The 288,358-nt window shown below is 36.6% G+C and overlaps 4 protein-coding genes and 3 pseudogenes across 8 annotated transcripts in view; 2 read left to right on the forward strand and 5 right to left on the reverse strand.

Annotated features, from left to right (window-relative positions):
* The first annotated feature begins 7,589 nt into the window (after positions 1 to 7,589).
* On the forward strand, positions 7,590 to 69,340 carry USP8 (ubiquitin specific peptidase 8). 5 transcript variants are annotated; one of them, XM_060149664.1, is made up of 21 exons: positions 7,590 to 7,699; positions 8,013 to 8,116; positions 19,956 to 20,124; positions 23,807 to 23,951; positions 28,976 to 29,061; positions 30,712 to 30,874; positions 33,651 to 33,693; positions 34,287 to 34,310; positions 35,820 to 35,964; positions 40,351 to 40,513; positions 43,816 to 43,960; positions 44,262 to 44,482; positions 47,864 to 48,448; positions 57,461 to 57,538; positions 57,945 to 58,207; positions 59,995 to 60,207; positions 61,236 to 61,446; positions 62,354 to 62,590; positions 63,315 to 63,457; positions 66,153 to 66,285; positions 66,454 to 69,340. In XM_060149664.1, the coding sequence occupies exons 3-21, from the start codon at positions 20,021 to 20,023 to the stop codon at positions 66,637 to 66,639; spliced, it is 3,288 nt and encodes a 1,095-aa protein (XP_060005647.1). In that variant the 5' UTR covers positions 7,590 to 7,699; positions 8,013 to 8,116; positions 19,956 to 20,020; the 3' UTR covers positions 66,640 to 69,340. The 5 variants fall into 5 exon arrangements, with proteins under 5 accessions (XP_060005647.1, XP_060005676.1, XP_060005666.1 ...); XM_060149674.1 differs by having other exon boundaries at positions 7,604 to 7,699; positions 7,773 to 8,116; XM_060149693.1 differs by lacking the exon at positions 34,287 to 34,310.
* Positions 52,087 to 52,691, reverse strand: LOC132531390 (ATP synthase F(0) complex subunit C2, mitochondrial-like; annotated as a pseudogene).
* Positions 68,306 to 99,598, reverse strand: USP50 (ubiquitin specific peptidase 50). The gene is made up of 7 exons (XM_060149770.1): positions 99,546 to 99,598; positions 97,775 to 97,969; positions 97,341 to 97,536; positions 95,497 to 95,706; positions 94,099 to 94,241; positions 90,669 to 90,801; positions 68,306 to 68,538 (listed from the first exon to the last, which is right to left on the reverse strand). The coding sequence occupies exons 1-7, from the start codon at positions 99,596 to 99,598 to the stop codon at positions 68,347 to 68,349; spliced, it is 1,122 nt and encodes a 373-aa protein (XP_060005753.1). The 3' UTR covers positions 68,306 to 68,346.
* On the forward strand, positions 79,772 to 80,638 carry LOC132531395 (acyl-coenzyme A thioesterase 9, mitochondrial-like; annotated as a pseudogene).
* A 7,105-nt stretch (positions 99,599 to 106,703) lies between the features above and the next one.
* LOC132504533 (U6 spliceosomal RNA) lies at positions 106,704 to 106,803 on the reverse strand (annotated as a pseudogene).
* An 11,201-nt stretch (positions 106,804 to 118,004) lies between these two features.
* TRPM7 (transient receptor potential cation channel subfamily M member 7) lies at positions 118,005 to 238,649 on the reverse strand. Its single transcript, XM_060149785.1, has 39 exons — positions 238,517 to 238,649; positions 212,534 to 212,613; positions 208,375 to 208,413; positions 206,432 to 206,630; positions 204,104 to 204,317; positions 201,611 to 201,735; positions 200,629 to 200,800; positions 191,996 to 192,170; positions 190,792 to 190,915; positions 188,002 to 188,074; positions 185,938 to 186,038; positions 178,882 to 179,016; positions 175,472 to 175,525; positions 172,775 to 172,915; positions 172,351 to 172,485; positions 171,485 to 171,765; positions 170,233 to 170,461; positions 168,991 to 169,146; positions 168,770 to 168,913; positions 162,548 to 162,676; positions 160,794 to 161,072; positions 154,716 to 154,890; positions 152,237 to 152,363; positions 150,971 to 151,155; positions 149,829 to 149,961; positions 148,346 to 149,061; positions 146,263 to 146,330; positions 141,760 to 141,856; positions 139,375 to 139,445; positions 136,111 to 136,145; positions 134,148 to 134,173; positions 132,599 to 132,649; positions 132,447 to 132,512; positions 131,546 to 131,829; positions 131,338 to 131,420; positions 130,785 to 130,990; positions 128,115 to 128,166; positions 127,907 to 128,013; positions 118,005 to 119,496 (listed from the first exon to the last, which is right to left on the reverse strand). The coding sequence occupies exons 1-39, from the start codon at positions 238,517 to 238,519 to the stop codon at positions 119,366 to 119,368; spliced, it is 5,601 nt and encodes a 1,866-aa protein (XP_060005768.1). The 5' UTR covers positions 238,520 to 238,649; the 3' UTR covers positions 118,005 to 119,365.
* Positions 238,650 to 252,374: 13,725 nt separating this feature from the next.
* Positions 252,375 to 288,358, reverse strand: part of SPPL2A (signal peptide peptidase like 2A) — a 52,338-nt gene continuing 16,354 nt past the window's right edge. Inside the window, exons 2-15 of the mRNA XM_060149799.1 lie at positions 287,097 to 287,216; positions 286,186 to 286,368; positions 285,667 to 285,756; positions 285,045 to 285,178; positions 280,992 to 281,143; positions 276,658 to 276,754; positions 276,138 to 276,239; positions 275,075 to 275,156; positions 274,032 to 274,106; positions 270,158 to 270,214; positions 269,374 to 269,476; positions 266,803 to 266,877; positions 264,875 to 265,035; positions 252,375 to 256,164 (exon numbers count right to left, since the gene is read on the reverse strand). Coding sequence (XP_060005782.1) covers positions 256,093 to 256,164; positions 264,875 to 265,035; positions 266,803 to 266,877; positions 269,374 to 269,476; positions 270,158 to 270,214; positions 274,032 to 274,106; positions 275,075 to 275,156; positions 276,138 to 276,239; positions 276,658 to 276,754; positions 280,992 to 281,143; positions 285,045 to 285,178; positions 285,667 to 285,756; positions 286,186 to 286,368; positions 287,097 to 287,216 — 1,503 coding nt within the window. The 3' untranslated portion in view covers positions 252,375 to 256,092. The remainder of the gene's footprint in view (positions 256,165 to 264,874; positions 265,036 to 266,802; positions 266,878 to 269,373; positions 269,477 to 270,157; positions 270,215 to 274,031; positions 274,107 to 275,074; positions 275,157 to 276,137; positions 276,240 to 276,657; positions 276,755 to 280,991; positions 281,144 to 285,044; positions 285,179 to 285,666; positions 285,757 to 286,185; positions 286,369 to 287,096; positions 287,217 to 288,358) is intronic.

Here is a 288,358-nt window from a genome sequence, read left to right on the forward strand (position 1 = left end):
ATATTGTGTGTGCACCTTCTATATCCTAACAGGTCTTTTTCTTGCCTTTGAAATGCTGTAGGTGGTGTGACTTCCCTTCCAACTCAGCATTTTTCATGGGGGTTAGAGAAGGTTTGAGCTAGACTCCGACCATCTCATCCTATAGACAAAGATTTTTAACCTACAGTTTGCATGTTATCAGCTGTGGAGTCTAATGTTTCTAATAATTGTGTAAGCAACAATTTTGTAGTGTTCAAGTGAGACCATTCGTGAATTCATTGTTATCTGGCCCTCATAGACATAGCTTTTTGGAGATTGTTTCCTATTTTTAACCATATTCCACTTCCTAAATCTGCCTTCTAAATTATACGTTCAATTAGGCATTAGCCAGCGGTGGATGACTCTTTTCCCAGAGGATAGCTAACTACAGACACTTTCTTTTTTTTTTTTAATTAATTAATTAATTTATTTTTGGCTGAATTGGGTCTTCATTGCTGTGCGCAGGCTTCTGTCTAGTTGCATCGAGCAGGGGCTACCCTTCGTTGCGGTGCGGGGTCTTCTCATTGCAGTGGCTTCTCTTGTTACGGAGCACAGGCTCTAGGCGCATGGGCTTCAGTAGTTGTGGCACACAGGCTCAGTAGTTGTGGCTCACTGGCTCTAGAGAGCAGGCTCAGTAGTGGTGGCGCACAGACTTAGTTGCTCCGCAGCATGTGGAATCTTCCCAGACCAGGGCTCGAACCCGTGTCCCCCGCATTGGCTGGCGGATTCTTAACCACGGTGCCACCAGGGAAGTCCCAGAGACACTTTATTGATGTCATAAACTTTTCTGCACAAGATGCTGCTTTGGAAATAGCTGTTGTCACCTGAGAAAACTCTGTTATATATGTGAGACATTGAACATCAAGGCAGATGACTTGAGGGTGGGAATTCAGGTAGGAATAAAAACAGGCAAGGAAGCACTGAGGGAGAAACATACAGGTTTTATCACTCTGTGGCCCACTGTTACTGGAATATTATAAAATTGTTGCTCACATGCTAGTATGTGACTTACAAAGCAACAACAGCTGAGATGCACGAGGACATGCATTCCATTTCTTTAATATCTGTTCCCCTGAAATCAATGAAATGATGTAGTGTTGAAGACATGCCTTGCAGTATGCCCAGATGTTAGAAGAAAGCAACTGTCAGTAGCGGGACATTCACCCACCCTTGGCTCAGGGTCTCTGGCCTGGTCTGACTCTGAAACCTTAGTGCTCTCTCCTTGGACTTGACCCTCAGTGCCGTGTAACCCCACTGGATCCTGTATTAACCCAGGAATACCTTGCTTGTTTCTATGCATTTAGCTGTGAACTTAAGTACAATAAACTGAATAAATTGTTTATAAACAAAAAAAGTGGGGAGCTTTAGCCCATGTAACTTCCATTGTGCACCCATGTGTTCTCCTTTGGTAGGGAGGAGTTCATATGTTCAAATCTCTTTGTGCTGCCTCTCAGCTGCCCAAAGCCTTCTATGAAACCTTGGTTCTCACAATACTCCCATCTTCTTATCTTCACTTATCTTCACTTTCCAAATCCTATCAAAATTTACCTGTCCTCTGTTTAATTCTCTCTTTAATAGAAAGAGAATGATATGGGAAACTAGTTTAACACTAGGAAGGAAGGTTTTTTCAGAGATGCTCCATTTTCATATGAAGAAATGAATCTTTAATGGTAGCATTTCAAATACCATGATAAGTCAGAGGAGGGATTAAAAATGACCTTGTCTGTCTGTCTTGCTACTACTAGATAGAAGAACTAAATTAATTGTGGAAAACAAATTGCAGAAAGAAAGCAAGATTATTTCAAAGGCAACACATGTCAGTGAGTCAGAGAGCCATTGGCGGTTCCACAGTTTGTGTACAGGAGGGAGCACTGGAACTGTTGGAAGGACAGGCTTAAAGTTGCTTTTACATGTCACTTTACCAAAATACTGATAAAAATGTTAACTGATCCCATTAAAGAACAAAGGGGGGTGGTTGCTGATGGAGTCTATTAAAGGGTATTAAACCATTCCTCAATCTTTCCTCTTAGGTGCCAGCCACCTTTACAGTCAGGTAGCATATTCATTGAGGGCCAATTATGTACCAGGCATTAATTATAATCCTTTAATTATACTTTTAAATCCATAAAAGTATAAATCATTTGATCTTTTCCATACAGTCCAATCATGAAGCAGTGGGGAAAAAAACCTACTTATGCATTTTTCCCTTATCCCAAATCATCACACTCCTAGACACAGACTGGTAAATAGGCTCATCCAGTCATCCCATTTTTACCTGTGAATATACTATACAAAGACAGGCAGAGACACTCACTCTATTACATTCTGAAATATGCTCACCTCTCTATAGAGGTACTGCATAATCACTGAGATATTTACCCAGTTCACAGACTAATATGACCCACTGAGAGGATGCATGTTCTTACTCTTTCTACATATCTATATATGCAATATACTCACACCTTTGTAATAAAACTCTAGCAGAATAACTGACATGGAAGAAACATCAACCAGAATGGCACCCTATTTTTACACATCTCAGCCACAAAAAGGACCATTAAAAATGGCTTGGGCAGGGCTTCCCTGGTGGCGCAGTGGTTGAGAGTCCGCCTGCTGATGCAGGGGACACGGGTTCGTGCCCCAGTCTGGGAGGATCCCGCATACCGTGGAGCGGCTGGGTCCGTGAGCCATGGCCGCTGGGCCTGCGCGTCCAGAACCTGTGCTCTGCAGCAGGAGAGGCCACAGCAGTGGGAGGCCTGCATACCGCAAAAAAAAAAAAAAAAAGGCTTGTGCATTGTACCTCTGCACTTAGCAGATTATAGGATGACATACTGATGGATTTAGAATTTTAAAATATTGCAGAGACAAGATTATTTATATACTCCCCAGTAATGTACAAAGAATCTCATCCTCTAGTTAAAATCTCAAAAATCTTCCATACGATTTCTCACAGACAGCTATTACAAAAGTAAATTCAGATGTTTTGTCATTTCTTCAGGGGGAATTCATGACCGCCAGCATCAGTATCACCACAGATATTTTTAAACGCAAATTTGTTGTTCCTTTTCCTTTTCTACTAAATGTAAACCAGAGGTTGGTTCTTATGCACACTTGAGTAAAGATACACTAGTCTGTCTGCTGGATAACCTGGGTGCTCTCATTCTCTTTCTGCAGCCTAGCAACAAGCTAGCTCAGCAGGGTGGCTCTAAAGGCTCAGGCAGAAACTAGAATTGATAAGGAAAACTTCACAGGCGATTGGTCTCAAAAACCTTGTTTTTTAAACCGATAAAATTGTAACCTCAATAGAAAAGCTTAGTTTTCCAAATTGGCTGGGTGATCCCTGCTCCCTCTCCACTCCTCTAGAAGTATGTGATGAGGCAGGGGGTTGGGATCCCTCATCCAGAACATTTCCCAAAGTGCATTCCAGTTGTGCCACGCCCAGGCACAACTCTCCATGTGTTGGCTAGCAGCTGGGGCATCCCAAGCATTGGGCTAGCCCAGAGTCTGTAAATTTTTGTTTTGGATCTGCATTGTTGTTGTGTTTATTCAAGCCACATATTGCTTGATAATACTGAAGTTTGAACCACTGGGCATGTATTATTTAATATATTTACCTATAATTTGGAAGACGTAAATACCACATCAAAAATCGTACTCCTGTTCCCATAGACATTACATCACTTTAGATAGTTAAGAGTTGTATAAATGGGAATAAATTACAGAAAGACTTTTTTGGAATTTTGACTTAAAAAGTATCTTCTTTAAATTAGGTGCTTCATTAAAATGTCGTTATATCGAAAGCTTAATAAGTTTTTTTTTGTAAATATGTAGAAAAGGCTTAAGCATGTGTGTTGATTCTATGATCTCAATTCAATACACTGATAGCTCAACAGTTCCTATGGTTATTGAATGGGATTCTCTTTCTGCCAGTTAGAGTTAGCATGACAAAACTGCAGACAATTCTTAAGAAGTTTAAGTAACTCTTTGATGACCTCAGTCAAGTAGGTGAAAATTCTGTGATAGGATCAACAAACTGAAAACTTTATCTTTTTGGGATAAAACCATGTGCATCACCATTTGTAATATTGTATTCTGAGTATTACAAGGAAATATCTTTCTGCAAGGAAAATCTAATGGAAGCAGGAAGATCCAGAAGACAACATTACAATGGGGAACCACTGAAGAACATAATAACCAGATTAAAACTTTTCAGTTTAGATAGAAAATCAAAGGGAGAAAGGAAAGAAGACCTAAATCTGTAAAATCATTAAGGGTTGAAAAAAGTAAGTATAGTTGTTCATTAAACCCTGAAATCATAGAATGAGGATATATCTCTAAAACTTTATTAAGTTTAGGCCAATTAGATAGAAGTATAGGGACTTCCCTGTGGTCCAGTGCATAAGAATCTGCCTTCCAATGCAAGGGACGCAGGTTCAATCCCTGGTCAGGGGACTAACATCCCACATGCTGCAGGGCAACTAAGCCCACGCACTGCAACTACTGAGCCCGCACTCTTGAGAGCTTGAGTGCCATAACTAAGGGCCCACGCGCTGCAATGGAAGATCCCGCATGCCACAACTAAGACCCGATGCAGCCAAATAAATTTTTTTAAAAAAAGATAGAAGTATAACTTCACATTAAAAAAAAAAAAACTCAAATCACCTTAAGTGGTGATATAGCAAATTTTTTACAACTTAAGATAAACCAATCTGGTAGAGTCTTAGTGAAGTGCAAAGAGTGGTGACTGCCTAAACTCTGAAGTTGATATCCAGGAGAATAGCCAAGACTTACCACCCCTTCTCTGGTGATGCATTCCCTAGAGATAAAATGTTTGATGGGCCATGCAACTGGCCCAATGCGATGATCATTATGATTTTAGGAAATAAAACCCAGATGAATAGAAAAGAATAAGTGATTAATAAAAAAAACCCACAAGACACTTGTGCTTTGGCTAAAAGATAATTGGGATGAACATTTGTACATAATGTTATAAATTTTATTATATATATGAAAGCTAAATTTTCTCATAAAATATTAACTTGTGATTCACTTCTTGTGTTATTTTGGGATAAACATGTTTTATTGGCTTACAAGGCCTATATAATCTGTGCTCTATTCTCTCCCCACCCCTTTGAGATCATCTTCTATCACAATGCCACTTATTCACCTTATGCTAGCTATACTGTCCTCCTTGCTGTCCCTCCAGCACACTCTCCTTTTCCTCCCTCACTGCCTTCACCTGTGCTGCTCCCATTGCCTGGATGCTTTTCCCCCACAGGTATCCATGGCTCTCTCCCTCTTTTCACTAAATGCTCTATGGAAATGTCACTTCGTCAGAGAGCTCTTCCCTATTTCACCAAAAATACCACTGTCTTTGCTGGCCGTTTACCCTGTTTTATTTTTCTTTTTAGCACTTAACAACACCTAACATAGTATACAGTTGATCTTTGAACAACACAGGGACCAGGGGCACCAAGCCTCTGCAGAGTTGAAGATTCCAGTATAACTTAGAGTCGGCCATCCATTTCCCAGGTTCCTCCAGATCCGCCAGTTCAGTTCCGCAACCACAGATTCAATCAATGTCAGATTGTGTAGTACTGTAGTATTTACTATCGAAAAAAATTCACATTTAAGTGGACCTGGGCAGTTCAAACTCATGTTGTTCAAACTCATGTGTGTATGTATTTGCTTATCATATTTCTCGCTCATCTGAATGTAAGTCAGCTCTCTGTTGAGGAAGGACTTTATAACCCAAGTCCAAAATAATCCCTGGCATAGTATACATATTCATCATATACTTGTTGAATGGAAGGAGGATGAATCAGGTTCAATACATTTTGGACTACTGCTTATGCTGGATGGCCTGGGTACCATAGATACTGCCACCTGGTTTGTTACAGTACAAATTTGAACAAGTGTTAGGGTTTATAATTCCATTCAATAAGCATAGTTTCATCTAGGTAACCCTGCTCCTTAAGAACTCTCATTCCACTAATTTTGAAAAGTCCAGAGCCTGTCCCCAGATTTCTGTGAATTTCCCAGGAATGTTTTGTTTTTTCCTGCTTTCACTAACTCAGTTCAGTTTTGGAATCATCTTGTCATCTTGTGCCTGGTTTCTCTCCCACACCTGTCGACCCACATGTGGGAACTTCTTAGTTTTCAAAAAATGCACGCAAATGACTTATGTTTTAGCAAACCTGACTGATGCTTTAGGGAAGTTGGGGAATTCCACTTACTGGGAGGATGGGATTGGGATTGGGGCAATTACATCAGAGCAACAAAAATAACTTTAGGTGAATGTTAAAGAGTCCTATTTATTAAAACCTTTCTGCCATCCCACCATAGGAGACTTTTCACTGGTTGATTCATTCTTATGGGCTTCGATCTTTCTTTATCACCTCACATTCCTAGGATCCTCCCTCTCCAAGATTGTCTTCAGAGAACTTTTCTTCCTCTGTCTTTGTTTGGTTCCTACTCCCAAACTAAACTCTGGATTTTTCTTTGCATACTCAAATTCATCAAGATGCTCAGCAGACCAAAAACAAACAAAAAAAAGCAAACAACCAATAACCAATTTACTTTCTTAAGATCCACCCTCGAAAGATGGATGCAATTTTTCCCCTTAGTTATGAAAAATTTGCTAAGGCTTCCTAGTTAGTAGTCTCAGGTAGTATAGTATATTTCATATTATATGTCTTAAATCCTTTGGGAAAATAGTGTATAGCATAGGTATAAAGAGCTACCGTATTTTTGCAGGTATTTCATTGTGATGGAAAGGAAATTACCATTAATGGAAAGACCACTGTATGTGAAACACTATTGGGTTAGGTCCTTTCATTTATTCATTACACGTTTACTGAACACCTATGTGACACACACTTTCACTTAACGCATTTGCTAGACCTCGCCTTCCAGCTTTTCCATCCCTGAGACACTTGGACTGTCCCTGGGGACTTAGTGACCATGGCCCACAACTCCATCCAAGCAACTTTATGTTTACAGATAATCGGAGCATTCAATCACCTACAAAGAATCACCTCGCGAGAAAGTTCAGACCTCTCGTTTTGTTTCTGTAAGATTGGGCTTTTAACTGTGTATGTGTATATATAATGTGCTTTAGAACTGTGTCTATTCTTCTCTTACCAGAGGCGTGGCTTCGGAGAACGTTAAACTTTTAATCAGAATTTGAGATTCAAATCCGTTTTCTAGTCTGCCTTTAAATCTCCAACCTGAAGAGGAAGAGGCTTAGCTAAGGCGTTAAGAGCAGCCCTGCTTCCTTCACAGCAAGACCCAGGATGCGAGTAACACCAGGGTGACAGAACTAAGCCCGAGAAATGCAGGGTGCAGGGGACAGGCGGACAAGCTCGCCCCAGCTCAGTGTAGCCTGGACACTACCCAGACCGTCCATCCAAAACGTCCTCCTCGGCCCTCCTTCGCCCTCCCGCGCAGCCCTCACAGGCTAGGATGAGGCTGGGAAATAGCAAATAGTCAAGGGCACGCGCGCGCGCGCCGCGCAGCCCCGCCCCTGCGTGACGTCAGAGACGCGACGCGTCGCAACGCAGTGCAAATTGGGAAAGAGGGATGAGCTGAGCTGACTTCCGTCGGGATAGAGATTTTTCTTCGGGTTGGTGGGAGATGGGCCTTTGGCGAGGAGGCCGGCATTAGCGCGCCCGGCGCCAAGGTGAGTGCGGGACTGGGTCCTGGCCTTTGTTCGTCGGGAATCCGTCCTCAGTGAACCCCTTTCCTTCCACCAGCTGCTGGTCACCCGGGAGACAAGCCGTGTCCTCGGAGGGGGTGGGACCACCCCGAACATAGAATCGGCTTTTGGAGGAAGGGACCTACCGCGAGTCTTTCCCGCTACCCACCTAGGGTTGCCCAGCGAATTCCGTGTGGGCTCCGGTTTTTCCGGTCTTAGAAGGTGGCCTTGACCATTCTTCCACCTTCTTGGACACTCAGACCGACTTTGACCTCTTTCCTCTTGCCTCCGTTTTCAGATTTTCTGCCCGTCGACCTACATTCCCAGACCTTAATACAACCTCTCAGAGTGTTTTCCAATCCCTCCTCTGATCCAGTCAAACTTGCTTGTAGTGAAGTCCAGGTATGAGTTTAAAGAACCTGCGAGCGCATCAGAGTTAAAACTGTGACTTCCCCAAATAAAAGCTTGTCTTTCCTAAAACGTGGCCTTTCTCCTAGAGTTGTGGGACAAGTTAATTTCACCTCGGAAATTATCAGAACCCTGAATTTGTACTTAAAGCTGCAGACCACACTTCTCGGTTTATTTCTTGCCTCCAGTTCATTTTGTGACCTTGGAGCAAGTCCCTAATCACTAACAAAATATTTACCTGAAGACAGAGGTGTTGCAGAGTCTAAGGAATTTAATATTTGTTAAGAGCCCTGAGGGTTTCAGCTGTAGGGGATGCCGAACTAAGGATTTTACTCTCTCTACGTCAGCAAGCATCCTATGTACTTTCTACTGCAGCCATGAAAAATGTCAGGTGATTTTTGTTGGGGAAGTGTTCCTCTTCTAGCCTTGCTCTGCGGCTTTGCTATGTAAGCAGATTTTGCATTTCAGCAGATTCTGTTTAAGATTCATTGTTGAATGTCTTTCATGATGGATTTAGATAGTTTCTCGTGATTCCAGAGTACTGGACCAGTCTGTCTGAAAGGTTCCATAGGTTGTGCTATGTCTTTAACATGTTGAAATGTGTATTCCTTTTCTTGTGACACATTAGGTGCATCTTTTAAATTAGATGGTAAGGACTCTATAATAACAACAACTTGTCATTAATGATATAAATTTATATTAGTTGCACATAGGTATGCATTGTTTTTGAGAAAACAATGCGTGAGAAAAACAAAAATATTTTAAAGATGTCTTTCTAGAATTTAATTTTTAATATATTTACTTGAACTTTGTCAGTCATTATGGTCATTTGTTTATTAGCATGAACATAATGGGAAAGAACCAAAATGGCTTTTGTAAAGTAAGAGAGTCAGTACATCAGATTTTTTTCCCATAAAATGTCTAGCATTATATTTTATTATGAACATTTTCTACATAAAAATGTACTTATTTTGTAGAGATGAAAGGGAAAAAAGTGTCTATTAAATATGAAGTGTTTATAAAATTAGATATTATTGAGTCTTTTTTGTTTTAATCTTGGTCATTGTCCCAGTTGCCTATTGCTATATAACAGATCACTCTAAAACAAAGTGGCTTAAAACTACAATTCATTATCTCATGTTTCTGTGGGCTGACTGGACTCAGCTCGTTGGTTCTCGGTGAGGGTTTCATGTATTTGTAGTCAGATATCCAGCTAGGGTTGGAGTCATCTGAAAGCTCAGCTGGGCAGGACACCCGAGACGGCTCAGTCCCATGGATGGCAATTGATGTTGGCTGGGAGTTCAACTGGAGTGCCTACAACATAGCCTCTTCATGTGTCTTGGACAGATCGTAGCATGGAGGCTGAGTTCCAAGACAAGTGTTTGAAGGGTCAGGAAGTGGAAGCTTTCTCTTAAAGTCTTTTAAAAGCCTGGACCCAGAAGTTGGCACAGCGTTACTTCCAACATTCTGTATTGGTTAGGGCAGTCAGAGCCCTCCCCCAACCAAATGATAGACTTTTTGAAGAGGAGAATGCCAAAGAACTTGTGGCCATCTTTAGCCTACCATAATTTTGTTGACTGATGTTTGGATATAATAGTAAATGCAGAATAAGTTACGCTTCTGATTTCTTTAGCCATTTCATGGCATGTTATAATTTTCGGAGCACTTTTTGTATATATTTTTTCATTGACACCTTTGAAAACTCTATAGAAGAAGATGAATTATTCCCATTTTGCAGATGATAATAAACTGAGCAGTGGCAGTGGTTGTGGTGGAGGATTTAAGGAATTTGCCCAGAGTTGTATGATAATAAGTGGAAAATGAGACTAAGACTTTTATAATACTTTTATAATATAAAATTTATTAGTAAATGATGAACTGTTATGTTAAACTTATTTGTAATAACATTTATAACCATACTAATTCAAGTAACACAGTACTCATGTACAGTGAATAAAGTTAGTGTTGAGATAGCTAAACGTTGCCTCTTCTAACACATTACAGTTTAGTCTTTCATAATACTAAATTCTCTGAAATGTACCAACAGTGATGTGAACCTGCATGTCTTTCTTGTTTTTTAAATTGAAGTATAGTTGATTTACAATGTTTCAGGAGTACAGTAAAGTGATTCAGTCATATATATATATATATATATATACTTTTTCAGATTCTTTGGCATTATAGGATATTACAAGATGTAGAATATAGTTCCCTGTGCTATACCATAGGTCCTTGTTGTCCTCATTGTTTATCCATTTTATATGTAGTAGGGTGTATCTGTTAACCCCAGATTCCAAATTTATCCCTCCGTACCCCCTTTCCTTTTGGTAACCATAAATTTGTTTTCTGTGTCTGTGAGTCTATTTCTGTTTTGTAAATAAGTTCATTTGTATCATTTTAGATTCTACGTGTAATATCATATAACATTTGACCTGATGTCTTTGTAATGTAGTAAAATGAAATTATTATGCATTATAATACCAATTTCAAAACAAATTGAAAAGCTGTGGGTGTAGGAATCCTGGGGTTTTTAATTTCTTAATTACAAAATATTAAAAATTTAAATGATTTCTCTTAATTTTGGTAGGTTGAGCGTTATATAACTTAAGATGTTGATTTCATGTAAAATAGATAACTAGTGGGAAGCAGCTGCATAGCACTGGGAGATCAGCTCAGTGCTTTGTGACCACCTAGAGGAGTGGGATAGGGAGGGTGAGAGGGAGGGGCAAGAGGGAGGGGATATGGGGATATATGTATACATATAACTGATTCACTTTGTTATACAGCAGAAACTAGCACTAGCTAGCATTGCAAGGCAATTATAATCCAATAAAGATGTTAAAAATAAATAAATAAATTTAAAAAAATAAAATTCTACCTTAAAAAAATGTTGATTTCAGCTGAAAATTAACTGTCATCTTCATAGTGTTTTATTGCTTCTAGTAACATGCTTATATCCATTCTTTATGCCTATGGTTCCCTGTCTTGATTGCACGCTAGAATTCACCTGAGGAGCTTTATAGAAATACCTATGTGCAAGTCTCACACTCAGAGATTCTGATTGAACCATTTAGGAATGGGTCCTGGGCATCAATATTTTTTTAAAGTTCTGTAGGTGATTCTAATATACAGCTAGGGTTGAGAACCATAGCTCTTTTTTTGGTACTTACTAAGTACAGTTGGGTTCCCAGCTCATCAATTTTGCATCTGCTAAAAAAAAAAATTAAAGAGATAAAGAGGAAGAGGAGATAAGAAATGGATCAAGGTTATATAGGTAGATAGACACCTATTGTGTAAAACAGTTATCCTCGTGTTTTTTCTGGGAATGGTCCTTAATAAAACCAAAATGTTTGGGCATGGTACGTTAGTGCCTGTAATATGGTACTTTGCTTTGTATTACCACTGTGTACTCATCTTTCATCCTAAGAGGTAGAAACTCTGTTAGGAGGTATATTCTTTGTATCCCCTACAGCCCCCAGTGCTACACTTTGAACAGATGTAGGTATTCTAAATGTTTACCACATTCACTCTTCAGAACTAGGGCTAGTTATTTTACTCTGTTTTTCTTTTTAGCATTGTAAGAACTTTGTAACTTTGGACTTCTCTTTTTCTTTGGTTTCCATGATATTGCACTTCCCTGGTTTTCCTTCATTCTGTGTTTGTTTCCTCCTTTAGGAACCACCCCCACCCCCCAAGTTCTGAGCCCTTCAGGTATCTTGTCAGATGTAGAGAAACAAGATCTCATTTCCTTAGTGATTCATTCTCCTGATTTTAGTTACTAGTGTAAATGATGTTTATGTTTTTAAAACTATTACAAAAGTTTAAAAATATACATAACAGTGAAGAGAATAGAATTATTTAAACTATATCCTAGATAGCATATTATTTCAATGTCAATACTTTGTTGTCTCCCAAAACACTGAGGATTATCGAAGTAACATTAACGCCTTAATAGTTGATTTAATATCTGGTCTTTCTGTAAACCTGATGTCTGATTACGTATTTACATCTCTATCAAGGCATCCTTCTTTAGATGTTATTCCTTTTGCATACACTCAACATGTTCAAATTTTTTTGTAAATCAGTGGTTCTTATTTGGGGGTAATTTTGACCCCCCCGACCAGGGGACATTTGGCAATGTCTGGAAACAGTTTTGGTTGTCACAACTGGAGAAGGGTGGATACTACTGGCATCTAGTGGGTAGAGGCCAGGGATGCTGCTACACTTCCTACAATGTGTAGGGCAACCCCACAACAAAGAATTATTCAGTCCAGCATGTGAGTAGTGCCCAAGTTGAGAAATGCTGCTGTAAACTGATCAGTTTTTTAAACTTTTTATTTTTGTTAACAGCACTACCATTCTTCACATTTCTCAGGGTTGAAAGTGTGTGTGTGTATACTCAAGAGAGAAAATACTGTTTCAGTCAAAGCACATTTCTACCTTTCTGTGTTCTTTTTTGCCATGGCCTGCTAGTTATTCTTTTCTAAAGTATCATTCCCTTGTTCCTGTTTCCTTCAAATCTGTCTTGCATATCCCCACTTTGACCTGCCCTGAGATACCATTTTCCCTTCAAGATCTGGCTTCTTATTGCCTGCTGAATTAAATATAAACAATTTTGGGTGGCTTCAAAAGTCCTCCATCATGTAATTCCATTTCCTTACCTAATAGAATTTATTATTGTTAGGCAACAGTTATTAAGGGTTGACTATAAGGACTACTAAGGTAGATGTTAGAGATCTAGCATGTTAGAGTTACGACTTACAAAGACATGTTAGTATAATCCCTTGATCTTATTTGATTATTTCCTAATAATCCCTATAGCATTCTTTATTTTTCTTATTACCTTCCCATACTGATTTCTCATTTTGTGTCTTTGTTCGTGTTGATTTCCTCTTCTGGCATGCCCTCCTTTCTCACTCTATTCATAGCTAACTCCTATCCTTAGGGCCGGTTTCTGTCTCTATCACAGCATCATGAAACTGCATGCTTATGAGGTATGAGTATCTTAAAACCTAGTCATAATTGTCATTTGATCCAAATTCTGTACTAAAGGAATGCTATAGATAACAAATATTGATAGTATAGGATTTAGATCAAGAAATAAACTCCAGGGCTTCCCTGGTGGCGCAGTGGTTAAGAACCTGCCTGCCAACGCAGGGGACACGGGTTTGAGCCCTGGTCCGGGAAGATCCCACATGCCGTGGAGCAACTAAGCCTGTGCGCCAGAACTACTGAGCCTGTGTTCTAGAGCCCGCGAGCCACAACTACTGAAGCCTGCACGCCTAGAGCCCGTGCTCCGCAACAAGAGTAGCCACCGCAATAAGAAGCCCTCGCACCGCAACCAAGAGTAGCCCCCGCTTGCCGCAACTAGAGAAAGCCCGCGCGCAGCAACGAAGACCCAATGCAGCCAATAAATAAAATAAATAAATTTATATATTTTAAAAAAAGAAATAAACTCCAAGAACTGGGACCATTAAGGATGGAAGAGGTGGAACTTAAGTTGGTTTTTGCAGGACGAGGGATCAGCACAAAAGAGTACACTCTGGGCTGGAAGAAGCTCTCCCCTCGCCCCAAGTTACAGTGAATTTTTCCCTCCTTTTGACTTCCCAGTGACTGGAGTCACATATTAATGTACAGTGTAGGAATTAATTGTTGGCTTATTATTTAATGAGTATTAATTTGGTCTTGATAAACTAAGGTATTTGTGATCAGAAGCCCTGTGATACTCTATCTCCCTAGAGCAGTGTTACTCAAAGTAGCCAGTCTCTTATAGTCTTGCAGCTTGTGCTAGAATATAAATCAGTTCATTGCTTTCTTTGTAAAGAAAGTCTTGCTGCTATGAAAAATTCAGTGTGCTTAATAGGTTTACATTCTGTTATAAGCTTATTTTATCACAGGCTGGTAACCAACAGTTCCTCAACCAGCACTGGTCTGTGGACCACACTTGAGTAGCATTGCTCTGCAGGAGTTTTACACTTTCAATTGTAATCTATAGACATTTCACATTTATACCCAGTGTTCTATATGTGCATACACGGGTACACAGCCAAAACTAAAGTTTCATGAAACAGTTTTAACCTTACTATGTGTGACATGCTCTGATATTTTCTCTTCAGGTTTTTTTAGTTTTTGTTTTTTTAATGGTGATTGTGACCTTCTAAAGGGATTTTAAAAAAACACTGGTATTGTCACTAGACTCATAGTAGATACTCAGAAAATACTAGAGGTTTTTTTTAGCAGTGATGAATTCTTAAAAGAGTTGAGCCTTAACTTTAGGATTGCTTTAAAGCAGATTATTTCATCAGTACTTACTTGTCTGTGGCATTTTAACTAGAACGAGTATAGAATGGATTATATGAAATTTAAGATAGTCAGATGATGTAGTGAATACTGTTGCTATCTGAAGGCCAGAGATGGGGTGAGATGAGATGATGGATGGCCAACAAGGACAAACTGCTTTCCTTTCAGTGTTGCCAGCAACCTTGGCAGTGGCTGGTGTGAGGTCCTAGTTAAGATATCAGGACCAGTTTGAATGACAACAAACTTCAATCTTTACTTTTTTGCTTTTTAGTCATCACTCTGTGGTTCAGGTCATCCAATCTCTACTCCTTTCTTTGGAAGGATCAGAAAAATGTCAGAGAGAGAGAGGGGTATATATGCCTTCCATTTTCTCCCTATTGTCAGCTCGTTTTCAGCACTGCCTGTATTTCATTTTTGGAGCATTGCTGTTTGATTAAGCTGTTGTTCTTAAATCTTTATCAGGTTTACACATCTTAAATTTTTTTTTTAGGAGAACTTTTTCTTACATATACTTAGTTATTTTATTTTTTGTACTTACAATCCTTTTTGAAGTATAACATAGTTTTAGTGGGTTATATGTTGTATTTAGTTCTAGAGCTAAACAAATAGATTTTAAAATTATTTGAGTTCTGTAGTTATTGAACATTCCTGTATAAGTATCAGTGGGTTTGTTTTTACTGTTGCAGCCAAAATAAGGAAATTGTAAATCCATTCAGTCATTCTGGCCTTAAGTTATTTTATGCCAGTCTCTTGAAATTTCTTTAATGGCAAAATGCAGCAGAATGACTTATCAAAAATTTAATACATTAAAGTTTACATACATTTAAATTGGATATGTATTCTTTGCTTTCTCATATGATTAGGGAAAAATACCCTTTACCTTGTGCTTTGATTTCTGCAGAAGTATATGTGATTGTAGAGGCTAAAATAGCAATTAAGGCAATGCTGGAAGTATTTTTAACACCAGGCATCTTATTTGACAGCATAACGTATAATTTAATGAAGGAAAATGGAAACAACTGTGGTCCTTTCATGACATTATCAGAGCAAGTTCTTTATTTCAGCTGTTCTCAAAAATCAAATAAGGACAGAAAAAGTAACTTTAAAAAAGCACAATCTTTTTCCTGGAAACCCTCATTAAAACTTTGTTGTATCATAATCTTATCCCTGTAGTTTCCATTGGTGTGTCTGATCGGTTGTCACTCAATCGGAGTCCTGTCATTCTACCTTTGCAGTGTCTCTAGTATCTGTCTGCCTCCTCCATTCCATCTCTACTGCCCTAGTTCTGACCTTCATCATCTTTCCTTAGGATCATTATTATGGGTAACTAATGTCTTCCTTATCTCCAGTCTTTTAAAGCCTAACCTTGTACTGTTAGTTTAGATCATATAACTCTGTTCTTAGAATCCTGCTCTGGTTCTCTGTTACCTTTAGAAAACAAAGTAAATGCTTTAATGTGACATTCACAGCCTTCCATTTATCTGTTCCTAGACTATTTTTCAGGCCTTACTGCCTAGCAAATCCTTGTTGATTCTGTATACTAGCTAGTTCCTAAAGATGTTCTTTACTTTTTTGACATTTTCCTCAAACTCTTTCTCATCTCTATCAAAAGCCTTCTCTCACCAAGACTCACAGAAATGCTATCTCTTCCATGATGCCTCACAAGATCCCTCTAGTCATACTTGATCTTGTTAATTTTTCTTATTGTACATTATTTGTAACGCTTTATAGTTTGATATAATACATGTTGTATTAACACTGCTTACAACTTTCTCTTTCACATTAGTTTTTTAAACTTTGTGAGGAAATGGATCACATCTAATTTTTGAGTTCCTGGGAGCACAATGTCTTCTGTACAGTAGGATGCCTATGAATATTTGAATGGAATTTAACTTTGTAATAGCTAATGATTTATTATTTTAAGTTGCCTAGGTAGCATATATAGTTTTTATATTCTTTTGTCTTTTAAAGATCCAAGCTTTAAAGGTAATGATGAGAAAAAGATTTGACTGAGACATATTCTAGACCTTCATTTTAGAGGGTTCAAATAAATAGCTTTCTTTTCCCAACCAAGAAACCTAATTGTCATGAATCAACAAAATAGACTCTACCTGACTTTTTGAATATATGTCCTGTGGTTAGACCACTAATACTTAAGATGCAGGTAAAGGATAGAGTAGGAAAAACAGATACTGTCAGACTAGTGTGAGGTCACTCTGCCTAACTCTGGCATTAATCCTTATCTTAGTACATTTAGTGTTGCCAGTAAAAAATCACTGGTCTTTTTGGAAAGTACATTTCAAGAGCTAGCCTATATCAGGGGAGCATATGTTGGCTTATTGTGGTTGAGTAAGCTTAAGATCCTAGCTGAGCTAGGTGGGGGCAGAAAAGTCAGGAATAACTCTTGTTACTATTATCTTACTGTCCTTTAGCCCTCCTTAATAGTCCAAGCTCCAACATCCCCTGCCCTCTGCCACCATGGTGTCTGTTGTGGCATCAGTAAGGACTCAAGTTTCCTTAAGCACCTTCCTGAAAAGTTAGTTTCTTGGCCTTACTGTGCTTTCCCTTAGTCAAAAGTATTATTTCTCAACTGTTGCTTATGTTTCAGTAGAAATCATGTTCCTGAAGCACCACTCTATCCCATCATTTTCTTTTTCATTGCCAATTTTTTTTTTAAGTTATCTACAGTCTACTTCCATTTCTTTATTCCTTAATGCTTGTGCTCTTGCTTCCACTCACACCACTGTATGGAAGCTGTGCTCAACGAGGTTATATATACTAGGCTCTTAAATTATTCCAAATCTGTTTTTTTCTTAATGAGTATTTAAAAACATATATATTTTATGTTTGCTTGTTTCAACCATAACTTCCTAACTTTTACATCTCTCTGGGTATTCTTTTCATATTTGTAGACAATTTATTCATATTTGCATTGTTATATAATTGCTTTCTTTAAAAATTTTTGATGAAATACATTAAGTATATTACATATTATTTTATGTTATAAAAGCCTGATAATAAAATGATCATCTGTACAAACTATTATATGTAAAATAAGCTACAAGGATATATTGTACAACAGGGAATATAGCCAATATTTTGTAATAACTATAAATGGAATATAACCTTTAAAAACTGTGAATCACTATATTGTACACCTGCAACATATAATGTTGTACATCAGTTATACTTCAATAAATACATAAAACAGTCATCTCTGAGCATATGTGAACATACCACCCAACTTGAGAAATAAAACCTTACATATCGCTGAAGCTCTTTGTGTGTGCCTCCCTTATTGTATCTTCTACCTCTCCAGAAATAGAATTTTATATTTACCATTTCCTACCTTTATAAATTTATCTGATTTGTATCCTTAAGCAATATATTGCTCAGTTTAGTTTGTTTTAAAACTTCTTGCAAATGGTGTCACGTGTCAACTTTTTCACTCAGCTTTAGGGGGATAAGCAGGGGTTGAGGAGGTGGTGAGCATGGGGGAGTAGGGAATGTTCTTTTGTTAAACTGTTTATTCTGGAAGGTCAGGGACCACTTCTTATGTATCCTTCGTGTCTTTAACATGTAACATAATGGTTTTTTACAAGGTAAGACACTCAATACTGTTGTTTGTATAAGTATGAGGAAATCCAGGGGATCCCTATCATATTCTGTAATGGATGCTCTTAGCTGTTTTGGTGGTGCATTGTTGATGAATTATATACCTAATCAAGAAATGAGAAAGTAATAATGTTTAATATAAAATGTGACAAGAATCAAAGCAAATTGGGGTGCTTTTGGAGTTTCACATAGGTGAACAGAAGCCTTTTCGCCCCTAAAGTTGTACCTTACTCAGCATTTTAGGATTCAATGTTCATTGATGTCCATTCGTCTAATAATAGTGAACTGATAGAATGAAGAGCATTAAGGTAGTGGAAATAAGTGACAGAAAAAAAGTTGTAATCTCTCTTTTCTTTAAATTGGAAGTATAGATGATTTACAGTGTTGTGCCAGTCTCTGCTGTACAGCAGAGTGACTCAGTTTTACGTATACATACATTCTTTTTTTATATTCTTTTCCATTATGGTTTATCACAGGATATTGAATATAGTTCCCTGTGCTATACATTAGGACCTTGTTGTTATCCATTTAAAATATAATAGTTTGCATCTACCAGCCCCACATTCCTAGTCCATCCCTCTCTTTCCCCCACTCCCCCTTGGCAACCACAAGTCTGTTCTCTATGTCTGTGAGTCTGTTTCTGTTCTGTTGATAGGTTCCTTTGTGCCATATTTTAGATTCCACATATAAGTGATATCATATGGTATTTGTCTTTCTCTTTCTGACTTAGTTCACTTAGTATGATAATCTGTAGTTGCATTCATGTTGCTGCAAATGGCATCACTTTGTTCTTTTTTATGGCTGAGTATTCCATTGTATATATGTTACCACATCTTTATCCATTCATCTGTCAGTGGACATTTAGGTTGTTTCCATGTTTTGGCTCTTGTGAATAGTGCTACTATGAACATAGGGGTGTATGTTTCTTTTTGTATTATAGTTTTGACCGGGTATATTCCCAGGAGTGGGATTGCTGGATCATACGGTAATTCTATTTTTAGTTTTCTGAGGAACCGCCATACTGTTTTCCATAGTGGCTGTATCAAAAAATGTTGTAATCTCTTAAATGTATTAATGCAGCTCTTTATTCAAATTGTAATTAGTTCTTTACAACTGAAGACCTTGTATAAATTTACTTGGGTTCCTGAAGTTTTCATTTGGTGACACTTATGATCTTGTCAAGATTCCCATTTAGTGTGCTCTGCTGATCTGCCCCATCTATATGCATCCCTGCATAGGTACACACACACACACACACACACACACACACACATAGGTACACACACACACACACACACACACACACACACACAACTTAATTGTTACATACCTAGCCTTTCTTCTTCATTTTTTTTTTTACTACCTCAATCTTCCCAGTCAGAATTTACCAGAGCAGAAGAGAAAACAAAGAATGTCATGAAACATCAAAGACCTTTTCAAAGTAAACCAAAGTATTTGGGTGTATTCTTCCAGAAACATGTTCATACATCCCCAGCTTCATATAATGTGCCCTGGCTATCCCTCCCCCCAACTTGTTTCCTTTTGTAAACTGGTGAGAAAAATATTTTTAAATGAAACTTCCTTCTGTTTGTAAACTATACGTTAATGCAGATTTAACAGAAGAAAAATATAAAAGCTTTTATTATTCTGTTCCTTTGACAGGAAAGATTCCTAATACTTAATGCAAAATGATACAAACTAATTCATTTCGTTAATGAAAATTTGGAGGGGAAAGTAGATTGTTTATTGATACCCTGTATATTGAACTCCGAAAATAAATATTCAAGATAATTGAAAATTAACTCTGTTAGCAAAGGACACAGTTTAGGAGGTTTGTTTGTTTGTTTTTTAAACTGCTCACTTGTTTTATTGTTAATGAGGAAAACTAATGGGATTATTTGTGTTCATTTTGTTTCAGAAAAGAACTACTTTTAATGAAGTACACCATCCATTGTGAAAGTGGAGAAGTAAAGATTATTCATCATGCCTGCTGTGGCTTCAGTTCCTAAAGAACTCTACCTCAGTTCTTCACTAAAAGACCTCAATAAGAAGACAGAAGTTAAACCAGAGAAAATAAGCACTAGGAAGTGTGTATACTTTGCTAATTTGAGTCATATACAGGTATCCCCCACTATTCAAAACTACAGTGTTCCTATGAAGCCTTTTGTAAGCCAAAATGGCATAAAGTGAGGAAACAACTTTTTTCATGAAAGCAAAAATCGCCTCTGTATTTCTTTCGATTAGTAAAAAAGGTACTTAGGTGTTCTGTAAAAGCAAAGTGGTGTAAAGTGAACTTTTGGAAAGTGGGGGATAACTGTTAACTTTTAGTTCATTTCCATTTTATTAAATGAGTTAGAGAAGTTCTTAATTTTATCTTGGCAGAATACATATGTATTCTAATAAGCATATTATCTGTTTTCTGGACAGTATGTTACATCATAAGTTTAAGAGGTGAAGACTGCAAGGATTCTACAAAACTCATTCAGCCACAGTTAATGTCTTTTCCTAAAACAGTGTAAAAGTACTTCTTAATTAAAGATCATTTTTATCCTTGTGTATTTCATATATAAGATCTGGTTCTAGCATAGTCTTTGATTAAAAAAGAAGAGATACGTATTTTTTATGCAGTATTCAGCAAAGTATTTATACCAATTTGACATGAAGTTTTAACCTAATGATTTTTTAAAATTTATTTTACTTATTTATGGCTGCATTGGGTCTTCATTGCTGCACACAGGCTTTCTCTAGTTGCAGTGAATGGGGGCTGCCCTTCGTTGTGGTGCACTTGTTGTGGAGCACAGGCTCTAGGCACGCGGGCTTCAGTAGTTGCGGCACGCGGGCTCAGTAGTTGTGGCGCACGGGCTCTAGAGTGCAGGCTCAGTAGTTGTGGCGCATGGGCTTAGTTGCTCCACGGCTTGTGACATGTTCCCGGACCAGGGATCAAACCCATGTCCCCTGCAATGGCAGGCGGATTCTTATATATCCTCTTTTTTTTTTTTTTAAGTCTTGTTTGTTTGTTTTATTATTTATTTATTTGGCTGTGCCGGGTCATAGTCGCGGTACGTGGGATCTTTGTTGTGGCATGCATGTGGAATCTAGTTCCCTAACCAGGGATCAAACCCAGGCCCTCTGCATTGGGAGTGTGGAGTTGCTGCACCACCAGGAAAGTCCCCTAATGATTTATTTTATGTATTTTTATTTTTCAGGGCATGTAGTCTATCTGTGTTGGGGTAGACTACATGTTAAGGTAGAGGCTAGAGATGATACTTTCCTGATAACAGTTGCAGAATTTGTCCTGAGATAAAATATAATAGAGATGGAAAGGTCCAGCTATTTTGATATTTACTGGAAGTTATTTTGCTATAAAAATGGGATATCACTAAAATTGTTAACTTGTTGATAGTTTTATTTCTGTTAAGGAGGGACAGGAGACAATAGGGGAACTTTTCCTCTGAATTTATTTTGACCAACAAAGAAGAAGATTTAGAGATATATAACTATATTATTACAGAGCTGGGAGTAAGAGTTTCAGAAAGAAAGGTGGGTCTAGCCAGCCTTACACCCTACACTTGAGGTAAGCAGATTTTAGAAATCGGGGAAAACAGGTGTTCTGTGGCTGGAGATAAACGTGAGGCTCTAAAAAATGATATGTATGATCCCAAATGAACCTGTGAAGAGGCATCTTAAACCTGTGTTTGCACAGGAACATCTTTATGAGTCATTTTCTAGAGGAAATAAACAAGATGGGAAGGAAATAAAACATTAAGGATGAAGACAGGAGAGTAGTAAGAACTTTAAAGAAGGTCAGGAAAGAAAATCCCAGAATGAACTAATATTCGTAAACATTACTCAGTATAAAATGGGCTTTTGAAAAGATCTTTGGGTGGGGAAGGGATAGGAAGAGTAAGAGAGGGATTGGCCTACTTCTTGAGCTTAGTTGGTAATGTTGATGGGGTGATAGAGAAAGTAGCGCTGTTTAACTCACATTGAATGATTTTCAAGTAGAAAATAGAAGGGTAAAACCACCTTGAAGCTTTCTCAGAGAGCTTCATCTAATCTTAAAACAGATAAATCTGTTTTAGCAATGTCTGGTTTAGCTCTAGGACTACCCTGATCCCACAGGAAGTGGTATGTTGGCCTAAATGTACCACCACAACATGTAGCACTATTCTAGAGAATGCTAGAATCCTTTTAGGATATTTGGCTGGTTCACTGGACCCACAGTGACATTGCAGCCATCTCAGCTGGGCCTGCTGCTACATATGGGCCCATGAGATATACATGCATCATGATGAAAGAAATTTGGAAAAACCTAAGGACTGTTGTACCCACTCCTAAACTCTTAGAGAATCTCCTTACTAGCTTTGGTTTGATTTACCTCTATCCTGGAACTTTGATGCCATGCTTAACAGGGCATGCACACTGACTGAAATTGTCCTTGTGTAGGACCATCTTTGGTCTTAAAGACCAGTTTGGCCCTGTTCCTTTGTGTGGTGTTCTATCTAGTTCCTTGGCCTAACCAACTTCATCACTAATCCATGTCTCAATCATAGAGCACAGTTTGAAAAATATAGAAAACAAGATGCACTGATTTGTAGAAATAAGTTATTGATAAAGCATATTGTGTATTAGCATTGGCACTACAACTTAGTTGCCAAAACTTTAGTCCTAAGTAAATGAATTCCTCTTGCAGAAATGTCTGTTTTATTAATTTGCTTTCTGAAGACTGTTAAACCAGGAAAATGTCCTTAGAATGAATGCCGTAGTGGACTTCCCTAGTGGCGCAGTGGTTAAGAATCCACCTGCCAATGCAGAGGACATGGGTTCGAGCCCTGGTCCAGAAAGATTCCACATGCCGTGGGGCAAGTAAGCCCATGCACCACAACTACTGAGCCTGCACTCTAGAGCCTGCGAGCCACAACTGCTGAGCCCACATGCCACAACTACTGAAGTCCACGCACCTAGAGCCCGTGCTCCACAACAAGAGAAGTCACCACAATGAGAATCCAGCACACTGCAACAAAGAGTAGCCCACGCTCTCTGCAACTAGAGAAAAGCCCACGCGCAGCAATGAAGACCCAATGCAGCCATAAATAAATAAATTTATTTAAAGAAAAAATAAATGAATGCCGTAGACCCCTCAAATTATTTTACTGAAGTGGAATTTTAAGATGACATGTTTTTAGACTTTAAATCTCTTCTCTTTTCAGGGCCAGTGAATCAGAGTGCAGTTCAGCCATTGTGTAGAAAACTCTAAAAGATTGAACTCATGTCCCCTTTCCTGTCCCTAGTTTCTTGAGTTTTTAGGTGAGGAGAATTTTACATCATGGTTAGAAAGGAGTAAGGAGAATTGAAAAGTATTTGTTTTAACATTAAAATAATAAATGTTTTAGCTCCCCTACTTCAGTACAAGTAGTATGCAGCTATGTTCTTTATAGAGTATGACTATTATATGGGTGCCGGAGGACCATTTGTCTCAGGATTATCTATTGTAGCAAATCTTTTAAAACTGGATTTAGAATGCATTTTGTACAGTTTGGTGATATACAAACAACTATTAATGAAACATTTAATTGTATTTAATTGTAGTATAATTGTAGTATAAGGGAAATTTTCATGTTGCATCCAAACTTATATCTAACTTTGTATAATTCTGAAGTAGTGCAACCTAAATTATGTAATGTATTGTATTGAGTCTCTGTGGACTTTATACATGACTTTTTTCCCCCAGATGTCAAGTGTTTTAATTACTTTTTCTCTAATTTTAAGTTATGTACAGAGTGCCCTGAAGATCTTCAAGACCGCGGAAGAAAGCAGATTAGATCGTGATGAGGAAAGGGCCTATGTGCTATATATGAAATATGTGACTGTTTATAATCTTATCAAAAAAAGGCCTGATTTCAAGCAACAGCAGGTACCTTTTACTTCTATGTTTTTATTTGCTAAGTTATTTTTACACAGTGGAGCTATTGATCTCTAAAATTTTTAACTAATACTGAAATTTAGATATTATGTAGCAGCAAGTTCAAACTTCTGCAGATAGAAAAAGCAAACTAAAGATTTTGTTTCATTATTTGCAATATATGTGTATATGTATGGTTACACTCACACTATATACACATACTTAATTTGCTGTGGATTAGTACAGGTTTATAGCAACATACAGACTCATGATTAGTCTTCTGTTGTAATAAATCACTGCTAGGTCAAATAGAAGGATTCAGTTTACTCATGCATTCAATAAGAAAAATATGACTATAGTTGTACTTTTTCAAGGGTCAAGGTTTAGTCACTTGTTTTTAATGTGACAGCTTTTTATATTTAACTGACACTATAGCCATATTAAAGATCTCAGTTTGCAAAATTAATGTTGATTAATTTATTTAATTTAGATATTCATTTTTATCTATTTATTTATTATTTTTTGCTTTTAATCTTTTGAGCCAGGTGCCTTTCTTCCAATTTGCTGAAGTGTGAGGAGGGAGGGAGGATGGGAGAGGTATAAATGGGTAAAGAGAACTGATGACTAGGATAAGTGTTGCTAGAGAAGAGGTTGCATTTTTATTACACCAGAAACAGACAAAAGAAGAAAATAGAGAGTGGGTTAAAGAAATGGGAAGAATATTGTGTTGGTGTTTCCACCTTTACCTAGGAATGATCTTGCTACTAGAGAATAATAGCAAAATACTGCTTATAGATTTCTTACCTGGTAGACAAGCCATTTTATTTTTTTGGCCACAGCATGTGGCATGTGGGATCTTAGTTCCCTGACCAGGGATCAAACCCATGCCCACTGCGTTGGAAGTGTGTATGGAGTCTTAACCACTGGACTGCCAGGGAAGTCCAAGACAAGCCATTCTTGAGTTAATATTGAGATTTTTATTTAGTTCACTTTTGGCAGAATTGTCTTGCCTCATTAAAATTTTTTTTTTAATTTGTTTTATTTATTTATTTTTGGCTGTGTTGGGTCTTCGTTGCTGTGCATGGGCTTTCTCTAGTTGCGGTGAGCACGGGCTACTCTTCATTGCAGTGTGCAGGCTTCTCATTGTGGTGGCTTCTCGTTGCAGAGCATGCACTCTAGAGTGCAGGCTCAGGATTTGTGGCGTGTGGGCTCAGTAGTTGTGGATCACGGGCTCTAGAGCGCAGGCTCAGTAGTTGTGGCGCACAGGTTTAGTTGCTCGGCGGCATGTGGGATCTTCCTGCCTCATTTAAGTTGACTTATAGAAGTGAAAAAAAAAAAGTTATCTTATTCTTCGAAATAACCATTTTTGGCCACAGTAGTGGGACTAATAAAATTTCTTTCGGTTGTTGGTTATGGGATAACTTTAATGTTTTATTTAATGGTGACAAATGATTGCTGGTGTTTCTTCTCACCAGCAAAATTATGCTGATAATCTTTATGGGGTTTTAGATCTAGCTTTGGAAAGGTAGCTCCTTGCATTTGGAGATTCATCTTCCTGTCTACAAATGGCTGGGTTGGTCCTGCCCTTGGAACATTCTTGGAAATACTTATCTGCAGATAGAGACAGAGGCTTGTCTTGCTCATTCTTTGATGGTTTTTACAGTATCTGTTAAAAAGATACTGCTTAGAGCCAGGATACGGTTCATGTGTTTAATACTTTCTGTCATCACTGATATTTCTCCTAACCCCACTGGAAGGTTTCAGAAAACAACAATGATGTAATGGTCATTTTACTCAGAGAGTCTTTGAGTCATGTTGTTTCTGCCCAACATAAAATTGAATAAAAGCTACTCTGCTATATACATGATCTATGGGATATGAAGGACTACCCACAACTAAAAGTTTGGCTTAGGGCTTCCCTGGTGGCATAGTGGTTGAGAGTCTGCCTGCCAATGCAGGGGACATGGGTTCGTGCCCTGGTCCGGGAAGATCCCACATGCTGTGGAGAGGCTGGGCCTGTGAGCCATGGCTACTGAGCCTGCGCGTCTGGAGCCTGTGCTCCGCAACAGGAGAGGTACCACAAAATAAAATAAAATAAAAAAATAAAAGTTTGGCTTATTTATGAGATTAAAGAGAAACCCAGTGCCAGAAGACCCTGGTGGCATGACAAAAACATCACAGACTGGGGTAGAGTAGACCTGGGTTGGGAATGTGCTCTCTTACTTTGGGCTCTTACTTCATCTTTCCTGAGCCCCCCAGTACGTTCATCTCTAAAGGGAACCTCCTTGGTGGGTTGCTATAAGAATCGAAGATAAGTCTTGTATTATCATTCCTGTCATACTATAAGTATTCTATAAATATTGAATGGGTGAATGAATGAATGGTGGCAATTATTCTGCTTATTACTATTGTAAATGTATATTTTATTTATTAAAACATAAATCTGAAAAAAAACATAAATCTGAAACCTGTCAGAAATTAAAAAAAAAAAGATACTGCTTAAAAAGAAGTGTAAAAGTATTTACTGAAATAAATATTTTTGAAAGATTTGCGAATTTGGAGAACTTCGGAAGTTTTGGTGTTTCCTTTTTTGTCTGTTGTGGTAGGGCCAATTTTTTATGTACTCATTTAATTTTTGCTTTATTTTTCTAACTTACTGGTTACTTTTTTTCTTTGGCAAGATTGGGAGTGGTTTTGTAGCTACCTTTTTTTTTTAACTTGAGAAGGTTGGGAGTAAATTTTAATCAGTAAGAAATTTTTCCATTTCCACAGAGTATCTATTGCATTTCCAAAGAGAGTATCTAGTTGAAAGTGGCAGGAGTTGTTCGGGTTAGGAAGCTCCCTGCAAAGGCTCAAGTAACCCAGCCTGTTACTTCATACGCTGTAGATGTTCAGTTCCTGATATTAGTAAAGGGACTGTTTCCATTTGCTCTGTCCAGGGTACCACATCTGCTTCTGTCTTAGAACTGTTTTTTGTTTTATTTTATTTAGCTTAACGTCTCCAGTGCATTTTAAGTATGTGAAGTGTTAAATTTAGTAACTACATATTTTCTGGGTTTTACCCTTTAAATCAGGAAGTGACAGGATGTAATGTGACCAGCCTTCTTCAGAAACTTACATTTTTCACTTGTTTTACACTAAGATTTAGATAAAACTTGTTAATTTAGCAAGCTCACTAGTAGAAAACACATTACATTATTGTTTACTCATTGAAAAAAATAGTTTATGAACAATTTTTTCAGGGTTATTTGAAAAGGGGGAGAAGGCAAATATATTGAAAATACTAGTATAGCAAAGTCTAGATACAGTTAGAATATTTTAAAATATCCATGGCAATCATGATAATTAATGCTAAATATTAGTAGTAGTGAACCATTTTGTTTGGGAAATTATGAGAATTGCTTGAATTTGTGTGTTCAGGAGTAGGAAAGTTCTACTAAGTAAACCTAAGAAGCAAATGTTTTTAGTTGTATAAGAATTGGACTTTTTTTTTTTTCTGCCAATTGTCAATACTATTGAAAATTGGAAAAAAATTATACTTACTCCAACTGTGTTCCTTTAAGAGCACAGAGAGAGGTAATTATTGACAAGAAACCTCATTAATATTAGGGGAGTGTCTTCTGGGAGTTTGTACCAGACATGCCCAAACATGATTTTTTCAGCATTTCAGCAGTGTTAAGCTAGGCTTTTAAGTGAGTTCATGTCAAAAAATTAATAAAACAAGTTATATAAAGCAACCATACTCCAATAAAAATTAATTTTAAAAAAGTCATAGTGTTTTTTGGTTTTACTTTGTATTTTGTTTTTATCAGAGAAATATTACAGTAATGGCTAATTTTGTTTTCTCTTTAAAAAGTATTGCATCAAAAGTCAGGACATTGTGATAATGGAAGTGATTACAGTTTCCACTGTAATTTTTAGTTGATACAATATTGAACAAACTATATACTTTTATTAAAAATTACATAATGAATGGCCCTTTTATATATTTTATCTCTAATCTAGAAGAATAAAATCAAATAAAACATGATCTACTTTTAGGCTAGATAGACAGACATAGGATAACTGTTATCAACAGATCTATCTTATCAACTCTTCGTAACTGCCTCTCAAACAGCCAGAGATGGATATTTCTGGCCTCCTGGCCTTTCTTTTTATAACTTCTGATTACAGTATCATTTGTGATAAACTGTGTTAGTAGGCTCTATTTGCAAAGTCATAGTGATAAGTTGCGGCAAGTTAGATCCACTAGTCAGTTAGCTGAGTCTCACTGCACTACTGTCATGTTAAACCAGACTTGATTTGGAATTATCTCTGATTGCAAGATCTAATGAGTGACCCCTTAGGGAAGTGATTTATTTTTTTCAATTCATTATGCTTGTTAATAAATTATGTGCTAAATCTTTTGTGTATGTATGTGTGTGTTTTAACGTAGATCATACTATTGATTTATTTTCTACCATTTGATTTTTAGTTACTCAGGGTTTCCTCAAGTGTAAAACTTATTTTATGTCTAAAGTGATTTGACTCCAGTTGGGAGGTAGGTAGGTATTATAAAATACAGGTGGAAGGAAACATCTCAGTTTAAAACAAGTAAAACAAAACAAATTCTATGCTGTGGATCAATACAGAATTTGCTTTACTGCTTCTGAGACTAAAAGAAAAAACTAAGTAACATATTTACAGTAGGAAAATATATTTTGCTTCTAACATATATGGTTTGCTTTTTGGCACTTATTAAAAAACAATAAGAATAGTATTTACACTTCGTAAAGGTGCCTTACAAATAAGAAAATTATTACCTACCGGCTTTTTTTTTTTTAAGGTACTAATAGTATGAAAAAATATTTTTGAAACAATTGGAGAATAAGTTGTACACTTTTGTAGGTTAAAAGTTTTAAGAAATATTTCATTCAGTCATAATATTTTTATCTAAACTTTTGTTTATATGAACACCATAATTTTGTGTTTTTAGCATTAGTGCTATGTACAGTGGCTAGTACTAACAGTATAAGATGGTTTTCCTATAATTTTAGGACTACTTTCATTCAATACTTGGACCTGCAAACATCAAAAAAGCTATTGAAGAAGCTGAGAGACTCTCTGAAAGCCTTAAACTCAGGTACAGACACTATTATGAAATCTTTAAAAGAATGTAAATTTAGAAGATTAAAATTATGTTTAGAATTTGTCCATTTATATATGACCATGCATATAAATCCTAATTCCTAAGAAGAAGTCTTATATTCATGTGTTACCATTAATGTTCTTTACTGAAAATTTTTAAATGTTTAGACTAATACATTGTTAAGATAAGCATTGGTCTATTAGATTATAGCTCAGGTCCAGTTTTTTCTAAGTTTCTGACAGGATTCTTCAGAAAAACATAATATTCTCATATGCTTCATGTCATAATGTGCTACTGGACACTGGACTTGTGGGAATGAAGTATTTAATGTTAGTTTTGACTTGCCTGGTTGCAGAAGTTACATATTTAAAAAAAAAATCTAACTCTAGTATTTGCCATGACTGACTTACTAGGCTTATAAAATAATTAGAAATTAAAAACAGTATGTTTCAATTTTTAGTCATTAGTCACTCTTTAAATAACAAAATTAAAAGGGAACTATTTTTACTCCACTAGTTTTTTTAAACTTGGATCAGTTAACTGCTATAGTTACACAGATTTTCCCCTGCTATCTGAAAGTAAAGTGTTCCTATGAAACTTTACCTAAGCCAAAATGGCGTAAGGCAAAGAAGCAACTACCTCAGGACACGTCTTGCTACAAGATGCACAAAATAAATCAAGATAAAGCACAGATGCTCACAGACACAGTTCAAAGCTATGGCAGCTTGATGCTGAGATGCTTGTGTAATTCCTGGGGAAGGAGCTTGGCGGTGCCACTCTCTGATCAGGTGTGGCTATTTCTCTAACAGCTGGCTGCAAAACAACTGCTAAACGCTATTTTCATTTTTCACCTTTTTTCCATAAGTGAATATCCTCTTCAGATTTCTTTTGGTTAGTAAAAACAAATACTAATGTAGGTCTTTTGTAAAAGCAAAGTGGCATAAAGAAAACGTCTGAAAAGCAGAGATACCTGTATGTATCATAGCCTTTACTTAGAAACTATCTTTTTCAACTAGTGTGTTCCTTGGTCCTTTCCACAATTACTAATCTTGGGGCTGGAATATGTTAAGGTGGATGAAGTCATTTAGAATTACTATTCTCTTTTTCCTTTAGCCAGTTAATCAACTAAGTAGAATAGAATTTCTCCTAATCTTTGGGTTACCCATTATTAACTGTTCTCTCTTAGATTGCCTAATTTTTCCCTAATCATACTACTGCTAGCAATAATCATGTTCTTTACTCCTCTATCTTTGGGGCTTTAGGTTCTTTCACTTATTTATTGTCTGTACTTTTTTGTATTTTGAGCTATTTTATAAGTAAATCGGGCTTTATAGTTAATTTTAGGATTTTAGGATTGTTGAAATTAGTGGGAGAGAAAGAGCAAAAAGAATATTGAACAACTTCAACTTGAGAGCATAGAGTTTCTTTTCAAGATTTTTGAGCAATTTGAAATAAATCTACAGAGGACAAATTGGTGAGTTGTGATTTATAATGGAACACTGGCAGAGTTGAATTTCAACTGGAGGGAGAAAGAATGCAGCCATAAAATACCTCATGGCAGGATATTAACTTTATACAACTGGAAATCCTTTACTTTCCACCATCATGCCAATAAAAGACATGCTGACTTCTTTTTTCAACTAGATATGAAGAAGCTGAAGTTCGGAAAAAACTTGAAGAAAAGGACAGACAGGAGAAAGAGCAGCTGCAGAAACAGAAAAGGCAGGAAACAGGAAGAGAGGATGGTGGCACATCAGCTAAAAGTTCTTTGGAAAATGTATTGGATGCCAAAGACAAAGCCCACAAGGTATTTCAGATTTATTCTGCTAGGTAAAAGACTGGTTCTTTTTGTCAGATGATTTGCTTAAGAAGAGTTGAGATACCACTAAATCATTCTTTTGGGCAAAAAGGATAAAATTTAATGTGTTTTTATTAGAAATTGAATTAATTATTCTAGCTTTAGTTGATTCCAGGTTTTTCTTGAAACTTCTAAAGAAATATGTTGTGTGTATTTGTTAGTTTTTAGCAGTCACTATAGACTTGACTGGAGCAGTGGAAAGAGCATTTGGGCTGTATATCTGAGTTCTGGTCCCATATCAAGTCTTGCTTAACTGTTTTGGGACTCAGTTTGGCCAATTAAGATCTTGAAATAGATGATCTTTAAGGTCTCTCCTTTCTAATAAATGTAAGTTACATTAGGGAAAGATTTGGTACACTATTTATTTGGTGTGAAACTTTTTTTCTATTTCTGGCGTCTCATTCTCTCCCCTTTGCTTTTTACTCCTTTCTCTGCCTGTTTCCCCTTCCTCTTTCTCTCCCGCTTGTTCCATGTGTTCAGCGACTACTTGTAGTCTTTTCAGCTACATAATTTGTTCGCCAGAAACTGTTAATGACTCAACCTGTACCTGCTAGCTGTCACTGTATCTCCCTCCCTTCACCTCCTCAGAAACTATTCTTTCTAAAATATAATTTCTTCTGCACTGTTGAAATTCATGGAAAGTTTTCCAATTTAATTTTTCTTAAGCATTTTGTAGCTTTCAACTATCACTTGTATGTGGGTTATCACTGATTTCATTAAGCAGTAGTTGAATTGCTTGTGACATTGGGCTAGGCACTATGTAGAAGGAAGTGAAGAAATCGGTCTTTTGATTTTAGGAACTCATAATGTAAGATTAATAGTACTGCCTTAGAGACATGTTCATTTATAGGTCAAATGGCTGATATAAAAAAATACCAAGATTCCAAAGAACTGTATGAAAGGGACTTTTCAAATTCTTCATTTTGTTGCTTTTCCAACAGCAGGGCCAACTACCTTTCATTACCTTTTTTTTTGTTTCGCGTTTTTTTGTTTTGTTTTTGCGGTACACGGGCCTCTCACTGTTGTGGCCTCTCCCGTTGCGGAGCACAGGCTCCGGACGCGCAGGCTCAGCGGCCATGGCTCACGGGCCTAGCTGCTCCGCGGCATGTGGGATCTTCCTGGACTGGGGCACAAACCCGTGTCCCCTGCATCGGCAGGCGGACTCCCAACCACTGCGCCACCAGGGAAGCCCTTGTTTAGCTTTTTTATGTTGAAAAGAGAATACAGTTAAATCCTGTCACCCAGCTTCAGTAATCAACTAACATTTGCCATGTTTTTTTATCTGCACCTCTCACGTCTTCAGTCAAATTCCAGAGAACATATCCTTTTACCCCTAAATATTTCAGTATGCATCTCAAAGAAAGGAGCATTTTTTTAAGCTTTTTTTTTTTTTTAATTTTATTTTTGGCTGCATTGGGTCTTTGTTGCTGTGTGTGGGCTTTCTCTAGTTGCAGCTCTAGTTGCTACTCTTCGTTGTGGTGTGCGTGCTTCTCATTGCAGTGGCTTCTCTTGTTGCGGAGCATGGGCTCTAGGTGCACGGGCTTCAGTAGTTGCGGCTTGCGGGCTCTAGAGCGCAGGCTTAGTAGGTATGGCATGCGGGCTTAGTAGCTCCGCAGCATGTGGGATCTTCCCGGACAAGGGCTCGAACCTGTGTCCCTTGCATTGGCAGGCAGATTCTTAACCACTGTGCCACCAGGGAAGTCCAAAAGGAACATTTTATTAATAACCGCAGTGCTATTTTCCCACCTCACAAAATTAACAATAATTCCCTGATATAATCTAAAGCCCAGTCTATTCAGATATTTTACCCACTTGCTCATAATGATTTTTCAGAGTCAGTATGTTTGAATCAGGATCCAAACAGGGTCCACTCATTGTCTTTTGGTTGCAATTTCTCTTAAGTCTCCCTAGCATTCTCTGATTGAGTTTCCTTCTCATTTTTCATTTCCTGCATTTGGCTTTTTATTACTGGATCAGTTCTGTAAAATCAGCCACATTGTAGGTTTGTCTGATTACTTCCTCCTTACGTCACTTAACTTGTTCTTCTGTCTCCTATATTTCCTGTAGGCTGGAAGTTCAATCTAAAAGCTTAATTAGATTGAGGTTCAGTTTTTGTTTTTTGGCCAGAATGCTTCATAGGTGATACTGTGTACTGCATACTGTATCATATTAGGAGGCACATAATATACATTTCTTTTCTTTTTTACTTTTAGTGATGTAGAAATTGATCAGTAGGTTCTAGTGGGGTCCTTAGTTTTCCCATCTATGAAATGAGTTAGTACCTTAGAGAATTATCCCATGTTATCTTGGTTAGGAAATGCAAATTTATAAAACTTTGTATCACTTCATTTTCCTTTAATTCTGTAATGGAGGACACTGAAGGGATTGACCAGAATTTTTATTTCATTATAAGAAGTGCTCTCTTGTTAAGTTAAATACTAAATTTCTCTAATAATCTGTGCTTTGAAATCATATTTGGTCTTTCACTGGAGAAAATTTTGAGGAAATGACATATGATTGTGATATGCTACTAGTTAATTTTAGTTATCAGAGTAATCTGTTAATGCCATTACTGTTCATCTGTATTTTTATAAAATGCCAGTACTCTGCACATTTCATTTCCTAGAAGGCTTTCAGTTTCAAAGAAGTATTAAAGTTGAACTTTTTCTTTCTATAAAAATGTGTGTTTCTATTAAAGTTGAAACTTTTTTTTCTTATGAAATAGATAAATGGTGAAAAGAGTGAAAAAAATGAGACTACAGAGAAAGGTAAGTGTGCACAGAAAGAGGGAGTTCTTTTAGGCTATTATTGAGATCTCTTAATCAGAATAAGCTTCAGATTTTACACAGTGAGATTCTTAGCATTGTGTTTAGTTTATGAGCTTTATCATTTTTCCTAACCTGTACAATAATATTGAAAATGTATTATACTCTGTATTTACATGTCATGGGGAATATTTATGGTAATGTGCATTTGAAAACATGAAAACCACAGTTGGTACTTGTCATTGCTTTTTTTCAAGATATAGTTTAGCATAGTGGTTAAGAGCATGGACTCTCAGAAGTCAGACTTCCTAGGTTTGAATACAGGCTCCTCTGAGTTTGCATGTCATCTTGAGCTTATTACTTCACCTTTCTACTTTAGTTTCGCCATCTGTAAGGTGGGAATAATAATCGCATCTATTTCATAGTGTTATTGTGAGAATTGACTGAGTTAATATATGTGACACTCTTAGAACACAGTAAACTTCATATAAGTAGCTGTTAGTACTTATGACTTTAAGTGGAAAACTTAAATATTTAAAGGCTTTTTCACTCCCCTCAAAAAAAATCTAAACCAGTAATTTGGATGTTATCCGTAGGTGGTGTTGATGCTCCAGTAACAAGTACGTGACCTAAACAACAAGACTTATTAGGCAATTGTCTTAAGTTTTCCTCTCTCAGAAAAGGTTTAATTTAAACATTAATTGTATGTAACACTAAAATTATCTATTTAAAATGTTTCCATACAACAATTTAAAAAATAAAACTGAGTGTAGTAAGGTACCTTCCTAAAAGCTGTTATCAGTTCATTCTTAGTTGTTGTTTTTTTTTATATATACATTTATTTATTTTATTTATTTAATTTTGGCTGCTTTGGTTCTTCGTTGCTGTGTGCGGCTTTCTCTAGTTGCGGTGAGCAGGGGCTGCTCTTTGTTGCAGTGTGCGGGCTTCCCATTGTGGTGGCTTCTGTTGTTGCGGAGCAGGGTCTTTAGGCACACGGGCTTCAGTAGATGTGGCACGTGGGCTCAGTAGTTGTGGCTTGCAGGCTCTAGAGCGCAGGCTCAGTAGTTATGGCGCACGGGCTTAGTTGCTTCGCGGTATGTGGGATCTTCTGGGGCCAGGGTTCGAACCCGTGTCCCCTGCATTGACAGGCGGATTCTTAACCACTGTGCCACCAGGGAAGCCCTAAGATTAGTTTTTATCCACATGTTCCTTTGTATCTCACCCTGCTTAGGTGTTGCACGTCTTGGTGGTTTGTTCTCCGCTTTAGATTGTTTTGTTATCAGAATGATCTTGATGGTTAGAAAGGAAAGTAAGATGGTTATTAGCAACTGGGTATTTTAGCTTAGGAGATGGTGTGACTGTGTTCTTCGTACAGCTTACTGCTGAAATAGTTCTTTCCATATTTAAGCTTCCTTTTAGTGCTTTTTAATTTTTCACTTCAGGTGGTAGAACCTGGAAGAGGAAAATAGCAACATAGGGAATATTTATTTTGGCTAAATATTAAAGGGCTAGATATTAAACATTTTAGGCTTGGGGGGCCCTGTTGTCCTTTCATGGAAGCAGCCATAGACAATATGTAAACAAATGAGTGTAGCTGTGTTCCAGTGAAAATAACTGGCCATAGTTTACCAACCCCAGATGTGGAACACAGATAACAAACTTTTGGCTTATTATTCTAGGAAACCTATAAGTTTTTCAGATAGCCCCTATGAGACCCCATGGAGACTTTAAAAAAAGAATTTAGAGCCTTTCAAGAACTTTTGAACCACAGATATTTCTTCTGGTTGACATTTCTCAAATAGCTTGATTTTTTAAAATAGAATATTTTCATGAGACACCCATACTAATTTATTTTATACAGCAGCAGAGCCCACACCAGATGTAGTTGTAACATCACCAGCAAGTTTTGGTATTTAAGTCTTTATAAACAAAGCATTGAACTAGTTTTTTGATAAATGTCAAAAACATAAATTGTATTTAAAATTAGTTTGAAAGGTAATAAATAATATGACAGAATAGCAAGTATATGACAGTTCTAGGAAAAGCTATGCTTGTCCTGTATTTAGTGATGTAATAGCACACGGAACTAGGTGTTTCTTGTCACTTACATTGTCTCTCTCGATTCCAAGGAGCAATCACAGCAAAGGAGCTTTACACAATGAGGATGGATAAAAACATCAGCTTGATTATAATGGATGCTCGAAGAATGCAGGATTATCTGGATTCCCATATTTCAAATTCTCTCAGTGTTCCTGAAGAAGCCATCAGTCCAGGGTGGGTCGCTGTATATTTAGATAAAATGGTAAACTGTGGACAGTAGTAAATATTACTACTTAACATCCAAGCTAAATGTGATAAAAGTAGTCTTTTCTTTTCCTGTGGACCTTTTCATTCTTTACTCCTTAGTGGCACACCTTACCCTTTCTGAAGGGTACTGTAAAGGACATTCCAGTTTGGCTGTTTTTTCTTATCTGTGGCATTTGGAGTCTTATTAGAAGAGAAATGAAACTCCCTTGTGTGTCCTCTTTCCCCAGGTGTTTGTTGACTAATTTCTCCTGCTATTTTTTATTTGAATTGCTTCCTATTTTGAAATTCCCCATACTATTATCTGTGGTAAAAGATTACACAAATACTTTTTTGAAGAAGAAGCAGGATAGCTAAGTGATTAAGAAAAAATACAGGCTCTAAAATCAGACTATATTTAGACTATATATTATAACTCCGTCTCTCATTAGCTACATTACTTCTAGCTAGTGGCCTAACCTCTCTAAGCCCATGTTTCCATCTGTGAAATGGGAATAATGATAGTACCTATCTCAGAAGTTTTGAGAAGTTTAAATGACAAATTTTATTTATGCACACAGATAACACAGTGCCTGGCATTAGTAAGACTTACTAAAAAAAATACCTTTTTCTTTCTTTTTTGATAAGAAGGCCTTTAACCTATTAAATAATTCAAAGTTACTTGCATGAATATATGGTATATTAAAAACTATCATAATAGCGATAGGGCTAAAACTCCAGTCCAGGGCTATTTTCAACTATTATGAGTGTTATAAAAATTATATAACCTCTCTAGGTCTTAGTTTATGGGACTGGATTAGTTAAAATCTATGGTCCATTCCAGTACTAACTTAAGCAACCTTAAAAAGATATATTTTTAAAGTTAAGTAATAAAATTTGCATAGTTTTTAGCATATTGCCGAGGCTTATGAATGTTCGACCTGAAGAATAAAGTGCTTTGTAAGTATGCTATTTAAAAATGAGATTAGAAAGGAAAACAAAAAATTAAAAAAAGACAAGAAATTTTTTTTAAATAAAATAAAAATTTTAAAAGAAAAAAAATGCGATGAGGGTGCATAGTCTAATCAAGTAGGTATGAATATATTTCTGGGATTTGAAAAGAGAAAGTTATGATTAATCTTTGATGATCTAATCTTTATTGACAGAAAGCTGGTGACTTTTATTAACTGTTTCCCAAAATGTGAGAATTTGACTAATGTGAAACTCAAGATGAGTTTAGGTTGAAGATTGAAGATGAATTGCCAAGAAATATGAAAAGATGAAATACCAAGAAAATTATTACCTTTTAATTTCTGTTTCAGTCCTTCTGAATTAGTTAAAAGAAGTTTCAATTTGGTGCTAGCATTCCTTTTTAGTATTTGATAATATTCCTTTCTTACCAGAGAGCAGGCCTCAGAGCTCACTGTAGGCAACAGTATCTTCAGCTAGCTGATGGTGAATACTATATTACTAGTTTTTCATTGTCTGTTTTAAAATTTTAATACAGCATAATATACACACAAAATCACTCGTATCCTCAGTATTTAGCCCAGTCAGTTTTCAAAAACTGAATGCATCCATTTACCTAGCATCTGGACCAAGAAACAGAACATTACCATCATTGCAGAAGCCTCTCTTATGCCACCTGTCAGTGGCTACACTTATCCCCACCCACCCAAGGGAACCACCAACAGAATAGATTGGTTTTTGTAGTTTATATAAACGGAACCATACAGTCTGAAGTCTTTTATGTCTGGCTTCTTGTACACAACCTTATGTTATGAGAGTCATGTATATTATTGTGTGTAGTTGTAATTTATTTATTCTCATTGCTATATGGTGATCTATTATGTGAACATAGCATAATTTACTGATCTGTTTTATTTACTTTTAGGATTATCCTTTATTTATTGGATATGATGCTATTTTCCATGTATATAGGAATATAAATTTTCCTGTTAAAACAAATTTAAGTAAAGGATTACTTTCAGTTAAATAATTAAATTAAAACGTTACACAGTAGACAAGGTAGAGCAGAGTTGCAGCAGCTTGTGAAGGGGTTACATGAAAGACTGAAGTTTGGGGACTACTGACTGATATTATTGTTTCCCAAACTAGTATTCTGCAGAATACTAATGTTGAGTTTTTAGACAGAGTGATTTAGGCAAGTATATCCGTAGTGTCAGAAATTGTCCTTAAGAATATCATGTTTCAATTTTTCTCATTCTTTGTTGACCAAGCATCCTTCTAATCTCTACATATCAAGTGAGACTTATTACGAAACAGTATTTTTTTAATTTTTTTATTTTTTGCGGTACGCGGGCCTCTCACTGTTGTGGCCTCTCCTGTTGCGGAGCACAGGCTCAGCGGCCATGGCTCACGGGCCCAGCCACTCCGCGGCATGTGGGATCCTCCCGGACAGGGGCACGAACCCATGTCCCCTGCATCGGCAGGCGGACTCTCAACCACTGCGCCACCAGGGAAGCCCCATGAAACAGTATTTTATATTTCTTTTTTTTCTTTATTTCCTAGAAGGTACAGTAACCAACATTATTACATAGGAACAGGATTTTTTCCCCTTCAATTAGTTAAACCATTTAGTTTTACTTAGAATACAAGTTTCTGCCCAGCTTGCCAATATCACCAGTTAAATACCTGAAATACCTAGGTGCTTTGTGCTTTGGTAGGAATAATATGGAGTTCCTTTCCTGGAGGAGCAAATCTGTATTATTCATTCCATCATTCAGCAGATATTTACTGAGCACTTATTATGGGCTGAGTTACTGTGGTTCTAAGTGCTGGGGCTAAATCATTGAACAGACAAAAATTTTTGCTTCATGGAGCTTCTATTTTAACAGGGAGGTGGGATAGGTGAGACAGGCAATAAATCTTTTTTTTTTTCGCGGTACGCGGGCCTCTCACTGTTGTGGCCTCTCCCATTGTGGAGCACAGGCTCCGTATGTGCAGGCTCAGCGGCCATGGCTCACGGGCCCAGCCACTCCGTGGCATGTGGGATCTTCCCGGACCGGGGCACGAACTCGTGTCACCTGCATCGGCAGGCAGACTCTGAACCACTGTGCCACCAGGGAAGCCCCGGCAATAAATCTTAAAATGTGTATCTGCTGTTGATAAGTGCTATGGAGATGGTTATGTCAAGTGTGTATGTTGGGGTGAGCACTGAAATTTTTAATCCATGAAGCCTTCATGGAGAAGTTATTCCTGAGCTAATCTTGAGATAAGGAAAATGAGTGATGCAGTTATCTGAGGGAAGAGGGTTCCAGACAGAGGGGACAGTAGGCACAGAGGTAATTAGGCAGGTGCATACCTGCATAAACCAGGAATTACAAGGGAGCCAAGGGTGGAGTGGAGAAAGGGGGAGTAAGTTAGTAACTAGTGATGAGGAAGTTGAAGTAATAGGACTGGAGAGAGGGGCCATGCATCGGGCCATGGGAAGGCCTTTAGGTTAAGAACTTAAGCTTTTGTGTGAGTGAAGGAGAACGTGAACAGCATGCTTTAGTGTAGAGTTGGTATTGTTCACAGGTGATGATGTAGAAGGCAGCACAGCACAACAGCTAAGAGCATAGACGTGAGCCAGGTTGCCTGAACTTGAATTCTGGCTCCACTTGGCAACTGTAACCTTGGGTAGGTTACTTAACCTCTTTGGGCCTGTTTCCTCATCTGTAAAATGAGGATAATAATGCCTGTTTTATAGGAGTGTAGTGAGGATCTAGTGAGAGTCAATGAGAATAAAACATTTAGAATAGCACCTGGCACATAGTAAATGCTGTATGTGTTTGTTAATAAGCATTTTGTTATTTGGTTAACTATTAATTATCTCTATAGGTATAAGAGAACTGAAATATAAACAGTGTTACCCACGTGCCCCCACCACCACCATTTATTTATATTTGGCTGAGACATACTCAGATGACTTCCTGTGTTTTCATTTTTGGCCCTTTTTTTTTTTTACATAAAGGGTCAACTGAGTCTATTTATTTCAGTCTTTAATAATTACTAAAATATATTCCAATATTATGCAGTGGTTAAACACTTTAGGCTATATACTATCTTAACATACAGTCTGACCTTAGAAAGGAAGCTGTCTTAAAGTTTGCTATGGTATGGGGAAATTTCCTGGCAGTCCAGTGGTTAGGACTTCAAGCTGTCACTGATGAGGGCCCTGGTTCGATCCCTGTTCGGGGAACTAAAATCCCATAAGCCCCGCAGCATGGCCAAAAACAAAAACAACAAACAACAAACAAAAAAAACGTTTGCTATGGTATGATAAAGACTGAAGAACAAAACTCAGTGTCTTATATTAGTATGTTAGGACCTCTCATCTACTTTTGCCCCAATACAAATGTTAATACATTTCAGAGTCACTGCTAGTTGGATTGAAGCAAACCTCCCAGATGATTCTAAAGACACGTGGAAGAAGAGAGGGAATGTGGATTATGTGGTACTTCTTGACTGGTTTAGTACTGCAAAAGATTTACAACTTGGAACAACTCTGCGGAGTCTGAAAGATGCACTTTTCAAGGTTAGCAAGTTTCCTTGTTAGTTTACTGTAATTGCAAGCCTTCTCTGGTTGTTAGAAAGGTATGTCGACTAGTTGATTATCTTAAGGACATGAAGATCCAACATGCTTTGGTTGTAGACTTTTAAAAAATTCAGATTTAAAAGACCAGTTTTGACTCACCCAATAACAATAAACTGATCTTTATAAAGTAGGATATTCGAATTTTCCGAAACATAAATTGTCTGGAAAAAAGTGTTATTTTTTGTTATGAAACATAAAGGCAAAGAAAAAGCCACTAAGGAAAAAGAGATTGATAGATTTGACTTAATAAAATAAAAACTTAGGTGTGCAAAAAAATACCAGATTTGAAGGCAGAAGACAAAAAAAAATATTTGCACCAAATATGGCAGTGATTTAGAACACCTGAAATCTGAAGAGCTTTTGCAAATAAATAAGAAAATTACTTAAGATAAAATGTTGAAATAAGCAGTGGACACAGACGTGAACAGAAGAAGATATGCAAGTGACAAAAACATAAAAATGTCAACTTGACTAGTAATCAGAGAAATGCAGATTGAAACAGTAAATGCCACTTTCATGATCAAATTAACAAAGATAAAAAATAATACTCGGTTTAATTTGTTAAATTATTAAACAATAATAGCACTGAATGCTGGTGAGCATGGGTAAGTATAAAACTCAGTCTGCTGGTAGGAGGGTCAATTGATGGAACATTGCCCTCCAGGAGAGTAATCTTAAAAGCCTTGAAACAAATCATGCTTCAAAGTAAGGAATCTAGAAATATACCCAGATACAGGCCAACATGTGAGATTGCCAATATTCAACTACAGTTAAGTCCCCTACATACGAACGAGTTCTGTTCCAAGAGCGTGTTCGTAAGTCCAATTTGTTTGTAAGTCCAACAAAGTTGGCCTAGGTACCCAACTAATACAATTGGCTATATAGTACTGTACTGTATTAGGTTTATAATACTTTTCACACAAGTATTACATAAAAAACAAACACAAAAAAATAAAACATTTTTAATCTTACAGTACAGTACCTTGAAAAGTACAGTAGTATAACACAACAGCTGGCATACAGGGGCTGGCATCGAGTGAACAGGCAAGAAGAGTTACTGACTGGAGGAGGGAGAGGAGGTGGGAGATGGGAGAGCAGAAGAATCGTCAGCAATAGGAGACGGAGGGCAAGATGCAAGTTCACTCATGCCTGACTTTGATGGAATGCACATTTATATCTTTGAAAGTTCGCAACTTGAAGGTTCGTGTGTAGGGGATTTGACCTAAAAAAGTGGCAGCTTCCTAAAGTTACCTGAAAGTTTAGTGTATGATAAAGATGACATAACAGATCAGTGAGGAAAAGATGGATTGAAATAACTGGTTTGAGGACAGCTGGCTAATCAGCAAGTAAAAGAAAGGGGATCCCTACCTTATTTCTTAGACCACACTAGATTCCAAATGGGTAAAAGATATAAATATGTTGATTCAAACAATGAACTACTAGGAAAAAGCATTGATACGTTTTTTTTTTGGTTTTTTTTTTATTTTTAAATTTATTTATTTATTTTTGGCTGTGTTGGGTCTTCGTTTCTGTGCGAGGGCTTTCTCTAGTTGTGGCAAGTGGGGGCCCCTCTTCATCGCGGTGCGCGGGCCTCACTATCTCAGCCTCTCTTGCTGCGGAGCACAGGCTCCAGACGCGCAGGCTCAGTACTTGTGGCTCACGGGCCTAGTTGCTCCGCGGCATGTGGGATCTTCCCAGACCAGGGCTCGAACCCGTGTCCCCTGCATTAGCAGGCAGATTCTCAACCACTGAGCCACCAGGGAAGCCCCTGATAAGTGTTTTTATTACCTTGATCCTGAACCAAGAGGCTAATATTTTTGACGGTGTTAAAAACACCACAAATAAAGTAAAAAGTCAATTAAGGGAAAATATTTTTAACAAATATGACAAAGACCTATTTTCTTTAATATTCAGAGTACATTCACTGTTTACCAAGAAAATAGCAAATTCTATAGAAAAATGGGCAAAAGATGAGATTAGTTAAGCCATAGACTATAAAGGGTTAATATACATTAAAATATGTTCAGCTTCACAAATAAGTACTAATTAAAACAACCTGGGCTTCCCTGGAGGCACAGTGGTTAAGAATTTGCCTGCCAATGTAGGGGACACAGGTTCCAGCCCTGGTCCGGGAAGATCACACATGCCACAGAGCAACTAAGCCCATGCGCCACAACTACTGAGCCTGTGCTCTACAGCCCACGAGCCACAACTACTGAATCCCACGCACCTAGAGCCTGTGCTCCACAACAAGAGAAGCCACCGCAATGAGAAGCCCGCGCACTGCAACGAAGAGTAGCCCCTGCTCGCCGCAACTAGAGAAAAGCCGGCACACAGCAATGAAGATCCAACACAGCCAAAATAAATAAATTAATTAATAAAATAAAATAAAACAACCCACTTTATGTCCACCAGTTTGATAAAAATTATAAAGACTTCTAATGGGCATTCTCATACACTGTTGGTAAATGTGTAAATTGGTATTGTCTTTTTGAAGGGCAGTTTGGTGGCATCTACCAAACTTGTAAGCCAACAGTTCTCCTAGGAAATTATTGTACAGAATACACAAACATATTTTTAAAAGATCATTTCAGAGATTAGCAATATATATTAAAAGCCTTAAAATGTTCATGACCTTGGCTTAGCAGCTCCACTTGTGGGGATTTTCCCTAATGGAGTTGATTGGGTATGGACATGTATGAGGATCTTTAGTTTTTATCTCACCATTGTTTATAATTAAATAGGAAAAATAATAATTGTTCAAATGATGGATTCAGTTTTGGTGTGTGTATGTGTATGTCTGTATAAAATACAATATTTGTTCATTACAGATGATGAGACAGTTCTTTATTAATAACAGATGCTCATATAAGAGAAAAGCAGCATAAGTTTCATTGTTTTATAAAAATAAAATTTAAAAAGAAGTATGTCTATGTAGAAAACTAAAAATAAACTCTAAAATGTTAAAGTGGTATCTCTGGGTGATGAGGTTATAGAAGATTTTTATTGTATTTTAAGTTGTTTTCCTATTTTTCTTCTAAGATCATGGATTACTCGTGTGGTTTTAAAAACCTGATCTATCCATTTGTTTCACTTAATGCTGAATTTTGAATTCAGCTCTCTTTTTTTTAATCATTTAGAAGATGAATCTTTTAAGAGCAATTTTAATATTCAGTTTTGTTGTGTTTTTAGCTGTCAAGAGGCTGCCTCCATGTTAAACATACTATTTCCTTATTTTATAGTGGGAAAGTAAAACTGTCCTGCACAATGAGCCTTTGGTTTTAGAAGGAGGCTATGAAAATTGGCTCCTTTGTTATCCACAGTATACAACAAATGCTAAAGTCACTCCACCCCCACGAGGCAAGAATGAAGAGGTGTCTGTCTCATGTATGTATGTGAAAATTTTTGTTTAAAATTGCTTCGGTAAAATAAACTTTATTTATGTTCTCAGGGTAATGTTTTTGGTTGTGTGTGCATTTGTCCTGTCAGATAGCAGTTTGCTTTTAGGCATAAAAATACAAGATGTCCCCATCCTGGAAGTTAATGTTTATTAATTCTTTAAGGCTGTTGTGGCTGTCACCTCTTAGTTTACATTTAACTATCACATATAACATGCATGAGATATGAAGTACTGTTTATGGGGTTTGCTTTTCTTTGAAAAATATTTTTATTCTTTTGGGGATTTTAGTGGATTTTACTTACCCCTCACTGGAAGAATCAGTTCCTTCTAAACCTACTGCCCAGATGACACCTCCTACAGAAGTCAATGAAAACATAGAATTGATAAACAATCAAGATGAGAGAGTGGGACCACTGAATATATCAACTCCAGTTGAACCAATTGCTGCTTCTAAATCTGATGTTTCACCCATAATTCAGCCAGTGCCTATTATAAAGAATGTTCCACAGGTATGTTCTTGATTTTCTTTTAACTTTTGTCTCTTTATTTTAATATTATATTAAATATATAGTATAGAAATATGTATCTAGCATATATATGCCTTCAGTATTTTAGAAAGAAAAATATTGAGAAATATCTATATGTTTTGGTACCTTTTTTGCTATAAAAAATTTTCATTGTAATTGTCTTACTGCCACAGCAATATTAGAATAACTAATTGGAAGGATTTTAAACCCAGCTGGGTCCATTTAGTACAGGCAGTACTAATGAAAGACAGTATTAGCACAGTGAAGTTGAACAACACTTTCAGGTGTTTTTTATTATAATTTAATTCATAGTATTTTCCCAAATAATTTGGCTTATAGATGATAGGTATGTGATGTCAATATTTTGGTTTTGAAATAGTATTTTAGTTCCATTTCCTTAGAATTTGACACATAAATAACAGGCATTTTTTATCAATAATTATTTAAAAGAGTTTAAATAAAAGATGTTACAATAGGGGGCTTTCCTGGTGGCACAGTGATTAAGAATCTGCCTGCCAGTGCAGGGGACACGGGTTCGAGCCCTGGTCCAGGAAGATCCCACATGTCACGGAGCAACTAAGCCCGTGCACCACAACTGCTGAGCCTGTGCTCTAGAGCCCGCGAGCCACAACTACTCAGCCCGCATGCCACAACTACTGAAGCCCGCGTGCTGAGAGCCTGTGCTCCCAACAAGAGAAGCTATCACAATGAGAAGCCCACGCACTGCAACGAAGAGTAGTCCCCACTCACCGCAACTAGAGAAAGCCCGCACGCAGCAACGAAGACCCAACGCAGCCAAAAATAAAATAAATAAATTTATTTTTTAAAAAAAGATGTTACAATAAAAAACTTGTAGCATCTTTCTCTTCATTAGATTTTACTTAAAGGAAGGTTAACTGATTCTTTCCTGTGTGTTTTCCAACAAGATTTTTTAGCATTTACTTTTAATTTTTTTTCCTCAGGTATATTTAAATAGTATTTCACATTTGAAGTGGATGACATCTGGTTTGTGGAGCAGAAAATTAGTCATTTTTTTGTTGTAAAATGAAGTGGTTCATTTCTTCATTTTTTACGGCCTGCTTTTAATATTTCTGATTAAATCTTAAGACTAAATAGTATTTGAATAAATTATTCTTAAAATGGAAATTTAAGAAATTTTAAAAAGGGCTTCCCTGGTGGCGCAGTGGTTGAGAGTCTGCCTGCCGATGCAGGGGACACGGGTTCGTGCCCTGGTCCGGGAAGATCCCACAGGCCGTGGAGCGGCTAGGCCCGTGAGCCATGGCCGCTGAGCCTGCGCATCGGAAACCTGTGCTCTGCAACGGGAGAGGCCACAACAGTGAGAGGCCCACGTAACGCCAAAAAAAAAAAAAAAAAAATTTTAAAAAGAGCTTATGATATTGCACTTCCTTTCAACTTAATCAACATGTTATTTGCACCCTAATCCCTTCGTGACTTTCCGAGATATGTACAATTTATCAAACACATTTTGAGGATTTCCTATATGAAACAAAATATGAAGGTTTACAAATATGGGTAATCCATGGATTCTGTCTGATGTTTAGGAGAGACATGGACAAAATCAACCACAGCATAATGCAGAATATCCTAACTTTTTAATAGTCACTAGAGCACACAGCAAAGAGAGAAATTCTGACTGAGAGTGGGTATCATCAGGGGGTCTTCAAGGAGGAGGTAGTATTTTTATCTGAGTTTTAAGGATTGAATAGGATTTGAGAAACAAGTGGAAAATTGTATGACTGAAGGCACAAATCATGTTCTGGGGTCAGTGAGTAGTTTTGACATGCTTGGGCACAGCTCTCACAGTTGGAGACAGGTGAGTGTGATAGTAGATAAGATTGGAAAAGTGGACAGAAGTCATCAGGAGAGACTTGGATCTCTTGGAATTTTATCCTGTAGGCGAAAGGAAAGCATTTAAAAGAATTTTAAACTTGAAAGTAACAAGATCATAGCTATGCCTTTAATATGAGTGGAAAATGGATTGTTGCCAAAATATGGATGAAAACATTTATTTTGGTTCTTGTTCACCTTTTATTAACCTTATTCTCATAGTGGTCCTTCCACTTCATTCTCAAATAAATTTAGAAAAGGGGGCGGGGAATAGTTTCATTTTTATTTTAAGTGAAGAGGCAAAAAGAGAAGTAAGGAGCAAAGGAATGATTCCTTCTTCCTATGGTAGTGTTTCTAATGGAAAAACATAGTTCATTTTGTAAGAACACTACACAGGTTGTTACTGGCAGATATTCTCATTTTTGTTTCAGTAAACTTCATTCTCAAGAAATGATGTTAGGGTCACTTTAAACAATTTTGTATGGTTAGTATGTTGTTAAATTGAGATAATTACTCAGTTTGTCTTTAGTATTTTATCTCTTATGAAAGTTGTTATGGAATATTTTATTCATTTGCCCTGCAACATTGATTTACTAAGTGTCAGGCACAATCTCTACCCTCCTGGAGCTTATGTGCTCAGAGGGAGGAAAGATTTTAAACAGACAATTATAGTTATTTAATCAGAATCCCAGTAAGTACTATGAGGGAAAAGAATAGGGTATTATGAGGGCATATATCAGGGGACTTGGCTAGTCTTAGGGATCAGGGAAGTGTTTAAGGAAGAGATATTTAAGCCAAGATCTAATGTTGTGGTGGGGATTATCTAGATGAATAGCTGGTATAAAGACCTGAGTTGGGAAGGAGCATGGCATCTTTGAGGAATTAAGTGGAGGGAGGCAAGTATGGCTGGTGTAACAAGTAGTATGAGATAAGACTGGGGAGATAGGCAGAAGTGAGACCACACAGGCATGGCAAGGATTTTAGATGTAATCTAAGTACAGTGAGTGGCTATTTAAAATAAGCTTTTAAGTAGGTGGTTGGATTTGTGCTTTAAAATGATTACTCTGGTAACAGTGTGGAGAAATAAATTTTCTGGTTTGAGCAACTATTTGCATAGTGGTCACACCCATGTGTTTGTGGGGCGAAATCATGAATTCTCTTTTGTCCGTTTTAGGTTTGTGGTATATGTGAGACACTCACATGAAGATATTGAGTAGGCAGTTGGTTATGTAGAAATGGAACATTAGGTATGCCCAGGTCTGGGTTTTATGTTTTAGAGTGAACTCTTCATGTACAGAACATATTCAGTGTATTGAAAGTGTGGAATCAAGAGGACGTAAGTGCCAAGTGCCTTCTGAGAAATCTTGACATTGGATAATTTACAAGTAGATGTTTTGGTAGATGTTGTCTCCACACAGTGATGGTTCTTTTATCACAACTTGATATCAAGAACTGAGGTTACTATGTTCCTGGATTTTGACAAAAGTATGTTTTTCTCTGTTTTTGTTGATATAGATTGATCGTACTAAAAAACCGGCAGTCAAATTGCCTGAAGATCATAGAATAAAATCTGAAATTACAGATCATGAGCAACAGTCTCCTCAGAATGGAAAAGTTGTTCCTGATCGGTCCACAAAACCGGTATTTCCCCTTCCAACTGCCATGTTAACAGATGAAGAAAAAGCTCGTATTCATGCAGAAACTGCTCTTCTAATGGAGAAAAACAAACAAGAAAAAGAACTTAGAGAAAGGCAGCAAGAGGAACAGAAAGAGAAACTGAGGAAAGAAGAAGAAGAACAGAAAGACAGAAAGAAACAAGAAGCTGAAGAAAATGAAATCACAGAGAAGCAACAAAAAGCAAAAGAACAAATGGAAAAGAAAGAAAGTGAACAGGCCAAGAAAGAAGCTAAGGAAACCTCAGCAAAGAAGGGCAGAGAAATAACAGGAGTAAAAAGACAAAGTAAAAGTGAACATGAAACTACTGATGCCAAGAAATCTGTGGAAGATAGGGGGAAAAGGTGTCCAACCCCAGAAGTGCAGAAAAAGTCAACGGGAGATGTGCCCCATGCCTCTGTGGCAGGAGATTCCAGTTCAGGCAAGGTAAGCAGAAACAAACAGTACAAGTTGCCAACTAAGTGTAATAAAATGTATATAAATAAATAATAAAATGTATATTAAAAGGTGACACCAGTAGCATTCCATAAACAGGGCAGGCATTTTAAGTAATTTTCTTAGGAGATGATAGATTTGTACTGATCCACCTACATTTGCTTACCTACTGTTATTTGATTGGTTGGGAATGGAATTGCTTTTTGTGTCTATGAAATGCAACATATTTTCGATAATTGAGATAAATAGCTATGTTCTTCATTTTTTTTTACTAAATTTATTTATTTATTTTTGGCTGCATTGGGTCTTCGTTGCTGCGCATGGGCTTTTCTCTAGTTGCAGCGAGCAGGGGCTACTCTTCGTTGCAGTGCTCGGGCTTCTCATTGTGGTGGCTTCTCTTGTTGCGAAGCACGGGCTCTAGGTGCAAGGGCTTCAGTAGTTGTGGCGCATGGGCTCGGTAGTTGTGGCTCACGGGCTCTAGAGCACAGGCTCAGCAGTTGTGGCGCATGGGCTAAGTTGCTCCACGGCATGTGGAATCTTCCCAGACCAGGGCTTAAACCCATGTCCCTTGCATTGGCAGGCAGATTCTTAACCACTGCACCACCAGGGAAGTTCTACATTCTTTATTTTTATTCTTGATGTATGATCATCAAAAGACTAGAATGAAATATAATACGATCTCCGAATGGAGGAATTTGCTGCCAAATATTTATATAATGAAGTTTGTCTCTGCTTAGAATATGTCCAAAATCAGTGACATCTGAATGAACCAACATTTATCTTTGTGTATAATGATTTTTTTTTGTCAGGTCTATGTCATTTTGTTTGTTGATTCATGTAGTCAATAATCTTTGCAATAACCCCATTAATGTTGCCTTTTTCTGCCCTTGGCTGTTCCCCAACATTGATTTTCATAATTTTGGAGGAGATTTTTTTTTTTTCTTTTTTCTTTTTGGCTTCCCCGTGCCGCTTTCAGGATCTCAGTTCCCAGACCAGAGATTGAACCTGGCCACAGCAGTGAAAGCACCAGATCCTAACCACTAGACCACCAGGGAAGTCCCCTGGAGATTTTTTTTTAACTTAATAATATCATGTATGCTTTTCATGGGCTTCTTTTTTGCCTTTTTGTTTTATTTTGTTGCTCTTGTTGTTGTCTTATGCAATTAACAATGCCTTTCCCTTTTGAACACTAAACTAAGTGTTTTGGGTTTTTTTAATCCTACTTTATTTTTTTCCTTCTAGTTATATTGAGATATTAATGACATACAGCACTGTATAAGTTTAAGATGTACAGCATAATGATTTGACTTACATACATCATGAAATAATTATCACAGTAAATTTAATGAACACCCATCATCTCATAGAGATACAAAATTAAAGAAACAGTAAAAAAAAAAATTGTGTGATAAGAACTCTTAGGATTTACTTACTTAACATCTTTCATATGTAACGTACAGCAGTGTTGAGTATATTTGTCATGTTGTACATTACATCCCCAGTACTTACTTACCTTATAACTGGAGGTTTGTACCTTACAATTACCTTCATCCAGTTCCCCCTACTCCCACCTCCGATAAACACAAATCTGATCTTTTTTCCTATGTGTTTGTTTGTTTTTGAAGTCTAAATGATTTATAACACTCTGTTAGTTCCTGTTACACAAGATAGCAATTTGGTATTTCTATACATTTCAAAATGATCACCGTAATAAGTCTAGTTATGATATGTCACCATACAAGGATACATAGCTATTGACTATATTCCCCACACTGTATATATTTCATCCCTGTGACATTTATTTTGCAACTGAAAGTTTATACCTCTTAATCTCCCTCACCTATTTCTTTCCTCCCCACACTGTCCTCCCCTGTGGCAACCACCTGTTTGTTCTCTGTATCCATAACTGTTTCTGTTTTATGTTTGTTCATTTGTTTTTTAGATTCTACATGTAAGCGAAATCATACAATATTTTATCTTTTTGGGGCTGACTTATTTCACTTAGCATACTACCCTCTAGGTCCATCCATGTTGTCACAAATGACAAGATTTCATTCTTTTTTTTTTTTTAATGGCTGACTAATGGGCACCTGGGTTGCTTCCACATCTTGGCTATTATAAATAATGCTGCAGTGAATATAGGGGTACATATATCTTTTCTAATTACTGGTTTTGGTTTCTTTGGATAAATAACCAGGAGTGGAATTGCTGGATCATATGGTAGTTCTATTTTTCAGTTTTTAAGGAATCTCCATACTGTTTTTCATAGCGACTGTACCAATTTACATTCCCACCAACAGTGTTGTAGTAAGGCTCCTTTTTCTCCACGATCTCGCCAATGCTTGTTATTTGTGGTCTTTTTGATAATAGCCATTTTGACAGGTGTGAGGTAATATCTCATTGTGGTTTTGATTTGCATTTCCCTGATGACTGGTGATGTTGAGCATCTTTTCATGTGCCTGTTGGCCATCTGTATGTGTTCTTCAGAAAAATGTCTATTCAGATCCTCTGCCCATTTTTAAATCAGGTTTTTTGTTTCTTTGATGTTGAGCTGTCTGAGTTCTTTGTATAATTTGGATATTAACCCCTTATCAGATATATCATTTGCAAGTATCTTCTCCCATTCAGTAGGTGGCCTTTTCATTTTGTTGTTAGTTTCCTTCTCTGTGCAAAAGCTTTTTAATTTGATCTAGTCAAAATTTGTTTATTTTTGCTTTTGTTTCCTTTGCCTGAGGAGACATATGCAAAAAAATATTACTAAGACCAATGTCAAAGAGTGTTCTGCCTGTGTTTTCTTCTAGAATTTTTATGGTTTCAGGTCTTACATTTAAGTCTTTAATCCATCTTGAATTTATTTTTGTGCCTGTTGTAGGAGAATAGTCTAGTTTGATTCTTCTGCATGTAGCTGTCCAGTTTTTCCAACACCATTTTTGTTTTGTTTTTTGGGTTTCTTTTGTTTGTTTTACATCTTCTCTCTTGGTTTTTTTGTTTGTTCGTTTGGTTTTGGTTTTGTTTTTTGGGGGGCTGCTTCACACAGCTTTCGGGATCTTAGTTCCCCGACCAGGGATTGCACCCAGGGCCACTGCAGTGAAAGCGTGGAGTCCTGACCATTGGACCACCAGGGAACTCCTGGCTTATTTTTAATATTAATAAAATGTCAGTGCTCTTTGAATGCTGAACTTTATAATGCATACATACTTTGAATTATTTCGTCCAATAAAAAGAAGTGTGGAAAAAAATTACTTGCTTCCTTATGTATCTCAAAGACCTGATCCATCAACAACACCATTTATTGAAGAGGTTATCTTTTCCCCATTGTATATTCTTCCTCCCTTGTCATAGATTAATTTGACCATATAAGTGTGGGTTCATTTCTGGCCTCTCTGTTCTGTTCCATTGATCTGTGTGGCTGTTTTTGTGCCAGTACCATACTGGTTTGATGACTGTAGGTTTGTAGTTGAAGTCAGGGAGCATGATTCCTCCAGTTCTGTTCTTTCCTAAGATTGCTTTGGCTATTTGGGGTCTTCTGTGTTTCTGTAAACATTTTAGATTATTTGTTCTAGTTCTGTGGAAAATGCCATTGGTGTCTTTTTTGTTTTGTTTTTATCTTTTTTCTTATTAATACAGTATTTATTTGTCTTCCTTCTGTCAAACCCTGAGCCAACCCCTTTCCCCAGGCTGCCTGGGGTGGTACAGGAAAAGGAACATACAGGGCAGACAAGACACGGGAGAAAGAACTATGGGAGGTGGAAACAGCCCCTTCACATGGTGAAGAGGATGAGAAAGGCCACCATAAGGCAAAAGAGTCCCATGGCTTCCAAGAGGCAAAGCCCAGAATGGTGTAGGAGAAGAGCTGTTGCTTCAGAGAAGGGTTCCTGGCATAACCAATGATGAGGCTCCCAAACACAGTCCCAATTCCAGCCCCAGAGCCAGCCACCCCTACTGTGGCAGCCCCAGCTCCAGTGAACTTGGCTGTTGTGTCAGTGTCCCTCGAAATGGCACTGGTTTGGAAGCAGCGACTAGGAATAAGTGAGGTGGTCAGGGGACTCGGGGTTGCCAAGCTGCTGTGGCTCTCATCTGTCAGCATCTCCAGTCGTTTCAGCACCACTGCAGACAGTGATCGGCTCATTAGTGGAGAGGTTCTCCTGATCAAGGAGGGGATGGAGATGAACTTGGCACACGTGTACATTTTCAGGGGCTGAAGGGCCATGGCAGGAGAGCTGCTCCCAGTGCAGAGAAGACAATAGAGAGCACCATTGGTGTTTTGATAGAGATTTCATTGAATCTGTAGATTGCCTTGGGTAGAATGGACATTTTAACAATATTAATTCTTCCAATCCGTGAACACAGTATTATCTTTTCATCTGTTTGGGGCATCCTCAATTATCTTTCATCAGTGTCTTACAGTTTTCCAAGTACAGGTCTTTTACCTCCTTAGTTAGATTTATTCCTATATATTTTATTCTTTTTTAATATTTATTTATTTTCTTTATTTAAAAAAATTTTTTTTTGGCTGCATCAGGTATTAGTTGTAGCATGTGGGATCTCTTGTTGCAGTGCAGGCTCTTTGTTGTGGTGTGGGCTTCTTCTCTCTAGTTGTGGCATGTGGGCTCCAGGGCATGAGGGCTCTGTAGTTGTGGTGTGTGGGCTCCAGAGCACATGGGCTCTGTAGTTTGTGCCATGCGGGCTCTCTCGTTGAGGTGTGTGAGCTCAGTAGTTGTGACACGCAGGCTTAGTTGCCCTGCGGCACGTGGGATCTTAGTTCCCCGACCAGGGATCGAACCCACATCCCCTGCATTGGAAGGCGGATTCTTTATTACTGGACCACCAGGGAAGTCCCTATTTTATTCTTTTTGATGCAATTGTAAATGGGATTGTTTTCTTAATTTCTTTCTGGTAGTTCATTATTAGTGTATACAAATGCAACAGATTTCTGTATATGAGTTTTGTATACTGCAACTTTACCAAATTCATTGATGAGCTCTAGTAGTTTTTTGGTGGCATCTTCAGGATTTTCTATGTATAGTATGATGTCATCTTCTAACAAATAAGTTTTTATAATAGCAAGAACAGCTATAGCCCTTTTTACATTTCATATAAATGGAAATATATTTTTGATAGTGTGAAAATGAATTCTAATTGGAGGCGAAATACTGTCTTTATTGAACATCAATTTCTATACTTCTCAAGCAGCAGTTTATGCATATACCAAAATTAACAATTCATATTAGTGCCACATTTATCCACTGAACACTTAACCTAGTAACTTTAATTATCAAAGATGTAGGTCCCATGCAAAAGCCTTCTAAACATCCAAAGTTAGGAAAATGAAGCTCATGTTCTAAAATTCTCTAACTTTATTCATAGAAGAATCAGAACTTAGGAGCTCTTACCATTTAAATATTATTCATTGTGTAGCTAGTATATGCCAGGTATTTCTACTATTGATACATAATCTTACTTATTCCTCCTAATGATAACTCTATGAGGAATTCAATTTACAGATGAAATTGAAGCTTAGAGGTTAAGTTGCCTGTGAATCACATATGCAGTTAAATTCCAAAGCCACCTTCTATCCAGAGGCAGGTAGTCTTAAGAACTTAAAGCATTCGTATTTCTGGGGTCACTTAGTATAGGTGCCAAATATGCATACAAGTCTAAATAGCCCTGAGATGATCACATATAGTTTTTTAATGTTTCCTATAATGTAACACACTGAAGGAAAAGTTAAGATTGCATTCATTGTATGATCCTTTTAAAAGTAGGCAAAATGTGTGATTTATTCTGGAATAAATTTTGTTTGTTATCACACTTTTAAGTTTTTACTTTACTGTAGTTATTTTTAAAATCTATAAGATTAAAGTGAATTTCTTAAAGCATCTATGAGAAGTTCTAAGAGGATATAAAATGAATTTTGCACTCCTGAATATTGCTCTGTATGAAATGCTATAATCGCTTCATTCTGTTTAATACGTTAATGATTTTAAATCACTACCACTTTCAAGGTAGCCAAAATCATAAGAGATTTAAATAAAAGGATAATGTTCACAAGAGGCCATCCATGGTGTGTGTACACTAATGACCCAACATCTTATACTTGGCCATGTATTATGAACCAGTGCGTCATAATCCACTGTGATTGACATCTCTTTCCCACCACTGATTCATCAAAGTTTCTTAGTTCTTTACCTTTGGAGTTAGGAAATCCCACATGGGCCCCGCCACCTTTAATTTTAAGTGTCTAATTTGACAGTAAAATCAAATAAACTTTTCAGAGCCTCATTTTTTTTCTCTCTTTTTACATTTGCAGTCTGATGGATTTGCTTGTATTAGCTAGTGATAGGTAGGTTTTTGTTGGGGAAAAGTTAAAGTTTTGTTTCACTTCTGATTTTAATAATTTTATAGCCTGTTAAGATTAAAGGACAACCAGAAAGTGGAATTCTAAAGACTGGAACTTTTAGAGAGAATACAGAAGGCACTGAAAGAAATAAAGTAAGCAACAGTTCATTGGATAGGAAAAGAAAACATGGATTATAACCATGTGGTTATCTCTACCATATCATCCTCCTCCATCTTAAGATCTTCTCTCTGAGGGAATCTTTGCTATCTTTGGTAGCATTTTTTGCTTGTTTTTGCATGATGGGTCCACTTATATGCTAAAGGGAATAGATCCTTATCTTCCTATTTAAAGTATGATGATATGTTCTATTCATTTTATGAAATTAAAAGATACTTAGGCCTTATTGTATGATCTAGCAATTCTACTTCTGGTTATATACCCAAAAGAATTGAAAGCAGACCCTCAAAGAGAAATTTATACACCCATATTCATAGAGTATTATTCATAATGGCCAAAGGATGGAAGTAACTCAAGTATACACTGACAGATGAATCTATAAAAAATGTGGTATGTACATATAATGGAATATTATTCAGCTTTTAAAAAAGAAATTCTGACATGGATGAACCTTGATGACATTACGCTAAGTGAAATAAACCAGTCACAAGAGGACAAATGTTCTTTGATTTCATTTATATAGGGTACCTAGAATGGTTAAATTCATAGAGACAGGAAGTAGAGTGGTGGTTGCCAGGGACCTAGGGGTTGGGAGAAGTTCGGAGTTGTTTAAATGGGTACAGAGTTTTAGTTTTGCAAGATGAAGAGAGTTCTGGAGAGTGGTTGCACAACAGTGTGAATATACTTAATGCCACTTACCTATACACTTAAAAATGTTCAAGATGGTAAATGTTATATTTCATCACAATTTTTAAAATATTTAGGCCTTTTATAAGATGTCTTTGCCTTTGTTTTTATTTAAGAGTTTTCTTGACGTATAATTTGAATACCATAAAAGTAATCCATTTTTAATGTACAGTTCAGTGATTTCAGTTCAGAGTTGTGAAACAGTTTTAATGCAATCCAATTTTAGGACATTTCCATCACACCAAAAAGATCTCTGTGCCCAGCTATAGTCACTCCCCATTCCAGGCACCATGAATCTAATCTTTGTCTCCACAGATTTGCCTCTTCTAGGCATTTCATACAAATAATATATATATAGTCTTTTGTATATTTCTTTCACCTACCGTAATTTTTTGACATTCATCTATATTGTACCACGTATCAGTAGTTTATTCCTTTTGTTGCTGAGTAGTATTCCATTGTATGGATATACCACATTTGATGGACATTGGATTGCTTCTGCTTTGGGGCTGTTATCAATAATACTGCTATTAACATTTGCATCTAAGTGTCTTTGTATGAAAATGTATTTTCATTTCTTTTGTGTTGACACCTAGAAGTGAAATTCTTTGTGTTTCTGTGTTTTTTTTTGTTTGGGGTTTTTTTTTTTTTTTTTGATGAAGTCCAATTTATTATTTTTTCTTTTCTTCTTTTATAAATTTATTTTTTTCTCTTTGGCTGCATTGGGTCTTCGTTGCTGTGCACGGGCTTTCTCAAGTTGCAGAGAGCAGGGGCTACTCTTCATTGTGGTGGGCGGGCTTCTCATTGCAGTGGCTTCTCTTGTTGCGGAGCACAGGCTCTAGGGCACGCAGGCTTCAGTAGTTGTGGCACAAGGACTCAGTAGTTGTGGCTCACGGGCTCTAGAGCTCAGGCTCAATAGTTGTGGCACACAAGCTTAGTTGCTCTGCAACATGTGGGATCTTCCCGGACCAGGGCTCGAATCTGTGTCCCCTGCATTGGCAGGTGGATTCTTAACCACTGTGCCACCAGGGAAGCCTGTGTTTCTGTTTTTTTAGAGAAACTTTTAAAAGTCACCGTTATTATAGGCTTGTGCACACACACTCCTTCCCCTTGCTGTGATAATTTTAGGACTTTAAAAAAACATATATAAATGGAATATTACTCAGCTATAAAAAGAAATGAAATTGAGTTATTGTAGTGAGGTGGATGGACCTCGAGTCTGTCATACGGAGTGAAGTACGTCAGAAAGAGAAAAGCAAATACTGTAATCTAATGCATATATATGGAATCTAAAAAAAGAAAAAATGGTACTGATGAACCTAGTTGCAGGGCAGGAATAAAGAGGTAGACATAGAGAATGGACTTGAGGACTTGGGGTGGGAGGGGGAAGCTGGGGTGAAGTGAAAGTAGCATCGACATATATACACTACCAAATGTAAAATAGTTGGGTGGTGGGAAGCAGCAATATAGCACAGGGAGATTGGCTTGGTGCTTTGGGATGACCTAGAGGGGTGGGATAGGGAGAATGGGAGGGGGGATATGGGGACATGTATGCATATGGCTGATTCGCTTTGTTGTGCAACAGAAACTAACACAGTATTGTGAAGCAATTATACTCCAATAAAGATCTATTTAAAAAAAGAAAGAAAACGTATAGTTCTTCATCTTTGAACTTGTTTTAAAAAATATTAAGGGCAGCAACACAAGGCTTTTTGGTTCTTTGGTACAAGTAGCTTAAGTTTGTATATGGCAAAATGTAATTTAAAAATCTTTTACTTTTTTGTTTTTTTTTTCTTTAGTCTCGAGAGCCTTTGACAAGAGCACGAAGTGAAGAAATGGGGAGGATCGTACCAGGACTGCCTTCAGGCTGGGCCAAGGTAAAATTCAAAATTAGCACAGAAATAAATTACATGGTCACTCTTTTTTTAAAAAACAAAACATGTATTTGTTTATTCTGTTTCTCTAATGCAGAGTGGATTCTGTTTCTTCATTATAAAGGACATAACTCATTTCCCTAATTACAGCAGGGTTAGATTTTTCAGTATCCAATCTGGGATGATGGCTACAGTATATGAACATCCTGGCATCTGTCATTGAGAAACAGTGTATCACTTTAAAACCTAAAGTTGTTTGAAAGTTTAATTATAGAAGTGATTATCACCATTTTATTCAAATAATTTTAATCCAGAAGTAAATTCATCAGTGAGATACTTTTGAGTGATATTTTTGTTGTTGTTCACTCGATGTTCATCATTTTTTGACCTTTGTTTTTCCCCATGTAAGTTTCTTGACCCTATCACTGGAACTTTTCGTTACTATCATTCGCCCACCAACACTGTTCATATGTATCCACCGGAAATGGCTCCTTCACCAGCACCTCCTTCCACCCCTCCAACTCATAAAGCCAAGCCACAGATTCCTGCCGAGCGGGACAGAGAACCGTCCAAGCTGAAGCGCTCCTACTCCTCCCCAGATATAACCCAAGCCATTCAAGAGGAAGAGAAGAGGAGACCAGCAGTAACTCCAGCAGTTAATCGGGAAACCAAGTAAGTTTATCCTAACTCCTAGAAACAGAATCATCTGCTGTATTTGAAAACTTCTACTCTAAGCATATCAGTTTATTAATATCAGGGCGTCAGAAAATTCTGTGGATGGCTGTCACAGCCTTTATTTACTAAAGAGGAAAAAAGAAATAAATGGATTAAATGTCCTTGGTTTTTCTCCCAAGTGCTAACTTAAATATATCACAGAGGATTATCATACGTAATCATGTAGATATAAAAGTATACACCTTGTTAAGTTTTAAGGCAGTGTGCCATAGACTGCTTAGATGTGTTGTATAAACTTCCTGTGATCCCTAAATCTCCTTTTGAGGACCATAATTTATGGAATTATTGAGTATGTCTTGTTGCAGCTCTTAAATTCCAAACTTTTTTTTTTTTAACTCAGCCAGTAATGTGGGAGTAAACTTACATAGTATTAAAATAATGAGCATTATAGTGTGTATCAGCTTCTATTTACCACTTCTGATCATTACTTTTGGGGGATGTAGGATAGATGGAAGTGAAAATAAATGGATTTTTCTATTTATTAAATACAATCTCTTAATTGCTAAGGAATTCTAACTAGGCTGTCTTTTTGGCCTCTTCAGAATCACCTCCGCAAAAAGTAGGTAATATATTTTCCTCATGAGAACCTTCCCTGCCAGGTAGGACTTACCTGGAGGAGATTTTGTAAAATTGGTAAATCTAGTTATAGATTTTAGGGCTCACTATTAAAGCTGGTGAGGTGTAATTCCTTCTTGAATTATCATTCTTACGAAAGTTTGTTAATTTGACAGTTTTTAAAACTACAGCATATGCAGTACATGTATTTTTTTATCTGTGTTGAACAGAGAAATAGCACATGAGTGCATACACCTGAGCCATGTGTGAAGAAAAGGTGGTTGAAATATAATCTGTTCTCAGTATTCCTTTCAGAGGTGGAAATATACTTAGGATCAATAATAAAAGAAAGACTTATCAATTAGGAGTTTCTTAATGCTGTTGCAGTTCTAGAAGTTCCACATATACATCAAATACACTAAGTAACAAAAGTCTTGGAGGCATTCTCTAGTCTAGTGCTGTCCAATAGACATGTTGATAGAAATGTTCTGTATCTGTGCTGTCCAGTATGGTAGTGGCTATTTTGAATTGTGGCTAATGTAACTAAAAAGCTAAATTTTAAATTTTATCTTAAATTTATATAGCCACCTGTGGCTAGTGGCTACTACCATATTTGTCAGCACAGCTCTAGACTTTAGGTTATAGTACCCAAATAACCTCTGCCTGCTTGATAATATACTCCACGGTACCATATATATATATATATATATATATATATATATATATATATATATATATATACACACATACACATACACTTTTTTTTTTTTTTTGATTCCTTGTTTGGCATTCTGGTTGAATACAACATATGGTAATGCTAAATTTCCTGGGATCATTTAAAGAAGTTTGAAAGAGCCTTCTCTACTAGAAGACTCTACCTGTTCATGAGAAGCCAGAGAATCTATCTCAGGGTATCTGTAAAAAACCATGGACTCACATAAGAGGTTAAAGGTGTTTGTTTCATGGGAGGGTCACAGAATATAACCAGTGTTAACCTAGATACTAAATGTCCTGTAAGACCCATTACCTTATGAGCTAACTTAATAACTATTTGCAAGATTACTGAATACACTGGTACAGATGCTGGAGTTTACTGCCCTTTGTAGTGTGAACCTTCATTTCAGGTTCTGTGCATTTTAAAGTATCTTGTACACTTTTTTCTTCCTTAGGCCAACAAGCTACCCTAAAACTGAGATCACAAGGCTTTCTGCTTCTCAAATTCGGAACCTCAATCCTGTTTTTGGAGGATCTGGACCAGCTCTCACTGGACTTCGTAATTTAGGAAATACTTGTTACATGAACTCAATACTGCAGTGCCTATGTAATACTCCACATCTGGCTGATTATTTCAACCGCAACTGTTATCAGGATGATATTAATAGGTAAAGAAATATCATACTTTTTGCAGTACAGTATTAAAAGGGTGATCTAACCACGCTTCCTTACCAGCCAGTTCCAGAGATGTCAAATTAGGAAAGAGGAAAATATTCTTAAGAACAGTGTAGAAATTGCCAGGACATGGAAGCAACCTAAGTGTCCATTGACAGATGAATGGATAAAGAAGATGTGGCACATATATACAGTGGAATATTACTCAGCCATAAAAAGAAATGAAATTGAGTTATTTGTAGTGAGGTGGGTGGACCTAGGGTCTGTCATACAGAGTGAAGTATGTCAGAAAGAGAAAAACAAATACCGTATGCTAACACATATATATGGAATCTAAAAAAAAAAATGGTTCTGAAGAACCTAGGGGTAAGACGGGAATAAAGACGCAGATGCAGAGAATGGACTTGAGGACACAGGGAGGGGGAAGGGTAAGCTGGGACGAAGTGAGAGAGCGGCATGGACATATATACACTACCAAATGTAAATAGATAGCTGGTGGAAAGCAGCAGCATAGCACAGGGAGATCAGCTCCGTGCTTTGTGACCACCTAGAGGGGTGAGATAGGTAGGGTGGGAGGGAGACGCAAGAGGGGGATATATGCATACGTATAGCTGATTCACTTTGTTATACAGCAGAAACTAACACACCATTGTAAAGCAATTATACTCCAATAAAGATGTTTAAAAAAAAAAAAAGAACAGTGTAGAGAAAAGCCTCCTCTGATTGGTAAAGGACAACAGGAAAGGAACAGTACAAGAAGGTGGAACCACACTGTCTTAAACTGGAGCCTGTTGATAAGGAATAGGAGACCGTGCAGGGCTGGCAGCCAAAAAGAAGCAAGTTGGAGGGGTGTAATCAAAGTAAGATTCAGATAGATAGGTATTTGGTAATAAACCTGTGAATAAGTATTTTAGTGTAGTGTAGGGTCACATATTACAGTATTGATGTCAAGAACCCACTGTATCTTGGCTTTTTATAATTCCTGTATTGCTTTTTTGTAACTTTAATTTTATTTGCAAAGGTCAAATTTGTTGGGGCATAAAGGTGAAGTGGCGGAAGAATTTGGCATAATCATGAAAGCCCTGTGGACAGGACAGTACAGGTATATCAGTCCAAAAGACTTTAAAATCACTATTGGGAAGATCAATGACCAGTTTGCAGGATACAGCCAGCAAGATTCACAAGAACTGCTTCTGTTCCTAATGGATGGTCTCCATGAAGATCTTAATAAAGTAAGAAATTTTTCTAAGTTGCAGAGGCCCCTTAGGGTTGCTTAACATTGTACTCATTTTTATAGCAATTTAAAATTATAGTTGGTGATTGTTCGGTGCTAATTTATTGAAACCTAGTGACTCTGTACTATGGCATGGAAGTTTAAAACAAATATAACTGATAGGTCTAATATTTGAAAGGAAGTATATGCAATTTGTATTTACTTATGAAAATGTTAACAGGTTGTATTACTGCAAGAAGTTTGTAAACGTTGTAAATTTGTAAAAATAGTTGTCAGAGATGCTGTGTTTGTGACCCACATGACCAAATGATTCATGTGAAAAGTTATTACTGAGGCATCTTAGTCTGTGTACTGTGGCTTCTTTTTAGCACCAAGCTGTCCTCTTTCAGAACCTTTGGGGTCACCTTTCTTACCAGCAACCACAGACATACACAAATAGATACACACACTTATATATGTATATGTGTGTGAATATATGTATGTTGTGTGTGTCTATATGTGTATATGTGTGTGAAGGTAGGTAGGTAGGTAGGTAGGTAGGTAGATAGATAGAATGTATCCATCCATGAGACTAGGACAGCAAAATAACATCTGTCTAGTTGTAGTCCTAACTCCCAGCTATATGTGGAATGTCTTTTCAAAACCAGACTTTTCAGCTCTTTAAATAAAAATTTGTTGAGCAATTGCAACAAGTTACATCCTTTTGATAAAGTGGGTTTTGGTATTTTAGGAGGTTTTCTTGGCTAGAATTTTTTTGTAGCACTTGATGAGATTAGAATTCCTTTCTGAAAAGAACAAGAAGTGTTTCTAAATCTGCAGAGTGTTTGTATTTAATATACTCTTTCAATTTTATATTTAAATGTTGACTTTGAGATATTAATATAGAGTCTAAATTTTATTTCCAGGCTGATAATCGGAAGAGACATAAAGAAGAAAATAATGATCATCTCGATGACTTTAAAGCTGCAGAACACGCTTGGCAGAAGCACAAGCAGCTCAATGAATCTATCATTGTTGCCCTTTTTCAGGGTCAATTCAAATCCACAGTACAGTGCCTCACCTGCCACAGAAAGTCTAGGACATTTGAGGCGTTCATGTATCTGTCTCTACCACTAGCATCTACAAGTAAATGTACATTACAGGTAAGTTTAGGATTGAGAGAAGATGATTTATTGAAGAAAAATTCTGTTCATATGCACATAGAGGTGTACTTTATTCAGTAATTTATTTCTCTTGTTTGCCCCATAAACATTTTACAGGTTAAAACTTAAACAAAAATTTTGTTTTAATTAGGCCTCTGTAGATTAGGAAAAAACCAGCATTTTTAAAAAGAAATTTTCCTTTTTAAAAGATATTTTCCTATAAAATATTCTTTTAGAGTTAATAATTTTTTTTAAAGTTTGTATTTATTGAAGAAGTTTTAAAAGTTAATTTGGAAAATTGTATGTTGACTTTAATTTAGGTACAGTTTTATAGGAATTTGCTCTACATGGGTATGTCAAATAAATATGTTTTGCAGACAACAGCGGTGTGATTTAGAGAGCTTGTTGACACCCTTTAGTGTTGGCTTCCTGTTAGTCAGAACTTCCGAGCCACCAGGTAGAAGTTCCTCAGTGCTCTCAGGGCATGCAGGACTTCTTCCCTCCACCATTGGCAGCACCACCACTCGCCACACTCTTTGTCACTGTCAGCTCCCATCTGGGTCTGCATCCCTCACTAGATCATAAACTTTGTGGGGGCAGGAACTGTTTTGTAATAGTTTACTGTTGTATTCCTCATGCCTGGCAGAGTAACTTATTGAATAGATGCTCAGGAATACTGTGTTGAAAATATTAACAAGTATCTACTACTTGTTTTTGCCTCTAGGATTGCCTTAGATTATTTTCCAAAGAAGAAAAACTCACAGATAACAACAGGTTTTACTGCAGTCATTGCAGAACTCGACGGGATTCGCTAAAAAAGATAGAAATCTGGAAGTTGCCACCTGTACTTTTAGTGCATCTGAAACGGTAAAAGGGACACATTTTTCTTAGTGTTTAGTACTTTTTAGATGAAGGACTTCTAAGTCTTTTATTCTAAACACTTTGTTTTACTACCTGCTTAGGATGTATAACAAAGGAAGATCATCTGGTTAGGGTATCTCTAGGGAAACTAGGCAGAAATGATGAGATTCTAGTTCACCTTAGTGTTTGTAATAACAGGGCAAAGTGACAGCATCACTCTTTCATATAATTCTGTTTTTAAAAATCTGTGAAACTAGTGGGGAGGGATAGATTGGGATTTTGAAATTGACATGTACACACTGCTATATTTAAAATGGATAACCAAGAGAATTCCCTGGTTTCCCAGTGGTTAGGACTCTGCACTTTCACTGCTGAGGGTGTGGGTTCAGTCCCTGGTCGGGGAATTAAGATCCTACAAGCCACGCAGCACAGCCAAAAAAATTAAAAATAAATAGATGATGAGTAAGGACCGACTGTAGAGCACAGGGAACTCTGCTCAATATTCTATAATAACCTAAATGGGAAAAGAATTTGAAAAAGGATAGATACATGTATATGTGTAACTGAATCACTTTGCTGTACACCCAAAACTAACACACATTGTTAATCAATGATAATCCAATATAAAATTTTAAAAATAAAATCAGTGAAACTAAATTATTGCATTTCAAATATGAAAATTTTAAATCATTACAAAGCATTCAGTGAAAATGTATAAAAATAATGTTATACAATATAACTAACACACTATTAGATAAAATTTATCATTCAAACAATATAGTAAACATAAAAAATACTGTGCTGAAAATGAAATATATGAGTTTTTTTAAAGTATAATTTTTAAAGATAAAACATTAAGGATGCCATTGTAGAGTGCAGACATATTTTTGCCCATATTTTTCCAGCCAATGAAAAAGATCTGGACCTATAGCAGTAGAAGAATAATGGCGAGAGAGTTGTAAAACATGTGCCAGGTCTTTTGCTCTGATTCTTTGTCTTTATGGTATCCATCTGTGGAGTGATAACTTTAAGTCATTTTTTGGAAAAACTTTAAAAGGAAGTTTCATCTGTTTATTGAGAGCTCTAATTTTTGTTTCAAAGAAAGCATTTCTTTTTAATTTTTTGTTTCATCTTATATTATTGGAGATTCTTAGGCAGTTATTTATGTTAATTTCCACATTGATATATTCAAATTCCTCTTGTGTAAATTTTCTAACAAAAGCTTATATCAGTTGTCCTTTTCTGCTTCTTGCAGATTGTGGAGGTATAAACATTCTATAAATGATTACACATTTGTTCTGTTAAGATTTTTAATGCTGTGTATTACTCTTGGAGAATATCTAAAAGTATAAATGGTTCAGAGTTCATTTTTTAAAAAATAATTCTGAAATAACCAGTATTTTGGTGTTTAAAGAAGCAGAATATGTCAGGATAATGGAATGCCATTATTTCAGTCACTAATTTATGTGCTTGCAATTACCAGCTCTAGTGTCCCCAAAAGTACAAGCTTAAATCTAGAGCAGCTCTCCTCTGTCATTCCTCTGTACTTTTGTGGTGATTAGCATTATAAATGGGGGTTTTCATAACTTTTTACCTTTGTAGAAGACTAATCTAATAGCTTTAGCTGGGTATACGGATTAAGGGACCAAGGTATGGCCCTACCTCTACCACTCTAGCTGTTTGACCTGCGGTTAGACATTTAACTCATTATTGATGGGGGATTTTTGCAGAAACTAACGACTGCGGCTGGCGATTTGTTATGTAAATGAATATTGAAATGCCTACAGTCAATACGTTCGGGTAACAAAAGACGTATTAATACGTCTCTGGTCAATAATGTGTTAATATCTGTGTACGGCAGTTTCTTCATTTGTAAAACAAATGAAACCAAGTACAGCAAGTCCCCTATATACGAACGAGTTCTGTTCTGAGAGTGCATCTGTAAGTCCAATTCATTTGTAAGTCCAACAAAGTTAGCCTAGGTACCCAACTAACTCCACTATATAGTAATAGGCGTTACTGTAATAGGTTTATAATACTTTTCACACAAATAATACATAAAAAACAAACAAAAAATAAAACAGGGCTTCCCTGGGGGTGCAGTGGTTGAGAGTCTGCCTGCCGATGCAGGGGACACGGGTTCGTGTCCCGGTCCGGGAAGATCCCACATGCCGCGGAGCCTGCACGTCCGGAGCCTGTGCTCTGCAACGGGAGAGGCCACAACAGTGAGAGGCCCGCGTACCACAAAAAAATAAAATATTTTTAATCTTACAGTATAGTACCTTGAAAAGTATAGTAGTACAGTACAACAGCTGGCATACACGGGCACATTCACGTCTTTGGAAGTTCACAATTTGAAGATTCGTATGTAGGGGACTTACGTTATCTTTTTCTTCTTCTTTTTTTCTCTTCTTTTTTTCTTTTTTGGCTGCACCATGCGGCATGTGGGATCTTAGTTCCCCAACCAGGGATCGATCCCACGCCCCGTACATTGGAAGCGCTGAGTCTTAACCTCTGGACCACCAGGGAAGTCCCAAACCAGGTGTCTTTAACAGGTCCCTCCACTATTAAAATTCTGATTGTGTGTTTGAAATGGATTTTATGGTCCTGTCTAAAAATCTGGATTGTTAATGAATGAATTAGGGTTCATTCTGATGTCCTTGGTCTGTCAGTGTAATTGCTGTAATGTTATGCTCTACAGTTTTTCCTATGATGGCAGATGGAAGCAAAAATTACAGACATCTGTGGACTTCCCATTAGAAAATCTTGACTTGTCACAGTATGTTATTGGTCCAAAGAACAATTTGAGGAAATATAACTTGTTTTCTGTTTCGGTAAGTATCTCATTAAACTAAATACAGTTTCTTTAGAAGCAAACTAAAAAACCCAGTTTCAAGTGGTTCCTTACCTCATAGGAAAGTAAGAGCAACATAAGTCTTTGAAATTATTGACATATTTTAAATAATTCAATTTGATTTGATTTTCTGTCTTGTTTGGCACAGAATCACTATGGTGGGCTGGATGGAGGCCACTACACTGCCTATTGTAAAAATGCAGCAAGACAGCGGTGGTTTAAATTTGATGATCATGAAGTTTCTGATATTTCCGTTTCTTCTGTGAAATCTTCAGCAGCTTATATCCTCTTTTATACGTCATTGGGACCACGAGTAACTGATGTAGCCACATAAGGAGAAGTAGGTTATAAGCTAGTTATCTTTTAACAGGCTGAGCAACACAATTCTTGAAATGCTTAAAGATTCTGGATAGCTATAGCTGGCCATTTAAAGGAATTCTAGGACAGTGAGAGTTGTGTTACTATACCATATACTTCAGGTCAGTGCTATTATCAAACAACTGACCAAGCACATTTAACGAGTATTGCAGTAAGCATTCCTTACAGGTACCATTTATTTCAAAACAACTTTTTTAGTTTGCTCCAAAGTTAAAATAATTAGCTAAGCATAATTATTCTACTGGTCTAAAAACCATTGTATCCTTTACTTTCCTTTTTACTGTTATGGCCTTTTCACATTTCTAAATCCCAGCTTGATCTATGAATACTCTAGAATGATGTAAAACAGATAGGAATGTATGTGTATATATTTATTGCACACTTGCACATCAAATCGATGTACATAGTATAAGATGTGGTCCTTTTGTGAAGCCTAGAACTCAGAGGATTGCTTTTTTTTTCCTTTCCTTTTGGCCTATTCTGAGTAATTGCAGTGCTTTCTTAGGCAAATGACAGGGCAAAGCTATTTTTCTGTTGGCTTTGGGCTGTATTTGTGCACTAAATCTTTATTCTAAAAAAATAAATGGAAACTTTTCTTTAATTTTTTAAATGAGAATTTTCATTTACACCTACATTAAAATCTTAATGAGAAAAATAATTTAAAACCCTGTAAGTGTTCTGTCTTTAATTTTATATTATTAAACATAGAACAGTAGAATTACAGATTTTATACATACACTCTTTATACCACTACAATGACTTAAAATTTAGTACACTTATTCCTTTGCATCACTTGATTCCACTCATCCTTTACCTTGACCCTGAACTGCACATAGCACTTACGATGCGCTCAGAGTTGGGAGTCAGAGTAAAATACAAATAACTTAATGCCCAGACTCATTCTATCAAGAGTAGTAGAATTCTTAGCATTAAGATAAAAAGAGATGAGTCAGACATGACTGCAAAGTGAACTGCATTATAAACCACATCTTTACAAAGTGATGTATTAAAAGGGATAGAGGAGCTTAGAATTTATCATTTACCTCAGGGACTTGGTTGTTATAGGTAAAGTCAATATATAAATATAAAAACAAGATTCTAAAGGTGCTTCTGAAAGATGTCACCATTAGTGGACACTCAGGAAGAAGATGAAAGGAAGGTGTTGAATTGTGAAACTGACAACTTTTCATGTTCTACAATTAGTCTGAGAGATTATAGTTTCTTGCCTAAATTATCTGAACAATTAAATATTTTCAAATCACATTCCTAACCTCACAGAGCCACTTGAACAAAAGTTATTTTGGTTTAGCTCCATGAAGTATCTTTGGAAAATAATTTGTTGGATATATATAATTATTATGAGATAGTTTATGATAAAAATACACACTAATAAACACTGTACTTTGAAACCTGAACATAATACTTATAATCTGATTGCTTTGAAGGTCCCCATTCGTTAGCATTGCATCATTTTCATGCTGCCTTTTTCAGTGGGCCAGGACCCATCTTTTTATAGACTTACCTTGTGAAGGTTGCGTAACATTCCAGAAAGACTTAAAAATGTCAGTGACGCAAGTAAGTTGCAAGAGTTTTAATGACAAAGCAAAACTTAAGTACCAGGTTCTAATTGCTAGTTTTGCAATTTTCAGGAAACACCATTTTCCTAACTCTTGCGTTTTTGTATAGGTATAGAAAAGGGCTGGCAGCTATAGAACAGGAGATATGCTGTAGCAGTTTGAACTGAAGTATCTGGAATCTCACTGACTCGTGTGTCATCAAAGTTATACCAGGCGTGAGTCACTGAGTTTTTGCAGAAAGCAGTGTAGTGGCCACCATCCAGATCACCAGAGTGGTTCTAGGGGAGAAAGGAATGTCACACAGTATTTACATCTGAATACTTTAAATATTAGAACCCAAATGATAGGGCCAAGAAATATTTTTATAATTGTCCCTTATACTGGATTAAAAGCTAAATCATACATTATGTTAAATCATACATATAGCCTGACGACTGGTATATTTTTCATGTCACTGAAATGGTTATATATTGTGTCCATCGATTATTTAATAGACTGTGAATGAAATAGGATAGTATTTGGCATCGTCTAATATTTATCAGTTAATACTGAGCACCAACTGTACATAGAGTATTAAACATCAAAGGAAATTTTAAAATAAGAAAATAGTCATGTTTCCTAAATGAGCTTATAGTTTAATTTTGAAGACAGTCTAAGATAGACATGAAAAAAGATATTTAACATTGGAACAAGACATTAAAACAACTGCATACTGCTCCCACACGATTTGAGGAGGTTGTACAGCAACAGCTCCCTTGGTCATGCAAGGCCCAAAAAAGAACCTGTTCTATTCTCTTTTTCCCATGTCTTCCCTAACCCAGTAAAGCAATGTTTGAAACAAAGGCATTGGAGAACCTCACTTCTCAGAAGGTGGTATGGCATAGAGCAGGGGTTGACAAACCATTTGCGCATGGGTCAAAGCCAGCCTGCTGCCTGTTTTTATATGGCCTGTGAACTGAGAATGCATTTTATATTTTTATATGGTTGAAAAAAATCAGAAGAATAATATTTTGTGATGTGTGAAAATTATATGAACTTCAGATTTTTCAATGTCCTTAAATAAAGTTTTATGGGATCACAGCCATGCTCACTTGCTTATGTTTTTAAGTGGCTGCTTTCACACTACAACTGTAAAGTTGAATAGTTACAAGAGCGACTATAGAATACATGGCCTGCAAATCCTAAAATATTTACTATCTAGCTTTTTAAGTTTGTTGACCCCTGGGGTAGAGGGAAGAAAATGGATTTTTCTAGTCAGTTCTATGAATTCAGCTCTAATACTGCACAATGACCTTAAGGAAATTATTTAACCTTTCTGAGCTTTAATTCCCCTATCTTTTAAAATGGGTAATAAGACCTTGTCTTATACAACTACTGTCTCTCTTATAGTGCTAGCACATAGGAGGTACTTATTAAGTGTTCCCTTAGACCTTCATCTTCCCCACATCTCCTGTTAACTCTTAGAGAAATATCCCAAAGCTGACATTTTAAAGATTCAGACTCTGGTCCTGGTCTTGGCCATGTGACCTTAAGCTGATATGCTTAAAATTCCTTATTTATAAAATGGTGCCCATAATAGTGTGATGTAATTTGAGAAAAACAAAACATCTGGTGGATCCAGATGATGAAGTAATGTTCTAAAGTGACTACACAGATTATGGCTGGAATATGTTCTGTTCTGATGACAATGTAAACAAACAAAATTGACATAGTAGAATAGGGCAGGGTGAAGCATCATTCTAGACTTCCATTCTCAGTAATTTTGGCAATTAGCTAGCCTGAAAGCCTTAGTTATGAAACTGTAAAGAATGCTCGATAGGGACTTCCCTGGTGGCAGAGTGGTTAAGAAACTGCCTGCCAATGCAGGGGACACAGGTTCGAGCCCTGGTCCAGGAAGATCCCACATGCCGCAGAGCAACTAAGCCCATACACCACAACTACTGAGCCTGCACTCTACATCCCACAAGCCACAGCTACTGAGTCCACGCACCTAGAGCCCATACTCAGCAACAAGAGAAGCCACCGCAATGAGAAGCCCATGCACCACAACGAAGGGTAGCCCCTGCACACCATAACTAGAGAAAGCCCATGCGCAGCAACGAAGACTCAACCAGCCAAAAAAGAAAAGAATGCTGGATAAAACACGGTAAATACCCTTTGAAATATATGGCTAACTTTAAAGATTGTATAGTGAGAGTAATCTCCAGGGTCCAAGAACAGAGTAAATAAAAGATGAGCATGATATGTGGTTAATGCTGTGACTGCCTGAGAGCAAAGACAGTTTCTGGTCCCTGGAACCACAGTGCTTGGGTTTTAAAGGTCACACAAGGGCTGGAGGTAAAGTCCTAAGTCCCTGCAAGGTGAGGAGTTGGATTGAAATCCACACACATAGCCACAACCTCTTAAAGAGAGGCACCCTCAATAAAAGAATAAACTAGGAGGGGGAACAAATCCACCCTCCAGTGCTTAGCTTAGCTTAGGCTTTGGGTACAAAGAATAAAAGTCATTCCTGGAAAGTCGTTACCACAGACCTGGCTTCTCTTTGGTTGGGGATTCAAATTTACACTACTGTGTCTCAGAATCCTGTGAATTTAAGGTAAGAATGAAAAGTGTTTTGGGGTTGCTTGGCAAAAAGAATTACTTTCTGATTGATGCACCTTAATTCAGGCTACACAGGATACCCACATATAAAAACCCAGTGATGCTGAACTCACAATTCAGTATTACAGAGCATACAAGGAAACAATTCACCATGAGTAAGAGTTAGAGGGCAATAAATAGCAAGATTAAAAACTCCAAGGGGACGTGGGAAAGATGGCGGAAGAGTAAGACGCGGAGATCACCTTCCTCCCCACAGATACACCAGAAATACATCTACACGTGGAACAACTCCTACAGAACACTACTGAACGCTGGCAGAAGACCTCAGACCTCCCAAAAGGCAAGAAACTCCCCACGTACCTGGGTAGGGCAAAAGAAAAAAGAATAAACAGAGACAAAAGGATAGGGACGGGACCTGCACCAGTGGGAGGGAGCTGTGAAGGAGGAAAGGTTTCCACACACTAGGAAGCCCCTTCGCAGGCGGAAACTGTGGGGGGCGGAGGGGGAAAGCTTCGGAGCTGCGGAGGAGAGCACAGCAACAGGGGTGCAGAGGGCAAAGTGGAGAGATACCCGCATGGGGGATTGGTGCCGACCAGCACTCACCAGCCCGAGAGGCTTATCTGCTCACCCACCGGGGCGGGCGGGGGCTGGGAGCTGAGGCTCAGGCTTCAGTTGGAGCGCAGGGAGAGTCCTGGGGAGCGCAGGGAGAGAGGCCTGGGGTTGGCGGCGTGAACACAGCCTGCAGGGTGTTAGTGCACCACGGCTAGCCAGGAGGGAGTCCAGGGAAAAGTCTGGACCTGCCGAAGATGTAAAAGACTTTTCCTTCCCTCTCTGTTTCCTGGTGCGCAAGGAGAGGGGATTAAGAGCGCTGCTTAAAGGAGCTCCAGAGACGGGCGCGAGCCGCGGCTAAAAGCGCGGACCCCAGAGACAGGCAGGAGACGCTAAGGCTGCTGCTGCCGCCACCAGAAGCCTGTGTGCGAGCACAGGTAACTATCCACAACCCCCTTACAGGGAGCCTGTGCAGCTCACCACTGACAGGGTCCCGTGATCCAGGAACAACTTCTCCGGAAGAACGCACTGTACGCCTCAGGCTGGTGCAACGTCATGCTGGCCTCTGCCTCCGCAGGCTCGCTCCGCACTCCGTGCCCCTCCCTCCCCCGCGGCCTGAGTGAGCCGGGGACCCTGAATCAGCGGCTCCTTTAACCCCGTCCTGTCTGAGCGAAGAACAGACGCCCTCCGGCAACCTACACGCAGATGTGGGGCCAAATCCAAAGCAGAGCCCAGGGAGCTGTGCGAACAAAGAAGAGAAAGGGAAATCTCTCCCAGCAGCCTCAGAAGCAGTGGATTAAAGCTCCACAATCAACTTGATGTACGCTGCATCTGTGGAATACATGAATAGACAATGAATCATCCCAAATTGAGGAGGTGGACTTTGAGAGCAAGATTTATGATTTTTTCCCCTTTTCCTCTTTTTGTGAGTGTGTATGTGTATGCTTCTGTGTGAGATTTTGTCTGTATAGCTTTGCTTCCACCATTTGTCCTAGGGTTCTATCTGTCCGTTTTATTTTCTTCTTCTTTTAAAAAAATTTTTTTTCTTAATACTTTTTATTTTAATAACTTTATTTTATCTTACTTTATTTTATCTTCTTTATTCTTTCCTTCCTTTCCTCCTTCCTTCCTCCCTCCCTCTCTCTCTCTTTCTCTCTCTCTCTCTTCCTTCCTTCCTTCCTTCCTTTCTTTCTTGCTTGCTTGCTTGCTTCTTTTTCTCCCTTTTATTCTGAGCCGTGTGGATGAAAAGCTCTTGCTGCTGCAGCCAGGAGTCAGTGCTGTGCCTCTGAGGAGGGAGAGCCAATTTCAGGACACTGGTCCACAAGAGACCTCCCAGCTCCACATAATATCAAACAGCGAAAATCTCCCAGAGATCTCCATCTCAACGCCAGCACCCAGCTTCACTCAACGACCAGCAAGCCACAGTGTTGGACACCCTATGGCAAACAACTAGCAAGACAGGAACACAACCCCACCCATTAGCAGAGAGGCTGCCTAAAATCATAAGTCCACAAACACCCCAAAACACACCACCAGACATGGACCTGCCCACGAGAAAGACAAGATCCAGCCTCATCCACCACAACACAGGCACTAGTCCCCTCCACCAGGAAGCCTACACAACCCACTGAACCAACCTTAGGCACTGGGGACGGACACCAAAAACAACGGGAACTATGAACCTGCAGCCTACAAAAAGGAGACCCCAAACACAGTAAGATAAGCAAAAGGAGAAGACAGAAAAACACACAGCAGATGAAGGAACAAGATAAAAATGCACCAGACCTAACAAATGAAGAGGAAATACGCAGTCTACCTGAAAAAGAATTCAGAATAATGATAGTAAAGATTATCCAAAATCTTGGAAATAGAACAGGCAAAATGCAAAAAACATTTAACAAGGACCTAGAAGAACTAAAGATGAAACAAGCAACGATGAACAACACAATAAATGAAATTTAAAATACTCTAGATGGGATCAATAGCAGAATAACTAAGGCAGAAGAATGGATAAGTGACCTGGAAGATAAAATAGTGGAAATAACTACTGCGGAGCAGAATAAAGAAAAAGGAACAAAAAGAACTGAGGACAGTCTCAGAGACCTCTGGGACAACATTAAACACACCAACATTCGAATTATAGCGGTTCCAGAAGAAGAAGAGAAAAAGAAAGGGACTGAGAAAATATTTGAAGAGATTATAGTTGAAAACTTCCCTAATGTGGGAAAGGAAATAGTTAATCAAGTCCAGGAAGCATAGAGAGTCCCATACAGGATAAATCCAAAGAGAAATATGCCAAAACACATATTAATCAAACTTTCAAAAACTAAATACGAAGAGAACATATTAAAAGCAGCAAGGGAAAAACAACAAATAACACACAAGGGAATCCCCATAAGGTTAACAGCTGATCTTTCAGCAGAAACTCTGCAAGCCAGAAGGGACTGGCAGGACATATTTACAGTGATGAAGGAGAAAAACCTACAACCAAGATTACTCTACCCAGCAAGGATCTCATTCAGATTTGATGGAGAAATTAAAACCTTTACAGACAAGCAAAAGCTGAGAGAGTTCAGCACCACCAAACCAGCTTTACAACAAATGCTAAAGGAACTTCTCCAGGCAAGAAACACAAGAGAAGGAAAGACCTACAATAACGAGCCCAAAACAATTAAGAAAATGGGAATAGGAACATACATATTGATAATTACCTTAAATGTAAACGGACTAAATGCTCCCACCAAAAGACACACATTGGCTGAATGGATACAAAAACAAGACCCATATATATGCTGTCTACAAGAGACCCACTTCAGACATAGTGACACATACAGACTGAAAGTAAGGGGATGGAAAAAGATATTCCATGCAAATGGAAACCAAAAGAAAACTGGATTAGCAATTCCCATATCAGACCAAATAGACTTTAAAATAAAGACTATTAGAAGATACAAAGAAGGACACTACATAATGATCAAGGGATCGATCCAAGAAGAAGATATAACAATTGTAAATATTTATGCACCCAACATAGAAGCACCTCAATACATAAGGCAAATACTAACAGCCATAAAAGGGGAAATCGACAGTAACACATCATAGTAGGGGACTTTAACACCCCACTGTCACCAATGGACAGATCATCCGAAATGAAAATAAATAAGGAAACACAGCTTTAAATGATATATTAAACAAGATGGACTTAATTGATATTTATAGGACATTCCATCCAGAAACAACAGAATACACATTTTTCTCAAGTGCTCATGGAACATTCTCCAGGATAGATCATATCTTGGGTCACAAATCATGCCTTGGTAAATTTAAGGACATTGAAATTGTATCAAGTATCTTTTCCGAACACACTGTTATGAGACTAGATATCAATTACAGGAAAAATTCTGTAAAAAATACAAACACATGGAGGCTAAACAATACACTACTTAATAACGAAGTGATGATCACTGAAGAAATCAAAGAGGAAATAAAAAAATACCTAGAAACAAATGACAATGGAGACACGACGACCCAAAACCTATGGGATGCAGCAAAAGCAGTTCTAAGAGGGAAGTTTATAGCAATACAATCCTACCTTAAGAAACAGGAAACATATCGAATAAACATCCTAACCTTGCACCTAAAGCAATTAGAGAAAGAAGAATGAAAAAACCCCAAAGTTAGCAGAAGGAAAGTAATCATAAAAATCAGATCCGAAATAAAAGAAAAATAAATGAAGGAAATGATAGCAAAGATCAATAAAACTAAAAGCTGGTTCTTTGAGAAGATAAACAAAATTGATAAACCATTAGCCAGACTCATCGAGAAGGGAGAAGACTCAAATCAATAGAATTAGAAATGAAAAAGAAGTAACAACTGACACTGCAGAAATACAAAGGATCATGAGAGATTACTACAGGCAACTCTATGCCAATAAAATGGACAACCTGGAAGAAATGGACAAATTCTTAGAAATGCACAACCTGCCATGACCGAATCAGGAAGAAATAGAAAATATGAACAGACCAATCACAAGCACTGAAATTGAAACTGTGACTAAAAATCTTCCAACAAACAAAAGTCCAGGACCAGATGGCTTCAAAGGTGAATTCTATCAAACATTTAGAGAAGAGCTAACACCTATCCTTCTCAAACTCTTCCAAAGTATATCAGAGGGAGGAACACTCGCAAACTCATTGTACGAGGCCACCATCACCCTGATACCAAAACCAGACAAGGATGTCACAAAGAAAGCAAACTACAGGCCAATATCACTGATGAACATAGATGCAAAAATCCTCAACAAAATACTAGCAAACAGAATCCAACAGCACATTAAAAGAATCACACACATAATCAAGTGTGGTTTATTCCAGGAATGCAAGGATTCTTCAGTATACACAAATCATAATCAACGTGATACACCATATTAACAAACTGAAGGAGAAAATCCATATGATCATCTCAATAGATGCAGAGAAAGCTTTCAACAAAATTCAACACCCATTTATGATAAAAACCCTGCAGAAAGTAGGCATAGAAGGAACTTTCCTCAACATAATAAAGGCCATATATAACAAACCCACAGCCAACATAATCCTCAATGGTGAAAAACTGAAAGCATTTCCACTAAGATCAGGAACAAGACAAGGTTGCCCACTCTTACCACTCTTATTCAACATAGTTTTGGAAGTTTTAGCCACAGCAATCAGAGAAGAAAAAGAAATAAAAGGAATCCAAATTGCAAAAGAAGAAGTAAAGCTGTCACTGTTGCAGATGACATGATACTATACATAGGAAATCCTAAAGATGCTACCAGAAAACTACTAGAGCTAATCAATGAATTTGGTAAAGTAGCAGGATACAAAATTCATGCACAGAAATCTCTGGCATTCCTATACACTAATGATGAAAAATCTTAAAGTGAAATCAAGAAAACACTCCCATTTACCATTGCAACAAAAAGAATAAAATAGCTAGGAATAAGCCTACCTAAGGAGACAAAAGACCTGTATGCAGAAAATTATAAGACACCGATGAAAGAAATTAAACATGATACAAATAGATGGAGAGATATACCGTGTTCTTGGATTGGAAGAATCAACATTGTGAAAACGACTCTAGTACCCAAAGCAATCTACAGATCCAATGCAATCCGAATCAAACTACCACTGGCATTTTTCACAGAACTAGAACAAAAAATTTCATAATTTGTATGGAAACACAAAAGACCCCGAATAGCCAAAGCAATATTAAGAACGAAAAACGGAGCTGGAGGAATCAGGCTCCCTTACTTCAGACTATACTACAAAGCTACAGTAATCAAGACAGTATGGTACTGCCACAAAAACGGAAAGATAGATCAATGGAACAGGAAAGAAAGCCCAGAGATAAACCCACGTACATATGGTCACCTTATCTTTGATAAAGGAGGCAGGAATGTACAGTGGAGAAAGGACAGCCTCTTCAATAAGTGGTGCTGGGAAAGCTGGACAGGTACATGTAAAAGTATGAGATTAGATCACTCCCTCACACCATACACAAAAATAAGCTCAAAATGGATTAAAGACCTAAAATGTAAGGCCAGAAACCATCAAACTCTTAGAGGAAAACATAGGCAGAACACTGACATAAATCACAGCAAGATCCTTTTTGACCCACCTCCTAGAGAAATGGAAATAAAAACAAAAATAAACAAAAGGGACCTAATGAAACTTCAAAGCTTTTGCACAGCAAAGGAAACCATAAACAAGACCAAAAGACAACCCTCAGAATGGGAAAAAATATTTGGAAATGAAGCAAATGACAAAGGATTAATCTCCAAAATTTATAAGCAGCTCATGCAGCTCAATAATAAAAAAAAACCCAATCCAAAAATGGGCAGAAGATATTTCTAAATAGATATTTCTAAATAGATATTTCTACAAAAAAGATATACAGACTGCCAACAAACACATGAAAGAATGCTCAACATGATTAATCATTAGAGAAATGCAAATCAAAACTACAATGAGATATCATCTCACAGCAGTCAAAATGGCCATCATCAAAAAATCTAGAAACAATAAATGCTGGAGAAGGTGTGGAGAAAAGGGAACATTCCTGCACTGCTGGCGGGAATGTGAATTGGTAAAGCCACTATGGAGAACAGTATGGAGGTTCCTTAAAAAACTACAAATAGAACTACCATATGACCCAGAAATCCCACTACTGGGCATATACCCTGAGAAAACCATAATTCAAAAAGAGTCATGTACCAAAATGTTCATTGCAGCTCTATTTGCAATAGCCCAGAGATGGAAACAACCTACATGTCCATCATCGGATGAATGGATAAAGAAGATGTGGCACATATATACAATGAAATATTACTCAGCCATAAAAAGAAACGAAATTGAGCTATTTGTAATGAGGTGGATGGACCTAGAGTCTGTCATACAGAGTGAAGTAAGTCAGAAAGAGAAATACAAATACCGTATGCTAACACATATATATGGAATTTAAGAAAAAAATTGTCATGAAGAACCTTGGGGTAAGACAGGAATAAAGACACAGACCTACTAGAGAATGTACTTGAAGATATGGGGAGGGGGAAGGGTAAGCTGTGACAAAGCAAGAGAGTGGCATGGACATATATACACTACCAAATATAAAATAGATAGCTAGTGGGAAGTAGCTGCATAGCACAGGGAGATCAGCTCGGTGCTTTGTGACCACCTAGAGGGGTGGGATAGGGAGGGTGGGAGGGAGGGAGATGCAAGAGGGAAGAGATATGGGAACATACGTATATGCATAACTGATTCACTTTGTTATAAAGCAGAAACTAACACACCATTGTAAAGCAATTATACTCCAATAAAGATGTAAAAAATAAATAAATAAGAAAAAAAAAAAACTCCAAGGACTTTAGGTAATAGAGACTATACAGAGAGTATATAGACATTTAAGAAAAGGAAGCAAACTGAAAACCTAAAAAGAACTTTCAGAAATGATAAATACTTGAAATTAAAAATTTAATGTAGTGGGGCTTCCCTGGTGGCACAGCGGTTGAGAGTCCACCTGCCAATGCAGGGGACACGGGTTCGTGCCCCGGTCCGGGAAGATCCCACATGCCGCGGAGCGGCTGGGCCCGTGAGCCATGGCAGCTGAGCCTGCGCGTCTAGAGCCTGTGCTCCGCAACGGGAGAGGCCACAGCAGTGAGAGGCCCGCGTACCGCAAAAAAAAAAAAAAAAAAATTTAATGTAGTGAGTAAATAGTACATAGAATTGAAGAGAGAATGAATAAACTATAGAAACAAAACAGGAAATTACCCTGAGTGTAGTAGCAACGAGACGCTGAATGAGAGACTTCCCTGGTGGCACAGTGGTTAAGAATCCGCCTGGCAGTGCAGGTGACATGGGTTCAAGCCCTGGTCCGGGAAGATCCCACATGCTGCAGAGCAACTAAGCCCGTGTGCCACAGCTACTAAGCCTGCACTCCAGAGCCCACAAGCCACAACTACTGAAGCCTGCACGCCTAGAGCCTGTGCTCCACAACAAGAGAAGCCACCACAATGAGAAGCCTACACAGCGCAACAAAGAGTATCCCCCACTCGCCGCAACTAGAGAAAGCCTGCGCACAGCAACAAAGACCCAATGCAGCCATAAATAAATACATAAATAAATAAATAAAGTTGAATGAGAACATTCAGTATATGCCTTGTAGAAGTTCTAGAGAATATAGGAGCAAAACAGTATTGAAAGTGATAATGACTAGAAATGATTAATGAAAGGCATGAATCTTCAAATTTAGGAAATACAGTGAACCAAGGATAAATAAAAATAATACTGCAAGACAACAAATACAAAGAGAAAAGTTTTTAAAGCAACAAGAAAAAAAGATTACCTACAAAAGAATAAAATGATGGTAGAACTCCATGGCAGCCTTATAAACAGAAATAATAAAATTGTTTCAAAATGAGAAAAGAAAGTCATCTAGAATTTGGTCTCTAGTTAAATTATTCAAGAATCAAAGTAAACTAAAGACTTTTTCAGTCAAAGACTTGGGAGACTTCAGGATAAGAGACCCTTGTTGAAAAGTCTACTGAAATATGTCCTACACAAATAAATAAAATTGAATACAAATGAAAAAGTAATATATAAGAGAGATTAGTTTGCAAGAAGGTTGGTAAAGATTCTGGTAAATCTAGCCTGCCCCTGCCCCCTCCCGTGGCCACACTGCAAGGGTGCAGTCCTGGTGAGCAAGGTCCAGTCTGGTGCCTGCTATCCTTCTCTCTCTCCTGCCATCCATTGCCTCAACTTCCCTCCACCGACCGGCATGCAGAGCCCAGGTCCGTGGTCATGTGCGTGGCGGCAGGCAAGCGTGATGAGGCAGGCAGTGCTGCAGCTTTGTACGCTGAGTAAAGGGCTCCTTGCTCCCATCAGAGAACTGACTCAAGGATCTCAGAATCCCAAGAAACAGAGAGGCTTCCACATTCATGAAATTCCAGATAAGTTGCAGGAGATAGTAGGAGCATCCACAAACTGGAGAGACCATGTGAAAGCAATGGAGGAAAGAAAATTACTTAATAGTTTTTTTGGCTAAGTCACAGAAAGGACTGCCACCTAAGGAGAATGAAAGACAGTTACATTGAAGTTCTCTTACCTTTGGGCAGTCAGCCTGAATTACAAGAGAAATATTTGACTGTTCAAAACACTGTAAGGTTTGGCAGGATTCTTGAGGATCTTGACAGCTTAGGAGTACTTATTTGCTACATGCACAACAAAAATCATTCAGCTAAGATGTCTCCTTTATCAATAGTTACAGCCCTGGTGGACAGGATTGATATGTGTAAGAAGAGCTTAATTACACCCAGAACAGGACATCAAGTTCAGTGGCCATGTTAGTTGGGTTGGGAAGACGTCCATGGAAGTGAGGATGCGTATGTTCCAGTTACACCACAGTGAATTTTCCCGTTTTGGATGTGACATTTGTAATGGTGGCCCGTGATTCTGAAAACAAAGGGTGGGCATTTGTAAATCCACTCACCCTTGAAAGCCCAGAGGAAGAAGAGCTCTTTAGACAAGGAGAATTGAACAAGGGGAGAAGGGTCACCTTCAGCTCCATGTCATTACTGAAAATGGCTCCCACTGCTGAGGAGAGGACAACCATATATGAGATGTTTCTTAACATGCTGGATCCAAAGACTATAAGTTTTTGAAGTTGGGTTTTGCCTCCTAATGCAGTATGGATGGAGAAACCTTTAGAGAGAGTCATCAAGGAAAAAAAGAGAGAGGGCCCAAATCAATAAAATCACAAATGAAAAAGAAGTTACAACTGACACCACAGAAATACAAAGGATCATGGGACTTACCTGGTGGTTCAGTGGGTAAGACTCCATGCTCCCAATGCAGGGGGCCTGGGTTTGATCCCTGGTCTGGGAATTAGATCCCGCATGCATGCCACAACTAAGAGTCCGCGTGCTGCAACTAAGATGTCTGAATGCCGCAAATAAGAAGCCCTCGTGGTGCAGCTATGAGCCTGCATGCCACAACTAAAAGATCCCGCATGCCACAACTAAAGATCCCACGTGCAGCAACTAAGATCCCAAGTGCCACAACTAAGACTTTTCACAGCCAAAAAAAAAAAAAAAAAGAAGTACAAAGGATCATAAGAGACTACTACAAGCAACTATACACCAATAAAATGGACAGCCTAGGAGAAATGGACAAATTCTTAGAAAGGACAACCTTTCAAGGCTGAACCAGCAAGAAATAGAAAATATGAACAGACCAATGACAAGTACTGAAATTGAAACTGTGATTAAAAATCTTCCATCAAACAAAAGTCCAGGACTAGATGGCTTCACAGGTGAATTCTATCAAACATTTAGAGGACAGTTAACATCTACCCTTCTGAAACTCTTCCAAAAAGTTGCAGAAGAAGGAACACTCCCAAGCTCATTCTATGAGGCCACCATCACCCTGGTACCAAAACCACACAAAGATAACACAAAAAAAAGAAAATTAAAGACCAATATCACTGATGAACATAGACACAAAAATTCTCAACAAAATAATAGCAAACTGAATCCAACAACACATTAAGAGGATCATACACCACGATCAAGTGGGATTTATCCCAGAGATGCAAGGATTCTTCAATTTATGCAGATCAGTCAATGTGATACACATATTAATAAACTGAATAATAAAAACCATATGATTATCTCAACAGATGAAGAAAAAGCGCTCAACAAAATTCAACACCCATTTATGATAAAAAAAAAACAACTCTCCAGTAAGTGGGCATAGAGGGAAACTTCCTCAATATAATAAAGGCAATATATGACAAACCTACAGCAAACATCATTCTCAATGGTGAAAAATTGAAAGCATTTCCTCTAAGATCAGGAAGAAGACAAGGATGTCCACTCTCACCACTATTATTCAACATACTCTTGGAAGTCCTAGCCATGGCAAGCAGAGAAGAAAAAGAAATAAAAGGAATCCAAATTGGAAAAGAAGAAGTAAAACTGTCACTATTTGCAGATGACATGATACTATGCATAGCAAATCTTAAAGATGCTGCCAGAAAACTACTAGAGCTCATAAATGAATTTGGTAAAGTTACAGGATACAAAATTAATACACAGAAATCTCTTAACACATTAAAAGAAACACTCCCAAGCTCATTCTATGAGGCCACCATCACCCTGATACCAAAAACAGACAAAGATATCACACACAAAAAAATTAAAGGACAATATCACTGATGAACAGAGACGTAAAAATCCTCAACAAAATAACAGCAAACCAAAAGATTAGAAAGAGAAATTCCAGAAACAATCTCATTTACCATTGCATCAAAAAGAATAAAATACCAAAAAAAAGAGAATAAAATACCAAGGAATAAACCTACCTAAGGAGGCAAACGACCTGTACTCAGAAAACTATAAGATACTGATGAAAGAAATAAAAGATGACACAACCAGATGGAGAGATATACCATACTCTTGGACTGGAAGAATCAATATTGTGAAAATGACTATACTAGCCAAAGCAATCTACAGATTCCATGCAATCCCTATCAAATTACCAATGGTATTTTTCACATAATTAGAACAATAATTTTACAATTTGTATGGAAACACAAAAGACCATGAATAGCCAAAGCAATCTTGAGAAAGAAAAATGGAGCTGGAAGAATCAGGCTCCCTGACTTCAGACTATACTACAAAGCTACATTCATCAAAACAGTTGGTACTGACACAAAAACAGAAATATGGATCAGTGGAACAGGATAGAAAGTCCAGAGATAAACCCATGCACCTATGGTTACCTAATCTATGACAAAGGAGGCAACAAAGTACACTGGAGAAAAGACAGTCTCTTCAATAAGTGGTGCTGGGAAAATTGGACAGCTACATGTAAAAGAATGAAATTAGAATGCTCCTTAACACCACACACAAAAATAAACTCAAAATGGATTAAAGACCTAAATGTAAGATCAGACACCATCAAACTCTTAGAGCAAAACATAGGAAGAACACTCTTTGACATAAATTGCAGCAAGATCTTTTTTGATACACCTCCTAGAGTAATACAAATAAAAACAAAAATAAATGGGACCTACATAACATTAAAATCTTTTGAACAGCAAAGGAAACCATAAACAAAACAAAAAGACAACCCTCAGAATGGGAGAAAATATTTGCAAACGTAGCAACTGACAAGGAATTAATCTCCAAAATATACTAACAGCTCATGCAGCTCAAAATCAAAAAAAGAAACAACTGAACAATAAATGGGTGTAAGATCTAAATACACATTTCTCCAAAGAAGACATACATATGGCCTAAAAGCACATGAGAAAGATGCTCAAAATCACTATTAGAGAAATCAAAACTACAATGAGGTATCACCTCACACTGGTCAGATGGCCATCATCAAAATATCTACAAACAATAAATGGTGGAGAGGGTGTGGAGAAAAGGGAACCCTCATACACTGTTGGTAGGAATGTTAATTGGTACAGCCACTATGGAGAACAGTATGGATGTTCCTTTAAAAACTAAAAATAAAGCTACTGTATGATCCAGCAATCCCATTCCTGGGCATATATCTGGAGAAAGCCATAATTTGAAAAGACACATGCACCCCATTGCTCATTGCAGCACTATTTACAATAACCAGGACGTGGAAGCAACTTAAATGTCCATCAACAGAGGAATGGATAAAGATGTGGTACACATATACAATGGAATATTACTCAGTCATAAAAAAGAATGAAATAATGCCATTTGCAGCAGCATGGATGGACCTAGAGATTGTCATAATAAGTGAAGTCAGACAGAAAGACAAATATCATATGATATCGCTTATATGTGGAAACTAAAAAAAGGGTACAAATGAACTTATCTACAAAAAAAATAGAATTACAGATGTAGAAAACAAACTTATGGTTACCAGGGGGTAAGGAGAGGGGCATAAATTGGGAGTTTGGGATTGACATATACACACTACTATATATAAAATAGATAACTAATAAGGACCTACTGTATGTATAGCACAGGGAACTCTACTCAATACTCTGTAATGACCTATATGGGCAAAGAAGCTTAAAAAAAGGGTCTATATATGTATATGTATAACTGATTCACTTTGCTGTACAGCAGAAACTAACACAACAATCAACTTACTCCAATAAAAATTTTTTAATAAATAAAATAAATAGCATTAAAAAAAGAAAATCCTAAGATCCCATCAAAGAACTACTAGAACTCATCAATGAATTCGGTAAAGTTGCAGGATACAAAATTAATATACAGAACCTACTGCATTTCTGTACACTAACAACAAACTATCAGAAAGAGAAATTAACACAAAAACAGACACATGGATCAGTGGAACAGAATAGAGAGCCCAGAAATGAACCCACATTTACATGGTCAATTAATCTATGACAAGGAGACAAGAATACACAATGGGGAAAAGACAGCCTCTTAGAGAAATGGTGTTGGAAAAGTGGATAGCTACATGCAAAAAAATCAGACTAGATTACTCTCTCACAACATGCACAAGAATGAATTCAAATGGATTAAAGATGTTAAGTTTCTGAAACCAGAAAACTTCTAGAAGAAAACATAGGCAGTATGCTCTTTGACATTGGTCTTAGTAATATTTTTTTTGCATATATCTCCTCAGGCAAGGGAAACAAAAGCAAAAATAAACAAATGGGACTACATCAAACTAAAAAGCTTTTGGACAGTGAAGCAAGCTATCAACAAAACAAAAAGGCTGCCTACTAAATGAGAGAAGATATTTGCAAATTATATATCAGATAAGGGGTTAATATCCAAAATAATAAGTAACCCATACAACTCAACATCCAAAAAACAAAAACCCTATTAAAAAATGGGCAGGGGCTTCCCTGGTGGCACAGTGGTTGAGAGTCCGCCTGCCGATGCAGGGGACACGGGTTCGTGCCCTGGTCTGGGAAGATCCCACATGCTGCAGAGTGGCTGGGCCTGTGAGCCATGGCCACTGAGCCTGCGTGTTGGAGCCTGTGCTCCACAACGGGAGAGGCCACAACAGTGAGAGGCCCGCATACCGCAAAAAATAAATAAATAAAAATAAAATAAAATAAAAAATGGGCAGAGGAGCTGAATCGAATTTTTTCCAAGGAAGACACACAGATGGCCAACAGGTACATGAAAAAATGCTCAATATCACTAGTCATCAGAGAAATGGACATCAAAACCACAATGAGACATCACTTCACACCTGTTAGAATGGCTATTATTAAAAAAAATAAAGTGTTGGTGAGAATGTGAAGAAAAGGGAACCCTAGTACACTGTTGGTGGAAATGTAAGTTGGTGCAGCCACTATGGAAAACACTATGAAAATTCCTCCAAAAATTAAAAATAGAACTACCATATGATCCAGCAATTCCACTCCTGGGCATATATCCAAAGAAAACTAAAACACTAATTTGAAAAAATACATACACCCTTATGTTCATTGCAGCATTATTTATAATAGCCAAGATATGGAAGCAACCCAAGTGCCCATCAATAGATTAATGGATAGAGAAGATGTGTGGCATATATACACAATCGAATACTAGTCAGCCATAAAAAAAAAAAAAGAATGAAATCTTGCCATTTGTGACAACATGGTTGGACCTAGCAGGTAGTATGCTAAGTGAAATAAGTCAGCCCGCGAAAGACAAATACTACACAATTTCACTTATATGTGGAATATGAAAAATAAAACAAATGAACAAACAAAACAGAAACAGAGTTATAGCTACAGAGAGCAAACAAGTAGTTTCCAGAAGAGAGAGGCATAGGCGAAGGAAAAATAGACGTGAGGGAAATTAAGAGGTACAAACTTTCAGTTGCAAACAAATGAGTCACAAGGATGAAATTTGTTCAGTTGCAAACAAATGAGTCACAAGGGGAATATAGTCAATAACTATATAATATCTTTGTGTAGTGATATAGCATAACTAGACTTACTGTAATCATTTTGAAATGTATAGAACTATCAAATCACTCTGTTGTGTGACAAGAACTAACATATTGTTTTAAGTCAATTATACTTGAAAAACAAACAAACAAACTCATAGAAAAAGAAACCAGATTTGTAGTTACCAGAGGCGGGGGGGGTGGGTGAAGGAGGAATTGGAGAAAGGTGGTCAAAAGGTACAAACTTCCAGTTATAAGATAAATAAGTACCAGGGATGAAATGTACAACATAAATATAATTAACACTGCTGTATGTCATATATGAAAGTTGTTATGAATAAATCCTAGGAGTTCTCATCACAAGGAAAACTTTTCTTCTATTTCTTTAATTTTGTATTTAAATGAGATGATGGATGTTCATTAAACTTACTGTGATAATTTCATGATTAAATAATTATGCTGTACATCTTATACAGTGCTGTATGTCAATTATATCTCAATAAAACTGGAAGAAAACAAAAGAAAAGAAAGAAAAGGACAGAAAAAGAACAAATAATATCATCCAAAAGAAAGCTGGAATAGTTTTTTCAATATCAAACTAGACAAGACTTTAAGTGAAAAGGTATGGCTAAGTATAAAAGATTCCCCTACCATGATAAAAGGAATAATTCACTACAAAGATATAAAATTGCACACATAGCTTCAAATTATGACAATTACTGGAAAATTTTGGCAAAATCACAGTCTTTTTTTATCATATATCTTTCAGTTATTAATCTTGTTAAAGCAAACTAAAACTTATTAAGAGTATATATTCAAACAACACAATTAATGCATTATATTTAATGGACATATGGAACCCTGAACCTAATTTAAAAATTCTTTTCAAGCACACACAAAACTATGACACAAAGTGAGTATCAACACGTACCAAGAATAGATAACATTTGGACCATATTTTCTGATAAGAATGCAGTTAAGTTAGAAATTAGTAACAAAAAGATGACTAAATAAAATTATGTTTGGAATTTTTCAAATGCACCTCTAAATAACATGTTGATGGAAACTCAAAGAAAGTATAAGAAGGGAAATAAAGACCAGAAATTAATGAAATAGAACACAACGGAATAAAGAATCAACAAAACCACAAGCTGGTTCTTTCAGATAACAAAATAGATAAACTTTGGCAAGACTGACCAAGAAAAAACAGATTAGACACAGATAATATTAACAATAAACAAAGGGAGAACTGAGAATTCAATAGAGATATTAAAATGTCAAGAGTATAATGTGAGCAATTTTCTGCCAATAAATTTGAAAATGTAAAAAGTTGGAAGTTTTCAATATAATTTTTTAAACCATGCTAAAGTAAAACAAAGCTTTTATAAGATAGAATAGGTAAGTATCTTCATGATCTTTGGGTAGAGCAATTTCACACAGTGTAATACTATACAGCAATGAGAAGGAACAAACTACAATACATGCAACAATATGAATGAATGTTGCATAATTTTGAGTAAAAGAAGCCAGGCACAAAAGAGTACACACAGTATGATTCCATTTCTATAAAGGACAAGAGCTGGCAAAACCTATTCTGTCAGCAGCCAGTGGTCTCCTGGACTAGAAGGGGGCACAAGGGCAGTTAGGGTGCTGGTAATATTCTACTTGAACTGTTTTCTGGTTACATGGGCAGGTTACCTTTACGAAAATTTATTGAGTTTTACATTCATGGCTTGCATTCTTCTATATGTATGTTTTATCTCAATAAAAAGTTTATTTTTTCAAAAATGAAGAAAAAGAAACTCCTGAAATAGTCTCATCCTGGCTAAAGCAAATTGAGCAAATATTTTAAAATCCACCCACCAAGAATAAAAATTTCAGGACCAGATAGGTTTTTTGTTTAATTCTACCAGCCTTTCAAAAAACAAGTTATTTTTATCTTCTGCAGACTGTGCCAAAGAATAGAAAAGAATGGCCAGCTTATTTTATGAGGCTAGAAACAGGCTGATCCTCAAGACAAAAACAGAAAAGAGCAGTATGAGAAAGTTACATGTTAGTTTCTCGACTGTGAAAATAGATATAAAAAATGTGAAAACATTTTTAGCAAAGAAAAAAGAAATTAAAGTGTTTTATGTTAATAGATTAAAGGAGAGATTCAGGTCAGTTATCTTCAAAATGTGATCTGGGAGAACACACACACACACGTATATATAGTTTCATGTGTTAGCACATGACAATGCATTATACAAAGTTGTAGGAGCAGAATGCTGGAAACAACCTAACTGTCCAGCAACAGGAGAAATGATAAATAAATAGACACAACGAATTAGTAAATGCAGGTAAATGTATGCACTAAAGCTAATATATCAGTATGGATTAATATCATAAAAATAATGCTAAGGAAAAAAGTTACAGAAGGATATATACAGTTAATGATACTAGATTTATAAAACACACAAAACACACTATATCACACATGTGTGATAAAAGTATGAAAGTATAGTATAGACACATACGAAAGAATGCATGGGTATAATTCCCTCCAAATTCAGGACAGAGAAGGGGGGGAGTGGGGTTGTTAAAGATACACAGGGGCTTGATTTTTTCTACAATATTCTATTCTTAACATCTGTGTGCACACTTACTGTATTCTGTTTTCTGTGCCTGAAATATTTCATAATTTTAAAAAGTTTTTCTAGAAACCAATCATCTGAAATGGGTTGAAGGAGGTAAACATTGTTGGTGTATGATCACTATTTTCTAATATTTGAACGGTCATCATGTATAAGAAAGAAGAATGTGTTCTGTTTAACTAACACATATGTACAAGCATTTGTTAACCAAAAAGCCACGTACATATTACTATTACTACCTCAGAGGACAGAATTAGGACAAATGGAAGGAGTTACAAGGACGAAGGTAGGTTTGTGCCCCATACAGAGAGACAAGTTAACAGTCAGAGGCAGCGTAACATGGCAGTGCGAGCAGGACTGTTTGGAGCCAGCCTGCCTGGCTTCAGGTCCTGGCTCTGCCCTTTGTAGGCAGTAGATTGGAGCAGATTATTTAACCTCTGTTCCTGTTTCCCATTCTGTAAGATGGGGATAATAATAGTGCCTACACTTCACAGGGCTACATAAGGATTAAATGATTGATTATTCATAAAGTGCTTGGAAGAGTGCTTGGTACATAGCAAGCACTATATGTTTGTAAAATAAATCAAACAAATCTGGCAGATAAAGAGCCTTCCTTATAAAGCAGGAAGCTCTTTAAGGGCTTATTCAAAAGCTGGATAAATCTCTGTTAAGGGTGGTGTGGAGGTAATCCTTCTCTTCTGGTCTGAGTACTGCTCAAACTTCCATATGCATTCAAATCACATGGGGATCTTGATAAAATGCAAGTTTCTAGTCAGTAAATGTGGGGTGGAACCTGAGATTCCTTATTTCTAACAGGTGTCTCCTGGGGACGACACCTTGAGTAACCGAGCTATGGCTGGCCTTTCCCTATGACCATACATCGTAGTTTCTAAGATGCTTAGTTCTTGTTTCTGATCAATCATCAATTTGCAGCAAATCCTAGATATATTTCTCTTTCAAAACCAATTTTTACCCTTCAATTAACAAATAATTTAAACACTAAAAGGATTAAGAATTTATAGGAAGCTTGGGTGACTCTTTTTATCTAACTGTAGATAATTACCACGTAATTTTTTATAAATTCTGCTTTTGGATTTTTTTTTGAAGCAGAAACACTTATAATGAGATGTTAAAACAGTAAAATATGGGGGGGCATATCATTTTGGAATTCACATTAGAGTTTATTATGATAGGGAAGAGGATGTCACTCTAGATTTCCAAATTGGCGAGTGAGACAAGGAAAATCATATTTAAGGGCAGGATAAATTAGAAAGGAGAATGTGAAGGTTTGAAGTAAAAAGGAAAAAGTAAAGAAGGATTTTTTTTGAAGTATGGTTCTGAGAGATGTTAAAGAGAAAGACCAGTGGGATCAACATTTTATATTAATTCAGTGATAAACCCAAAAGGGAAATTAGACTTCAGTACACTGGAGGGCTCTGGTGAATCATACCGGGCTCCAGTGGGAGCCCCACCCATCTGACATTGGACACAACTGGACCTCCAGGTTCAACTGAAATCTGAATGTTCTGAAGCAGATCTTTAACACTGTGATCCAGAACAGAAACCCAGAAAATGTCCTGTTGCTTGGGGTGGTTGATGTTGTGGGAAGTTCTAGATGATTTGGTCTGAATTATACTCCATGCTTTCTTTCCTTCAGGGAATCCTCAATGATGACAGTTGATTTAGAGCCAAAGGGAACCCCCAGAGTTTCCTTAGGACTGACGCACACAGGTAGTGAGTCTATGACTACCGTGTACCTAGGGTTTGGGGCTTTCACCATAGAGGGGCTCATGATTATTCAACATAATGCTACTGGAACCGACTTCTGCTGCCCCCAGAGCACAGCTCACAAATGTCCCTAGATCTGAAATAGCCTGTCTCTACTATTGTTATAGTATTATTTATTAGTATAAATACTAATAAATAAATACTCTGTAGTATTATAGAGTAGAGGGACAGTGGGGAGGCAGCATAGAGGACATTGTATTCTTTGATGTATTCTTTCACTGCTCTACTGTTCAAGGTCAAAGCAGGGAGTTTCCAGGCTCTATATTTTGTTTTAAAAAGGGCAGTATAGGGGAAGTCAGGGAGAGATAGAAGTAGTAGTCATTCAAACAGATAATTCTACAGTTTTCTTTAAACCTGTGTTACTTTAAATAGTTTCAGTATTTTACTCACCACCACTGCACAGAGGTTATATTTAGGATGTTTTCGAAAAATTGGACAAATGTAAGGAGTAAGGTCCAAGTTAGTGAGCGGGTAATGAATATCTGTCCTCAGTTTCCTTTTCATTGTACCCAGAATGTCAAACCTGCAGAGATATAATAAATGTGTAAAATAGAAAGTAAGTTTGTGAACCACTCATGAATGAAGTCCACATACCTTCACAAGTTCTAAGTATAGTTAAAAGTAATTTCTTGGAAAGATTATTTGGTGTAGACTTATACATAAATTACTTTTTTCTTATCTACATATATTTGAATCTCCACAGCCAAAACTGAGGCTGAAGTGGGCCAAGAGCCTGAGTCAGGGAGTGAGACAGGGTAGAGTCAATCCAGCGGGAGAAAAAGAAAGGGATAAAGGCAAGCTCAGCATCGGGGGGAGTAGAAATCACATTGATAACTTCCAGAAGTCTTCCCTCCATCTGATGCTGTTCACTCTAACCAAGCTGACTCAGCTTTTCCTTATGTTGATTTCAGCACACACTGTCTTCGCAGTGTCCTGTTTTCCAACTTGGAGGTTTTAATATATCTTTAATAAGATAAAATTTTGTGAAAATCTTGTCACATTCTCTATGTGTTATACAGATCAGCAATTCCCAAATCTGAGTTCATATCAGAATCACCCCAGAGCTTTTTAAAGAATAAATTATGTTCATTTTGGAAAAACAGCTGGTTTAGGTCAGGGGAAGGGAAATTACTGGGTGAGGCTGAGATATTCTTGTGCCAGAAAGCAAGAAACCTTGTTTGCAAAAACTAAGGGACTATCATATCATATGACCCAGCAATCCCATGCCTAGGTATCATCTCAGAAGAAACAAAGACTTATATCCACACAGAAACCTATACGCAAAATTTATAGCAGCTGTATTCATATCTGCCCCAAGCTGGAAACAACTCAAATGTTCATCAACTAGTGAATGGATCAACAATTTTGGTACATTCATAAAAGGGTATACTACACAGCAATCAAAAGGAAGGAACCATGACTACATTCCACAACATGGGTTAATCTCATTGTGCTAAGTGAAAGAAGCCAAACTCAAAAGGCCATATCTGGTATAACATACGACATTCAGGAAAAGGCAATAAACATGGAAATCAGATCAGAAGTTTCTAGGGGCTGAGGGTAGGAGAAGGAATTGATTATAAAGGAACATGAGAACACTTTTTGGGGTGATGGAAAGAATCTCTGTTGGCAGTGATGGTTACATTACATTTGTCAAAATTCATAGAACTATATAAAAGAAGAATACATTTTATATATGTAAGTAAACTTAAATTAACTAATGGGGTCACAGGAGCTGGCTTGAAGGGGATCCCACTGGCCAACTTTGAACAATTTGAGCATGGAGGAGAATGATAATAGTAATGGATATTAAACCAATTAAGTTTAAAAATATCCACGAGTCCAGAGTGATACTAGTTACAGAGGGGAAAACTACTATACCTTTAAATGGTAAGATCGTATAGTCACCACCTTAACTAAGTGATCAAATTAACATTACCAGTAGTGAGACAAACTTTTATTATCTGCCTCCTGATGTAATGTAATGACAAGTCCATAACATCAGCTATGGCAAGTTCTTGCTAAAAAAAAAAAAAGTTTAGCCTAAATCTAACTATGGGGAAACAATTAGACAAATCCAGGATGGGTGACATAATCTAAACAAACTCAAAATGAGAAAAAATTGTTTAAATATGAAAAAAGAGGGAAGGAGTCTTCTAGATTAAAAGAGACTAAAGAGACAGCCAAATGCAATGTATGACCCTTGACTGGATGCTAGATTGGAAGAAAAGTTATGAAAGATATTTTGGGGATGGGGGAATTTAGATATGGACAGTATCTTGGGTGATATAAAATTATTGTTAAATTTCTTGGGCTATATGATAATGGTGTGATTATGTAGGAGAATGTCCTATTCTCAGGTGATACCTGCTGAAGTATTTAAGCATGAAATGCCATGGTGTTTGCATCTTACTTTAGACGGTTCAGCTAATAAAATGGAAGGGAGGGCTGGAGGGAGAAACAGACAGACAGGAAGAACAAAAGGAAATGTGGCAAAGTGGCCCCAACTAATGAAGATTCTAGGGTATATGGGTATTCATTATATACCTTTTCAAATTTTCTGTAGATTTGTAACTTTTAAAAATAAAAACTGGGACTTCCCTGGTGGCGCAGTGGTTAAGAATCTGCCCGCCAATGCAGGGGACATGGGTTCGAGCCCTGGCCCAGGAATATGCCGCAGAGCAAGTAAGCCCACGCTCCACAACTACTGAGCCTGTGCTCTAGAGCCCGCGAGCCACAACTACCGAAGCCCGTGTGCCCTAGAACCCGTGCTCGGCAGCAAGAGAAGCCACCACAATAAGCCTGCACACCACAACCCACGCTCCACAACTAGAGAAAGCCCACACAGCAACTAAGACCCAATGCAGCCAAAAATAAATTAAAAAATAGGGCTTCCCTGGTGGCGCAGTGGTTGAGAGTCCGCCTGCCGATGCGGGGGACACGGGTTCGTGCCCCGGTCCGGGAAGATCCCACATGCCGCGGAGCAGCTGGGCCCGTGAGCCATGGCCGCTGAGCCTGCGCGTCTGGAACCTGTGCTCCACAACGGGAGAGGCCACAACAGTGAGAGGCCTGCGGACCGCAAAAACAAAAACAAAAACAAAAACAATAAAAATAATAACTGAGCGCGCTGGGGGGGGTGTTAAAATTTTAAATAGTGATTCTTAGATTCCACCTCAGACCTGTGCGAACAGAATCCCCAAGGGTGGAGCTAGGGAATTTATTTATTTATTTTATAACATCTTTATAGGAAATTTATTTTTTAAAAGCACTCAAAGTGAGTGCCAAATGTCCATCGACAGTTGAATAGACAAACAAAATATGATGTACATACATACGATAGAGTATTATTCAGCTATAAAAAGGAATGAACTTCTGGTACACGTCACAACAAGGATGAACCTTGGAAACATGCTAAGTGAAATAGGCCAGCAAAAAAGACAAATGGTGTGTGACTACACTTATATGAAGCATCAGAACAGGCAAATTTATAGACACAGAAAGTAGACTGGAGGTTACCAGGGGCTGGGAGGGAAGAGGAATGGGGAGTTATTGCTTAATGGTTCCAGAGTTTCCGTTGAGGGTGATGAAAAAGTTTTGGAAAATCGATGCACAATATTGTGAATGTAATTAATGCCAGTGAAATTATATACTTAAAGTGGCAAGTTTTGTTACATATATTTTACCACAGATTTTAAAAAATTAATGTAATATACTCAACACCATTGAATTGTACACTTAAATAGGTGAATTGCATGGTATGTGAATTATATCATGATAAAGCTGTTCAAAAAATCTTCTCACAAAATGTTAAAATCCATACCTTTTTAAGTGAAAGACAATTATTTTTGGTGCTTTAGAAATATTGGCCTTCACAGCTGTTTCTTGCTTGGTTTCGCAAAAGGAACAGTAAATTTGGTTGTCCCAGGCCAGTGTGTCTTGTTGAAAAAAACACTGGAGACAGTCCTGTTGAGGGAAGAAGCATTTGGTGACCAAACTGAATCCACTTCAACCTGGGGTCCTGTCTATATTAGAACTCTGAAAGAGCTGCGGAAATGTAATTCTCTGTGCTTTTCTCCAAGTCCAAGAGATGCCAGCGCCGCAAGCTGCAGCTTGGATATAGTCCACCTGGCAAAGGAGGTGCTGCCTTCTCACTGAGTTATTGAAATAGATCCAAATGTCCATCTCATTTCTAATCTCTGAATCAGCATTTTAACATTTCTGGTTTGTTTCAGAATAATACCAACTATGCAATTTCCACTAACCAAGTCAGGCAGCTACTTTAAGTTATTCGTCTCATCAGAAAAATGATCTGGGGACTGAAAAATGACCGTATCCCTGTATTTGGGGGTGGCCCATAATAAAGACAGCAGAACAGAGAGAATTAGATCTCATGCCCACAGGAGACATCCTCAACCAGCCAGGCTCCCCGCTCTGCAAACCATTAACCTAAAGAGGAAGACGAGCACAGATTGCCAGCACCTCACTTAGAGGCTTTGGAATTCATCTTCAGTAGTGTTTAGCAGTTTGATCTGAGAACAAAGCCCAGTTCTGAATAAGTAGTAGGATTATTTTCTCTAACTCTGGTATTTCAAGACTTTTAGCAATTTAAGAAGAAAAATATAAATGTGTGTTTTCCTGCAAGGAAACTTATTGCTCCCTCCCTCCTCACAGTTCCCTGGCTTTTACTGCCACCTTCCACCCACCCCTGCCCCTGACTCCCACCACTCCTCCGCTTACAGATTAACTTTTGGTATTATGGTAAAGAAAACTCGAGAGGTAAACTAAGGCACTATTCCATTCTATCTTCTCCCCAGATGCCTCAGCTTTTGTCCAAAACATAAGAGCTCAAGAATAAGAGTCAAAGTCATTTCCTAATATGTACCTACAGACCTCTGGGATGAGAAAGGGCCATAAAATTTTTATAAGTATAAATTCCCTATATGCGCCAAGCCATCTCAATGGACTGAATAAAGCCCACCCATCTTTCCAGTTTTACAGTGAGGCTCTTTCACTGAGCACATTTAGAGATACATCTGAATTCATAGTAACTTTTGGCTGTATGTCACTTTTCTACAAAACGTTCTCATCACGGGTTTCCAATTTTTTTAAGTTATAAAGTAGCTCCCCTCATACTAGAAAATGTAGGAAACAGCCTTGGGAAAACCCAGGGTTGGGGTAGAGAAAGACAAAAGAAGTCTCATGGAGTAAGAATCCCTACCTGAAGAGAGCACTCGTATTTGGATGGAATGGGGAGGGAGAGGACGGTGAAGACTTCATTCTTGTAGGTACAGTTCTCACACTTTAAACATATGATGCTATAATTGAGCTGCCCTTCAAACAGCCGGGTGATGATGGAGGACTCGTTGGCAATCATCTTCCTGCAGGATCTCGGAATAGATCTTTTTTCATATGATCTTCTTCGGTGGTACTGAACAAAGGAACAAATTCACCCCAAATCAACTACCGGTTCTCAAAATATTTTCAATAGAATGACCTGATTTTTCTAACAGAATGCTACCCCAAACCACTTAGTTTTGGATTCAGAAAATAAACAGAATAAGATCTTCTTAAGAGCATATAATATGTGTGATTTCTGATAATTCAGTTATTTGCCTCTTTAAGTGAACCTGAGAAACGAGGACACCCTAACCCTGGTAAAACATATATCCATGGTGCCATAAACTGACAGTAAATGATAATGTGATATAGGGTCCTGCAGGCAGTTTTTCCTGGGCAGAGGGTAAGCTGCAAACTAGCTTCTGGTCATGCAAGCTGATCTAGAGGTAAGATAAAGGAATTGGATCTCTCCTCCAGTCCCTTCAGGTTATGTTCCTTAGTCTCTTCTTTTATTGTTAGAAAAGAATTTTTTAAAGAGCTAATCTTAAACTCCAAGGGCAGCCCAATTTCACTAGCCTTGTAGCCTGATTTGAATCTAGCTGATGCTCAGGAACAGTATTTCCGGGAGCGTACCCTGACTGGTGATTCTACAGCCTCAGCAGAATATACATTCTGAAGGTGCTTTAGCTCCACAGTCAGCTACGCTTTGGAACTGTGCACAAGGCTCCGCTTTGGCTGCTTCTTTCATCACACCCACCTGCCCGTGTCTTCCACCTGACAGTAGTTTGATGCCTCTAACTCCAAGTTTAACCTTGAGAACCAGAACGCTATTTATTTCAGACTGGCTGCAGATGAGGACCTCAGTGATTTTTACTGACCATCACCCTCCCCTCTGGCTAAAAAAAGTGCTGCTGTGAATATCTCAGTAAAAATTAAAAATGGAGCTGAGGATTGCAGATGAGAGGGATTAACAGTAATAGTTTGTGGTCTTTCATGATAAGTGTCTCCTGGCTATGAGGTAAGCTAACAGCAGCACAAAGACACTGCATAAAATCTAGGGCATATCTTTGGAGGGTGTGGGTCTCAGATCAAGGCTGAAGGTAGTGAGTCTTATAAATAAAGGCAACCTCCTTAGTAACTGGCAATTTCATGTTTTATTAAATGTATGTCCTAATCCAGTGAAGAACTCAGGTTAGGCACATTTAGTATAAAGATGAAACTGCAGTTTACAGATCTGTCCTTTCACCTTACACCAAGCTTAATATTTCCTCGAGTTTGTAGCTACCAAGAACACTTGTTTTAAGTTGTAAATTTTATATATTATACCTCATGAGGAATATATTTTTATAAAAAAATGTAATTTTCACTCTAAAAAATAGTCAATGCAGATGTTACTGCAAAGGGAACTAGACCAGTGGTCCCCACACCTGCTGATTACTGGAAATCCCAAGTGAGTTTTCCCAGAAGACAACCCAGACATTCTAATTCAATAACACCAAAGGGCCTAAGAAGCTGTGCCATAAAATCTCCCCAGGTGATTCCGATAAACAGCTAAGTTTGGAAAATACAGGCCCATTCAAATACTAACTTGAATGTTCCCCATAGTGACCCCAGCACCTGTGCTCAGCACAGAGTAGGCAATACTGACTGAACAAATAAAAGAATGAAAAGTGAAAGTTGCTGATAGAGCTAAAGGTCTATTTCAAGGCCATTAATTCTACTTACCTTTTTCAGAGTTTCATGAAGTTCATTCAGGACATAAATCAAGAATTCCTGAGCATCTTGCTGCGTCTTTTTCATAAATGCTGGGTAGAGTTTGCCAAAAGCTGACCAAAATATTTCTGGTGAGACACAGTCAGAGTCTCCAAGCCACATGTCTGTCATCACGTAGGCAAAAGCAGTGGCAACCTCACTGCAATCCCTTGGAAGAAGGAAGGGAAATGATTCTGGCTAAGCATGTGGCATCAGACCCCAAACAAAGCTTCATTCATTTCTTGGTTGACCTTCCCATTTTACTCACCCTAGAAATGGGATCTGGGGCACTGCAGCCTCTCCTAACTGGTTTAGCCCTTCATAGGGACTCCAGAGGGTCCCTTCCCTAACCGTACCTTGGAGAGCAGGGGTGAGGGCCCGGCTGCAGGGATGGCAAATTGTCTTACTTTTGAAGAGCGGTAATGTACTTTCCAGAGAGAAAGTATTCCACCAGCGGTGAGATGCTGCAGAGACACTGTAAGATGGCATTCATGTAGCATGTGTTGCCCAGGTTCTGCAGACCAGTCACGCCCTGGAAATGGGGCTGGTTCTCATCAGCTGCATTAACTGGAAAGGGGTCATAGTGATCTGTGCACTCTGTGCTGTGTTGGTGCCACATGGAAAGAAAGGACAGCATTTTGAGGAAACAAAATACATACAAATGAAATAAGGCCATCTCAACCTAATGACACAAAGAAGAGTCCTTCATAAGACTTCCACCAAATACATTCCCTATTAAAGACAGAAGTATTCGGACTTGGAGTCTAAAATTGCATTACTTTGTTTGGGACTCTTTGAACAGTGCCTGCGGCCAAATAAGCAGAGATAAAGTTTCTTCCTTAAACCAAAGCAAGAGGACAGAAAAAATTGGCCTTTCAGAGACCTAGAATTGCTTTGCTAAAATGCAGACTTCCTCTCTAAATACCAAAGTATTTCCTTTTTTGCTGGGCAAGTAATTTAATTATTATTACCAGTAATAATAATAATAGATAGTAGTTAATAACAATAGCTATCTTGTATTGACCTGACACTATGTTAAGTACTTAACATGAACTTTCCCATTTAATTCTTTCAACAATTCTATGGGGTAGGTACAGTTATTTTTAAATCCTGTTTTACAGGTGAGATATCATGTGTAAATAAATGGTTTCGTCATTTGCCCACGGTAATATACTAAGGCATGTACAGTGGCACACAGAGAGAAGGGATATCTATCTATCTATGTATCTACCTACCCATCATCTGTCTGTCAAGAGTTATTTGGATTTATATATCAAATATTAGGAGTATATATGTGTGTGTATATACATATATATGCCATATATACATTTGAGAGCATAATATATACACATATTAAGAGAATATATACATATATTAAGAGCACATACATATGTGTGTATGTTATATATGTATATATAATACATACATATATAAACACACACACATACATAGAGAGGGGGAGAGAAAGAGCATTTAGTTTAAATTTTGATGGTCACTTACCAGCTACATGATCTGGGACTCATGTCTGTTTCTCATCTATAAAACAGGAATAGTGTTACCTGCCTTATAGGATTGTTGGATTGTGAGGATTAAACAATGCAAGGAACGAGGCACAGATTACATAGTTAATGGTAACCTAAAAAAATTTCTTTAAAGAAATGACTGATCCAGGATGTCCTTAACAGTAGCTACGGAATTCATGTGTCCATGTGGATCAACCAGACCTGCACAGAGGAGAGGGTCCTCTTCTTTCCACACAGAGCTTCCTTTTGTAATTTGGCTACTGTACCAGGCAGCCCAATATCTTCATCCTTTTAGGTTTTCTTTCCACGTAGTATCTAAAATTGGGACTCCAGGAGACAGCTACCTCATGTCAGTACCTCTACTTACAATTCTGCCAGTTTGAAAAGTGCTCGCTTTTACACGGAGGGACATTTCCCCTTTTATTTACCAATGTCACAGGAGGCCCTGGGCTGTCACTCTTTAGGAATAACTATTGGCTAGATATTAAATAACATCTTCCCATCCCTTCCCTTTGGGAGACCTCCAATGGGTCAACCCTGAGGAATCCATTCAAAATTCGGCATGTACCTCATGACCCCTTTAAGCATGGCTTCCCCGCACCCCACCCCAGCCCAGCTAAACTTATCTAGAAAACCGTAGTAGACAGAGGCTCACAGGACACAGTAGATACCGAAGTCATCTGCAGTGAAAGGCTGTTGTGAAGCCATTTTAGTGAAATGACGTTGGTCTTTCACTTCTATTCAGGAGCTACATCTAATCCTTTTAACTTCATTTCTCCAAGCCTGTCACTTTGGTTCTTCTTGTTTGTAATAAACAACTTACATGTTCCTTCCTACTTTCAGTAGCTGCAAACTGATTTCATCTGTACTTCAGGTACCTTCCAATTGGATTTCCCATACATCACAATCCTTTACATTACACTTCAAAATTCTAGAATGCTGCCTGAGATACTGTTACTTGGTTGCTTTAAAACTTAAAAGATTAGATTTCAGAGAATTAACTGAACATACAACCTCTCTTCATCTTTCCAAGTTTCTCTTGTATATATATATTACAGACACACACACACACAAACACATACACAGAAGATTTGCCTCCACATCAGTGGACACTATGGCAACTCTGCCCCCTTAGGGCACTCATCCAGCTTCCCAGTGACCACACCACTCCAGGGACTTTGAGGGACTGTGTCTCACACCGGGGAAAGAGGCAGATGGCTTTTGCTGCTTCCCAAAATGCATAGCATTGGGATAGACTGGAGTATTTCCCTTCACAGTCAATCAATTATAGTGCAAAAGAGGTATACACACACACACACACACACACACACACACACACACACACACACACACACACACCCTAATGCCACACTGGGCAAATAAAATTATTCATCAAAGAAGAAGTTATAAGTTGAGAAATAGCAAAGCACACATGAGCTCCTGAGCTCTCATTTTCTTCACAGAGAACTGTGCTTAAGAAAGCACTTCAAAAAAAAAAAAAATGAAAGCAAGCACTTCAGCCACATAGCACACGGAGATCAGCTCAGTGCTTTGTGACCACCTAGAGGGGTGGGATACGGAGGCGCAAGAGGGAAGAGATATGGAAATATATGTATACATATAGCTGATTCACTTTGTTATACAGCAGAAACTAACACACCATTGTAAAACAATTATACTCCAATAAAGATGTTAAAAAAAAAAAGAAAGCACTTCAATAGAGAGGGACCCCCCAACCCCTGCAAAGAACCCCTACCCAATGCTCTGTCTAGATGAAAAGGGGTCAGAGAATACATGTGACCAATAGCAGTGATGGCAACCTGGTCAAGGAAGTGGCCTTGTTAGAAAGGGGGAGCCTCTGGAGTTCCGGAGCTAATACCAACATGTTCTTCCTCTGAGCTAACTTAGAATCTGTAGAGAGTAGGTAAAGAAAGAGCCATTAGGGCCAATTCATCTTTTCTCAGCTCTCCATCTAGTAAAATGAATGAGGTAACAAAAGGAAAACACTCTTCAAAATTGTCAATGTCAGGAAAGAAAAAAGGCTGAGAATTATTTCAGATTAAAAAGAAACTAGAGAAACAAGACAAATACTCAATCCTGGGTGGGATCCTTGGTCAGGAAAAAAAATAGTATAAAAGGACATTATTGGGACAACTGATGAAATCTGAATATGGATTATATAAGAATAGTTTTATATCTGAATTTTATAAAACTGTATTCTGTTTATTAAAGATAATGTCGTTTTTAAGAAATACACACTGAAGGATTTAGGGATAAAGGGGCATGATTTATGCAACCTGCTTTCAAATGGATCAGGAAAACACACACAGACACAGACACACATGAGGAAAGGAGGGAAGGAGTGATAAAGCAAATATGAAGCAGATGCAGCCCAAATGACTGCAATTGGCGAATCCGAGTGAGGGTATATTGGAGTTCTTTATCCTCTTCCTGAAATCCTTCTGTAAGTTAGAAATAATCTCAAACTAAAAAGTTTAAAAAATGAGAATGTAGTAGACATATTTGTAATTTGGATTTATCTCCAAGGTACGGTACTGGTAAGTCAAAAAGCAAGGTGCTTAAGAGTTTGCCTATAGTGTGTCCAAATGCTTATACATATACATTTAAATTTATATATTTATACTCAGGCTACACAAAGACATTAAGAATAATCACTTTTTGACACCAGGATAAGGGATCCTGGCAACTAGAGGTGCTAACTCTTGCAGCTATTTGATCTTTGCAGCCTATTTACAGAGGAGTTTCTTGAAGTCACCACAGTGGTGATTCTGGAGGACGTGAATCCTATCATCCTGCTCCTTTTGTCAGTGAAGTTCTCCCAAGACCTTCAGTTTCTCCTAATCAATATAGTCTTGCTAAAATTTCATTTTAATTTGATGCTGGGAGGTAAAAATACAATTCATATTCATATGTTGATCTTGTATCCAGGAACCTTTATAAACTTACTTAAGTCTAATTTTTATTTAGGTTCTTTGGATTATTTCCTTTCCAATTTCTTATGCTTTTTATTTTTTATCTTTTGAACTAGCTAGCACCTCTAGTAAAACATTGAATACAAGTGGGATAGTAGGTATCCATAGCTCATTCCTGAACTGAGGAAAAGCTTTGTATAATTCACCATTAAGTGTGATGCTTACTAAAGGCATAGTTGTTTTTTTTTTTTGAGAGTTGTAACCATGAATAGATTGTGAATGTGATCAGGTTTTTCTGTATCTTTTGAGGTAATCATGAGATTCTATCTTCTTTATTCTGTTATCATGGTTAACTATTGATGATGGTCACATATTAAACCCATATTCTATTTCTCGGAGAAACCTATCTTACTTGTGATATAGCATCATTTTCATGAATTGCTGGATTCTATTTGCTAATCTTTTGTTCAAGATTTTTGTATCTATGTGCATGACTAAGATCACCCATGGATTAGTGTCCCATGCTGTGTAACAAATTACCAAAAACTTAGTGGTTTAAAACAACACCCATTTACAATATTATCTCAGTTTCTGTAGGTCGGAGTCCGGGCATGGCTTAGCTGAGATCACATATTGCATTTTGTTATCACATCTCTCTGGGATCCTTCAACCTGAAAGTTCTTATATATCTCCTTGACTTTCAAGAACTTGGCCCTTTTTTGAAGATTACTGGCCAGTTATTTTGAAGAATACTCCTTAATTTGGGTTTGTCTGATGTTTCCTCATGATCAGATTCACTTCATGCATTTGTAATACAAATACCACAGAAGTGATGCTGTGTTCTTACTGCATCATATTAGGTGCAACACAATTTGATGTGTCCCAGCACTGGCAATGTTAACTCCAATCACTCAGATAAAGTGGGGCCTTCCAGATTTCTCCAATGTAGTTACTTTTCCTTTTTGTAATCAGTATTTTGTGGGGAGGACTTAGAGACAGTGTAAATGGTCCATTCTTCATCAAACTTTCACACATTAATCAATGTTACTTAGCTGGATTAATTATCACTATGGTGGTTGCCAAGTGGTGATTTCCTAATGCTGTTATTCCAATTACATTCACTAGCTGATCCTCTACTATAAAGAGAAGTTTTATCTTTTCCTCATTTGTTTTTTTTTAAAAATTAATCATGGTGGACTCATGAATTTCTGTTTTATTCACTGGATTAGAATCTGTTATTATCATTTATTTCTGATGTATAAATCGTCTCAAGATTAGCCAGCAGGAGGCCCTTCAAGATGTTTTCTGTACCCATTTGACATGTCCCCATCATTCTTTGGGCACTTCCTTACTTTTTGGTACAGCAAGGTCTTCCAGACTTACCTTGTCTTGTCCCTGTCCCAGTCCTGAAGTCAGCCATTTCTCAAAGAGCCCTGGTTCCTGTTAGAGGAGAACAGTATTTAGAAGATCTGGGAGCTAGGTATACTCACACTATTACAGTGTCACAGCCCCCCATTACTCTCAATATGTTTCCTTATTTGATCAATCCCTATGCATGTAAATTATCTCCTGTTGCTGCCACCCCTGATCCCCACCCTATTACACTACACACAGACACCATCCTTACCCTGCTTCTCTGACACCCCACATCAAGTCACTGCTGCCCTGCAACAATATGAGACCTAACTAGACTGGTCTCAACTATGGCTTTTAGACTAAAGTGTGAAAGAACGGAGGAAGAGAGGAAGAAAGGAATCAGGCTCTCCCTGTTATTTTCTGCTTCTGATTTTGATGGTTTACTTTTTTTTTTTTGGTCTCTTTTCTCAGATGGCTTTAAGTTCACTAAAACTGCACCAGAAACTAAGCAATATGGCTTTTTAGCCTGAGAGTGAGTGTACAAGTGTTGGGGTGGGATGAGGCTGTCAGCAATTGTAGGCAAGTCTTAGCGGACTTTCAGTGGGAACAGGCTGCAAAGACGTGTGGGAAAATAATTCTAACACACGTGGGTAGATAGCAAGTGTTCCGACAGAGGCCAGTAATGCCTACAGAGGCCACTCATACTTTGTCATGGGAAGAACCCGAAAAACATGGGTCTGTCCTGCAAATGTCTGTTGTTGTACAACTATTTGAAGTATTCTCTTATGATTGTATATCTTATCTGTGATATTGATTGTAACTTCTCTTTCATTTCTAATTTTGTTTATTTGGGCCCTCTCTCATTTTTCTTAATGAGTCTGACTAAAGGTTTATCGATTCTGCTTATTTCTTGAGTTAGGCCTGTATTGCTATAAACTTCCCTCTTAGAACTGTTTTTGCTGCTTCCCATAGATTTTCAAAATTTGTGTTTTTATTTTCATTTGTCTCAAGATATTTTCTGTTTTCCTCTTCAATTTCTTCATTGACCCATTGGGGTTTTTCTTAGTAGCAAGTTGTTAGGTCTCCATATGTTTGTTTTTCCAATCCTCTTCTTGTAATTGATTTCTAGTTTTATCCTGTTGTGGTCAAAAAGAAGCTTAACATAATTTCAGTCTTCTTAAATTTGTTAATTGTTTTATGGCCTAGCATGTGATCTACTCTGGAGAAAGTTCCATGTGTACTTGAAAAGAATGTGTATTCTGCTTTTTTGGGATGGAATATCTTGTACATATCTGTTAAGTTCACCTGTTCTAACATGTCATTTAAGGCCAATGTTTCCTTATTGACTTTTTGTCTGGATGATCTATCCACTGATGCAAGTCAGGTGGTAAAGTCCTCTACTATTATTGTATTACTGTCAATTTCTCTCTTTATGTTAATATTTGCTTTATGTATTTAGAAGCTCCTATATTAAGTTCAGATAGGCGCACATTTACGAATTTATAGCCTCTTTTGGATTGACCACTTTATCATTATATAATGCCCTTCTTTGTCTTTTATTATAGACTTTGTTTTAAAGTCCACCTTATCTGATGAGTACTGCTACCCCAGCTTTATTCGTTTCCATTTGCATGGAACATCTTCCATCCCTTCATTTTCAGTCTGTTTTCAGCTCTGAAGTGAGCTTCTTGTAGGCAGCATACAGATGGGTCTTGTTTGGTTTTTTTAAATCCAATCAGCCACCCTATGTCTTTTGGAGCATTTAGTCCACTTACATTTAAAGTGATTATTGATAGGTAGGTACATATTGCCATTTTGTTACCTGTTTTCTGGTTGTTTTTGTAGTTCTTTTCTGTTCTCTTCTCTTAGTCACTTCTTTGTTGTTTAATGATTTTATTTAGTGTTATGTTTGGGTTCCTCTCTAATTTTTGCATATATATTTTTGGTTTTTGATTTGTGGTTACCATGAGGTTCATATATATCGACTTATATCAACTTGTTTTAAACTGATAGTCATTTCAGCTCAATACATTTTAAAAAGATCTCCATTTTTCACTCCTCCACCATGTTTTATGTTTTTGATGTCATATTTTACATCTTTATGTCTATCCCGTTACTGTTTATTGTAGTTACAGCTGATTTTACAATTTTGTCTCTTAATCTTCATGTTAGCTTATTTCAGTGGTTGATCCACTGCCTTTACTGTTATTTGCATTTGCCACTGAGATTTTCCATTTCATATATTTTATTTCTTGTTATAGCTTTTTCCTTTTCACTTTATAAAGAAGACCCTTTAACATTTCTTTTAAGGCCAGTTTAGTGGTGATGAACTCTTTGTTTTTGTTGTCAGGCATACTATCTCTTCTTCAATTCTGAATGATAACCTTGCTGGGTAGAGTATCTGAGGTTATAGGTTATTTCCTTTCACCACTTTAAATATATCATGCCACTCCCTTCTGGCCTGCAAAGTTTCTGCTGAAAAATCAGCAGATAGCCTTATGGGGGATGCCCTGGATGTACCTCTTTGTTTTCTCTTGCTGCCTTTAAAATTCTCTATAATTTCTGCTGTTTTAATTATGGTATGTCTTGGTCTCTCTTTGGGTTCATCTTGCTTGGGACTTTCTGTGCTTACTGGACCTGGGCATCTGTTTCTCTCTTTGGGTTAGGGAAGTTTTTAGCCATAATTTCATCAAATACATTTTCTGCCCCTTTCTCGCTCTCACTCCTCCTTATGGGATCCCTATAATGTGAACCTTAGTACACTTTATGTTGTCCTAGAAGTCGCTTTAACTATCATTAAAAAAAAAAAATTTTTTTTTTTTGGCTGTTCTGATTGGGTGATTTCCATTATTCTAACTTCCAGGTCACTTGTACGTTTTTCTGTATCACCTAATTTGCTATTAATTCGTTCCAGTGTATAGTTTTCATTTCAGTTATTGTATTCTTCAGCTCTGATTGGCTCTTTCTTATATGTTCTTTGTTGAAGCTCTGAGTTCCTCCATTTTTCTCCTGAGTTCAATGAGCATCTTTATGACCATTTCTTTATACTCTTTATCAGGTAAATTACTTACCTTCATTTTATTAGGGTTCTTCCCCCCTTGAGGTTTTATTTTGCTCTTTTGTTTGGAACATATTCCTGTCTTCTCATTTTGTTTGATTTTCTGCCTCTATGAAATTAGGTGAAAGTTACCTATCCCAGTCTTCATGGTGTATGGGAACATCCCTATGCAGTCTGTGTGTGGCCAGTGGCTTTAGTGAGAGAGCAGGACATGAAGTGAACAGGGGCCATGTCTTCTCCTGGGGTGCATCGGCAGCTGCCTCCTTGGTGGGAAGTAGGGCTGGGGTTGGAAGGGCTAGAGTCAGTTGCAAGCTAGAGCTTCTCCTGGTTCAGTGGTGGTTGCTGCCATCAGGGGGGCGAGTCCGGGGCCCAAGGGGCTGGAGCAGGAGCCCTGAGGGAGCTGGGCTTCTTCTAGGAGCAATGGCAATCTCTGCCATGGTTGAGGGCATGGCCGGGGTCTGAGGGGAGAAATATGGAACACTTCACAAATTTGTGTGTAATCCTTGTGCAGGGGCCATGCTAATCTCTGTATCATTCCAATTCTAGTATATGTGCTGCTGAAGCAAGAATTAGATTTTTTCTTTTTGCTTGAGTTTATCCTTAATATTTTCCAAGAAAATTGTGAACTTTCTGAGAAAGCCATTAAATAGCTCGGTTCAAGCTTCCCCTTTTCACTTAACAATATTGCTTTCTTGTCTCCTAGATACTATAGGACAGGTGAAAATTCTTATGTCAATGATTTTCCTCTCCTTTGTATACTTACCTTTTTAAAAAAAAATTATTTATTTTTGGCTGTGTTGGGTCTTCATTGCTGCACACGGGCTTTCTCTAGTTGTGGCGAGCTGGGGCTGCTCTTTGCTGTGGTGCGTAGGCTTCTCATTGCGGTGGCTTCTCTTGCTGCAGAGCATGGGCTCTAGGCACGTGGGATTCAGTAGTTGCAGTACACGGGCTCAGTAGTTGTGGCTCACGGGTTCTAGAGCACAAGCTTGGTAGTTGTGGCGCACAGGCTTAGTTGCTCCGTGGCATGTGGGATCTTCCCAGACCAGGGATCGAACCCGTGTCCCCTTCCTTGGCAGGTGGATTCTCAACCACTGTGCCATCAGGGAAGCCCTGTATACTTTTTTGCTCATTTGCAGAGTGACCAAAATGTAGCATTAAGTAGGTCTTTTCACTTATTTCCTCTCTTCTAGGTCTTTTAATCTGGAATGCCTATTAGTTATTATATCTCATTTATTAATCTAGAAGATATTTATTGTGACTCTACTTTGTACCAGTCTCTGTGCTCGGTGTTTAGCAGTGAATAAAATACAAGTCTCTACCTTCAGATAACTCACAGTCTATTGACCACTTAGATTTATTCTCCGTGCTTTCAACTCTTCCCACAAATTCTCCATTATTTTGAATTTCGTACACTTACACTTGTATGGTTACTTGACTTGAATTCTCTTGATGTTTTAGTTTTACCTTTGTACTTACGGCAACGTTTTGCATCCTTTTTTTTTTTCTCCTAATCTCACTCTTAAAGTCTTAAAGGATAACATAAAAGTGCCTTCAATTGTTGAGATGATGATGGAAAAGACATACACTTTGAGCACATTATACACATATACATGTCTCTTAAGCATGTGCTGATATTTTAACTATACTAACAAAAGAAGCTACAAGATAATAAGTTCCTTTATAAAGAGAAAAATCACTCTCAGAATGTTCTCTATTCTTCATCATACCCTCCTCTCCCTATTAGAACTTCCAAGAGAACAAAAGGTAGCATGAAGAGACCTATTATTTGAGTACTTTTATTTGCTGAGTACTTAACTCACTGCACCTTCACAATATGAGACAAATATTGTCAAATAGGCTGGCTCAATAAGTTGGTCAGTCATGGAATAAGTGGCAGAGCAAGAATAAGAATCCGAGTCTATCCAGCTTCATTTTGCACTGTGGTGTATACACAGTTACTACAGAATTGAAAGGCCCATGGGATGTTGTAGGATGTATCAATACTTCCTTTTATAGCCAGACAATATTCAACTTTTGGATAAATCATATTTTATTAATCCATTCATCCAAAGGACATTTGTGTTGTTTCCACTTTTTGGCTGTTATCAATAATGCTGCTATCAACATCTGTGTACAAGGTTTTGTGTAGACATTTTCATTTCTCTTGAGTATAAACATACACCAAAGATTAAAACTGCTTTGTCATGAGCTGTCTTTTTATTGATGTAAGTTCTTTACACAAGTCCTTTATCAGATATATTACTTGCAAAATTTTTCTCCCATGCTGAGAGTTGTCTTTTCACTGCTGATGGTGTACTTTGAAGCACAAAACTTAAAAATTGTGACAAAGTTCAATTTGTCTATTTTTTCTTTTGTTGCCTTTGCTGTTGGTGCCGTATCTAAGAAACTATCACCTAATCCAATGTCACAAAAATTTACACCTACATTTTCTTCTAAGAGTTTCATGATTTAGGCTCTGACATTTAGGTTTTCAATCTTTTTTTTGGCTGCATTGGGTCTTAGTTGAGGCCCACAGGATCTTTGTTGAGGCATGCGGGATCTTTCCGTTACAGTGCACTGTCTGCTTGGGCTCCTCTCTAGTTGCGGCGTGTGGGTTTTCTCTCTAGCTGTGGTGCATGGGCTCCAGAGAACGTGGGCTCTGTAGTTTGCGGCAAGCAGGCTCTCTCGAGGTGCTGAGCACCTCAATAGTTGTGGCACGCAGGCTTAGTTGCCCCACAGCATATGGGATCTTAGCTCCCTGACCAGTGATCAAACCCACATCCACTGCATTGGAAGGCAGATTCTTTACCACTGGACCACCAGGGAAGTCCCTTCAATCCATTTTGAGTTGACTTTTGCATATGGTGTGAGGTACTGATTCAACTTCATTCTTTTGCAAGTGGGTATATAGTTGTCACAAAACAATTTAATGAAATGCCATTCTTTCCCCATTGAGCTGTTTTGGCACCCCTGTAGGGTGCCAAAATTAACCACAAATTTCTGGACTCTTAATTCTATTTTATTACTCTATAAGGCATAACACACTGTCTTGATTTGTCTAGCTTTGTTTGGGAAGGAGTATTTTAGCAGGCTTTTTAGATAGTTGTGGACATTCTTATTTGAGACAATACCAAAATTTGACAAATGGAGGTTTCTTAAAGGTCAGCTGCAGTGTAGAATCTGAAACCCCTGTAAACTTCTTCTACCCTGCTAGAGTTTCACTCACTTCTTCACTCACAGACCATTTTGTAATCCATGCACAGAGCATCTGGAGAACATTGGTTGTTTTGCAGATCGTCCAAATGTTGACACATTTCATATAAACTATCAGAAACAACTGTTGTTAAATCAGCACTGATTATATTGGAAAAGTATTGGGAAGCTGTCATGCTACAGTGTTAAGAGGCAAGTTTTCTAAAATTCCAACTTTCTCTTGAAAGTTCAAATTTTAGCAGTAACAAGTACTGTTAGTTTTCTGCCAAACACTCAAGTCAGAAGAACCCTGGTTTGTCTGCCAGCCATTCTTCCAAGCAGACATGTTCAATGAAAAAAGTGACTAGTTCAGTTTGTAACTCACACAATTGCATAATTGCCTTTCCTTTGAAACAATCATCACACTTCATTATGTAGCAAAAGTGCTTTATGCATATTTTTCATTTTGTTCCACAGACTATTAAAGACACGTTTTCAAGGTCAAGATTAATTAAAAATTGAAATGAACTTTTTAAGAAAAACTGTGGCATGAAAGTGAAGACTATAATGAACAATAGTACAGTTTGGTGCTACTGTCTTGATTCATGCTAAGGTCCAGCAGCTTTACCCATCAATAATTTTGCTACATCAATAAAACTTTCAACACATTGAAAAAGGTAAATAATAACTTAGAGTTATGAGGAGTTTTGACCTTGTACGCCCCGTGAAAGTGTCCTGGGGACTCTCAGGGTCTATGGTCCACTTTGAGAACCACTGACCTAATTAATACATCTAAGCAATGACCACCAAAAAGACAAGACCTGTGTCTCCTAGTGGAAGTACACACCACCACCAATGAAGCATCCTTCTCAAAACATCAATCTTGAATTTGACCAAGCCGCTAAACCTAACAACTACTTTATGGCATATACAGGAAACATAAACATAAAATGACAACTAAGGAAATAATCAGCAAAACCTTTTATGTGGGAAACTTTTTAGAATGAATGAGCTGGTTCTTCAAAAAATAAACTGGAAGAAAAAAGGTGGGAGGAGAAACCTATTTATTAAAAGAAAATTTAAAGACAAATCAAGCAACTGTAAAACATGAATCTTATCTGGGTCCTGATTCAAGCAAATTATAAAAATTTTTTTTTGAGAATGACTATATTATCTGATATTAAGTAACTTAAGTTTTTTAGATGTGAAGATACTACAGTTCCTGTATTTTAGAAACATATACTAAAACATGTAGTTCCATAATGCAGGACTCCAGACAAATTCCAATGAAAAAACAAGGGTGAGAGCTAAATGTGGGGTGGGATAGTGCATGAAAGAAAGTACCCTGATGAAAAGTAGTTTACTGTAAACTGGCGCATGTAGCTTTTCTGAAGAATAACCATACCCTTTCCCACCCCTCTCATGCCCACTAAGGTAGAATCAAGAAATCCAGGAAGAAACTCTGCTTTGAGGAATTTCCAAAAGGCCTAGAAAGAGGAAAACATATTCCAGAGAGGATCAGAACCTTACCTTGGGATTTCTCCTAAGAAAAAGCTCACAGATCATCTAATATTGGAAATATTCTGTGGTACTTCTTCAATACGTACTTATTGAGTACCTATATTGTATGCTACAAAATCCAGCAAGGATCCGAGGGAAATACAAAAATAAGACAACTCTTTGTTGGTAACACAGATGATATAGTTTTGAAAGACACACATAGTGGGTAAGTAGTTTTATTCCAATATATAATTACTGAGTATTTAACTAGGTGTTTAACTGTGACAGATCTGAGGAACTGGGTTCCTCAAATACAGATGCCTTGTGTGAAATCTAGCTAGGAAACAATCAGAACAGATGTGGTAAACAGGAATACTCAAAAATCCCTCCCTGCCCATAGATGCGCCCCTTCCTGCAAATAATTATTTCATCTCTCTTGTGATAAACAGCTGGGTCTGCACTGGGTGCTTTTGCCTTGTCTACATAAATACATAAGATGGTATCATTTTGATCTATCTTCAAGAGAAAGTTTGATATTGTGGAAAAACATTTAAAAACTCAATTATTTTTACAAAATGTCTGTCACAAGGCCATGTGGTATACAAGGTGGTGGGTGCTACAGGAGCAAAAAATCTTAAGGGTCCTTTCCTCTGTGAATTGTACAGTCTAATGGGGTATAAAGACACATGGTAACTATGAAAGCAACATAGTTCAACTTAAAGGTCGAAAAGGAGGGTAATTCTCTATTTTTCTTTACATTTAAAATTGTTTCCATATGTTCCAATACAATCAACGTGCATTACTTTTAAAATAATAGTGGCTCACATATACCACCAGACCAAGGAAGGCACATTAGAGAACATCTGCAGAAGATATTTTATGAAGTAATATTTGGTAAAGAGGTGGAGCTCTGTTCTAAGTAGGATGAGACTGACAAGAAATGTTAAAGAGATTTAAGTAAATGACACTTTCAGACCATGGAGTAATAATGAACTTGAGTAATCTAAAAACAACACTTCTTTGGAATGAGAAATGTGGTTTTCAGGTAAACTGTTACTTTCTACAATTAACAAAAAAAGTTAATGGAGTAAATTTGTTTCAGAAAAGTGACTAGGAACTGGTACAGAAATCATCATTGGTCATTATGCTTGAAAGTTAATACGGCACGGGGCTTAAAAGCATAGATAAAAGCCTATCTGCCGCTCATCCACCAGAGGGGAGAGAGCAGAAGCAAGAACTAAAATCTTGCAGCCTGTGGAACAAAAACCACATTCACAGAAAGACAGACAAGATGAAAATGCAGAGGGCTATGTACCAGATGAAGGAACAAGATAAAACCCCAGAAAAACAACTAAATGAAGTGGAGATCAGCAAGCTTCCAGAAAGAGAATTCAGAATAATGATAGTGAAGATGATCCAGGACCTCGGAAAAAGAATGGAGGCAAAGATCGAGAAGATGCAAGAAATGTTTAACAAAGACCTAGAAGAATTAAAGAACAAATAAACAGAGATGAACAATACAATAAATGAAATGAAAACTACACTAGAAGGAAGCAATAGCAGAATAACTGAGGCAGAATGGATAAGTGACCTGGAAGACAGAATGGTGGAATTCACTGCTGCAGAACAGAATAAAGAAAAAAGAAAGAAAAGAAATGAAGAAAGCCTAAGAGACCTCTGGAACAACATTAAACTCAACAACATTCGCATTACAGGGGTCCCAGAAGGAGAAGAAAGGACCTGAGAAAATCTTTGAAGAGATTATAGTTGAAAACTTCCCTAACATGGGAAAGGAAACAGCCACCCAAGTCCAGGAAGCACAGTCCTACACAGGATAAACCCAAGAAGAAACATGCCGAGACACATAATAATCAAATTGGCAAAAATTAAAGACAAAGAAAAATTATTGAAAGCAGAAAGGGAAAAACGACAAATAACATACAAGGGAACTCCATGAGGTTAACATCTGATGTCTCACCAGAAACTCTACAAGCCACAAGGGAGTGGCATGATATACTTAAAGTGATGAAAGGGAAGAAACTACAACCAAGATTACTCTACCCGGCAAGGATATCATTCAGATTCGATGGAGAAATCAAAAGCTTTACAGACAAGCAAAAGCTAACAGAATTCAGCACCACCAAACCAGCTCTACAGCAAATGCTAAAGGAACTTCTGTAAGTGGGAAACAAAAGAGAACAAAAGGACCTACAAAACAAACCCAACAATTCAGAAAATGGTCATAGTAACATACATATCGATAATTACCTTAAACATGAATGGATTAAATGCTCCAACCAAAAGACACAGGCTTGCTGAATGGATACAAAAACAAGACCCATCTATATGCTGTCTACAAGAGACCCACTTCAGACCTAGGGACACATACAGACTGAAAGTGAGGGGATGGAAAAAGGTATTCCATGCAAATGAGAATCAAAAGAAAGCTGGAGTAGCTATACTCATATGAGATAAAATACACATTAAAATAAAGAACGTTACAAGATACAAGGAAGGACTCTATATAATGATCAAGGGATCAATCCAAGAAGAAGATATAACAATTATAAATATATATGCACCCAACATAGGAGCACCTCAGTACAAAAGGCAACTGCTAACAGCTATAAAAGAGGAAATCTACAGTAACACAGTAATAGTGAGGGACTTTAACACCTCACTTACACCAATGGACCAGATCATCCAAAATAAAAATAAATAAGGAAACAGAGCTTTAAATGACACAACAGACCAGACAGATTTAATTGATATTTATAAGACATTCCATCCAAAAACAGCAGATTACACTTCCTTCTCAAGTGTGCACAGAACATTCTCCAGGATAGGCCACATCTTGGGTCACAAATCAAGCCTCAGTAAATTTAAGAAAATTGAAATCATATCAAGCATATTTTCTGACCACAACACTATGATTAGAAATGAATTACAGGGAAAAAACCGTAAAAAACACAAACACATGGAGGCTAAATAATACATTACTAAATAAACAAGAGATCACTGAAGAAATCAAAGAGGAAATCAAAAAATACCTAGAGACAAATGACAATGAAAACACGATGATCCAAAACCTATGGGATGCAGCAAATGGAGTTCTAAGAGGGAAGTTTATAGCTATACAAGCCTACCTCAAGAAACAAGAAAAATCTCAGTAAACAATCTAACCTTACACCTAAAGGAACTAGAGAAAGAAGAACAAACAAAACCCAAAATTAGCAGAAGGAAAGAAATCACAAAGATCAGAGCAGAAATAAATGAAATACAAACAAAAAAAAACAATAGCAAAGATCAATAAAACTAAAAGCTGGTTCTTTGAGAAGATAAACAAAATTGATAAACCATTAGCCAGACTCATTGAGAAAAAGAGGGAGAGGACTCAAATCAATAAAAGTAGAAATGAAAAAGGAGAAGTTACAACAGACACCGTAGAAATACAAAGCATCCTAAGAGACTACTACAAGCAACTGTATGCCAATAAAATGGACAACCTGGAAGAAATGGACAAATTCTAGAAAGGTATAACCTTCCAAGACTGAACCAGGAAGAAACAGAAAATATGAACAGACCAACACAAGTAATGAAATTGAAACTGTGAATAAAAATCTTCCAACAAACAGAAGTCCAGGACCAGATGGCTTCACAACTGAATTCTATCAAACATTTAGAGAAGAGCTAACACCCATCCTTCTCAAACTCTTCCAAAAAATTGCAGAGGAAGGAACACTCCCAAACTCATTCTATGAAGCCACCATCACCCTGACACCAAAACCAAAGACACTACAAAAAAAGAAAATTACAGACCAATATCACTGATGAATATACATGCAAAAATCCTCAGCAAAATACTACCAAACAGAATCCAACAACACATTAAAAGGATCATACACCATGATCAAGTGGGATTTATCCCAGGGATGCAAGGATTCAATATACGCAAATCAATCAATGTGATACACCATATTAACAAGTTGAATAAAAACCATATGGTCATCTCAATAGATGCAGAAAAAGCTTTTGACAAAACTCAACACCCATTTATGATAAAAACTCTCCAGAAAGTGGGCACAGAGGGAACCTACCTCAACATAATGAAGGCCATATAGGACAAACCCATAGCAAACATCATTCTCAATGGTGAAAACCTGAAAGCATTTCCTCTCAGATCAGGAACGAGACAAGGATGTCCACATTCACCACTATTATTCAACATAGTTTTGGAAGTCCTAGCCATGGCAATCAGAGAAGAAAAAGAAATAAAAGGAATACAAATTGGAAAAGAAGTAAAACTGTCACTGTTTGCAGATGACATGATACCATACATAGAGAATCCTAAAAATGCCACCAGAAAACTACTAGAGCTAATCAATGAATCTGGTAAAGTTGCAGGATACAAAATTAATGCACAGAAATCTCTGGCATTCCTATACACTAATGATGAAAAATCTGAAAGAGAAATTATGGAAACACTCCCATTTACCACTGCAACAAAAAGAATAAAATATCTAGGAATAAACCTACCTAGGGAAACAAAAGACCTGTATGCAGAAAACTATAAGACACTGATGAAAAAAATTAAAGATGATACCAACAGATGGAGAGATACACCATGTTCTTGGATTGGAAGAATCAATATTGTGAAAATGACTACACTACCCAAAGCAATCTACAGATTCAATGCAATTCCTATGAAATTACTAATGGCATTTTTTATGGAACTAGAACAAATCATCTTAAAATTTGTATGGAGACATAAAATACCCCGAATAGCCACAGGAGTGTTCAGGGAAAAAAATGGAGCTGGAGGAATCGGACTCCCTGACTTCAGACTATACTACAAAGCCATAGTAATCAAGACAATATTGTACTGGCACATAAACAGAAACATAGATCAATGGAACAAGATAGAATGCCCAGAGATAAACACATTTATGGTCAACTAATCTATGAAAATGGAGGCAAGGATATACAATGGAGAAAAGACAGTCTCTTCAATAAGTGGTGCTGGGAAAACTGGACAGCTACATGTAAAAGAATGAAAGTAGAATACTCCCTAACACCAAACACAAAAGTAAACTCAAAATGGATTCGAGACCTAAATGTAAGACCGGACACTCTAAAACTCTTAGAGGAAAACATAGGAAGAACACTCTTTGACATAAATCACAGCAAGATCTTTTTTGACCCACCTCCTAGAGTAATGGAAATAAAACCAAGAATAAACAAATGGGACCTAATGAAAGTTAAAAGCTTTTGCACAGCAAAGGAAACCATAAACAAGACGAAAAGACAACCCTCAGAATGGGAGAAAATATTTGCAAACGAATCAACGGACAAAGGATTAATCTCCAAAATATATAAATAGCACATGCAGCTCAATATTAAAGAAACGAACAACCCAATCCAAAAATGGGCAGAAGACATAAATACACATTTCTCCAAAGAAGACATACAGATGGCCAAGAAGCACATGAAAAGCTGCTCAACATCACTGATTATTAGAGGAATGCAAATCAAAACTACAATGAGGTATCACCTCACAGCAGTTAGAATGGCTATCATCAGAAAATCTACAAACAACAAATGCTGGCGAGGGTGTGGAGAAAAGGGAACCCTCTTGCACTGATGGTGGGAATGTAAATTCATACAGCCACTAGGGAGAACAGTATGGAGGTTCCTTAAAAAACTAAAAATAGAATTACCATATGATCCAGCAATCCCACTACTGGGCATATACCTAGAGAAAACCATAAATCAAAAAGACACATACACCCCAATGTTCATTGCAGCACTATTTACAATAGCTAGGTCATGGAAGCAACCTAAATGCCCATCGACAGACGAATGGATAAAGAAGATGTGGTACCTATATACAATGGAATATTACTCAGCCATAGAAAAGAATGAAATTGAGTCATTTGTTGAGACGTGGATGGATCTAGAGATTTTCACACAGAGTGAAGTAAGTCAGAAAGAGAAAAACAAATATCATATATTAACGCATGTATGTGGAAGCTAGAAAAATGGTACGGATGAACCAGTTTGCAGGGCACAAGTTGAGACACAGATGTAGAGAACAAACGTATGGACATCAAGGGGGGAAAACCGCGGTGGGGTGCGGATCATGGTGTGCTGAATTGGGCGATTGGGATTGACATGTATACACTGATGTGTATAAAATTGATGACTAATAAGAACTTACAGTATAAAAAAACAAACAAACAAAAAAGCCTATCTGCCTGTGTTCAAATTCTAGTGCTGCTACTTACTAAGTATAAGAATCTGAGGAAAGTTACTTTACCTAATGCTGTGATCTTCTAATCAGCATCACAGGATAATAGTAACACCTATTTCATAAAGGATTAAAAGGGTTAATGTATGTAAAGTACTTAGAATAGTACATGACACATATTAAGTACTAAATAAGTGTTTAACTACTATTATTATTATTATTTGTTTTTAAATTAATTAATTTTATTTATTTTTGGCTGCGTTTAGTCTTCCTTGCTGTGTGCGTGCTTTCTCCAGTTGCGGCGAGTGGGGGCTACCCTTCATTGTGGTGCACGGGCTTCTCATTGCGGTGGCTTCTCTTGTTGCGGAGAACGGGCTCTAGGCATGCGGGCGTCCGTAGTTGTGGCTCGTGGGCTCTAGAGTGCAGGCTCAGTAGTGGCGGCTCATGGGCTTCGTTGCTCCGTGGCACGTGGGAACTTCCCGGACCAGGGCTTGAACCCACGTCCGCTGCATTGGCAGGCAGATTCTTAACCACTGAGCCACCAGGGAAGCCCTCAACTACTATTACTATCATGTGAAAATAATCAACAAAATATTAAATATCAGTAGACAATTCATATCCCTCTTTTCTGACATAACAAGAAACAGATCCAAAAATAAATAACTAAAAACACAGTAGGAAATCAAGATCACTTTAAACACTGTACAGGACAGGAGATCAAAATGCACAGGCATACAATTGGTTCATTTGAAAAGAACCTGATATTCTGAAAAAAAATTAACAGTGAAAATATTAACTTTTCAGAATGATTATACTCAGTAAAACATCTTTAAACAAGAATAAATTTATTTAATTTCTTTTAAAGATTTAATGACATACAAAATGTATATAGTATAATATCTTTAATACATTTTTTCTTTCTCCCCCCCATCAATATTAAACACTATTTGAACAGCTTATCTCTTTTTCCCTTGTCTGTATCTATGAGATACACTACTGAATACAAATAAGATTTACACTGCTCCCTCCCAAATAAAAATTAAAATTAGTACCTAGGGGAAAAAAAAAGAAAGAAAAATAGTCAAAGCACAGTACTTCAGACAGATGAAAAGCTTTTCTTGTTGTTGAGTATTCAACAATATCTGGGGCAGTTAAATTACATTTTATTGGCATAAAGTTGCATTGCAATCTCCCAACATCACATAATGATAATCCAATTCAATTTCTTAAGTACCACAAACAATATTCATGTTCAGATGTTCCTACACAATTTTAAATATATGCAAGAATTCATGTTTACATTCTGATTTGATATACTGGTCAATAAAATCTTTTGAGAAGTATGTAACTTCCAAGTTGTAACTATAGTAGATATAGATAAGAAAAAAGCACTTTAACTTTTCTCACAGGGTAACTTCTCTTGGACAGTGAGTTAAGTTTCTCCTTTGATATATTTAGGTTATACCAGTCTACCATGGCTTTCTTCTACTTAACAATGTTTTAAAAAAAAAAAAAAAGCACTAATACTTTGCACAATTTGGGCTCTATTTAACGAAAAAACTGGCTCTACCTTTTAAATAGGAGCCTAACCCTGATTCATAAGGTCCCTCTTAGAAAATGGTTTTCTGCTTGGGCTTTCTATATCCCTGTAGATCTAGAATTGTAACAAGCCATCTCCTTTCCCATGAGATGGGAAACAACAAGCATCTAGCTGGGCACTAGTGACATCATCACTGAACACACTGAAACACACTGAGGAAGACACCTGACTGCCATTTAACCAAAAGACTGGGTGATTTCTTCATTTTGCTAGCTGAATGGCAGTAAACCAGCTGCCAATAAAATCTGCACGGACACCTAACTTTGGTTAATGGTATTGCACCACATGAAGAGAGGGTATTACCCTCATCAGAACAAAGTCAAATGAAATCCTCTGTTAAAAAGAGCCCTTTAAAAAGTTATAAATACTAATTTTTCTTTACCTTTAAAATTTAACAGCTGCCAGCTGTATTGTATAGGGAGTTCCCGACTAATTTAATCAGGTCAAAAGAATATTGACCTTTTAAATGTGCCAGTTCAGCATATTCAATTAGCACACGCTTTTCTTTATTACCAAACAGTTCCCTCCTAAATGAAAAGTGACAGTAACATTTTTGTGAGATGTAGGCAAAACCAATGATTCAGTAATATTATAACATCAGACGAATAGAATTAGTTGATTCTGATTCTTTGGTGGAATTTCCAGGCTGAAGAGTCAAATCAGAAGGCTCATCCTGAGGAAATATAATTTTGTCAGGTGTATAGTCATTCCTCTTCAGATCTATATTCATGACCCCCAACAAAAAAAGAAAAAAAGAGTATCGCTTAGAAACAAAAAATTAAGAACATTTTCTAAATCAATTTCCCTCTAAACATGCCAGATCTATTTTCTACAAGGTTGTTATAAATTCAAAAGTCACAAAATTTATACACATAAAAATGAAATCATTCAACAAATAATTATTACACTCCGACCATAAGTCAGTAACTCATGTAAGTGTAGAAATGCAGCAGTGAACAAGGCAGGTAAGGTCCCTGTTCTCATGGAGCTTATATTCTTGTAGGTGAAGAAAAACAAATAGAAAAATGACAATTATAAGTAGTAGCAAGTGCTTTGAAGAAAATAGTGTGATGAGGGTCAGGTGGGAGACGGTATGAGGTGATTCTTTTAGATAGGGCTGGGGAGAAAAGCCACAGGAGGTAACATACAAGACCTGAGTACTAAGAAATGACCTACCAAAGTCCCAGGAAGAGTACTCTATGCAGAGAAAGTTAACTGCGGACTGCAAAAAGGAAATGGACTTGGTGTGTTCCAAGAATGGCAAGAAGCAGCATGGCTTGCATGTAGTGAATGAGGGAAAGACTAGGAGAAAATGAGGTCAAACAATCATTAACGGTCAGCAGTTGTCAAACTACAGCCTGTGCGCCAAATCTGGCCTACTTGTTTTTGTAAATAGTTTTACTGGAATGAAACCATAGAAATTTGTTTACAGATTGTCTATGGCTGTTTTTGTATTACAATGGGAGAGTTGGGTAGCTGTGACACAGGCCATATGGCCCACGAAGCCTAAAATGTATACTTCCTTTGTTTGCCTTTTACAGAAAAGTTTGCTGACCTCTGATTCATGGTTTGCAAACTAAGTATAGATTACGGTGAAAACCCACTGCAAGGTACTAAGAAGTCTTAAGGGAGGAATGTAATCAAATTTGTTTAAAATGACCATTCCAATCGTCACATGAAGTCTTGTTAGAGGGCTACTGGTAAGAATCCAGGAAACAAAATGGTGGCAATGACGATGAAGAGAAATTGATAAATTCTAGGGAGATTTCAGAATTTGAGCAGACAGAATTTGACAGATTGGTTATGAAAAGTAAGAGAACAGGGCTTCCCTGGTGGCGCAGTGGTTGAGAGTCGGCCTGCCGATGCAGGGGGCATGGGTTCACGCCCCGATCCGGGAGGATCCCACGTGCCGCAGAGTGGCTGGGCCCGTGAGCTGTGGCCGCTGGGCCTGCGCGTCCGGAGCCTGTGCTCCGCGGCGGGAGAGACTGTGACAGTGAGAGGCCCGCGTACCGCAAAAAAACAAACAAACAAAAAGTAAGAGAACAAAGGAACTGGCTGGCTTTTAGGTTTTGAGCCTGAGCAACTGGGTAACCATTAATGAGACAGGGAAGCAGAATTTCGTGGGTAGGGGTGGAAAATGAAAGTCAAGAGTTCTGGAGTGAAAGTGTTACTTAAAAGTAATTCAAGTAGCAATGTAGGAAACTCAATATAGAAACAGGAGCTCAGGAAAGAAGTTAGTCTTCAGTTAAATTTGGTACTATCAGGATGTAGACTGCCTTTATAGCTATGGGATAGGATGAACTCAGGGAGTAATAGACATATATGACAATGGTTGCAGAACTGGAAAACAATGCAGTAGTATCAAATTTATACTTTATAAACAAACCATAGTCGTGCATATACCCTTATACTTTTATCTCCATGTAAAATAGAACACTCAGAATATGAACTGTTAATTTTAATTTCAGTAATAGTCTATATTCAATGATCCAAATACATATTTGCTACAGTATGAACAATTTTTTTTTTTGCGATATGCGGGCCTCTCACTGTTGTGGCCTCTCCTGTTGCGGAGCACAGGCTCCAGACGCGCAGGCTCAGCGGCCATGGCTCACGGGCCCAGCCACTCCACGGCATGTGGGACCTTCCCAGACTGGGGCACGAACCCGTGTCCCCTGCATCGGCAGGCGGACTCTCAACCACTGCGTGACAAGGGAAGCCCCAGTATGAACAATTTTTGATAAACTTTAAATTCAAGACTTTGCCAGTAAGGCCTTAGGGAATGCAAATTAATTTGTAGCTGAAGTGTACACAAAGAACAATGGACAGAAACACAATTATAATTCAAACACAATTATAATTCAATTCACAATTATAATGCTGTTAACTAATGGTGTAACCATGGGCAAATCATGTAAACTCTTATTTTATGTTCTGTAAAACGATGGACTTGGACTGGGTTGCTTTTAAGGTCCCTTCCAAGCTGTAAAATCCTTTAAATGACAATTTAAAAAACAGATATGCTATTAAATATTGCATTGTATCAAAACCAAATAAAAATTATATCTGGGCTGCCTGTTAAATTCATCATTGTGTGTTCTACTTCTGGCTTAAATGGACTAAGCATATTCCATCCTCTCTCTCTCTCACTGATTACAAATAAAAACTGATTACAAGTAAAAACATGATACATAAAGCAACTATCTCAGATTTCTGAAAAGTAACAGCAGACATATAGGAGAAGGAAATCAGAACTTGAAGAACGATTTATATGGTGGTGAGCTTCCTGTTTTTTTCCCATCTCTTATTTCTGGGCTTAGACTTGAAAATAGCTCAATCATAGAAACATACAGTGAGTATGGACACAAAAAGCTTCAAGACCTTCTGGCCACAGGATAAGGAAGGAGGACCCTGTGGGATGGAAAATGTTGAGGGGAATTCCCTCTTTTTAATTATTCTTTTTGCTCTTCTGCCCTTTACCTAAGCCCTGGTCATGAAGAGACATTCCTACAGTGGTGGCAGTTGGGCAAGAACCTACAACTCCAAGAGAAAACCCTTCTCTCTGACCAGAAGAACTGAGAATAGGTACCTCTATGATCCAAAAAGTATTATTTTCAGCACCAGAAACAGACCTAATTGCAGAATGTGTGTGACAGTGCAGGGATGCCAAAATCCTGGCTTTCTAGTCAGTGTACCAAAAAACAAAAAAGGAAAGAAGAGGCCCCCGGGAGTCACAAAGTATGGAAGAAATCTTGGAGAGGGGGAAAATGGAGAGAGAGATACCCTAAATTTATGTATGAAATCCCAGACTCAGGCTTGAGTGGCACATATATGGAAAGATGGCATAGCATAGGCTTTGAGAACTAAACTATGGTGCAGACCTTCACTTGTGTCCCAGACTTGCCCTTGTTTGACACACATGTGAGAGAGACCTGATTAATAATGCAAAGGCTTTAAAAACTAAACTGACAGTACAGAGACAGCCACACAGAAAACAGACTGGGACTTGTGAACTGAATTTAACTGAGGTGATTGCCTATTAACACCCAAAATCTCAAGGATTCAAAATTCAAAATTCTCTATAGAGGATTTTTAATAAGACCTCAAAAATCTTATAACATAATATTCAAAATATCCAGGACACATTCTAAAATTACTAGAGATACAACAAACAGGAACATTTCAAAGATTCTCAAAGAAAAAGACAACCAAGAGAAACCAATCCCAACGTTACTCAGATGGTAGAATAATTAAGACTTTAAACTACCAGAACCATACTCCATGACGCAGGACAAACAGACTTGAAATGAAAGGAAAAATAAGTTTTCAGCAGAGAAATAATCAGTATAAAAAGACCAACAGGAAATTATAGTACTGAAAAATATAACTGAAATAAAAAATTCAGTGTATGAGCTTAATAGCAGAATGAAGAAATAAAGAATGAGGAGTCAGTGAATTTGTGTGTAGATCAATAGAAATTATCCAATCTGAACTAAAGAAAAAAATTAATTTTTAAGGAAGTAATCAGAGCCACAAGTTCCTGGGTGACAATATCAAAAGGTCTAACATTCTTTTTATGAGAGTCCAGAAAGAGAAGAGATTGATGCGGACAAATATTTGATGAACTAATAGCTAAAAACTCCCCAAATGTGATAAAAGTCATAAATTGGCAAATTCAAGAAGCTTAGTAAAACTGAAACAGGATAAACTCAGAGAAAGCTACAACTAGACATAACTGCTAACTACAGTTAACATAATCACAGAATCAAACTGCTCAAAACCAAAAATAAAGAATAAATCTTGAAAGAAGATAGATTATAATGATACATCATGTATAAGGGAAGAACAATTCAAATGACTGGAGTTTTCATCATAAATAACAGAGGCTAGAAGACAGCAGAACATTTTTTAAGTGCTGAAAGAAAGAAATGTCAACCTAAAATTCTAGATCCAGTGAAAATACCCTTCAGGAATGAAAGCGAAATACATTCTTAGGTAAGGGGAACTAAGATCAACCACTAAAAAAACTAAACATAAAGATATAACAGAATACTAAAACAGAGCAAGGGCTGTGGGGTGTGGGGTGCAGAAAACAACAAAAAAACCAAACCAGAGACATCAAACAGAAAACAATAAAACAGCAGATCAAAATCTAACCATATCACTAATTACATTAAATGTAAAGGGTCTAAAACAGCTATTATAAGATGGAAATGGTTAGATTTTAAAAAACAAATTAAACCTAGGAACTAACTATATGCCGTCTACAAGAAAACCACTTTAAATAGAATTAATATATACAGGTAAAAAGAATGGGAAAAGATACCTGATGAAACCACTAATCACAAGCTATGTTAATATCAGACAAAGCAGACTTTAGAACAAGGAGAATTACCATGGCATTAATTTAATAAAAATTAAATCACCAAGAAGTCATAACAACTGTAAATCTGTATGTATCTAAGAGCAAAGCTTCAAAATACATGCAGGAAAAATTGACAGAACTGAAAGCAAAGCAGATAAATCAACAATTACACTTAGAGACCTTTCTTCTAAGTAATAAATAGAATAGACAGAAAATCAGCAAGGATATTAAAAACCAGAACAACACTATCAAAAAACTTTCCTTCATTGGGACTTCCCTGGTGGCCCAGTGGTTAAGAATCCACCTGACAATGCAAGGGACATGGGTTTGAGCCCTGGTCTGAGAAGATCCCACAGGCCACAGAGCAACTAAGCCCGTGTACCACCACTGCTGAATCTGCGCTCTAGAGCCTGTGAGCTACAACTACTGAGCCTGCGTACTGCAACTACTGAAGCCCGCGCACCTAGAGCCCCTGCTCTACAATAAGAGAAGCCAACACAATGAGAAGCCCGCACACCGCAATCTAGAGTAGCCCCCACTCGCCACAACTAGAGAAAGCCCGTGCATAGCAATGAAGATCCAATGCAGCCAAAAATAAACAAACAAAAAACACACCTGTAATTAATCCATAGGTCAAAGAAGAAATCTCAAAGGAAATAAGAAATATTTAAAAAATAAAAACTAAACTAAAACACACCAAAAAAATTTTTTTTAAATACCAAAATTTGTGGGATGCAGCTAACACAATGCTTAGATGAAAATTTACAGCACTAAAATGTTTTGTTAGAGAAAAAGTCTCAAATGAATATTTTAAATTTTTACCCTAACAAACTAGAGAAAAAACAAACTAAACCCAAAGCAATCAGAAACATGGAAATAACAGAGAATAAGTCAATGAAACTGACAACAGAAAATAGAGTAAAACAATGAAAACAAAAAGTGGTTCTTTGAAAGTATCAATAAAACTGATACACCTTAGCCACACTGACCAAAAAAACAAAAAGCACAAATTACCCTAATGAAAGATGGGATTCACCACAGACCCCCCCCACAGACAAAAAAAAAAATAAGATGATAGTATCATTGACTCTATGTCCATAAGTTTGACAATTTAAATAAAATGAAGACAAATATTGTATGATCTCACTTATACATGGAACCTAAACAAACAAACAAACTCACAGAAACAGATGACTTGTGGTTACCAGAGGTAGAGGGGTGAGGGGAGGGAGAACTGGAGGAAGGTGGTCAAAAGGTACAAATTACCGGGCTTCCCTGGTGGCGCAGTGGTTGAGAGGCCGCCTGCTGATGCAGGGGACACGGGTTCGTGCCCCGGTCTGGGAAGATCCCACATGCCACAGAGCGGCTGGGCCCGTGAGCCATGGCCGCTGAGCCTGCGCGTCCGGAGCCTGTGCTCCGCAACGGGAGAGGCCACAACAGTGAGAGGCCCACGTACCGCAAAAAAAAAAAAAAGGTACAAACTTCCAGTTGTAAGATAAATAAGTACTACGGACGTAATGTACAACATGGTGACTACAGCTAACACTGTTGTATGATATACAGGAAAGCTGTTAAGAGAGTAAATACTAAGAGTTATCGTGAGGAAAAACTTTTTTTTTCTTTCTTTTTATTCTATCTATACAAGAAGATGGATGTTAGCTTAATCTAGTGTGGTAATCATTTCACAATATATGTAAATCAAACCATCATGCTATCCACTCTAAACTTATAGATATGTATATCAATTATTTCTCAATGAAAGTGGAAAAAAAAAATAAAATGGACCAATTCCCTGAAAGACACAAACTACTAAAACTCACTCAAGAAACTGACATCTATTTTAAAAAACTAAAAATTAAAAAGCATCTGACAAAACTTCAGACTGAGATGGTTTTGCTAGACAATTCTATCAAACATTTGAAGTTGGGATAATATCAATTCTATACAATCTATTCCCCAAAACAAAAGAGGTATAAACACTTAAAACTTATTTTTAAGGTCAGTATTATCCTCACACCAAACAAGACAAAGACAGTACAAGGAAAAAAACCCCATAGACCAATATTCTTCATGAACATAGATATAAAAATCATCAACAAATATTAGAAAATTGAACCCAACAACACATAAAAAAGATAATATACCGTGACAGGGACTTCCCTGGTGGCGCAGTGGTGAAGACTCTGCACTCCCAATGCAGGGGATCCGGGTTCAATCCCTGGTCAGGGAACTAGATCCCACATGCATGCTGCAACTAAGAGTTCACATGCTGAAACTAAGGAGCCCGTGAGCTGCAACTAAGGAGCCCGCCTGCCACAACAAAGACCCAGCACAATAACAACAACAAAATATATATATTATAATAATATAATAAATATTATATATAATAATATTACAAATATATATATATATATATATATATATAAAATATACCATGACAAAGTGGAGTTTGTCCTCGGAATACAAGACTGGCTCAACGTTTAAAAAGTCAATCAATGTAATTCGATGTAATACTAACCAGTTGAAGAAAAACCAAATGATCATACAAATAGATGCAGAAAAGACATCTGACAAATTCAGTGAACATTTAGGATAAGCGTCTTCAAGAAATGAGGCATGGAAGATGTCTACTCTCACTACTCCTATTCAACATTGTACTTGAATTCCTTGCCATTACAAAAAGTCAAGAAAAAGAAATAAAAGGCATACAGATTGGAAAGGAAGTAATAAAACTGTCTCTATTGTCTACCCAGAAAATTCCAAGGAATTTACAAACAATAAACAAGAACCAAACAAACAAAAACCTCCTAGAAGTGAGTTTAGCAAGAACACAGAATACAAGGTCAATATACAAAAATAAATAATTTCTGTATCTATTAATAATGAACAATTTTTAAAAATTTACAGATAGTAGTATTAACATGCTTACTATGTGCCTGTCACTGTTCTAAGTACGTCACAAATACCAACTAATTTAATCCTCTAACAAACAAAAAACAACAAACCTCTATGATGTAGGTATTCTCTGAGGCCCTGGAGTCTGGCTCCCAGGTCCAAGCTCTTAACTACTACTATATTATTGGTCACAATGAGAGGGACTTTTAAAAATACAGCTCAAGGGTGAGTGCCAGGCACCTGTAATTTTGAAAAAGTTCCACAGGGGATTCTGACACACACCAAAGGGTGAGAACAACTGGTTTGTGATATAACTTATGATTCAATAATAACTTGTAATTCTTCGAATATAAGATGAAGTTACTATCGTGAGAGACTGTATCTTCAGTTCCTCTTCCAGTTTCACAGAATACTCTTTTCCCAACTCTTTTCCAGGCTAACCTGAAAGTCTATTCATCCTTCAGTTTTAGGCAAATCTGTTAGTTCCCCAGGTAGCATTCCCTGACTTCTAAGTTTGTGTTAGGTGATCTGCTTACCTGTTCTATTTTTTCTGCTTGGCATTTATGATAGTCCTATAATTCTCTGTTAATCTTGCCAGTATCCAAGACCTGGCTAAACTCCACCGAGTGCAGGGACCATGTTTGTCTTGTTCACTGTGCATTGTTAATATCTAACACAATTCCTGGCACCCAGCAGACACATAATAAATATGTATTAAGTGAATGGACTTTGTGTTTTTATAAGTAATAAATGAAAGCATAGATCCATTTATAACCAAAAATATGTATTTATGCTTCTGGCCTTATGAAGTTCTGTAGTAATTAACTTTGCTAACAATTTATATATTATACTGATTAAGAAAATGCTTACCTGGAAGTTTAAGCTTTCTACAGCAAGAATTACAGTGATGTTTTGCTCTGAAGTTTTTTATTGCATCTTCTCCTAGGTTTGCTGGGCCAAAAACCATATCACAGGATCTGTGGAATTGGTAGTTAAAAGAAAAAGTCAGTTAATGAAAATAGAAATGTAGAATTTGAAATTACAAAAATGTCTTAATGAAATTATTAAAACTTATTACCTCTTTTCTTCTGCCTTTATCACAGATGGGTCAGTCAAATTTTCACCCACACCTTTATATGTATATATTAAAAAGACAATTTTATTATATAATTGATATAAATACATAAGTATAATAAAAAGTCACAAGAGATTCTATAGCATCATCAACCATTACATGATGTTAAATTATTCAAAAGAGGATAGGTTTTTCACTCTTGATATTTCATAACCTGACTTATGACCTCAACATTGCACTAGGAACAAACACAGTTCCTTTGACATGAACAACAGTTAAATGTCAGAATAGGTAGGTAGGCATGTAATCTCCTGGTGACACCAGTTTCTGATGCAACAAGCCCAAGCTGGAAGTAAATATCTCCTTATTTACAATTTGCCCTTGTTTCACCTTAGTTAGTGAAGAATAATTAGGTACATGAAGGCATGATCTATAGGTCATTTTACAAGTCTTTTGGATTTTTTAAAATCACAGGCTAACATATAAATACATTTTCTTGCAAAAGATTTAGATTACATAAAGAGTAAGATTGTGAACATCTTCCTTCACCTCCAGCCCTCTCCAGAGGTGTTAAAAGTGTGGTTAAATCTTTTCAGTCTCATCTATTCATTCGTATAAAGAACAACTACTGATATTTGAATAATCATAAAATATTTAACCCATTAGAATGAAACCTAATAAAACGGGTAGAATTTCACAACAGGAAAAGCTAGAATTAAAACATGAGTCTAATTTCTACTCAGATTGGCAAAGATTAAGTAAATATTCAGTAATGAAGAGATGGCGAAGAAATGGGCGCTGTGATGAGTGCTCACAGTGCTGAGTATGAATTCACATAACGTTTTGGAAAAGTAACCTGGCCGCTGCTATTGAAATTGTACTCATCTCTAAAACTAAAAATAGGGTGACTGTCTCATAATAGAGGATGTAAATCATGCTATGCCTCCATACTACAGCTGTTAAAAGGAATGCCTCAGATTTATCAATAATGATCCAGAAGATGGCCATCATGTATTATTAGGTAGGAAAAAAAAAAGTGAAATACACACACACACATACATATATATAGCATGATTCCAGCTGGAGGAAAATCACAACACAAAATGATTAAAAGTAAGTTTAAAAATTTGTAATTTGTCTTCACAAAGGTAGAGGAACAGTAAAGATGGGAACATTTTGTTCTTTATATATTTCTATATTGTTTAACTTGTTTGTAGTAACTGTCTAAAATATTTCTATGAAAAAAATGGCTCCATGAACACATTAATTTTGTAGAGAACATCACTATTACTCTGCTTGTTAAAAATAACTGCCATCTTTTAATTAACAGTTTGGCCTCACTTCCTAGGCATATTTGAAGATGGACTAGCCCGTCTAATAATATACATCAGAAATTTCACTATATATATCACTTAATCATTTATGTAAAATGATGAATTTACTGAAAAAAGGATAGCTATTTTTACACAGATTTTCTTTCTTGAGTTGGTATTGAAAATCAATACCAACTGTTTGCTTTTCAACAAATTGTTTATATTTGGGAGTATCTATATAATGAAAGAAGTCATCAAGTGATAAATATTCTAAACAATTGTTTTTATGTGATTTGAAATCTGGTCTATGTTGACATTTGAAATTAAAGCTGCTCTTTAGGGGCAAAAAAAAAATGAAACTATAATGTGAAAGTGTCATCCAGGCAGAGCTGGCAATTTGCTCAATTTCATTTTTCTTTGACCCTGCTGTGAAGCTGCATAAATATTACTCTAAGCAAATCACTGCTCTCTCCTAGTCATAATTTCTTTTTTTTCTCCCTTTTACATGTATGAAGGAATCTGTCTACAAAGATGGCTATGCTCAGTTTTCCCCTCCTTGTATACATGCTGCTCTACCTTCCAAGTGCTTGAATCTATTCCCTACCTCTTGAATCTGAGCTGTCCTTATAACTTACCTTGACCGGTAAAATGTGGCAGAAGGGATGTGGGCCCATTCTGGTCCTAACCTAAGAGTTTCTGCTTTCTCTCTGGAGGAAGCCAGCTGTCATGTAAGAAGTCTAATTACCTGAAACTACCATGCTACAAAAAGTCCAAGCTACCCAGCCATGTGGAAAAATCACTTTGTGGTGAACTGAGGAATTCAGCTGTCTTGAACAGAGACCTAAGACATTTGGCTCCAGTCAAGCTGTCCAAACTAGTCTCCAGCCATTCAAACCCTCCAAGGGGACAGTACAGATGAGCCATCCCCAAATTCCTTAACCAAAGAAGTGTAAGCAAGCAAAATGGTTGTTTTAATCCACTATTAGGTAGTTTAGTTCACAGTAATAGATAACATAAACACCAGGAACAATACAGATAGTTGTTATTGTTTTAAAGAAATGGTCTTTATACTTTTAAAGAAATTAAGGCTACAGATCTATGAGTGGAATAGGGGATTTCACATGATTTTGCTTATTAAAACATCTGTATTACCTAAGTAACAATTAAGATAGCATCTCACTCTTCAGGACCCTGATAGCTATATACTATGGCTGTTATTGACTTGCTTTTTTAACAGCTTCTGCTGACCTAAGATTTTACCTATCCATAAATTAGCAGATTTCTGTATATTGCTCATAACACATGAATAGATGAGAACCTAATGCATAATTCCCTTTTAGCAATATTTTAATAAATTTACCTTGTAAATCAAGTACCAGTAACTCCCCTCTTGTATATTCATAAGTCCAATGGCTAAAGGCTAGCATGATCTCTTCCAGTGTATTTGTTGGAATAATCTCATCACCATTATTGTTGTTGTATTTTCTAAATTCTCCAGTCATACATTCTTCCACAGCGAACCACTGTCCTGCTGAATGGCAATACAGCAGGAAAACTTCAAGGAACCTTATGAAAAACAGTTATAAATATTACTAGTAGTTTTTTTATGATAAACAACCGAATGACAATTTTTATTGATTTAATCTTAACCAATACACAATCTATACCATATATAATTCTTTCAGCTCTGCAACCACCTACACTTATTCACATTTTTCAACTCAAGTTCAGTGCCCTCAGAAAGGTTCCTGCTCAATTTAGTCATTTTATCCTATATTAGTAGTTTTCTTAATAAAATTCTAATCCATCTTTAAAATGGGTAAATAATGAAATAGCCAGCATCAATAATGAAGGTCAAAAGAGAATGCTATCCACATAACACTAAAAGATCTCAAAAATTTTAAGAGATTTACCTTGGAGAATATGGTATGGATTTGGGTTTCATTTGGTTGAAGGCAAATGTGAGCTTTTGTGCTGCTCTCTGTTGTTGAATTTCCTACAGAACAGAAAAAAGAAACCCTCATTCAACACTGAAATTAAGATTACTTGATTTATCATACTTTAGAAGTGAAAACATGAAGCTCAAATAATGCTTCACTGTATGCATTCACTAGCACTTACTCTAAGACAAAGATGCAGAACTGTATCTTCTTTATAAATACTTGACCATGTATTAACCACCTCAGGAAGAAAAGATTTGATAATATAAAGATGTCCTGATTTGAGGATATCATGTTCTGACCAAGTACACTGTACTTTGACAGCTCTTCGTAAACCTCCTCCCATCTCCTCTTTACTTAAAAACTCTATTTTGGCACAGAGGCCTAGCTGTGACCACGAAGACATGCTGTTATTCAGTATGTTGGGAGAACTCTCTTCCAAGCGATACACTGTGACAGGCTCACCTGCAACATGAACAGACATATTTTAAGGTCAAAGTACGACTCTGAAAATCACAAGGTAGAAATTGGCAGGTATCTTTGGTTAAGATTAAGTGAGGAACAGAATATGAGATGGACCAAGTTGTAGTTTTATAAAAGAAGTTTCAGGGCAAGAAATACTCAGAAACCAAGGATCTAATATCTCTAAATTCACCTGTATTTGGTAATAATAAGCATTTTTGAAATCATGAACATTTTCGAGAAAAACTTTTAGAAAGCAATTAGACGTCTAAACACTTCTAAACTTTTTAACAGGAGGTTAGATCTGTTCCACAAACCCTGTGATATCAATTTATTAATGCTTTCATTGCTAAACTACGGATCAAGAGCTTTTCTGAATTAAAATACACCACTGCTTCCGATATGCCAGAAAGAGAGAAAATCAATACTTCTGATGCTTCCTTCAGTTTAAACATACCTGAATCTTGTAGTAATCAGACTGATTAAAATTTATATGAAATTAACAATTCTTAATGTGATCCTTCCTCTTTCTGTCACCACCCATGTTCTATATTACAGTTAAAACCACATGTTAATTAAGGGTTTATTTTCCCTCTTATTTCTTTACTTTTTGGATTTACCTCTTGGAGGCACAGGTGTAAATGGAATGCTCTGGGATAATCTCATCAAGTTATTTCTTTCCACAGCTGCATAAAAATGAGAGAGAAATAATGAAATCCCTAAAAGCTCAAAGAACTACTAAATTTTGTTTTTAATATTTACTATTACTAACCTGAGTAATAGTAATTTGTATCCATAACTGGTTTAAATGGAGAAGCAAGACCTAAAATGGTAAATAAACAAATGAGACCCTTTTAAAAGTACTAATGCAGCATAAATTTTTGTTCAAGCATTCTCATTTAATCATCCCAAGTTTCCTTCATGTAAGCTCTGTTCACAAAAACAGAAAAAAACAAGTAATAAATTATGTCCATCATGTGCTTTATTACCCTACTTCATTATGCCAGATTAGTGGTTAACTGTGTAGTATGACACCTGGAAGGGAAAAAGCACATGATGGTTCACACTCTCCTGTTATAAACTGCATTCTTCCCTTATTCCCTACTCAAAAAGAAAAGTGTCAGACCTTTGGGGTGTGGGGCTGTAGCCCTGTAACCATTTTAATGGGTTGACCATGAGAAGATATAAAATAACAAAAAAGCCCCTCTTCCATCTCTAAGTATATCTGAGGACTTTACTTTTTTAAATTTTTTTATTGAGGTATAGTTGATTTACAATGTTGTGTTAGTTTCTGTGAGGACTTCACTTTTTTTTTTTTTTTTTTTTGCAGTACGCAGGCCTCTCACTGTTGTGGCCTCTCCCGCTGCGGAGCACAGGCTCCAGACGCGCAGGCCCAGCAGCCATGGCTCACGGGCCCAGCCGCTCCACGGCATGTGGGATCTTCCCGGACCGGGACACAAACTCTTGTCCCCTGCCATCGGCAGGCGGACTCTCAACCACTGCACCACCAGGGAAGCTCAGGACTTCACTTTTTTATTTTTTGGCCACGCCGCGCAGTTTGCAGGATCTCAGTTCCCCAAACAGGGATTGAACCTGGGGCCATGGCAGTGAAATCCTGGAATCCTAACCACTAGGCCACCAGGGAACTCCCGAGGACTTCACTTTTTAACTGTACTGAGAAAGATGGAGAATAAATTGAACCAGGAGAATAAACTGAACCTGCTACGTGTTAAGTTTCTAGAATATAAATGAAAAAGAACCTATCGTCTTGCAGAAGAAGAAAGCTAGTTAACAGTTGTATCATTGTGTGAGAAGTATAAAATATAGTGTGTGTGTGTGTGTATGTGTGTATGTGTGTGCATGTGTATGTGTGTTCTCACACATGCACACAATACAGGACTGTAGAGGAGGGGTACCAAATGTCTCCTGGTTGAAGAAAGGTTGAAGGATATCTCAGAGGAAGAGGGCTTTGTGAGTGCAAGGTCAAGGGGGTCAAGAATACCTCCTGCTCAGGTTTCACTTAGCTGACTGAAAAAGTACCATTCACTAACACACGGAATATAAGGGAAGAAGCAACCTGGGTAGCAAGGATAAAGGGGAGTGGGGAGACTTTTGTAAAACGATCATCATTCACATGGTGAGTTCTTATATTTGTGAAACACTTATAATGAAGAGAAACAAGCTGAAGGGAGAACTTTCTACTACCTTGGCTTTTTCAAATATGAAGTCTAAAATTTCTTCCTTAGGACAATGTAGTATTTGCTAAAGTATATCATATACAATCCTCAGTTTTTCGCATTAAATCTACCACACAGACTCACCATTCAACGTTCCTTCTTCAGATGGCCTAAAGAAACAACAAAAAATATGTTACAATTTTAGTAACTTAAAATTAGTTTTGGCTACCACAAAATTTTTTATTTTATGAAGTTACTGTTATTTAATATAACATTATTAAAGGAATTCTGAGATTCAGATTCACTTTTGTTTGAATATTTGCCACTTCCCTTAAGCTTGTACCAAATTCATACACGGATATGTATAAATCCATATGCATATACTTTATCAACAACTTTTACCTCCAATTTATGCCTACATAAATATTACTAGTAGTTTGATGCCAAACTGAAGGTTCAGTACTAATACAGTAAAATATTCCATGACTCCTCTATTTGTGGAGATTCATTCCAGTACTTTAATAATGCCTTGAAATGACTTTGCAGGATTCTAAAAATACTTCAACAGAACTGATGGGCAAAGAACAGAGAGAACAGCAATTGTATATCATTTTGCAAAATTCAATTGCTAATGTTGAAAAAAATTTTTTTCCAATGTGAATATGTTTATTTATAACAACATATACTGGTACCAAGTGTAGGTTCTATTAATCCCAAAGATTCCAGTGCAAATTAGAGACAAGTGTAGTGGAAAGGAAAGGGGAATGGGAATCAAGAAAAATAGATTAGAAGCTTAGCTCTCCCATTATACAGTTATGTGGCCTTGCTCAGGACTAGAAGGACTAGATCTAGAAAGAACCACTTGAGCAGGAGACATTGGTAATCTCTTTCTAGCTCTTACATTCTATCTGATCCTAATATTTCCCGTTGGCTTTCACATTAGTAACATCAATATTTCCTATAGGAAATACTTTGACCCTAGCATCAGCCCTTTGTCTACTGCTGATAAACCACTGTTAGCACATCCAAAGAGTACTGACCAACTCCACCTTTCTGGGTACTTCTATGGGTCAGCATTCTGTAACTCAAAGTTCTCTTGTTAGCCGAATTAACATCAACTTTAAGTACTGATTCTGCATTTCCATCCTACAGTTCTACTTATAAAAGACATTATTCTCTGAAGAGGTCTGATTATAAATAGATTTTCCAAATGCCATTCAGGGCCAGGATACCTCCACAATTTGAACAACTGCATACCCACATAGCACCTGGTTTATTCTCTTCTCCATATATTCACATCTATTTCTGATACAGAGAAGGAAATAGGGAAAACACTATATAATATATGATAAATTCCCTCAAATTGGCCTCCCTTCTCAAGCAGTTCACATTGGAGAGTAACTTTACCATGCTTCTAGTATCAAATGGGTGTCAAAACAAGATTACTTTTTTAATTACTCTTTTTTAATGTCCTTTGGAATCCTAAAATACTAATTTCGAGGCTGGAAAACAGAGATTATCTTTGATTCTTCTTTATCGTTATGTTTAATCTGTACTGAAAATTTTCACTTTCTGGGGATGACTACTTGTAAGATTGCCTTTTGTTTCTACTTTTGGTTCTGGATTATCACATCAGCTTTCTCGTGGAGCTTCCTGTATGCAGGCTTTCTAATGTACACTGTGTATTACTGCTCTAATTATCAAAGTGCTTCCCAAAAGCAGAAGAAAGGCTTGTTGATTAGAACGATGGGCAGAGAAATTATTAGCTAAAGTGTCAAACTAAGTTGTTGAACAAGTTTATTCAAAAGCAAGTTGGAAACAGGACTAAATAATAAAATCATAACTGTATCATTATAATGAAAATTTTATTTGAGTTGTGGTTATAATATGACTAATGTAACTATATAAAATCATAAATTAAAATATATACATTAACTTATAATAAATGATTCCCTAATCTCTTCTATGTAAAGACAGGAGATCACAAAATAAATAATCAGCAATAATTTCAAGAAGTGTTAAAAAAGATGATGCAAAGAGCAGGAAAAAAACAACATTCAATACCTATGATACTTTTCACACTAACGATGAGAAAAGGCTTACTTACATTTCTCTATTTGATGGTCTATCTTGTAGCCAATCCTTTAGTCAGAAACAAACACAAACAGAAAGTTAAAGAAAAAAGTCTCTAGATAAAGCATAACTGTTTATCTGTTTTGTATCCTACATGTTTGATGAATGAAGGGTTGAAAAGTTAATATGAATTTGTTTTATACAACTGAATAAAATAAAAAACTGGTATAAAAGCTACCATAAGGCCATTCCACAAAGTAGAATAAACAATTTCATGAGTGTTATTTCCTACAACATAACTGTAATTGTCTGCTGACAATTTTATTTTCTTAAAATACATATTTGTTTCTATGACTCTAAAAAAAAATATGTGCCTGGTGCCAAAACACATCGAAGTATAAAGATTAAAATCATGCAAACTGTGACAAAGAAATCACTAATAACAGGCATATTTCATTGAAGTCCTTTTGTGTGTGTACGTGGTGGGCTTTATTCTGCAGTTTTATAATTATTTTTCTAGGTGTGGATTTATTTTTACCTCCCCACTTTGGGACTTATGCTTCCTGAATTTGAATCTTCATATATTTCATCAATTTGGAAAATTCTAAGTCATTTATAATCTCTTCAAATTGTCTACTCTCTCAAGGCCAATTTAGAGGTATTTTTCCATCTCTTTACGCTTAACACATTTTCCACCTAATTATAATTCTATGTTACATTGTGGTCCAATTTAGCAAAATTCTCCATTCAGCTGTGCCCAATCTGTTATTTTAACCCCCACCGAGATTTTTTTTTTTTTAATTAACTTATTTTATTTTTGGCTGCTTTGGGTCTTTGCTGCTACGTGTGGGCTTTTATCTAGTTGTGGCAAGCAGGGACTACTCTTTGTTGCGGTGCGCGGGCTTCTCATTGCGGTGGCTTCTCTTGTTGAGGAGCACGGGCTCTAGGCACGCAGGCTCAGTATTTGTGGCACACGGGCTTAGCTGCTCCACGGCATGTGAGATCTTCCTGGACCAGGGCTCGAACCCATGTCCCCTGCATTGGCAAGCAAATTCTCAACCACTGCGCCACCACGGAAACCCCTGAGATTTTTTATTTTTTCCCAAATTTTCCAGTATTTCTGAGTAATATCTTTTCTTTTTTAGAAATATTTATACTTTTTAATGGCTTTAATCAGACTTATAATCTGTAACCAATAATTCTACTATCTCAAGTTGTCAGAGATCTAATATGTTTGTATAAGCTGGCTCCCACAAATTTTGTAATTTGGCATCGTGAGGTCATCTTCAATGGAACCTTATTTGTAGCAAAACTGTGCAGCTTAGGTTCAGGATGAGTCCTTCAAGAAAGGAGGATTTGTTACTGTGAAACTCTGCGTTCACTAAACACCCTTCCCACTGAAATAATTTTTTTAATAAAATGATTTTTAATAATACAATCTATCTCCTTATAGCACACTGTAAGTTAATATGGTTAATATGTTCTTTTTTTCTTTTCTTCAGGCTTCTAAAATGTTTTAATAAGAATGGGCATCTGGGGGACTTCCCTGGTGGTCCAGAGGTTAAGAATGCGCCTTCCAATGCAGGGGATGCGGATTCGATCCCTGGTCGGGGAACTAAGATCCCACATGCCACAGGGCAACTAAGCCCAAGTGCCGCAACTACTGAGCCCGCACGCTGCAATGAAGATCCCGCGTGCCTCAACTAAGACCCAACGCAGCCAAATAAATACATAAATATTTTTTTTAAAAAAAAAAAGAAGAGAAAAAGAATGGGCATCTGGGACAACCGGCAGGCGAGTGAGCAGGGCAAACTGGGATCACTGGGCGGCTGGAACTCCTTGCTGGACCCGATCCTCCTGGTGAGCATTTCTCCGCTCAGGGTCATAGACTGCAGACTGGGCAACACTTTTCTCAAATGTTCCTGGGCAAGGTACGACTGCCAGGGAGGGGATGGATTCCTCACTCCCCATGCTGGGCCGGTTGTGGGCACTGGAATTCACTTCCAAGATTCACTGCTGGCTGGCCTCAGCTGGTGCGAGTGTCGAAAAATTTTTCCCATCATCTTCAGTAAACATTGCAACCTTTGTGCATGCGTGAAGAAAGTTTCCTCTCCCCCAACCCCCTTGCTGTCGCCACAACAAAGGAACATGCATAAATGAGATGAATAAAAATACAGTAATATTTTTTTAAAAAAAAGAATGGGCATCTGATGGACTTAGAAGATCCTCTTGTTTCCTTTCTGCATTAGATGATGGAAATGAGTGAAACAATAGCAGCAGCAGGTCAAAGGCTTCTAACAGGATAAGATAAAAAAAAAAAAAACCTGGTGTACAAATACACTGACTGGAATATCCAAGGGGTTTCCCTTTCAGTTTATCACAGAAATGAATCCACATCCCATTCGCACACTGAACCACTTATAGTGCCCAGTTCTATGCACAACCTGGGATTTCTCCCCTGCCTGCTCTGGCAGCTTCCTGGAATCTTCTCCATCACCTTTGCTTGCCCCACCTGGGGCTGATAACACCTGGTTGAATGACTTCTTTGTCTTCTGAAGAACCTCCAGGCTCTCATGGTTGCCTTGCTTGCCAGGGTGGGAGCAAGCAAGAGGGTGTGAGTACATGTGTAGCGTTCAGTCCAGGGGGATGTGGCCAAGTTAACGTTCTTGATGATCCAGGATCATAATTATGAGCACTAATTTCTATACTTGACTAGAAAGGAGCAACTGTTTTTGCTTTCTCCCAAGCTATTTGTCTTGGTTGCCAAAGTCTGCTTTTAAAGAGTGTTTGTAAAATCAAATATTACTCCAGTTGGCTGGGAATAATTTCATATCATTAGCTTCAATTCAAACAGAGATTCCTACCTTTCTTTCTTCTGCATACATTTTTCTTTAATAATTCCTGACTATTCACTACAGGAAGAAACTCTTTTCCATAACTGCTACTATGCACTGAGGTCAGTTTTCTAATGTTAAAAATTTTTTGAAAGCTAGATATAATCTCAGATAAAATATCACCATCTTTTAGCTCTTATCTAATAAATAATTTTTTTTTTTTTGCGATACGCGGGCCTCTCACTCTTGTGGCCTCTCCCGTTGCGGAGCACAGGCTCCGGATGCGCAGGCTCAGCAGCCATGGCTCACGGGCCCAGCCACTCTGCGGCATGTGGGATCTTCCCGGACCGGGGCACAAACCCGTGTCCCCTGCATCGGCAGGCGAACTCTCAACGACTGCGCCACCAAGGAAGCCCTAAATAAGTATTTTTAAATACGCATATGTTTAATTGAAATGTACAAACCGGTAGTAAAGCTGCTTTGGAATCTACTTCATGACTGTCTTCTATAGATGGCCTTCTACTGTTACTTTCCACTAAAAGAAAATTTAAAAAAATAAAAAAGTTATACGAGTAAAACAAATTTTTTTTAATACCAACTAACCAAACACAAAGTGTTTCGAGGCATAATATAACTTACCTAAGATAACTTATCCTCTCCCCAACACTGATGAATGTAAGAGTTATATGAGTCTCACGGGTCTCTTGACAGGATATCAAAATTATTCAATTTATTTTTGTGAAAAGGCAATATGAAATAAAAGAGTATGGAAAAAAAAGTGTCTTGCTCTTCCTCTGTTCCCAAATTTCTTGTGTATCCTTCCAAAGATATTTTGTGTTTCTATATATACCCCTGAATCTTCTTTTTTAACATAAATGCTAGTATAATATATATATCCTCAGGTTTTTTGTTGTTGGTTTTTTAAATTTAAGCTTGGAGATCTTTCAGTATCAGTACACAGAGGATTTCTCTATTCTACTTTGATATTATGCTGAACTTCATACAATGGATATACAATAATTTATTTAACCAAACTCCTATTGATGGACATTTGGCCTGATTTCAATCTCTTGCTGTAACAATGTTGCAATTAATAATCTTAAATTTCATTTTACAGTAATGGAAAAAAAATAGTTCATCTTTCCCCCCCATTTAAGATGCCACTTTTGTCACATTTTGCTTGTTTATGCTAAACAAACTTTAGAATTAAGCCTATTCTCCAAAAAAAGTGAGGATGTTAAATTTTAAATTAATTTAGAATTTACAACCTCATGATACAATAAAGGAAAACCTCAGAAAGAACAGTGAAGAGAAATCTTAGAACGAAAGAATGAACGGTGAAAGGAAATCTTAGAACATTCCAGGTATAGAGGGCAAAAGAGCAGATTGAGATATATTAGGGGACTCTGGGCAAAAGTTTTTCAAGATGATGAAACTGAATATTTTGAAAAAATTTATTCAAAGAGCAGAGAATCCAGTGTTGATCTAACCAAAATCATGACATAACTACACTGGTGGGACAGGGTAAAGACATCTGTGCATGCATGTGGGCTAGGGAATAGAGAGGGGTGGGGACGGCGGTAGGGAAGAGCTCAATCCTTGTCTTCTTTAAGTGGGAGGTCAATAGATACTGCCTAAAACTGAAATACGAGGATATAAAATTACAGGCATCCTAACTTTAGAAATAATATCCATGTTATCCAAAAATAGTGAGTTTTATTTCTTCCCTCCTAACCCTTCTACCATTTATTTTTCTTCCTTTTCTTCTTTGGCTAAAATGTTAAATAGAATCCTTGTCTTGTTCTCCTTCTGGGGTGTTCAATATTTCACTATGAAGTATGATATCCGTGGCAAGTTTTTGTTAGATACCCTTTATTCAGATTAAGGACATTCCATTCTATACTTACTTTGCTAGGAGTTTTAATCATGAATGGATGTTGAATTTCATCAAATTCAGCCTTTTCTGCAGCTATTAAGATAACCATATGATTTTCTTCTTTAATTTGTTACTATCATGCCTTATATTTTTGAATGTTAAACTAATTTGCACTCCTGGAATAAACCCAACTTGAAGAGAATAAAAGGAGAAATGATGGTGAGGGGAATAAGGAAGTACTGCTTTTCTTAAGGAACCTTATAAAGATTAAATGTACATAACTGAAAAGTTAGATAACAATAAATTTATACGCATATAACTATGATCCCAAAAAAGCATGATATGGAAACATCTCCAGATCATTCAACTTTTTAAATGAAAAATTAAAGGTGCAGGACAACATGTATGGTATGCTACCTTTTGTGTAAAAGATGAACAAGTAAAAAAGACTACTGTCATATATGACTACATAAGCATGAAACTAGAGAAAAAACAAAAATAACAGTGGTTACACATGGGGTTGGTGTGAGACTGAGACTGATTTTCAAAGTGCTTATGTGTGTGTGTGTGTGTGTGTGTGTGTGTGTATTTTAATTTTGAACCAAATAAATGTATTAATTATTTTTAAAGGTTAAAGCAGAAAAATAAGTTGATTAAATGACTATACAGATTAAAATACAACCGATTCATTTGTAAAAAAGTCAGCATATTTGTAAAAAGTGAGTCTTTGCCTTTCATCTTTTAAGTCTAAACAATCTGTTGAAAAATATTAGAATGTTCAGATTATGTATTATTCAAGGTTAAGAACAACAATGATGGACCAGAATCTTCATTTTCTTACTTCTGCAACATTCACTGCTCAAGCGTGTGACATACATAAAATACATTTAAAGTTTAATGATGTCCATAAAATACCTGTAAAGCTTAAATGAGTATATTTGTTAGCATAATTCATGAAGTCAAAAATACTCACCTTGCTCTGAATGAAGAGGAACAGAAGTTTTGTGACACTCAGTAAATCCAGCATGAGAACTCACATGTTTCAGAGTGTTTTCAGAAGGAATATCATTCTGCATATTATACATATACACAATTTTAAAACAACTGAACTAAATTTCAAATCATTGCTCTAAGTAGTATAAGAGCCTCTGGATCTATTTAGCTCAATATGCTTTAATCTACCTGGACTCCAAGGGGTATATTACAAATTACAGTTATTTTCTTCAATGTCAATTTCAAAAACTGCCATCAAAACACCTTACTTGCTTATTGTTCATAAATCCATCTGAATGAGTTCTTTTTCATAGCAATACAAGTTCATTTAAAAAATTGGAGGAAAATAGGAAACTGTAGGGAAAATAATAAAACATTTATCAATTCACCTTAAAAAGAAAAAAACTATTTTACACTAAAATTGAAACAGCAATACTTTCTTCTTTGGAGAGTAAAAAAGTGGAGGGGAAATTTATTTTGGGGAGTTTTGGTAGCTTTCTTATTGCTTTGTATAAGCTATTTGTATAACAAAGATCTATCTGGTCATTATTTGTCAAATTTCAATTTTTTTCATATTTGTTTTATCTATGCTTTTATATTTTTAGGTACTCATCTCTTTTCATCCTTCCCTTAATATTTGTTCTAAAAGCCCTCCTGGCTTTACTGACTTAATATTTCTATTTTCTTAAGTTTGTTTATACTTTGAATTTTTATATTTAAATCCAGAATTCATCTGAGCTTATGAAGCGATATGAAACAGACGTTTCCTAATTTCTACCCAGTTGTCCAATCTGTGTGTTTACTGACAAAGCATTCCTTTTCTCATCAATTTCTAATCCAACTCTTATTAAATTTGTATTTGTAGAAGGGTTATTTTGGAGTCACCAAAATGTTTCACTAAATATTCATGTTTCAATTATACCACTTGTATAGATATTTTAGAATCTAACAACTGATTCTCCCCCATTTTCTTCTTTTTACCTATTCGTTTTTCCAGATGAACTAACGAAATTCATTAAACTAATGCAGAAGATCTGATACCTTCACCCTGTTTTTTTTTTCCAGCTATACACAGGTCATACTACTATGTAACTTTAAAATATTTCCAAACCTCTACCACCGCTCAGAAACAATGAGTTTTAAAATGTTACTACCACAATAAGCTATTACTTTCATTAAATAAATTTAACTTAAACGTCTCAAGAAAATTAAGTTTTTCTACCTTTGATGTTTCACATTCTTCACATTACAGCTGATTTATTGATATATAGCCAAGCAAAAAGTGCTAACCTTTTTCCTATTGTCACAAAGCAACTCTGATTTCCTTTCTGATTTTAGTTGTTCCTTTTGGAACCAGTTCTAGCTATTTCTTGATTGTTTTACTTAAGTATTTTCCTTGATATATACTCTTTGATACAATGACACATCAATTTCATAGAACCGTCTTTGATAGAAATTCTAGTGTGGGACTGATGAGTGGGCTTCAAGGTATTTGTAAAACTCTATACTTTAAAAGAAAAAAGTTTGTATATGTGCATTTGCCTGGGAAGGTGGTCTGTAGTTTTCATTAAATTTTCAAAGGGATGTATAACCCACAAATGTTCAAGAACTCAAAACCTCTAACCGTCATGAGCTAGAGCTCATTATTCTATTATTACAGTTCTTTTCCTCTAAGTAAAGTACTCACAGTTGTTAAATTTAAAACATAGCCACCACTTTTCTTCCCACTCACAGAAACTTGTTATTTCTTCTTGTTTTTACCAGGAAGTTATTTGCTCACTTAAAAATTTTCAGCATACTCCTGTTTTAAGTTCATTTAATAGGTCCATTGTTAAAAGGTGCAATCTGTGGGAAAACCCTAACATCTACCATTTACCATTAGGAAATGTCCATTCATTATAAATGATTTCCCACCATATATCAAGTGCTTCACAACAGCAAAATGCCCTCAGAGTGTCATCAAATTCCTTCAACTACTGTTGTGACACCTTGTTAAAGATACCTTAAAAGTTCAATGAAATATAAATTAGAGAATTAACAGCCTAAGTCAGGGTAACTATAACTACTATAACTAAGGATTGAGAAAAGTAGAGGCACTAAAAAAGTATTTAGGAAGCAAAACCAGGTAGACTTGGCTGTTGACTGGAAGGGTAGGATGCTGATGCTATTAACAGAGGTAGGAAATACAGGAGGAAAAGAAATATGTCTGCTGAGAAGGGAGATGACGGTGAATTTGAGGTTTTGACATGATGAGTTTAACAACTCTCAGAGTTCCAGCTAGTTAGCAGTTTTAACCTTTTACTGTGGTGTCATGTCAATTCTCTAAGTCATAATCACTCCAAAGATTTACTTTCTCCATAACCATTCCTAGCCCTCAGAATTTTCCTGGCTAAAATTGAAGTGTACAGGTTTAGAGTCAAACTTGGGGTCAAATGCCACTTAGGCACTAATGCCCCTATTACTAAGTTTTATTACTAACTGCTAAAAGGTATCAATAAATATCTCTAAAATTCTAGGATACCAAGTACTCAACTATAATATTTAAACATTTAAAAAATTACTTTCACTAATAAAAAGTGAACAAATATACTACCCAAATTATCATGTACATCTCTCTTGAACAACTAATTATACTATAAGGAAGGACTAAAATAAGAGGCATTGGGCTCTCTTACACTGACATAAATGGACTCCACAATTGAGCAATATAACATACTGGGTCCATATTTTTAATTAAAGGGTATCTGCATATAGGAGAAAGAGAGTGTGATAGAAATTTTATTAAACTTAAATAATTCCAAATTACAAAAAAACTCTATTAAAAGTTACGAAGGTCCATAAAAAACTTCATTTACTATAAAATCCACTTCAGTTAAAACCTGTTCAAGAAAAACCCCATATGGAATGTAGATATATCACGTCTACATTTTAAGAATTATAAAACCAACTCTGGTAGAGCTTTGTCAGTTCTTCTTTCTACTTATTACTTTTTCTCATTCATTTATTCTTCCCTTGTTTTTCATCATCATGTGTCAGCTAATGCTACCTAAATGCATTCAACCTATTTATTTAGTTCTCTTCTTCTCTGTAAGGCATCATATATAATGAAAAATTCAGATCGTTAGAAGTATGTCACAGAATTAAAATGGTTAGAATACATCATGCAAATTAGTCTTATGGTAAGTTTATCTTACCTACTTCCTCCATCTAAATGTATATGTATATTTTAAGTTAACTTTTTGACTCCCGCAAGTACTAAAGAGACTTTACCTGATATTTACGCATCTTTGAATACTCCATAATCGTTATTTCTTACATCATTCTGATGGTCTTATTTGAGTTAAGAAATACAAACTTAAAGGCAAATATGGAAAGAAAGGGACCTCATGGAATCACTACATCTCAATTTCCATATAGTCACCAATTAAATCCAAAGTTAACAAAATCTAGTTAATAGACATTAAATTATTCACTTTCGTACAATAATTCAATCAAAATATATGCTATTAAAAATACAAATGTTGGGGAATTCCTGGCGGTCCAGTGGTTAGGACTCTGTGCTTTTACTACCAAGGGCGCAGGTTCAATCCCTGGTCAGGGAACTAAGATCTTGCAAGCTGAGTGGCACGGCACCCCCCCCCCTCAAAAAAAGTCGGCATTTATATTATAAAAAATGCACTTGAGTCTACCTTTTAGATGTAGGGTAATAAGTAACATGTCCTGACAGCAATTTCACAATTAACTATAGATCATATGAGAAATAATCATTTATAAAAGCTTATATTATATCATCATTTCCTTGACTCTAGTTTTAGGAAAAACTTTATTTCCGTTATATTTATCACTTGATCATTTCTACAACTTAAGTTCTTAAGGGATGGAGAAGCTTAGCACTTTTCCAGGTCTTCCTAATTATCTCGATGTAGCTGTTATTACCCTTAAAGCTCAAATTAGTTATTGGTAATTTATGAAAGCAACAGTTAAAAAATAAAAATTTTCAGCCAGGAAACACACCTTTTTGCTAGTTGTTCTGTATACTTTAAAACTCATTTAACCAACATTTACTGAACAGCTTACACTTGCACGCAATACTGTAGTTACTGGCATATTCAGCTTTTTATTGCTAGACCACAGGGTCCTTGAGAAGCAAGGTTATATTCTAATGAATTTTGGGGCCTGGGAAAGAGTTGAGTTCAATGAGTAGTCTGTGGAAACCATACAGGGAGAAGCATTTTTTAAGAGAAATATTAAATAGGTGATTTTTAACTTCAGTTAAAAAATGCAAGCTATTTGTACATTTTTTCATATTCTTCAACTGTTTCTTCTTTTTTTCAAATTATGTATAAGCTTCAAATATTTGGAACTCTCATGTTGATGATGGTTTCTGCTAACACTGTATTTTTCCTGAAAAATATGTTTAATTCTATTTTGAACTAAACTCCAAAATAGCAAAATAATCGCACTGCTATAAGGATTTACTTACGGATAATATTTCTTTTATCTTGTTTGACGTTTCTTTAAACCTCTGTAAATCCATGCTATCTCTGTGTCCTTAAAAAAGAAAAAAGAAAAGATTACAACAAAAAATACTTGTTTTTTTTTAGTTCTATCAAAATAATGTCATTGCCTAGTCTATTCAAACAAGTGACGTATGTTGTCTTGTGAGTAGTTTTGATGGCTCTGAAGTTTCCTGTAGCTTTCCTGATAAATACTGAAAATAGGTATCAAAAAGCTGGAGAAGATGAGTAGTTCAAGTTTACAGTAACAGGATCTTAAAAGAATCCAACATGTGATATGAAGTAAACTGCTTGAAATTTAGAAGAGGGGGAGCAGTCATTTTTACTCTCAATAAAAAAAGCATTATATATAATTATTGTACATATATACATATTACATATAAATATAGACATCAAACATATGGATATCTATATCTACATATCCATACCAGTGGCAATATATTAACAAACAGACTAAAATATGTTTTTAAAAAATAAATTGGGATAGATTTTATGTAGGAAAAGTTGTCTCTATAAACCCACAGTGAACTCACATAGCCTAGCAGTAGAGATCAGCAGGCTCAGTACCTAGATAATCCATGGGGTTGGCCCTAATGTGGAGAATTTTACATGGACATAACATTCTGTGAACCATCTCTATACATGTTCTGTGACTAGGTAAATTCCTAGGCTGGGAAGGCTCATATAAGTGTTAAAGACAAGGTTGGGAAGCCACCTGAAGGAAAAATTCTAACTTGAAGAGACAGAGGGCCTTCTTCAAACCTTGGAACATTCTGGTTATGTCCACGAACAACCCAAGTTGTTTTCTAAGAATTCTTTGTTAAATACTTTTATCTTTAATAATCTAAGAGGAAGGCTGTTAGAACACTATATTCTACAAATATCTGGGGCTTAGCTAGCTCTACAAAGCATTCCCTCTTCATCTTTTCCTTCCACGTGGCATAATGTCAACATTTAAATAACAAAACATCATCATTAAAAACAAAACAAATAAAACCTTAAACATACAAACCACAATATTAGTTCTTTCTTTCTGCCTTCATTGCCAAGCTTTTGAGTCGCCCCCCCATCACTCTCCACATTCACTCCCATTTGTACTTTATTTCACTATAATCAGGCTTCTTCCTCTATCACTTCCTTCACTGAAACAGTTTTCACCAAGGTTATTAACATGTTATCATTGCCAAAATAAATATATTTTCAGTCCTTATTTTACTTGAGGTGAGGTATAAGAATGAATCATTCCTTTCTGAAATGATCTCTGGGTATATACTCTCTGGGTATATAAATGGGTTGACCATAAATACTCATTTTCCAAGTAGAGTCTTGGCTTTCCCTATTATCCTAATGTAAATATCAGTAACATACCCTTTCACTCTCAAAAGCGTACTGGCTTGGATGAAAAACTATATGGTCAGCCTATTTATAAAACACTGTTCTTTTCCAGTTACTTCTAGCCTCCCCTATACCTTTGTCTTGCAACACTTACACATCACTCAAATTCTTTCAACAAAAGTTGATCAAATTCAAGAGACTATGCGTAAATTCAAAAGACAGAGTCCAGGGCTTCCCTGGTGGCACAATGGTTGAGAGTCCGCCTGCCGATGCAGGGGACACGGGTTCGTGCCCCGGTCCGGGAAGATCCCACATGCCGCAAAGTAGCTGGGCCCGTGAGCCATGGCCGCTGAGCCTGCGCATCCGGAGCCTGTGCTCCGCAACGGGAGAGGCCACAACAGTGAGAGGCCCGCATATTGGAGGGAAAAAAAAAAAAAAAAAAAAAGGCCAAATAAGTTTTCCATACAATTGTTATTATAGTAAGTTGCACCAAAGAGGTATGTGCTAATATAACTAGTATAGCCCAATTCAACCTACTTCCCCAACTTCTGACTCCTTAAAAAATTTTTAGAACTATACTCTATGAAAAGGTAATCCACTTGTCACACAAGTACATGATTTTATTAATTAGCAATTTATTTTTATTTCTAAGGTGATAATTATAATTAAAAAATAAATAATATTGATATACAAATATCAGTTTGCCAAACTTACCTACGAATGCTCCAAATTCTACATTATCTCCTTCTGCAGCTTTAGAACAAACAGTTTCTTGATCTTTGGTTATAGTTTCCAAGTGGCTTTTGCAACTTGGCTGGGATGGTGTACTAACAAAAAATTTGGTTGGTGGGGATGATAGATGTGGTATGCTATTAGACGAACTGCCTGATTTTTGATTTTTACTAAACATTTTTAAGGTTTCTACTCCATGTTGTCTCTGTCGCAGTTCTGGAGGAGAGACAGCACTTGGGAATAAGGCACCACAAGAGGAACCAGCCTCTGGAAAATTGAATTCTTTTCTCTGGGGTATTACAGGTAAATCCTGACCTGATATGTTAAATTGGGAATCTTTTTCATCTTTCATAAAAATATTACAAAGAAAAGGATTATTACTTTCAAGACCACCTTGAGGAAGAGAGGAGCTAAGTGTATTTACAACACTGTGCTTTTTCCATACAGAAGGTCTTACAGGACCATCATCAATAAGGTTTTGAGCCAAATGTTTGGAAATGCTCAATTCTCGTGTGATTTCATTGTGAACTTTGCTAGCTTCTGAAGCTTTCTGGGCAGTGAGTGTTTTTAATGTATCTACAGTCAGGGCCGAAAGATCTTGCAAATGGCCAATTTGAGAATCTAATGATTGTAATGATCTTTTGATATAGTTGACGCGATCTCCAACTTCTTTAATCTGAATGGACATCTGCTCCACTCTGTAAGGGAAACACAGGAGTTTTACAAATGTTAAAAATTAATGGTTTCGAAATATCCGCCTGCCAATGCAGGGAACATGGGTTCGATCCCTGGTCAGGTAACTAAGATCCCACGTGCTGTGGGGCAACTAAGCCCGCGTGCTGCAACTACTGAGCCCACAAGCTCTGGAGCCCACACACCATGACTAGAGAGCCCACGCACCATAACGACTGAGCCCACACACTCTTGAGTCCGCACGCCTCAACTAAGACCCAACGTGGCCAAAAATAAATAAATAAATAAATATTAAAAAAAAAAGGATCAAGTGCTAATCCTATTATAATAAAAATATAAGATTTTAAAACACACTTTTGTACCATAGGCTATTTATTCCCCCATCAGAGTAACACAAAACTGTGTATTCAGCTACATACACATAAACTACTATTACCATTATTGTACCTACACAAATACCATATACTTTTAGAATGTAGCAAAACTAATGGAAAGAAACATGTTTTAAAATAATTAAGACAGTTTAACTTTTCTCCACCAACTCTTTTCTGCCCTCTGTAACAAGGGTCAAAAAACAGTTAAGAGACTGACTGACTGACTTACATGAAGTCTTAGAAGTAAAGAACTGAACTGTCTCACAATATATTATGTAAAACCATTACTAAACTTACTTGTTTGACAAGCATAAATTGAACAATGACCATGTGTAAGAGACATAACTAAGAGAACCCACTCTGACATAAAATCAGTTATAATTAAAGAGTTTCTGAACCTTTCAAAAGTGACACGAATTCTCTCTTCACTCCCAGAATGGAATTTGTCATCTTTTTCATTAAAATACATCTCAACACACTGCTCTTCAAAATCATGAAGTTTCTTTTGATCTTCTTCTGTTAAAAAAAGTTCTAAGGAGGGAAAAGAAAAAAAAAACAACAGAGACATCAAGATAAACTTTAGCTCATGAGTTTTATGTTATTTAGAGTTCATAAGGCTATGTAAATCATCAGCATTTTTTTTTCTTTTTACTGGTGTGTTTCTAAAGCCCTAAACAAGTATTTCTACTTCTTTCTTCACTCACAGTGTGAAGTTGGAAGAATAGTTTCCAGTATTTCCTCCTTTTCGAATCTCCTTTTCCTATAAAATACCCTACCCCATCTATCTCTCACACCTCTCCTTCGCATACCCAGGTACAAGAATATAAGAACTGATTTGATAGAATAAAAAGCCACTGTAAAATTTTAGGCAGAGTTTATTATGTCTCACGTAGTATACAGAATGTACTAAAAGTGTTATTGTTTACACAGCAGTCAAAATGGTTTGTAGAACGGCAAGTGTTATGGTTTACACTAGCATTTTAACAAAACCGAATTGAGATGCCATACCAAAAAGGAAGTTTAATACTAAATTTACTTTTATAGATAAACATATTGCACTTTAAATTCTTTTATGTTTAGGCAAATTCAACAAAAGCCTTTACAATAACATTAACCAGTTAAGTCTTCTGAATAAAATTAATACTTAGCTTTCAGGGACTTCCCTGGTGGCACAATGGTTAAGAATCTGTCTGCCAACGCAGGGGACACAGGTTCGAGCCCTGGTCTGGGAAGATCCCACATGCCGCGGAGCAACTACGCCCGTGTGCCACAACTACTGGGCCTGCACTCTAGAGGCCGCATGCCGAGAGCCTGTGCTCCACAACAAGAGAAGCCACCACAATGAGAAGCCCGCGCACCGCAACGAAGAGTAGCCCCACTTCACCGCAACTAGAGAAAGCCTGCGTGCAGCAACGAAGACCCAACGCAGCCAAAGATAAATAAATAAATAAATAAATGTATTTTAAAAAAATACTTAGCTTTCAGTGTGATACTGATAAGTGATAAAATAAAAACATTTGCCTTAATATATTTTACTTACTTGGTCCATCCGAAGTCTTGTCTTTTTTTCTTCTTTTACATATGCAGCAAAACAGAGAAACTATATGGCTGAGAATGATAAGTGGTGGAGGCAGAACTGGTTTCTCATGATAAGCCATAATAAAATGATAACGTTGGTACTTCCATACAATATTGGAAATTGCCTTCACTTGTAAATACACATTGCTTGAATAACAAAGAATAAAAATAAACAAACTTAGCTAATCACATTTTAAAATTTTAAATACTAAAATTTTATTGTAATTCTACTCTAAACAAGGATTCAAAGGAGTACTCCACCATAAACAAGACTAAAAGGTAAATGCAAAACCGGAAAAAAACACATGCAACAGTATAAGGCAAAGTTTGATACTGCTGAGGGTCTTAATTATAAACTCCCAGAAAAATAGGCAGAAAATATGATTTTAAGCTTTTTAAATTACATATATATAAATGACAAAAACAGAAGAAAATATTCAATCTGAGTAGTAACAAAATAAGTGCAAATAAAAACAAGACTCTTATGTACTGTCAAATTAGCAACCATTAAAAAGATAATACCTACTGTTAGCAGAGATTTGGAGACACAAGGCCTATTTTGACTTAAATAGAAGAAGTCTGAAATATACATATATTGAATAGTTCTGCTTTTAGGAAAACACTCTAAGGAAATACATAAGGATTAATAAAAAATTTAACCACAATGTGGTTTTGGGGAACAAAAAATTATAAACAATCGAATGGAGCAATATAACATATTGGCTTAAAAATTACAGTCTATATCATGGAATACGAGGTAGTCATTAAAAAACTGGAGAGGGATATTTATTAATGTAGGATAATATTCATGTTTTGCTTAGTTAAAAACAGTATACAAAATATAAGAAAATTATTTTTAAAAAGAAAAAGTGGTTCATATATATAAAAAGGATGTATACCAAAATACTAAGAATGGGATTACTGAAGAATTTTCTATTTGCCTTTCTGTTTTGTATACTGCATGTGTATTCCCTGGCCACCTTGTAATAAATACAAAATAAAGATTAAATTTATAAAAGAACTGTATGTTGAAAGATAGAGTCTCAAATTTAGAATTAATTTGATTTTGAAAATGCATGCTTTCTTATTTGTAATTTTCAAAAATAATTTTTAGTAGTTTAAGCCTCAATAAAATCTTTATATACTTTAAATTTTGTATAGTTCCTTCAAAAAGAGAACTATATATTAAATGATCTCATTACAATAAGCAACCAAATAAAATTCTTACTTGAAAAATGCAATAAGAAGATTGACCATAATGATATACTGTACAAAGAGGTAGACTGCTTGAAGAAATGGAGTCAACCATGTCCCAGGACCACAGATTTCAGTGATAGTGGAATCCTTTGCACAAACTTGAGAAAGAAAAAAAAAAAAATTAAAACAGTAATTTACCAGTTACTGCTTCTAGTCAATATTTGTATACGTTTGTTTGAAGGAAGTTTTGATTATGTACATATCTGTTTCACAGATTCTAGCAAAAGCTTCTGGGCAGGCAGCCATACAAACACCAACTTAACAGTATTCCACCAAAAGAGAAGAATTTTGTGAAGGATGTGGGTACTATTCTACGACTCTACTCCATACAAGGAAGTATATATTTCTGTATTATGTCTACCCTCCAAGGTAGGGTTTAGCCAGAGGAGCATTAAGAAGAATAAAACTCCCAGATTCAGCCACACATTTCTATAAGAAAAATAACTGAACCAGAAAAGAGTATGATAAACTCATAGTAAATCTACAGACATAATGATTACTGACTTTAGCTTATTATGCCACAAAGGAGGGTTGAAGGAATGGTTAAAGTGCCTCTTAAATATACAATGATTAGATTTGAATTCCTTGCATTTCATTGCCTCCATCTGGAATGTTTCTGAAGCCATAACACAGCTGAATTAAGGAAGGGAAGAGCTTTAATACCCACCAGAGTTACGAGGAATAAAGTAAAATAAATTCAAGTAGGGCAAGGATTTGAATTAAATAGTCTTGAATTAGTGACAAGTTTTATACAAATATTTATAATACACTTAGCACCTGGTGTTTTGTAAGCATTTAAAAAATATACATCATTGAAATTCTCATCATGGCTGTATCATTCCTTTCACATAAAATGGTTTTACGGGCAAACTGATGCATAAGGTCCTTTCACTCCTAAAAAAAATTTTTTTTTTTTTTTTTGCGGTACGCGGGCCTCTCACTGTTGTGGCCTCTCCGGTAGCAGAGCACAGGATCCGGAAGCGCAGGCTCAGCGGCCATGGCTCACGGGCGCAGCCGCTCTGCGGCATGTGGGATCTTCCCGGACCAGGGCACGAACCCGTGTCCCCTGCATCAGCAGGCGGACTCTCAACCACTGCGCCACCAGGGAAGCCCCTAAAAAATTTTATGAATCTATTTCCACTCTATTCAGATTAGTTTGATGAAGCAAATACCCAAGAAAGAGAATGCAGGAGAGTAAAAAACTATATCCAATGCTGTATAACTAAACTAGAGCCACATAAGAAAAAGCAGACAATAAAAACCTGGAAATGACACTAAACAGGAAGCCATTAAACACAAAATTTTACCAGGCTGGTAAAAACCTCACTGTTTTAACCAACATCTCATAACAACTGATGACTACTATGTGACCATCCCCTGATCTAATCACCTATAAATAGGTGGGTAAGGAGCAACACAGAATGGGGGTGATGGAGGAGTAAAGTAAGATGGGTGAGAGAGAGCAAGAGAGAACATGAGCAAACTAACAAAATAAAGATTCTATAACTCAATGTGAAGGTCAGAAGAACATCCTTGAAAGTTGGCAGTATCAACTATGTCCACAAGTTATCTAGCCTTTTTAACTAAAACAACAGAATAGCTTTATGAAGAGAATGTATTCAGAGTTGTATTTTACAATTCAAGAATAAACAATCCGGGCTTCCCTGGTGGCGCAGTGGTTGAGAGTCCGCCTGCCGATGCAGGGGTCACGGGTTCGTGCCCCAGTCCGGGAAGATCCCACATGCCTCAGAGCAACTGGGCCCATGAGCCATGGCCACTGAGCCTGCGTGTCCAGAGCCTGTGCTCTGCAACGGGAGAGGCCACAACAGTGAGAGGCCCGCATACCGCAAAAAAAAAAAAAAAAAAAAAAAAAGAGTATATACAATCCAACTAATCAGTGTAATTCCATTACCCTTGCCCTGGACAGGTAGACTGAAGCCAATCTGAGCTAATGAGATTAAAAAATAGGTTCAATAGAAGGCATCTGGGAAAGGGACTTTTTCCCCTGAAGAGAACCAATGGAAAACAGTGTCTCTTTCCTCCTGTTGCTTGTGACAGAGTCTTACAATTGTAAAGGAAAACCTGTATGAATCAGACACTTATTACAGAGGACTGGGATGAAAAAGAATGTGTCCTTAGCATGAATTAACCAGTCCCAAAGACCACAGACCACTCTACCTCTGAACTTTCTGTTATGTGAGCTAATGTATGTCCTTATTGTGTAAGCCAGTTTAGGCCAGATTCCATTATTTGCAGCTAAAAAAAATTCTGAAATACTTTTTTTTCAATTAATTTTTCTTATGTTTCTTCTGGGATTAACTAATGTATCATGGGAGGACTTAGGCTAGTTAACAGTTTGATTTGTGAAAATTTGTAATATTACTATAATGCAATTTTGACTTTGAAATATGAAATAACCAAAAGATGTATTTGTACACATAAATCCTTACCATCAATTTCATATGCATAAACTTCACCAAAAATCATCCAGTATGGATGAAAAACTATGTCTTTAGCAAGAGTCCAAGATGGTGCTTCGCGAGGATAAAGTATTGCCTTTCTGGGAACACCAAAACTAAGTAATACAAGAGCCATAATCACTACAATGTAGAACATATTGGCCACCTGTTAAAAAATGAACACTGTTAAAATACATGGGAATTTAAACACAAAGACAATTCTTCATCTTAAAAAACAGTTTCTAATGTTCCAACAGATAACTTGAATCTTTGAGTTTCTTTTTATTCCTAGCCATTAGCATTCAAGAAACCTCATCACTACATAAAACTTAACATCCAGGAAATTATGTAAAAACTGATCTGAACATCAGGCAAGTCATAGGCATCTTCTACATAATGAACCATATCACAGGCTCAAACTGGAGTCTGCCTATCTCATGTCCATGAAGATTTTAAAGAAGTAAAGACATAAGGGGCAGATTCAGGGAACCAATTTCCATGAGAGTTCTTTCCTAAAACTGTTCTGTTCTTATACAGGAGGTGCAGACTATCTTTTCTACCTTCCTTTGATAGTATCTTTGGCCCACTTCACAAAAGAAAGGCATTCTTCTCACCCATCGTGAACCCTACCATGGTGCCTTGTCTCCTGGGCTGTGAAAACCTCCTAGGAGGTAAATAAAACAACAAACTGAATTATCAGTATGGGTGTTGAAAAAATTAGTGATACCCGTATCTGGTTAACAAATTCTTTTGCAAGTCACGTAGTTTGCAATTCTTTAATTTCAACAAAATTGAAAAAGAGCCTAACTGAACTATCACATAATAAATCATTAAAAAACAATTTTTATTACTAAATCACAATGTGAATTTTGACATCATTACTCAGGAATTCAAAGAATTAAGTGAAATGCTATAATGAAACTTCAATTTCTATCCACTTATTTATGTGTACAAGTGTTCAGCACTTACATCTAAGAAAGTGAATGTAGTGTCACTCTGGTAATATGTAATAATATTCATCCACAAATAATAATCTAAGGGGAAAATCCCATGGAGATCAAGAGACTACATTTACAATAAATCTGTACTTTAATTTACTATGAACTAACAATAATTGCAGTAATAAATCTATCTAAAAGAAATTACTAAGACATTTTCATATGTTTTGAACAAGTATATAGTGAGAGTAGAAATGGAAGGCAGGACTGTGAAAAGTAAAGAGGACAGTAAGTCTACACTAGATGGAGAAATTATAAAATATTTATTTATAAATAATCATTTAGTCTTGATCCTTTACCTTTAAAATTGTTAGATCTGCCAATAAATTTTTTTAAAATTAAGTTAGAGTTGAGTCCCTGTGACTTACAATAAAAAAATCCCATACACCGCCCAAGATTCAGTTTTTTTCTTTGTAAAATGGTTAAATAATGCCTTATTTGACCACTTAAGAGAACTACTAAAAGAATATATGTTTTCAATAAACAAAATCTTGGGATAAAAGATTTTTAAAGGCAAATAATTCATCAAAACATTACTTGCGGCATTTGCTGTAATTTGGAATCCAAATTAAATAAAGAAAAAGCCCAACTCAAAAGTTCAAATCAAAACCCAAACCTGAAATATTCTAAATTTATTCAAGGTCTGTTGGCTGATGATTCAGAGTTCTCTGGATTTCATACCTTTCGCATAAAGCCTATTTGACAATCTTCCTTATATTTGATCTAAATTTAATTAATTAAAATATCTAAATATTCCATTTCTTATATCTAAAATGAGGGTTCCTAGCTTGAATGTATAGGTATATGGAGTGAGTAGGACGAGTTCAGCATTTACCATGTAATTTTCATCAGTCTGATCTCTATTAAAGATGTCAAATGTGAAGATTTCTTCTACTTTAATCTTTCATATCTTTATGAAAGATATGAAGCTGTTTTCTCTGATTAGAAATTCCCTGCTCAGGAAAAATTCCTACCTATTTTCTAAACTTTTTTCAAATACCATGTTCCTTGTGAAAGCTTTGTCTTCACAAAACAGCTTATCATATCTTTCTCTATCTGCTCACATGCTTGTCTTATATACTAGACTGTGAATTCCATGAGGATCTGGACCACGTCTTATTCATCTTTGTAGTCTCAGCTTAGTATAATGCATAACATAACAGATACCCAATGATTAAAAAACGTTAAGTTACTCTAGGAATCTACTACATACTATAAAATCATCTCCTTTATTCATTAAAGCTATACTTTAATGAAGGATTTCTTATACTTTGCAGCATCTACTTTAAGCAGATAATTAGAACATTAACCATCTGAGAGTAATGAAGGAGGTAGAAAGGGAAGATGGCACTAGGAGAAAAGAGATAATGATATGATAAATAAATGGTTGACAAGGGGAAAGACATAATCCTGGTGGAGGGTGGTTCTAAAGAAGATCAAAGGTAAAGAAGAAAATGAAATATATATTTCAGCTCCCTATAATTGGGATGGGAGAACCGGTGGGAGTGTTGGGAGTACATTAGAGGTAAGATTCAGATGGAAATCCAGACAGCTCCACTCTCTCTTGGCTTCCTTACTTTTCCCATCTCCATCTGTTATTAAGATTGTTCACTTTTATACTTCCTGCACCTTCCATTTACTGTATATCACCATTAAATTAACCGAATAACACTAAGTCACTAAATAATCTGGTAGACAATGAGAGCTAGAGTGGTTTTTTTGCCCTAAAACTTTAGGCTAAAACCAGTTCCTCCCCCAAAACCTTAACTCCCCTAACTTTTCCTGGAAATATCACTACTTCATGAAAGAATGCAAAATGGATAATAAGTACTTCTTTGATGTGACAAATAATAAACCAGTAATTCTTAACTGGGGAGAGCAGGATACACTCTCCTAGAGGGAAAATGTGTAGTGCGGAAAATCAAGTATAATAATGAAACTCTGTATTCAAAAAATGTAAAAATTTTGTCTTCATGATGCAAAGCAATGCTGATAATCCTGTGAGCTAGTGGGGTTACTTAAAAGATAAATCTAATCTAGAAGACCAATTTTAAAAAGAACTGAGAAACAGCATACACATAATGAGCCCATTTCTATAAAACTATTATATACATTTATTCGTGTGAAGTTTGACACAAATAAACACACGTATTCATATATATGTCTTGAAGGATGGAAAGGTATACATCAAACGGTTAATATTGGATGTCTCTGGAGGGTAGTTTGTCTGCACTTGCTAAAATTTTCTACAATGAATAGTAATTTTAGAATAAGGAAAGAAAAGTTACGTTCACAAAAGCAACAGAAGCATAATAGAGTTTGCCTTTTTCAACTTAAAACCGGAAGTAATTTATGGCAGGAGTAGGCCCAAATTTATGGCAGGAGTAGGCCCAGTACATTTTAGATTTTTTCAGCTCAGTGCATAAAATACTGCACATTAAACCTGACATCTGTATTTTTAAAACAAAACCTGCCAGTTGGTTAAGCCTATGGGAAAGAGCAAAATATTGGGCATATTATATCAGGAAAAGATTAGATGTTCTGGATATAAATTTTAAAAACAGTCTGGGTCAGTAAAGATAGGAGGAAAGAGATACCTAAAGATATAAACCACTGATGGTATTTGTTTAGTTAGCATTATCTTGCAAAGTGCATTAATAAGGGACAAGATTAGTGTGGTGGGTTGGAACTGAGCATGAGGAACCCTTGTGAGACTTCTTCAGACTGCCCCACTGATTGAAAATCATCATAATGAACAATCTGACTAGCTGCTTTCAATATCCATACACTGAAAAGTCACTCCAAGATGATAAGGAAAGACAGAGAAATGTCAACCTACTTCTTTTATGGTAAAGAAAAATCAAAAATTGGCGGGAAAACTCTTCAATGGTTTCCCCTATATTTTTCTTCTCTAAAGTCCTAGTTTTCAATGTTCTATATACTCCAAGCTACTACGCCCTGTCTAACCAATTTGCTAACAAACTATACCTCATCACAAAAAAATTTCCAGTCAGTCTGTTCCTTTTTACTCCCATCTCTCTCAAGCTTTCGAAGAATGGCTCAGATTCCACTGCTTTAACAAAAACCTCCACAAATTTCTCTCTTTCCATGAATCCCTATATCCCCTACTCATTAACTTAATCAATAAACCACATTGATAGTTTTACTAATATCTCATATAATTTCCTAAAATACTTTATGTAGGATAGGCTCCTCAAGCTAGATTATGTAACTGTTAAAAATAACTAGAGGACTGATAAAGTCAAAGAAGAGAAATGTGGTTTCACAAAGTTCAGGGACAATATCCTAATAACCAATTTGCACTGTCTTGCGTAACAGTGAAAACATAATAAACATTAAAAACTACTTGGTGAACAATTACAGTTTTTTAATTTATAATCTGCTGCTAAGGATATAAAAATAAGAGAAAAAAATCTTAACTACCAACCTATGAAAATACAATTAATGTTCAGTATTTTTATGTTGTTTTTTTCCTACTTGAAATGGCTTATCCACCCAACCAACAAATATGTACTAAGGAGGAATCTACTAAAGTGATAAGTATTGAGATACAGGAGATATAAAGGTGACCAACACCAGACAAGGTTTCTACTCCAAGGAATTTAAAGTCTAGAGGAGAATATAAATAATACAATAAGAATGTAGTTTAAAATACAGTTAGACACAGATAAATATTCTGAAGGGAAAAACATGGGTCCCATAAAATTATACAGCAAATAAACTTGATCTAGTTGAAAAAGATCAAAAAAGCTTCCCTGAAAAAAAACATGTTGAAGCCAAGATCTGGAGGACAAAACTAAGTTAATTAATGAAAAAAGCTAAGGATATGAGTGTAGATGAGGGTGATCATTTTACACAGAAAGAACATGAGCTATTCTTGGTTCTCTGATAGGGGCTGTGTTAAAGGAAAAAGATAAAGGTTTGTGTGACTAGAACACAAATAAGAGGTCAAAAATGGTAAGAGGTGAGACTTAAGAAAGCAAGGAAGATGTTACTACTGGAGGAAACTAGGTAAAGAGTACACAGAATCGTTCTGTATTATTTCTTACAACTGCATGTTATCTGTAACTATCTCAAAATTTAAAGGGAGGGAGGGAGAGAAGAAGGGAAGGAGGGAGGAAGAAAGGAAGGAAAGCAACAGTCAAATTGGACAAGGCTTATGGGTTTCATTATTAAGTACACTGATTTCTAGCAGTAATGCAAAATCATTAAAAGATGTTTTTAAGAAGGAGAACTGACATATACAGATTTGCATTTTGAAATATTACTCTGGCTATAATATAGATTGAAGACAGGCCAGAGTGCTTGTGAGTAAACAGATTACTATACTACTGCCAGTGCCAGATGATGACAGATTGGGTTTAGGGTAGTGGCAGTAAAGATGAAAAGAAACTCATAGATTGGAGCTGGCAAGTTCATATTTTTCAAATAGCCCTAGCAAGTAACATTTAAAAATTAAAGTATTTCAAGAGAAAACAAATAAAATAAGGTTTCCTAACTTTATCCCCTCAAATATTTTCTTCAAAAGTTAATATCCTGGGCTTTCCTGGTGGCACAGTGGCTAAGAATCCACCTGCCAATGCAGGGGACACAGGTTCGAGCCCTGGTCCGGGAAGATCCCACATGACATGAAGCAACGAAGCCTGTGAGCGACAACTACTAAGCCTGCACTCTAGAGCCCGTAAGCCACAACCACTGAGCCCACATGCCACAACTACTGAAGCCCATGCACCTAGAGTCCATGCTCTGCAACAAGAGAAGCCACCGCAATGAGAAGCCCGCACATCACAACAAAGGGTAGCCCCCGCTCACTGCAACTAGAGAAAGACCACGCGCAGCAACAAAGACCCAACTCAGCCAAAAACAAATAAATAAATAAATTTTTTAAAAAGCTAATATCCTTAGGAATGGGTCTATTTGCAATATGAGGCAAATAAACATGAACTATCATTCTCTGGTTCAAGTAAAACTATATTAATAACATATTTTTATGATTTTAAGAAAAAATATCAATAAACCCATGAGTATTGTCAGACACCTCTCAACTTACCATTTTTCCAATCATCATTACATAAGGTCCTGCCTGTTGATTTACAGCTAGAAAATCTAGCAAACGCACATACCAAAATATTATGTTAAGACAGTAAATTAATCTTCCAGCCACAAAAACATGATTATCATATGCATTCTCAAAGTTCCATTTTGCTCCAAATCTTAGTCCAAATCCAATGAAGAAAGAAATTATGGCAATTGTATCACTGATATTGAAGTAATCACTAAACCACACTTTAATCTTCTGGCTTATTTTTCCAGCTTCAGACATAAAGATCTACAGGTTTAAAAAAAAAAAAAAAAAAAGGTTTCATCACTTTCTTCCTATTAAAACATATACCAGAATTCAATTATACTGTCAGAGCAGAATTTTATATATCATTTAATATTTCAAAGTATTTTGACTGTCTTGGCATTTGATCACCAAAACAATTCAATAAGATATCAAAGGCAGATACTTCTTATCCTCATTCTCTATACATAGGGGAAAAAAAGGTAAAAAAAAGACCCACAAATAAATGACCTGCTCAACCAAGGTCATCCAACTAAGACACTGAAAATCCTGGATTAGAACACAATTCTCTAGACTTGGAATGTGAGATACCTATCAAAAGTTGTTTTATTTTTCACTGAAACAACACTAGGATATCCAGGTAGGATCTTCCAAAGGTGCCTTATTTGCAGAAAGTAAACAACTCAATGGTTTAAGTAGCTATACTTAGCTCTTTAATATAAAAAATATTTTAAATTTTTTGTGGGGAATGGTAATACATTTAGAGCTTCAAAATCATAGTGTATCAAAAGTAAATACTGAAAAGTCTCCCTTCCACTCTTCAACCCAGCCAACTAATTCTCCTTCCCACTAGAGGCAATCACTTTTATTACTATCTAATAAATCCTTGCAGAACTGTTTTATGAATAAAAAAATTATATGCAACTTGCTTTCACAATTTAACAACTTAATTTCTTCAAACATGTTAGTAAAACAACAGATTTCATAAACATATGGGCTGTGGCACTCAAAGGCATTTAAAATGCATAAGCTATTAAATTCCTATTATACCTAAGTGGGAAGGAAGTACAATGCCTTCTATTTTTGCAATTTCATGTACTCTCTAAATGTAGAGACATGAAATAATTCATATGTATTTAAATAACTGTGTTATAAAACAACATTTATATAGGTACTAGATTAAACAGAAAGTATAAAACTTTTTTAAAAACTTTTTTTTCCAAAATCAGGATATTAGAAAATTTACAATTTTAAACTGAAAACTCTGATAGACATAGGGATCTAAATCTAAATGATAATTCAATGGGCAATACAGTACACTTTAGAGCAGTACAACCTAAGAGCAAAGTAAGAATATACTTATAATTTATCTACCTGATTGGCTATATGTATATTTAATACTTTTTGAGAATGGCAAAGAACACAAATATGAATGTTGAGGAAATAAGACAAAAACAAATCTATTTTTTGAGACAAATCATTATCTTTGTAATTGTGACAAAGTTAACCACACAATCTCTATTCTTTGGCCATCACTTTTAGAACAGCAAAACCAAACAATCTATATACTTCAATAACATCACCTACTGGGTGATATAGGTGGGTATATGAATATACTCACCTACATCATGGTTATGTGTGTGGGTATGAATAACATATACCCACACACATAACCAAAACAAAACGTAACACCCTCCATATATACACTAAGTTATTGGTAGGAAAAACTAAAGACATACCTCACGGACTTTCTCAATAGCATAGGTAAAAATATAAGCAATAACAATCCATTCTTGAACTGAAGGTAATTGTTCCATTTGTACAAGAACGACAAATGTATAAAGCATCAGAAATCCTAAGTATGCCAACTAATAAAAAAAGAAAATACAAGATATGAATAAAATTTATTATAAAATACAATTTCTTTACTATGAAAATTTCCAAGCATACACAAAAAAAGAGACGAAATGAGCCCCTGTGAAGTATCTCCCAGCTTCAATCATTAAAAAAGTTTCGGAAGTAACTCTTCTTCCATGCAGACATTTCATTTATCAATCAACCATTTATAAATGGTCCCCAGGGTAAAAGTGTGTTATTCTAGACTTTAGTTGACTTTTTAGTACTTCTCATAGGAAGAATTTTATAATACCAGGTTTATGTTCTCAGTATAGTCCACATAATTCCACTTAACTTATATTATACCTCAAGTATCATACTATAGAACTTCATCACCATCAAGAAACACATAATATGTGGCTCCTCCTTCCCCCAACCAAGTAGTGTTCCTAAGAAAGACAACTGGTATTGGATTAGCCAAACAGTTCCTTTGGTTTTTAAGTAAAAATAAAAGACACATTTTTCATTTTCACCAAGAACTTTATTGAACAACGTAGTCACCCTTTTGTTCCACTACCTTCTGCCATTTTTCAGGCAACTTCATAATTCCATCTTCCCCAAATTTTTGTATTTTTGAGCAAAGAACTGTTGCAGATGTCTTTTACAGTCTCCCAGGGAATGGACATTTTTTCCATTAAGAGAAGTTTGCAAAGGCCAAAATAAATGGAAATCTGAATGTGCATGTCTGGTGAATACGACGGATGAATGAGAACTACTCAGCCAAGCCATAAGAGTTCTTGCCTGGTCATCAAAGAAACATGTGGTCTTGTGGTATCCTGATGGAAGATTATGCATTTTCTGTTGACTAATTCCAGAAGCTTTTCATTGAGTGCTGCTTTCAGTTGGTCTAACTGGGAGCAGTACTTGTTGGAATTAATTGTTTGGTTTTCTGTAAGGAGCCCATAATAGAGGACTCCCTTCCAATCCCACCATATACACAACATCGCCTTCTCTGGATGAAGACCAGCCTTTGGTGTGGTTGGTGGTGGTTCATTTCACTTGCCCCATGATCTTTTCCAGTCCACATTATTGTACAGTATCCAGTTTTTATTGCCTGTCACATTTTAAAAACGGAATATTTTCGTTACATTTAAGTAGGGAATCGCATGCAGAAATACGGTCAAGAAGATTTTTTCCACTTATGTGGAATCCAAACATCAAAGTGATTAACATAACCAAGCTGGTGCAAATGATTTTCAACGCTTGATTTGGATATTTTGAATATGTCGGCTATCTCCCATGTGGTATAACGTTGATTGTTCTCGATGTCTTGATTTGATCATTATCAACTTCAACTGTCTACCTGACCACGGAGCATCATCCAGCGAGAAATCTCCAGCATGAAACTTCGCAAACCACTTCTGACATATTCAATCAGTCACAGCACCTTCTCCATACACTGCACAAATCTTTTTTTGCATTTCAGTTGTTTTTATCTTTCTTGAAACAATAAAACATAATATGCTGAAAATGTTGCTTTTTTTCTTCCGTCTTCAATATTAAAATGGCTACACAAAAATTCACCAATTTTGATAAGCTTTTTTTAAATGCACGCTGATATGACAGCTGTCACAATACAGCCTAACAAAATTGTTTTGAATGAAGTTGAAGACACCTAAGTGCTACTACAGCCATCTTACAGAAAAGACCCAACGAATTTTTTGGCCAACCCAATATTTTCTTAGCTCCCAATCACTGAGGTTGAATCCCAAGAAATGTAAACAAATATGGAAAACATTCTCCCTAGGTAAGAGAACATCCCACCTTTGAGACTCTTAACAAGAAAGGTTATAAGGAGATGATAAGGAACAATATATAATAACATTTGAAGAGTCATTTCATTTCAGAGGAAAACCCAGACTCTCTGACCCTTGAACAATTGTGGCTGAGAATTCTCTCATTGTTTTCCTTGCCTCTACCAGTTTTAAAATAAGCCATATCTTTGATTTGAACTATGGTGGAGTAGAGAAGTAAACTGCAATATGCAAAGAAAGAAGAAAGAAATTCCTAGAGCCACCTGAATTGTCCATTTTTAAATAGTTGTTCATACGAATGCAAACATATGAAACCTATGTTATTTCCATTAGTGGAGACAGAATTTGGGGATTATATTAGGTAATTCAGATTTACAATTTCAACATCTGAACAAGATGGAGCAAGAAAATTTTCGTATTGGGAAGGAAGCGTAATGAATTAGTCTCAGGTTAATGGGTATGTGTGTAGGTGAGAAAGCAATGGTTGAAGGAACAAATTCTCAAATGTTCATATTAGCATAAAGTTAACAGAGAACTAACATTTGCATACTTTGGCAATTCAAAAAAAGCCTGATAATGATGAAAATGAAACACAACAAACATGACAACAAAAACCAAAAACAACTTAAAAGTTTTCCTGGGGAGTAAAAACTCATTCACTCGGCCCCTGGAAAAAAGTAGGCACCAATCTCATGTGTTTCTCAGATGAAGTCCATTCCTCTATGGACATGTATGCTCTTTAACCTGGTAGTAAAATTTGTTCTTCCACTGGCAAGGGAAAAACCAATTATGTGACAGATAACCAAACATGTACTATGATTAAAGAAATAAGCTATCATACCACTGAAAAATAAAACTATATGAATAATCTAGATTACTTTTCACCATCAACTAACACTGCAGAAAGGTTTATTTCCAAAATTTTAACATTATCTGCAAAATCCAAAAGCACGAAGAAATTATAATTGTGTATCAGAGAACGTACTATTCTTTTAAGTGGAAAATGGATTTCCAGTGATCTAAGTTATATCAAGATTAGTATGGACTCTAAACCAAAGGTACCCTTAAAGCCTATCTTTTAAAAACATTTTGCTGGCTCTGCGGGGACCTGGGCTCCAGCTCCATTCCGGGCGGGGGGTGGGGGGGCAGTGAGGGTGGGGCCGCTCCGCCCTCAGTCACTTGGGGGAGAGTGCAGAATGCATGGCCCCACCCCTAGAGGGTTCCTGGAGGGGGTGCCCCAAGCCGGGGGTGGGGGGCGGGCGCCCACTGCGGCCACAGCCCCAGCCAAATAATACCTAAATGTTGGAGTTTGGAGCAGAGAAAGGTTTACTGCAGGGCAATGCAAGAAGACTGGTGGCTCATGCCCCCAAAAACCCAAACTCCTGAAAGGGTTTCAGCAAAGCATTTTTAAAGGCCAGGAGCTGGTTATTCCTGAGACAAAGGATGAGAGAAATTGGCCTTTTCAGCATTTCAAAGTCAACTATGAAAGTTCGGCTTGTGGGTAGGAGCTGGTGAGGGAGATGTGCTGACACCTTTGAAGGTATATTCTCAAGATGCTGATGTGTTTCTTCAACATAATATTGATGAAAAAACAACCCAGAGCAGGAGGAAGAACAGGAGGAAATGGCAGCTTCTCAGGGACTGCTGACATTCCAAGATGTGGCCATAGATTTCTCTCAAGAGGAATGGGAATGACTGGACTTTGATCAATGGGAATTGTACAGGGACAGATGTTAGAGAGCTACAGGGATCTGGTCACCTTTTTGGAGCAAAAAAAGGATCTCTAGGATGTAAAGGAAATGGAGACAGTAGCCACATACCCAACTATGTCTTCTTACGACACCCAGATTTTGATGACCACAAAGTAGGCACGGAAGATTTATTCCAAAAAATGCTGCTGGGAAAACATGAAAGTTGTCGACTTGGAAATTTAAACTGCAATAAACTGTGTATGGTCTTAACCAAGAGCTCTATTTTTCAATAACTACAACAGCATTTATAATGGAACAACAAGCTATCCCTGCATTGAATCAGACAATAACTTTGACCAAGACTCAAGTCTTATGAAACATCAGGGCACTGAATTTTCAGAAAACCATTCTAAAAGTAATAAATACAGGAATGTCTTTTATCAAAGCTCAAATATTACTACATATAAGAGGATTCATATTGGAGAGAAGACTTACAAATGTAGTGAATGTGATAAAGGTTTTAATCAGTCTTCAACATCAACTTACTCAACATCAGAGTATTCATACTAGAGAGGAATATTACAAGTGTAATAAATGTAGGAAAGTCTTTAATCAATCATTAAATCTAAGTAGACAAAGGAAAATTCATACTGGAGGGAAACTTTATAAATGTAAAGACTGTGGAAAAGCCTTCAAATGGTGCTCAAAATGTACTCAACATCAGAGAATTCATACTGGGGAGAAACTATACAAATGTAAAGAATGTGGCAAAGCCTTTACCCAGGGCTCAAATCTTAAGCAGCATCAGATAATTCACACTGCAGAGAAGACTTACAAAAGTACAGAATGTGGCAGTACCTTTAATCAGCATTCATATCTTATTCAGCAGAGATCTCATACTGGAAAGAAACCTTACAAATGTAGCAAATGTGGCAAAGCCTTTAACTGGCTCTCAAAAACATCAGAAAATAACAGTAGAAAAAGTAGAAAAAAACCATAATAGCAAAAAACATACAAATGTAGAGAATGTGACAAAGCCTTCAACCAGACCTGTTACCTCGCTCAACATCAGAGAATCCATAGTGGAGAGAAACCCTACAAATGTAATAAGTGATGAAAGACATCAGTCCTAAATGTATACTTCAGAAAACACCTGAAGAGTTCACAGTGGAAAGAAACTTGAATGACGAAAAAAATGTGAAAGTACTTAATCAAAAATCAAATCTAAACAAATATCAGAATACATAGTAGAAAACATTAAAGTCAGTAACTTTTCTGGCGTTACTCTAATTGAGAATATTACAGAAAATAATCTAAAGTTAAAACACTTATAAAATTTGTTTGTGGTATTGATCACAGGATCACAGGGAATGATGTTTGGGCAGGTGTAATTATTATCAGCACCTTTTTTATACTGGCATTATTTGAGATTATTTGAAAATAATATTAGGTAGGAATCATTTATTTTTACTACTCCATGGATGTTTAAAGAGCCTGTAATGTAAAATGTACAATAAAAATCTAAATGGAGATGACATCTGTCATTGATTTAAATCATTCCTATAGATCACCATTAGTTAAGTGTTCAGGGAATCATTCTTTGTATTAAAGACAGAGGATCACTAAATTTTAAATAGTTGTGACCATTTGCTTTTAGGATAAAAGGATGTTAATTCATTAAAATCTTGATAAACATTCATTAAATCAACAGAAAGTCATGAATATAAGTTGGCATATTTGAAACAAATACATCTTCATCAATAACTAAGAAAAATACAGGTAACCCTTCCATAAGAAGTTATAAAATTACTGTACATCCATGTTTACTAAATAACTAGGCTTCTTTGTGTAAATCAAAAAAATCACAATTCTCAGATCATTCTATCCAAAGAACAAGAATTCTTCTGAATTACTGTAATCTGTATTTTGATAGAGAATCATAGATGGATTGTTAAAGGTTTATTTAGACCATGTAGGAACTTAATACGTTAACTAATAAAACTGAATGGTTTTTAATATGGTAAAAACAATTTTTGCTCAATTTTAAAATATACCATGTTACTAATTCAAAAAGATACATGCACCCCAATGTCCATAGCAGCATTATTTACAATTGCTAAGATATGGAAGCAACCTAAGTGTCCATCAACAGATGAATGGACAAAGATGTGGTAAATATATACAATGGAATATTACTAAGCCATAAAAAAGAATGAAGTTTTGCCATTTGCAGCAACATGGATGGACTTGGAGGGTATTATCTTAAGTGAAGTCAGACAGAGAAAGACAAGTATTGTATGATATCACTTATACGTGGAATCTTAAAAATACAACAAACTAGTGAATATAACAAAAAAGAAGCAGACTCAGAGATATAGAGAACAAACTAGTAGTTACCAGTGGGGAGAGGGAAGGGGGGGAGGGGCAATATAAAGGTAGGGGATTAAGAAGTATAAGCTATTAGGTATAAAATAAGCTACAAGGATATATTGTACAACATGGGGACTATAGCCAATATTTTATAATTTTATAAATGGAGTATAACCTTTAAAATTGTGAATCACTATATTATACACTGTAACATATAGTATCAATTATACTTCAATAAAAAAAATCATACCGTGTTAAACCAGAATTTTACAATTGGTGCATGATAAAAGGCATAAAACTTCCGTGTGATTGGAAGCTTTTTTGATTTTATTTGTATCTCCAATTCATTCTTCCCTTCATTCCTGTCCAATATTCTTACTTCTTTAAATACTTCCTAAAATAAAAAGAACATTTATTGTACATTTATTCACAACAAATTTATATTTACTTTAAATTTTTTCTCCTCCTTACCATGGGAATCTCTTCTGTTATGTTTTGAAAGTTGTTCTCACTATCTTCCATTGTCATTTGATGAGCATCTTGAGATTGTGGAATATGAGACATTTCAGCCTTAGTTTTATATTCTAACATTAATATGGCAGGTGGAACTAAAATGCTTAGTATGACCTAAAAATTTTAGAAACACAAAAGTTTACATTTTAAAATTAATGGCCTTCAAGAATATAATAAAGGCAATAAAAAGGTATACAATCTCCTGATTATTAGTTAGCCATTTTTCCCCTGGTGGTGCAGGGAAAAAAAACTTCATTTTACTTATATAGAAAGAGGCCAGGTTGAATTGTTTTAAAGAGTAACAAAACATTTGAGTATTATGATATAAGGGTATAGAAAAGATTTAATAATTATTATACACTTGTCCTGTTAAAAAATCAGGTTACAATTTGTTCAGAAAATACATTTTTGTCTAAATAAAATGTAAGCCTTATGAAGTTAATATGTGCTTAATTTTATCCTAAATCTCTCTGCAAGTGTTCCATGTCACAACGTGATTACTCAGCTTGTGCCTCTATAAACAAAAAGGTTTATTTCCAAAATTTTATGTATTACCTGCAAAATCCTCAAGCACAAAGAAATTATAATTGTGTGTCAGGGTTTCTATTATAATTGTATATCAGGGTTAATCCTTCACCATTATTTTTAGTATATGATCAGTATTTATTATCCACTTACAATGATCAGTGATTAAACTACTTGCCTGATTTCTGCCTTCTATATTTCTATACCTTTTTTCAGACATAAAATAACAAAAAGGAAAGTTTAAAGTAAAATCTCTCACTAATGAAACTGAAAGTACCAGACAACATTTTACCCCAATTTTTAACCATAAAAACCGAGCAGATCCAATATACTTCAAGCAAATTAAAAGTAACAGATTATTAAGTTAGTAGATAGGTCCTGAATTTTAGAATTTGGGAATCATCTTTTCATAAAGCAACAACTTTTTTTTCATGGCTGCTATAAATGCCAATACTCCCATTTGTTGCTCTCATGCTCCTGGCTCAGACTGGGGAAACAATCACTATACACCACACCTGAAAAGGATTCAGAGTGAAGACTAAGAGGGATAAAATGCCAACACGGCAACCCCTACCACCCTCACAAATCAAGGCATTTTACTATACAGCTGAGCTAATTCCTCTGTTCTTTTTTATCTAATCACACACTTTATATTAAATTATTTCTAAGGTATACCTTGTACCAGGAATTTTTCCTCATATTCAGCCTTCCCATCCACATATCAGATAACAACATTTGTGTACAGGTGTGGGCTACAAAAGGTCTAAGTCTTGAAGAAACTGCTAACTTAAGACAGGTGGAATTACTCCAATTTTTCAGTTCGTAAGTGAGCAATTTCATAGCCATGGTTTCATCTTGTCTGAAGGATTGTTCTAATAATTCAACTGCCAGTTGACCAAAATCACTATCAAAAGATAAAAGCCAAAACATATTCAGATTACCAAATTGCAGTTTTAAACCATTATCCTTAAGTCATTCATAACATGTTCCAGTTTTTAGAATTTTCACATACACACTTAGGGAACTGTGAGGCATCAGAATCATAGTAGCCCTACGTTTTCAGATATCCACTACTATGTGAAAATCACAAAATATTAAAATATGCCACATTAGGAACAAGACTGAAAATGTGACTCCGGAGCACTTTCCCCTGGTCCTAGAAATAAACCTATAGACTCACAGGAAACCAAAACTGACAATATTCAGATGCTCTGTTCAGAAAGTCTCTATATAATATTTCAAACACAGAAGAGGGTTGGTACCCAGTAGAGAGGAAGAATAATGTGAATAGGGACTAACCTAATATGAAGAACACCTTAATCTTAAATCCCTGGTAACATGATCACAGGATCTCTATTTGAGTTATTTCCAGTAACAACTCTTACTCTCTTCCAAAGACAGCCCATTTTTGGGGAAGGTGGTCCTATTCTCTATTATAAAGCTTCCTACAAACTACCTTTCTAGCTTAATATTCTATTACTCCCCTAAGTAGACTGTAAAACTTGTGAACTATTTTATTCTTCTACGTATGTAGTCCCACCAGCTGAAATGCCCTTCCAGCTGAATTAAATTTATTTCCTTAGACTACAGCTCAAACCTCACTTTCTTCCTTTCCCCACCACTTCAAAAGGAACTTTTCCTAATCTAATTGCTATTATGTACAACTAATTATTAAACTGATTTCTGGCATTTCTTCTTTCTTGTTGAGATATTTAACTCTTGAACTGCAAACAATATACATGCCTAGGCAGCAAAGTTTCTTTTTGAGTTTTTTAAAAAAAACTTAAACATTTAGAAAGTGGGTTTCTCTTAATTTTTCCAGTAAAATTATAATATGTAACCTAATTAGTGCATGGCACTATAATCTCCACTTAAACCCCCTCTATTTTGTATTTTAAAATGTTTCAAATGATAAAATGTAACTTACTTGGAATATTGTTTCAATTCCTCTGAAGTATCATCTACGAGGTCACTCTGCTTTGCTTCATATGCCATTGAACGATAGATCTTACAGGCAACTAATGCTTTAGCCATTGATTCTTCACCATGCTGCCACAAAAAACGGGCCATGACCTGCCTCTTCATAAGGCAAGCCCAAATTAGCAGTTCATTAAGTGGATAAGGAAAGCGCTTGGTTTCTGGATCATCAATATCTACAATTTCATCTTTGGTTCTTTTCTTCTTTCCTTCTTCCACAGCTGTATCAATCTTTAAGAGAAAATAAATGTTATAAGGCTCATCAAAATAAGGCCATAAGACATTCATGTGAGAATTTTAATAAAATACCCTTTATTATTCAATTTCATACAGCTGCACAAATCAAAATAGCATAAATTTTACACACTTGATTTTTATTATAGCTATTCATTTTATAGAAATGTCATTTCCAAAAAAATGTCTTTGCAACGAAGTTTTCCAGGATTAAAGAAAGGGCCTAAATATTTCAACTAATATCCAATAAAACACAGTATTAATGAAAGGAAAGTTTGGATAACACCTCTGTCTTGCATGTTGTTAATCAAGTAAATATGGAATAAAAGGAGGCAGTTAAGCAATAATCAAAGCATCTAAAAATTCTGGTCATTATCATAGTTAAATACTAAAAAATAACAGAATCATTAACAATGAATATCTTTTGGCATATACGAAAATGAAGAATCAAGGATATAATACCATATCTAAAAACAAAAGATAATTCTTACTAAAACAAGTAGTTTTTTGCTTCATAATACTAAGTAATTTAGAAAGAACAAAATGTGAAAGCCAGAAAGGGTAATATTTAAACAAATATACCTTTGGTCGGTAGGGCTGTGCTGTTTTAATGAAATGATTATGCCTCATTTTTTCCTTTTTATCTGCTCTATTGCCAAAAGATTCCTGACTCTTTCGCAATTGAGGAGTGCTGCTGGAGGTATTTCTGCCAGACCTCTGAAAACAAAAGCTTATTAGATTTTATAGATTTAAATATGCTGTTATGCTATAAAAAAATCAGTTTTTACTCATGTATGTATATATAAATATGTGTACGCACACCAAAAAAAATATATAGTTTCTTCAGGATTTCAATTACAAAATATTTCTAAGTACTCTTAGTTTAAAATCTCATGTTTTTAAGGCAATCCCACTTTTACCATTCTAAGTAATTTTTAACTTTTAAAGTGTGTAAGTTCATTTTAAAGCACATCTATAGACTTCCCCCCAAATATTAATTACATACCCGATTATTTCCACCAAGACTATTATATATTAATCGAAAACGTTTCCGAGTGTAGGTGCATCTATAGGTTCCTCCCATAAGATATTCAATAACAAGTCCTATATCAATTAGAGTGATCTTATATCCTGGAGGAAGATTCCCCTGAAAACAAAGCATTAGTTTTAAAAAGACAAAATAGTATTTCTCAGTATTTCCACGCCATGCCTAGAAATGTGCCTACTACTCTCCAAAATAACAAATGTTTACTTGTTACAGGAAGCTGGAGTTGCCAGCAGCTAACTTTACAGAAGAAGGGAGTGATTTGTTTCTGTTTCCTTTTGTAAGAAGAGAGATTCTGAAGTTTTGAAGTCCCAACAGTGTGGCTCAGGACAGGAGTATGGCTTACAACAGGAAGATAATTCGATCTCTCCACTGTACTAATACTTCACACACACAGGCAAAGAAACCTCTAAGTGCCAAGTATTCTGTTTCGCCGTGGCACATAAGTTGCACTTTCCTGCATAAATAATGCTATAAATGTTTCCTGAGGGGCCCATTAATACTTATAAATATTTTTAACCAAAATTATATTGGCCATATTGTAGATTACACGTTTTTATAGCCTTGACTAGAATTCAACTGCCGCCTATAACATTGTTCAGAGATAAAAATTCATTTTCCCGGGGTATCAATTTACAAATGAACTTTTGGAACATAATCCATTTGTGAGTTTGGAAAGACAGTTTCAGAATGAATTATTGGTTAAAGGGTTTAATCATCAGATGAGTTATATATGTTAACCAATTCTGCCCTCTTTACACCATCCATCACCATTCTTTTCATTTCCCTAATTATAACTTCATGAACTTAGTACTTTTTAAAATGCTTATACTTTTTATATTTTGGCTGCATCTGTGAAGTTTCTAATTTCTAGATACCTATATTCTTTAGATCGCTAATTTAAAAACTAATCAAAAAACATATTTTCACCTTAAATACAAGATTTTTGTTTTTATTTCATCTTAAGCAACCTCAAAATATGCTCTATGATTAAGGATGTCAGGTATGATAGATATTTTAGTTTTATTTTTTTTTTAATCTGACAAATACCCTTATGTTATGAATTCACTTGTATGGGAAATACTTAATTTAAGGAAAATAATGTGAGTTATCTAAAAAAAGATAAGCAATTTCTCAAGCTATACAAATAACTCTTAGAAAACTCATTAATTTGAATTAGAAAATATTCAATTACTGCTTTTACTTCAGGATTTTTCACTTATGCAAGTAGAAAAACTGGGCTTATTATTATAGCCATCAATGTAAAAGAAGTTAACATATAACAAATCTCCTATGTGAGGTTCCCAGAATTAATAACTATAGTTCTGCTAAACCACATAAGTAAATCATAATGCAAATGTGTTTAAGAAATCCCTGGACTGAAGGTCTCCCTCATTATTCAAGCTTTCTGGGAAGAAAAAAAAAAAAAAGAAAGCTTTAGTTACTTAAACAAAACAAACAAAAATTAATGTGAACTGTCCAGAATAGGAAAATCCACAGAGATAGAAAAGAATTAACAGTTGCTTAGGGCGGGCTCAGAGGCAAGGAGTAGACAAGTAGCAGGAATGGGGAGAGACTGCTAATGGGTATGAAGTTACTTTGGGGGGTACTGTAAATACTCTAAAATTGTGGTGACGGTGGCACTACCCTAAATATAGAAAGTCACTGAACTATATATACACTTCACATGGATGAATGTTATGGTATGTGAAATACATTTCAATAAAGCTACAAAGAAAAGCACATGGAAAAAAATAAAAAAAATTTTAAGTATGACAAACTCTAAGTTCTTTCTATGAAATGTTAGTTTAGTATTAAACATATTACAAAACACAGAAAATGACATTTCTATCAAGTTTTCCATTTTTTAATAGTATACTCACACTTAATGGCAAGTAAAACATTTGAATGAAGAATTCTAGAAGGAAAGCATTTCAGTTCAGAAACTTTAAAAATAATTCAGTTAACTAAATATGAGTACTTTTTCATCAAGGGAAATAAAACTATTGGATATCAATAGTTTAAATTGTTATAATTTTTAAATAAGCGTTTAAAACTATTAATTCACAGAGAATTCAGTAGAAAAGAAGAGGAATATCAGTGTATCAAATTTAGTCACCACAGAATGGCTTCAGACCATATGAGAGCCTTATATATGAAATCACTACCAATACTGAATATAAAAGAAGGGGGAAGAGGGAGAGAGACAGAGATGGTGGCGGGGGGCGGGAGAAAGACATACACAGAAAGAAAGAAAGAACATTTACAGTCTTTTTATTGGCAAAATCTGCCATTGAAGATCACCAATCTGTGTTTCTCTCAATGTCCTTTACATGCCCAGGGAACAAATTTCTTCTTAACACAGACAAAGAAGACCTTCCTTTATGAACAAATGAGCATTAAGAAATTCATCATACTGTATCCTGGATGACTAGAAGCTCAGATTTTAATTTCATAAACTTTCCTTTCTCTTGATTTCTGATACATTATGCTCTTTACTCCTGTATTACTACAAATTTATCCCTTATTTTAATCTCGATCTAAAAAAAGTCACTTTATTGCTAATTTTAAGATGCACTGAAATGCTTTCTAGAAACAGATGAAGTATAAATGACTTTTTTAAAATAACATTTTTCGAAAACAAAAATAATCTTTTACCTGTTTGACATCTCGAACAAGATGAAATAGCATTGGATTAGTTGGGCCTTGTTTCTTTAAGGAGAAAATAATTAGAGCAAACTATTATTTTTCTTCTAAAATAACTTTAACAACTTCCTTTTTGTTACAGGACTTTTGTTCTTACACAAATTATATTGTTTTTGAGTTATACAAGTTCTGTTCATAAAATGGAACAAAGAAAAAGATGTAACTATTTCATGTTGTCATATTTACCTTTAACAAGATATATAATTTCTTATGCTCTTACATTTTTACTTATGCAAAACACAAAAGCTTTTCTTTTCTAAAAGTCATGCAAACATTGCAAGCTTCACAATTATATGTTAAATTTAATTTATATTTCATTGATAATGGAGGCATACATTCTCTTTCCTCTTGTTAAAATGTCTGTACCTCTGTTTCTGCCACTAATCATCAAGCTGTAGCAATACATTAAATATTTTGGGTAACAAACTTTTAACATTTATATAGGCCATCTTTTCCCTATTATCTTAATTCTATTTAAATATAATATTACAGTAGACTAATGACAAGTTTCATTTTTACATTAATCTTATTTTGATGGTATCCTGTATTTTGAAAAAATACCCAGGAGTATATGTTCCCCCATCAAAACTGAGATAAATGGGCCAAAAAGATATTCTTCTAAACTTTTTGGACAGTGCTCTGACCTATATGAAATTTACTGCAATTGATTCTATGTAGCACAAATCAAGAGAATTATTGTCAATACTTTAAATCTATTGTTTAAAAGAAATACCAAATGAGATTTTTCTCCCACCACTGTGTTACTGTTAATTTTTATGAGGTCATTGTAGTAATCAATTCAATGTACTTCTCCATTTTGATTACATATACTTGGTAATACATTTTCAAATCTAAGTGGGTAAACTTATTATTCCTTTGAAAACAATATTATTTTCTTTGATTTTACTGGCTTTCAAATTCTATATAATATCTAAAGATGGCTATAACTGATACTGCATTCTTTTTACAGTATTTAGTCTATAGACTTAAGAGCTGAGTTCCCTCAGCTCATTCTCCCCTGTAAGTTAATTTTTTTATTTAAAATGTCATTTATTTTTAACATAAAGAAACTTAGTAGAAATATTTACAAAAAATTGGTAATATTTTAGTGCACTTAGCCTTACAAAATATTTACAGCTCAAACATTTCTGAAATGCAAAGGATTATAAAAAATAAAGACAGAAGGCCTGTAAGTTAATTTTTTAAAAATAAATGTGTCTTCTAAGTGAATGTGAATTATTTCATAGTTTTTAAGTATTAGGAAGCGTCATTGTATTTTCTCTAATAATATATAATCAGAGAGAAACGCAATTTTTGTAATTCTATTTTATCTTAATTCATTAATGTTTATTCATTAAATATAACTTCTTAGTAAAAAATAAGTATACTTTAACACAGCAGTTCTCAAAAGTACAATCTGGGGACTCCTGAAGGCCCCCAAGACCCTTTTAGGAGGCCCACAAGATCAAAAGTGTTTTCAGAATCATGTTAAAATGTTATCTGCATTTATTCATTCTCATTCTCTCAGTGTTCAGTGGAGTTTTCCAGAGGCTTCATGATGTGTGATATTAAATTCAAAAGCAAACATGAGAATCCAGCTGCCTTCTATGAAACCAGACATTAAAGAGATTTGTAAGCCATAAAAGTATTCTACTCTCCTCAATTCTTTTTTGTTTTCTTGGGAAATGTTATATACATTAACATGTAATGGATTTATTATTTGTATTGAAGTACAAATTAATAAATATTTTTAAAATTTCTTGGTGTTACATTCCAATATGGTACATATCAACACACATAAGCAAAACCTCTCTAGAACAGCTCTTTGATGTCCTCAATAATTTTATGTAATAGGATCTTGATAACAAAAAGTTTGAGAACCACTGCTTTATCATGTTATATATAATCCCTTAAATTTAAAAAATTTTATCAATAATTGATGCTGAATGTTAACTATTATCTTAATAACTTTGAGTTATACAGTTAAAAAAATTACTTTCCTTGCTAATGGGATCAATTTTTATTTTTAGTGTTTTATATTTGCTTTACATTTCAGGGATAAACCTTACTTCGGCACAATGAATAATTTTTACATCTATTTGCTAGAGACAGTAGAACGCCAACAAATCCCTACTCAAAGGAAATTTACAATCCACAGTAGAAGACATAACTGTACTTAACAAACTGCACCACTGGGCTTCAATGTAGTACTGCCTCGGCATTTTAACTAGGTTCCAAACAAAGAATAAAATCCAGTAAGTGGGTAGTAGTAGCTGGAAGAAAAACACATACCAGCACTGTGTAAACAATTAATGCTTTTTTAAAAAGTTTATATTTTGGGGAAATAGTACGTAGATGACATAGTTGAAATATCCACTATGCGGAGGTGGGAGTTAGGAATTAAAAGGCCAAGTGAGAGAGATAGCTGAGGCACGATTTCAAAAGCTGAAGAGCTCTGAAAATCAAGCGAAGGGTTTGAGTATTATTCTATACATACTGGGGAGCCATCAAAAGTTTTTAAACTGGGGAAAGATATGATAAAATATGTCACTATAAGAATATTTAGGTTAAAGATTTGAAAATAGACAAGGAAATGAGATTACTGAAGTAGTATAGGCTGGAAATGATTGAGTAGTACAAAGACATTAGGAATGAAAAGAAAGAGATAAATAGGTAGAAACTGATAAATAAAAGTAAACAGCTTTGCAGAGAAGTCAAAGTTAGAAAGCTAGGATTTGGTCCTAGTACTCCTCAAGGTATACTTCTATTAGTAATGAAAAACCATTAAGAAGAGTAGTATTTACCCTCTCCAATGTTAGTGATATGAAATTTGAAACAAAATGAGAAAGGCTTTGTAAAAGGAATAATTAGTTTTCAGGAGCTCTTTAAAAGAAAAATTGAAAAACAGTACGTAAGCTGAAAGTACGACACCACAAGGTCAAAATCATGAATGTAAACAACAAAAAGGAGAAAAGAAAAAGCAATGTGTAATTTCTCCATTGGTCAAAGGAATCAAAAGAAATTTGGTGTAACAAATGACCACCAAGAAAAAGAAGAAATATAATGACTCTATAATTAAGAACTTGATCTTATAGTTTTAAAAAGGGTTGAGGTGAAGGAAAGGGTTAACACTAACGACATCTCTTTCCTATGTGGCTATGGTGACAGAGAAGGTCTCCAGAAACAGGGAAAGGGTTTCAGACTGTCATATAAACAATCTATACTAAGACTGGCTGTAATTTTTCCATGTAATCCAGCAAAATATTAAAGGTTTTACCAATAGGAATGAATATACTCAGGTAAAATGACACTTTCCAAAGATGATAAAGCTTAGTCCACAAAGAATTTTAACACACACTTACAGTGTTGTAAAGTTCTTCCAGTCTAGGAATGGTAAGGAATTTATGCATGCTTACTCCATTTTCAATAAGAAGTTTTACAAATGCAACTCTATCCATTACAAGAGCATCAAGCATAGCTTGTTCCAAGGATCCAACCTAAAACAGTATCAAAATTAATAAAATTATACAAACAGTTCTACATGCAAGTCCTTAGGATTTATACATATTTGTTCCTAAACAGTTTTAAAACAAAATAAAAAAGATGCAAAGTAATAAAAGGCTAGGACTTAAGGTATATAGGGAATAGATAAAAAGACCTCACTAGGGTAGCATTCCCTAAAAAACATTCTGTAGGACAGCAAGGGTTACGTGGGGGTGAAAACAAGAAAGAATCCACCATCAAGTAAATTTTGGGCAAAATACCTTAGAGCAATGGTTCTCAGTGTTTAAGAAAGGTTTTTTAGAGGGATCATTTCAATAATTGGGGGCCACTACTACATTTAATGGACACGGTCAAAAGATACCAGAAATCATGCAATATGCCAGACAATGTCACTCAAAAAGGAATTGCCTTGTATCTCATACAACTTTCTATTATCCTGTTAGATTCTCACAAATGAAAATCCAGTAATTCTGCTTTACATATAAACACAAAGTATTCTGTCACAAACTTTCCAAAAATACAACTACTATGTAAGTCAGAAAAGATTGTACTTAGTTTTTTTTAGAACTTTAACAGAAACCATTCACCGTCAGAGAAAAATCATATCTCTTAACAGCAATACAACATGCGGCACTGCAGTTTAATATAACACGCGTATCAGTCAGCATTTGTAGCGCTCCCTTGTAAGTTTTTAGAGACACTTTTACAGACTTCAACAGACACTGAATCAAACACTCTAAAATCAGTAAAGACACAAATACAGAAATTTCACTGAGAAGCATTATAAAAGTCATCTTATTAATGTAATAATATTAGTATGTTTAGTATTACTGATATATTAATATTTTAATAATACCTCATTGCTTCTGTAAAATTTTAAATATTTTGGTATCATAGGATAAAAAACTTTGTGAAAATCAATACCAGAATCACTGGGTTTGGGCTTCCCTGGTGGCGCAGTGGTTAAGAATCTGCCTGCCAATGCAGGGGACACGGGTTCGAGCCCTGGTCTGGGAAGATCCCACATGCCGTGGAGCAACTAAGCCTGTGCGCCACAACTACTGAGCCTGCACTCTAGAGCCCATGACCCACAGCTACTGAGCCCGCGTGCCTAGAGCCCGTGCTCTGCAACAAGAGAAGCCACCGCAATAAGAAGCCTGCACACGGCAAACGAAGAGTAGCCCCCACTCCCCGCAACTAGAGAAAGCCCGCGTGCAGCAACAAACACCCAACGCAGCCAAAACTAAATAAATAAACTAAATAAATCTTTAAAAAATCATTGAGTTTTTTCACCTCTTGTTTTTAAATCTTTATTGTCTTCAAAAGTTTACCATACAACTATACAACTTCTCTACAGCAGTTTCTATTACCATTTCTTTACCCAATCTACCCGATTTCCATTACTTTGCAAAGGATAGGGTCTCCAAAATCTTTTTAGCATACAGACTAAATGCACGCCTTATGCATGATGGATGATGATCAGACAGCAGATATGTTTTCTGTCATTTTTTTTTCACCACTCAGTTCTATTTCATAACAAGGAAAATATTTTGGCATTGCACTTAAAAACAAGGCACAACTAACTTATAAGAATGTAATACTTATTCAATTTCTCATATATTAACAGCCTATAATTGATCATGGCATGTTATTCCTATTTTAGTTAAGATTATCTCCTACTTTCTCGTATCACATACAAATCTGATTTGTTATTAACTTATTCTAACATTAACAACATTTACTCTATTGCTCAGTTGGTCTTCTCTCCTTTCTTTTCTTATCCTGTACTTGTAAGGGGTGTTCTTCTGTTCCCCATGGGTTTTAAGTTACCAACAATAACATTCCTGTATTAGTCTGGTTAATTAAAAAAATCATCACCAAAACCTATGTCAAGGATCTTACCACCTATGTTTTCTTTTAAAAGTTTTATGGTTTCAGGTCTTATGTTCAAGTCTTTAATCCATTTTGAATTAATTTTTGTGTGTGGTATAAGACAGTGGTCAAGTTTCAGTCTTCTGCATGTGGCTGTCCAATTTGCCCAACATCAATAATTGAAAACACTGTCCTTCTCCCATTGTATATTCTTGACTACTCTGTCGTAAATTAATTGACCATATGTGCATGAGTTTATTTCTGGGCTCTCTGTTCTGTTCCACTGACCTATATACCTATTTTTATGCCAATACCATACTGTTTAAATTACCATAGCTTTGTGACACAGTCTGACATCAAGAAGCATAATGCCTCCAGTTTTGTTCTTCTTTCTCAAGATTGTTTTTGCTATTCAGGATCTTTTGTGGTTCCATACAAATTTTAGAATTGCTTGTTTTATTTCTGTGAAAAATGCCATTGGAATTTCGATAGAGATTGCACGGAATCTGTAGATTGCTTTGGGTAGTATAGACATTTTAGCAATACTAATTCTCCCAATCAATGAGCACAAAATATCTTTCCATTTCTCTGTATCTTCTTCAATTTCTTTCATCAACATATTATAGTTTTTAGTTCACAGATCTTTCACCTCCTTGGTTGAATTTATTCCTAGGTAATTTATTCTTTTTGATGCAATTGCAAGTGGGATTGTTTTCTTAATTTCTCTTTCAGATATTTTGTTATTAGTGTATAGAAACACAACAAATTCATGCATATTTATTTTGTATCCTACAACTTTGCTGAACTCATTTATTAGTTCTAACAGTTTTTTGGTGAAGTCTTTAGGGTTTTCTACACATAGTATCATGTCATCAGCAAAGAGTGACAGTTTTATTTCTTCCTTTCCAATTTAGATGCCTTTTATTACTTTTTCCTTCCTAACTGCTGTGGCTAGGGCTTCCAATACTATGCTGAATAAAAGTAGCAAGAGCGGGCATCCTTGTCTTGTTCCTGTTCTTAGAGGAAAAGCTTTCAACTCTTCACCATTGAATATGATGTTAGCTGTAGGCCTTTATTATGTTGAGGTGCCTTCCCTCTATACCTGCTTTGTTGAGAGTCTTTATCATAAATGGATATAGAATCATGTGAAATGTTTTTTCTGTATCCACTGAGTTGATTATACGATTTTTATCATCGTTTTTCTTAATGTGATATATCACGTTGACTGATTTGCAGATCCCCGGAATAATCCTACTTGATTATGGTATATGGTCCTTTGAAAGTATTGTTGAATTCAGTTTCCTAAATATTCTGAAGATTTTCAAAAGATGTTGTCTGAGGGTATGGATTCCAGTCAGTCTGAATCTGGATGCTGAAATACTCCCCTTAGGGACCCTGATAGGTAACTGCACATTCTCCACTACTGGGAGCTAGTAAAAATACAATACGTTGCTTGAACAAGCAGAAAGGTTTGAGAGAGAACAAAAAGCTGAGTCAAGGTTGATTGACAAGGCTCATCCCCTACACAAGGCTACTTCTTCAAGACTGGAAGAGGTGGTTATTTCATCTACTGTACAGAAACCAAAACACAGTCAAGTAAAATGGAGAAACTGAGAAATATGTTCCAAATGAAAGAACAAGATAAAACCTCAGGGAAAAACCTCAATGAAATGGAGATAAGTAATTTACCTGATAAAGAGTTCAAAGTAATTATTATAATGATGCTCACCAAATTGTGGAAAAGAATGAACACAGTGAGAACTTCAACAAAGAGATGGAAAATCTAAGAAAGTACCAAATAGAAGTCACAGAGCTGAAGAATAAAAAACTGAACTGAAAAATACACTAACAGGGTTCAAGAGCAGACTAGATGAAGCAGAAGAAAGGATCTGTCAACTTGGAGACAAGGTAGTGTAATTCACCCAGAGTAGCAAAAAGAACTTTTAAAGAAGTTAAGTTAGCTTAAGGGACTTATGGGACAACATCAAATGGACTGATACATTTTAGGGTTCCCAGAAGAAGAGAGAGACAAAGGGGCAGAAATTGTATTTGAAGAAATAATGGCTGAAACTTCCCTACCTGGGGAAGAAAACAGACATCCAGATACAGGAAGCTCAGAGAGTTTCAAATGAACCTATAGAGACTCACACCAAGACACATAATTGAAATGCCAAAAGTTAAAGACACGGAAAGAATATTAAAAGCAGCAAGAGAAAAACAACTTGTTACACACAAGGGAACCTCCATAAGACTATCAGCATATTTTTCAGCAGAAACTTTGCAGGCCAGAAGGGAGTGGCATGATATATTCAAAGTACAGAAAGAAAAAACTTCCAACCAAGAATACTCTACCTGGCAAAAATCCTTATTCTGAATTGAAAGAGAGAAAGACTTTTCCAAACTAGCAAAAGCTAAAGAGGTTGATTACCACTAAACCAGCCTTTCAAGAAATGTTAAAGGAGCTTCTTGTAAGCTGAAAAGAAAGGGTGGTAATTAGTAACAAGAAAACACATGAAAGAAATCTCACTGAAAAGGTAAATATATAGTAAAAATAGTAGATTAATCACTTATGAAGTTAGAATAAAGGTTGAAAGACAAAAGTAGTAAAAATAGCCATGATTACAATAATTAGTTAAGGGATACTCGAGGTAAAAAGATGTAAACTGTGACATGAAAAACAGAAAAGAGGAAAATAAAAATGCTGAGATTTAGAATGGGATCAAACAAATGGTTATCAACATAAAATAGACATTACAGATATAAGTTATTATATGTAACCCTCATAGTAAACACAAAGCAAAAACCTATACACAAAAGACAAATACACAAAAGACAAAGAGAAAAAAATATAAGCATATCACTAAAGTCATCAAATCATAAAAGAAGAGAGCAAGAGAGAGAGAAAAAAGGAACAGAATGGAACTACAAAAACAGTCAGAAAACAATTAACAAAATATCAGTGAGTACATACTTATAATAATTATTTTAAATGCAAATGGACTAAGTTCAACAATTCAAACACACAGAGTAGCTGAATGGATAAAAACACAAGACCTATCTATACGCTGCCTATAAGACACTCACTTTAGATGTAAAGACACACATATAGACTGAAAGTGAAGAAATGGAAAAGGATATTCCATGCAAATGGAAACCAAAAGGAAGCTTACTTGTATCAGACAAAATAAACTTTAAAAAAAAGACTGTAATAAGAAACAAAGATGGATGGCACATAATGATAAAGGGGTCAATTCAACAAGAAGATACAATATATGTAAATATTTATGTACCCATCATAGGATCATATAAATACATAAAATAAATATTAACAGTCTTAAAGGGAGAAACAGACAGCAATACAAAATAATAGAGGACTTTAATACCCACTTACATCAGTGGAGAGATCATCCAGACAGAAAATCAGTAAGAAAACATCAGCCTTAAATGACACATTAGACCAATGGACTTAACAGATATACAGAACGTTCCATCCAAAAGCAAGAGAATACACATTCTTCTCAAGTGCACACAGAAAATTCTGCAAGATAGACCATGTTAGACCATAAAACAAGTCCTAATAAATTTAAGAAGACTGAAATCATATCAAGCATCTTTTCTGACCACAATGGTATGAAACTAGAAATTACACAAAGAAAACTGGAAAATTCATAAATACATGAAGATCAAACAACATACTACTCAACAACCAATGGGTCAAAGAAGAAATCAAAAGAGAAATTAAGAAGTACCTTGAGAGGGCTTCCCTGGTGGCGCAGTGGTTAAGAATCTGCCTGCCAATGCAGGGGACACGTGTTCGAGCCCTGGCCCAGGAAGATCCCACATGCCACAGAGCAACTAAGCCCGTGCACCACAACTACTGAGCCTGCACTCTAGAGCTTGAGTGCCACAACTACTGAAGCCTATGTGCCTAGAGCCCGTGCTCTGAAACAAGAGAAGCCACTGCAATGAGAAGCCCGCACACTGCAACGAAGAGTAGACCCCGCTCGCCGCAACCAGAGGAAAGCCCACGCACAGCAACAAAGACCCAACGCAGCCAAATAAATAAATAAATAAAAAGTACCTAGAGAGAAACAAAAATGGAAATATAACATACCAAAATTTGTGGGATGCAGCAAAAGCAGTTCCAACAGGGAAGATCACAGCGATAAATGCCTACCTCAAAAAACAAGAAAAGTCTCAAATAACCTAACTTTACACCTCAAGAAACCACAAAAAGAAGAACAAACGATACTCAAAGTTAGTAGAAGGAAGAAAGTAACGAAAATTAGAACAGATATAAATGAAACAGATTGAAAAGACAACTAGAATGAAACTAGAACTAGTTCTCTGAAAAGATAAAATTGACAAACCCTTAGCTAGACTCAGGAAGAAAAAAAGAGAGGACTCAAATAGATAAAATCAAAAATGAAACAGATGTTACAACTGATACCACAGAAATACAAAGGATCATTAAGAGGTTAATATGAATAATTACATGCCAACAAACTGGACAGCCTAGAAGAAACAGATAAATTCCTAGAAACATACAACCTATCAAGACCAAATCATGATGAAACAGAAATTCTGAACAGTCTGATTACTAGTAAGGACCAGACAGCTTCACTGGTGAATTTAACCAAACATTCAAAGAACTAATACCAATCCTTTTCAAACTCTTCCAAACTCATTTTATAAGTCCAGCATTACTCTGATACCAAAACCAGACAAGGACCCCAGAAGAAAAGAAAATTACAGGCCAACATTCCTGACAAACACAGATGCAAAGAGCACTATTTCTAAAACTTTTTTCAGTTACAGGATTTTTAAAGATCTATACCCTATAAAAAACACAGTTTTTATCAAGAGGCAAATAGAACTTATTAAATCCTAAATGGATCTGAATGTTGCAGAAATGTTTGGCTACAATAAGTTTGCACTTTTGACTGACAGGTAAATGTCAAGTTAGGTAACAGTTGCAGCAAATACTTTGATATTAACTTAGCTTAATTAAATTATACTGTTTATACAGATTATTTACATACCAGCCACTGCTGTCCATAAACAAATACATGATTTTTGGCAATGTCAACTCTATCCCATGCCAATGTAAGGATGAGCTGGTCAAATGCAGATGCATTAGTGCCTAATCAAATAAAGAAAACAGTCGACAAGTTCAATTAATTTATCTCCATAAAATATGAACACTTATGAATTCCCCTCCTCCCCCTTTAATTACACAGCTGGTGTCAGTCACTATTCAGAGGTAGCCTGCCTCAGAAAGATAAGGTTACCCCAGGGTTGAGGACTTTTATTTTCCAACTATAGAAAAGACACAGCCTCATCCATCGCAAACAATTCAGAATGCACAAGAATGAATAGAAAAGAAAGATGATCTGTTTCTATCACAGCGATAGTATTGACTGTTAATATTATGAAAAATATCCTTACAGGTGTTTTCTGTGCATATATAAGTTCATACATATACTTTTAATTGTTTATGCAAAAGCAGGTCATACTATACAAAATACTCAGCCTGCTTTATGTATCATATTTAGTTTTCAATAACAGTACATACAGATGTACCTTATATATATATAAATACCTTTTAAAGGTGAACTAAAATTTATTCAACAAATATTCTAACTAGTGGACATTTCACGTTATTTTGAATTTTCTGGTGAGTGTATCTTTGTGCACATATTTAACAGGATGAATCCGTAGAAGCCAAATTGCTGTGTAGAAGGGTATATAATTTAAAGCTTTGGATACACTGCCAAAATATATTACAGAAAGGTTATACCATCCATCAGGAGTATACAAATACCCAGTAAGAGGATAAAAAGCTTTTTTTTTTAATTTATGTTTTTTTTTAAATTATAACATCTTTCCATCATTTCCACATTTCCCCCAAGTATTTGTATTCTGCTAAAATCTTTCACTTAAATTTTGACTCATTTTTCCATGAGGTATTCATCTTTTTATTACTAATTTACAACACCTTTTTGTGATCCTTCCACATTCCTGTTCTCAGTTTTCTCATCTATAAAATGAGGAAAATAATAGGAAATCTTCCTCTTAGGGCTGTCACAAGGGTAAACAACATAAACCACTAAAGCACAGTAGCTAGTACACAGCAAATATTAGGTGCTCTCTTTTTATTTTTTATTTTTATGCAATCGCATTTATTGATCTTGCCCTTTATGGTTTCTAGGCTTCCTATTACTTATGATCTCTTATTCTCAGATGATGTAAATATGTTATATTTTATTATAGTATTTTTCAAATGTCTGATCTATTGGCAATTCATTGTAGTCTGATATTTGGGAAATTCTTGTGAATGATAAGATAGTGCCCTCTTGCTCTGCTTCTGCCACCTCACTGCATATTGGACTTTCAGGTACTCGGACAGAACAACATTTTAATTTCTAATTTTTGAAAAGATTTTTCACTACAATATTGTTTGTCTTATCAGTTAGATGTCTTTGGAAAGATAATAAGAGGAAAACAATTCAACTGCGTGTGCATTAACCCCTTAGTCCTAGAAGATACCATTAGTTTTCTTTCCAAATTTTCCTCCCTAATGAAAATAGCACATTTAAGAATGCTATCCTAGGGCTTCCCTGGTGGCGCAGTGGTTGAGAGTCCGCCTGCCGATGCAGGGGACACGGGTTCGTGCCCCGGTCCGGGAAGATCCCACATGCCGCGGAGCAGCTGGGCACGTGAGCCATGGCCACTGAGCCTACGCGTCCGGAGCCTGTGCTCCACAACGGGAGAGGCCACAACAGTGAGAAAAAAAGAATGCTATCCTTAATTTCTATTAACTAATACTCTATTACTTTTAAACACTTATTTTTCAGCCAATTAAAAATGTGACATGTTTGACACAGGATAATTAAATAGGTCTAACGGCATAAATCCTGGTATGAACTTTTTAAAAAGTTATAAGATTAAAAACAAAAGCAAATTTGTCAAAGAAAGTGAACACTGTGTCTTTTTCAAAGAAAAACTATTGAAAAATTCAGTTCTCAAACATTTAGTCAAATTAAAAAATCCTAACTTACATAAAAACACCATAAATGAAAGACCTAACAAATTTTAAGTCTTACCTTTAAGCAGTGCAGTAAGTATTGCTACATCTATATCTTGATGTTCCTCTGATCCAATGTGGAAAACAGTAATCTATTTAAAGATCAATTCATAATATTATGCCTTTATATTTTATAAGCTAAGACATAAGGCATATAAATCGCAAAGTAACTGCAAACTACTTGGCAGATATATAGTTTTTTTGAGTCAGGAATAATTTCATTACAATCAAAACACAGAAAATTAAAGAATTTGTATCATTTACCAAATAAAATTCAAGTAGGGACTTCCCAGGTGGCACAGTGGTTAAGAATCCACCTGCCAATGCAGGGGACATGAGTTTGATTCCTTGTCCAGGAAGATCCCACATGCCGCGGAGCAACTAAGCCTGGGCGCCACAACTATTGAGCCTGCGCTCTAGAGCCCGTGTGCCACAATTACTGAGCCCACGTGCCACAACTACTGAAGCCCGCTTGCCTAGAGCCTGTGTTCCGCAACAAGAGAAGCCACTGCAATGAGAAGCCCACACACTGCAACGAAGAGTAGCCCCCACTCGCTGCAACTAGAAAAAGCCCACGCGCAGCAACGAAGACCCAACGCAGCTAAAAATAAATAATAAATTTTAAAAAAATAAAATTCAAGTATATTCAAAATGTTTGGTTTCATATTATATTAATTTTTTATATATTTTATGTCCATTACTAGAATAAGCAATTTATGAGCTAAGGCTATAGATTACTAATCTGAGTAAATCCTGCTGTTTCTTCTGCAGAGTGGACACTTACTCAGTTCAAGTAAATATATGTGTTCTTGAATGAGAAGTGTTTTGTTGAATCCTTTTACTGGAAATTTACTTAAAATTATTTGAAACATAATACCATTAGAGAGAGGTTTTCATTTAATAACCTTTTCATAAAATAAAAGTCTATTGTTATAACCCCAATACGAATTTTTCAACTAACTTCATTTCACAGTATACAAAAATGAAATGCATGAAAGAAAACAGCAGATCAAACCATGTTATCATCCACCTACTTAGAGAACTGTTAAAATTTTTTGTCTCTGTAAACTTAAGCCCATGTCTAGATGACTGAAATTAAGCAACACTGGTCTCTATTTTTTTTTATTGGAGTATAATTGCTTTACAATATTGTGTTAGTTTATACTGTACAGCAGAGTGAAACAGCTATACGTATACATATATCCCCTCTCTTTTGGGATTTCCTTCTCATTTAGGTCACCACAGAGCACTGAGTAGAGCTCCCTGTGCTATACTATACAGCAGGTTCTCATTAGTTATCTGTTTTACACATAGCATCAATAGTGAAGCAGCACTGATCTTTTTAATTTGAGCACTCACTCAGAGGAAAATAGGGTTTTTTCCTCCAAATATATTTTAGAGAAGCCAATAATAACTCTTTAGAGTTCTTCCTTGATCCTGAACATAATCTACTGAGGCTTAGTTATGAAACTTTTCCAAAAATAGAAGTGTAATACATGTCTCCACACCATATAAAAACTATATTCTAGGGGCTTCCCTGGTGGCACAGTGGTTGAGAATCCGCCTGCCAATGCAGGGGACACAGGTTCAATCCCTGGTCCGGGAGGATCCCACATGCTGCAGAGCAACTAAGCCCATGCGCCACAACTATTGAGCCTGTGCTCTAGAGCCCATGAGCCACAACTACTGAGCCCACGTGCCGCAACTACGGAAGCCCGTGCACCTAGAGCCCCTGCTCCACAACAAGAGAAGCCACCACAATGAGAAGCCCGCACACCACAACGAAGAGCAGCCCCCGCTCACAGCAACTAGAGAGAGCCCGTGCGCAGCAACAGAGACCCAACCCAGCCAAAGTAAATAAATAAATTAAATTAATTAATTAAAAAAAAACCCTATAATCCTTCTATGCTATCTCTTAGCTTGAACAAAATTATAAATGACATCTTTACATGGTTAGAAAAGATTTTAAAATTTTAAATCCAAAGTTTTTAAAAAAGTATTTCTCCAACTGGGAATTCTCTGGAGGTCCAGTGGTTAGGACTCCATGCTTTCACTGCAGAGGGCCTGGGTTCAATCCCTTGTTAGGGAACTAAGATACCATAAGCCATGGGGAGCAGCCAAAAATTAATTAATTAATTAAAAAGCATTTATCCAGGGCTTCCACGGTGGCGCAGCAGCTGAGAGTCCGCCTGCCGATGCAGGGGACGCGGGTTCGTGCCCCGGTCTGGGAAGATCCCACATGCCACGGAGTGGCTGGGCCTGTGAGCCATGGCAGCTGAGCCTGCGCATCCGGAGCCTGTGCTTCACAACGGGGGAGGCCGCGGCAGTGGGAGGCCCGTGTACCACAAAAAATAAAAAAAAAATTAAAAATTAAAAAAATAAAAAAGCATTTATCCAATTTAGAATGTACCTGAATGAAATAAAAAGGTTTATTCTGGGCCTCCCAGGTGGCGCAGTGGTTAAGAATCCACCTACCAATGCAGGGGGACACAGGTTCAAGTCCTGGTCCGGGAATATCCCACATGCTGCAGAGCAACTAAGCCTGTGCGCCACAACTACTGAGCCTGTGCTCTAGGGCCCGTGTGCCACAACTACTGAGCCCACGTGCCACAGCTACTGAAGCCCATGTGCCTAGAGCCCGTGCTCCGCAACAAGAGAAGCCACCACATGAGAAGCCCACTCACCACAACAAAGAGTAGCCTCCGCTCGCTGCAGCTAGAGAAAGCCCGCGCACAGCAATGGAGACCCAATGCAGCCAAAATAAATTTATATTAAAAAAAAAAAGGCTTATTCTGTGAAATGTACTTACGAGCTCCTTTCTTTTCATACATTCCATCAGTGTTTGAAATAAATGAACTGCTTCACTCTGGCCAAAGTTAAATGTTTTTTTGATGGTTGAAATAATATCAGGCTCTGCTGCATCATGAAGATTCCTAAAGTAAGACGAAACATAACTCAATCCACTGATTTCAAATTCCATTATTTGCAGAATCTAATATCAAGTCCTAGTGGATCCAGGCAAGACATTTAAAGATACTGTATTAATATTAAATACTTGACCCTGAGTGAAATTTTCTCCTTCATTAGACTCCTACTATAAGTCATAAGGGTGGAAAATGGAATGGAGTGATTTTTCTCTTTGAATTATTTCTAAATCTTTTTATAAGGCATGTGTTAATGTTATCAATTATACAGTATCTTATCATGTAAGATATTGTATAAAGATAATTTTAAGATAATATGGTGTAAAAAGCAGTATTTTAACAAAATGTGTTAAATATCAGCCCATTTGCACTTTTATTTCTTTTTCTCAATACGGAATATATTTACATGCTCAAAAATATAATACAAAATATAAAACTGTGAAAATTCATAGTGAAAGTGTCTTTCCCACTGTCTTCCATCAGCCATTCCACCTCAACTGCTTTCAAGAAACACTATTACTTTGTATAATGTTTGAGGATCTCTTTCAATACATACAATTATCTCCTTGTCTTTTTTCCTTCATAAAAGGTGCCAAAATCTACATGTTACTGTACATTTTCCTTTTTTTACATATATATTTTGGTAATCTTTCCAAATCTAATATACAGATACCTTATGTAACTACAAACTACTCCGTTGTGCAGAGGTACCTTAAGTTATTTATCTAGTCCCCTTGATATAAATGTTCTATTTTGTTCCAATCTTTTACTGTTACAAACCACACTGTATTGAGTAACTTTATATATGTTATTTCACATGTGTGCAAGTACATTTGTAGGAACAATTATCAGAAATGGAACTGTTGCGTCAAAAGATACGTGCCTCTGTCTATTTAACAGGTCTTTGAAAACTGTCCACTACAAAGACTTATATTTTAATTCATTCCAATAATGTATCAGACAGGCTATTTCCTCAAGACTTAAGAAGGTATTTTCATATTATTAAAACACTGAAATGAATCTAATATTCTAAAAACCACAGCTTCTTTACATAAAATTATTAAAAATATGTTGTAATCATACACTTACCCTCCTTCTTCTGTCTGTTTATGAATATATGCTAGTAGATCTGCAGCCCTGCCTGTTCCTTCACATACGACGACTGGAACAGGAGGACTTTCCTGAAGGTATTCTAAAACTGTGAGGATAACGTTTGGCCCACCCTCAAATATAAGTGCCACCACAGGAACACCTTGACCAATTCCTTAAAAAAGGTAAAAGATTAATTATGATATTAGGCAAAATTCAGTAATTTAATCTTAGTTTTCACTCTATCAAAAATAAAATGCCAAAATATAATTTCTTATAAGAATGTGTTGACTTAATTTTACGTACTCAACATGATATATATAGTCTGATATAATTAAATACTGAATAAATTACTTTTGCACTGACTTTAAGTCTGTTCTAAATAACAAAATTAGAAAATCCAATATATAATGAGGCACACACTATAATTTATATATTCACTGAAAAGCAATAATTATTTTGTATATTTCACTAACTTTAACTCGACAAGAAATTAAAACACCAATTTGGTTTTCAGTTTTTTAATACTTTATGAGTTGAACTTCTCATATGTATTTGTCTTTAATCACTTTTAAAATGTCTTAAAATGTTGTTGATTCCAAATGCATTGAGACATTAATATAGAAATTAACAGAATCAGGATTACATAGACAAAACAGATCAAAAAAATCCAAGACCTCTATTAAGAGTAACAAAAAATTTAGTGAATACCAATTTTTGTTTTACAATAACTTGTACTGCAGTGAACGAATCCAAAATATAGGCATTCCCTAGTGGGGTATGAAGGATAATAAGATATTCCTAATTTTTAGGAAATGCTATGACTCCATCATAATCTGAAAATACTGTTCTATAAGTTTGTATTTCTATTTCACTTTGTCATAGAGCTCACCTCCTTGGTCTCCTAAAATTATAAAATTTTTTTTTTTGGAAATAAAAATCCAGATGTTGAGCCAGAAAGTTTGACCGTGGTCAGACAGGAAGACCAGAAGACGAGGGGAAGATGGCGGAAGAGTAAGATGCAGAGATCACCTTCCTCCCCACAGATACACCAGAAATACATCTACACGTGGCACAACGCCTACAGAACACCTACTGAACGCTGGCAGAAGACCTCAAACCTCCCAAAAGGCAAGAAACTCCCCACGTACCTGGGTAGGGCAAAAGAAAAAATAAACAGAGACAAAAGGATAGGGACGGGACCTGCACCAGTGGGAGGGAGCTGTGAAGGAGGAAAGGTTTCCACACACTAGGAAGCCCCTTCGCGGGCGGAGACTGCGGGTGATGGAGGGGGAAAGCTTCAGGGCCGCGGAGGAAAGCACAGCAACAGGGGTGCGGAGGGCAAAGTGGGGAGATTCCCGCACAGAGGATCGGTGCCGACCGGCACTCACCAGCCCGAGAGGCTTGTCTGCTCAACGGCCGGGGCGGGTGGGGCTAGGAGCTGAGGCTCGGGCTTCAGTCGGAGCGCAGGGAGAGGACTGGAGTTGGCGGCTAGAACACAGCCTGCAGGGGGTTAGTGCACCACGGCTAGCCGGGAGGGAGTCCGGGGAAAAGTCTGGACCTGCCGAAGAGGCAAGAGACTTTTTCTTCCCTCTTTGTTTCCTGGTGCGCAAGGACAGGGGATTAAGAGCGCTGCTTAAAGGAGCTCCAGAGAATGGGCGCGAGCCACAGCTAACAGCGCGGACCCCAGAGACTGGCAAGAGATGCTAAGGCTGCTGCTGCCGCCACCAAGAAGCCTGTGTGTGCGAGCACAGGTCACTAACCACACACCCCCTTCCAGGGAGCCTGTGCAGCCCACCACTGCCAGGGTCCCAGGATCCAGGGACAACTTCCCCGGGAGAACGCACGGTGCACCTGAGTCTAGTGCAACGTAACGCCGGCCTCTGCCACAAGCTACCCCCCCCACCGCACTCCGTGCCCCCCCCCCCCGGGCTGAGTGAGCCAAACTCCCTGAAGCAGCTGCTCCTTTAACCCCGTCCCGTCTGAGCGAAGAACAGACCTACATGCAGAGGCGGGGCTAAATCCAAAGCAGAGCCCCGGGAGCTGTGAGAACAAAGAAGAGAAAGGGAAATCTCTCCCAGAAGCCTCAGAAGCAGTGGATTAAAGCTCCACAATCAATGTGATGTACCCTGCATCTATGGAATACATGAATAGACAACGAATCATCCCAAATTGAGGAGGTGGACTTTGAGAGCAAGATTTATGATTTTTTCCCCTTTTCCACTTTTTGTCAGTGTGTATGTGTATGCTTCTGTGTGAGATTTTGTCTGTATAGCTTTGCTTCCACCATTTGTCCTAGGGTTCTATCCGTCCGTTTTTTTTCTTCTTTAATTTTTTCTTAATATTTTTTGTTTTAATAACTTTATTATATTTTATCTTACTTTATTTTACCTTACTTTATCTTCTTTCGTTCTTTTCTCCTTCCTTCCCTCGATCCCTCCTTCCTTCCTTCCTCCTTCCCTCCCTTCTTTCCTTCCTTCCTTCCTTTCTTTTCTTTCTTTCTTTCTTCTAATTCTTTCTTTCTACTTTTTCCCCCTTTTATTCTGAGCCATGTGGATGAAAGGTTCTTGGTGCTGCAGCCAGGAGTCAGTGCTGTGCCTCTGAGGTGGGAGAGTCAACTTCAGGACACTGGTCAACAAGAGACCTCCCAGTTCCACATAATATCAAATGGCGAAAATCTCCCAAAGATCTCCATCTCAACACCAACACCCAGCTTCACTCAACGACCAGCAAGCTACAGTGCGGGACACCCTATGACAAACAACTAGCAAGACAGGAACACAACCCCACCCATTAGCAGAGAGGATACCTAAAATCATAATAAGTCCACAGACACACCAAAACACACCACCAGACATGGACCTGCCCACCAGAAAGACAAGACCAGCCTCATCCACCAGAACACAGACACTAGTCCCCTCCACGAGGAACCCTACACAACCCACTGAACCAACCTTAGCCACTGGGGACAGACACCAAAAACAACGGGAACTACGAACCTGCAGCCTGCAAAAAGGAGACCCCAAACACAGTAAGATAGGCAAAAGGAGAAGACAGAAAAACACACCACAGATGAAGGGACAAGATAAAAACCCACCAGACCTAACAAATGAAGAGGAAATACGCAGTCTACCTGAAAAAGCATTCAGAATAATGATAGTAAAGATGATCCAAAATCTTGGAAATAGACAAAATGCAAGAAACATTTAACAAGGACCTAGAAGAACTAAAGATGAAACAAACAGCAATGAACAACACAGTAAATGAAATGAAAAATACTCTAGATGGGATCAATAGCAGAATAACTGAGGCAGAAGAACGGATAAGTGACCTGGAAAATAAAATAGTGGAAGTAACTAGTGCAGAGCAGAATAAAGAAAAAAGAATGAAAAGAATTGAGGACAATCTCAGAACCTCTGGGACAACATTAAACACACCAACATTCGAATTATAGCGGTTCCAGAAGAAGAAGAGAAAAAGAAAGGGACTGAGAAAATATTTGAAGAGATTATAGTTGAAAACTTCCCAAACATGGGAAAGGAAATAGTTAATCAAGTCCAGGAAGCACAGAGAGTCCCATACAGGATAAATCCAAGGAGAAACACGCCAAGACACATATTAATCAAACTGTCAAAAATAAACACAAAGAAAACATATTAAAAGCAGCAAGGGAAAAACAACAAAAACACACAAGGGAATCCCCATAAGGTTAACAGCTGATCTTTCAGCAGAAACTCTGCAAGCCAGAAGGGAGTGGCAGGACATATTTAAAGTGATGAAGGAGAAAAACCTACAACCAAGAATACTCTACCCAGCAAGGATCTCATTCAGATTTGATGGAGAAATTAAAACCTTTACAGACAAGCAAAAGCTGAGAGAGTTCAGCACCACCAAACCAGCTTTACAACAAATGCTAAAGGAACTTCTGTAGGCAAAAAACACAAGAGAAGGAAAAGACCTACAATAACGAACCCAAAACAATTAAGAAAATGGGAATAGGAACATACATATCGATAATTACCTTAAATGTAAATGGACTAAATGCTCCCACCAAAAGACACAGATTGGCTGAATGGATACAAATACAAGACCCATCTATATGCTGTCTACAAGAGACCCACTTCAGACCTAGAGACACATACAGACTGAAAGTAAGAGGATGGAAAAAGATATTCCATGCAAATGGAAACCAAAAGAGAGCTGGAGTAGCAATTCCCATATCAGACCAAATAGACTTTAAAATAAAGACTATTAGAAGAGACAAAGAAGGACACTACATAATGATCAAGGGATCGATCCAAGAAGAAGGTATAACAATTGTAAATATTTATGCACCCAACATACAAGCACCTCAACATAAGGCAAATACTAACAGCCATAAAAGGGGAAATCGACAGTAACACATTCATAGTAGGGAATTTTAACACCCCACTTTCACCAATGGCCAGATCATCCAAAATGAAAATAAATAAGGAAACACATTCTTTAAATGATACATTAAACACGATGGACTTAATTGATATTTATAGGACATTCCATCCAAAAACAACAGAATACACTTTTTCTCAAGTGCTCATGGAACACTCTCCAGGATAGATCATATCTTGGGTCACAAATCAAGCCTTGGTAAATTTAAGAACACTGAAATTGTATCAAGTATCTTTTCCGACCACAACGCTATGAGACTAGATATCAATTACAGGAAAAGATCTGTAAAAAATACAAACACATGGAGGCTAAACAATACACTACTTAATAACGAAGTGATCACTGAAGAAATCAAAGAGAAATTAAAAATACCTAGAAACAAATGACAATGGAGACATGACAACCCAAAACCTATGGGATGCAGCAAAAGCAGTTCTAAGAGGGAAGTTTATAGCAATACAATCCTACCTTAAGAAACAGGAAACATCTCGAATAAACAACCTAACCTTGCACCTAAAGCAATCAGAGAAAGAAGAACAAAAACACCCAAAGTTAGCAGATGGAAAGAAATCATAAAGATCAGAGCAGAAATAAATGAAAAAGAAATGAAGGAAATGATAGCAAAGATCAATAAAACTAAAAGCTGGTTCATTGAGAAGATAAACAAAATTGATAAACCATTAGCCAGACTGATCAAGAAAAAAAGGGAGAAGACTCAAATCAATAGAATTAGAAATGAAAAAGGAGAAGTAACAACTGACACTGCAGAAATACAAAAGATCATGAGAGATTACTACAAGCAACTCTATGCCAATAAAATGGACAACCTGGAAGAAATGGACAAATTCTTAGAAATGCACAACCTGCCATGACCGAATCAGGAAGAAATAGAAAATATGAACAGACCAATCACAAGCACTGAAATTGAAACTGTGATTAAAAATCTTCCAACAAACAAAAGCCCAGGACCAGATGGCTTCACAGGCGAATTCTATCAAACATTTAGAGAAGAGTTAACACCTGTCCTTCTCAAACTCTTCCAAACTATAGCAGAGGGAGGAACACTCCCAAACTCATTTTACGAGGCCACCATCACCCTGATACCAAAACCAGACAAGGATGTCACAAAGAAAGAAAACTACAGGCCAATATCACTGATGAACATAGATGTAAAAATCCTCAACAAAATACTAGCAAACAGAATCCAACAGCACGTTAAAAGGATCATACACCATGATCAAGTGGGGTTTATTCCAGGAATGCAAGGATTCTTCAATATACGCAAATCAATCAACGTGATACACCATCTTAACAAATTGAAGGAGAAAAACCATATGATCATCTCAACAGATGCAGAGAAAGCCTTTGACAAAATTCAACACTCATTTATGATAAAAACCCTGCCAAAAGTAGGCATAGAGGGAACTTTCCTCCACATAATAAAGGCCATATATGACAAACCCACAGCCAACATCATTCTCAATGGTGAAAAACTGAAACCATTTCCACTAAGATCAGGAACAAGACAAGGTTGCCCACTCTTACCACTCTTATTCAACACAGTTTTGGAAGTTTTAGCCACAGCAATCAGAGAAGAAAAAGAAATAAAAAGAATCCAAATCAGAGAAGAAGAAGTAAAGCTGTCACTGTTTGCAGATGACAGGACACTATACATAGAGAATCCTAAAGATGCTACCAGAAAACTACTAGAGCTAATCAATGAATTTGGTAAAGTAGTAGGATACAAAATTAATGCACAGAAATCTCTGGCATTCCTATACACTAATGATGAAAAATCTGAAAGTGAAATCAAGAAATCACTCACATTTACCACTGCAACAGAAAGAATAAAATATCTAGGAATAAACCTACCTAAGGAGACAAAAGACCTGTATGCAGAAAATTATAAGACACCGATGAAAGAAATTAAACATGACACAAATAGACGGACAGATATACTATGTTCTTGGATTGGAAGAATCAACATTGTGAAAATGACTCTAGTACCCAAAGCAATCTACAGATTCAATGCAATCCCTATCAAACTACCACTGGCATTTTTCACAGAACTAGAACAAAAAATTTCATAATTTGTATGGAAACACAAAAGACCCCGAATAGCCAAAGCAATCTTGAGAATGAAAAACGGAGCTGGAGGAATCAGGCTCCCTGACTTCAGACTATACTACAAAGCTACAGTAATCAAGACAGTACGGTACTGGCACAAAAACAGAAGATAGATCAATGGAACAGGATAGAAAGCCCAGAGATAAACCCACACACATATCGTCACCTTATCTTTGATAAAGGAGGCAGGAACGTACAGTGGAGAAGGACAGCCTCTTCAATAAGTGGTGCTGGGAAAGCTGGACAGGTACATGTAAAAGTTTGAGATTAGATCACTCCCTAACACCATACACAAAAATAAGCTCAAAATGGATTAAAGACCTAAATGTAAGGCCAGAAACTATCAAACTCTTAGAAGAAAACATAGGCAGAACACTCTATGACATAAATCACAGCAAGATCCTTTTTGACCCACCTCCTAGAGAAATGGAAATAAAAACAAAAATAAATGGGACCTATGAAACTTCAAAGCTTTTGCACAGCAAAGGAAACCATAAACAAGACCAAAAGACAACCCTCAGAATGGGAGAAAATATTTGCAAACGAAGCAAATGACAAAGGATTAATCTCCAAAATTTATAAGCAGCTCATGCAGCTCAATAACAAAAAAACAAACAACCCAATCCAAAAATGGGCAGAAGACCTAAATAGACATTTCTCCAAAGAAGATATACAGACTGCCAGCCAATAAACACATGAAAGAATGCTCAACGTCATTAATCATTAGAGAAATGCAAATCAAAACTACAATGAGATATCATCTCACACCAGTCAGAATGGCCATCATCAAAAAGTCTACAAACAATAAATGCTGGAGAGGGTGTGGAGAAAAGGGAACACTCTTGCACTGCTGGTGGGAATGTCAACTGGTACAGCCACTATGGAGAACAGTATGGAGGTTCCTTAAAAAACTAAAAATAGAACTACCATATGCCCCAGCAATCCCACTACTGGGCATATACCCTGAGAAAACCATAATTCAAAAAGAGTCATGTACCAAAATGTTCATTGCAGCTCTATTTACAATAGCCAGGAGACAGAAACAACCTAAGTGTCCATCATCGGATGAATGGATAAAGAAGATGTGGCACATATATACAATGGAATATTACTCAGCCATAAAAAGAAACGAAATTGAGCTATTTGTAATGAGGTAGATAGACCTAGAGTGTGTCATACAGAGTGAAGTAAGTCAGAAAGAGAAAGACAAATACCGTATGCTAACACATATATATGGAATTTAAGAGGGAAAAAAATGTCATGAAGGACCTAGGGGTAAGACAGGAATAAAGACACAGAGCTACTAGAGAATGGACTTGAGGATATGGGGAGGGGGAAGGGTAATCTGTGACAAAGCGAGAGAGAGGCATGGACATATATACACTACCAAACGTAAGGTAGATAGCTGGTGGGGGCAGCCGCATGGCACAGGGGGATCAGCTCGGTGCTTTGTGACCACCTGGAGGGGTGGGATGGGGAGGGTGGGAGAGAGGGAGACGCAAGAGGGAAGAGATATGGGAACATATGTATATGTATGGCTGATTCACTTTGTTATAAAGCAGAAACTAACACACCATTGTAAAGCAATTATACTCCAATAAAGATGTAAAAAAAAAAAAAAGAAAGGAAGACCAGTGTCAAAAATACCAACTTTTAAGACATTATCTACCAAAGAGTGATACCTACTCGTGTTATCAACTTTAAGCAAGGTGATTCTTACTTCACAATAAAGTATATTTTTCCTCTTCAATCTTGAATTTCAAAGTCGGGTATTGGAATATGTCATACATTAAGAATATTTCTGAATTCCTTGAGCTGCAGTGGGATTACAATAGCAACAAAGCTTCCAATGAACCTCTGTGGCTTTGGCTTTGTTATCTGAGTACCCTATTTAATCTCAGACTTCCTTTCCTAGATCTTATTTTGTGTAAGGTCAGTCATTCATGGTTGTTTTGTATGTTATCCTGCTACGTAAGGAAATGAACACTTAAAGAACAGTCTACCTTTTTTAGAATGCTGCTGGCAATTAATACAGCCCAGGATAATTTCAACAACAAAAAATTTATAAATTCCCTTACTAGCATGAATTCTTTGCTGATTAATAGTTTTTTCAAGTTCTCTTCTCAGTCTGACTTCTGCCCCATACTTTCCAACAGTGCCATCATCCACCAATATGAAGTGGGAATGTAGATTATTCAGAACATTCAATTTGCTCAGAGGGTTCAATAACGTTTGGTAAGGAGCAACCACCTAAACAATAGCAAACATTGAGAGTTAGTGGGCAGGATTAAATTTAATATAAAGTAAAAACAAATTTTGAAATAATCTGTAAAGGCAAGTAGGAGGTAAGATTCTATTTATGCATAGCAACAAATAGAAAATGTAAAAGAATATATCAAAAAGCATGAGCTTTTAAGCAGCTGAAGATTATTCAATAATGGGTTGAACCACAGTATTGTATTTCGGCTATCATTGCAGAATATACCATATTTCATCATCCCATGCAAAGGAAACAGCAGCAAACAAGCAAATAAACAAACAATGTGAAGAAACTATTAAGTTATTACTGAATAAAGTGAAATATATAAAGGACACTGAATAAAAGCAATCAAATGTCATAGTTATTTTTCCAGTCATAAGTAGAATCTTTAAAATTGATGTTAGAAATTCAATTGCACTTGAAAGTGATCATTATAATTCAGTAATTCCTTTTTAATAATCTCTTGAAAGATATCTATAAGCAATTCATATGTCTTTAACCTACTTGAATAAAACACCGGTATTTGATTACTACTCTTACAGACAATACAATTAATTCTTAATAGAATGTCACCATTAAAAATTTAATTACAAAGACTGGCATGACATGGAAACGGTGTGAAATAGTTATACAAAAGAAGGCAGAAACAATGTATTAACACTACTTTTTGTATCTATGAATGCATTTTCGAAACGGTCGTGGTATGATCATGAATATTTTAGGTTGACTTCGCATTATTCTTGCTCTAATTTTGTTTATACATAAGTTTAAATGTAAGAAAATTTAAAAAGCACTCTTACATCTCTCCCAACAAGATCATTTCTGTTTTCAATCACTCCCCACGGAGCTATTCCGATAGTGCAAATCTTTCGAGATGATCTGGAAGTATGTTCTTTAAGGGCATCACCAACATGTTTTGCCACACCTGTTCATACAAAATTTAATTCATTTTATTTGGAAGTCTTTACAGTGTTCAGAAGAATCCTTTGCTCAATAACATTACAATTGGTGGTATTTTTCTTTACATACACTAGATAAAAGGCAACAAGGTCCAAAAGACAAACTTACAAAAGAAAATACAAGGACAAAAAAGAAAAAAAAAACCCACAATGTCAAATCACTACAACTGCCTGAAACACACATAAAACTAACTTTTACCATGTTGTTAGGCCTAGTCTCCTCTCTTAGATTCCTCATTTTAACTGTAGTTTTTGTTACTGCTCTAAACATCATCTTAAAAAAAAGAAGAGTATGGCTCAGGACTATAAGCAAAGCACACATGCTCACAAAAAACTACAAAAGTTTTCCAACTGAGTCAAAACTGGGAGGAAAGCAGAAAAGATAATTCAAAAGAGCACACAACTTCTCATTATCACTTGTTATGGACTGAACTGTAACCTCTCCAAAATTCCTATGTTGCAATCCTAATCCCAGTACCTCAGAATGTGACTGTATTTGGAAATAGGTTCTTTGGGTTATCATGTGAAAATGAGGCTGTTAGGGTGGGCCCTAATCCAATCTGACTGGTGTCCTTATAAGAAGGGGAAATTTGGACACAAAAAGAGACACCAGGGATGCACATGCACAGGGGGAAGGCCACAGGAGGACACAGGGAGAAGAGAGCCATCTGAAAGTCAAGGAGATGCCTCAGGAGGAACCAAACCTGCTAACATCTTGATCTTGGGTCTCCAGAACTGTGAGAAAATAAATTTCTTTTGTTTAAGCCACCAAGTCTGTGGTATTTTATTATAGCAGCCCTAGCAAACCAGTGCATCACTCGATTTGATTTTTATAATGCATTAAATCTCATTCCTAACATGGATTATGGAAACAGCACCTTCACTGTTCTTCCAAGTGATGCCTTGCCTGTTTACAGTCTATTTTTAAACGATCATTCAAGTGATCTTTGCTCTTGTCAACTCTCTGTTTAAAATCTCCCCTTCTCATTCGATTAAAAGTCATAGTGCTTATGATGGCCTACAAGGCCTTATATGATGATCTGTCTATTGCCCATGCTATTCACCACCCCACCCCACGCCAGGCCTACCACCACCACCACTCACCCATGACTTTCTGATTTCATCACTTGGCACTCCTTGCTCATTCCAGTCAAGCTACACTGGACCTTTCTTACTATTCTTCCAACACTTGCCACTTCTCCTTTAAATGCTCTGCCCCACATTATTCTTATCTTGCTCACTTCATTTCCTTACATCTCTACTCAAATGTCACCTTATCAATGAAGTCCCCTCGACCATCCCTCACTATCCCTCCTCTGTATTTCATGTGTCTCCAAAGCACTTATCATCTAATTTATTATACACTATTTAGTTATGTTTGTTGTTTGCATCTTCCCCACTAGAATATAAGTTCCATGAAGGTAAATATTTTATTTTGTGAAATGATATATTTTCAGCAGCCAGAAGAGTGCCTGACACACAATGAGGTTCAAAACACAGTTGCTGATAACAAATTAGATTTTTCCAAGCTAATTTAAATAATAACTATGTTTTACTTTGGATATTAAAATTAATTTGCCTTCAATATATCCAACCTGTATATCTGACAGGGAAGACTTAGAATGAAAGATTATAGTACATTAAAAATTAATTTGAAAAGCTATTTCTTACCAGTGTCTAGGCAATGAATTGCCATTCTTCTCTCAATTTACCAGTAGTCACAGAGAGACAAGAACAACACTTCACTTTACAGTAGGGAGTCAACAAACTTTCTTATAAAGGACCAAATTGTAAATATTTTAGGCTTTGCAGGGCACACAGTCTTTGTCAGACCACTCAGCTCTGCTTTTGTAGCACAAAAGTATGATACAAATGAGTGTGGCTGCATTCCAAAAAACCTTTATTTACAAAAATAAGGAGTAGGCTGGATTTGGTGCATGGAGCCACAGTTTGCAAACCCCTGCTCTAAAGCATATTATCCTTGGGGATTCCCTGGCAGTCCAGTGGTTAGGACTTGGTGCTTTCACGGAGGGACGGGAGTCCCGGATTCAATCCCTGGTCCGGGAACTAAGATCCCACAAGCCGCACAGCATGGCCAGAAATAAATAAATATATAAAGTCTTAATTAAAAAAAAGTGAATGATAAAGCATATTATTCTTTTAAAAGAATAAATGAAAACCAAATACTTTTTCAGTTAGCATTTATACTTAGGAAGTAGATTATTTAACAGAAGAATTGAATATATTTATATTCAGTGTTGACTTTTCAAATATCTAATTGATATTATGAAGAATTTACAAGCACATCAAATAAAATTGGTATAATCATATTACCTGTGTTTACTCCTCCTGTTAAAATCCAGGCTCCAGTTGTAACTGCAGCTTTAATAAGACCCTTTCCAAGCAACTGCTTGATTCGTGGGTGAAGCTCAAATTTCTGCATGCCACCGTGTACAGAGATAACAAGTTTGGGTAATTCCATTTGCCATTCTTTAAGCAGAAGTTGTAGAATAACTTCAGGTTTGGTGTCATATGATAGCCTCACATACTAATAAAAAAGATTTTAAAACAATAATTAACAATTGAATATTCATAGGTTTCAAAATGCAACATTATATGACTTAAGAAAAACTTTGTTTGGATCAGATTATTATAAAATAGATTTCACAGGCTACTTGCAATATATTTACACTTCTAGGAATAAGCAATAGCAAACGATTTTAAAGTTGGAAAATCATTCCATAAGAGCTACAGAAGTAGTGGCACTGTAATTTTTAAACCAAGACGTAAATTTGTTACTCTTTCTGTTTATATAAACTTAATTACCATTCATTTGATTTACAAATTTATCCACAGTACTCATTGCCTTGTTTAACTATAAGTATGCATTGAGTGAGAAGTGTTAAGGATAGGTATGATGATGGGAAAAGGGAAAATAAGAGAAGAATGGTGAAAACATGGAGGCTTCTACAACTCTTGCAACTATGAGAGGCAAATACTGAATTATCTGTGTGAAAGTTTGATCAATGATCTAATCCACTGATCAGAATTGTGACTATGCAGTAAAGTAACACAGATTTTTTTAATACAGATGATTGTTTCCTTCACTGGAAGTAACTGTGGATTTGACTCACAAATTGCTGAAAATAATAAATTTTGCTCAGTATTTCAAGGTGTTCAGATGGAATCACCACTTTAATTTTTGAAAAATCATTCTATAAGAAAATAAGCTATCATATCTGTGGAGTAAGTACCTCTGGTTTGAAAGATTAAAAAAAGGATCTTTCTGGTAGGTGACATCACAAAATTTACTTGCTATGACTACTGTAATTCATTTTCTTTATCTAAAGCACCTATGACTTAGCTCGTAAGAAATCTAAAATATTCAGATGTTGGAAGAAAAACACTTTTTTTTTTGTGGTACACAGGCCTCTCACTGTTGTGGCCTCTCCCGTTGCGGAGCACAGGCTCCAGACGCGCAGGCTCAGCGGCCATGGCTCACGGGCCTAGCCGCTCTGCGGCATGTGGGATCTTCCCGGACCGGGGCACAAACCCGTGTCCCCTGCAACGGCAGGCGGACTCTCAACCACTGCGCCACCAGGGAAGCCCAGAAAAACACTTTTAATCATCTCTAATAAAGGTTCTTTGCAAAACAACATATTGCCAATTCCTTTACAAATAGAGATCAAACACCAAGGAAAATTATCCCAAAATATCAGAATTATATAAAACTGAGAAGACTCCAGAATCCTTTAAGAATGATTTGTAATGAGATTTGTTCTGTACTCTTTCTGCATTAGTTCTGTTTAACTCATTACTATACTTGGGTACATTAAGTAATGTTTGGAAAACAATCTAAAGTTAATTTTTTTTTAAAAAAGATTATGTTAGTAATAAATGAGGAATTCCATTTCCAGCAATGATGGACTAGGTTGTTTTCGACTAACTGCCCCTGGGAACTAAAGAAACTAGAAACTAGATAAATAACACCTGTTGTTAAGCTATCAGTGAGCTACCAAAGCAGTGACAACTTGTGGGATCAGGATCCAAGAGAATAGAAAAAATGGAGAGACAGGCCCAGCATTTGGCACTGCTTATCAAATCAAGTCAGGGAGGGAGGCAGGTGGAACAATCTACGGGATAATATGTTGATACATCTTAATGAATAATAATTATGATTTGGAAGTTTAATACACGAAGAAATAAAATTCATGCCAACAAGAGCACATTAGTCATGAGGGAAAAAAATGTAGTCACAAGTATTCTAAAGTTTCTTGCGTTGTCCAGGAAGTGGTAAAAGTACTAATTTATAATAGTAACAAGTTATAAATGCGTTTTATAGTATTTATTATAAGATTAATCTAAAGAATAGAAAAACAATGTATAAATAAAATGCTATAAAGAAGGAAAGCTTAATAAAAAAATACTTAATCCAAAAGACCAAAAAGAAAAGAAAAAGTGAGATAGTAGACTAAACTAAAAAAAAAGGTTCAATTCAACAAGATATAACAATTCTATATTCATATATGTACCTATACAAAGAACTTCAAAATACATAAGGAAATGACTGAAACTAATTTTCTGACACAATATTATTGTCAGGTAATAAACGTACATTATTAGGTAATAAGGTAAATGAAGAAACTCAAATACATGATATACCTTAGCTCTGTAGGAATGAGAACCCCCTTGAAAATTTATGACTCCATAAGCATCCGTTGGGCTCTGTTCTGTATGTTTTTCCACAGACCACTCTTCTAATGTCTGATTAAAATGGTCACCCAATTTCACATCTGAGTATTTCATGGCAAGACTTGCAGTAAAACAAGCATGTTGCTTGACCAAGCGACCACAAAAACACCTAAAGGAAAAAAGTAATAAAATTTTAAAAAGACCTTTTAAAAAATTAGTCAATGAAAAACCATACGAAAATAAATGAACTCAGAGTATGAAAATTAATCTTTTTGATTTTAGGATATCAGTAAATTAATACCTTCACCATAGAATTAAAATAGTATAAATACATTAGTATTTGATGATACAGTCTTCTAAATTTAGTTTGGGGCATCTACTTCCTACTGGATGGGCAAAACAGCATTGGAGATTGCAGAAATAAGTGTTAGTGAACCTGAAGACAGATCAATACAAATGATCTAATCTAATATATGGGAAAAATTATTTTAATTAAATAAAAATGAAACAGGGCCTCAGTGACTTGTGGAAAATATCAAGCAATCTAATATATGTATAACTGGAGTTTCTGAGGGAAGAGAGATAGAGAATGGGGCAGAAAAGTATTTTAGGAAACAATGGCTGAAAACTTATAAATTTGGTGAAAAATATGAACTTGCAGATATTTATGCAAGAAGTACAAAAAGAACCATTCCTAGGCACATCATAGACCTGCTGTTGAAATCCAGAATTACAGGGAAAAAAAAAAATCCTTAAAATAGCCAGAGGAAAAAAAGACCCATTACACACAGGAGAGCAACTACACTAACGACAGCTGACTTCTCACTAGAAACCAACAGCTAGAAGACAATATAATGGTATCTTCAAAGCACTGGAATGAGAAAAGTGTCAACTCAGAATTCCACATTCAGTGAAAATATCCTTTAAAAATGAGAGTAAAATAAACATATTTTCAGATAAACCAAGCTGAGAAAATTCCTCTCCAGTATATCTGCATTATACCAAATGATAAAGGAAGCTCTTCAGCCTGAGTGTAAAGACACCAGACAGAAAACTTCCCATCTAGAGGAACAAATGAACAGGACTGGAGATGCTAAAACAACTCAATATATCTAAATGAACATATTCTATGCAATTCTTTTCCTAGCCCACCACCAAGAGACCTTCTCATCTTCCTCTTGTCTTCTTTCATCACAGCTTAAAAGAACAACATTACTCTTTAATTAGTTGCCTAAGTAAGAAATTTAGGTACCATCCTCAAATCTTCCCTTTCTCCATACATCCACCAAATCCTACTGAATTTGTCTGATTAATCCCTTCAAATATGCCTACTTCTCCTTCATCACCATAGCCACTATCTTAATTCAGGCTCTCATTTTTTGCCAGAATTACTCCAAAAGTTTCTAAACTATTTTTTTCTCCCAATCCAATCTCCTCAAAATACCAACTGCTTTTATTGAGGAAAAAAAAAAAAACTAAACATGTTACTTCCCTATATAATACCCTTTTAACATGAAATCAAAACTGTGTGGCATAGTACACAAAGAGCTTAAATGATCTGGCCCTACTTATTTCTCCAGACTCTGATCTCTCCAATATCCATCTTACATTCTACAGCCTGCAGTTTCCTGACAGAACCATAATCTTTTTCACTGCCAGGCCTTCCCACATCCTGTTCTCTCTGCCTAAAATCCCTTTCCCTCAATCTTTACCTAAGTCACATTCAGCTTTAGAACTCTGCTCAGATACCTGCACTTGAGTTTCAAGCAGCTTTGCCTGATCCTTCACCTCCCAAGTCTGAGTAAAGTAACCCTTAAACATAATGGCCTGTGAATTTATCCCAATGTATTCTGATTTCTTTTATACATTAGTTTTATTTTTCAAAATTTGTGCAATGAAGTTATGAAAATTACCTGACGAGTTGTTGACAAATTTGACATCCTGGAAGGCACCTATAAAACAAGGTAAATCTATTACTTAAAGGGAAAAATTTTTTTTAGTTTAAACTATATAAAATCCATTAAAAAATACAAAACAAAGGAAAAATTATGTATTTAGTTTAATTTTTCAGTAGACAGCACAAGACATTTATACCTTAATTTACATATTCAAATAACTACTTTTTAAAACTAACATGATTTTCATATTTTAAATATAATTAGTTGTGACTTAAAACCCAGAAACCATAAGAGAAAAGACTGACAGATTTAACTACATAAAAAATACAACATTTTTATGTGGCAAAAATATGTCACTCATAAAGTCTAAAGGTAAACTGAGAAAAAATATTTGTAGACAAGATGTTAGTTTTCCTAATATATAAGAGCTTCACTGAATCAATATAAAATAGGAAAATATATAAACAGATAATTCACAGTAAAAACAAACATGAAAAGGTATTTGATTAGAAAAAAAAATTTTTTAATCCTTTAAGACAATATCTTGGTGAGAATATAGAGGAAAGTTGCCTCGTATCTGCTGGGAGGAGTATAAACTGATAAACTCTCTATGGAGGGCAATTTGGCAATACTTATCAAAATGAAAAATGCAGACTCTTTCTCTAAGTCTAAAGTACTAAGAGTGAAGGTTAAAAAATATCTACAGCATATGTGTAAAATGATTCACTTATAAGGTTATTTACTATAGGATTTTTATTCATTCATTCATTCATTCATTTATTGTGGTGAAGGAAAGAGCAGCATTTATTGTAAGGTACCAAACAAGGAGTCAGGGACGGCTACTGCTGAAAAACCCAACAGAATTTTTTTTCTAACAGCAAAAAAACAGAATAGCTAAAATGTCCTAAGGGAATACTAAAATTATGATCCAGATATATAATTAAAAAGGATGCAAAAATTAAGAGCAAAGTGGTTATTGCCAAGATAATAAACACGAGATAAACAGTATGAATTTAATGGGGAAGAGGGAGGAATAAATATACATCTGCTTGGTCAGACAAAGAGTATATCTATTTCTGAAAGGTATCCCAAGGAATAGGTAACACCAGTTTCCTTTAGGGAGGGGAACTTATAGTTAAGGCACAGTGGTAAAAACGAGGCTTTCACTTATAATTTTTGGTACCTTGTAAATCAATGATTAACCTATTCATATTAATTTTAAAATCCAATTAGTGTAGGAAAAAATGACCAGCTAATGGTGTTTGTAAATTAGGTCTCATATGGATGGCTACAGGCAAGGGTATTTAATAACAGCTTGAGATTTCTTTAACACCTAATGAGGACTTGTATTATTTCTACTGCAAAGTAAAATTAACAAAATTACAAGAAATAAGCTCCTTAATGATAATACAATCTATTTCTTAATAAAGCAAAACTATAATTTTCTCTAAATGGAAGAACAACACAGTCTTATTTAGAACTGGCAGATCTAAATTCTAATCCAATCTTTATGAATTATTAGCCATGTGACCTGGGAAATGTCACTTATGCTCTCTGGTTAAGAAATGTAATCTTATCTTGTAATAAAACCTATCTTTAATAATTAGTAAGAAATACAAATAAATCATAGAATAATGATTGGAAGAGACATTAAGGTTATCTATTTTAATGATCTAAAAAGACATTTACAGAAATTAACAAAAATTGGGGGAATATTAAAGAATATTAAAAATGTTTTCTCAACAGTAATCAAATAAATGCAAATTTAATACATACACTATTTTCTACTCATCACTTTTTCTTGAAGATGATGGATCATATTACTCTAGTCAATATTCAGGCAATCTCGTCACTACTGGTGATAATGTGTATTCTTTTATCTTTTGTAAAGTTTTTTGGCATTACACATACTAAGCGGGAATAAAACTTTCAACACAAAAAAGTTTTATCCACTAAGATCTCCATTGTGACCTAATTTTAATTTATAATGCTAAAAACTGAAAATAACTCAAACGGCAAAGAGTAGGATAGGTATATGAATTGTGATACATACACTAACAGAATATTAACTACCGTTCTTATAAAATATCTGTATCATGAAAAAATGTAATTCCTATAACATTTTGTTAAAAAGCAGATTCAAAGCTTTACGTATAGACTGAATTTAGCAATATTTTAAAACGAAAGCTATGCACTGAGAAAAGATTAAAAATAGGTGCAATGTTATTAATAATGACTGTCTTCATGTTTTGAAACTGAGTATTGTGCCTACTTTCTTTTTTTTAATGACAGAGTAACTTTTTTAATTAAATAAATAAATATATTTATTTATTTATTTTTGGCTGCTCTGGGTCTTGGCTGCTGTGTGCGGGCTTTCTCTGGTTGTGGCGAGCGGGGGCTACTCTTCATTGCGGTGCATGGGCTTCTCATTGCAGTGGTTTCTCTTGTTGCGGAGCACGGTCTCTAGGCGCACGGGCTTCAGTAGCTGTGGCTCGCAGGCTCTACAGCACAGGCTCAGTAGTTGGGGCACACAGGCTTAGATGCTCCGCTGCATGTGACAACTTCCTGGACCAGGGATCAAACCCGTGTCCCCTGCATTGGCAGGTGGATTCTTTAACCACTGCGCCACAAGGGCAGTCCCTGAGCCTACTTTCTGCATCTCAAAACTTTCCAAAAGTTATTATGCACATTCCTCTTATGATGGAAATTTGTTTAAGTGAGAGATATATTCAAAATAGGTATTTTTTGCTGTTTCAAAAAAAAGAGAAATGTTGAATTCAAACAGCAGGTTTATGTAATGTAACAAACAAAAGGTTCAGAAATTCTATTCAACAAATATTTACCAAAAACTCACTATGGACAATAATGGTGACAGGTGCTATAATTTAAAATACATCAGTTAATAAAAGATTACTTACTTGGCTGTATTTTCATAAGAGCCATATAGTAAATGGAAGTAAAGTTGCAGAGAAGATTACTACATAGCAAACAGGGTTTAACAGGAGACAGCAAAGGTAAGAAGACTAAAAATCCTTGTAAATGCCTTTTTCAATTAATTTTTCCTAAATGCCTGTGAAAAGAGGTGCTCTGTAGGCCAGAAAATAACTGTATTTTTGATTTACCCTTTTAAGCTTCTTGCTATTTTTAGGTCTAAAGAAAAAGAAAAAAATTAGGAAAAATATTTCTTCAATAAATACCTCAACAGGTCTTTTTCTTGAATTCTAACTACTGTCCTTTACTTAAAATTTTTTCTATTATCAAAGCCATTTTAAAGACCAAAAGACAATCAGAGATGCCAACAGAATCTCTGGTGACAAGTTTTCCACTAAGTGCTCATTACAGGTATATTTTGGCAAACAAAACCAACAACTATTAGGTTCATCATATTGGTTTCTTCAGCATAAACCATAGTGTTGGGCACTCAGTAGATGCCCATTAAACCGATACACAAACATTTTTAAGTTCTCAGTATCAGTGAATCAATTAAAAAAGAGAGCCTTAACTGTCTTTGTAATACACTAGTATGATACGGGGGAGATTAGGGATGGAACAACACTTTGAAGAAGAGATTAGGGATGGAACACCACTTTGAAGAAGATGTTGTGAAATGTCATTAAGAACTCCAGAACACTGATATTTTGCTATGATAGCTCCTTCTCCTAATCCTAAAAGAATAATTAACAGTAAGCACAAAAGTTAACAGTAACTACAAATAATAATTTAAATTTTTAATAAATAAATAGCAATATAATTTACATCTAAATTTCTAGAAGAGGGACTTCCTTGGTGGTCCAGTGGTAAAGAATCCGCCTTCCAATGCAGCAGACGCAGGTTCAATCCCTGGTCAGGGAACTAAGATCCCACATGCCGCGTGGCAATTAAGCCCACGCACCTCGACAAGAGAGCCCACGCACCACAGCTACAGAGCCCATGTGCACTGGAGCCCTCGCGCCACAACTAGAGACAAAAATCCCACACATCGCAACTAAAGAGAAGCCCAAGTGCCACAACAAAGAGACCGTGCTCCATAATGAAAGATCCTGCATGCCTCAACGAAGATCTCGTGTGCCACAATTAAGACCCAACGTAGCCAAAAATATAAGGTAGGTAGGTAAATAAATTTATTTATTTATTTATTTCTAGAAGAACCCAGAAGAAAGAGAAGTATGCTTACCTGTGAGGGTCTTTTGAACTTGGTATAATGTATACACATTCCCTCTTGGTCAAAGTGCTTTCTATCCAGGATTTCTGGGACTAAAACAGAAAGTTTAAAAAAGATGGTTTATAAATTAACCAACTAATATTACAAGGAAAAATTTAATGATAAATACATTAAAATAATTTAATTCACTAAATATTTACTATATACAAACATGTTGACTGACGACAGCACACCTAAAATATTAGAATCATTCCATTTAAGTCCAGTGAGATTGAGATTACTAAATCAACAGTGCTATGCAGATACTGTGGCTTCAAATAACCAGAGAGGAGGGAAATCGAGTTTCAGCCAGAAACTTCAAGAGGGGCTGGTATGATCCTGGGAAGTGGATCATTTTAAGGCCAATTAAAAGTGACTGTCAGGGCTTCCCTGGTGGCGCAGTGGTTGAGAGTCCGCCTGCCGATGCAGGGGACACGCGTTCGTGCCCTGGTCTGGGAAGATCCCACATGCCGCGAAGCGGCTAGCCCTGTGAGCCATGGCCGCTGAGCCTGTGTGTCCTGAGCCTGCACTCCGCAACGGGAGAGGCCACAACAGTGAGAGGCCCGCGTACCACACACACACAAAAAAAGTGACTGTCAGATTCAACTAAAAATAAAATAAAACCTAATAATAGCTATACTCTGTTTCTAAGACAAATACCTAAAGCATAGGCCATGGAATGGCTAATGGTACAGGGACAGAAAGAGATATCAAGCAAATTCTAATCAAAAGAAAGACAATACTAAAAAAAAAATAGATGCTAAACATCAATAGGGATAGTGCAGGTTATTATATGATTTCAAATATTCACCAGACTACTACAACAATCTTAAATATGAATCACCAAATAAAGTAGTCTCAAAATGCATAAAGCAAAACCATCAATATGGAGAATAAGACAAATCTAGGACGACAGTGGAAGATTAACACATTTCCGTCAATTACTGTAAACCTGAAATAATTTCAAATTTAAAAGTTTTTTTTAAATTACTTTTTATACCACCACTTAAGCTTCTGCTGGATCCCTAGACTCTGTATCCTGCTACTGGTGATTGATTAAAAAGGGATGAGGTGGACTTCCCTGGTGGCTCAGTGGTTAAGAATCCACCTGCCAATGCAGGGGACACGGGTTCGAGCCCTGGTCTGGGAAGATCCCACATGCCGCGGAGCACATAAGCCCGTCCACCACAACTACTGAGCCTGCACTCTAGAGCCTGCGAGCCACAACTACTGAAGCCCACACACTTAGAGCCCATGCTCTGCAACAAGAGAAGCCACCGCAATGAGAAGCCCGTGCACAGCAACAAAGAGTAGCCCCCGCTCACTGCAACTAGAGAAAGCCCGCATGCAGCAATGAAGACCCAAGGCAGCCAAAAATAAAATAAAATAAATAAATTTATTTTTTAAAAAAAGGGATGAGGCATTACATACTGAGATAGGTGAAACTCCATAAATTCGGACTGAGTAGATTGAAGATCTTGAGCTTCATCCTCCACATAATATATATATTAGACATATAAACATTAAACATCTAATATATCTATAGATATTAGATATATATTAAATATAGATATTAGCACGCTCTCTCTCTCAAAATCTCTCGCCCTTATCTCCCTCTTTCTTACCAGTACAGTACAAAAAGGAAGAGCTTGTATTCCAAAAAGAAACCTCTAGGGAATTCTCTGGGGGTCCATTGGTTAGGATTCTTCTGTGCTTCCACTGCAGGGGGCATGGGTTCGATCCATGGTTGGGGAACTAATATCCTGCAAGCCACCACCTTCTTTTTCTAACTAAAGTCTGGTAGTATTCCTTTGAAGAATCTGCTTCCCTACATACCCCTCGGGGGGGGGGGGAATAGGAATCTCTCCAGTTTTACTGTACTAGGAATACACCTAGCAAACACAACCCTGATTCAATCCAATTCCCCATCTATTCCATAACTGCCTATATTAATATGACTACGGAAAAAAACAAACAAAACAACACCCTCTGGTTTCACTTTAAAGCCCTGACCACAAACCTCAAATGTCCCTTCATGATGCCCAACAGTCACACCATATTTCCCTGGTCCATTTTCTCATTCTTCTGTATGATTTCACACCACCTCCTCCTCCCTCAAACCTCCAACACTCCTTCACCATTCTTACTCTCAAGTGATGACCTACTTCCCATTTCACTCAGAAAATTGAGCAGCAAGAAGAGAACTTCTACAAACCTCTACCACATCTGTCCACCAATGAGTATCTATACCCACACATTCTGCCTTCCTTCCTGTGACTGTGTTCCTATTTAAGTCTAATCACTCTTGTGCTCTAGACCCCATACCCTTACTAACTCTCCACCAGTTCTCCCTGATTTTTTCCCCTTCTTTATTAACTTATTCCTATCAGCACGTAACATGCTATTATTCTTCCCATTTTAAACACAACAAATTTTGCATGACTCCATTTGCCCCTCAAGCTAACACATAATGTTTCTGTCTCTATCTACAGTAAAGATCATTGGAAGAAGTGTTTCCCTCTTTTCTTCTCCTCCTATGCTTTCTAAAACCCACTCCAGTCAAGACTTTCAAGGCAAGCACTCTCCTAAAATAAGTTTCAACAAGATCATCAACGATTTTCTCTAAATCCAAAGGTCAACTTTCAGGACTCATCTTCACTGATATATCAGCAGCATTTAACAATATCAACCATTCTTATCTTCTTAAAACATTTTCATCAGTTAGTTTGATTTTCTTCCCTTCACTGGCCACTCCATTGCTGATTTCTCCTCTTCTCCTCAATCTTTAGACTTCTTTTTTCCAATTATATTCACTCAGACTTTGGACTTCTTTTTTCCAGTTATATTCACTCAGACTTTGGACTTCTTTTTTCCAGTTATATTCACTCAGACTTTGGACTTTTTTTCCAGTTATATTCATTCTTTTAGTGCTCACATCCAGTTTGCCATCAATACACTGGATAACTCTCTAATTTGTATTTCCATGTCAGATCTTTCCCTGAACTCCATGCTCACATATCCAACTGCCTACTTAACAGCTTCATGTTGATGTCTAACAGGCATCTCAAACGTAACATGGCCAAAACTGAGCTCATCTTTCACCCAAACACTATTTCTCATAAAGTCTTCCCCATCTCAGTAAATGGTAACTCTATTCTTCCAGTTGTAATTCTTTCTTTTTTTTTTTTAAGGCAAAAAATCTTTTTCTTTTTTTTTTTGGCTGCATGGCATGCAGGATCTTAGTTCCCCAACCAGGGATCGAACCTGTGGCCCCTGCAGTGGAAGTGTGGAATCTTAACCAATGGACCACCAGGGAAGTCCCTTAAGGCAAAAATTTTAATGTCATCTTTGATTTCCTCTTCCTATGTACTTCATATATAATCCCATGGCAAAACCTGTCAGCTTGCCTTCAAAACACATCCAATATCCAACCACTTCTCACACCTCCACTGCTACTATTCTGGCCCAAGCCATCATCACCTCTTGTCTGGCTTACTGCAGAAACCACTCATGCCACCCTTGCCAAAAGAAATAAAATAATCTTTTTAAAACATTTTTATTTTCTTTATTTATTTTTGGCCATGCCACACAGCATATGGAATCTTAGTTCCCTGACCAGGGATCGAACCTATGGCACCTGCAATGGAAGTGCAGAGTCTTAACCACTGGACCACCAGGGAAGTCCCTAAAGTAATCCTTTTAAAATATGTCATTATGTCACTTCTCTGCTCAAAACTCTCCAGTATTTTCACATTTTACTCAAAGAAGTTTTATAAAAGCCAAAGTCCTTACAATAATCTTTAAGGTCCTAGTGCTCTGCATCTCTGCATCCTGACTCATTACTTTCATTCTATCACCTCCTTCAAGTCTTTGAGCAAACGTCACCTTTCTCAATGAGACTTACACTATTTAGGAATGCAATCTCCATCACCCCCTACTCCCTTATGCACCTGTAGAGCAATAGAACCATCCCCAGGATCACATTTAGAGCATTCTCCTGAGAACCAAAAGATCTGGCCATGTCAGTTAGACTGCTGGTATATTATTGCTATCATGGCCCCTTCTCCCACTCCACAACCATAGTACACTGAAGGTAGGCAGAGCATCTGGACCTGAAGACATTTATTCATGTGACTTCTGCTTGTAACTTGAAAAAAATACCATTTGGTAGGCTGCTCTGACACGTGATAACGTGAGGTTGAATTTCTACCAAAACCAACTTAACCTACTGCTTTAAACTCATGAAATTTTCATTAAGCTCCTATTATTAAAAATGCAGGGTTTAGGGGTAGCACTAAAATTATACTGTAATTTATCATTTAAAGGGTTACTTCTCTCTTCTAGAAAAAATTGGAACTGGTTTGAGGGGGAAAAACAGATTAGTGGTTGTACTTGCTGCTATATTTTTACTGGTTGTTAAAGCAAGACAAAGATTTGTTTGGAATTTCTCCCTGTGAGCTTCTTTGCAAACAAATGGCAATGACCACAGCTCAGTCTCATGCTATGGTAATGAAGTCCACCAAAATCAGATTCTAGAACTAGACATTTAACATATGCAAATAACCTACTAAAATAATGGCAATATACATGCATGAGAAGCACTCAGACTACTCCGGTACGAATTATATATATATGTTTTTAACTAAATCATTTGCAGTTCATAAGCATATGTCTAAAGCCTACAATATGAATGAAAGATGGGCAAAAAGGGAACACAACATGAGCAAATTTATTAATTAACAGTGGACCTTTCTAAGGAGTTCTGTCAAAGACAACCACTTGACAAAAGAGGAAAACGTCTTAGGGAGAACTTGGAAATATATGGGCATAGATAAATGCTATGAAATGCAATCCTGTACAGTTCACATCCTCTTTTTTTTCTTTTTTTTTAACCTCATCTTTTTCTTGATAGGAAAACTAGAAAGAATAGAGTAGACTTAAACAACACTGTCAATCAATTTTACCTGATGGAACTTATAAAATACTCCACCCAAAATAGCATATACTGATTTAGGACTTATTTGCAAATAAGATAAAGGAGTCAGAAAACTCAACATTAAAAAAAAATCCAATTCACAAATGGGCAAAAGACAAGGAGAGACATTTCACCAAAGAGAATATGCTTACTTTACCAAATAAGTATAAGAAAAGGTGCTCAATTTCACTGGCTATTAGGGAAATGCAAATTTAAAACTACAATGCAATACCACTTCACAACCACTAGAAAGGCTTTAATCAAAGGCTGACAATACCCAGTGCAAGCACAGATGTATAAACTGGAATCTCATACTTTACTAGTCGGAATGCAGAATGGTATCAACACTTACAAAGGAAAAGTTTGGTTGTTTATTGAAATGTTAAACATAAACTTACATATGACTCCAAGATTCCATTCCTAACTATCTTCCCCCAAAAAATGAAAACATGTCCACACAAAGATTTGTATTTGAATGTTCTAGAAACATTATTCATAATAACCAACAAAGTGATATATCCATGCAATGATATATACTACTTAACAATAAAGAGGGACAAACTAAAGATAACACGCAACACTGCTGGACCTCAAAAACATTATGGTAATGGAAAAACCCAGACATAAGGTATTATGATTTCATTTACATGAAATTTCTAGAAAGGCAAAACCATAGAAACAGTAAGTTTAGTAATTACCTGGGGCTGAGAGTGAGAGCAGGGATAAACTGCAAACAAGTACAAGGGAACTTTGTGAGGTATCTAAAACTGGATTATGTTGGTTATAAAAGTAAATAAATTTATTAAAAACCATCAAATGAAAAAAAAAAGAAAAAAAAAAACCCACCAAATGGGGAACTCCCTGGCAGTCCACTAGTTAGGACTCTGTGCTTTCACTGCCGAGAGCCTTGGTTCAATCCCTGGTTGGGGAACTAAGATCCCACGAGTCACACAGCATGGCCAAAACCAAACAAACAAAACAAAAAAACCCATCAAATGTGTATACTTACAAATGGCAAATTTTATAGTATGAGCATTATTCCACAACAAACCTGTTAAAAAGGCAGGGGAGGGTTACAAGACATGTAAAACAGAATGAGAAGATCAAACGTAAGTTTAATCAGAGCTCCAGAAAGAGAAAAGACAAGGTATGGGCAGAGACTTATAGACATGAAAGTTACAAGACTGTCCAAAGTCACACAGCTAGTAGTTTACCCTGACTCCAAAGCCTCTACTAGCTTTCTTTTTTTAGCTTTTTAAAAGAAATTTAAGATAAGCATTTCAAAATCGTTTGATGATATGCTTTAAATAAGCACCTTTCTTACATCTTTTTTTGAAACCAATGAGTAGAAATATATTAATTACTTTCAAAAGTAGAATTCCTATGTAATCACTATGTATATAATTTTCTGAACATGGAGAAAAATAGAAAGAACAGAGAGTTAACATACCTCTCCTAAAAGGTATTGTTAATTGCTAACTACTGCTAAGCAGTATTAGCTTTTCCCCTTTTCTTTCTCCAATTCCACTCCTCAGCAACAGTCTACCTGAAGCAACTCTAACTATAGCTATTCAAACCCAAGTGGCGATAGGGATGGAAGAATAATATCAATAGATTTCAAAATGACTGTTGTACAGCAACGAACTAATGCCCCAGTTAAGTCTAAATGCTGGCTTGTAAAACTTTGGATAGTTATTAATTGAAATACTCATAAAAGTGAAACACAGGTATATATACTTTTCATACCTTATGCCTTCCTATTAAATGTAAATATAAACATTTTCATTGACATTTTAATTTACATACGGAAGAAAAATGAATCCCAAGTAGCATTTAACATAAGAAATCATCAGAGCTCTCTTTAGGAAAATTAATCAGGGAGATAAGTAAAAGTAAGCTAGAGCCACCAGTCTTTTGGGGAGGGGCAATGGGAGCCTGGACTAGTAAAGGAATGGATACAACAGATAATTTCCAAATCCTTTATAGTTTAACACAATGCCTTACAAAAAAATAAACACTACAGATCAATTATTAATATAGTCCTGGTTTCTCATCCTTCCTTCAAATTCACCTCTGCAATTATTTGTCCAACAACAGACAACTCATCAGGGCCCAAAGGAACACCTTTCCCCTTAAACTGATGCTTCCTTCAGCTTCCCCGCTTCTTAGAGAAGTATGGCTATACTCTAAATAGGCAATCAGTAAATTTTTCTATTAAGAGCCAGATGGTAAATGTTTTAGGCTTTTTGAACCACATACTGTCTCCATCACCTATTCTTTGTTTTGTTTTTTAACCACTAAAAAACATAAGAACCATTCTTAGCTCAAGGCCATACAGAACAGGCCTTGGCCAGATTTGGCATACATAACATAATTTGCCAACTCAGGCTCTAAATCCCACAAAAGCTTCCCACAAAAAAATCTCACCATTCCACTGAGTCAATTCAATCTAACAAGTACGTGCCAAGCCCTTCAGATCCTTCCCCTACACTGTTTCTTGGATATTACTAATGTCCCTTCTACCAGCCCTACAATCCCAAAAGATCCTTGTATTAAGAGTTGCTTTCTAGAGGAGGAACCAAGATGGCGGAGCAGAAGGACGTGCTCTCACTCCCTCTTGCGAGAACACCAAAATCACAACTAGCTGCTAGACAATCATCGACAGGAAGACACTGGAACTCACCAAAAAAGATACCCCACATCCAAAGACAAAGGAGAAGCCACAATGAGACAGTAGGAGGGGTGCAGTCACAGTAAAATCAAATCCCATAACTGGTGGGTGGGTGAATCACAGACTGGTGAACACTTATACTACAGAAGTCCACCCACTGGAGTAAAGGTTCTGAGCCCCACATCAGGCTTCCCAACCTGGGGGTCCGGCAATGGGAGGAGGAATTCCTAGAGAATCAGACTTTGAAGCCTAGGAGGAATTGATTGCAGGACTTCGACAGGACTGGGGGAAACAGAGACTCCACTCTTGGAGGACATACACAAAGTAGTGTCCGCATCGGGACCCAGGGGAAGGAGCAGCAACCCCAGGGTAGAAAGAGACCTACCTGCTAGTGTTGGAGGGTCTCCTGCAGAGGCGGGTGTGGCTCTGTTTCACCGTGGGGACAAGGACACTGGCAGCAGAAGTTCTGGGAAGTACTCCTTAGCGTGAGACCTCCCAGAGTCTGCCATTAGCCCGACCAAAGACCCCAGGCAGGTTCAAAGGTTGGGTGGCCTCAGGGAGGGAACCCAGCCCCACCCATCAACAGTCAAGTGGATTAAAGTTTTACTGAGCTCTGCCCACCAGATCAACAGTAACCTCTACCCACCACCAGTCCCTCCCTTCGAGCCTCTTAGATGGCCTCATCCACCAGAGGGCAGACAGCAGAAGCAAGAAGAACTACAGTCCTGCAGCCTGTGGAACAAAAACCACATTCACATAAAGATAGACAAGATGAAAAGGCAGAGAGCCATATACCAAATAAAGGAACAAGATAAAACCCCAGAAAAACTAAATGTAGTGGAGATAAGCAACCTTCCAGAAAAAGAATTCAGAATAATGATACTGAAGATGATCAAGGACCTCGGAAAAAGGATGGAGGCAAAGATCGAGAAGATGCAAAAAATGTTGAACAAAGACCTAGAAGAATTAAAGAACAAACAAACAGAGATGAACAATACAATAACTGAAATGAAAACTACACTTGAAGGAATCAATAGCAGAATAACTGAGGCAGAAGAACAGATAAGTGACCTGGAAGACAGAATGGTGGAATTCACTGCTGCGGAACAGAATAAAGAAAAAAAAATGAAAAGAAATGAAGACAGCCTGAGAGACCTCTGGGACAACATTAAATGCAACAACATTCTCATTATAGGGGTCCCAGAAGGAGAAGAGAGAGAGAAAGGACCAGAGAAAATATTTGAAGAGATTATAGTCGAAAACTTCCCTAACATGGGAAAGGAAACAGCCACCCAAGTCCAGGAAGTACAGCAAGTCCCATACAGGATAAACCCAAGGAAAAACATGCTGAGACACATAGTAATCAAATTGGCAAAAAATAAAGACAAAGAAAAATTATTGAAAGCACCAAGGGAAAAATGACAACATACAAGGGAACTCCCATAAGGTTAACAGCTGATTTCTCAGCAGAAACTCTGTAAGCCAGAAGGGAGTAGTATGAAATACTTCAAGTGATGAAGGGGAAGAACCTACAACCAAGATTACTCTACCCAGCAAGGATCTCATTTAGGTTTGATGGAGAAATCAAAAGCTTTACAGACAAGCAAAAGCTAAGAAAATTCAGCACTACTAAACCAGCTCTACAACAAATGCTAAAGGAACTTCTCTAAGTGGGAAACACAAGAGAAGAAAAGGACCTACAATAACAAACCCAAAACAATGAAGAAAATGGTCATTGGAACATACATATCGATAATTACCTTAAACGTGAATGGATTAAATGCTCCAACCAAAAGACACAGGCTTGTTGAATGGATACAAAAACAAGACCCATCTATATGCTGTCTACAAGAGACCCACTTCAGACCTAGGGACACATACAGACAGAAAGTGAGGAGATGGAAAAAGATATTCCATGCAAATGGAAATCAAAAGAAAGCTGGAGTAGCTATACTCACATCAGATAAGATAAAATTGACTTTAAAATAAAGAATACAAGAGACAAGGAAGGACACTACATAATGATCAAAGGATCAATCCAAGAAGAAGATATAACAATTATAAATATATATGCATCCAACATAGGAGCACCTCAATATATAAGGCAACTGCTAACAGTTATAAAAGAGGAAATCGACAGTAACGCATAATAGTGGGGGACTTTAACACTTTACTTACACGAATGGACAGATCATCCAAAAATGAAAATAAATAAGGAAACAGAAGCTTTAAATGACACAATAGAAAACAGAGATTTAATTGATATTCATAGGACATTCCATCCAAAAACAGCAGATTACACTTTCTTCTCAAGTGTGCACGGAATATTCTCCAGGATAGATCACATCTTGGGTCACAAATCAAGCCTCAGTAAATTTAAGAAAACTGAAATCATATCAGCATCTTTTCTGACCACAACACTATGAGATTAGAAATGAATTACAGGGGAAAAAACGTAAAAAACACAAACACATAGAGGCTAAATAATACATTATTAAATAACCAAGAGATCACTGAAGAAATCAAAGAGGAAATCAAAAAATACCTAGAGACAAATGACAATGAAAGCACAATGAATCAAAACCTATGGGATGAAGCAAAAGCAGTTCTAAGAGGGAAGTTTATAGCTATAAAAGTCTACCTCAAGAAACAAGAAAAATCTCAAGTAAACAATCTAACCTTACACCTAAAGGAACTAGAGAAAGAAGAACAAACAAAACCCAAAGTTAGCAGAAGGAAAGAAATCATAAAGATCAGAGCAGAAATAAATGAAATACAAACAAAGAAAACAACAGCAAAGATCAATAAAACTAAAAGCTGGTTCTTTGAGAAGATAAACAAAATTGATAAACCATTAGCCAGACTCATCGAGAAAAAGAGGGCGAGGACTCAAATCAATAAAAGTAGAAATGAAAAAGGAGAAGTTACAACAGACACCGCAGAAATACAAAGCATCCTAAGAGACTACTACAAGCAACTGTATGCCAATAAAATGGACAACCTGGAAGAAATGGACAAATTCTTAGAAAGGTATAACCTTCCAAGACTGAACCAGGAAGAAACAGAAAATATGAACAGACCAATCACAAGTAATGAAATTGAAACTGTGAATAAAAATCTTCCAACAAACAGAAGTCCAGGACCAGATGGGTTCACAACTGAATTCTATCAAACATTTAGAGAAGAGCTAACACCCATCCTTCTCAAACTTCCAAACAATTGCAGAGGAGGGAACACTCCCAAACTCATTCTATGAGGCCACCATCACCCTGATACCAAAACCAGAGAAAGACACTACAAAATAAGAAAATTACAGACCTATATCACTGATGAATATAGATGCAAAACTCCTCAACAAAATACTAGCAAACAGAATCCAACAACACATTAAAAGGATCATACACAATGATCAAGTGGGACTTATCCCAGGGATGCAAGGATTCTTCAACATATGCAAATCAATCAGTGTGATACACTATATTAACAAACTGAAGAGTAAAAGCCATATGATCGTCTCAATAGATGCAGAAAAAGCTTTTGACAAAACTCAACACCCATTTATGATAAAAACTCTCCAGAAAGTGGGCATAGAGGGAAACTACCTCAACATAATAAAGGCCATATAGGACAAACCCACAGCAAACATCATTCTCAATGGTGAAAAACTGAAAGCATTTCCTCTCAGATCAGGAACAAGACAAGGATGTCCACTCTCACCACTATTATTCAACATAGTTTTGGAAGTCCTAGCCATGGCAATCAGAGAAGAAAAAGAAATAAAAGGAATACAAATTGGGAAAAGAAGAAGTAAAACTGTCTCTGTTTGCAGATGACATGACATTATACATAGAGAATCCTAAAAATGCCACCAGAACACTACTAGACCTAATTAATGAATCTGGTAAAGTTGCAGGATACAAAATTAATGCACAGAAATCTCTTGCATTCCTATACACTAATGATGAAAAATCTGAAACAGAAATTATGGAAACAATCCCATTTACCATTGCAACAAAAAGAATAAAATACCTAGGAATAAACCTAACTAGGGAGACAAAAGACCTCTATGCAGAAAACTATAAGACACTGAGGAAAGAAATTAAAGATACCAACAGATGGAGAGATATACCATGTTCTTGGATTGGAACAATCAATATTGTGAAAATGACTACACCACCCAAAGCAATCTACAGATTCAATGCAATCCCTATCAAATTATCAATGGCATTTTTTATGGAACTAGAACAAATCATCTTAAAATTTGTATGGAGACACAAAAGATCCCGAAGAGCCCGAAAAAAGACACAAAAGATCCCGAAAGCAGTCTTGAGGGAAAAAAACAGAGCCGGAGGAATCAGACTCCCTGACTTCACACTACACTACAAAGCTACAGTAATCAAGACAATATGATACTGGCACAAAAACAGAAACATAGATCAATTGTACAAGATAGAAAGCCCAGAGATAAATCCACGCACTTATGGTCAACTAATCTATGAAAATGGAGGCAAGGATATACAATGGAGAAAAGACAGTCTCTCCAATAAGTGGTGCTGGGAGAACTGGACAGCTACATATAAAAGAATGAAATTAGAACACTCCCTAACATCATACACAAAAGTAAACTCAAAATGGATTCGAGACCTAAATGTAAGACCGGACACTATAAAACTCTTAGAGGAAAATATAGGAAGAACACTCTTTGACATAAATCACAGCAAGATCTTTTTTGATCCACCTCCTAGAGTAATGAAAATAAAAACAGAAATAAACAAATAGGACCTAATGAAACTTCAAAGTTTTTGCACAGCAAAGGAAACCATAAACAAGACGAAAAGACAACCCTCAGAATGGCAGAAAATATTTGCAGACAAATCAATGGACAAAGGATTAATCTCCAAAATATACAAACAGCTCATGCAGCTCAATATTAAAGAAACGAACAACCCAATCCAAAAATGGGCAGAAGACCTAAATACACATTTCTCCAAAGAAGATATACAGATGGCCAAGAAGCACATGAAAAGCTGCCCAACATCACTAATTATTAGAGAAATGCAAATCAAAACTACAATGAGGTATCACCTCATACGAGTTAGAATGGCCATCATCAGAAAATCTACAAACAACAAATGCTGGAGAGGGTGTGGAGAAAAGGGAACCCTCTTGCACTGTTGGTGGTAATGTAAATTGATACAGCCACTAGGGAGAACAGTATGGAGGTTCCTTAAAAAACTAAAAATAGAATTACCATATGATCCAGCAATCCCACTACTGGGCATATACCCAAAGAAAACCATAATTCAAAAAGACACATGCACCCCGATGTTCACTGCAGCACTATTTACAATAGCCAGGTCATGGAAGCAACCTAAATGCCCATCGACAGACAAATGGATAAAGAAGTTGTGGTACATATATACAATGGAATATTACTCAGCCCTAAAAAGGAACGAAATTGAGTCATTTGTTGAGACGTGGAGGCATCTAGAGACTGTCATACAGAGTGAAGTAAATCAGAAAGAGAAAAACAAATATCGTATATTAACACACGTATGTGGAACCTAGAACAATGGTACAGATGAACCGCTTTGCAGGGCAGAAGTTGAGAGACAGATGTAGAGAACAAACGTATGGACACCAAGAGGGGAAAACCGCGGTGGGGTGGGGGATGGTGGTATGCTGAATTGGGCGATTGGGATTGCCATGTATACACTGATGTGTATAAAACTGATGACTAATAAGAACCTGCAGTATAAAAAAAAAACAAACTAATACTAAACTCTCTTTGGGTTAATTTGTATGGAAATATGTTAATATAAATGTTTCAGACATTACATGAAATTTCTAAAAATCTTATGTGTTCTGATATAATGTTATAAGTCATAATTCTAGTTATTACTTTAAAATGTATATCTCAGAAATAACTAAATTTCCTTGTCAATTATTATGAACTTTCACCAAATCTTTAACCGTGTTCATTTTTAAGTCTTTTTTCATTTACAGACAGTTCTGGATGTACTCTGATGCTTTTCCAAAAATGTTCCTGTAAAAGGGTTTCATCTTCAAGGAATTCATGGAAAAGACTCTGACAAGTACAGGTTTCTGGTAACTGACTATACTGCTGAACTGAATGAATAAGCATTTTCAGAACTCTAATGAAAAACTGATGAATTCATAAAAGTGCTAACAAAATATCAAGATAAATAAATTAATTACATGGGACTGAGTGAACTGATTAGGATGATTATAATTTTTGTGACTTTCTGTTTGAATAAAAAAAAAATCCCATAAGGACTCAGGCAAAAAACATACAAATCAATTTTCACTGCAAAGTAAAGGAGCTGTTACAGTAGAGGATTACTGGACTGAATGTCAATATTATGACATAGTATGAGTGTGTTTCGTGTTTGGTAAACTGCAGTCGTTGCTTTTGTTGTGGTCAAAAAAATAAATAAAAATATTTTTAAAGAAAAAAAAGAGTTGCTTTCTAATGAGGTGAAAAAAGAGGTGGGGCTAAAGAGTTTTAGAGGTAGATTAACAAAAGTTATTTTTCCTGCAGGTTCCCTATAGCTGATAGTCACATATCCTAGCTGATAACTGCAAATCCTTCCCAATGACTGGTTTCTGCAATTTCTGAAATTCTGAGTTTCTGCTCTGCCATCAGGTATCCAATCAAATGTACCCTGGATTACAAATATATGTATATTTATATTCCTGATTTTATACTTCTTTTGCTAGACTGTATTACTGAATTTTACCAAAAGGTGGCACACTACAAACACAAATCTGAAAATTCCTAACTTAGGAACTTTTACTAGATAAAGTAAAAACTAACTATATCCACAGAACATTAGCAAAAGAGGGAAACTTAGGGATCACTTAGTGATCTTCAGTGGTTAAAGAGCACAGATTCTGGAGTCAGATTAACCTGTTAGAATTCTAGCTTTGTTGTTTATACTGTCGATGCAACCTTAAGCAAGTTTCTGAACTTGTACCCTCACCTATAATATAGAAAAATAACAGTACCTAATTCACAATGTTGCTCTGAAGACTATGGTCCATGTTTTAGCAAAATGCCACACACACAGTCATATTTCAACAATTCTTCAAAATTCAGTTATAAATTCTTCCTATCTGTCTCCTAGCAATAAGGGGCATATATGCTATAAATAAACCTTCTAACCACATACGACTCTTCAAACAAGTCAGTAATAGCACATCCTTCTTGCCTATATGCTGAGAACAAAAATTGGGGGAAAAAAAGATTGCTTTAAAAATTCTACTTTCAAGGTAATATGTGAAAATCAATCTATTTTTACAACTAAATACACTCTATGGTTCTATATATTAATATTAGAAAGGAGCTTCCAGCTATGGAGGTTCTACTGGATTAACCCTCCCACAGATAACCATAAACTCTGGACAAAATAAAAATTAAAAAAAAAAAAACAACAACTACTTAACGGCACTGGAGAGGCAACCAAAAGCAAGCAGAAATCAGATGAAGTCTGTACTTAAGATAAAGGGACAGCACTGAGCGAGTTTCCCATTTTTTGCCTAAGACAGTCCCCACTCCACATCTACTACGTAGCTAAAACTCCAATAGAAATCCCACAGTCTTACTCGCTTGAAGAACCAGAACAGCAACTTCAAGGTGACAACAGCAGCTGGAAAGTGATGGGAAAAGTGACTCTGCAAAGGACAGAGTCACAGAAAGGGAAGCTTAAATGCTGCACAATAACTCTGTTCAAATCTAGCTGACCCATGAAGTACGTATACATGGGGCAGATTTCAAGCATGTCAGTTAAGAATAAAATAACTGAACAGATATTTTTGCTGCCCACTGAAGGAGACACAGTTTGGAATTTGAGTATAGTCAAGTTAATCAACTACTATCCTAGTCTGCTTTGACTGCTGTAACAAATACTGCAAGACTTAACTGTGGTTTCAACAACCAAAATTCATTTTCTCACTTCTAGAGACTGGAATCCAAGATTAAGGTGCTAGTAAGGTCTGTGTCTGGTGAGAGCCCCCTCCTTGGGTTGCAGACAGCTGTCTTTTCACTGTGTCGGGGAGAGGGAGCAAGCTCTCTGGTGTCTCTTCGTATAAGGACCCTACCTTCATCACCTCATCTAACTCTAATTACCTCCACAAAGCCCCATCTTTAAATACCATCAACACTGAATTCTGGGAAGACACAAACATTCAGTCCATAACAACTACTTTAAAAAACAAAATCAGTAGTCTTCAGAGGACTATAACAGAACCCAGAGTCTCTCCAAAGTAACATTCACAACACCTATGATAACAATCCAAAATTACTAGATATAAGAAGAAACAGGAAAATGTGACCCATACTCAAGAAAAACGGCAATCAAATTAAGAGGAAGTTTGCCTACTAATAAAATGCAATAGCTTAAAAAAGTTAAATGACACTACAGATCTAGAAATTTTGAGTTACATGATAATTTTGTACATAGGTCAACATGCCTGCCAGCAACAGCACAATGACAAAGAAAAATTAAGGCTAGCCTGAAGCAAAATGTTGAAAACAGCTGGCACTCTTTGACTTCCTCTGTCAAGTCCAATTTATTTGATCTCCTGGCACTCCTACAGGCCCTTACGCTAGAGTTCTGCTCTTGTGCTTAATTGGCTGCCAACCACTTAACTAATTAATAATTACATATTACTGATAATTCAAATATGAATCCTCTGAACAGGTTTTTAAGACACTGTTGAAAAGCTTCTGTGGAATGATAAACAGTTAGGGAAGTTTTATATATTAAAAAATAAACAGGGCTTCCCTGGTGGCTCAGTGGTTGAGAGTCCGCCTGCCGACGCAGGGGACACGGGTTCATGCCCTGGTCCGGGAAGATCCCACATGCCGCGGAGCAGCTGGGCCCGTGAGCCATGGCTACTGAGCCTGCACGTCCGGAGCCTGTGCTCCGCAATGGGAGAGGCCACAACAGTGAGAGGCCCGTGTATCGCAAAAATAAATAATAATAAAAATAAATAAATAAACAGAATCAGTTTCAGACCATGACTATGTTTGTAAAGAGTCCAACTACTACAACCCATCTTATTTTCTGTTGGTTTTGCTGTCCTGCTGACCTCGTGGAGATTGCTACCCTGACTGCTTACCAATCCAATACTGCCCTCAATTTAAGGGATAGAAAATGTTTGATAAAGGTAAGTATGAGCAGTTGCCATCATGCCATACCATCGAGTCCAAGACATTAAATAATTGAAGACTAGACATTGAGTCTAAAAAGTGACCAACCTCCATTTAGCTCAAACAGCAGTAATTTTTTCCTCAGGTATTCCAGATAAAGTCTTACCCAGAATAATTCATTTTTACCATAAAGAATTATTATTAAAATGAAAAGGAATCAAAATTCATCATTTTAGGAGAAAAAAAGATAAGTATGTTGGCAAAAAAAAAAAATTAAATTTTTTACACTAACTCAAGAAATTTTACCAGACTCCTAAGATTGCTAAAAAATCCAAATAAATATATTGACACAAAAGACAAACAGAACAACTGAGTAAATCACTTAGAAACTTGCACTTAAGGAAACTTGGTGTGTGACAGACACAGCAATACAAATCAGGAGATAATACCAATATACTATATGTATATGAACTATCACACTAGAATTCAAAATGAATACTAGATGGGTTAATAAAGTCATAACTTTAAAACTTCTACCAAAAAATAAATAACTTTATAACCTCAAGATAAGAAAAAGCACATGCTATAAAGAAAATACTGATAAATTATTACACTAAAATTAAAAACCAATGTATACCAACAACCTAAAAATAAGTAAATAGACCACCATTAACAAAGTAAAAATTTTAAAAGCTAGAGACTGAAGAAGGTATTTGTAGCTCATAAAACAAACAAACAAACAAAAAAAACAAAAATTAGTATCCAGAATACATAAAGAACTTCTAGAAGTAAATAATAAAAAAGAAAAAGATAATCCATTAGAAAACTGAGCAAAGCAATTCATCAAAGAGGAGGTAATCATAGCCAAAAACTTGTAACCTGAAATGATACACAACATTATCGGTGGACAGGGACATGCAAATTAAAACAATGAGGAACTACTACACATTCATGAATCTGGCAAAATAAAAGAACCGCATCAAAAGTGCTGGCAAAGGCGTTGGGGGAAAAAAAAGAATTCTCATATATTTCTAGAGGGAGTGGACACTGCACAACTACTTTGGTCAACACTTTGGCAATATCTACAAAGATGAAGATGCACCTACCCTATGACCCAGCAATTCTACGTCTAGATATGTACTTCCTAGAAAAATTCTCACATGTGTACATAAGACGATACATATAAGAATGTTACATCATTATTTGTAAAAAAACTGGAAACAACCTAAATGCCCAATAACAGTAAAATGGACAACATACAGCATATTCCTATTGTGGAATAATATATAGCAGCTGAAAGGGATAAACTAAACCTTACATGTATCAACATGAATTAATCTCCAAAACCAAATGTTCATTAAAAAGAAAAAAAAGAGGTCTTCCCTGGTGGCGCAGTGGTTGAAAGTCCGCCTGCCGATGCAGCGGACACGGGTTCGTGCCCCGGTCCGGGAAGATTCTGCATGCTGCGGAGCGGCTGGGCCCATGAGCCATGGCCACTGAGCCTGCGTGTCCGGAGCCTGTGCTCCGCAACGGGAGAGGCCACAACAGTGAGAGGCCAAAAAAAAAAAAAAAGCTATAAGGATATACTGTTCAGCACAGGAAATATATCCTGTATTTAATAATAACTATTTTTTTAATATCTTTATTGAAGTATAATTACTTTATAATGTTGTGTTAGTTTCTGTTGTACAACAAAGTGAATCAGACATAAATGTACATATATCCCCATATCCCCTGCCTTATAATAACTGTAAATGGAGTATAATCTATAAAAATATTGAATCACTATGTTGTACACCTGAAACTAATATTGTATATCAATTATATTTCAATAAAAAAAGAAAACAAAAAAAAGATCCATAAAAAGATGTACATAATTCTATATATATCAAACATAGAAATACCAAAAGACCACTATATAGTATACATACTCTTGGTAACAACATTACAAAAGCATCCAAAGGAACAATAAAGGCTAAATTTAGGATAAAAGTTATGTCTGAAAAAGTAGAAAGTGGAATGGGATTTTGATGGGGTACATCAAATTTTGTCTGTAATATTTTATTTCTTAAGCTGGGTGATAAGCACTGTCTGCTATATTATGATCTACACACCTGAATTCCATAACAAAAACAACCAGCAAAGAACTCAAATTACATACATTTATTTTAAAATATTATGTACTTTCAGTCAAATAGTATACAATTTAAATTCTGCACCTTTTTTCCTGGCTCCTTATTACCTAATAAAATATTTTTTCAAAAGCAACAGCATCTGTTAAATTAAATGGATCTATCACATATACCTAATTCAATGACCATTGATTGATATGTTTTCAGATGATACCACAAAAATTAATCTGAAAAAGAGAAATCTAAAGAAGTATTGGACATTCTCTATTACAAATCTTGAGCCTTCATATTGGAGTAAACCATAATAACCTATTCTCTGTCCCTGAGTAGTGTGATGATACTTTGTTGATACACTCATTATAGGCATCTATGGTTTTTATTAATGAGTTCTACCTATAACAAAATCTATTTAGTTTAGTTAATGACTTTTCCAATCTATTAAGGATTCCCTCAGAATAGTAAATCTCTGCACTTCGTCAAAATACCATGTAAACAACTGAGTTATAAATAACCTATCCTAAAGTTATTACACAGAAATTTGGTAGTAAAGGAAATTCTACTAAGCTTTATAGGATTTAAAGAAAATATGGTACGACAAAATTTTTTTAAAGGTGACACATCTTTTTTTTTTTTAAAGGATGCACCTTGCCTTTATTGAAGAGTCTTTAAAGAATTCAGTAGCTTACTTCATATTTTTTTTAACATCTTTATTGGAGTATAATTGCTTTACAATGGTGTGTTAGTTTCTGCTTCATAACAAAGTGAATCAGTTATACATATACTATGTTCCCATATCTCTTCCCTCTTGCATCTCCCTCCCTCCCACCCTCCCTATCCCACCCCTCCAGGCGGTCACAAAGCACCGAGCCGATATCCCTGTGCCATGCGGCTGCTTCCCACTAGCTATCTACCTTACGTTTGTTAGTGTATATATGTCCATGACTCTCTCTCGCTTTGTCACAGCTCACCCTTCCCCCTCCCCATATCCTCAAGTCCATTCTCCAGTAGGTCTGTGTCTTTATTCCTGTCTTACCCTAGGTTCTTCATGACATTTTTTTTCTTAAATTCCATATATATGTGTTAGCATACGGTATTTGTCTTTTTCTTTCTGACTTACTTCACTCTGTATGACAGACTCTAGGTCTATCCACCTCATTAAAAATAGCTCAATTTCGTTTCTTTTTATGGCTGAGTAATATTCCATTGTATATACTACTCAGCCATAAATGACACATCTTTTTAAATGACCTTAACTTTTTTACTTAACAGTAACACCTGTCATCTGACATCTCGCTAATAAAGATCCTTCTCCAGGTTTCTATAATTTGGCAAGTCAACACCTACTCTTCCACTTATAAGCCTTATGACCTCTGGTGAGTGATTCTGCTTCTCTGTTCTTTATACAAATAATGGAGGGCGGAAAAAGTGTCTACTTCATAATGGAGTCTTGAGAGTGATATATGTAATTGATATATGTAAAGCATTTAGAACGATGGCCACAAAATGCTAATACATGTTAGCTAATATTGTGAAAATTTGTCTAAAGCCTATAACACACTTTGTTTAGTCAGGAGTACCTTCTGGGTAGAGCACCTTCCAGGTGCTGGGTATGATAAATTATACTCAAAAACAAGGAAGACTCCTAGTTCACATACTGAAGGGTAATTTACAGTCCCATCTTTCTATTCTAGTTAATGTTTCTCCAGTCTCCTCCTTATAGTATTAGTCTGCTTCCCAGATAACTTTCCTTCTATCATTCCTAATGTACTACCAAACTGTCAGAGAAAAGTAGGTAACTAAGCCTATTAAATTTCACTTTGCACATATTTTTCAACCAGTGAACTCTGGGCTTAAGGGTACTATATTTCTGATAATGGCTTGGCTCAAAAGCTTTTTTTCTTTCTGTGAGGAGTTGGGTTTCCAAAGGATGAAGTTTTCAGAAGTCTGGCAGCTGGGATAGTTGAGGTGTTAAGTTATTAACATGTTTTCATGACGCAAGGAGGGACAAATAGTGTTTCACAGACTTTAATCCTAGTACTGCTCCTGAGGTGAAGTAGAAAAAAGATTACCATCTGTCTTTCACAGAGTAACAGTGTGACTTGGCAAAGATGCTTAGGTGAACAGGCAAGTCTATCAAGTTCAAAGAACTGCTTACCGCCATACACCAAAATTTCTTCAACAGGGTTCTAAAATCTTTAGATAGTCAGGAAACTAAACACATATTCCCCCAAAAGATCCAGAGTAATTTTCTAAATCCTAGGTGAACCGAACCAAAGGGTCAACAAAATATCTAAAAGTAGTAACTTAATTCAAATTAAACCAACATTTTTATAAAGATAAACTAGAAGAGGTCCAATTCTCCAAGTCACACATTTCACTTATATTCAAACTAATCTAATAATTACAAAGCCCCTTCTAAGAGTGACACACATCTAAGTGTTTTTATACCAATTCATATAAATGACTCAGTTCAAATTCCCATAGATAACCAAATGTTCCTCATGTTCTAAACTAATCTCAACCACTCTGAACTTTGCCTCCAGGCAACAAACTTAAAACAGGCATTTTTAAGACTGCTCATTTTAAGAGCAGTCTCTTAAAAACAAAAACAACAACAACAAAAAAAACTGTAAAATTTAATCATATGCTGAAAGGTTACCCTAAAAAGAAAGGAGAAACAGAAACCCAGAGTGAAATAACTGAGCAATGGCAATAATCATCAATTGCTACTATTATGTGAATGTATGATGGGGAATGTCACAACTCAAAGATCAGGCAGCTGACAACACCAACCCACTAGTCAATCTTAACATCAAAAAAAGAAAAACAACCAGACAGCATGTGCCTCTTAATGTAATGCAATAAAAAGTACACAGCACCACCTGTGAAGCAGTCTTGCCAAAACATCCAACTAGAATCTCATAGAGTCTTTAGATTAACCACTCGTTCACAGGAAATACAGAGGAGAAAGGAACATGTTACAGGATGCTATATGGATACATTCAACAAAATCCAAACTGTGGGAAATTCTACAGGGCAAATGATCTGGATTTTTTTTTCATTAAATAAATGTTAAATGACAAGACAAAAAAAGGGGGGGGAGGGGATACAAGAGACTGAGATTTATCAACCAAATGCTATGTGGACTTCTTTGGATCCTGATTCAAACAAACCAACTGGGAAAAAAAACATGAGAAAATTAAGGAAATATACTGAATATTTAATGATATCAAAGAATTATTAATTTTAGGTGTGCTAATAGTACTGTGGATATGTTAAAGTTTTAGAGATACACATAATGAAGTACCTGTAGATGGAACATGTCTGGGATTTGCTTTTAAATTATCCAGTTGAGGAGGAATGAGAGGGATAATAGCAGAAACAATATTCACATGTTTCAAACTGTTGAAAAGGGTCATGGGTATATGGTGATTCATTGTACTATTATACCTTTGTAAGTTTGAAATCTCCCACATTAGAATGTTAAAGAAAGAGATTATCAGAGTACTGTATCAAAAATATCTATGGTTGGCAAAACTCTCAAACTTAAATTTTAGAAGTGTTTGCTTCAATAGACCTTCATTTAAAAATCAAAACCAGGGACTTCCCTGGTGGCAGAGTGGTTGGGAATCCGCCTGCCAATGCAGGGAACAAGAGTTCAAGCCCTGGTCCGGGAGGATCCCACATGCCACGGAGCAGCTAGGCCCATGCGCAACAACTACTGAGCCTGCACTCTAGAGCCCACGAGCCACAATTGCTGAAGCCCGCATACCTAGAGCCCATGCTCTGCAACGAGAGGCCACCGCAGTGAGAAGCCCGTGCACTGCAACGAAGAGTAGCCCCCCGGCTCACTGCAACTATAGAAAGCCCGCGCAGCCATGAAGACCCAATGCAGCTATAAATAAATAAATTTGTAAAAAAAAAAATCGAAGTCAAAAATACAATTTAAGTACTGCCTTTAAATATTATATTTGCACATATTAAGTAATGACTTCAACTATTACATGTTTTCATTTTATGTCTGGTTCTTCTTACTGACATTTGCTAACACACATACACACACACACCGCTCCTCGAAAGGAACCAAGTTCTAAATATTCTAACGCCTAAACATCTCAATCAGTTCCTTCTTTTCTTCTACTACTTCTTTACATCAAGCCCTAAATATTTTGGTCAGTCTTGCTACAGCCTCCTTATGGGCTCTCTTTTCAGCTTAAACACACAGCAAGTCACCCTCCATACTGATTCCTTCAGTGGACCCCTCATCTCCAGAATAAAATCCAAACTTCTTTGCATAACATACATTGCCCTCAGAAATCTGGTCCCTGCCTATCTTTATAACACTCCCAGACTAGTACCCCATATATCATCCCATACTCCACTCTTTCTAAACTACATACAGTACTCGTACAACAGATCTTAAGATATACTATGGATGCTTTTTTTTTTAGCCGCACAGCACAGCTTTCAGGATCTTAGCTCCCCGACCAGGGGTCGAACTCAGGCCCTCAGCAGTGAAAGCGCCGAGTCCTAAACACTGGACCAGGGATTTCCCTGGATGCTCTTCTCTTCTAAAGCTCAGTTCCCTTAGACTAACACCACCAATACCAAATTCTACATACCTTCTATTTCCAGGTTAATTAATTCCTATTGCCTCTACGACACTCACTTCTCCTATCAGCTCCTTTGCAAGCCTAACTAGACTTTCCTTTCTCTCTTCCTGACTAGCCTATACATTCACAGTAATCTATGCAGTAATATCAAACTACCTTTTTGCTTTTTGCATATCTATACTGCCCTTCAAGACAGAGTATCACAGAGCCTGCTAGACACTAAATGTTTGTTTTGTGATGTATGCATCTCCCATTGACAACAGACAGGTAGTTCTTTTATAAATAACTGGAATGTAAGCGGTTTGAAAGTGGGAAACTTGTCTAACACATCTTTGCCACTCCAGTGCTTGGAATATATTAAACACTGTTTACCAAATGAATGAAACAAATATTTCTAATAGCCATGGTTTTTAATTTTGTAACAAAATTTATTCCACTGCAGTTTCCCTTGTGTTTCTTGGTATTTTATTTGTTTTGTGTTGTTTTTTGGTCTGTTGGCTGATTAGTTTTCAAGCAAAGGCCTTAAACAAGAGTTTACAATAAGAATTATACAGTGTAGCTACAACATACTTAGGGAAATTTTCAGGTCACAGTGTTTACCTTAAAGTTGAGGAGGCTCAATGAATTATCATTATTGGAGAACCTCAGTATTAGGTTATCCTAAGGTTTCACTGTAATTTAATTGGAAATTGTAGGGAAAAATCACAAAACTCAATAGCAGTCAGGACCCAAGCAACGTAAAAAATAAAATCAGATTCTTAATTTCAAATTTTAAAGTGAAAACTTCTCCCTGTAGAAACAATGCTGCATACAAACGTTGTTTCAGAGGCGGGGGGGTGCATCTGCCACAAAAATGGAAAGACAACAAACACAAGAGAAACTCTGACCACGTCAATTTGTGAAGGCTCGATTTCAAAGTGTGTAGATAGCGACATTAAGAGGCTGAACTTAAGAACAGCACCTGAGGTAAGACTAAGAAATTGACTTTCACTAGAATGTCACTAGAAACAAAGTCATCTGGTTGCTTTAACCAAACAGCAGGAAGCAATGGCTTTTAAGATGATGAATCGTCTTCATTTCCATTTTCTAACGTATCTAAATTTTTTTCTAAATACTTAAGTGGCATGTTCAAATGTATGCTATTTACCATATAAAAAAAAGAAAACTAGACACATCACTGAACAGTATTAATGGTTTGCTTTTTTTTTAATGAAAGGCACTTTGATTCAACTTCCCCCCCCCAAATAGAATTCCCTTAAAATCCACTTAAGTAATAAATGTTAAAATTTAGCGTCGGTAGAGGAACTTAACAAATCCTTCTTTTAAAAATTACGAAAAAAGGAAAAATGACGTTTTTATTGACTTTACCGAAAAATGTGGAAAATAATGGAAAGGTGTACTATTTATTCAAAGCATAACTACTTTCGTGGTTTCAATTTGTATGGTACTTGAATTCGTTTCTAGAGAAAAGTAAACCTGCCAGACTCCAGCAAAGAGAGAATTGTTTGCATGAAGCCTATCTAGTTCAACTATTGACCAGGAATACCTACCCGCTCGTCAAGTCTCTGATCTAAATGACTTTCTCTGTGAGAAATCTTCTAATTTTATTCCTGGCCTTAACAAAAACCTCTATCAGAAGGTGAAATGCGCCGCATCCCTCTCGCAACTTTGGTTTAAAACACGACCAACCCTTCTCTGGGGCAACGGATGAGGCGGTTCGACACAAATCCAGACAACACATCGCCTCGGTACCTACAGCAGCGCCCCAATAAAACCCTTAATTCTTGCTAAAGAAAATTCCAAACCAGATTTAGCGTCAATATCGTCTAATCCCTCCTCTTGGGCTCCAGAGGAAAATGGACCTGTGGAGTACACGCTGCGCAGCAAACAAGGCACAGCTCCAAAGCCGTATCCTCTATCCCGTTTTTGCTCCCTCTCAGCCCTCCCTCTGCTTCCATGCAGAACTTGAGCAGAGCATTTGGCTGCCTTATCTGCCAGCAACAAGCGCCAGGAGGAACGCGCTCCCGGGAGATGCGGAGCTTGCAGGCTGAGCGCTGCCTCTGGCGCGCTGCGGCCGCTCAGCTCTGCCAGGTCCTCCGCGGCTCCCGCCTCTGCCGCCCCGAAGAGCCCTCGCTTGAGCCCGGGCTCCGCTCAGGGGATTCCCGCGACGAGGTGTCGCGCCAGATTTGCTACCTGCTTCCTGCTCCTCACCCGCGAAAGAACTGCACTCCCGTCCCGCCACGGAAACTCCGGAAGCCTCAAGGCAAACCGGCGGTGCATAGCCCCAGGAAGAGCGGCTCCGCGCACACACTTGCCAGCCGAGTCCTCCCCCTTCCCTGCCCGCAACCCCCAGGGCCATTCCCCCGCCTGGGCCTGCGTGGGTCCAGTACCATTCTCCTCACGGCGCGGACTCCGGAAGGGCAGCAACTCCACCTCCTCCTCCTCCGCGGCCTGTAGCCATCTATCGGGAAGCGTCTCCGGAGGCGGCAGCAGAGGCCGCCGGACAAGGACAGCCCAGGGAAACCTTCTCAGAACTAACTCAGCTCCGGCACTAGCAGCAGAAACTGAGTCTTTCATAATTGTGCGACCAACTCCGCCGGGTGACTGGCCACAGGGACGCGCCCGCGCCCGCCTCCGCCGGCGACGGGGCTGGAGACAGACCACGTGAAGGGCGCGTCGTGTGCGTAGCCGCCCGCGGCCCGGGTCACGTGAGAGGCGCGCGCTCCCTCACTTCCAGGCCGCCTCCATGCGCGCCGCGCGTACGCGTCGGGCACGAGCGCCTCCAGTCCCAGCGCTTCGTGTATGCCGAGTTGGGTGAGGTGTTCTCCCCAGATCTCCGTGGGATACCTAGGCGGGACTTGCACAAACATCTGCCTCAGCTCGGGGAGTGGAACTTAAGGAAGCGATAGTTGAGGTTTAAGGTTTCAGGCCCCTGGGATCCCGCCGGGAGTTGTGGCGTGGTCTCGTCTCTGTTAACTGGGCCTGGCGTCTGCCTGCAACCCCGTAGCTGTGCCTCAGCGAGGGTGGAGGCCTTCCATGTTTTTCTCTCCTAGTCCAAAATGGAAAATTATCTTGACCCAAATCATGTTCTTCCTCTAGCTTCCCCTGTTTGTGCCAGCAAAAATTCTTCTGGCTTTAACTGTGGGCACTAGCCTTTCCCTCCAGAGATATCGCCCGCCGGCGCAGACACACCACACACCTGAACCTAATACTGTGGCTTTTCTGTCTTTCCTTTTCCTTTGCTCTCACACCAGCCCAGGTTTGACCATTAGGGTTGCTTTTCACACTCCGGAAAAACGTCAAGAGTTCCTCTGTCTGATGCTAATCTTATCTCTTTTTTAAAAACAGTTTTATTGGGACTTCCCTGGTGGTGCAGAGGTTAAGAACCTTCCTGCCAATGCAGGGGACACGGGTTTGAGCCCTGGTCCTGGAAAGTTCCACACGCCAGGGAGCAACTAGGCAGGTGCGCCACAACTACTGAGCCCGCAAGCCTAGAGTCTGTGCTCTGCAACGAGAGAAGCCACCTCGATCACCTCGATGAGGCACCTGTGCACCGCAACTAGAGAAAGCCTGTGAGCAGCAACAAAGACCCAATACAGCCAAAAATAAATAAATAAAGTAAAATTATTTTAAAAACAGCTTTATTGAGGAATAATTGACATGTCAATTAAGTAAGCTATGCCTACTTAAATGTACGATTGGACAAGTATTGACATATTTATACACCCATGAAATCGTCACACTCAAGGCAGTGAACGTATTCATTACCTCACATTTTCCTTCTGCCCTTTATAATTCTTCCATCCTGTCCCTCCCCATCTCCATCCTTTAGCAACTACTGATCTGCTTTCACTCACTATAGATTAGTTTGCATATTCTAAAGTTTTATGTAGTGGAATTATACCATATGTACTTTTTTGGGGGAAGGGAGAGGAGGTCTGGCTTCTTTCACTCAGCATAGCTATAAACTTGTAAACCTTTTAAAACACAATTCACTGAAGTAGGATCTTCTCTTCAACAAAACTGATCCACCCATTTTCCCTAACAAGCTTTGGCCATACTTGTGAACAATCTTCAATTACAGACATACCCTGGAGATATTTCAAGTTCCATTCCAGACCACTGCAATAAAGTGAATATTGCACTAAACTGTGTCACATAAATGTTTTGGTTTCCCAGTGCATATAAAAGTTATGTTTACACTATACTGAGGTCTATTAAGTGTACAATAGCATTATGTCTAAAAAAAACTACATACCTTAATTTAAAAATACTTTATTGCTTTGAAAATAGTATCTTTGGGCTTCCCTGGTGGCGCAGTGGTTGAGAGTCCACCTGCCAATGCAGGGGACACGGGTTCGTGCCCCGGTCCGGGAAGATCCCACATGCCGCAGAGCGGCTGGGCCCGTGAGCCATGGCCGCTGAGCCTGTGCGTCCTGAGCCTGCGCGTCCTGAGCCTGTGCTCCGCAACGGGAGAGGCCACAGCAGTGAGAGGCCCGCGTACCACAAAAAAAATAAAATAGTATCTTTGAAGAGCAATAAAATGAAGTGCAATAAAACAAGGTATGCCTGTATTGTATATTCCTTCCCCATCTGGCAGGTCCAGCAGGACCAAGGTTTAAAAAATGTTTTTTTTTTTCTTTTTGGCGGTATTGGGTCTTTGTTGCTGAGCGCAGGCTTTTCCCTAATTATGGAGAGCGGGGGCTACTCTTCGCTGCTGTACGTGGGCTTCTCATTGCGGTGGCTTCACTTGTTGCAGAGCACAGGCTCTAGGCGCTTGGGCTTCAGTAGTTGTGGCACGCAGGCTCAGTAGTTGTGGCTCGCAGGCTCTAGAGCACAAGCTCAGTAGTTGTGGCTCACTTAGTTGCCCCGCGGCATGTGGGCTCTTCCCAGGCCAGGGGTTGAACCCATGTCCCCTGCATTGGCAGGCAGATTCTTAACCACTGCGCCACCAGGGAAGTCCTAAAAAAATGTTTTAAAACATGTGTCATACCTTTCCTACTAGATTGTCAGCCCCTTGGGGCAGGGATCTAAATGTTTATTTTCTAGATCTCAGCTGGGCCTACGCACTTTCTGCCTTTAGGGAGTTTATAATCTAGAAGGTGGAAACAAACCAGAAAATCAAAATAAAATGAGATAAGAGTGCTCTGTTCTCCTTGGTCTTTGTGTCTCTGGCCTTTTTGTACCCACAAGTCCCCTTGCTTGGATGGTGTAGAAAAGAAACAAGAATAGCTCAATGATAGTTGGTCTCCAGAAATTTTTGGTAAATTGGAGCATTTAGTGTAGAGTTAGAAATGTTGCTTGCCATTTCAGTAAACAGCGAATGTTGCCCGTGATCAAGCCATCAGCCACTATCACCTTGTGCTCTGAGGGGAATTCAGGATAGAGAAAGACAGGATACTGGCTCTAGATAGTTAAGATGCATATCAAAGGAATAATTTCAATGAGCCCAGACCCTTATTTATTTATTTGGCTACATCAGGTCTTAGTTGCAGCATGCGGGATCTTTCATTGCGGCACACGGGCATCTCGCTAGTTGTGGTGCACAGGCTCAGTAATTGCGGCATGTGGGCTCTAGAGCGCTCAGGCTTAGTTGCCCCGCGGCATGTGGGATCTTATTCCCCCCCCCCCCCCCCGCCAGGGATTGAACTGGCATCTCCTGCATTGGAAGGCAGATTCTCAACCACTGGACCACCAGGGAAGTCCCTCAATGAGCCCAGACTCTTGCATCTTCCCATACATAGAAAAGCACTAACATCATTAACTTGAGATATCTGTTTTTTTGTAATTAGCAGTAATGTTTTGATGTTCGACTACATGTCTTTTTCTAGCAAAGACTCCTACATAACCTGGCTCCTCCCTTACCTCTTTGAAACAGTTTCTCAAAGCTATCTGAGAATCTGTTTCCAGGCTATAGTACTCAGTAATGTTCTTGAATAAAACATAATTCTCAACTTTTAGGTTGTGCATTTTTTCCCACTGACACCTTAATTGAACTACTGAAAATAAATTATTTAATTTACAGGTGATCAGACAGCCCTGAAGTTCACATATGCTGACCTTCAGTGAGCAATCAGTTCTGGAGGATGAATATATTCATTCAAAAAAAAGTGTTGGGACTTCCCTTGTGGTCCAGTGGGTAAGACTCCGCGTTCCCAATGCAGAGGATCCGGGTTCGATCCCTGGTGGGGGAACTAGACCCCACATGCATGCTGCAACTAAGACACGCCTCAGCCAAAGTAAATAAATATATTTTTTAAAAGACACTCAAACAAGAGGTACATGTGGCAAGGGGCTTAGACCTCCCAACAGCCAATACCAAGTTACTGGCAAGAAAGTGGAGCAACAGGAACTCTCATTCATTGCTTGTGGGAATACAAAATAGTAGTGACACTTTGGAAGATAGTACGACAAAAACTAAACATACTCTTTTGATAGGATCCAGAAAGTGTGCTCTTTGGTATTTACCCAAATGAGGTAAAAACTTTTGTCTACATAAAAGCATGCAAATAGTTGTTAATAGCAGCCTTATTTATAATTGCCAAATATTCAGAGCAATCAAGATGTCCTTCAGTGAGTGGATAAACTAACTGTGGTACATCCACAGAATGGAATATTATTCTGTGATAAAAGAAATGAATTATCATGCCATGAAAAGACATGTAGAAAACTTAAATAAATATTTCTAAGTGAAAGAAGCCAATCTGAAAGGCTACAAACTGTATGATTCCAACTGTGTGACACTCTGGAAAAGGCAAACTATGGAGACATTTAAAAGATCCGTGGTTGCCAGAGGTTTGAGAGGAGGGAGGGAGGGAGGGATGTATAGGTGGAGGACAGGGCATTTTTAGGGCAGTGAAACTACACTATATGATACTGTAATGTGGATACCTGTCATTATACATTTGTCAAAGCCTGTAGAATGTACAACGCAAAGAGTGAATGCCAATGTAAATTATGAACTTTAATTAATAATAAAGTATCAATATGTGCTTATCAACTGTGACTAATGTACCACACTAATGCAAGATGTTAATAATAGGGGAAACTGGGGGGAGGGAGGTTGTGAAAGGGGTATACGAGAACTTTCTATACTTTCTCACTCAATTTTTCTGTAAATATAAAACTGCTCTAAAAATAAAGTGTATTAATTTTTTTAAAAGCATATGGGCAAAGTAGGATAGAAACACAAGTTAAGGACAAAAAAAGAATAATGCAAAATTTCCTATTCTTGAGAAGGTTACCTTTCTTAAATGAATAATGATGGGTATCAAGTCATATTTAAAATCTAAGTGATAAAATTTACATTTTAAAGTCTATAAATTTTTAATATTCTGTTAATTACATTTATTGCAAATATTTTAAATTATGATAAAATATACAAGGGTTACATAGTATTTTTTACACTGATACATATTTTATTGAGATATAATTGACATATAATATTATATTAGTTTCAGGTGTACATCATAATGATTTGATATATGTATATATTGCAGAATGTTCACCACAATAAGTCCAGTTAATATCCATCCATCCATAGTAGTTTCTCAAAATTATTTTAAGTGGTATGTAAACAAAAATACTTGAAGACCATCACTCCAAGTCTCTTTCATTATTTTGGAAGAAGATAGATACAGCCATAGTGTTTTAGACTTCACGTTTCATAAGGACATTTAAAAAAATAAGATTAAGAACCATGAGAAAAGAAATGGATTATATAACTTCCAAACTGTAGAGGAGAAATGGATTAAAACAAAAACAAAAACTCGGTCAATCTAAAATATGTCAGTGATTAGTCCACAATTTCCTCTTGGTTTTTGTAATTTAAATTTGTTAACTAAAATATACAATACTTGGTGTTGTATTTACGTTTAGAATGTTTCAGAAGCACATTTTGCTGTTTTAAACACATCAACAGCTGCAGTAAGGATGTGGCAATTATAAAACAACCATTTTAAACATTAGCAGATTCTTTGTGGTTTTAGGGTATTTAATAATAAAGAGGCTAAATTTTAACCTAGGAAAAGTATTTTTAGAATGCTGCAAGTTTATTGTAATTTATATTTAAAGGGACCAATAAATAGTGCAGTTTATGAGTGATGACTATCTCTGACACTAGCCAGGTTTTATGACTTCCCACAATTATTTAAAACATGTTTCACCTTGATGTCCACACAAATGTGTATAGAGGTTTACATTCAGATAAGTAAAAGCAGGCTCCATAGTAAAACAGTTGGAAAGCATCAGAGTCCTTACTTCCTAACACTGAAGAGCAAGCATTTATTGAATGGTTTCTCTCTGCCAGGTATTATTCTAGTCACTCAACTTGTATTAACTTAAGTCCTCTGAACTCTATGAGCTACATACTATTATTATGATCCCTATTGTACAGAGGAGGAAACTGAGGCACAGGGCAGAACCACAGTTTCAACCAAGGCAGCCTAATTCCAGAGTTTATGTCCTTAACACTTCTGCTATATTACCTCTTGTGACAGTAAAACACATTGAGAAAGCTGTTACTAATAATAGAGAACAGATTATATATGATTCAGCCTTTCACAAAATCTTTTCTTCAAACTACTTAATCAGCTAATCAAGATTCTTTATTTACTTCACTAGGTCCAAATATTTGGCTTATATGATTGTTTTCACATTAATCATGCTCTAACTTCTCCCTAAACGGATTTGCCACCAGCATTAAGTCCCTGAGCAACCTGAGAAGGGGACACTGTGTTGAAAACTGAAGAACACTGGCAACATTAAAACAATTAAAATTGATTAAAGCATCAAATTAAAACAATTAAAAAGAGAGCCAATATATAAAGTATATGTTTTATGATCAATTTCCCTGTCACTTAAAATTAGACCCTCATAAATGTTTGGCAAATCCTTTGTATAAGCAGAGCTATTAAACCAGTTCCAAGAAATTTTGCAGTAATTTGGATTGAGGATTAATGGATTTTCTTCCTTAGGCATTCTTTCAAAAGAATTAACCTGTTTTGTAAGAGGAAAGCTAATAAAATAGCACCAAAATACCTGGAATCTTTCAAATATTTTTTTTAATTAATTAATTTATTTTTGGCTGTGTTGGGTCTTCGTTGCTGCGCGTAGGCTTTCTCTAGTTGGCAGTGAGCTGGGGCTACTCTTCGTTGTGGTGTGCGGGCTTCTCACTGCGGTGGCTTCTCCTGTTGTGGAGCACGGGCTCTAGGGCACATGGGCTCAGTAGTTGTGGCACACTGGCTTAGTTGCTCCGCGGCACGTGGGATCTTCCCAGACCAGGGCTCGAACCCGTGTTCCCTTCATTGGCAGGGGGATTCGTAACCACTGCACCGCCAGGGAAGACCCTCAAGTATTCATCTCTAACCCCAATAGTTTAGTACAGTGCCTGGTATATCATAAGTATTCAATAAATAGTTCTTGAATAATTGAGAGGATGAAAATCAGGCTTCTTGAATTAGAGTGTATGCATATATGTTATTTATGCAATATACAAGTAATAAACATTTTTTATAACTGTTTTCTTTGCCCCTAGTTTATTTTTAAAATAAATGAAAATCATAGGGCTTCCCTGGTGGCACAGTGGTTAAGAATCTGTCTGCTGGTGCTGGTCAGGGATGATTCCACATGCTGTGGAGCAACTAAGCCCGTGCACCACAACTACTGAGCCTGCACTCCAGAGCCCTCGAGCCACAACTACTGAGCCTGCATATCACAACTACTGAAGCCCACACACCTAGAGCTGGTGCTCTACAACAAGAGAAGCCACCGCAATGAGAAGCCCGCGTAGCACAACAAAGAGTAGCCCCCATTCGCTGCAACTAGGGAAAGCCCATGCCCAGCAACAAAGACCCAATGCAGCCAAAAATAAATTAATAAAATTATTTTAAAAATAAAATAAAATAAATCATAGACATCATGCCATTTTCCTTCTCTATACTTCAAAATACATCTGTTTAATAAAATGGACATCTAAAAAAAACAGTATTATTTGGTATTGTTTTATATCTGGTTCATAACCAAATTTTCCCAGTTGGCTCACAAATGTCTTGTTTAATTGGTTTATTAAATTGGGATCCAAACAGCATCCACACAAGTGATTTGGATGTCATGTCACAGAAAAGTCTTTTAATTTAGAGCAGCCCTTCCTTCCACACTTTTTCCCCCTATGGTATTCATTTATTACAAGAACCAATTCAGTTGTCCTTGAGAATGTTGCATATTCTGTATTTGTAAATTTGCTCCCTTGAGTGTCGTTTAACTTCTCTCTTCATCCTCTATATTTCCCATAGTTGGAAGTTTGTGCTGTAGATTTGATGAGATTCCAGGTTATCTTTTTTTTGGACGAACACTTCATGGTGCTTTGTGCTTCATACTATACCATGTTGAAATGCCTACAATGTCTGGTTGTCCCACACTTAACAATGCTAAGATTAATCAATGATTTCAGGTGCTGACAGATTTAGCCCTCCTCTCATCTAATGGTTTTATACACTGAAGATCATTGCCTAAACCAATTATTTCGTGTGGGATTACAAAATTGTTATTTTCTAATCCTATCATTCATGAAGAACCACAGATCTCCTCTTATACTTCATGTAGCTGGGCAAATTTTTTTCCCTGACTCTGGCAGAAAACTGGAGCTTTGTTCTTTGGAGAGAATAAAACAGGGGTTTTACTGACTGGGATGATACCAGTTACAATTGAGGGTGTGCATGGGTAACAGACTGAAAATTGTGTTTGAGTGAATGTTTGCATGTAGAATGCTGAGACCCTCAACACTTTCCCAACCACATGACTCCAAAAGATTTGGAGACATTTTTCTGAGAAATCTGATCATCCCAAGAGAAAACATTTAAATATACTGGTATTGGGGTTTCCCAGCAGCAAAGCCAGATCATCCTACAATGTACCTCACATTTAATAAGCCCATTTATGTGCTCAGAGTGTCCAACTGTATTTTTAGCCTCTCACTCTTAAACATGAGCAGAAAACTAAAGATTACCTTCTCTCTGAAGAAAGCTTCTAAGAAATAACACACAAAAATGGAGTTGAAAGAAAACGGTGGTTATACACAGAGGACAATTTCAAAAACAGAAACCCTACGATTAATATTTTCAGAGCGTTAAGAGAATATATGAAACAGCAATAGAATACAATAAAAAAAGTATCAGAGAGCAAAAAAGAGCTCTTGGAAATTTTTAAATGTTAGCAGAAATAAATTCAATAAAAGGATTAGATACTGTTAAGGAAATCTTCCAGATAATGGGCAAAAAGACAAGAGGTGGAATATTTGAGAAAACAGGTAAGACAGGAGGTACAACATCAATATATTAGGGATTCCAGAAAGAAAGAACAGAGAAAATGAAGGGGAGGAAATAACCAAATAATTTAAGAAAATATCCCAAAATTGAAGGACAGAGGTTACTAGGCTGAAGGGTCCCATTGTAAGATCAGCATAATGGATGAAAATAAACCCTTTCTAAGTATACTTTGGAACATACTTATACTAAGAAGTATCCATTGTTTATCTAAAATTCAAATTTAAATGGGCATCATGTATTTGATCTGGGAAACCTACATTGACCTTATCATTACCAGTAATGGCAATTCCTCATAATTTCCACTTCTAACAATCATCTTGGACCACCACTTTCCATCTATTGAACTTTTTCTACTATTCCAAACCCAACAATCATTCAGTTCTATAGGTATCTATAATGCATTTATCCTAACACCTTTTCACCGTCATTTACTGCCCCCCAAACCCTCATGTTCTTCTTTACCTAGCTTAAATTTCATGGTTAATAAGTTATATTCACTCCTTCACACACATCCTAAATTCCCTTGCTCCTCTTTTGCTTTTGAATTTGCTTGGCTAAATCACAGCCCTGGTTCAATTCAATATTATACCTGTATAACTGAATGTGGCTGGGGAAACATACACACATAAACAGAAAGTCCAATTTAAATTTAAGACTACGGACCTCATGATATGCCCCTGATGCAACTATATCATACTATATTTCCTTAGACCAGTAGTTCTCAAAGTGTGGTCCGCTGGCCAGCAGTACCAACTTCATCTGGGAACTTGTTAGAAATGGAAATTCTTGGTTGGGTTCCACCCCAGACCTGAATTAGAAAATCTGAGACTGGGGCCCAGCTGCCTGTGGTTCAATAAGCCTTCCAAGTGAGTCTGATATGCCTGGTCTCAAATTTTAGCTTGTAAAAGAATCACCTGTAAAGCTTGTTAAAAACCAGATTGCTGTGCCCCACCCTTGGAGTTTCTGATTCAGGTCTGGGTGGGGACCAAAATTTTGCATATTTAACCAAGTGATGCAGTTGCTGAGCCAGGGACCACACTTTGAGAACCTGTCCCTATACCAATCATTCTTACTTTTGAAAGATTAACTTTTTTCTTTCTCTTCAAACTTTCTGCATCTGCTCCCAAAACTGACTCAGCTGATGACCCTGATTAGCACTTCATTGGCAGAATATAAAAGCAATCAGAATAGAACTTTCCATGCCCACGCCTATCACATCTACCTCCCTATTATGCATTTATACTTACATACACTACCTTATCTCCAGTTACTGGAGGCGAACGCTCCATATTTCTATTTAATGCAAGCCCTTCCACTTGGGCAATAGATCCCATCACCTCTGGCCTACTTAAGGAAATAAACTTAATTAATTCTCCAATCTCTTTCCAACATCATCAAAATATCCCCTTTTATTGGATCCCCATTAACATTCACAAATGCTGTTATTTCTTCCCTTGTCAATACCCCACCCCCATTCCAAACTTCTTTTTTAAAAAAATTTTTAATTTTTTTAAACTTTTTATTTTATATTGGAGTATAGTTGGTTAACAATGTTGTGACAGTGACAGTTTCAGGTGTACAGCAAAGTGATTCAGTTATACATGTATCTATTCTTTTTCAAATTCTTTTCCCATTTACCAAACTTATTTCTTGAGCCCATTTCTCATCTTCCTTTTTAATAAAACTCCATAAAGGAATTGTATTTGTTCTTTCCACATTTATCTCTTCCCATTCCAAACAGTGATACCTAAACTGAGATTTGAAGGGGATGGCTGGGTGTGGGAGGTGGGAGTGTGTTTAGAAGAGCTTCCTAGGAAGAGTGTAAGGGGGCAGGAATGAAGGAGAGGAAAATAATGGGAGATTAAGTTGGAAAGAAACAGGGACTAGAAAAACCACATTAAGGTATCTAGACTATTCTTAAACAAATTTGGTGCTATTAAAGGTTTTTTTTAGAGTGCTTGAATTGCATGATTAGATTTTCATCTTGGAAAGATCACTGGCTACGATATGGAAGGGGGATTGATAGTGAAATTAGTATTTGGAAGACCAATTAAAAGTCTGTTACAGTACAGATGAATTAAATTGAGTTAGTGGCAGTGGGGATAGCGAGTACCAGGATTCTTTGAGAGACGTTTAGAAGAGTATGAAGAGGACTTGGCACTTGAATTTGTCTATTTTATTTCTCTGCACTGAAAGGGGCTGGGGTAGATTTTATAGAAAAAATAATAATACGTGAGGCTTCAATCAGTGTTCCAAACACATATAATAAATTTTTGGATGAAGCACTCTTCATTTGTAAAAAATTACTTGGTTTTCCATAGCTAGCAGAGCCTATTAACACGTAACTATTAATTAGAATCCAATTGATACCTTTCCCACTTATCTAAAGAAGTGACCCTATGATCTAAACTGGAAAGTTGTTTTTAACATAAGGACATGCCAAACCATAGACTTTCATTTACAGCTAAGGTTAAGAACTATTTACAGTAAACTTTCAAGTTGTGAACTTTCAAAGATGCAAACCTGTGTTCACGTGTCCAATCACGTTAGTTCACATGTCTGGCATACATTGTCACGTGCATGCATCCTCTACAAGTGGTTGTGCTGTTGTGGACTTACCTTGTGTAGCTTACTAATGAAGACCTGATGGAATTGGAAGCCCAGAGAAAGGATGAAGAGAGACAAGAGGAAGAAGTAATTGAAGAACTAAAGAGATTTACTATGCAGGAAATGGCAAGGGGATAGTCTTTATTTGAGGAGGCACTATTAGTTTGTTTTTGTTTTAATTTATTTTTGGCTGTGTTGGTTCTTAGTTGCCGCATGTGGGATCTTTTGTTGGGGCACACGGGCTTCTCTCTAGTTGTGGTGCCTGGGCTCAGTAGTTGTGGCATGCCTGCTTAGTTGCCCTGCTACATGTGGGATCTTAGTTCCCTGACCAGGGATCGAACCCTCATCCCCTGCATTAGAAGGCGGATTCTCAACCACTGCACCACCAGGGAAGTCCCGAGGCACTGTTAGTTTTTGAGGCACAGGACCAGAACATAGAATGGTACAAGAAGTTTGCAGCAGCCGTTCAGAATGCAATCCAGTGCTACTGTGTCATCTATGACGAGAAAAAATGAGCTACTACCCAGACATCACTGGATCGTTTTTTCAAGAGGGTAGATAGAATTGAATCCAGCAAGGAAACAGAACCTGTGCCATCAACGTCAGGCATGAATGAAATTGCAGCTTGCCCTCCTTGTCTCCTATTGCTGACAATTCTTCAGCTCTACCACCTCCCACCTCCTCTCCCTCCATCAGTCAGTAACTCTTCTTGGCTCTTCACTTGATGCCAGCCCCTGTATGCCAGCTGTTGCATTGTACTACTATACTTTTCAAGGTACTGTACTGTAAGATGAAAAATGTTTTATTTTTTGTGTTTGGGTTTATGTATTATTTGTGTGAAAAGTATTATAAACCTATTACCCTATATAGCCGATTGTGTTAGTTGGGTACCTAGGCTTTGTTGGACTTACAAACAAATTGGACCTACGAACACGGTCTCAGAATGGAACTCGTTCGTATGTAGGGGACTTACTGTACCCATAACCTCCTAAGAGAGCTGTTAAGAATTAGTGCCTTACTGCAATTTACAGAGCTCTCTCTCCAGAATTCTGCCGAGTCTGGCTATTGCTGCAAGTGCCAAGTGTCTATTCTAAGAGCTCATATGCAGGTAGTTGAAATTTCCAAAATTTCTAGGAAGGATACTTTGTTATCATTAGTGTTGCCTGGAATTGGACATTGTTTTCCATTGTCAATGCTTTTCAGTGATTCATTATTTTTACTTTTTCCTTTTTTTTTGGCCATGCCACACAGCTTGTGGGATCTTAGTTCCTGGACCAGGGACTGAACCCTGGCTCCAGCAGTGAAAGCACTGAGTCCTAACCACTGGACCGCCAGGGAATTCCCACTTTTGCTTTATTTTTAATTTGTTGTGGGTCATTTGGTTAAGGGTCACAAAGAAATATTAAGTTGAGAACTTCTGATCTCAATTCTAGAGTCTTCATGGGACTATAGAAATGGGAGTTAGCTCATAAAATTTAGTTCTCTTATTTTCTAGCAAAAAATGAATTTCAAGCTAATAAATTTGTACAGAACATAAATTTCAAGACAAAAAACATGACAACTGGTTATTTCTCCCTTTACTCCCACTATACATATTAGACTGTTTCCAAGGCTTACTATCTTAAGAAAAATATGAGTAATTTATTAGTTAACCATCTATTAGTATGAATACCTATTAAGAGGAAAATAATTCAACAGATTTTTATGATTTGTATTTTGAATCTTAATAGAAGTATATGATAGAAAATGTAAAAGGTACTAAGTCTCCCTCTCACTCCTGTGCTCAACCCATCTTATCCCCTCTCTTCTTAAAGAGAGCCTCTCTTTCCAGTTTCTTATGCATCTTTTCAGGTATATGGGCCTGTGGGATGAAACAAGCTTCCTCTGAACAGGACTCCTCAACATATGGTCGAGACAAAACCACTACAGATACATATCTGGGCCATCCACATCTAAGTTTAAAAAAAAAAAAATACCCCGTACAATGGCAGCAGGGATCTTAGTAATTTGTGAGAACATAAGCAAAGCTGCAAATGTCAGGGATGTTCATTACAACAGGTAGGATAGTTTCTTGGTAAAAAAAAGTCTATAGATATATCAATTCAATAAATATTTATTAAGAGCTATTATGTGTCCATATAAATTTCCAGTAAATGACACTTATGGAATCTAGGTTTTATGGATAATTTGTCAGATTTAAAATAACCACACAATTTCATAAGTGATTATTATCATTTTCACCTTATGTGAACATGATCTAGTAGCTTTTAGTTCATTTTCAATTATTTTTCACCATTCAAAATAAAACAAACTCAAATTTTATTTTAAAATAGAATTTATTGAATACCATAGTGAATTCAATACATTAAAAAAACTGTTTTTCTTGTCAGTATTGGCACATAATGATGAATTTTAAAGCACTGCCAGATTACCACTTCAAAAAATTTTAAATCTTGTTCCATAAAAAAATAAAGCCTAGTAGTGCTATTAAAGTACTAATTTACACTAACATATCAAAGTGTTAAAAGAAAAGAATTTCACACTCAAACCTCCATCTAAGAAGTAAAAATTCAGTCATGTACTTTAAAAAAGGTTCTCATATGATCAAAAGACAACAGAAGGTATAAAACAAGCAAAACCCACGTAATTTACATTGACTTGTCTCATTGGGAAATCTCAAGGCTAACCAGATAAACTTTAGATACTGAAAAAAAATCCATATTCCAAAGCAAAATAAGTTGTTTACTTTTTATGCCTAATCAAAGAAACAAATAATGACATTAAATATTCCACATTTTTTTCTTCTAGTTGCCCCTTAATTGCAAATAACGTAGGACTATTCTAAAAAATTTAGTTAAAAAAATTTTCCCCAATGAACATTTTCTTAGATACAAAAAGCTGTCCTTATGGAAACATAAAACAAGAAAATTTACATATATGACTTTCACTGTAATATGGCCTGTATATTACTCTTATAAGTCATTTTGTTTACTCTGAAAATTCAGTAACCCAAATTGTGAGTACTACATAATTTCTTTCAAATTCCAAAAGGTTACGTCATTTGATTCAGATCTCTTGAATTTATAGAGTACCTTTCTTCCAGGAAGCATAAACTGATTTTTACTCAGTATTTTGATTTTATTTTCATTACCCTCCCCTACCTCCTTTAGAATTACCTCTGAGGTAAATAGAGCACTGAAAATAAATTTTTTAAACTGTAAAATGGGTTGTTTGGCATAACAACTTTTTTCCTTGTTAATGGGAAAATATAAAGCCTTTCAAACTAGTACAATCCACTAGTCTGAAAAGCAATTCCTGTTTGTGAAGTCTCATTAGCTGAGATCAAATTGACATTTTAGAGACCAAACTTAAATAAATTAGTTTCTGCTTATATCTAAGGCAGAAATTAAAAAAACAAAGGAAAACTGGAAAGCTCATTTGTATTTACTCTAAATGTACCATTTCATCAAAATCTCTATGAACATGTAACTAAAATCAATGAATGCCAACAGCAGATGGGTTAAAATTTTCTTCCTTCAAAAGACAAATAAATTGCTGAGTCTACTAATAAGGTATTGCTAATCTAAAAAAAAAATCTACAAGCTAGAAGGAAACACAACATCGTAAAATATCAAAGTCCTTTCCCACAAACCTCATATTTATCTTTGCTGAACTAAACTGAAGTAAAAATCATTGACTTTACAGTTTGAGGTATTTAATAATTTGTTTGATAAACTACAAAAATGTTCATAGGGAATTTCTCAGACTTTTTTTTTTTGCAGTAAGTAATCTCCTAGAATATTTCCTATTGTTTTAAAGACATGTTTAGGAAAAAACCAAACTTCTCTTCCCCTTAAAGTTATTGGTGGTGGGAGGGCAAGAGAGGAAGAAATGATACAGTCTTCTAAAGCCAAATTTCCATCTCTGCTATCTTTTGCTTATATTTTGATTCCCCAAATATTTCTGCACTTTATTGTAATTTCTATAAATATTTTCAGTTCAATTACTAGAAGGACTAAGTACAATATAAAGTTGATATTGAAGATGGAGAAACTTAAGAAAGTTCACTTTTTATGTTATTTCTATTTAATCTGTAAGATTTAAATAGCAAACTAGAACAAGGTTATACCTTCTTGATAACTAATGGTTGGATAAAGTAGAATTTGCATCAAAGAATTAAGATTCCAGACTTCTAGATGTAAAATTTTCTCTTAACATTCTTCATAAAATGTGGTTGACGCTTTTGAATATTCTAAAGCTGGGATAAGAGTGCAGATAATTTTACTTAAAAAAGCTGTATTTTGGCAAACGTTTTATTGATATTATAAATGAAAATATAGTTGGAGCTTTAACATGGCACTTAATCTGTTCTATCAGAGTCTGCCAAATAAATTAAATTCTTTGGAAAAAATTCAAACTTTATATTATAGAGGCAAAATTAACATGAACTCTTACTTGTCAGATACTTGTCATTTGCCATAAACCAAATGACCCATAAGTGTATTAAGTAGAAAGAAGGGCTGACTGTCAAGGGAGCTTCTACATCTATAAATTACCCAGCAACTTAACAATTAATCAAAAGCATCTAATTCCCTCAAATACTAAATTTAGTTCAAACATCAAAGGTCTGATCCATTTTTAAAGGCATTAGCTTTATCTTTTAATCAGTTAAACTGGCCTTAGGATGAAAATCATGGATTTGTTCACATATCTTGTACATTATTCACAGAGAAATACAAAATCCTGCTGTCTTTGCAATCACTTTTCATTTGGGAATTTCTTAGAGAAAATAAAAGAAAATGGAAAGATAATGTGACCTATGACTCCCAGGATAATGTTCAAGCCCACATCTGAGATTTAGCAAAGAATGAGAAAGATTTTTTCAAGTTGGAAGATACCAAAGTGATTAGTTGGTCTCACATACTCATTTTGCAGATGAGAAAGCTGAGATACAGTTTTATTGCACTAATAAAATTTACTCAAACTCTTGTAATTAAATTGAGACTAACACCCAGTCTCCTATCTTCTGTCTCCAATTCTTCTCTCTGAAGCACACTTTGTATATTAGTAAACCACTCTCCATCCAAATTTTAAAAAGTTAACAGTGGTTTCCTATGGAGAAAGGAGTAGGGATCAGGGGAAAAAAAGGTAGGGGAGGGGATTATTAGGGATGTTAACACTCAAACAATGAGTCATATGTATTAATACATAATTTAATAAGAAAAATAATTTTTACAAAATATTCAGTCTTAACATTAGCAGAACCAAACTTCAGAGATCAGAAATACCATAGTGGAATTAAATGTTAGTTTAGAAATTTAAGCTACATCTTCAAGGAAACAGCAGAACTGAAAACTGGATTTCAGTTTTTGTTTCCTTTTAATGACTAGTTCTATATATTATGTTTCTCTATATCTGGAAAAATATTCTAATATAATACATATGTAGTCTGAAGTAATTTAGGTTCTCAAGTTTAAAAAAGGATTGGGATTTTTTTTAAACTTATGCTACAAAAATACACATTTATATATATTCCCAAATTATATATTTCTAACCTCTGCAGTGATAAAAGGTCTAAAATTCCATTGCTGAACTGCCTTCTTACATGGTCTTAAACAGTTGTTTCTATAGAGCACAAAATTTGCATAATTCTTTACAGTAAAATCTGCTCAGAAATTCACTTTGACAAATACTTTTAACTATCATTAGAGTTGAAAGAAAGAGATTTCAGTAAGAAAAGTACAGGGGTGGGTGAAGACTTTTTTTTTAGAAAAATATACTGTATATATTACATCTTAAAAATTACACAGACCATATGCTTTTATTTAATGTGAAGGCACAACTTTAATGTAGTTAAAAGCAAATGTATTTTAATTACTTATCATGTAGTCGTCAGTACCAGCTCTTAAAAATACATATTTGCAAGCACAGCATTGAAGTTTCTTTCAGATTGTCAATTCAAAAGCCAATTTAAAATGGCCAACTCTATTTGTAGAAAGTCAATTGACACATTATTGCAAGTCCACATAATATTATTATTGGACAATCTGTTCACCAGCAGTCACAGGGTTTTCTTCATTTGTTGCATAGTCCAGATGGTCCATCATCTAGGCATAAATAAAAGATGTTAGGAAATGCAAATTTTCAACTTGCCCCCAGCATTCACTAATTTGGCAAAAAGGAGTCCCAGTTTTTAAGAGACACAGAGTGCTCCATGGAACTGAGCACTCCTTTTGGAGCAATGTACTGTTTCAACATCCACACTCCTAAGGAAGGACATGCTCAGAGTCATTACTCTTTCAGGAAGCTTAATCATTAGACTAGGACCAATCTGATAAGTGCTTTCTCTGGATCTTCCACTATTTCCATCTCCCAATATGAATACTGCCCTGCATGGCAGTGGGAATATCCATCACAAGATATTCCTGATGCTTATTCCAGAACACTATTCCAAGCAGTGTCCACTCCTACAAGTGGAAAAACTAAAAATGGCACCACAAATCACTGTGAGAATACTAGCTGGTTCAGGGACAGTATAACCTGGTTGACACCTTGAATTGACCTTAGGATCATTTAAAAATGATACATGAAATATTAAAAAGACCGTATGACAAAAATTTCTACTAAGGGCAAAGAAATTAAAGTCAAATGATATCTGAAAACAAAAACAAGAATATACTTGCCATAGACTATTTTAGGGGAATTACCAGTTGAACTTCTCTCAAATGATCACTTCAGTTCCTCCCATATTCTCATAAAAATCTTTACATGTTTGGGAATGAAGGAAGAAACACTTAAATGTTTTCAGCGTTTTTACCCTGTTCTTCAGATAAAACTAATTAAAAATAGGAAAAAAGGGACCTCCCTGGTGATGCAGTGGTTAAGAATCCACCTACCAATGCAGGGGACACAGGTTCGAGCCCTGGTCCAGGAAGATCCCACGTGCCACAGAGCAACTAAGCCCGTGCACCACAACTACTGAGCCTGCACTCTAGAGCCCATGAGCCACAACTACTGAGCCCACATGCCACAACTACTGAGCCCACGAGCTGCAACTACTGAAGCCTGTGCACCAAGAGACCGTGCTCTGCAACAAAGAGAAGCCACTGCAATGAGAAGCCCGCACACCACAACGAAGAGTAGCCCCTGCTCGCCGCAACTAGAGAAAGCCCACGTGCAGCAACGACCCAATGCAGCCAAAAATTAATTAATTTAAAAAAATAAAGTGTGACCTATAAAAAAAATAGGAAAAGAAAAGTACTTAATGTCTTTCTGAAGATTGGCAAAGATTTTTAGATTGGTGATTAAATTTAAGTATTGTGATGTAGTTTTTCCCTTCTCCTTTACTAAGAAGTAGAAGACAAGCAAGATAAATGTTCCCATTTTTATAAACTGATTCTAAAAGCTTTAGTGTTTTTTGGAAGAGGAAGCAGAGAGAGCAATAATTTTCAAATGGGGTCTCTGGACGTGCCAGACAAAGAAGAATACAAACATGAGCTGAGGCTTTCAGCTGACAACTGTCTCAAGTGACGGAGACAGCTTATAAAACCCAAACCTGCTGATACTCTGTGAGTCATTTCAAGCCCCTAAACAATCAGTTTTGAGGTCCTCTATTTGCCAAAGATATCCCCTAGATTAATGTAGTTGCATATTCATAGCGCTTCTGCAGCAGGTCGGTGAGGGGGGGGGGTGGCGGCGCATAAAGCCAAATCAAGATAGGTAACAAAAAGACGAAGTTGTTGAAGAGCTGATTTTAGTCACAATTTAAACGAGAGAGGGAAAGAAGAAGCACATAAGATATATTTAGCCTCCCTCTTTTTCTATAGACACTCCAGTGTAAGAGGCTGGAGCTGTGGGGACAGAGAACTGCAGAATGGATGTTGGGGAAAAACCCTCTTTCTTCCCCAAGACCTGCTGATCCTGGTAACTATAACCTAATGAAATAATAGCCTACATAACTCTAAGTTATAATGTGCCTCTTCTTTCCTAATCCTCTGGTACCTCATTGGCACTGTAATCTAATCTCTAAATATAGAAATATATTAGTTAAAAAGAAAAAAACTTGCAAAATCAACTTATTGAGACGTGACATCTCTACTCTGTATTTACTCTTCTTTACTGACTTTTCAAAAAAAAACACAGAAAAATAAAGAGCAAACTTGAAACAGGATTTTAAAAACACAACAAAAATTAACATAGATAATAAAATTAACCAGAAAATTCATGTAAATTTTTTTCTTAATATTTGTAAATAGGCAAGCTCAATTTAGAAAAGATGTTCTCTGAAACTGGGTCGACTAACCTGGCATTTACTGATAGCTCTGAACCAATCTCCAGAAACAGCCTAATAAAATGCTCATTAAAGTGCAGGAACTGGAGAGTTGTTGATAGTACAGCAAAGTTGTTCTAAGCATTTCTGTATTCTGACTTGTCAGTTACAGCTTGTGACTTCTAAAAATAATTAGAAGCACTAGTGACATTTAACAGAGACAAACCCACTGTTTACTGGATATTCACAAACTGAAAACTTACCTCCCACCCAGAGTAAAACAGCCCATTGGAGGTTGCTGCATAAATCTAACTCCACTGATTTAGGATTAGAAACAAAAAAAATTCTCCCCAAAGGATGATTTCTATTAATTGTTCTATATGCCAAAGTAATTATGTCACCGCTTAATTTTTCTCCTTAGAGAAAAAACACCTTAACTTTCTCTACACTCATTATAAAATAAGGGAAACTGAATATTGTAGCTCTTAAAGCACTCCAGAAAAATAGTTCATAAAAAATATAGTGTAAGTAGCTTTGAGCTATAGAAAAGAATATACAATTAAGATTTCCAAACTAGTATCATTTAATGAAATCCTATAGGATACTTTACTTTTTGATTAGAGAAATTCATGGAAGGGCTGAATGACTCCAAGTAAAATACTAAAGTATCTCTATGAAGTCTCTAAGTTTCAGCAAAAAACAAGGTATAATTTGCCCTTTGAAAACAGTATAAAAAGGCTATCAGGGCTACCCATGACTTTTAAAAATCTCCAGTGGAAAAGTCCTGCTTTCTACTACTCTTACACTCAATGCTAATATCAGGCATTAGAATGAATCAAATGATAACAGCATAAACAAATGTGCTGTTAGATTCTGATTTTAATTTATATTATTTGCTTTACATTTGATTTTTTTTTCAAAACAGTAGCAAAAACTTTTGGTACTTGCAAAAAATGGTTATATATAAAGACTGTAGAGATATGTCTAGTTTAATGTTTCAAAAGTGCCACACTTTTACAATACCTTATTAACATTTTTGGTAATTTTATGAAGGTTGCTTAAACACAACCCAGAAGTTTACACACACACACAGAAGTGATTAAAGGTCAGTGCCTTAAGGACTGAACATTATAATTGCTTTGCATGAAGAATTTCAATAACATAGACTGAGAATTTACAGTGTATAAAAACACTGTTTTCAGCACTGTGGGTTCCTAACACCTAGGAGCTAATAACTTAAGTGAGGGAAGCATACACAAATATCTACACTACAAGGCAGGTGTCAATAAGTATTTAAAGTTAAAGTCTAAAGAAAATATGGGGAAAGGTGAACCTGATTTCAATTGGAGAACTCTTGGATATCTGCTTGGAGAAGGCAGATTTTGAGTTGGGAGTTATATAAGGGATATTCTGGAAAGAGATACTGGAGGTAGGGGGAGAAGAGGGAAAGGATTATTATACTGTTAGCCAAAGAGATGAACCAGTAATGGCCTGAGGGTTGTCTTCAGGGCTGATTCTCAGGCCTCTCCTACATAAGTCCATACCTAGTCTCCCTTTATTTTCCCAGGCTTGTTGAGGTTCCCTGTTCTACTTCCAAAGCCTCTGCTAGCCTTATCTGATTTCAACATCCACTTGCCTCACTAAGCTTTGGGATAACCTATCTCTATAGATTAGATTCTCCTACCTCCCTGTAAGTCCAACCTCATTTTATGAACGAGGAGTCTTCAGAGATTAAATAATTTGCCAGAACTGATGCCAAAGCTATAATATACTGTCTTCCACAAATGACAACATTTGAGCTAAATTAAGTTGGACTTTAAAGGTTGGACAAAAGGAATGAGAGATTTTCTTTTTCACATTAACAGAAGGCATTACATTCTATAACTTTTAAAAAGGCTAGTTTTTTTGAAAAATAGACTCTCTCCTGGCAGCAGTTTATAATATTCTGCAACTAGCTTGCCTAAAATTTCAGGAAATGTCCATGCTTAATATTTTCTGTGGGAAAATGACCATGTTTAACAAAATCTTTTCTCTGAGGCTTCTGATGGCCTTTTACAAATAAGTTAAAAGGAAGCAGATTTAACAAAGACCCGAAGTTTTAATATCCAAACCGGAAAGTAGATATCAGTTAATGAATTGAAAAATAACCACCAAACCAACAAATAAACCAAAACAAGAAAACTCAATTCCTACAAATAATAATAGCAAATACATTTATAGTGCTAACAACATGCCAGGTACTGTACTAAGCAATTTGCGTCTATTACAGCAACATTCTGAAGCAGGTTGATTATTATCCCATCTTACATTGGAGGAAACTGAGGCACCGAGAAGCTAAGTAACTTGCCTAAGGTCACATGGCTAATAATTAACAAAATCAGAATTCAAACTTAGGCAGTCTGGCACCAGACTCCATGCTTTTTATTACTATGTGGTATTTTATATTCTGAATTATGTAATAAAATTATGATACCACACTACAAAAGTGAGAAGTGTATTACCAAAATTGTCTTATTTTTTGACACTTTAAGATGGATTTTCCTACAATCAACTGTCTTATTTACTGTCTCTGTCTTAGAGTGAAGGCCCTGGAGACCATCCTTCTGTAACTATTTACTATGGCTTTGTGTCCAGCTGCAATGATCTTTAACTTTATATATAGCTGTTGTGAATCAGAATCATCATTTCTTTCAAGGTCACAATTTTTAAGAATGAAACTTGAATGGTCCAGGGCAGAGCACTTATTCATAGGGAATATAAATGCATCCCTTGGTTGAAGTCCATTCTTACCTACCATCCCCATTCTCCTCAATAAAAAGCATGGAGAGAGAAAGGTGCTATAATAAACCACCCGACCCTTAAAGCTGCATTAAAGGGGAAGGAAAATTTTACAAGTAAAAATAAAATGCTGGTGATGAAAATAACAACAAACATACTTAATTCTGTAAGATAGTACCATGTGCTCTCATTAACTGTCCCAAATTTAAACTTTAACCCTAAACAAAGTTTCCCCATGTTGCTCATCCTCTTTGTCCTGATTTGCCTCATAATCAGTTAATAAGATAAGTGCCCCTAAAAGGAGAAACCTCTTGGCCACAGTTCTGTCCTGAGCCTTTTCTTCTCCCTCTACGTTCTCACTCACGGAGTATGCTAGTGACACTCCCAAATTTCTGTCTCTAGCTAGGCCTGTCTCCTGCATATCAGGAGATGTTTATTCAACTGCTTACTTCTCTTTTCCTGGTAGTCCCATAGGTATTCTGAAATGTCCAACATTGAATCATCATCTTATCTCTCAAATCTGTTGCCCTTCTTAATCTCAGTGAGTGGGTGTCACCATCCACCCACTCAGCTACCCAAGTCAAAAATCTTGGACTCCACTTCCTCTCCCTACACTGAATCTATCACCAGATCACATTAATTATGCCTCTAAATTTCTCTTGACCTTGTTCTCTTCTCTCAATCTCACTACCTTTCTAACTCTGGCTACCACTGCTTCTAATTGTAATAGCTACCTCAAGTTTTGCTCCCTCCTCCAATCCATTTTCTAGATTTCTTAAAACTCTTAAAATGGTCTCCAATATTCTTAGGATAGAGTCCAAGCCCTTGAATGTGGCTTACAAGACCCTACAGATTCTTTCTCTTGCTTCCTTCTCCAGTTTTCATCTGCTACTGCTCCCCTATTCTTACTCAATAGGACAGCCATCCTAAACTTCATTTCATTCCTAAATCTGTCAATGCTCTTCCCTCCAAACCTTTTTTTTTTTGCACTACACGGGCCTCTCACTGCTGTGGCCTCTCCCATTGAGGAGCACAGGCCCCGGATGCACAGGCTCAGCGGCCATGGCTCACGGGCCTAGCCACTCCGAGGCATGTGGGTCTTCCCGGACCGGGGCACAAACCCGTGTCCCCTGCACTGACAGGCAGGCTCTCAACCACTGTGCCACCAGGGAAGCCCCCTCCAAGCCTTTGAAGTTATGGTTCTCTCAATATGGAAAACATGGCTCAGTCTTAAAGTCTCAACATAAACTTAACATTCTTTTTTTTTTCTTTTTGGCTGTGTTGGGTCTTTGTTGCTGTGCACGGGCTTTCTCTAGTTGTGGCCAGCGGGGGCTACTCTTTGTGGCAGTGAGCAGGCTTCTCATTGTGGTGGCTTCTCTTGTTGCAGAGCACAGGCATGCGGGATTCAGTAGTTGCAGCACGTGGACTCAGTAGTTGTGGCTCGCGGGCTCTAGAGCGCAGGCTCAGTAGTCGTGGCGCACAGGCTTAGTCGCTCTGTGGCATGTGGCACCTTCCCAGACCAGGGCTTGAACCCTTGTCCCCTGCATTGGCAGGCGGATTCTTAACCACTGCACCAACAGGGAAGTCCCATAAACTTAACATTCTTTAAGAAGCTTCCCTTCCTCAAATCACCTTTGACTGTCTCAAAACCATAAGCACTGGGTGTCCCACTTCTAGTTTTCATGGCACCTGCCATTCATCACACTTTATTGTTAGTGACTCTATTTGTATCCTCCACTAGACTCTAACTTTCAAGAGGCCATGAGAGTAGGCCTGCTTCTAACTTGTTCATCTTTTATCAACAGCACATACAACAGTACCTGGCTCAATAGAACTGCTCAATAAACATTTGCTAAGTGAAGAAATAGAAAACTATTTTTAAAACATGATGACAAAGAGCACTTCTTGGGATGTGACTTTCAAAAACTAGTATTAGGGACTTCCCTGGTGGCACAGTGGTTAAGACTCCGTGCTCCCAACGCAGAGGGCACAGGTTCGATCCCTGGTCAGGTAACTAGATCCCACATGCATGCCACAACTAAGAGTTTGCATGCCACAATTAAGGAGCCCATGAGTCACAACTAAGGAGCCCACCTGCTGCAACTAAGGAACCTGCCTGCCACAACTAAGACCTGGAGCAACCAACCAAATAAATAAATAAATATTAAAAACAAGACAAAACAAAACAAAACAAGTATTAGAGTATGTGTTGTAGGACATACTTTTACTTTTCAAAATCTATAAAACATTCCATGTGGGTGTCCTCTTTATGGAAGTTACAAGCTGTCTTACTAGTTTAGTCAAGGACCTTGTGGCCATAAACTAATTCTATGTGTATAAATACAAGTTGATACAATGGCATTGTGAGGTAGGAAAGGCAGGTATTTATCCTAATCTCAAAGAAATTATAAGACTTAACCCAAAGAATTCTAAGCTGGTGCTTTTTTCAATTATAGTAGTCTAACTTAATGCGCTAATCACCTCTTGTTAAATAAAGATGACACTACAGGGCTTCCCTGGTGGCGCAGTGGTTGAGATTCTGCCTGCCGATGCAGGGGACACGGGTTCGTGCCCCGGTCCGGGAAGATCCCACATGCCATGGAGTGGCTGGGCCCGTGAGCCATGGCCACTGAGCCTGCGCGTCCTGAGCCTGTGCTCCGCAACGGGAGAGGCCACAACAGTGAGAGGCCTGAGTACCGCAAAAAAAAAAAAAAAAACCCAACCACAAGGTGGATATGAACTTTGAACTGTTTATCTACTAACAGAATTGCAGCCATCTACCCAAAGTATCTCTATTTTTGTTCATGTGATCACTGACATGCATGCATGAGGGTGGATGACAGAGGGTAGTTTGTTGTAATAGGGCAAAGAAGAGCTAACTGCCTCATGAAGGGATCAATGCCATGACCATGACCTCAACAGGCAAAAGTTTCCCAACCCTCTTTAATTTCGAAGCAAACAAACAAACTTTACAGGAATACCAAGAACATTTAGGAAAAGAAGAAAGGGGTTTAACTTCAATGAAGAAATAACTCAAACATGATAGATTCTGGTATTCTCTGTTCTAGGAATTTTACAGAAAGGTTAATCTTGATCAATTTAAATCTGAGGGGCTTCCCTGGTGGCGCAGTGGTTGGGGGTCCACCTGCCGATGCAGGGGACATGGGTTCGGGAGGATCCCACATGCCGCAGAGCGGCTGGGCCTGTGGGCCATGGCCGCTGGGCCTGTGCGTCTGGAGCCCGTGCTCTGCAACGGGAGAGGCCGCAGCAGTGAGAGGCCCGCGTACCGGAAAAAAAAAAAAAAAAAAAAAAAAATCTGAAATGAGTGCCCTGTTTCATTTCGTTAGGCCCATTTAGATGCTGGAGAGAGTACTTTTTATCTGCAAAATCTCAGGACTCTTACTATAAATAGCTAATGTCAGTATCAAAATTTATTACTTAAACAAGGGTTTTATCTTTCATGAAGGCGACTTTTGTGTGGATTTTGAAAACTCATGTTGAAATGCCGTTTTGATTTTCCCTGATGCCCTCCCATGCTTCTTGGTAGTTTTATCTTGAGTCACCAGAATTTTGGCATCAGATTGCAGTGGGGATGAGAACTGATGATACAGCAGGTGAATAGTAAGGGGGTAGTAGTGGAAAAAGCTTAGGACATCCTGACAAATTCAAGGCAACTTTTTGGCATGTAAAAGCTTTGATATATACAAGCAGTTCCCATCCAAAGTTAGGCAGTGTCAAGATAACTTGGTAACCAAGATATAAGCACATACCTGATAGCCGCTACCTTTCCAGAACTTTTTCATTTCCTTACGTCTCCAAGCAACAACTGAGGCAGTAATAAGTGTGCAAGGTACTAAATAGAGGAGAGCAGGTTGCCCCTTTTTCATCAGCACCAGAACAACAAATGTAAGTATCATACCGACGGCATAGGCTGAAAGAATAATATCAAGTATCAGCAATTTCTATATGCTATCAAAGGTGGATTTTAACTCTGTCACTAAAGTACTGGTTTTCGAATACTTCTAAGGACGTTTTTGCCCTATGACTTCTTTTCATAATTTCATTATTTTCCTAGATAGTAGTTAGGAGAGACATTCTACAGAGCTTTTGAAAAATTTGGAAACTGGTTAGTGTTTTCATTATAATTACCCTAATCGTTAATCATTGATAAAGATAATAATTCAAGGAAGCCTCAATTATCTGCCACTATTAGGATGTTGAGTTGTTCCACATTTTAGGTAACTAAAATCTGTGCCTCTAGGTACTAAAGTTTGCTTTTAAAAATCTTCCTAATATTGATTATATACTTCCTGGTCTTCTTCAACAAGTGCACACCAAACGTCATTTGATCTTTTATTAATGATTGAGGGTCTCATTATGAACACAGGATCTCAGAATATTGGAGCCAGAAGGGCCTTTATGGACAATGCAGTCCACATTCTTGCTTTATAGATGAGACAATGGAGGACCAGTGAAGTTAAGTGAGTTGCCCAAAGTTACACAGCAGAGTTGACAGTCCTATTATCTGTCTTTTATTCTATCACACTGATTGGTGCTGGACTCTAATATGTTAATACCTTTTGGGAGTACTATACTTAATGGCCTCAGACTGCTTTTCTTATTCCTTTATAATTTCCCCTTTTTCATCCTTTCACTTACTTAGCTGTTCTTTCTTACTGTCAGGGTAACTATTTCTAGCAACACCCTTTTCTACCACTAATGTACACTTTTAATTTACTAGATTTAATTCCACTGTGGAATTGAAAACCTTGCTAGAACAGTATCTAAATGGCTCTGGTGCAGGCCATTTACCTAAGAATAAAGAACTTTGGTGTACAGACTTTGAGATATCTATTTGATATGTTCAGAAGCAGAAAAGTATTTTTTGGCTTACAGCCTGTTCCTGTCTGTTTTCGATAATAGAAATAAAAGGATGAGTGACAACTACCGCTGCTGTCCCAGGTGAAATGTTATTGTGCCATAAATTTATTTATATTAATACGTAATTATTGTATCGTATTTTTAAAGATTTATTATTTATTTAATTTTTGGCTGCATCAGATCTCAGTTGCGGCACGTGGGATCTTCATTGAGGCACACAGGATCTTTCGTTGTAGCACACGGGCTTCTCTCTAGCTGTGGCGTACGGGTTCTCTCTCGCTAGTTGTGGCACACATGCTCCAGGGTGCATGGGCTCTGTAGTTGTGGCATGTGGGCTCTGTAGTTTGCTGTAAGCAGGCTCTCTGAGGTGAGTGAGCTCAGTAGTTGTGGCATGTTGTTGTGGCATGTAGGCTTAGTTGCCCCACAGCATGTGGGATCTTAGTTCCCTGACCAGGGATCGAGCCCATGTCCCCTGCATTGGAAGGTGGATTCTTTAACAGTATAGGGACCACCAGGGAAGTCCCTATACTGTATTTTTTAAAAATCTAGTATTATAGAATTTATTGACTACTTATGTGCCATGTGCTTTAATAAGAATTTTATGTGTAGAACCTAAAGTTTTTCTTTCACATATAATTTCCTTTTTAAACCTCCAAAACCTTGTGATATAGGTAGTAAAGTATAATTATCTTTTTGATGGAAAAAATATGTCTGATTCATTCATGGTGAAGAACTAGAATCCAGGACTCTTTATTTTTAGACCTTTTCCTACAAACAGTACAATTCAATATAATAAAAAGAAAAAACAAAAACTTACCAACTGTGGAGGAAACATAGTATATAGAAGAACCAGCCTGAACATCAAATCTTCTACAGTATGCAATCAACAGGCCTAAAAAAACACTCTACATTATTTTCTTAAAACAACAACAGCAATACAAATTCAACTGTTAACTATGGCAACAGAACATGTTGTATTGTATCTAACCTTCATTTTTGCATCATTAGAACATTAAACTACCTCAAATTCTGGACAAAATTTTACATGCTGATTTTTTTAAACTTAATACCATATATTAAACATTTTCCTAAGCCATCAAACAGTCTTTAAAGATATGATTTTTATTAGCTGCTTAATATTCCATCTCATGGAGAAATTTTTCTAATATTTCTGTGGTATCACTTGTAATGTCTCCTCTTTCATTTATAACTTTACTGATTTTTTCTTGGTTAGTCTAGCTAGAGTTTTGTCAATGTTGTTTATCTTTCTAAAGATTCAACTCTTGGTTTTGTTAATCTTTCCTATTATTTTCCTGTTCTCTATTTATTTTTGCCCTAATCTTTATTATTTCCTTCATTCTGCTAACTTTGGGCTTAGTTTGTTCTTCTTTTTCTAGTTCTTGTAGGTATAAAGAAAGGTTGTTTATTTGAGATCTTTCTATTTTCTTGATGTATATGCTTATCAGTGTAAAGTTCTTAGAACTGCTTTTGCTGCATCCCATAAGTTTTGAAATGTTGTGCTTCTCTTTTCATTTGTCTCACAACACATTTTTACTTCTCTTTTAATATTTTCTTTGATCCACTGGTTGTTCAGGAGTGTGTGTTAATATCCATGTGTTTGTGAATTTTCCAGTTATCCTCCTGTTACTGATTTCTAGTTTCATTCCACTGTGGTCAGAAAATATACTTGGTATGATTTCAATCTTCTTAAATTTGCTAAGATTTGTTTTGTGGCCTAACATATGATCTATCCTAGAAAACGTTCCCTGTATGCTTCGGAAACGTGTATTCTGCTGTTGCTGGATGGAATATTCTGTATATGTCTCTAGTCTATTTGGTCTCTAGTGTTGACAAAAATTTTTAAATGTATCATCAAAAAAAATGTATTGAAAGAGCATCAAGGAAGACAATTTCAAATTGTGATCAAAGAAATCTCTTTTCCAAGGAGAATAAAATAATTTGGAATTTTAATACAGAGAGTTCAAATGGCAATGAAATATAAGGTTTAATTTGTAAGCATGCAAGTGTACAGGAAAAAAAAATTTATTACCTATTTAAGAAATGTGTTGAACCTCTCCAAAGAAGAAATTTCAGACTGTATTTATTTGCTAAACACTATTATGAAACAGTAAGAATGACATTCAACTGCTTAAAAATATCAGAAAATAATTTTACTATCTTTATTAGTTGTTTCAGTTAATTAGTTTTGGTCCTTACATAATTAATCAAATACGATTCTTGGTAGTTCCTTGTTATTTTTTACTATATTTGCTGTTTAATCAACATTTCCATACATTAAAAACAGTGATATCCATCCTCCCAAATTAGAATTTAGCTTTTAGAATTAAGTCACATATTATAAAACACTCTGCTTTTTGGGGAAATATTTGTTAGTGACCTTTGTCATTTACTTCAAGAATGCAGTATTTACATACGATCACACTATTTTCACCAATTCTATGCTATGTGCTTTTTATAGCACATGGTGTGGGACTGGTAAAGTTGGGGATAAGTTTAAAGATATTCAAGAAACCTTAAGTTTACTCAACAGAATGCTTTCCCTACTTAATCAATTATGTGAATGGAGACTCACTGAGCTAAGAGAGCTGCTACACTGGTCTTTGCGATCCAGCTCACACGGCAACACTTTTTGCTTATTTCTCTATCCAGCTTTACTATGTCAATGAAAGGGCTTTTTCAGAAGGGCCAGTACTCTTTACCCAGCCACAGGCAGTTAGTACATAAGGAGACTATAAGAAAAGTGAGGAAGGAAAAACTCTCAGCTGATTGAGAAACATTCATTATTTCTACACTATATTATTCCTGGGCTGGGGTTAACTTTATTCTACAGGTAGCCCAGTGAGGAAAATAATGCAGAACTGCAATAACTGTCAGAGAAGACATGCTAGGAGAAGGTGATCAATTTCCACCACATGCTGTATTTTTTTTGCATTATAGTGCCCTACAAGCTATTGTTGTTCTACTATGTTTTCCACTTGGTCATGACCTTGCTTAGTATTCCTAAACCACTTTTCCTAGAATATAACTATTATTTTATTATGATACATTTGGTAATATTAAATTCAACCTTTAAAGGGGGATTTGTTATATACTTTCTTGGGAAAGAAGGTCAAACTGATACTAGTTACTTCTTCTAAGACACTTTTTGAGCCATGGAAAATATACTTTGGTTGTTACTATTTGGGCTTTATCTTCTACCCCCCAAAACACTTTTTCTCCACCTCTGTCTCTGTGGCTGATCCCAGCTCTAGCTATAGCCAGAAATACTTAATACAGAGTAGGTAACTTTTAACATTTGATACTATACATACGACAATGTTAAACCATCAGTATATTTCCACTCAAATTGTTACAAACAACCGCTTACCTGGTACAATAATGTCTCCAAAACCCAGTATTGAAACTGGCATGAGGCACACACTCATTACTGAGAAATAGGCCAGCTTTGGTACTCTGATGACTACTGGTAACTGTAATTACAAAAAAAAAAAAAAAGAGGCCACCAATAAACCTCTTAGGAATCTTTACCCATATCTTTAGAAATGGAAGGAATGATATTAGAATAATTGTTTTAACATTTGAGAATTAACATTTTAGGAAAGCTTAGAATCAGAGAACATAAATTAGGCATATATATACTCTGAATTTATAGAAAGCTTGAAAGAAATAGATATGTAGTTTTGGAAAAACAAAACCCAACACACATGTAGGGTTAACAGTATTAATCCAGTATCCGCATATCTAACCTTTTTCTCTTTCCTTTTTACCAAAAATAGGACTCAGGCCTTGAAACTTTTTTTTTTTTTTTTTTGGCAATCTGGATTTTTTTTCCCCAAAGAAGAGTCTTGTCTCAGAGGGTATGATTTAAAGTCCAATGAACATATCTGAAATACAATCCTTACTTTCTCATGGGGAGCTGAGGGTTGAGCAGTGGCTTCCACCAAGTTTCCATCATTCTAGGATGAAACCCAAGTCAATAGGTATTTAATAATTTAGAATAACTAATAAAAGGGCTATATTTTGTGAGAAATAAAGTTTTACAATACCTTAACATGCACTACGTGACCAATGAATTACACAAGAAGGCAAAATTATTAACTGGACACACACACATACACTGGCAGCCATTTGTATTTAATTGCCATCCCTACCTTTTCATTATTTCCAAAAGGTCCAGCTGCAAGTTCAATCATGATACTCTCACCATTCTAAAATTGAGAAGAAAGGTGAAAGAAATTGTTCAATCACTTAAAGGGAACAATCTGCCAGTGTTCAAGACAGATTTGACCCCATGGCTCATGGCCTACTGTAAGCTGATAAAAAATAGGTTGTAGACTGATTTTTTCCTAAAACGGTCTCTGTAGATAGCAAAACTTGGAGTCACCTAAAACAAATTTCATCTAGCATGCTGTTCCACTTTATCAGAGCTCAACAATTATCAGAAACTTACAGATAAACCACACAAAGATTATCCAATTGAGTTTGAGCACTGATTTATCCTGACAACTAATATCTAGCATTTCTAATGGGCTATAAATTTTAAGTGCTTTTAATTACATTTGTCATATACTATGTGTCCTTAGTCATTCTTAGCAATAACAATGAACAGAGACACAAGAAATATTGAAATTTTTTATATTTAGATTTGTAATAAATATTGGTAACTTTATTTACATTTGACCTTCCGACTACTCACCACAATAACAATGAAGCCAAACTTGAAAAGACCCAGCCCTAAAGAACTTGAGAACATTTCTCTACCCTGACTCCTGTCCAATTTCAGCCCTGCCTGCTTTTTATGCACCAATCAAAATATTAACCTTAGCTGAAGTTTTTCTTTGTGTATGCCTAAGGTCTTTTTATGTGGGCTGTGTTTATTAAAAAGTTATTTCCTGACAGCCAAATCTACTGGGGAGAGGGAAAACATTTAGATGTAGCTAAGACTGCATGAGCACCCATCTTACACTTCACATTATGATAAATACATGCCCCAAATAGGCAGTCGGAAGATAAATAAATGCTGAATTTTAGGAAAATTTGATTGATTAGCTATACTATTTGCCATGTGGGTGGGGTGCATAGGAGAAATTACTTGAGTATTTTTAAGAAGACTTAAAAATATTTTTAAGACTCACTGACACCTGAGCTGAGTAGAAAGAAGGCTAAAATCCTTAGTTACAGAAATCTTTTCCTCATGTTAAGCTTCGGGTTACAGAAGGGTTAAATCACAGGAATTTATGAAAATAAACTAATATTAAATACAGTTCTTTACAGCAAACTCCCATGATATGATTCAATTTCCAGATAGAGTTCACGTTGGTTCATTTTTGAATTGCTATTTAAAACATTTAACTGAAGACCATTATTAACATCCTCTTATACATTCATAGATATCTACCTGAGTAACTACTATTTGCAAGATACTATACCTAGTATGGTGGTGGATGAAAAAAAAAAATGAAGACAGGCTCTTATTACCGGTACTCCTATGGCTACCTGTCCTGCCAACTCATTAACAGTCTACTAATACCAGGATCAAGAACATGTTTAGAATGTCTAATATTTAATCCTTGAAATTTTCAGTGAAAACCACAAAAATCAGAAATTACGTATCTAATTTTCATTTTGAGTTGCCTAACAAACAAACCAGACTGAGAAGAAGGTGTTAAGGTAAATCTACATCAGTGAACACTAAAGAGCACTTCAATCTTTTCCAGTGGATCAGATTACTAGAAATCACATTCCTAGTCACTGGGAACAAAGAAGGAAAAAAAGAAGATGAAAAATTCCCTAAGCACAGAAGAAAGAAGACTCAAAGACATCTTTATTATTACCATATACCTTTAATATACTAAAACTTTTTATGTGTAGCGAATGGACATAGTTTGCTGGCAGACAAGTTTGGCATTTATAAAGTGATACTAGTGTTAAAGCAGAATGGAAAAATTATTTTTTAAAGAGTTTAGTTAGGGGCTTCTCTGGTGACGCAGTGGTTAAGAATCTGCTGCCAATGCAGGGGACACGGGTTCGAGCCCTGGTCCAGGAAGATCCCACATGCCGTGGAGCAACTAAGCCTGTGTGCCACAACTACTGAGCCTGCGCTCTAGAGCCCGCGCGCCACAACTACTAAGCCCACGTGCTGCAACTACTGAGCCCATGTGCCGCATCTACTGAAGCCCGCACACTCTAGAGCCCGTGCTCTGCAACAAGAGAAGATACCGCAACAAGAAGCACGCGCACCGCAATGTACAGTAGCCCCCACTCGCCGCATCTACAGAAAGCCTGTGCACAGTAATGAAGACCCAATGCAGCCAAAAATAAATAAATAGAGAGTTTAGTTATAGTTTATAGCTATGCCCACTGTGCAATATATGTATCATATGGTATAACTACGTGTTGACTTATGGAAATGCCTTTGTAGAGAGAGTGCTTTACTTTCATTATGAGATCTCTGATGGAGTGACTTATAGAAACATTTTTTTTAACCAAATAAATTGACACAAGCTAGAACAGCTTTGGATAGAACTTTAAAATATGTTTTAGTAAATTAACAATTTTGTTATAATCCATAATACTAGTGCTATGCTTTTTTAGGTTACTATTGCAAATGAAGTCAGTGAGCCAGATGGCTCATCATTAAAGCATGGAAAGGTGCTAATGTTTTGGGACAGTTAACTACATTTGTTACCTAGTTGCAATTTTAGCTCCCCAATGGAGCACATGTTTGTCTTATATCATTATAGCAAATATCAGAAATGCAAAGATTTCACAGATAGTAGGGGCTAAAGAATAAAGAACTACTAGGGAAAAAAGCAGTGATTATAATATCAAACACTAAATATATGAGAGTGACAAAGGATAAAGAAATGATATAAAGTTACAAAGCAAGACTCAAAGTGGGGAAAGTGGAAGAATTAAGCAATAATTAAAAGTATGTTCATGAGACAGGAATAGGCACAAGGTAGAAAAACTGGGCAACGAAGGACTACCACACTTATCCAACACCTCTCCCTTATTCTAAGAACAGCACCAGGATTTTATTGAGGAGCTAATGGTAAAGCTGGGAATAGATGAACTATTTTTTTTTAATTTACTTTCATTTATTCCAAGGATATTTATTGATCACTTATGAGGGTCAAAACACATGAGAAAAGTAAAAATACAAATATGAGAACAAATATAACTTGTAAGTAAAGGGACTATTATTTGTGTTACAATAATTACTTTCAAATTCATTCATAGCAGAATTTATTAAGATTTAAAACGTGACAAGTGATTCCAGATTTTTGATCAGTCAACATTCGACAGATACTTGAGTGCTATGATTCTAAACTCATGGAAAAAGCCAGTCTGAGACAATGAACATATGGACAGAAGCAGAAAAGAAGAGCATGTGCTCCTGAGTCTAGTTTCTCCTGAGGCCAGGCCCAACCTGGCCTTTGCACATGTCCTGGGTAGATGGGACCTCTTTCATATAGAAAGGTTAGGTTGGGTTCTGGCAGTGGCAACCAAAAGAATCCTACTGATGGAAAGAGAGGATGGAATGCTAGCAATACTCCCTCACCTAACTGATTAGGAAACTGAGGGCTACGTGACTAGCAGCCCAGGGTTATAAAGTTACAGACCTACACTTGAGGTCTTCAGACTTTCAGTGTGGTGCTCTTTCTTAGTCTCACACTAGGGTTACAGAAATGAAAGTAGCAATGACACTTTTTTTATTCTTTTTGCTGTCTATATTCTCTATAGCACATATTTATAGTTTTACAATAATAAGAAAAGTTACTTTAAAATGGGTAGGAAAATTTATATTCTCATGTTTACATCAATCAGGACAGATATTTTTATTTAGCAGAATGGCTTAAAGGCTTAAAAATATCCTCTACTAAAAGGCCAATTTCAATGATAATTCTCTTAAGAGAATTAAAACTCAGTCAGTGGTAAACATCTGCAAAATCAATACTCTAAGAGCATGTTTAAGATTCTCATCTTTTAGCATGTTTCTCATGGATTTCAAAAATATCATACCTTTGTGATGAATGGTGTTATGAAAACAAAAAATACATCATAGAGGAGGAGAAGGCTTAGAAGTATCACACATGACTGTTGAAGAAAGAAACAAATTTAAAGGTCAAACTTCCCATATCTAAATTAAGAGATATTATTTTACAAATACAAATAAACATGTAACATACATTTGAACACTTTTTAAAGGCATTTAATGTTATTACTATTTGTAGTTTTATTCTACAAATCACATTCAAACTTTTATCTGCTTTAAGTCATTCTTTTTTTTTTCCTGCGTTACGCGGGACTCTCACTGCTGTGGTCTCTCCCGTTGCAGAGCACAGGCTCCGGACATGCAGGCTCAGCGGCCATGGCCCACGGGCCCAGCTGCTCCGCGGCACGCGGGATCCTCCCAGACCGGGGCACAAACCCGCGTCCCCTGCATCAACAGGCAGACTCCCAACCACGGCACCACCAGGGAAGTCCTAAGTCATTCTTTTAAAAAAAAAATCACTGAAGGACTTCCCTGGTGGTCCAGTGGTTAAGACTCCGCGCTCCCAATGCAGGGGGCCTGGGTTCAACCCCTGGTCAGGGAACTAAATCCCACATGCATGCTGCAACTAATAGTTTGCATGCCGCAACCAAGGAGCAGGCAAGCCGCAACTAAGGAGCCCGTGAGCTGCAACTAAGGAGCTGCCTGCCGCAACTAAGGAGCCCACACACAAAAAAATCACTGAAGCAATGTTCTTCCCTGATATCTAGTCTTGCACAGATTATATGAATTTGGCATATTATATGAATGATTAAAAATATTTTAGCTAGCAAATTAGTGGTTGCTTGGGGTTGGGGATTAGGATTGACTGCTAAAGGGCATGACAGAGCTTTTGAAAAGATAAGAAATATTCTCTAATTGATTGGGATGGTGGTTACAAAGTTACATATTTGTAAAATTTCAACAATCTGTACACTTGAAATGGGTGATTTAATTCTCTGTAAATTATACCTTAATAAAGTTGTTTTAAAAAGAAAAAAATTATTTTAGCTAGCAAAGTAGTATACTTTACCTTGAAGTTGGGTAACTTCAGTGTTTTAATTAAATTCAGACAGAAAGCAATCCCTAAAATATCCTGTAAAATCCAAGCCCACCTAAAATCAAAAGAAATTACTCTATTGTTTTACTCAGTTATTTTTAAATGGAACATTTCAAAAGAAACAGATCACTAAAGTAATACTGTTCAATTGCTATGATATGAGTATTCAATTATTAAGCAGCAATTATAACAGCAGAAAAACCTTTTATATTCTCCATATTTAGTAATTTACTGTCCTAGTAGAATAATGAATACTACTACTACACTAAGAAAAAGTTGAAAGGCTACCTCAGAAGAATGTATATCATGTAAGTGCATATTTATCTTTAATCTTTGATTTTATACATGTCTCTTTTAAGAGAGGTAGCTCATAACAAAGGACATTGATGTTAATATACATCCAGATAGCTAAAACATAAAGGAAATGAGAGCTATACAACATACTCTACCAGAAACTGACATGAATAATTATCAATTATCATACCTGAAGCTGCCTAAAATTGTATGAGCTTTGCTCCCAAACTTTAGGCTGTTAAATCCTTTGGGGTATTAATAATTTTATTAATAAACTGTTAAATTTTTTATTCTTCCTGCAAATGGACAGATACCTGTATATTTTCTGATATTTCCTTTCTCATATGAAAGGTAGCATATTCTAGATATTCTTTCATATTTTGCTTTTTTCACTTAAAAATATATCCTGGAAATCACTGCATATTAATTCAGAGAGATCTTCATTCTTTACAGCTGCATTGCACTCCACTGTGCGGCTATACCATAATTAAGTATATTTTTGAAGCATATTTCAGCTTAGATGTTTAAATCCTAATTCACTATTTCCTTCTCTAGACAACCTCAAATCCATTAGCACAAGATCTGTTTATTTAAGAATTTATTTAGCATGTTTCAAGACTATGATGTTCTGGGATAAAAGCCAAAAAAATCCATAATAATCATAATGAACAATTATCAAGGCAAGATATAAAGTAATCCATCCTTAGACTAATCTAAAAGTAAATACAATGAGTATTCATACCTATCTTCATTTCGAAATACAGCCCAAACAACAGCTATTGCTATGCACAGTCCAGAGAGAAAAATAAGTCTCACTTCAATGCTTTTGCCACGACACATAATCCTAAAAGAGAGAGTGAAATAGGTTAATTCACCCTGCAGATGAAACACAATGTTCAGTTAATGTAACAAATCAATGTTAGCCACAGTGACAAGAAAACTTTTGAAATATCAATTTAAAAGTCTTGATTTTAAGTATAACAAATGATACATAATATTTATCAGTTCAGTAGAACTGTGATGATGAAAATGCTTTATATCTGTGCTGTCCAATACTGTAGCCACTAGCAACATGTGGTTATTTAGCACTTGAAATGCGGATAATGAGACTGGGCAACTGAATTTTTAATTTTATTATTTTAAATTAAAATAGCGACATGCATATTGGACTGCACAGGTTTAAAATAACGCTCCTGTTTTTCCTTGTATTATTTTAAATTACAAAAACCAACATTATAGGCTTCCTCATAAGAGATACATACATGCATTGTCCACATGGTATCTTCTGAATTAGTGCAGCAAGACAGTTGTACAGACTCATCGCTGATGCTATGCAGAAAATTGCTATCATAACATAAACTAGAAAAAAAAAAGACACTAAATTACATGAGAACAGAAAGAAACATGATAAGAAAATATTTATACAATCAATATTAATTCTTTAGCTTTTTTACTGGATCATAATACTTTCAATGCAGAGACCATACCATAATCTGAATTGGTTACTAAACTGAAAATATTTAGATCTTGAGCTTTAAGGGTGGGTATTTTATGTGTTGTTTTAGTTCCATTACACACTGGTAGGATTTCTTTAGGGGCTGAAGCTGGCTCCACAGTTTCTTTCTTTTTGAAAAAATTTACTATTTTTTTTTAATTGAACTATAGTTGATTTACAATATTGTATTAGTTTCAGGTGTACAGCTTCAGATTCTTTTCCATTATAGGTTATTACAAGATATTAAATATAGTCCCCTATGCTATACAGTAAATCCTTGTTTATCTTTTTAATATATAGTGGTGTGTATCTGTTAATCCCATACTCTTAATTTATCCCTCCCCCTTCCCTTTCCCCTTTAGTAACCATAAGTTTCTTTTCTATGTCTGTGAGCCTGTTTCTGATTTGTAAATAAGGTGATTTGTATTATGTTTTAGATTCCACATATGTGATATCATATAGTATTAGTCTTTCTGTCTGACTTACTTCATTTAGCATGACAATCTCTAGGTCCACCCATGTTACTGCAAATGGCATTATTTCATTCTTTTTAATGGCTGCATAATATTACACTGTGTGTGTGCGTGCATGTGTGTGTGTGTATATATATATATATATATATATATATATATATATATATATATATATACACACCACATCTTCTTTATCTATTCATCTATAGATGGGCACTTAGGTTGCTTTTATAATTTGGCTATTGTAAATAATGCTGCAATGAACATAGGGGTGCATATATCTTTTCTAATTAAGTTTTTTTCTTAGAATAAATACCCAGAAGTGGAATTGCTGGATCATATGGTAGCTCTAATTTTAGTTTTTAAGGAACGTCCATACTGTTTTCATAGTGGCTGCACCAATTTACATTCCCACCAACAGTGTAGGAGGGTTTCCTTTTCTCCACATCCTCTCCAACATTTATCTGTAGACTTTTTGAAGATGGTCATTCTGAGAGGTGTGAGATGAAACGTCATTGTAGTTTTGATTTGCAGTTTTCTAATAATTAGCGATGTTGAGCATCTTCTCAAGTGCCTATTGACCATCTGAATGTCTTCTTTGGAGAAATGTCTATTTAGGTCTTCTGCCCAGTTTTGGATTAGCTTGTTTGTTTTTTTGATATTGAGTTGTATGAGCTGTTTGTGTGTTTTGGATATTAACCTCTTGTTGGTTGCATCTTTTGCAAATATTTTCTCCCAGTCCATAGGCTGTCTTTTCATTTTGTTTATGGTTTCCTTTGCTGTGCAAAAGCTTATAAATTTAATTAGGTCCCATTTGTTTATTTTTGCTTTTATTTCTTTTGCCTTCAGAGACTGATTTAAGAAAATATTGCTACTATTTATGTCAGTGGCTCTGCATTTTCTATCATTCAATGATTCAAACTCACATGTTTGCTAAAGATGTCTATAAAGTGAGTTGTAGACATTTGTATTTAATTTAAATGTAACGAATGGAGCAATTAATAAAACATTATAAATGCTTTTTAAATTGCAGCTTAAGGATGAGAACTGACACCTACCTTAGACGTTAATCATGATGTCTATATTTTCCTACAGTGGAATTTATCTCTAACAACTTTATATGTGTAAAACTAAATCCACTTAAACAAACCTCTTTGTCTAGATACGATACTAAGGTAGTTAAAATTCACAAATGTTTTTCTATATTAGCTATACTTATTTGAGAATTATTTAAAATTAAAAACATTTGATCTCGCTATTGTTAAAAAGGGGGAGAAATTATTTTACTCTAAAAGTGTTTGTTTTCTGAACTTTCTCAAAATTTCACAATGGAAATACAAATTTTAACTGAATTTTGCAAATTCCACTAGATTTCAGAAAACTATAACTCTGTTTTGTATGTGAGAAAAGAGAGTAAACTAGAGACAGTAAATAAGGGATAGACACTTTCTAATTGGTGACCTTGGACAAATTATTTTTTCGTTCCCTTATTATTCGTTATTGTTATTATTGGATACATATGGTAATCTGAGTAGTAAGATTGACAGTCAAAGATTGCCAAGTTGAGTTTGGTTAGTCATCCACCAAAGGTCTCCAACCCAAGATTTAAAACTCTGGTGGAAATCATGCTCTGGAGGCCCTAAGAGAGTTTTAAGGTGTCTCATTCAATGTCATACTATACATAAGAAAATGATTTGACATGAGAAAGAATTTGGTTAATATAACTATCTTTAGTTACTTTCTTGTGTATGACAACATAAAATGGTAAGGAGAACCTGCAATTTCGTACATTGAACATATTAAGAAATGGCAGCAACTTTAGCCATAACGAACCATTTGAAAGTATATTAAATCTTGCAATATCACACACCATTGTCAGAGTCATAATTAAATCCCATGTCCTAGGATAACCATGAGGTTAATTGATTTTCCTCCTACATTGAAAATTAGTTATAAGCAGGGTTAACTTTTTAAATATGGGTGAGTTTAAGGAAATTCCTTACCAAAAATGAAAACATGCTTTAGGGTAAGGTAGAAAAATCTCTTTTTTCTGTCAAAGACCTCTATATATATCAACTGAGGGTCAGACACAAACAGTTGAAAGCTGAGAATTAAATCAGAAAAATTAGCTGTGCAATGATGACCTAATACAAATATCACCCTGGTATCCACTCTCCCAGCAACATATTGAAATATGAGTGATATTCAAAGAAAATTTTTTCTAATTGGAAATATATGTCTTAAGTATAGTTTTAAACCTGCTGCCATAGGACAGGAGAAATTGAACAATAAGCTGAAACTAACCTTGGGGCCTCATTTTTCTAATCCAGAAACTTATACTAATATTCTCTAAATAAGCATTATAGCCTGTGGTGGTTTTTACAAAGGGTTTCTAATTCTCATCAGGCACACTCTCTCTTTCCCTGGGCTCCCTCCTCTTTTTGCTATATGTTGGCCACAAATAGCAAATTTCCATCCTAATAGACCACTAAGAAGACAGGCCAGGGGATGGGCAAGCCATTATCCTACCTTCTTAAAGGAAAAAGTATAATTTATTCTCTAGACCACAGGCAAGTACCTGTGTGTTTTTAGATGTAGTATGATCTGAAATGTTTATATAAGTAAAACAAAATTGGAGCAATACAACATCTTGGTTTGCAAAATGACAAAAAGAACAAACAACACTTTGGGGGTAAGCAGAAGCAATAAATCCATAATTTGAATAATCTTCTATTTCATATAACTATATATAGCCACCAAGAAATCCTTAGTCTGCTGCTTAGATACTGGCCTATTATGCTTTAACTGCAGAGAGGGAAACTTAAGGGCCATAGCAATTCTTTCAAGTCATCCATGAAGAAGTGTTCTTATTTCAAGACACTGTATATTTTTTCCTTTTTTTTTTTTTTTAAATTGGGGTATAGTTGCTTTACAATGTTGTGCTAGCTTCTGCTGTACAGCGAAGTGAATCGGCTATACGTATACATACATCCCCTCTTTTTTGGATTTCTTTCCTATCTAGGTCACCACAGAGCATTAGTAGAGTTCTCTGTGCTATACAGTAGGTTCTCATTAGTCATCTATTTTATACATATTAGTGCATATATGTCAATCCCAACCTCCAAATTCACCCCCTCCTCCCTTCCCACCTTGGTGTCCACACGTTTGTTCTCTACATCTGTAGGACACACTATTTTTTAATTTTTACTATTTTTAAATTGCTTTTCTTTTCTTTTTTAAAAATTTTTTTATTGGGCTATAGTTGTTTTAAAATGTTGTGTTAGTTTCTACTGCACAGCAAAGTGAAGTAGAGTTCCCTGTGCTATACAGCAGGTTCTTATTAGTCATCTATTTCATACATAGTAGTGCATACATGTCAATCCCAACCTCCCAGTTCATCCCACCACCACCCCCACACCGGACACAGTATTTTTTTAATTGGAATATATTTTTTTTAATCCCAGAGTAATAGGGGCCTAACACTTCTGACAGTTTAAAAAGTTCATATCACTCTTTAACTATTCACTTAAGTTTTCCAGGTAGAATGCCTTAAAGGAAAAGATAAATCTGGCAAAGTAAATAAAAAGATGTATGCTAAAAGTAGCAAATATAAAATATGATTTCTTACCCAACCATTTGTAGAAGAAATAAAGTAAGACCATCATAACACAGCAGATGACCACAAATATTACAACTGTTAGAGGACTAAAAGTAAAATATTCTTCCTTCTTTTTCCTCATTTCTCTATCTTCAGTGTTTGTCACTGCCTTCATGCTTTCCCTGCATAAACATACACAGGAACTTCAGCAAATCTCTGCCAAGTATAGTTATTTTAAAAATCTATCTCTAACACCAACTTAGATTTGTTTCTGATTACAAAGTAATATACTTAAAAATTACACACCAAAAGGAAATATTTAATCTAGAAAGTAAAAACTCCCTATAATTCTACCCTCAAGAGTTGATCTGTTATTAACCACTAACTTTTGAAATAGCATTTTTTTCTGGAGGCAAAATTGTTGAAACAGATGACATTTATTACATAAACAAATTAATGTGTATATTATCTAATTTGGAAACTACATTGACGTAATAAGTTTCAAATGATAACCAATTCTTTTTACACACTTAACATTACCAACTTGCAGATAGGAAAGTACTTTTAAAATTAGCTTCTCTTCAATGTAAAACACTAAATTCTTCTCTCAGTCAAATCAGTATTTTCTATATGTCTGTTCAGGGCTCACTGACATACTATGAAGGATTCAAAAGGAGTTCAAGACATAGCTTTGTCCTACCTTGATATAAGATAGCAAAATAGTTTCTAATTCTCCCAACAACATTGCTGGGTCACACAGCTAATAAAAGGCAGACACAGGAGTTGAAGAGGAAAGGGTCACAAGCTTCTTTTGTTGAGCAGTGAGTCTCTGTTCTGTCACCTAATTGTCTCTTCCCAGTTATATGGAACCCACTACATACTTTTCCAGCTCCAGTTCCTTCAACTCTGGTCTACTAAATTCTGTTCCCTTTTCGTATATCCTGACCCTTTTCAGCAGGTCTGGGCTCAATACAAACTTTAGGTTAAAAAAAGATTTATTTCTATGAAACTGTACATTTGCCTAACTGCTTATTTACCAACATGCCACTTTCTTATTAGAAAACTGTGGATTGGGATGGTTACTATTCTAGGCATCTGTGACTCTAGGGAGGCTGCCTGGGAAAAGAGCTGGGAGAGGGTCTGGGGAGAGACACACAGTACCTCCCTGAAACTGTAGAGCTGGATGACAGGGTATTAACAAAAGTTTCAATGAAAGTAGTACCTGAGTGGGAAAACATGCCAACCTTTGGTATCTATCATTGCAAACAGATTCATTTAAAGACATTTCTATCACAGAACATATATAAGCCATAATAATCAAAGAGTCATATATTCATATTCAGTGTACTAAAAAGCACCAGGCAATTTCTTGAAGGAAAACATATACTAGATTTAAATCATGTTAAAATAATATAATTCATCTTTTTAAAAAATCGTACTCTTAAATCAGCTCAAGAGCCACATGCAATGAAAAGCTAAGCTTTCTTTCCTGCCATCTTGAGTTTATGATGAGAACCAGTTATAAGAAGGACTCATTATAATAGACTTTAACTCTCTACTGAAAAGTCTTTATACAGAATCAAGGCATTTTTCCCTTTTGCAAAAAGTACCTCTTTAATTTGGCAGGGTAATTCTGGGTTATGAGATCCTGTTCTGATAAATTTTCCATTCCCTAAGCCTTATTCTCTTTTCCCTTTTCTTTCAGTCTAACTCTCTTTACTTGCTAAATAACAGTCCTTGTGTTATTTTTTAAATTAAGATATAATTGACATATCATATTAGTTTCAGATGTATGACACAATTTGATATTTGTATATATTGCAAAATGATCACCACAATAAGTCTAGTTCACATCCATCACCACACAGTTAAAACATTTATTTTCTTGTGATGAGAACTTTTAAGAACTACTTTCTTAGTAACTTTCAAATATGCAGTACAGTATTATTAACTATGGTCACCATGCTGTACATTACATCCCAGGACTTATTTATTTTATAACTGGAAGTTTGTACCTTCACCCATTTTGCCCCCTCCCCACCTGTGGTAACCACCCATCTGTTCTCTGCTCTATGAGTTCTTTTTTTTTAAGATTCCACACATAAATGAGATCATTTGGTATTTCTTTGTTTGACTTATTTCACTAAGCATAATGCCATCAAAATCCAGCCATGTTGTTGTGAACAGTCCTTATGTCCTCAATAATTCTACTTTTTATGAAACTTTCTCCATTTTATTACTGATTCATACTCTCTTTCTCTATACTGTCACCCCCACCACCACCAACACACACACTTAGTTCTTTCTATCTTTATCCTGCTCTTAGAATCAGCCTCCTCAATTTCAAAATCCATAATCCTGCAGGTAAAGGACATCTCCTCTCCCAACCCGGCTACTGAAGGCAACACATTCTTTGCTTTTGCCCATCATGTTTTATGAATAAAAGAACCTATACGTGCTGCTCTCCCACCTCCAATTTTCTTGAGGAGGAGCCTGCCCTGACATGTATATGAAGCTTGCCTTGCTAACTCAAAGTGTGGTCCACGGGCCAGTCTGTCAAAAATGCAGAGTCTCAGCACGCATCCCAAGCCTACTAAATCTGAATTTTTAAAAATTTTAATGAGCTCTCAAGACAGTTTGTATGCACATTACAGTTTGAGAAGCACTACTCTAGAGAAGAAACAATTTACATTATAATGTAACTATAGTGAAGATATATATTAAATGGAAAAACATTTTCAATGAATCAGTAGCTTTTGGGAAATATAAAGTTTCACCATATAATCTAGAAAATGATTTTGGAGATCTTACATACTATGCTTTATAAAGATTAATAATGAAGAAAAATAATGCTTACTCATGTGAAATCATGTGACTAATACATTCTGAAATGTGTTTTCCAAATATGTAAAATATTTTAAGCTCAATACTCTAGGAATCTACACATGTTAAACCCTAGACTTCTCTCTTGATGGAAGTCAATCAAATTTTAGTACTTTAAGAAATTACAAATAAGCTTATTAGCTTCGGCTAGCATCAAGTAAGCCCTTTTTAATGGAATCTATAGATCAATTCACAAGTGAATATATCGTCCTTTATGCATAAAATAATATACTCTGAGCACAATTTTTTACTCAGAGTTATAAATATGAACTGATTCTTCTAAACTACATTGCTGGGACTTTCCTGGTGGTCCAGTGGTAAAGAATCTGCCTTACAGTGCAGAGAATGTGGGTTCGATCCCTGGTCAGGGAACTAAGATCCCAAATGCCGCGGGGCAACTAAGCATGTGTGCCACAACTACTGAGCTCACACACCACAACTAGAGCCCGCATGCTGCAAACTACAGAGCCCACGTGCTCTGGAGCCTGTGCGCCACAACTAGAGAGAAGCCTGTGCCCCAACAAAAGATCCCGCATGGCTCAACGAAGATCCTGCGTGTCACAGCTAAGACCCGATGCAGCCAAAAATAAATTAAATACATAAATAAATAATAAATAAATCTTAAAAAAAATAAACAAACTACATTGCTTGCTTTAGTCTACAGCCAAAGGTACGTAACTGTAAGAAGACTGGGCCTAGGTTGTTATTAAATAGAGAAATCTAAATTTCACATACATTTGGCATTTCTATATTTAAATTAAAATATGGACATGTTTAATTAATATCCTTAGAATTACTAAAGCATTAAATAGAATGATGAGGTCACACTGTAATGACTCAACTCAGGAGGAGCTGAAAAACTTCCCACCTTCTCTTGTTTATTTTCTTCCAATCTAAATAGGCTAACATTAGAATGTTAACTATCTCCACCTTTTCTGGGAGAGGTAATTAAACATTTTAATTTAAGAGTCTCTGGTGAAATTTCAATGTTTCCTTCCCAGCAGAAGAACAAGAGGAACCTATGACTCCCTTCTTCTCAGTGAAAAGTTAAAGATCTGTATGAGGACAAACCTGGCAATCTAATGGTCAGCACTATATTCTAAGAACAAGCAGAACTTTATGTGTTGTTACACGATAAAATGATTAACAAACAATTTTTAACCATTTATCTTAAAAACAATGAAGTTTAATTAAGCTTACAATTCAATTAGCCCACTCCAGTATCCTCCTAATGCCACAGTGAACACAGCAATTACAAAAATAACCACCATAGTATAGTCAAAGTTAGGCCACGATGGAGAATACATTTTCACAGTAATGTTATCTCCGAGAGTCTGAAAGGCAAAATAACAGTTAATACACTGGAATTAGTTTTCTTTTTACTATAGCATATGGCAGCAATATTCCAATTTCATTCTGGAATGGACACTATACATAAGATAGCCAAGAATAATAGAACTGTTTTGACAACATGATATATAGTCTCTTGTCAAAATTATGAGGCTATGCTTTGGTTTATTAAATCTTGAAAGTGCAATGTTCCACACATCACATTTTGTTCAAGGATCTAAAGTTAAATGATACAACACAAAGATTTTTAAAGAGGTCAAAGTAAAGAAATATCCCTTCTAAAGTCAGGACTCTGAAACACCTTGTGCTCAATGGGGGTGGGGTGCATACTTTCCAAATAAAAACTTGATAGGCCTTTATAACTTCCTGTTAGCAAATGGAACACATATAATAATTTAAATTAAATATCATGGTTAAAAGTAAAAAGCTGTACTATTTATAAACTTTATCTAATATATAATTACTAATTTACCTGCTTTGTATCTTTAAAGTCTTTGTGGTTTATAAATGCAATCAGTATTTTCACATCATGAAATTCAGATTTGTTCCCTGAGGGAGGAAACTAAAAGAAAACAACATATTGTGAAGACTTATGAACTACTAGTGTATTTACAGAATAAAATACGAGTTATTCATTAAGTACAAACATTACATCTTTTTAAAGTAATAAAACGAAGTTTCATGTATTCTTAATGTTATAGTAAGAGTTCTCAAACTGGAATCCTTTTAGCATAAACTTAAACTGATATTTTACACACACATACACACACACACACACACACATTCCTAACATAGTCTTGTCTACTTTAGGAATGGAAAAGAAACAAAATTTTCCAAACACCTATCATAACCAGAATGTTTATTTAAAAAGAATCCTACCATCAGATTATTCAAAACTCAGCCCCTAAACCACACACAAAGAAGATAGTTCAATTCCTGTGAAATTTGATATCATGAACTCAAAAGAAGTTATTATAGTTTTATAACTTACGAGGACACTGTTATTGGCAACCAACAATGCTTCAGCACCTCCTGTTTGTGCAATTCTGGCTTTTTCAAGAAAATGGCAGGTTCCCCACTGTACCACAACTGCTTTGTTCTTTATTCCATCAGGAGGAATATCAGAAAGGTTGCACAGTGGTGTGGTAGTCAGATTCATCAAACTAATGGAAGTCTGGAAAGAAGAAATGTCTTTAATATTATAAATATCATATTTCACCCTAAATGCATTCAATGACAAAGTGTCAACATTGGTTTAATACAAGGTTCTTTTTTTTTTTAAATTTTATTTATTTATTTATTTTTGGCTGTGTTGGGTCTTTGTTGCTGCACACAGGCTTTCTCTAGTTGTGGTGAGCGGGGGCTACTCTTCATTGCGGTATGTGGGCTTCTCATTATGGTGGCTTCTCTTGTAGCGGAGCATGGGCTCTAGTCACGCGGGCTTCAGTAGTTGTGGCACGTGGGCTCAGTAGTTGTGGCTCGCATGGCTCACGGGCTCTAGAGTGCAGGCTCAGTAGTTGTGGAGCCCAGGCTTAGGTGCTCCGTGGCATGTGGGATCTTCCCAGACCAGGGCTCGAACCCCTGTCCCCTGCATTGGCAGCTGGATTCTTAACCACTGTGCCACCAGGGAAGTCCCAAGGTTCTTTTAAATTAGAAATATTTGATGACAATCAGGCTTTGAGGCAAGTATTTTTATTTTTATTTATTTATTTATTTATTTTGAGGCAAGTATTTTTAAATTCTCTAACTTGTTTTTCTCACAGAGAGAAATACTTAAGCAAAAGCAATAAATATTTATTAATCATAATATAACTAGTTTACATTCTAAAACATAATAATCACTCATTCTTACCATTCAATATTTTTATGTTTATAAATAAATAGAAGCTGTGATTTACTTACTGCATTTTCTAGGGTACTTGGAAGAACTGTCCAATGAGGGTTATATAGCATGCAGTAGTCCTTAGATGGTGAAGGCATGCCATTTCCAGATGCATGCAGGATTGCTTCCTGAGCAGCTGTCTAGGACACAAACAATAATTTTCACAGTGGCAATAATTCGGCTTGCCAAGAACTAAGGATTTTAATAAAGCTATTTATATACAGGTTTGACCACATTTCCTTAAGGGGGAAGGTCCTCCAACAAATTGATTTCTTCTTGTTTGAGGAAGTGGTAAAACTGTACATGGTTGCCCAGAACACATTCTTTAAGGAAGATAAGTCACTTTCTTACAGGCCCTTGTTATAAGGGCCATATCCCAGGGAGGAATCTTGTTATGATTTTATAAGTTCAATACTCCCTTTACAGTCTGATACTTTATTTCCCAATCTCTTATGAGTTATTATTCCATTGTTCATTTTCTATAAAAGAAAATGAACTTGAAGTCCCTCAACCTATATTACCTTCCATATTCTACGAGTAACTGGGGTAAAAAAAAAAAAGGTATCATTATTTCTAAGTGCTATCTTTGGAAAAGAACCAGAGCAACTGGAAATCTCAAGTTTTCAAGACCCTGCAACTGCCTATTCCAAAAGACCAGTCTAGAGTTTAGAGTGGAAAAAGAAGATATAGAAACATGTTCGTTCCTTTTACCTCATTTCTCACTACCTAGAAAAGAGAAACAAGAGGTAAGAAGTGACTAAAAAGAACATCCATTGTACATGGGGGTGGGGGGTGGGAGTGGAGCCTATGACATGAAGAAACAGCCTAAGATAACTAGAATACCACTCCACATCCCAATTCCCTTCAAACTTGGATCAGTCCAGATCCTTCCTCTCTCCTCCTCTGAGAAAATCTTACTCTACAACATAAGGGAGAAAAATGATTGTTTGGCAGATAAATATGTTGTAATACTAAGCCTCTGCCACTAAAGCATGCATTAGGTCGAGCTACAGGAAACTGCTGATATTTGATCATTTTTGATCTATAAAATTGTTTATTACATAGAAGTCAATTTACATGTCTAAGAAGTACAGAAATGCTCTAATCCATGCTCTCCTACCTGAAATCTCCCTTGAACATTCGAGATTAGAAAACTTTCTAGCATACTTGGGACTTTATTAGCTTATGGATCTAAACAAGTATAGGGAATTCTTGAAACATGCCATCAGATTGCATAAAGTAATTACATAAGGAATCTACTTCTGGAAAAAAGAATGTAGTT

This window comes from Lagenorhynchus albirostris, chromosome 1 (genome assembly GCF_949774975.1).
Source record: "Lagenorhynchus albirostris chromosome 1, mLagAlb1.1, whole genome shotgun sequence".
Taxonomy (NCBI): Eukaryota; Metazoa; Chordata; class Mammalia; order Artiodactyla; family Delphinidae; genus Lagenorhynchus; species Lagenorhynchus albirostris.

Excerpts from the sequence above, each read along its gene's own strand:
- USP50 (XM_060149770.1), bottom strand. The coding sequence starts at position 99,598 with ATGGCTTCACAACAGCCTTTCACTGCAGATGACTTCGGTATCTACTGT. Across the intron at positions 94,242-95,496 it reads AATACGAGTGCTCTCTTCAG|GACTGTCTCCAGTGTTTTTT; the intron begins GTAGGGATTCTT and ends TTCCCTCAACAG. Across the intron at positions 90,802-94,098 it reads ATTGTCTTTCACTTAAAAAG|GTTTGACATTCTGGGTACAA; the intron begins GTATGGATTTTA and ends ATATCTCTGCAG.
- USP8 (XM_060149664.1), top strand. The coding sequence starts at position 20,021 with ATGCCTGCTGTGGCTTCAGTTCCTAAAGAACTCTACCTCAGTTCTTCA. Across the intron at positions 20,125-23,806 it reads GAGAAAATAAGCACTAGGAA|TTATGTACAGAGTGCCCTGA; the intron begins GTGTGTATACTT and ends TCTAATTTTAAG. Across the intron at positions 63,458-66,152 it reads CTTTTAGTGCATCTGAAACG|TTTTTCCTATGATGGCAGAT; the intron begins GTAAAAGGGACA and ends TATGCTCTACAG.
- TRPM7 (XM_060149785.1), bottom strand. Across the intron at positions 188,075-190,791 it reads GTATGAAAAGAAAGGAGCTC|ATTACTGTTTTCCACATTGG; the intron begins GTAAGTACATTT and ends ATCTTTAAATAG. Across the intron at positions 149,962-150,970 it reads CAAGACTTCGGATGGACCAA|AACTTTTTTTAACAGAAGAA; the intron begins GTAAGTAAAATA and ends TTCCCTCCTTAG.